Below are 235,488 nucleotides of genomic sequence, written 5' to 3'. Positions count from 1 at the left end.
CATAAATCTGTGATTTATTTAATGCAGAATCCTTGATCAGAGATGTTAAACCCTATTATAACACTCTTACTCTGGGGAAACATGATTTGCAATCTCTTTCACAAAAACAATTTCTATTATTAAGGTATTGCAGCAGGTAGTAAGGGTTGCTTGTTCTCTAAATTGTTTTTATGCACCCTGAGGCCTAAAAAGGTTCTAGATTCTACTTATAGTAAGTAAATAGCAAAAGCAATATTTAGACAGACAAAGAAGGAAGTCTTTCTATTATAAAATTCCCTAGGGTAAATCTTACTGTGTTTTTTTGTGTGTAAGATTTACTGTGTTTTTAAGGTGAAATAATATTCACTGCAAAGGAAACGCGATTTATTTACTCTAATATGTATAAAGCACCCCTAAGCACTTGCCATTTATTATTTTTTAAAAGTTTTTAAGCCATACAAATATAAGGAATTACCATAGCAACTGAGCTCTCCAGATTCAGAAACCACAAATGTAAGACAAATACAACTCTGTTTTAGCCAGAGCTGTCTCCATTGCACAGCTCCATGTGCACAAAATAATGTCTCATGTTCTTAAAGGAAAATAAGAAATCATATGGAAACAGTATAGTGGAAGGGCTAAAAAAAGTACCCTAGACTGGGAATTAGGAGGAGATCTGGGGTATCTTCTCTTCCAATTAGTTATTGGGCTAGTCATTACATACACCTTGATTTCTTCAACTACAAAATGGATCATATAATAAAATCTCAGTGTTGTGAGAAAATGCTTTTTTTCTAGTAAAGAGTTATAGGCTTGTGAGATGACTTGTTATTATTATGTTTTTTTTTTAATGAAATGGACAGACCAAACTAATTCAAATATTTTGGAGAGCAATTTGGAACTATGCAGCCCTTTTGTCTCAGCAAAACCACTATTAGTAGGTTTTTATCCCAAAGAGATTATGGGGATGGGGATGGGGTTAGGAATCAGAGTTGGGAAGGACCTACTTGTATAAAAATATTTAGGGCAGCTCTTTTTATGGGGCTAAGAGTTAGAAGTTGAGGGGATACCCATCAATTGGGAATCACTGAACAAGTTGTGGGTATATGAATGTTACAGAATACTATTGTATTAAAAGAAATGATGAGCACTATGTTTCAGAAAAACCAGGAAAGACTTATATGAACTGATGCAAAATGAGTGAGAAGAATCAGGAGAGCAACATACATAGAAAGATGAAGATTATGTGATGATCAACTATGATAGACTTAGTTCTCAGCGATGCAATAATCCAAGACAATTTCAAAGGACTCATAACAAGAAAATGTTATTCACATTCAGAAAAAGAACTGAGTCTGAATGCAAATCAAAGCATGCTATCTTCAACTTTTTTCTTTTTTTCTATTTATCTTTTACTTCTTTCACAACATGACTAATAGGGAAATGTGTTTTACATGTCTGCAGTTTATAATATATCAAGTTGCTTACCATCATAAGGAGGAGAGAGATAAGGAGAGAGATGGAGAAAATTTAAAACTCAAAATTTTTTTAAAGTGAATGTTTAAAATTGTCTTTACGTGTAATTGGAAAAAGTAAAATATTATGATTATTATTTTTAAAAAATGGACAAACCCTTTGAACTTTAATTACCTTGGCTTAAAATTTAGCTATTAAACTCTTGAGTCCCAGCCCAATTTATAATTGTATTAAGAGAGATAAAGAACATTTTCTTAAATGAGGTTGGTCTGTACTTGTGTAGTGAACATAGCTTCAAAGTCATACTAAAATGTGAAGTGTTTTGTTTTGTTTTGTTTTTTCCACTTCATAGAAACCCAAGGCAAATAGCATGAAAAAATCAAATGAAATTTTAAAAGTACATTCAGTTGACAGAAAGAACTTACCCGGGAATATAATAAGTGAGACCATCTTGCAAGCAGTGGAGAATTGAAAGGAAAGGAACTTACCTTTGAGTTTTGTAGCCTGAAGGGAGGGATTTCCAATATTAATGTATTATTTTTTTTTTAAAAGATGCTAAATTCACTTATTTCAGTTGCTAAAATAGTTAATGGTTCTTGATTCACAACCACAGTGTCATCCTTAACTCTTCATTTTCTCAGTCCTATATCTAATCAGTTACTAAAAATTGTCAATTTTATCTGCATATCTCTCAGAGTAGTTTTATTACCTTATTAAAATTAACATTCACAATTTAAAGTTATAGACAAGAAATTAAAACATTAGTTCTGTATATAATAATTTATAATTCCTTTTTGTTGTGTAAGCAATTTTTGTCTTTGCTTTTATATTTATTTACATTCCCTGATAATTTAAAAAAAAAATTATTGAGAGAGCAAATAAAGGCTCAAACAAGAGGTATAAGGAAAAGCAAATAAAAATGTAAGGTATTGTAACACATCCAATACTTTTTACCAAAGCTAATATTCATTTATTTATAATACTAAAAGGACAAGAAGGAAGTTTCATTTAGCAGGATCTTAGCTGGCTCCCTGAGCACTTAGGTGGAAGAGTGAGTGGACAGAGTCAGGAAGACAACTTCCTGAGTTCAAATATGGCCTCAGACACTTACTAGTTGTGTGACCCTGAGCAAGTCATTTAACCCTGTTTGCCTCAGTTTCCTCATCTGTCAAATGAGCTGAAAAAGAAAATGGCAAATCACTGCAGTCTCTTTGTAAGAAAACTCCAAAAGAAGTCATGAAAAGTTGAACACGACTAAACAACATGAAAACCAGTCCCTCAGCGATCTTAAAATTATGTGGCCTCAAGCACCCATTTCCTTTATATATACTACTTAATCTGGTCCAGATCCTTTTCCTGTTTTTGTTCTTTTTTGTGCCTTTTTCACTTCCTCTTCTACCACTCAGAGGGCTAACTTGGTCTACAACTGTAATGGTTTCACTGTAATTAATGAAGAGATTACTATAGAAATGCAAATAAAATTGTTTCAGTTTTCATCTTGGTTTTTATCCTCTCCTCACACTACTACAAAGTTATCTGAAATCTGACTTGAACTCATGAAAATGAATCTTCCTGACTCCAGGTACATCACTCTATCCATTATATGGCAGCCACCTCACTGCCAAATAAGGAAAAATACATTTACATTTACTAACAATTAATGTAATCTATAAGCCTATTTTCTCTTTTAAAATCTTTATAAGAATAATCTATATACACCCCAAGATTACTCGATGACAATAAGGAGAATAGGAGGGCTTTTGCAAATTATAATCTGTTAGAACATATATTCTAAATCACAAATTAACTGAAGGATATGGAAAGAATCCAGTTTTTGTAGTTTGTTGTTTGTTATTTGGCCACACCTTTGATTTCTTGAAGCCCATTCCATTGGATTCATTTCTTCAAGTGAGCAAACTCTCCCACTACCAATGCAGCTCAACCTCTGTTCTTCAAATGAAATTTCATCTGGGGCTGAGAAGTTAAATAATTTGCCCAGGGTCACAAAGTCAGTGTTTTTCACAAGACTTTTTCTGATTTGGAAGTCATGTCCCTTTGCGATGCTGGAGAAATTGAGCAAGATGGAGATTAGAGAGCAATTTAATATTTTATTTAAAAGGCAAGATTTACTGGGACCAAATGGATCCATGGTTTGGTCACAGGGTTGAATGAGACTATCATCTCCAAGAATCCAGCCATAAATGTCAGATACAAGATTCTTTTATAGGGTAACAAGAACAATGACATAATTCGAGAGGTACCTGGATGGGGATGACCTAGTAGGGGGAGGAACTTAGGATGAGGATGACATAATGGAGGGAGGTACTGGAGAGGCTCCTGATATTCTTTTTTATTTATTTATTTTTATTTAATAGCCTTTTATTTACAGGTTATATGCATGGGTAACTTTACAGCATTGACAATTGTCAAACCTCTTGTTCCAATTTTTCCCCTCCTTTCCCTCCCCCCCTCCCCCAGATGGCTGAATGACCAGTAGATGTTAAATATGTTAAAATATAAATTAAATACACAATAAGTATACATGACCAAACCATTATTTTGCTGTACAAAAAGAACTGGACTCTGAAATATTGTACAATTAGTCTGTGAAGGAAATCAAAAATACAGGCGGGCAAAAATATAGGGATTGGGAATTCAATGTAATGGTTTTTAGTCATCTCCCAGAATGATTTCACTGGGTGTAGCTGGTTCAGTTCATTACTGCTCCATTGGAAATGATTTGGTTCATCTCATTGCTGAGGATGGCCAGGTCCATCAGAACTGGTCATCATATAGTATTGTTGTTGAAGTATATAATGATCTCCTGGTCCTGCTCATTTCACTCAGCATCAGTTCGTGTAAGTCTCTCCAGGCCTTTCTGAAATCATCCTGTTGGTCATTTCTTACAGAACAGTAATATTCCATAATATTCATATACCACAATTTTTTCAGCCATTCTCCAATTGATGGACATCCACTCAGTTTCCAGTTTCTAGCCACTACAAAAAGGGCTGCCACGAACATTCGTGCACATACAGGTCCCTTTCCCTTTTTTATGATCTCTTTGGGATATATAAGCCCAGTAGTAACACTGCTGGATCAAAGGGTATGCACAGTTTAATAACTTTTTGAGCATAGTTCCAAATCACTCTCCAGAATAGATGGATGTGTTCACAACTCCACCAACAATGTATTAGTGTCCCTGTTTTCCCACATCCCCTCCAGCATTCTGCATTATCTTTCCCTATCATTCTAGCCAGTCTGACAGGTGTGTAATGGTATCTCAGAGTTGTCTTAATTTGCATTTCTCTGATTAATAATGACTTGGAGCATCTTTTCATATGACTAGAAATAGTTTCAATTTCTTCTTCTGAGAATTGTCTGTTCATATCCTTTGACCATTTATTAATTGGAGAATGGCTTGATTTCTTATAAATTAGAGTCAATTCTCTATATATTTTGGAAATGAGGCCTTTATCAGAACCTTTGACTGTAAAAATATTTTCCCAGTTTATTGCTTCCCTTCTAATCTTGTCTGCATTAGTTTTTTTTGTACAAAAATTTTCAGTTTGGTATAGTCAAAATTTTCTATTTTGTGATACGTAATGATCTCTCATTCTTCTTTGGTCATAAATCCTTCCTCTTCCACAAGTCTGAGAGGTAAAATATCCTGTGTTCCTCTAATTTATTTATAACCTCATTCTTTAAGACTAGGTCATGAACCCATTTTGACCTTATCTTGGTGTACGGTGTTAAGTGTGGATCAGTGCCTAGTTTCTGCCATATTAGTTTCCAATTTTCCCAGCAATTTTTGTCAAACAGTAAGTTCTTATCCCAAAAGCTGGGGTCTTTGGGTTTGTCAAACACTAGGTTGCTATAGTTGTTGACTGTTTTGTCCCTTGAACCTAATCTATTCCACTGATCAACTAATCTATTCCTTAGCCAATACCAAATGGTTTTGGTAACTGCTGCTCTATAATATAATTTTAGCTCTGGTACAGCTAAGCCACCTTCATTTAATTTTTTTTTTTTCATTAATTCCTTGAAATTCTTGACCTTTTGTTTTCCATATGAATTTTGTTGTCATTTTTTCTAGGTCATTAAAATAGTTAAAATTAAAATATAATATTGTTGAATATATTAAATATCAAAACTATATTATAAAGGAGCAGTAATCAAAACCATTTGGTACTGGACAAAAAACAGAGTAGTCCATTGTTGTGCCACAGTTCCCTTTTGATGTCCAGACCTATTTTCCCTAATTGTCCTATTTAGTTACTCTGCCTCAGGTTGTAACTTTTCCCTCTTAATGTTTGGTGAGATAAAGGTCTACCTCAGTTGCTCTGTCCCAAAACCCCAGGCTATAATCATTCCCTCTTAAATGGTTGATGAGATAAAGGTTTTATATCTTTAGGCTATAGTCATTCCTTCTTAATGTTTGACAGGATAAAGGTTTATCCATTTTAGATGTCATTAGAATATCAGTAACCTCTCCAGCACCTCCCTCTATTGTGTCATCCTAGGTGTCTCCCCCATTAGGTTACCCCCATCCAGATACCTCCCCCCATTATGCCATTGTTCTTGTTATCCTATAAAAAAGTTTGCTCTCTGATACTTAGTGCTGGATTCTTTGAGATGATAGTCTTGGCCAGCCCTGGGACCAAGATCCATTTGGTCCCAGTATATCTCTCCATTTAATAAACTATTAAATTGGTCTCTAACCTCTGTCTTGCTCAGTGTCTCGGGCATTACACCATCAGTGGAATAGATTAGGGAGGGTCACAGGACAAAACAGTCGATGACTCTAGTAATCTAGTGTCTGACAAACCCAAAGACCCCAGCTTTTGGGATATAAACTCACTATTTGACAAAAATATTTTAGTAAGTATAAATGAATAAATAGAGCCTATCTCTCAGGTTAATGTTTACAACATTCCAGGTTGCTACATGTAGCATAAAAATTACTTTGTGATGTGATCCCTGATTATTATTACCAATCAAGGTAGGAAAGAGGGAGAGGTGTGCTAAACAAAGGATTTTTGCCATTAGCAAGGATGATCAGCCCAGAATCTCTTCTAGAAAGATGGAGGGTGAGGTCCTCTAAGTACCTAGATTGCAAGATAACAGAGATTCTTAAGAGATCCATAACTACTCTGAAAAATTCTGGGCCACAAGAAAAAAAGGTGATGAAGAACATTTATCTTCTGGACTAATGGTCCCCAAAGCTTTTACCTCTAATTAACACCAAGCCAAACCCTTGAGATGCAAAAAAGAAAAATGGTTCCTGCCTTCAAGTTTACGATCTGGTAGGGAAAGACTATATACAAACCAAAGCTGGTAAAAAGGATAGAGCTGGAAAAGGGAGGAGGACACCAAAGTGTCCCCTGAGAAGGGATATCTTGTTTCCTGGCAATGAAATTAAGCAGAGGTATAGGGAAAGTAGAGAGTGACTTCAAGGAGCATGTATTCAACAAGTGTCTTAGTATTTTATTCCTGGTTCTTATTTCTAGAGTGTTTTATATTTGAATAAGTGAAAGATTCATAATTCTTTTTACAGTAAAACATGTCTCCAAAAGTGAGGTATTCCTGAGGGAATAGTCAGACCTCCAAAAAAAAATAGAGCTAATTAGCTAAGAGGAAACGAAATTAATGGTTTGTTTCTCTATGTGATAGAATTAATTTTTTTTAACTTTTTAAGGGTTTGAAAGCTTTAGGGTCAGTTTGAAACTACATATTTGCTTTTAATACTAAAATTCAAAATTCAATGACAAATATTTGCTATTCGAGCATATTTCTTCTTAAAAAGTCAACTTTGATATACTTAAGATAAAATGCTCACTCTCTTCTTCTAAGATAAGATGTGTTCACTTTTTTTTAAATCATGGACTCCCTTGACAATCTGGGAAAACCAAGAACCACTTTTTAGTATAATGGTTTAAATGAATACAGCAAAATATATAAGATTAAAAAGAAAATCTGTTTTACTGATATAGTTAATGAAATATAATTTTACTTTTTATATCAGTTTTCTAAGAAATTCCTTGCAGTAATTAAAAGCTTGCTGAAGAAGGTGGTGAGATATCCCTAAATTTAATTTATTGGGTTTTTTTGTTTGTTTGTTTCTAATTGTCATATTGAACCAATGGTTTGGTAGGAAAATATTAAGGTTCTGAAAGAACAGAAATATTGATTAATTATTGGGGGGTTTTGGATTGCCTATAGTTTTTAATATCTATGCTATCCTTAAGTCTTAATTTCTAAAATGTTTTTTACTTTAGAAAAAGTAGCACATTCAGAGTTTATTTCTTTTTTAGTAAAATACTTTACAAACAATATGTTCTTGCAACATTCCCAATTGATGAAGTCCTGGGCAACTAGTTAGGATATTGGCAGAGAAAACCTAAAGTACTGATAAGATTGCTCCCTGAGGCAAATAGGGAAGGACACTGATGGGGATCAGCTCATCCTGTGAAGGTTTTGATTTCTATATTCAATCAGAAAGCCAAGTTATGATATAAAACCCCCAAGGCTATCCCATCTTTGCTGAATTCCCTTTGGGCTAGCCGGCTACAGCATTCTAACCAATGGTATCTTTTTTCTCCTCCTCCTTTCCCATGTTTCATGGTGTCTTTCCCCTTATCCCATCCCTCCCCCCCATGCCTGATGGTATCTTTCTAGCTAACTAATTCTCTTAGCATGCTAAACTCTAGATTTAGCCTGCCAGTCAATGGCATACAGCCAGCTTATAGTATATTCCCTTTCTCCTGGTTAATTGTGAATTCCACTGAGGAACGTGTCTTTTCCATTGCTAATTATTAAAACCACTTTCCTAGCTATCTATATGCCCTCCCAAATCTATTTCATATTTACCACTCCTGGTGCTCCTTTTAACTCTTCATTTTGTCTGTAATCTCTTCTCATAAATAAGTGTACCTTTGCATTTGAACCCCATTATTTGGTGTCAACACCAATCTCATCATACAAATATCATCACAATAAGATAAAAATTTCCTTCAGAGAGATCTAAAGATCCGAGAATGAATTAGTGTTAAATGTGCCATAAAACAATGATGTAAAACTCAAATATGGACAAAAACACCTGATGGAGCCACAAGGATCTTAGTTTTACAATGTTAATATTATCTTTATCTTATTGTTTTTGTTTTGTTACTTTTTTTTGTATTTTATTTATTTTATCAAATATTTCCCAGCTACATTTTAATCTGATTCAGCCACACTCTAGAATGGTGTGGGTTGTATCTGACACCTCAGCTATGAAATAATCTTTTTCCCTCCTTGATAGTATTTTATTTTTCTAATAACATGTAAAGATAGTTTTCAACATTTATTTTTATAAGATTTTGAGTTCCACATTTTTTCTTCCTTCCTCCCATATCTTTCCCCTCCCCAAGACAGCAAGCAATGTGATATAGGTTATACATATATAATCATTGTAAACATATTTCCATATTTGTCATGTTGTAAAAGAAAAATCAGATCAAGGAAGAAAAAATATGAGAGAAAAAGATAAAAATAGTATGTTTCAATTATCATTCAATCTCCATAGTTTTCTTTGGATGCAGATAATGGCATAGAGCACCAGCCTTGAAGTCAGGAGGACCTGAGTTCAAATATGACCTCAGACACTTACCACTTCCTAGCTGTGTAAACCTGAAAAATGTGTAAATCCAAAGCTATTGGAATTGTCTTGGATTGTTGAGAAGAGCTAAGTCTATCATAGTTGATCATCACACAGTCTTGTTATTACTGTTTACAATGTTCTCCTGGTTCTGCTCACTTCGCTCAGCATCAGTTCATGTGAGTCTTTATTATATTCTTGTGTGCTATACTACTAATTGTAAAGATGTTCCAATCTATAAAATGGATATCATGCTAATTACTTTTCTGATAGGTAATGTTTGTGATCAGCCTCAAGGTCCTCAATTGATTAGAAACCAATGAGCTGGAATATTTAATTAACCAAGCTGACTTTCTTGTTTTTTTTTCACACTTAACATTCAATTTCCTATCTCGATGTACTCTTTTCTCACTTCCTCACATATATACTTTCACCACTTAGAATCTTTAGCTTGTTCCAGGTCCGCTTAAGCTGAAGTTTTCTACATAAAGTTTTTCTGATTTTTCCCTTCCAGGTTGCCAGTGTCTTCTCCTCCAAATTATATTAGATATAATTAGTGTATGTGTGTGTAAATAAATAAATAAATATTTATGTACACATATATTGGATATACATATAAATGCTTTCTGGAAGAAAATTCAGGAGGGGACACAAATATGGATACAATGTTCAAATTTGTTGATGCTTATCAAAGTTAAAAGATAATTTTTTAAAAATTTAAATTGAGATCAATTGGAAGAAAAATTAAAACTCAAAATAAATGTTTGCTGATGGGATGGATTTTTTCCATAGTCTACTTTCAAAAAGACATGTCCCTAAAAGGAGGAATATTTGAAAATTAGCTTAAAAGGCAGTTTCCAAAATAAAGAGACATACAAATAGTAAATATAATACTAATTATAACATTATTAGTGCATAAAATAAAAGTAAAGTATTAGGAATAAGTATCTATAATTTCTATAATTTCTAGATCTATAGTATATAGTATATAGATCTATAGTTGGCATCTATAATTTCACTGATATAGGGAACTTCCCTTCTATAAAGATCACCATCTTTTCTTCAGTTTACAGTTATACAAAATGAATTGCTTGAAGCAATGAAAAGTAACTTGACTAAGGACAGTACAGTCAGTATGTGTCAGAAGAGAGACTCATTGGTAACCTAACTCCGCATTACTCCTAGGCTAATTTTTGTTTGTTTATTTGTTTCTTTGGGTTGGAAGAGAGAGTGGAGAAGACAATTCCCTTTTAAAAATGTATGTGTAATATTCTGGTCTTTTAAAAATTTGTTCTGGGGGCAGCTAGGTGGTGCAGTGGATAGAGCACCAGCCTTGAAGTCAGGAGGACCTGAGTTCAAATATGACCTCAGGTAAGTCAGACAGACTTACCACTTCCTAGCTGTGTAAACCTGAGCAATTGCCTCAGGAAAAAAAAAATTATTCTGGATTTAAATATAAAAAAGATTTTCATTGACTTGGTAGAACATAAAAATATGATATTCCATATCTCTTGCTTTAAAAAAAAGTAACTAAAAATTCCATGTTATTTTCAAAATTGTCCTGTTTTTCTGTTTGTCCTTTTGAACATATATCCATTCTCTTCTGTGAATTAAAAAAAATGGTGAGCATACATTTTTAGAGATGGCCACTGTATAGTTAATTTTGATTATTACAACTTTCCACTCCTGCACTCCCTTTTATGTTTTTAATTGGAATGAAGAAAGGGAGATTAATGGAAGGTGGAGTTAGTGATAATGTAATAATAATAATGATGAAATTATTTTGTTTGTAATATTTTAAATTTACCCATGGGAAGTTCAACAAATGACAAGCATTTTGAAATGAAAGTATAGAATTATAAAAATGATATGAAGTAGAATTCATAGTTTCATGTACAGCCCTCTTTTTTGACATGTTTTGATTCATGTATGGAAATTCTCTTTATGGTATTTTTTTTACGAAAATATTGATAACTATTTCAATATGCTGTAATTGGTTTCCTTTGTATTAAGCATTTAACAATATTCTTAGAAGAGATCCATGCCTTTACAAGTCAGTTAAAGAGTCCACTGATACAAAAAAGGTTAAGGACTCCTGTTTTTTGACATCTCAAGGCAAAGTCCTAAGGTCCTTGGAGGCCCTGGGTGCTTGGACCGTCCTGGTCTCATTACTGCCCCACCACACTGATTGCTTCCACTCCCCAGGGCTCACATAGTCCCTACTGCAAATTTTTGGCTAAGCTAGGACTTTCTCGAAAAAACTCTCTGCTCTTTATGCCCTTAGATATGGGGGCTTGAAGGTACCTGTGTCCTTGAAGGGAATTGTCTCTCTTCAATGCTGAAAGGTTGTCAGTTTATCTGAATATGCTGATCTTAGTTTTGCTGGTATAGACTTCTGGCTGAATTTTTGTGCAATCTGAAGTAAGAGAAGTCACTTATGGTTTCTTATTGGATTTCCTGATCATTATTAAGTCGAATTTAGGTTTTGATGGAAACATGTTAGAGGTATGAGATCTGTCTTCCTTCAGGAAGCCACCTTGACCCGAAAAAAGTATCTTCAAACTCATTGTTAATTGGTTCCAGAAGACACAACTAGTGGCAAAAATGATGATTTCTGAGTGATTTTTTTTAATAAGGAGTACATACATCTCTAGTCTGAAGTCTAACTATCCCTTCCTACTTAATTTCCCACAGGGGCAAATGGGACTCTTAAAGCTTGAGTAGAGTTAAGGTGAAAAGTGGGGAGGTCATTCTAAATGTAGGAGAGCTTGCAGCTCTAATATGAGCAAGTACACAGTGTCTTCTGGGGCTTGTGAGTAAGTTTGGAAAGATCTTAGTATACATAAGGAGGAATAGAATGAAATATGGAAAGCACTGACATAGCTTCTCATACTGGTATGATATAAATTATCATTTTTAAAAATCAGAGTTTCAATGATGTTGCTGAGTTTTACCAAATGAACTTGTGCAATTTAAATTTTGTTTTCACAGTATTCCAAGCATATTCTCCACTCTTCTCACAACTTGAAAAAGAAAAAGCCTACAGCCTTGTTGTTAGCTATTTCATTCAATTGTGTTCCAAATAAATATAACTACAAGATAATCATGCTTCCTTTCTTTGCCTAAAAACACTTTAATAAAAAAAAAAAAAAAAAAAAAAAAAAAGGAAGATTGCATGGTAATACAATTGAAAAATCTAGGTTCCTAAGAAAAATACTGCCTCCCCAACTACTGCCCCAAATTAAATAATGAATGATGCTGGTCAAATCTAGAACTTCGAATAGTCATTTATCCTTATGGTGAACTGGGTCAAATGTTCTTTGAATTCATTTTTGGAAACTTTTTTTTTTTTTTTAAGTAAAGCACTACAATCAGGGAAGGAAAATCTAAATAAAAACCAAGATGAATTATGTAACTTTTTGCCTTTTACACTGTCTGGCTGAAGCCAGCTAAATGGATTGAAATTTTTTGTTTGTTTCTAAAGAGGCAGATTTTAAAACTATATTATAAAGCAGCAATCATCAAAACCATTTGGTACTGGCTAAGAAATAGAGTAGTTGATCAGTGCGGTTCACCAGGTTCACCAGATACAACAGTCAATGACTATAATAATCTAGTGTTTGATAAAGCTAAAGACTCCCTGAGATAAGAACTCACTACTTGACAAAAATTGATGGGAAAATTGGAAAACAGTATGCCAGAAACATAACACCATATACCAGGATAAGGTTTAAATGGGTTCATGAGTTAGACATAAAGAATGATACCATAGGCAAATTAGAAAAACAAAGGGTAGTCCACCTCTCAGATCTGTGAAGGAAGAAAGTTGTGGCCAAAAAATAGAGTACATTATGAAAATCAAAATAGATAATTTTGATTATATTAAGTTAAAAGGTTTTGTACAAACAAAACCAATGCAGAGAAGATTAGAAGAAAACTGGGGGAAAAAAATTTGCATCCAAGGGTTGTGATAGAAGCCTCAAATTTATAAAAAATACAAGCCACTCTCCAATTGATAAATAGTCCAAGGATGGGACTAGACAATTTTGAGATGAAGAAATAAAAACCATTTTTAGTCATATGAAAAAATGCTCTAAATCACTATTGATGGGAAAAATGTAAATTAAGACAGCTCTAGGGAATATGGAAATGTTTTGCATGACTAAAGATGTATAATCTAAACGAATTGCCTATATTCTCAATGTGGATAGAAAGTAGGGAGCAGAGGAAGGAGAGAACATGGAACTCAAAGTTTTAAAAACAAATATTAAAAATTGTTTTTATAAATAACTGGGGAAAAAATAAAACGCTAAATCTGAAAAAAAAAAAAAAAAGAAAGAAGATGGAAGAACTGGGACTTTAACTCATGAGCTAACTTGGGATAGGGGACTCAGCATTTCAGAGACAAGGAAATTTGCTTTCTCCTCTTTGTAGCTGAGAAATCATAGACTTGTTAGCCTGCCTCCTGATATTTTTCTGCTAACTCATGCCATCATGTTTAGATCAGATCAAAAAGATGAAAGAAAAAAAAAAATCTTGACTGAAAGAAAAAAGATTTTGATCTGATTTTTCTTGTGCGACATGACAAATTTGGAAATATGTTTAGAAGAATTGCACATGTTTAATCTATATTAGATTGCTTGCTGCCTATGGGAGGGAGTAAAGGGAAAGAGGGAGATAAATGTCGAATGTTGAAATGTGAATGTTGAAAACTGTCTTTGCATGTATTTGGAAAAATAAAAAGCCATTAAAAAAAGAATGCTCTCAGAAAAACTTTTCTTTTTAATTTTTCTTGAGGGTTTTTTATTTTTTTTTATCTATGTTGTCTTTCACAACATAACATGGGATCCTTAGGTGGGGGAAGGTTAAGTAATAGTAAGGCAAGTTAGGGAGCAGAATTTAATTAAAGAGTCAGCAGAGATAGGAAAGTCATGTGTATGTATGTATGTGTGGGGGGATGAGTATGTATATAGATGTATATATCTACATATGTATACATAAATATATCTTTTCTTAACTAGCTTCCTTGGATGTAGTGGGGGGAAAAATGAAAAGGAAAAAAAAGAATAAAGTAAATAAGATGTGTATCAGAGAACTAATATAATTTACAAGGAAGTGTAATGCCAGAGAAACTGAGGCAAAATAGAGATTAGAGAGTTTTTAATGTTTTATTTGAAAAGGAGAGATTTACTGGGACCAAATGGAGCCATGGTTTGGTCCCAGGGCTGAATGAGATTATCCTCTCCAAAAATCCAGCAAACAATATGAGTTCTCAATAACATATATACACATGGCTCAGTTACAGGGGTAGACAGAGGCAGGGGTGGAGTCCTAGCGCTGAGAGTGAGAATGGGACTATCAATCTGGTTCTGACAGAATGGGGAGAGGCACAGGACATTCTGATAAATTGGAATGGGGAGAAGCACTCAACATTCTGATGATGTCTAAGATAGAAGGTCTTTCTCCTTATCTGGATCATCATGATTAGGAAGGAGGGTTGATGTTGTAGGACTGAACAATTAGGAACTGAAGCAGAACAATTCAGGGAAACCGAGGCAGGACAATTAGGGAAACTGAGTCAGGACAATAAAAGGGAACTGTGGCACAACAGAAGTAAAGAAAAAGTGGACATTCATGAATCTAATTTCTTCTACTAATATATATATATATATATATATATATATATACTTTCTTGATCTGGCAATTTGTTGTTATATATTTTGAATTCTTCCTCATGTTCTGCTGGGCACATGACAATGTTCTCTTTTTTGTTTTGCTTTATCTTGTTTGTATTTCTTTTCTATTTTTCTTTTTTTTCTTACTCTATTTTTTCAAATAAAATAAATTTAATAATTTTAAAAACAATGGTTGAATCTATTCTCTACTCATCAACAATACATTAACAGTTTATTTTCTCCACATCTCCATCATTTTCCTTTTCTGTCCTTTTGGCCAATCTAACAGGTATATGGCAGTACCTTACAATTGTTTTAATTGTATTTCTTCAATCAACAGTGGTATAAATAATAAATTTATAAATTTTATAGATTTGATTTAGTTCCCTATTTGTTTGAGAAATGAGGCCTTTATCAGAAAAACTTGCTCCAATTTTTTCCCCACAATTTCTCTTGTTAACTTATTTTTCTCCCGTTTATTTTATTTTCTCTCTCCTTTTACCTTGCTCCTCCTTAAAAATGTTTTGCTTCTGACTACTATCTCCCCCAATTTATGTTCCCTTCTATCACCACCACTACCCTATTTCTTAACCCCTTCCCCTCCTACTTTTGTTAGTAAGATAGATTTTAAGTGTGTATGTTATTCCCTCTTCTGAGCCAGTTCTGATAAGAATAAAGTTCACTCATTATCCCTTACTTCCCCCCTTTTCCTCTCCACTGTGAAAGCTTTTTCTTTCTTCTTTTATGTGTAAAAATTTACCCTATCTTACCCCTTCCTTTCTTTTCTCCCAGTACATTCCTCTCTTACTCCTTAATTATTTTTTAGATATTATCCGTTCACATTCAACTAACTCCTGTGCCCTCTCAGGGGTCCTCAGACTTTTTAAATAGAGGGCCAGTTCACTGTCCCTCAGACTGTTGGAGGGCCTGACTATAGTAAAAACAAACCTTTGTTTTGTGGGCCTTTAAATAAAGAAACTTCATAGCCCTGGGTGAGGGGGATAAAGGTCCTCAGCTGCTGCATCTGGCCCGAGGGCCATAGTTTGAGGACCCCTGGAAATAGATAAATAGGTAAATAGATAAATAGGTAAATACTCCTTTTAACTGCCCTAATAATGAAAAAGTTCTCATGAGTTAGAAGTATCATCTTTCCATGTAAGAATGTAAACAGTTTAACCTTATTAAGTCCCTTATGGGTTCCCTTTCCTATTTACCTTTTTATGCTTCTCTAGATTCATATTTTTGAAAGTCATATTTTTTATTCGGCTCTGCTATTTTCATCAAGAATGCTTGAAAGTCCTTTATTTCATTGAATATCCATTTTTCCCCTGAAGGACTGTAATTGGTTTTGCTGGGCAGGTGATTCTTGGTTGTAATCCTCCCTCTTTTACCCTCTGGAATATCATATTCCAAACCCTCTGATCCACTAAAATGGGAACCACTAAATCTCATGTTATCCTATCTAAGATTCCATAATACTTGAATTGTTTCTGGCTGCTTGCAATATTTTCTCCTTGACCTGTGAGCTTTGGAATTTGGTTATATTTGGCTGGGAATTTTCATTTTAAAATCTCTCCCAGGAGGTGGTTTGCGGGTTCTTTCTATTTATTTTTTTATCCCTAGTCCTAGAGTAGCAGGGAAGTTTTCCTTGACAGTCTAGGCTCTTTTTTTTTTTTAAATCTTGGCTTTCAAGTAGTCCAATAATTTTAAAATTATTTCTCCACGTCAGTTCTTTTTTCCAATGAGATATTTTACTTTGTCTTCTATTTTTTGCATTATTTTGACTTTTTTTTGTTGTTGTATCTTTGTACAGTCATTTGCTCAATTCTAATTTTTAAGGAATTATTTTCTTCAGTGAGTTTTTGTTTCTTCTTTTCTATTTGTATAATTCTATTTTTAAAGTTGTTTTCTTCATTGAATTTTTTCTTCCATTTAGTCAATTCTACTCCTTAAAGAATTGTTTTTTTCTTCGGTGAATTTTTCTGCTTCTCCATTTGGCCAATTCTGCTCTTTAAGGCATTCTCTCTTCATTGGCTTTTTTTACCATTTGGTCTGGTCTGTTTTTTCAACAGGGCAGTATTTTTTGTATGTCCTTTACCAAGTTGCTGACTTTTTTTTCATGATTTTCTTGCAACATTCTTATTTCTATTCTCAGTTTTTCCTCTACCTCTCTTACTTGAATTTCAAAATCCTTTTGGAATTCTTCATGTCCTGAGACTAATTCATATTTTTCTTGGGAGGCTTTGGATGTAGTAATTTTGACTTTTTAATCTTCTGAGTGTATATTTTGATCTTTCTTGTCCCCATTTTGACTTTCTATGGTCAGAATATTTTTCTGTTGTTTGCTCAATTCTCTAGCCTATTATTTGTCATTTAACTTTTTGTTAAAGTAGGGTTCTATTTCCAGGATGGGGGTACACTGTTTTATGCATCTGTTTTCATAGATACTTCTAGGTACCTGTAATTTTTCAATTTTTACAAGGTGGTATGATCAAAAGATAGGTATTTTACTACTCTCTTGGCCTTTGCATGACCACAAGCATTCTTTTCTGCCTGAAATTGTGAGAAGGGTCCCTGTTCCATTGTGGCGATGAACTCTGGTATATTAATGATCTTCCTTGCCCTGGGACTGCTACCTAGGACTGCAACCTGGATTTGTATATAGACACAGAAACAAAATTGTGCCTCAGTGCTAGAGAAGAGACCCCTGTAATCTCCTTCTGACCAGTTTTTGGACACACACCCCTTACCATCAGGCTGAGCCCTGGAAGCTGCCACTGCTGTTTTCAATTCAGTGGCTCCCAAGGCCTGCTCCTAGTTTTCTGGGGCTTGGGCTGTGCTAGCGAGGTTTGTATTGGATTGTGCTTCCCCCTCACCCTGGTGTGATAGACCTTTCCTATTGACCTTTTAAGTTTTTCTGGACCGGAAAATTGTTTCACTTCATCTTTTTGTGCATTCTGCTGCTCTAGAATTTATTTAGGGTTACTATTCAAAAGTATTTGAAGGGGTTTTGAGGAGAGCTTAAGTGAGTCCCTGCCTTTTTACCACTATCTTGGCTCTGCTTCTCTTTCATCTTCTTACAACAATTCTGCCTATGCAGAATTTATAGTGTTTATATGGTTTTTCTCTCTGATACAGAGGTTCTTTTGGAAACCTGATGAAGCCCAGGGACCCCTTCTCAGTATTAGGTTTTAAAATTCATTTTAAAGTGTATAGAATTACATAGAATACCAATTATACTAAAATATAGTTAAAATTGTATTGTAGACTCTTTTGTAGCAAGGCTGTCATTGTGTGGCTCAAATATGGAGATGTGAATAACATCTCTAGTTTCTTTTCCCTCCACCCTTCTCCAAAGGAGACTTTCTTACCTTCCAGAAAGGGAACCAGGAGGTTGGAACCCAAGAACATCTCTTTAGATCTCTTTAGAGAGAAGGAATACCAAGCTAGAATTATACATATCTGCTCCTCTAAATATTGTTAATCTAGGGAATATGATCAGGTTCAACCTAATTTCTGATTGCTACTTCTCATTATTGGAGAGAAGAAAGACCTCAGGCTTTATATCTAAGGCTTAAGCTCTTCCCATCCAAATACCAATTCCATGATGAACCCACCTAGTGAATAGCAAAGAAATTCATTTATTCAAAACATAACTAAACAGAATCAAAGGAAATATACATAGGATAATACAGTATACATAAGATAATACAGAGTGAAAGAACTCTCACATTGAGAACTAAGTAACAGAAAGAGAGAGAGAAAGAGGAGAGAGAGAGAGAGAGAGAGATCTAAATTTCTTAAATTTAATCAAAGAGATATTCCTTAACATTTCTAGGGTAGCAAGCTGGAGATGATGAAAACTACCAGCTCCTATTATTTTTTCCCAGAATTTTTTCCTTCAGTAACTTGAAGTGGGATTACACACCCATTTGAAGCCCACCTGAACTTATTTGATGATAGAAGACTGAAAAAGACTGGAATTTTCCCTATCTGGATGACTTTCTACCCTTTATCCAGCATGTGGCATTCATCTCCACCAATGAGGAAATTCCCATGCCAAAAGCTTTGGGATGGGGTACTCCAAAATATATTAAATATAACAAATTTATTTAAAAAACCAAGTCACAAATATTAGGTTAAGAACCCTGCTTCTAATCCAACCCTTGTTTTATTCCAACCTTTATCCTTATTATTGACACTTCAGTATATGTGTTATATTACTTCAAATTTCTTTGCTCTCACTTCAACTTCACTCTACTTAAGTTCATTCTTTGTAGGCCACCTCAGTCCTAGTATCTGAGATCCTGTTCTTTTTGGAATTTAGTCTAGTATTTAAATATCCACTGGATAACTTAGATCTCACAGTCACTCAAAACTGTGTCACTTTCATTAGTTTTGAAAGCAGATCTGATCACAATCTCCTGTGTTATTTCTCCTTTTCTTAAATCAGTATTTTTTAATCTTCACTATAATATCTAGTTAACATATCTCTTCCTATTCATCTCATCCGTCACCCTTTACTCTGATATTTTCTCTTTTCTTTTCACAGTGTTGACCCATGATTGATGACACATAATTTTTCTACCCTGATTTCCTTTCCATCTTGTCGTAATACCAGTCCTCAAACTTTGAATCGCCCCAACCATTAGCTATCTCCACTTATAATCAGGAGCTATTAAATGTCAATTTAGTATACTCTAATTGAGTCTACTATACCTTTCTATTATAATAATTTAATAGTTACCAAGGAAAAGTTGAGAAAAGGCTTCTCTCTTCATTAAAGAAGTATAGGATAAGAGATGTAGAATATTACAGGTACTGTTAGATGTGTGATATGTTAATTGTTTTTGCTCAATTGTTATTGTTTTTCTTTTTTATTATTAATTTTTTTACAATGAATATACCATAAAGACAAGGGGCATCAACTGAAAAATTTAAATGAAGGCAATAGGGCCCTCACTATTGCACAATAAAATTTATTTTTCCTTAATTGACTCTCACTCCCACTCAGAGTTGTCTCAAAGTTATTTTCTTTCTTCAAACCCCCAACGATTCCTTCACTCTGCTACTTCTTAGCAGATGTTCTTACCTCCTACACCACTGAGAAAACAAAGTATATCTATATTAATTTCTTCTTTTTACTGATTCCATACCTAAAACCACTTTTCATTTCTCTTTTCCTCCTTTTCAATTGTCTCTAGTGATCTTCCCAGCACCACCCTAAACCTCATACTTTCCAGCATCTTCCATTGCTTCTTGCTGTCATCTCTAGTTTCTCTCTATTGATTTTTTCTCTTCACCCAGAAACACATTCAGGTCTTTACTCTTCCTTAACAACAAACATATCTTTCCTTCCTTTTACTCTCATACATCTATACTGAATTGTCTACCCTCAATATTTTCACTTTCTCAGTATTCACTAATATCTCTTAAAATAAAGTAAAATCTCTTAAAATCTGTTTTCCAATCTTGAATTGCAACCCCTTTCTTTAAAGTTACCAAAATCACTTAACTACTAAATTCAATGGTCTTTTTAAAAATCTTTGTCTTCTTTGGTTTATATACAAATTTTGGACATTATTAACCACCCTGTCCTGGATACTCTCTTTTGAGTTCCTGCTTGACCATTCTTCAATTTTCTTGGCCAGATTGTATTCTGTCTCCCAGTCTCTATTAGTGGCTGTCTCCTAGAGCTCTCACCTAAGCCCCTATCTCTTTACTTTTTAGGTTATTTCTTGTATATTTCACCCATCACCTTTTGTAGGTTCAAGTATAATCTCTAAAACTCCAAAATCTATATCTATCCCCAATCACCTTCTGAACTTCAGTAACTCACTGTCATCTGCCTGACTGCCTATCTTCTACTATAGGTACTATGTGAATTTCATATTTAACATATCCAAAACTCATTTTCTTCCCCACTAAACCTGCCCATCCTCCAAACTTCCCCTTTTCCATTGAGTGAAATACCCAATTACCTAAGTTAAAAATCTCAGAATAATTCTAAACTCTTCCTTCTCTTTTTCTACCACTATTACACCCAGTCAGTTTCCATGGTACAATATTCACATCTCCATCAGAGTCATCATCTCTATTTTGTTCCCACACAAATGTTGAAATCTTCCTTAGGGAAATATTGTGGGCTCTGATGGATTAGTTATAAGATTCTGGGTCTCCATAGCAGCTTCTATTCAAGTCTATAGTACATGGTTTCCATTCTGACCATTTTCCCTGACTGGAATCTTATAATCCTCTCTTGGATCCACAATAGACTAAGAAGCCACCTTTGGCTCTACGGTGTCTGATTCTGGTCTCTATAGCACTTCTAGGCTATTTCTCTACATTTAGTAAAAGTAATATAATTGAATGTTTCATTTTTTTAAAAAAACTTTTAATTTTTAAAGTTGACATAAATCAGCAAATATGAAATTTACATACATACCCTTCCTTCCCCCCTTTTGTTTTGTTTTGTTTTGTTTTTTTATCAGTAAACATTTTAATTCTAGTGCTTAATACCTTAGGGGATTAAAAAAATTTTTTTTTATTCTTTCTCTTTTATTATTTAAATTTTTCCAATTACATGTAAAGATAGTTTTCAACATTCTTTTTAATAAGATTTTAAGTTCTACTTATTTCTCCCTCCTTTCCTTCTCCCCTCTTCAACATGGCAAACAATCTGATATAGATTTTCAAGCTCCCTTTTATATATTGATTGTCTTCTTCCATTAGACTATAAACTCCTTGAAGATAGGCATTGTTTTGCATGTATCTCTTTGCTTGGCAAAGAAAAAAGTTTAATAAATGCTGTATTTCTCTTCTATTTACCTCTCTTTTAACATCTATTCATCCCTTCCTTCCTACTTACACAGATGTCACCCTAATTCAGATTTTCATCATTTCTTACCCCTAGACTACAGTAATAATCTCCCAAATGGTCTTCTTTCCCCAAGTTTTTCTTTTCCCTAAACCATTTTACCACAACTGCCAGAATAATCTTCCTAATGTGTGGATCTGATCATGTCTTTTCTCAACAAACTTCAATGGCTTCTGTAAAATATAAACTCTTCAACCTGACATTTAAGTCAATCCATAATTTGAGTCTCACCTACCTTTTCAGCCTGGTTTCATACAATTCTCTTTCATTAACTTCATTCCAAGCAAACTGGATTGCTGACAAAGTTGATAGCTCATCTCCTGCTTCTCTTTATATGTACAAACAGATCTGCATATCTACAATGTGCTTTCTTCTATTACAACCTACTGACACTTCTGCCTTTAGGAAAGCTTATCTTCTTTCAAGGTTCACCTCAAATAGCATTTTCTCCATGAAGTCTCCATTGTTGTTAGTGCTATCTCCCTCTCAATTTCCTTTGTGCTATATTAATCTTTAATAGTCTATGTTCTTTGCTCTCTCTTCCCTCTGCTCCCAGTAGACTGTAAACTCTCTTGAAGGCAAGGGACTCTTTGTTTTTGTCTTTGCATCTCAAATATATAACCTAGTGCCTTTCACATAATGAGGAGTTTGATTAATTGTGAATGAAACTTAATTGAATGTATAACCTGTGGTCCAGAAGCCCCAGTCTCTGTGCTTATAAAGATTTGGTCCAATAATGGGGTCAACCCCAAAAGTCTTTGTATTACCTCCACTCATAGTTGCCTTTAGAAATTTCAGAAGATAGCTCTCAAATATAGCTGATGTAAATATAGATAGATGGATACAGATATTTATAAAATCTCCAGAATCACATGTGTTTTCTCCTCAAAGAAACTTTGGATCAACTCCATCCATTTTGCAGGTACTTAGTGCCATCATCAAGCTTAGTATTCTATCTGCATTCTAATGTGTATATATAAACACATAAATAATGAATATACAAAATGCCTAGGCATGACTGTAGCCTGGTTAATATTTTGTATTTCTTGAACTTTCAATTATTTTAAATATTATTCCCCTTTTCCCAGCTCCTTGAAGCTAGGAATTGTTTTTGCCTCTGTGTGTATGTGTGTGTGTGTGTGTGTGTGACCAGCTTTAGCACAGTATCTAGCACATAGTAAGAATTTAATAAATGTTTACTGACTGACTGACTGAATAATAGTTATTAAAACCTAGTATCTATATAAAATCTATATAAAAACCCAGAAATATATCTTAAAAAAAAAGTCTGTATTAGACCTCCAAATCTCTGTTACAAAATGTTAAATCAAGGTTTAAAAAAAAGGAAGCAAGTATATAACAGATTTGTGTTTTCATATATGGAAATGTTTATGGGTACCAATGTTTGTCACTTTGAATACAGTCAAAAACTGTGAGAATAAAAAATTTCAAAATGAATCCTATTCAATTACATTGCTTTCACTAAAGTGTTATTGATAACATTTTTCAGTGAGAGCAAAATGATATTTTGTAACTTTAATAAATAAAATACAAATTATTCTTGAGTATTTTATAATGTATGTAATTCATTAGTTCAGGAGCATATATATACTTTATAAATAAGTTTACAGCCTAAAGATGAAAACAGGAATAGACTATCTATATATGTCATAAAAATATACATTCAGAGAGCTAGAGACTCTAGAAAGTGGCTATAATCAATCAGTCATGCAAGCATTTGTTTTATTTTTTTTAATAGCTTTTTATTTACGAGTTATATGCATGGGTAATTTTACAGCATTGACAATTGCCAACCTTTTTTTCCACATGCAGGCATTTATTAAGTAACTACTAGGCATTATGGAAGGATATTGTCTATTAAAATAAAAATGAAATCATCTCTGCTCTAAAATTTTACTTTCTATTGACAGATAACATATTCATAGATTCATATAAAGGCTATTCAAAGTAAATACAAAGTTAAAATTTGGGAAAGAATGCATTAGAAATTGTGGGAGGGGAGGGATTAACAAAGGCTACAGATAGAATGTGAAGATCGAGTATTTTTAAATCAGCAGGAGGCAGGAATTCAGGTTAGGGGAAAATCATCAGTCTTTATTCTCAGTGAAGAAGGATCGGAGGTGGAAGAGAATGGGCAATAGCAATGTGTGTAGCTGAGTCAAGAAGCTAGCTAGACCACCAGCCACACGACCAGCAGCTAGGAGTATCAAACCCAGGCCCAATCTCTCCCAGCTTCTCTTCTTGTCTCTCTCTCTCTGCCTCCACTCACCAAAATCGTCATTTCCTATACAACACATCAGGACTTGCACGGAGAATGGGCGGGGGCCATTCTTTATCCAATCATGTATATTAATAGAGTATAGCCCAATTATTATTTAGCCTCACGTACTTGGGACCTCAGTGCATCAATTCAAACCTCAGCCCATTACAATAGAAGATAAGCAGAGTTCTGAAGGGGAAAAGAATTCTAAAATATGGAGGTGAGATAGGTATACATTCTAGGCATAGATTATAACCACTGCAAAAGTACTGAGACAAGAAATAGAGTGTCATGTGGACAAACAGCAAGAAGAACAATTTGGCTGCTCTTGTGTAAGAAGGGAAAAATTTATTTTGGACATGTACATTAAGGCAAAGTTGTGAAGGGGCTTTAAAAGCTGAAAGTGGGGATTTATGTTTGATCTTTGAAGCAAAAGGGATCCATTGAAATTTGTTGAGCAGGGGAATGGTGTGATCGAATTTGTGATTTATTTTCCTAAATCACAGAGCATCTGTGTGAAGGACAAATTGGAGAGGGAAGAGAACTGAGGCAGGGAGAACAAATGGGAGCTGCTGCTATTGTAGTAATTGAGGCAAAAGGAGATCAAGTTCTGAACTATGGGATAGTGTTGTTTGAGAACCAGTCCTTTGAGAAGCAATGACATCATGAAGGTAATCTTGACTTGGTGTGAATTGTATTTTAAGTGAAGCAGAGATGAGCAAAGTCATCAGCCTCACTCTTTCCTCTAGTTGTTGAAGTACATGGCAAGACAAAAGTCAAGACAACTGATGATTTTGGTCCAGAATGCAACGGATGACTTGAATTTTCAAAATTAAGGTCTTCCCCAGGCCTCATTTTGCCTGAGACAAGACCAACTCAACAATGAATAGAGAGGAGAGTTGATTAGATATATGGTGTGATAGAGAGTGTGGAGCAAGGGATAACATTAAAGCTGTGAATCTGGTTAACTGGAAGGGTGATTATGCTTTCTAGAGAAATAAGAGAAATTCAGAAGAAGGTGGGTTTAGGGTGAATTTTGATTTGGACACGTTAATTTTAAGATGCTTGTGAGACATAAGTTTGAAATATCTAATTAGTCAGTTGGAGATGTATGATTACAGTTTAGAGCAGATGTTTTCCCCAGAACTCAGCCTTTATTTTTGTTATAGATTAATTTTTTCTATACATTCAGTTTTCTCTTAGAGCTTGTTGAAATCAGTGATATCAAGGCTATATACATAATCTTAAAAAAATGCTAGACTCTAGTATAACTGTGCCCATCTTATTATCATCCTCTACCATACAGCTGAAAGTCATATCTGGTAAACACTAGTTTCCCCAGAGAAGTATGATGGAGTGGAAACACTTCTCCACTTTTGACATGTCTGTTTCATCATTCCAAGACTTGGCATCCTTGAGAATGAAAGACTTAGCAATAAGCCTTGGCTTCTTGGACTTCTCAACCTAACACCAAAACTACTTCTATTTCCTTCTCTTTTGCCTTATTATCATTGCTAAACAGGTAAATATTATGATCTTCTTGTGATATGGCCACCTTCACAGCAGGTAATGAATGAGATGAGCAGTTTTGATTTTTGCATAGAGGAGACAGGCTGGGACTCTACATACATAGCTGTGTTTTCATCTTGGAGATGATGAGTGAAAAATCTTAAATTTTACTCCAAAAGCTCTGATCCTCTACTTCTAGGTTAGCAATTCTGGTGAGCACCTCCCTGAGCTGGAAGCTCTTCATTAGGGCCTCTATAGGTACTGGTGTTTACTTCAAGACAGAAATTTTTGCACAATCTCTCTGATTCTGGCAATATCACAGAGAAGCACAATGGCAAAATTGTGTCAAGAGAAGTCAGCCAGAAAAACATACATCTGATTGTAGATCTTATGTACCAGGAAGTTAGTTTCTATCTTCATTCCCTGAAAGAGTAGTATAGCATTTGCTACTGTCATAACAAGAAGGCCAAAAGATCCTAGAGACCACCTTAGCCAGAAGAAATGTGAACTCTTTCCACATGCAAAACTTTTGTCTTTGTCATGCAAAATAAAGGTGTCAAACATATCTCAGATTGTGGTTGCAAAACTAATTGGGAAATGTCTAATAAAATAAATAAAATTACAATAAAACATAGGTAACACCAATATATAGTTTTCTAAGTCAATATATATCCACTGGGATTCTTCTGTAGAGGGCAGAACTTTGTAGAAGTATACTTGAAACAAGTATTCTTGAAATAAGGTGTTAACTCAGTGGAATTGATGAAATGATGGTTCTCTAGTTCACATATCTACTTAGTATTTAACATCATGATGTAAAGGTTCTCTACTTCACACATAATCACTATGCTGTGATGATGTAATCACAATAAGGTATATAAGGGCTAATAAGGACTGGAAGATATGACATTCTGCCTCGGCCCGCAAGGCAGAGTGTGTGGACCCTGGAAGAAAAGAGATAAGGGCAAGAGAGAGGGGACACACAGAAGGAGGCAAGACAAAACAATCTGATCAAGCCTCATTTTAATGAATGCAATAATACAGGCATATATAGCAATAGGAAAGGAAGCAGAGTTGTGCAAACTTAGTACAGGGAGGGGGTCCTAGACAAAGGATTGGTTTCCCGCCCAAGGATGAGCTGACCAGGTCTTTGGTCACATAGGAAGCTCCAGGATGTGATTAGAAGATGCCTAGATATCTGCCTATTCAATGTTAAGGCAGTCTTAGGAAAGTGGCCTTATTATTTGTATGACCTTATCACCTGTAGATTAGTGCCAGCTCCCCACAACATTCTATCTTTGACCATGCTCCTGATGGCTCTCATACCTCCTGCACTAAGATCAAGACTGGGTCAGAATAAAGACTCGAGACTTTATTCCTGACTATCCTCATAGTGTCTATCCTGCTGAGACCAAGGCCTGTCCGAAGGACCTCCAGAAAGCTAGCCCGAACATTATATTCTTCTGTATAAATTCCTAACCCTTGTTTTTCTTTGAATTTGATACTATTGATACAGAATTATAACCACTAAGATAAGTATCACTGGATTAGAATATAAGCTCATTAGCAAGACATTAGAGAGGAAAATGCCAGAAAACATAAGGAGTATCATCTCATAGAAGAGGAAAAATGAAGTAATCTTTTTTTTTTTTTAAAGGGTGACAATACTATGCTTTGATATACATTCAGTCTCCATAGCTCTCTCTCTTCAGAATGGTTGGCTCACTTCACAATTCCCTAGTATAAGTTTCCAAAATATATCATCCCTCAGATTCTCCCAAAGATTACTATTTTCTGGAGAAGAGTGTTGTTTTTTCAGCTGATGGCTTTTAACTTATGTGTGTGTGTATGTGCATGTGACAAGGCACCATAACAGAGCTATCTATTAAAGCCTATGGACTCTTATTTAAAATAATGTTTCTAAATGCATAAAATAAAAAAGGAATACAATAAAAACCAATTGTTGAATATGGTTACCAAATGATACTTTTAAAATATGTTCACAGACCCCAGGTTAAGAATCCCTGTCTAAAAGCAACATATTTTAGGAAGTTATGAAAATAAGACATAGACTGAATTACAACCGTGATTCCTTAGAGGACTAGGATACAAAATTATGCATTCCCAAATGTTTGACAGCAAAAACAAAGAGCTGGGAGAGAGTTTTCTTTTTTTTTCTTTTTTTCTTTTTTAATTTAATAGCCTTTTATTTACAGGTTATATGTATGGGTAACTTTACAGCATTAACAATTGCCAAACCTCTTGTTCCAATTTTTCACCTCTTACCCCCCACTCCTCCCCCAAATGGCAGGATGACCAGTAAATGTTAAATATATATTATTTATTTATTTATTTTTTTTATTTAATAGCCTTTTATTTACAAGTTATATATATGGGCAACTTTACAGCATTAACAATTGCCAAACCTCCAATTGTTAATGCTGTAAAGTTACCCATGCATATATCCTGTAAATAAAATAAAAGGCTATTAAATTAAAAAAAAAAAAAAGAACAAGTAGGTACATAAATTGTTCTTCTGTTTTCTATTTCAGAACTAAAAAAAAATAACTAAGAGATTTTGCCCTTATTATAATATTTTGTAAATAAAAGTATATTTAATTAAAAAAAAAAAACCAAAACAATTGCCAAACCTCTTGTTCCAATTTTTCACCTCTTACCCCCCACCCCCTCCCCCAGATGGCAGGATGACCAGTAGATGTTAAATATATTAAAATATAAATTAGATACACAATAAGTATACATGATTAAACCGTTATTTTGCTGTACAAAAAGAATCAGACTCTGAAATATTATACAATTAGCTTGTGAAGGAAATCAAAAATGCAGGTGGGCATAAATATAGGGATTGGGAATTTAATGTAATAGTTTTTAGTCATCACCCAGAGTTCTTTCTCTGGGCGTAGCTGGTTCAGTTCATTACTGCTCCATTGGAACTGATTTGGTTCATCTTATTGCTGAGGATGGCCAAGTCCATCAGAACTGGTCATCATATAGTATTGTTGTTGAATCTCCTGGTCCTGCTCATTTCACTCAGGATCAGTTCGTGTAAGTCTCTCCAGGCCTTTCTGAAATCATCCTGTTGGTCATTTCTTACAGAACAATAATATTCCATAATATTCATATACCACAATTTATTCAGCTATTCTCCAACTGATGGGCATCCACTCAGTTTCCAGTTTCTAGCCACTACAAAAAGGGCTGCCACAAACATTCGTGCAAATACAGGTCCCTTTCCCTTCTTTATGATCTCTTTGGGATATAAGCCTAGTAGTAACACTGCTGGATCAAAGGGTATACACAGTTTGATAGATGTTAAATATATTAAAATATAAATTAGATACACAATAAGTATACATGACCAAACCGTTATTTTGCTGTACAAAAACAATCAGACTCTGAAATATTGTACAATTAGCCTGTGAAGGAAATCAAAAATGCAGGTGGGCATAAATATAGGGATTGGGAATTCAATGTAATGGTTTTTAGTCATCTCCCAGAGTTCTTTCTCTGGGCGTAACTAGTTCAGTTCATTACTGCTCCTTTGGAAATGATTTGGTTGATTTCACTGCTGAGGATGGCCAGGTCCATCAGAACTGGTCATCATATAGTATTGTTGTTGAAGTATATAATGATCTGGGAAAGAGTTTTCAATGTAGAAGTCAAGGAAAAGGACTTCAAGTATAAGTTTAAATAAAATTGTAATAACAAGATCAAAGCCTGATCAAGAATCAATGTACTGAGTATTAGGAAGTGAGATTGGAAATGACAAGAGGCAAGACAAAATGCTGAAGGTCACATATAAATTCAACTAGAACAGAATCCTTAGGCATGGAATTTAAAGAGGTTGCCAATAAGTTATGTGCACAAGATTTCCTTATTTTTTAAAAGAGCGTTTCATAGGCATTTATATACAAACCCACTGCTGTGACAAGCCATTGCAAAAATGTCATTCCCCTTGTTTTTATCATTTCTTCAAAGTCTTTTCTCTGCCACTAGATATGATAGTTGAGGAAGTTAACTCTGGTTCTAAATCTCAAGGAACTGAAACTTAGCTGCAAACTCTATTGCTAACTACTAAGTTTGTTGATAACATATGAAGCAATGGTACAATCCCAAAGAAAACTGATTACTTAGAGACCATGATGTTATACACATAGATAAAAAACAAAAAGATACATCAACTAATCTATTTTGCCATACACCCAAAACCTCAGAGGTCCTTTCTGTTCTTGTTTGCTAAGCAAAAACAGAATAATCAGTAGTTCCAGGAAATAAAAACCAAAGAAAACTGAAAGGAGGTTCTGAGAAGTTAAAAACAGGTGCTGTTTTGTAGTCAGAAGGTCAAAGAGCTCCACCCCCTTTAAAAATATATATACTAGTTTAGAATAAGCAGATAGAATTGTTGAAAAAGTAGTTCAGAACCACAAAGTCTTGATTCTTAAGGTAAACAATGTATACTCTTGAGAATAGAGAAAAATCAAATGAGAATGATGCTGTTAGGTGGGAAAAGAATGTATATTTGAATAGGAAATGCAATGCTACAGGCTTGGAAACCTAATAAGTTTTAAAAAATATTCTAATAAGGTTAAAATTTTAATGGATAATTTAGTATAGTTTATTGTATTGAGCATGTGCTTGCCATTATTCTACATCAAGGTATTACATGAGAAAGAAATTTTCCCAGGATCCTCCATGGGTTGTAATGCAATAACCCTCCAAAAGCCTTTGCTGTGATAGCAAGTTCTCTAGTGGCAAAGCCTTATTCTATGCTAAATATCTTAAATACAATAGGATGTTTGCAGGTGCTGCTCTGAGCCAGTACTGTTGACTTTCTTCCAGTGCTGGGTAGGTATGGTTAGACCCTACGTTTTTTCTGGGGTTCAGGGGCTCACAATTTATCTTTTGTATTTGTTTTGGGTGTCTCACAGCAAATCTGCTGAACCACTGTGGGCTTGTAATCAGGACAGAATAGCCTAAGAGTCTTGCAGTAGATTCCCCAGTGCATGGATGCCACAATTCCCTGGCTCCTTCCCTGTCCTCCCCCATTCCTTACCCTATGGTCTGGGCTCAACAGCCTCTTCCCCTTCCCAATTGAAACAGATCTTTTATGAAGTTCTTCCAAAGTATCTTCTTCTGGAAATTTGTTGTACTCCAAATATTTGTGGATTATGTCACTCCAAAACCAGTTCAGAGATTTAATCTGATATTGATCTAAGGGACACTAGGAAAAGTTCAGATAGAGATAGGTCTACTCTCTGCCATCTTGGCTCTGTCCCTCTCTAATGGGATGATTCTAAAAAGAAGTAATTATCTCGAACAAATGAGATCTAAAAAGGAAAAAATGATACAGAAGAAGCTAGTGGGGGGAGGGTAAATAGTACTGGAACCTTACTCTCATGGGAATGGGTTAAAGAAGGAACAATAGACATATCTAAAAGGGTAGAAAAGTCTTCTAAATTCAGAAAGAAATAAGAGGATAAGGGGGAGTCTCTTAGAGGTATAAGTATGTTAATAAATAGGAAGACAAGATAGTAGATAGAAGTAAAAGAGAGGAGTGAGAAGGGATAGAAATAGGGTGAGAAGGATAGTGAGGAAAAAATAGGAAGGAGAAAAATACATAGGTAATTATATCTTAGAATGTGAGTGGGATGAACTTATCCATTAAACAAAAACTGATACCAGATTAAAAATTTGAATTCAACAATATGTTGCTTTTAGGAACTGCAATAGAAATTAGAGATTTACACAAAGATGAAATAAAGAATTGTAGTAGAATTTATTGTGTAAAAAAAAAAAAGCAGGGATGGTAATCATGGTTTCAGATAAAGTTAGAGCTAAAATGGATTTAATTAAAATAGAAGAATAGGGAAATTACACTATGTGTCAGCAATATTACTCAATATTTTTAGACTATTTAAAACAACTAGACAATATAGTATAACTGCCAAAACAGACACAGGAACTATATGAACAGAAACATAAAACACTTTTTATCGAAATAAAATCATATCTAACTAACTGGAGTAATGTTTATTGTTCATTTATTGTTTAGATAAGGCCAACATAAGAAAAAAACTTTTTTTTTAAAGTGACAATGTTATCTAATCAGTCTGTTTATTCAATGACAAAAATTAATTGTCTTATTGAGTTAGAGGAAATACTAAAGTTCATTTGGAAGAACAAAAGATCAGGAACTTCAAAGAAACTGGAGGAGTGGAAAATGTACAGGAAGCAGGATTAGAGCTTAAACTATATCATAATGTGAGAGTATGTTGAAGTGTAAAATGGATATTTTTAATTAGTTTCAACTGAAATTTTCTTGTAAATATAAAACTATGCAATCAAGAATAGAGGAAATGCAGAAAATTGGAGGGAAACTTTCATAAACTCTCAGATAGGATGTGGTTGAGTTGGAATATTGAGTTGAAAAACACGACTTGGGCATATGAAGGAAAATGCTATCCATCTTCAGGGAAATAGATGACAAGTAGAAATAAACATTGTGCAGTTTTACATATATGGTATATATGTGTATATATGTCTCTCTGTGTGCATATATGTAATATTTGTACATATATGTATATATTTATATCCAAGTTTAATTTCAGCCTTTTTGAGAGAGAAGGGGCAGAGGGAAAGGGAAAAAATAAAGTAAAAAATTTACAGCAGAAACAAAAATAAAAATCTAGAGGGAAGCAAAGAAAAACTGGGCAGGTTTGAAAATAATGTGTAGTATTTATTATATGTTTTATTGATATGGAAATTTCTTGCTTTATACTGAATCCTCTCTAATATTCTGCTGTATATATGGCAATGTTTTTTTTTCCTTTTCTCATTTTATATTTAAGTTTAAAATGCATGTTAAAATTACCCAAAAAATTTATTGTGAAATTTAAGAACTTCTGGGAAAATCAAAAAGTAGCCTGATAAAAAATTAGGCTTAGACCAGCATCTTATACCATTTATGATTTGAATATTAAAGATAATATCATTAAAAATTAGGAGAGAATCTGTAAGAAATGACCATCAGGATGAATACAGAGAGGCTTGGAGAGACCTACATGAATTGATGCTGAGTGAAATGAGCAGAACCAGGAGATCATTATATACTTCAACAATGATACTGTTTGAGGATGTATTCTGATGGAAGTGGATTTATTTGACAAAGAGACCTAACTCAGTTTCAACTGATCAAGGATGGACAGAAGCAGCAACACCCGAAGAAAGAACACTGGGAAATGAATGTAAACTGTTTGCATTTTTGGTTTTCTTCCTGGGTTATTTCTATCTTCTGAATTCAAATCCCCCTGTGTAACAAGAGAACTGTTCAGTTCTGCATACATATATTGTATCTAGGATATACTGCAACATATTTAACATATATAGGACTGCTTGCCATCTGGGGGAGGGGGTGGAGGGAGAGAGGGGAAAAATGGGAACAGGAGTGAGTGTAGGAGATAATGTTGTAAAAAATTACCCTGGCATGGATTCTGTCAATAAAAAGTTATTATAATAAAAATTAGGAGAGAAGCAGATCATAAAAGTTTGTTTTTTTAAGGGTCTGACTGTGTTTTAATAGAAATTTGCCGTTTTTTTGTTTTTTTTTTTTTTGCGAGTGTATAATAAGATCCATGACAATTACAAAGAACAAATTATTTCCTTTGACTGCAAAGCTGAAATGCCTGGAGATCATATGTTTCAAAGCTATGGATAGACTATAAAATCTTGAAATTAGAGATTAAAAGCATAAAAGAAAAAATAATCCTAATTATATGAATTTAAATTTTTTTTTTTTGCACAAGCAAAATTAATGTAGCTTAGTATAAAAACAAAGCGGGGAAGGGTTAGTGATCTTTATATCAAATACATCTAACAAGAATTTGGTATCCAAGGTATATAAGATTACCTGATAAGATCTAAAACCAATCCCCAGAAGACAAGTGGACAAAGTCTATGTAAAGTTCTCAAAAGACTTTTAGACTATTGACAATCATAAGAATGACCCAAATCACTAGTAATAAAATATATTCAAATCAAAGCAATATGAAAATTAATACCTAAGAAATAAAAAAAAGATGAATGTGGGAATAGTGCATGTTGGAGGGACTGCATTAAAATAGGCACTAATGCATTATTGGTGGAGATAGGTCTTAGTACAGCTGTTCTGGAAAGTGATTTGGAATGATGCATATAAAAGTGACTAAAATGACCACACCCTTTCAAACCTAGAGATTCTACTGTAAGGGATATACCTCAAAGAGATTACTGACAAAAAGAATGTTCCATCTACACCAAAATATTTATAGCAGAATTTTTTCAGTGGTATTTTATTTTTCCAAATACATGCAAAAATAGTGTTCAACATACACCTTTGCAAAACCTTGTGCTTTTTTTCCTTCCTTCTCCTCTCCATCCTCCTCAAGATAACAAGCAATCCTGTACAAATCTTCTAAATATATTTCCATATTTGTTATGATGCACAAGAAAAATCAGATCAAAAGGGGAAAAAAACTACAAGAATTTTTAAAACAACAGCAACAAAGGTGAAAATACTATGCTTTGATCCACATTTACTCTCCATAGTTCTCTCTTTGGGTGTGGATGGCACTTTCTATCCAAAGTCTATTAGAATTGCCTTGTATTATTTTATTGTTGAAAAAAAGCCAAGTCCATCACAGTTGATCATCACATAATCTTGTTGTTAGTTTATACAATGTTCTCTTGGTTCTAGCAGCACTTTTGTGGTACAAAAAGATGCTTTGATGGTAAATTTGGATTGAAAAAAACTTCAAAGGAAAAAAGATTATAGAGTGATAGTGGTAGTGAGAGAGTCTGAAATTTTGTCAACAATGGGGAGTAAGTATTTTATTTTATTTATTTTTTTTTATTAATTTTTTTTTATTTAATAGCCTTTAATTTACAGGATATATACATGGGTAACTTTACAGCATTAACAATTGCCAAACCTCTTGTTCCAATTTTTCACCTCTTACCCCACCCCCACCCCCTCCCCTAAATGGCAGGATGACCAGTAGATGTTAAATATATTAAAATATAACTTAGATACACATTAAGTATACATGACCAAAACATTATTTTGCTGTACAAAAAGAATCAGACTCTGAATTATTGTACAATTAGCTTGTGAAGGAAATCAAAGATGCAGGTGTGCATAAATATAGGGACTGGGAATTCAATGTAATGGTTTTTAGTCATCGGGGAGTAAGTATTTTAATTCCCTGACCATGACCATTAGTGAAAATCCAAAGATAAGTAAAAGATAGTCTTATGATATACTCTGCTCTTATCTGACCACAAATATTGGGGAATTATATTTAGTTCTGGGCATTTCAACTTAGTTTAATAAGCCAGAGAGCATCCAGTGGAAGACAGGATGGTTCTTGAATCTATGCCATATGAAGACTAATATAAATAACTGGGGATGTTTACACTGAAGAAGATAGGATTTAGGAGGAGGGGAAAGTAGAGGAGGGAGAAGCAACAGTAACAGAGTCCTCTAAATATTCATTGTGGAAGAGGGCTTAGATTTATTCAATTTATCTTCAGAAGACATGGAGCATCTAGATGGCATAGTAGATTGAGAGCCAGCCCTAGAATCAGGAAGACCTGAGATTAAAATCGAATTTAGATGCTTATTAGCTGTGTGACCCTGGACAAGGCACTTAACTCTGTGGACCTCAGCTTCCTCATCTGTAAAATGATTTGGAGAAGGAAATGGCAAAGCATTCCAGTATTTCTGCCAAGAAAACCTCAGATGGTGTTATGAAGAGTTGGAAACAACTGAACAACATCAGCATGAACAACAGAGGACAGAACTATAAAGCATAAGGAAATAATATAGAAGGAGAGAATTTAGACCTGATGTCAGGGAAACTTTCCTAATGGATCTATTTAAAAATGAAATGCACTGCCTCAAGTTTCTTCTCACCAGAGTTCTTCGAATCAAAAGTTCGTTATATATCAGGTATCTTATATAAATCATGAATTAGTCAAATGGCTTCCAAAATACCTTCTAACTGAAATGTTTTGAATCTGGGATGGTTCTTATAATTGAAGAAGTGAATTGCAAAAGAATATAACTATCTTCTCAGCCCTCCCTCTCATGGAATGCATAAGTCAAAACATATTCTCAGGAAAGAGGCTTTGTATAGACACCAAATGACCTTCCTACATGTTAAGACTTTGAATGTTTTTCTACTTTTTTATGCTGCTGCTAAGAATATTGTCAATGTTTTCTTTCCATGACCTTATTTGACTAAACATGGACATTTCCTATCTCCTGTTTGTTCTCATTTCTTTATATGTGTCCTTGAGTGCATTGTTTTTATTTGAATATTTTCCTTTTTTGCTCTGGCTGCATAAAATAGCACCTTTCCAACATTTTTTTCTCCCATCCTTCACTTCTGACCTTGTCACAGAATCCCCATACTTTATACTAAGAATAGACAAGAGAAAGTAGTATTTATATACTAAAAGCCCAAGAAGATTGAAAGTTTTCAGAGTAAGGAAATAAAAAGGCTACATTATAGCCTTTTGCTCAGAAGTTTGGGATACAAAGTATTTATTTGGAGGGGATTGTTTGTTTCTATTTCATTTTGTCCACGAACATAATTTTTGCTACTTCAATCGTCTTTAAGGATAGTTTTCATATATATATGAAATAAATACACTAGTATAAATAAAAATTCTGCATTACATCGACTGTTCTGTGCTGGCTACTAGTTAAGAAATCAAAGCTGTCTCCAAACAAAAATTATTTTTAATGAAAAAAATCTATACAAAGCTTAAAATAAAAGTTTTCTAAGATATAGCTCCACCATTCAAATCAAAGAAAAAAGTGAAATATTTCCCATGATTGTTTTTTCTCTTTTTAATTATTCTTTTCAAAATTTATTCTTAACTAGCGAATTTTGTCATTTTCTTTCTGCAAAATGCTGCTGTTTTTTCTAAGCTTTCACTATTGTCTGAAAAAAAGAGGTAGTTTGAATGTGTGCATAAATAAGGGTGGAATTCTTTGAAAATTCAGCTTAAGGCAATAATATAAATTTTAAAAATACTAAAATGAAAATTAAGTAAAGATGAGTAATCATAATGTCTAATCTTGGTTCTCCGGCAAAGGTGAAGGCATTCATCATCCTTTTAATAGTAAGGCAGGATGGCAACAAATACAGAGATTGCATACTCAGAGATGAGGTCACTGTGTTGGCTGTTTTTCTTTATTGTTTTATTTCTTAATTGTTTTTCCTTATTACAAAAGAAACCTCTTTGGATGTGAGGAGGAGATAGACTGGAAATGATTTTGATATAAAAAGAAAAAACATCAATAAAATTGAATATTTTAAAAATTCAGTGTAGGAAAGGCAGGGATTTTTCAGTCTCCTATCTCTATTTCTCTTGGTAAGAGGCAGCATGAGCTAGAAAGCTGTCCTTGGAGCTAAAAAGACATAAATTCAACCTCACCTTTGACACACTCTGTGAGGCTTTGGCAGGTTATTTAACTTCTCAGTATTCTAGGAAATTTCTTAAGACTATAAGGTGAAGGGGCAGCTAGGTGGCACATTGGATGGAGCACTAGCCCTAAAATCAGGAGGACCTCAGTTCAAATCTGATTTCAGACACTTAACATTTCTTAGCTGTGTGACCCTGGGCAAGTCACTTAACCCCAATTGCCTCAGCAAAAAAGAAGAAGAAAGATTATAAGGTAAACAGCAGATCCATTAATAGAAACAATTTCTCAGTAGGAGATTTCCATGTCAATGAAGTGACAGATTTTGCTTAAAATTCAGACCACACGTCTCTTGGCCTTCTCTTTTAGAGACCTTCCAGATAGCCCCTGATTCCGGACACCCACCTGCAGATGCCATCCAACCACTTTCCAGCCTCTGTTATTGATTCAGTTTTCTCCAGAGCTCTTGAGGCCTTTCCCAGACCAAATCCAATTCAAACTTCCAATTCCTAGCACCTCTTTGGATTCCCCCACACTATACTTCAGTCTATAGTGAAATAGTCCTTTTAAGATCTCTTAGGATACATCACCACCTACCACAAGGTAGGACCCAAGAAGATTTTTGAATGGTGTAATCCCTTTTATCTCCCAACAGACTTCTCTCCTATCACTGATATTAGGCCTAGAATCATTTCTCAATGGTTAGTATACTTCTGGTTCTAGTATACTTCTCAATATTTAGTCTATTTCTTATTCTCTCCCATCCCAATGATTATGAACTCCCTAAATGCTGATATCCAAACTCTGTTTCCCATTTTATATTCTCATTCCCATATTCTTCAACCATATATCCTTCTCCTCACTCCCCCAGTGTCCTACCCCAGATCTCCTGGCCTCTTCTACTCTGGAATGTGCTCTGGAATGCCCACTCCTCAACTAACACACTCACTGGATACTCTTCCTAGTGCTATTTGCCCTTTCACTTATACCCCTATTTACTGGTCACTCCCAAGTTCATAAACTCCAAAGTTTCTCCTTTTAATTTTCCCTTTGCTTAAGGCCCCATAACAATGTTCTTCACCCTGATTTTCAATCTTTGCAGCCTTCATTTATTTCCCAGGCACTGGCTACATATTCCCCTTTCCTACTTTAACCCATTGATGAATCAATTCAACTCTGAGAGGGCAGGAACTCTGAAAAGGTATACTTAAGACTCAGTATGATTGATTTAATACTACAACAAGATATTAACTCAGTGGAATTGATGAGATAATGGTTCTCTAGTGAATAAATGATTGGCTTATACTCAGTATGATGAATTAATGTAATTTGTAATAGAGTATTTAAGAGGTCAGACCAAAGTCAGAGACTGAGATGTGCAGACTGTCAGACTGTCAGACTGTCAGACTGTCAGACTGTCAGACTGTCAGACTGTCAGACTAGCAGATTGGCAGACTGGCAGAGAGAGTCTGCACTAGCAGTCTCAGTCTCTGCTCCTATCTAGTCAGCCAGCCAGTCAGCGGTCTGCACATCTCAGTCTCTGCTCCTATTCAGTATACCTTTTCAGAGTATTCAACTCTATAATACTTTCTACATTTGAGACCCTTGATCCCTTATCCCAATGGCAAACTTCAACTTTGGACTATTCTTATCATCCAATAGTTTGCTCCTACTTATGTGACCCTTCTTTCTTCTTGTCAAAGTAAACTTCTCTATAGGTACCCTTGATTCTATCCTATCCCATCTTCTCCAGTAAATTGTTCCCTCTAACTCCACCACTGTCAATAATCTTCAATCTCTCCATATCTTCCTTGTTGCCTACAAACATATCCCTTCATTGCTCTCTCCAGCCTTAAAATACCCTCATTTAATCTGTCCATCCCAACTCGCTATAGTCTGAAATCTCTTCTCCCGTCCATTGCTAAAATCAGTGAGAAAGATATCTACATACAGGCCCTCTATTTCCCTCTCACTCTTCTAAATTTTCAATAATATAGCTACTTATGTCATTTTATAACTGAAACTGTTTTCTTCAAAGTTATCAGTTCTCCCTTAATTACTGAATCAAATGGCTTTTGAACTCCCTACAATCTTTGGCATTGTTAATCACCATCTATTCCTGGTTCTTCTCTATGTTATTGGGATACTATTCTCTCTTGGATTTGCTTCCATCTAATTGCTCTTTCTCAATCTCCTTTCTTTTCTTATCACTTTCTATATTAACTTGCTTGGTGAATTCACCAATTTTCATAATTTTATAATTATTTCTATACAGAGGATTCCCAGATGTTCAATTTATGTCGCTCTCCTGAGTCCCTGTCCTATATCAACAAACTGTCTCTTGTATATCTCAAATTAGGTGTCCTGTTGGTAATTCAAACTCAGCATATCCAAAACAGATTTCGTCTTTCCTCAAACCCTCTCATCTTCTCAACTTCCAATTATTACTTAGAGTACCACCATCTTCCCAGTCAGCCAGGTTCATAACTTGGGTATCATCTCAAATCTTCACTCACATTCATCTCACATATACAATTTATTGTCAAGTTTTGCCATTTCTACCTTCTCAACATTCTTTTACTACATCCTCTTCTCACCCCCCCCCCCCCCCCCCCCCCCCCCCCCCCCCCCCCCCCCCCCCCCCCCCCCCCCCCCCCCCCCCCCCCACACACACACACCCTGGTGCAGGTCCTCCTCTCTTTATGGCTTAAAATACTGCAGAAGTCTGGTTGGTTGCAGAAGTCTTCTCCACTCTAAATCATCTTCCACACAGCTGTCAAAGGAATCTTTCTAAAGCACAATTCTTTTTAATGAAATTTTTAAAATTAAAAAATGTATTTTTCTTCTTCCTTGTATCCCATTTAAAAAAAGAAAAAAAAATCTTTGTAAAAACATGTATATTTAAGCAAAACAAATCCCCTCATTGGTTGTATTTAAAATACAGATTTCTCATTCTATACCCTAAGTCCATCACAGTCAGAAAACAGATAACATGCTTTTCCACATTCATCCTCTGGAATTATGGATTTTAATTATCCAGATAAGACTTAATGGCTATTATGTAGATTATTTTTACAGTATTGTTATATTAATTGTTTTCTTCATTCTGCTCATTTCTTTCTTCATCAGTTCATACAAATCTTCAAAATTACTTATAATGATGATATACGAATTACTGTGGTTCTGCTTACTACATTCAGCATCAATTTACATGTCTTTCCATGTCTCTCTGAAATCATCTTTTTTTTCTTCATTCCTTACAGCACAATATTATTCTGTTACATTTATATATTGTAATTTGTTGAACTATTCCCCAGTTAATACGTATCCCCTTATTTTTCTTTTTTGCCACCACAAATGGAGGTACTATATTTTTGTGCATTTTCTTTTCCTTTTTTATTTCTTGGGTGTAGATCTAGTACTAATATAGCTAGTTCAATGGCTTGCATATATTGCTAGTAACATTTTATATATAATTTCAGAATGATCAGACCATTTCACAGTTCTACCAACAGTTCATCAATGTTTTCTCACAGTTCTTCCAACACTTTTCATTTTCTCCTGTCATCTTTGCCAATGAATGTGAGATAGAACCTCAGAATTTCTCTAGTCGGATTTCTCTAGTTGTTAGTGATTTGGGATTTTTTTTTTTTTTTTTAAGATTGCAGATAGCTTAGATGTCTTTCCTTAAAAACTCTGTTCTCACTGTTTTCTGTTTGTTGTTGTTCTGTTCTTGGTGTTTTTTCTTTCTCGAATTTTTTCTCACTTTTGATCTGATTTTTCTTTTTTTTTTTAATTTATTTATTTTTTTATTTAATAGCCTTTTATTTACAGGATATATGCATGGGTAACTTTACAGCATTAACAATTGCCAAACCTCTTGTTCCAATTTTTCACCTCTTACCCCCCCCCCCCCCTCCCCTAGATGGCAGGATGACCAGTAGATGTTAAATATATTAAAATATAAATTAGATACACAATAAGTATGCATGACCAAAACGTTATTTTGCTGTACAAAAAGAATCAGACTCTGAAATATTGTACAATTAGCTTGTGAAGGAAATCAAAAATGCAGGTGTGCATAAATATAGGGATTGGGAATTCAATGTAATGGTTTTTAGTCATCTCCCAGAGTTCTTTTTCTGGGTATAGCTAGTTCAGTTCATTACTGCTCCATTAGAAATGATTTGGTTGATCTCGTTGCTGAGGATGGCCTGGTCCATCAGAACTGGTCATCATGTAGTATTGTTGTTGAAGTATATAATGATCTCCTGGTCCTGCTCATTTCACTCAGCATCAGTTCGTGTAAGTCTCTCCAGGCCTTTCTGAAATTATCCTGTTGGTCATTTCTTACAGAACAGTAATATGATCTGATTTTTCTTGTGCAGCATAATGAATATGTTTAAAAGAAGTGCTCATGTTTCACCTATATCAGATTGCTTGTTGGAGGAGACGGGGAGGAGAGGGAGAAAAATTTGTAACAAGGTTTTGCAAGGGTGATTATTTTTGCATGTATTTGGAAAAATAAGTAAATGGATTCTCTCTCTTTTTTTTTGAGAGGCAATTGGAGGTAAGTGACTTGCTCAGGGTCACATAGCTAGTAAGTATTAAATGTATGAGATCAGCTTTGAACTCAAGTCCTCCTGACTTCAGGATTGGTACTCTATCAACTATGCCATCTACCTGCCCCTGGTAAATGAATTCTTTAAAAAAAAAATGTATCTACCTGTTCATATCTTACCAGTGATTCTCAAACTTTTGTTCTCGGTATCTTCATGTTATTAAAAAACTATTGAGGATCTGTCAGAGTTTTTGTTCACATGGGTATTTATAGCTATTTACTATATTAGAAATAAAAAATAATTTTGAATTTGTAGACCCTCTGAAAGGGTTTCAGAGATCCCAACAATTCTTTGGACTACACTTTGAGGACCACTGTGACTTAGACCATATATTAATCCACACCCCACTCAGCTACTAAAATGTTTTCCTAAAGCACAGGTCTGAGCATCTCACCTTTAGACTCCACAAACTTCAGTAATTTGAAAGTCTAGCAGTTTCAAGATTAAATTAAAAATACCTATTTAACATTTAAAGCTCTTTACAATTTGATCCTCTCTGAGGTCTGATTATTTTTTACATTACATTTCCCTATTTTATGCCTTTACTGGCTGTCCCTCTAGCCTGGAATTCTTTGCCTCCCTGCTTCTTTTAAAACTCTTCTGAAATTTCACTTTCTGCTGGAGACTTTTCCTCATCCCTCCCATCACAGCCCATATTCTATCTCCAAAGCCAGTGTCTTTCTGAGACAACATTCTATTTACATATGTGTATATTTCTTGAGTTTACATAGTTATCTACAGGTTGTCTCCTCCATTAGAATATGAGCTCCTTAAGGACTGGGAGGCTTCATTCGTTTTTTCTTTGTATTGGAATTACTACCATTGTGCCTGGGGCATATAGTTGGTATTTAATAAATACTCAATGAATGGAATTGAATGACAATAGTAACTCTTTCATGTGTTTCATATTTAAGATAAAAGGAATGGGTACTATTGTCTCATGTGTGTATATATACATATGTGTATGTATATACATATACACAAATATTTATATATTTATACATATTTGTATTCTCAGGCATATAGTAGCACTTTGCACATTGTTATGTCAATAATTAAGATTTCAATTAATTTGAAGTACTGGAGAAATGATCCTTTTTACTTATTTGGATACTCTCGCATATACAGATTTCCTGGAACCAAAGTCATAGAATTCATTTAAGTTCTGTTAAGTTCTTTCTGAAAAGCATTTCCTGGGAGCTCATTCAGCTGGTGAATTTGGCTGGAAATATTTTTATAATCCTTTGTACCCATAGTTGTGAAAATTAATGTTTTGTTAGTTGCCTTATTCAAATCAAGAACTTCCAATGAAAAGAGAATTGTGTGCATGTTTTAGTACTATTGCTTCCAGGTTGATTTGCATGGACAATGACTGGTATGATGGAATTGAAAAGTTTAAAAGAATTTTCTCAACTCTAACTCAAAAAACTGGTACAGAAATGATTGGCTTACAAGACAGTACTTAAAGACTTCTGTGGCTGGTTCATTCTGTATCACAAAAGGGCTATGATGGTGATCTTTTTCCTATTGGAAAAAGGCCATAGTGCAGCTGCAATTCAGGAGAAAAACAGACGGTAGCACTAAAAGACATACAGAGAGCCATTCACCAGAAGCACTGGAAGATGATAGGGTCCTGGAGGGCAGGGAAGGGCAGTAAGGATAGCTCAGCAGAGGACACACCAAACTTGCAACTGACAATATATCACCAGTAGCTTTGACTGGGGAAGGTTGAGGAGGTATTAAGCAACAGCTTTGAGAGCAGGCAAGAGTTCCAACAGAGACATAATTCTTAAAATGGCTGATGAATGTGGACTCTCCCTGTTATGTTCCCTGTATATGTGTTTGCTATGCATTGGTTCCAGATGGGTCACAGTCAGAGGTATACTGGAGCTGGCGCTACTTGTTATGGAGAGCTGATTGTTAAATTTTCCAAATGCTACAAATAAGAACCTGAATTATTGCTGTTGATTGTCTAGTCTAAAGGGATGAAGAAAATAATAAAATTAAACTTAACTACTATTGCTTGACTTTTGCAGTTCAAAACCCTGTGTGCTTGGCAACTGATCTGTACTTGTTCTTGCACAATTTTGTCCCTGTTCTTATTCCATAGCCTGTTCCTGAATGTTGATCAATCTTTTATCAGCTTAAAAATGGACAGGAACCATCTATGGACCACATTATATAACCATGGCATGGATCCTAGGTTTTTAAAGTTTTTTTTTTTTTTTTTTTTTTTGGAGTTTAAATCAGTTAAAATCTGGGTTGATAAATAGAAACAATTCCCTGAGATTCAATCCCAAGTTTAACTGTTTAACTGTTAAACAGTAGTGTTTCCTAGCCCAACTTCTTTTAATTTATATATGAATGGCCTAATATAGCTATAAAGTCAACTAGATGCATGTCTTCCTTCTCTAGCAAACAAGAAGACAAACACCCCCCCTCTACCTCATTGAGCTAGTTTTGTTACTATACAGTCTTAGCTGAACCCATCAGATTACTAGTTATAACAAAACTAAAATGTCCCTATTTGGTAGGTACTCTCCAAAGTTAAGGGAAGCTAAGTGGTGCACAGAGTGCCAGATCTAGAGACAGGAAGACTCATCTTCCTTACAATATGGCCTCAGACACTACTATAATGTGTGACCTAACTTGGCAAGTCACATGTTTGCCTTAATTCCTCATCTGTAAAAATGAGCTAGAAAAGGAAATGGAAAACCACTCCAGGATCTTTGCCAAGAAAACTATAAATGGCGTCATGAAGAGTTGGATATGACTGAAATAACTAAATGATAATGACAATGATTTCAACATTAAAGTGAACAATTCAATATAATTCCACCTATCAGATCAGTTTTTGTATTTTTTCAAATTATTTATCCCCTGTGCTTGTAGTTTTAAATAAGACATTCCATGGGGACCACGCTGAGGTTTTCCTAATGATTGGACCTTAAGCTGATGACACATGGATCAGATGTAAGTGTCAGTGTGACAGATGTCACACAGATGGGAGAGTTTAGGGGGGCAGCTCCCCAAGTGTGACATGGAATACTTAATTTTAGCAGTGAATTGGGGAAAAGGATAGAGGAGAGCCCACATGATGAGTCCCTCTCTTTCCCCGCTTTGTCCAGGACTTATGGCTTACAATAATAGTTGAGGGAGAACTTATGGCTTTCTGTTACAGATCTTTGCTTTTTATTGCTCCTGCTTATTCCGTTGGATTAGTTTAGAAAACTGGCACAAGTTCCTCGGGACAGCCCAATATTTGGCTGTTTCTGTACCCTCAAAGCAGGGGAGTACTAGATACATCTGCTTTGGTTCAGACTTGACCTCTCTTTTGGTCTTATCAATCAACATCAAAACACAAGCAGATTACAGGCTGTTACTATATTTTGTATACTAACATTGGCTAAACATTGGCAAAGAAATGGAAATTACAGGGGGAAAGAGGAAATGCTTTTAAATGTGTGCTGAGCCTGCTACTATGGGGTTCCAGGTTTTCTCCATTAACTCCATGGCTCACAAAGTCATATTAAAATCGGCAGGAGTGGATAAATTAATAGAATCTGCTTTCTTTCTGTCAGAGAGCATTTAGATATCATCTCACCCACTCTAGTCAACTAAACTCAGTGCTCACCTAATCAGCTGCTTTAGCTGCATCATTAAACTGGCAATATTAGCTCTAGCCCCTTCTTTTTGGGTCTCTGAAGGGGAAGGCAGAGCACAAGTACCAAGGCCATGTCTGCAAAGGTCAGCATGGCTTCTAGTTGGGAGGCCAATAGGTCTCCCATCTTCGGGTTGCCTTTTCCTCCTTCTACCTTGAATTCTTTCTAAACTGTCTCAGTTTACTCTTCTCTTCCTTCCCTCTTCTCTTCCCTCTCCAGTTCATGATCTCCTGGATAGCGGGTTTCAGGGAAAGGTCTCTATCTCCATTCTGAGGCAGGATCAGATACTGAAAAAGAATTACAAAAACATTTAAAAACTATTTCTTTTATGCTTCATGATAAGAACTCTGGAGTCGTAACCAGAGAAAGAATTGTATAAGGAAATAAGACTAAAATATGTTTTCTCAGCAACTCGTCTGCAAAGATTCCTTTTTAAAAAGTAGATGGCTTGCATACCCTTTGATCCAGCAGTGTTACTACTGGGATTATATCCCAAAGAGATTATAAAGAAGGGAAAGGGACCTGTATGTGCACGAATGTTTGTGGCAGCCCTTTTTGTAGTGGCTAAAAACTGGAAACTGAATGGATGTCCATCAGTTGGAGAATGGCTGAATAAATTGTGGTATATGAATATTATGGAATATTACTGTTCTGTAAGAAATGACCAACAGGATAATTTCAGAAAGGCCTGGAGAGACTTACACGAACTGATGCTGAGTGAAATGAGCAGGACCAGGAGATCATTATATACTTCAACAACAATACTATATAATGACCAGTTCTGATGGATCAGGCCATCCTCAGCAACGAGATCAACCAAATCATTTCTAATGGAGCAGTAATGAACTGAACTAGCTATGCCCAGAAAAAGAACTCTGGGAGATGACTAAAAACCATTACATGAATTCCCAATCCCTATATTTATGCACACCTGCATTTTTGATTTCCTTCACAAGCTAATTGTACAATATTTCAGAGTCTGATTCTTTTTCTACAGCAAAATAACGTTTTGGTCAGGTATACTTATTGTGTATCTAATTTATATTTTAATATATTTAACATCTACTGGTCATCCTGCCATCTAGGGGAGGGGGTGGGGGGGGTAAGAGGTGAAAAATTGGAACAAGAGGTTTGGCAATTGTTAATGCTGTAAAGTTACCCATGTATATATCCTGTAAATAAAGGGCTATTAAATAAAAATAAAATAAAATAAAATAAAAAGTAGATGGCTTTTCTTTCTGGAGGAGAATATAAAAGCTGTTGCTATTAAACTTTCATAACAGTAATGCCTATAATGAATTCATGGCTACTGGTTTTTAAAACACATAGTTTATTTTCCATTTGTTGTTCTTTAACAAGTGGTCAAGAAATAAGAACACTTTTCTTTTTTAAAAAATTATTTTAGTTTTCAACATTTGCATTTATAATAATTTGATCTCCATTTTTCTTCTTCCTTTCTCCCTTTCCCCCTCCTTGAGATGACAATGAATCTTATATAGGTTATTCATGAGAAATCATATTAAACATATTTCCACATTAGTCACTGTAAAAGAACAAAAGGGGAAATCATGAAAAAAAAAAAGAACCAAAAAATGAAAATGGCATGTTTCAATCTGCATTCAGACTCCGTGGTTGTTTCTCTGGATATGGATAGCATTTTCCATCATGAATCTTTTGGAATTGTCTTAGATCATTGCATTATTATCAAAATTGAATATCCACACAAGAAATATGAATGCTTTTCAGAAAGAAATAAGTATCAACAACTACCCAAATAAATGTTCAAAATCATTAATAGAGAAATGCAAATTTAATCAATCTCCATTTATTCCCTCACACATGGATATGTCAAAGATGGTAAAAAAAAAAAAAGAAACAGGAAAACATTATGAGAAGGAATATAGTGAGTAAACCCATATTTTAAAAAAAACATTCATAAGCTGGAGAATATCCAGAAAAAGACAAGTAGCAGGGTTTAAGTTCATGCAATATGAAGATTAATTAATGGTGTTGAGGTGTAGATAAATGAGGTCTAGATTTGGGGTACCTAAATGAAATTAGGGTTTAGTTAGGTCTAGTGGCAGGTTTGGGGTACAGGGAGTCAAATAGAGCTCCCCTGCAACCCCCTTGCATTCGGCGCAAGGATACGGCGGTATTTGAGGTCTAGTAGCGGCACGAATTCCCAATAAAAGCATTTATTGGCCCGGAGAGCTAGATTGATAAAAGAGGTTTATTATTGAGTTTAGAAGTAGGAGATAGGTGAAGTCTAGACAAGGAGGACACTGGACAGAGGGTCCAGTGGACAGAGTCCTCACATGGCTGGCATGTTTGGAATCTCTGCAAAGAGGGGTTCCCAGCCTGGCCCTTTTAAGTCGGAGACTTAGCTCGAGGGGCTTTGGGATGTAGCCCCAAAGTTGGCTCAGATCCGGGTGGGGCTGGGACAGGTCCAGATCTTCTATTGGAATTCAAAGGGACCAGGATTTGTGAGTCAAAGGGTAATTTACATTAACTAGGGGGGGTTGGGAATCAAAGATTGGAATCTTTCCCGCATCAAAGGCAGTAGCTAGTCCTTGTTAAGCCATTATGCTTTTGGAGTAGTACATGATTTTTGGATATCTTCTAGAATAGCCCATTAAGAATCAGAAACAGGTTCCCATCTATTAGATTGTTTGTTGTTTCCTCAAGCCATGGCAATAATTAAAATTCCAATAAAGAGATGAAAAAACAGCGTCCATGCCTATGGAGATAACTTAGCTGAGACCAAGGCTTTAACTCCCCTGATCCCTGAGGCATGGCTCTAATAGTACTGTCATCTTACTCTGGAGGCCTGCCTAAATCTTTTAGCCTACTAAATAAAGAGAAATAGCTATCCTCCAGAAAAGGATGCTTATTATGAATCAGAAAAAAACCAAACTTCAAAAGGAGGGATGTAGCCTTGATAAGACTACAAGACTATGAGTCAGCGCAAGTGGGCTTGTAGTACTCCCCAAGAACTTATCCCTCCCTGTGATAGAAAACCTCTATTCATTTCCCTGGGGACCTGACCAACTAGTAGAGCTTGGCTGAAAACACTGGTGGGGGAGTTTTTATCAGATTACCATCACCATCAATGAGATGTATTCCACCTGCCCCTAGCAAAATGCATCTAAGCCTCTGAATTCTGGTTGAGGGCAGTTTCTTTCCCCAGATGCACCCTTTGAAACTTGGCAGATCCACTTCATTCAATTGCCACCTGCTCATGGTTGCAAATATACTTTGGTCATGATCTGTATGTTCTCTCAGTGGGTAGATATGTTCTTCTGTTGTATTGCTACAGCCTCAGAGGTAGCAAAAATTCTCTTGGGAAAAATTTCATTATGGGGGTTAGGAGGTTTCCTAAAGTAATACATAATTACACAGGCATTCATTTCACAGGAATTTCACTAGCTAAGTTGCTTTCTTCCTGCTCAATCAATCAGTAGCTCTGTTGTGCCTACCACCTCAATTATCAGGAATAGTTGAAAGAATCAATGGGACACTTAAAATCTCACTAACTAAATTCTCTGAAGAACTATATATCCCTTGATCAAAAGCTTCCTTTAATCTTTCTGGGCCTCAGATCTAGTCCATTCAGCTCCCACAAGTTCAATCCCTATGAGATAGTAGCAAGATGCCCCATAAGCACAGCATACAAAGGTTCCCTCCTACAATATTGTACTAATTTGGCTCAGAGTCTCAAAAACTCTCTAACTTGTCTCATGGTCCCATTCCTTAGGAATTTCAACCAATTCCAACCAAGACTTATCCTCGGATCCAACCTGGTGACTAGGTTTATTGGAAATACCATCTCAGAAAACATGCCTTGAGTCACAGTGGAAACATCCTTTTAAAGTCCTGCTCACCACCCCACTATGATTTTGCTCCAGGAAATAAAGTCCTGGATCCATTTGTCAAATATCAAGAGAGCAAGACCAACCATCTTGATTATGTAACCCACTGGTGATCTAACTTTGAAAATAAAATGAGGTCCAAAGCAGCTGACATCTGAGGCACACAGCTGTCCCTAAGACCTAGGTCAAGAAGCAGACAACATTAGATGAAGACTACTAATCCAAGACATAGCTGACATGGGCTGAGATTTGCCTTTACTTTTTCTCTCCTTGTTACTGTTCTTTTTGTCTTAGCAATGATGTGATGCTCATAAAATTGACAGTGTCTGGCTATTCGTTTCTATAGATTTCTTCCTTTCATTTTTTATACTGCTTATTTCAAACCTGTATAACTTGCCAAGTTGATGATTCTAGACCCCCTCACTCCCATCAACAACATTCTATTAAACTATAAACTCAAGAGCCCGATTCAACAATTCTTTATAATATTCAATTTGGTTTGCTATTCACAGTCCTGGCCTCTGGATCATGACCCCACTTGGAGGGTTTTATATTATCCACTGTCCCTGCCCCCCAGACTGGATGTCAGAATATTCCAAAAATCCCTACTTAATCCAAAGATGGGAAGTCACTTGGTCTGCTCCAAAATGCAGCAGCTCTCAAAATCACAGAATTTCATAAGACCTACTTTAACCCCCTATTCTCACAGCAATTCCACAGCCACATATTGGAAAATGGAGCATCATAACCAAGAAACTCAACAGAATTTAGGACCCTGGCACTTCAGACCCTTACTAAAGGGACCTTAGTAAAGTCCATTACACTTGGGAGTTTTTCTAGAAACTCAAGCTCTGCTTTGCATCTTGGGTATGTGTCAATATGAGACCCCACTTTGGATCATTAAGTCTTATGCAATATAATTCCACCTTCATTCTGATCTTGTCATGGATTGCTATCTTAGAGATCTCACTTGGCTCCTCTGGCCAGCATCTTTGGCCACAACTGTCTCTGAATGAGAATGGGGTATCTCATAATAACATAATTGATATCCCCCATAGCAAATACGGTATAGGACGCTGCCTCAATAAATTGGGCATCAGATCCTTGGCTTTTGTCCCAAATCAAAACAATCATAAAGGCATCCATTCTATTTCCAGGATGATGTAGGATTTCTAGAATAAGCTTCATTTTCTTGCCCTCAAAATTACTGAGTGCTGGATACTTTTAACTGCTGAGCAGGGTCAGGCATATGCCCTCCTGGGGAAAGAATGTTGCTACATTAACAATTCTCCCTTATATCATTCTTAGTGCTTTGAATAAGTGGAAGATTTACGGAATAGGGGCCAAGATATCTTAAAATATTTCTATCACTTTTGACTTGTTCTGGCTACCTGGAAACCTTGTCAGCATTCTCCACTCTGTCCTCTTTGGTCTAATGTCTCTCCTCCTTAGTGACCTTATCCACTATCTCTGCATTTGCTGCCATTTGGACCTTCTCACCTATCCACTTCTCTCCTACATAAAATTATGTTCCAGGTGGTTGTCTCCCCTCAGTCTACAGAGTTGTTTCAGTCATTAATTGAAAGATGAGAGTTTTAATTTTTATATTAACCTATATGTGCAATGATTATACTGTAGATTTGTGGAGCTTCCTTTTTTCCAGGGGACCATGATTTGGAAGCTGAGATTGCGACTGAAGCAAGCAATCAAGACGCCCTTACATGCTAACTATCCTCATGCTTGTACCTGCCAATTGAACTGAACTATGTGCCTCACTTTTGCTGGCAGTCATGCTAACTCTGGGTCTATGCCCTGTCTAATAGTCACAAGACTCACTGGTCCTAACAACTTGGCAGACTGTTTACACAAGATCCATGAATACTGTTTTTCTGAAGTTTTTTTTTTTTTTTCATGTTTAAAAATTCTGCCCTAAGCAGGTGAAATCCCCTTCTTATTAAGGTGGACTTTACTTACAAATTGTTTCCCTCATTTTAAAATTAAACTAGATTCCTGATTCTCCTGACTCTAGCCTGCTATTTGATTCCAGTCGTCTACAGGTTAGAGGCTCGTTTCGGTACAGTTGACATCCTCAAGGTTGACTATGCTTATTGCTTAAAGCCTGTCTAGACTTCTTAAAAAGGACCATTAGGAAGCCAGTAGTTAGTTGCCTTGTAATTCCCCTAAGCCTGATGCTTTTTCACTAAAATCTTATCTTGGGGCATCTAGGTGGCGCAGTGGATAGAGAACCAGCCCTTAAGTCAGGAGGACCTGAGTACAAATCTGATCTCAGATTCTTAACACTTCCTAGCTGTGTGACCCTGGGCAAGTCGCTTAATCCAATTGCCTCAGGAAAAAAAAATCTTATCTTTGTATTTGCCCCCTTACATTCAGTGTTTCATTAATTAACTAGGTGAAAGTCAGTTGAACGGTGATATCCTGATCAATTATACAAATAACAATATTTACCTAAGAATGTTATAAAAATTAATGCTCATTAGATAATTTAAAATTTAAAAAGTGTGATAGTCATGAGAGGGAAATATAGTGTGTATTATCCTATGTGAACTAAATATATATAAAATTTGCCAAGAATTTTGATAAGATTTTTAATTCACAAATTATACCTCTTTCCGATTTCAGTAAATCAAAGTGAAATAAGTCAGCATGTATGTTTTATGTATGTATAAATGCATACATACATAAAACTAGCCCAAACCTGTGTACTATGTAAAAAAACATTTTTTTTAATTCTGTGGGAAATATAAAAAGCTTGAGTATTGCTTGGGTTTTAGAGTACTATTTAGGGGAATGGACACACAAAACGATGACAGGAAGCTATAGTTAATCTGATTCTAAATCTCAAAAAATAGAAAGTCACATTCTCTTGTAATCTAGGTACAGAATTTATTAACAGCACTCAAATCACTAATGGAATGCTCATGCACATTAAAAACAAAAAAGGATAAGGAGCTATTTGCTGATGCCTGCCCACCATTCTTGGATCTCCATATTTATTTATTTTGGAGAAATGAAGCCTTTTAACTACAAGTCAGACAATTGTCTCTATTCAAACTATAGACGAGTTCTGAATGGAAGAGTGAAGAGTGGGAGGGATTAGAGTCCATGGGGTTTAAAACAGAAGCAAACAAATGGGGAGTAGACTTTTTACAAATAAGATCCCAGGTATTTTGAATACTCCAATCATGAGTATTCCATTACTAAAAGCTATATTGTAGCTTGATGATATGATTTACTCCCTATAAAACAGGGAGATTGGCAGAATTCTTATTGGTCAGAGGCTGCTCTGATGAATCCATCATTCATTCTAAATATTTCCTCCTCCTCTCTTAAGTATGGTGGGGTTAGGGTTGAAGGAAGAGGAATTAATAAGGTTAAACTGAATCACAAGGGAAAACTGTATAATGATTATTCTTTAACAAAGCTTGACTGCCATATAAGTCTGCTCAGATAATGATAACTAAAATTTTTATAGCACTTTCTGTGTGCTAAGTACTTTACAATTATCTCATTTAAGCCTCACAACAACCCTGCAATGTAGGTGCTATTATCTTCATTTTTAAAGATGAAGAAACTGAAACAGTGATTTGCTTAGGATCCCAAAGCTAATAGGTGTCTAACAGTGGATCTGACTGTGTGATCTTGAGGAAATCAACTTAACCCCAATTGCCTCAGGAAAAAAAAAAAAAAAAAAAAAAAAAAAAAGTGGATCTAAACTTAAGTTTTCCTGATTTTAGGTCCAGTACTCTATAAACCTCCTGCTATTGCTTTTTTAGGAACTTGGCTATGCCGAGTATCTGAGGTGGTCAGGTTTATGTCTGGTATTCTCAGATAATCTGGTAAGCAGGAAGTTTTTGCCCTACAGAATTTACTATTGATGCCTTGATGAATTTGAAGAGAAGGTAAAAAGTACTATGCCAGGTAGAGGGATGCTAATGACAAGGTTTATATCATCTTTTAAAAATTATCTTAGTAAAATTTTATTTAGAGTTACTTGTAAACTTAAGTAAATTCAATGGTATGTCAGACATGATTCAAAAGCATGATTCTTTCTAATGTAAATGGGGTTGATTTAATATTGCAACATTCCTGAAAAATAAGTTATTTGTTTTTTAACTCAATCCCCAAAATAGAGAAATAACCAATTTTCTCCTGCTTTATTTTTAGAAGATGACATTTTATTTATTCACTTATCTATCAGCTATTTTAAACTGTGGGGCAAGGTGACTTAAAAAAGAAAGCTTAGTTTCATTACTTTTAAGTTACAAAGTATTTAAGTGAAGAGTACAGTTGGTAATGTGACATACATTTTACATGTTATATCCTGAAATTCAGTGGTTTTTTTTAAAATAAATAACAAATCACACAAGGAAGAAATGCTAATAAGCATAAATTTTAACTTTATGAACCTCCTTGTCTTCACATTCCCTCTGTTTATTATAGTAATAGAAAGTATTATCTCTTCTCTGAAGCTTCTTCACATAGCCTGTCTCTGGCCAACGATCTACCTGTATGCACACACAAAATAAAAAAAAAAAATTATGTACTACTTAAATACAAAAGAAGTCTTGGTATTTTATTATAAGTAATAGTTCAAAATTTTAAAAAGTTAAAGTATTAAATTAACTTGTACAAAACTTTGATTTTACCTTTCGGTTAAATAATTTGAATATAAAATATAAAATCAGCAATTTATCATTCCTTCCTAGACCTATGTTAGAATCTCTATACAATGGTCAAGATATAGAACATATTTAAGGAAATTCCAATTTCTCATGTTGTCAGGTAATACAATTTAGATTAAGGAACTTTAAAAATAATTTTGTTCAATTCCATTTTCCCGTAAGAAACTAATGCCTAGGTATATATTTAAGTGATTTAGCTAAAATGATACTGAAATATGTTAAGTTATTTGGAACTTGAATTCAGGTCCTCCAAATCAAGTAGTCTATTATTACTGAAAGCTATGTTGTAGCTTGATGACTTGTCCCATCAGTATCACTTCTATAAGATGTTATCTTTGGGCAAAGTCATTCCTAAACAAAGATAAATGAGTCTATTGACTCTAGCCAAAGTTTTGCAGACCAAAAAGATATTTATGGATATAATCTGAGAGGTACCTAGCAGAGTAGGTTCTACCTACCATTAAAAACAAAACAAAATTTGAATTTCATGTATTACTTATATATCATTCCACAATCCCACCAAGACAATACAAAAGGCTGCTTTTCTCCTTTTCTACAAACATTTCTCAAGATATCCTTTTGAAACAATTTTTGCCTTAAGGTACATTTTGAAGTGTAGTCTTTATTAGTTAAAAGATATCTGATTTAATTAGAATGAGTATCTTTTAAAATTAACCCATAATTTAAAAGCCTTTTTGAGTTGTTATGGATAAGCTTCTCCTAACTTACTTAGCTAGTTTAGCTAGTTCTCCCCAGGCTATACTTCAAGATTTTCAGCTTGGAAGGATTTGCTAAACTTTGTTCTCTGAGGCATGATATCCTTCAACAAGAAAAGGTCTCCTCCATTCTATGATTAAGAATATTTCTGGTTTTGCCTGCATAAAAATGTAATAAATCCTTGTTGACTGATTAAAAGATGAGGACTTTTAAGTGTGCAAACATACATTGCTAAAAGAGACTGCTACAGATTTTTGAGGACAGACCTACTTATAAATAAAGAGTTAGGGCTTCTTTTAAAACTCCTTTTTCAACTAATTTTGCTTCTGTCTTAAATATTAAAAAAAAAAACTAAAAACCGTTCCTGTGGTGAAGGAATAAAGTCAACATCAAATATTTATGGTAATGCTAATAAATAAAATAAAAATCATAGATAATTCAATTAGGATTAATAATTTCAAACTCATTTCTAAGCATTTTTTTTTCATCCTTCATTTTTTCATCCTTGGTTGTTGGTTTTTTTTTTTTTTTGTTTTTTTTTTTGACGTGCTAAGAACTGATAACAAAAACTAGCTGGATGGAAGAGAAAAATAAGAATCTAAACATACTGAGGATTCATAAAATAGATAATAAGCATGAATTAAATGGGCATTTTGTATATAGCTTCATCTATATGAAAAATTCAAAGTATTTATAAATCTGAATTATTCTTTTATTTATTTGTTTGTTTGGCCGAGGAAATTGGGGTTAAGTGACATGCCCAGGGACACGCAGCTAGGAAGTGTTAAGTCTGAGGCCAGATTTGAACTCAGGTCCTCCCGACTTTAGGGCTGGTGCTCTATCCACTGCGCTCCCCCAATATGAAGCATTCTTATAAAGAAAAATGTTGACTGCCTAATCAAGATGAATTTCCCTGGGTTGAACATGGCTGATGTCCATCGTTAATAAATTAGACTCTAGACATTAACAATAACAGCTAGCATTTATTTATCATTTTAAGTCTTACAAAGTACTTTACAAATGTTAGTTCACTTGATCTTCCCAACTTCTTCTTGCAGATCAAATATAAGATGGATGCTATTATTATTCCTATTTTATCCATGGAAAAATGAGACGCAAGAAGTTGAGACTTCTCAGAAGTACATAGCTAGTAAGCATTTGAGGCAATATTCAAACTCAAGTTTTTTTGTTTTTTGGGTTTTTTTTGCTCCAAATCCAATACCCTATCCACCACAAAACCTTGTTGCCTAAATTATTCTCAACTTTTTCATAAATACAAATTCCTTAAAAGAAAAACATTTGTCAAATTCAAATTTGGAATTCCATCCCTTCACTTCCAACCCCTTCAAATGCTACAAAGGGCAATAATAGAAAAAACATAAAAATAAATATACTGCTTCTTGGAGATAACATTTGATAAAAGAAAATTATTCTGCTTTTACAATCTACCTTACCATAGCGACTTGCTTCACTTGTTTATATTCAATTTCATCCCGATATCCTGCTTGCTGAAATCTGTACAGATTCTCTATCTCATCTGACCATTTTTTGGCGCGACTTATTGATTTTGGTTTCATGTCAGAACTAGCCATGTCTACAGAAGTTTTACCGCCAGTCTTTTTTTCTGAAAGATGTTAAAACAATATTATCTTATGACATACTATTGAAATACCACCCCTCAAAATGAAAATACCTAAAAATTTTAAAATACATGTATTTTCCAATATTCCTGTTTATAACCATTACTGCAGTAAAAAACAATCAACCTCAGATTTTAAGCAAGATTATGAGGTACAGCAAAGGCCTCTATGCTTTTTCTGAACCTTCCTGATCCACCTTAATATCTGACACTAAGTACCAAGAAGACATTTTAATAAATTATTTCCTAGTCCTCACACAACAAAACCTCATTTTATGAAATGCGTACTTAAGTACCTTTCAGCTAAAAGTTTAGAATTCATATACAACTGATTTTAATTAATAGTAAAAGCTTTTAAAATGAGATATTTTAGAGAAGCTTTTTAATTTTTATTTTTCCCCCTGAGGCAATTGGGGTTAAGTGACTTGCCCAGGGTCACACAGCTAGGAAGTGTTAAGTGCCTGAGGTCACATTTGAACTCAGGTCCTCCTGACTTCGGAGCTGTTGCTCTATCCACTGCACCACCTAGCTGCCCCAAAAAGCATTTTTTAAAAAGAATTAAAATGCATCAAATTGGTTAAGTTTTTCCACATTGAAGTCCAAAAGTAGCTAGGCTTTCTTTCTTGAAAAACAAAACTGTAATAGACTTATCAACTAAATTCAAAGTTATGGTATCAAAGACATGTTATCTGAATCTTGTATTTTAATCCTGATGATTTGAGCAACTGTATGCTTATTTCTGATACATTTTTTAAAAAAACAGAACAGTAGAATCTTAAAACATCCCACCATTCTATATAATAGTGTTTTTAAATTATCTATTTTCCTATAGCCCTTTGTTCCTAGGAAGGAAACGTGGTATCTTTCTTCTCTTTTCCCTTCTTTGTTAATGGGAAATTCTTGCCACCTGGTCCATTTGCTCAGATCATTGTGGTACCCAATCCTGAGCCAGATCAACATGAGAACCAAAACTAAGACATAAGGTCCATGGCATCTATAAGGTGGGCTCCAAAATTACTTATCACTAATTTAAAGACTATTATATGCCCTGCAATTTGAATTCAATTTGACTAATATTTATTAAGGGCCTACTAACTGCATTTGAGATACTCTTGTTAAGTGTATGGCAATATATACATATGACACAAATCCTGCTTTTTAAAAGCTTACACAGGTACACAAATAATATGACATCCTATAATACAGGAGAGAGTAGTAAAAGTACAAAGTAAAGTTCTAAGCAAAGTGCTATGAGAGATTGAGATCATTTGGAAGAGAGAGTGGAAGAACAGGGAGAATTTCATTTTGGAGGAAGAATATAAATTGGGCATGAAATAAAGACCACATAAATAGATGGAAATGACTATTCCAGGTATGGGGCACAGCACAAGCCAAGATGGAATTGGTAGGGAGGAAGATGTACAACGGCAGTGGAGAGTAGTCTAGTGTATTTGAAACTGAATATTTACAGGAGCATAGGATGAGATAAAGTTGAACAGGTAGGTTACAGTTAGATTGTGGAAGGATATGAATACCAGTATCAGGAACTTATATTGTATTTGCTTGGCAACAAGAAAACATTAAGAGGGATTGAGTAGATGGGTTCTTAATCTAAGATCCATGGACCTATAGGATTCCTGGATTGATCTCAGGGAGTCTATGAACTTGAATGGGAAAATTGTCTTTTTTCCCCCACTAACACTAACAAAAAAATTGGCTTCACTGCCACAGAGGTCCAGGTTAAGAACACCTGGAACAGAAGAATGACACAATGATAGCACTGTTAGTAAGATCCATTCTAAGTTGTATGTTGATGTACTGGGGAGTGAACAGATTGGAGTCAGGAAGACCAATGAGATTTTTACAGTAGCCTAGTTGATAATAGATAAGAGCCTGAACTAGGATGGTTGAAATGGGAAGTGGAGAGAAGGTGCCAAAACCAAAAACCAAAAACCATAGAGTATAAATGAGAGGACTTGGATGTGTGGAGTGAGGGAAAGGAACCTGTCAAGAGAGAACTAGCTAAAGTTAGAAAAATGACTGGAAAAATATGAATAGAAACTTAGGTTGGAAGAAGCAGATCTAGGGTGAAAATGAGTTCAATTTTAGATATGATTAGTTTCAAATGCTAGAGGAACATCAAAGATTAGAATATAATGAGTGCAGTGCTATATGCAGTATACTTCAAATAGTTATACCTTTCCAACCACATAAACCAGTAAATTAAAAAGAAGGCATTCTGAATTTTCACTATATCTTCAAAACTATTCTTTAATAAAAACATTATTTCCAATGGATGAAATACAGTGAAGTCTAACTTCATAAAATGAAAATCTTGAAATGAGTCATTCTGATTCAGTTTTCATAAAATAGATTATTTACTCTGCTAAAATATATAAACTCACTTCATCTATCCACTTCTTTCGAACCTTCACTGTCACTAGTAATTCAAGGTCTCCTTGGCTGGATTAACATGATAGTGTCCTTGTTTATAATAATTCCTCCATATTCTCTCTCAATCCAGACAATACACTGCTGTCAAAGTGATTTCTACTTCAAATATCTGAATTACTCCACTTAAAAAAAAAAGAAGTGATGTTTACTGTCTACCAAATAAAAATTCTAATTTTTAGCCTCGCATTTTAGATCCTGTACATTGTTCTTGCCTATTTTCTAGTATTATCTCATCCTACTCTCATTATACTCTAGATTCCTGCCTAGCCAAACAGGATTACTTGAGGTTCTCTAAGCATACTATGGAGCAGCTAGATGGATAGAGTACAAGACACGAGTCAGAAAAGACTCCTTTTCCAGAGTTCAAATCTGGTCCTAGACACTATATGTGACCTTAGGTAAGTCACTTAACATTGCTTACCTCAATTTCCTCATCTATACAATTAACTGAAGGAAAGAGTAAACCACACTGTCTCTGTGCCAAGAATAACCCAAATGGGGTCACAAAGAGTCAGTTGAGACTCAATACAAACACAGCTTAAGTTTTGACTTTGATTATTTCCTATTAAGTCTTTCTTTCTACCACTGTCTACTGAAAACCTGTTTTTCATGACCCATTTCAAATGTTACAGTCTCCATTAAACCTTCCCCTGGGATGGAAGTGAATGTTTCTTTCCCTGAACTCCGAGTCCTTTATTTGTACTTCTCTTATTAGCACTATTTTGTACTGTAATTACTTGTATGTCTTATCTCTAGAGAGCAGGACCAGTTGATTATCTTGAATATCCATCAACAGTATATATGATGCCTTGAATTCAATGTCTGTTGAATTAATTTGTTTCAATTTTCCAAATAAGACAAACTAAAGCTTGACAATCATATTTCTAAATTAGTGGTATTACTGGGATTAGTTTTGAAAACTTGATCTTTACATACATACATTATTTTGGCTAAAAATAATGCTATATTTCTAGGTATATCCATGTACATATAACATTTAATAGTTCATGTTCTGTTGAGCAATAAACCAGTTTAAAACAGTAAAGATGCTCATTCTGCAATTCTATTCATTTTAATGGGAAATTAACTTTAAATTCTAATTATAATCACTTACATGTTATCTCGGTTAACTGCTTCATTGTTGAGAAACACACTAAGCACATCCAACAAACAAGCTTGTCCAGGGGAACCTGGACGTACATTCTGATAAAGCAATTATTGAAATGGATATCCATAGAAAAAAATGCTGCCAAGAAACATGCAAAAAAAATACCAGAGTGCTACTCAGTACATTCAAAACTCTTTTAGGTTTTTACATAAATTTTGCAAGTGTATTGCTTAAAATGATAATACAAAATGAAGCAGCTTTTATAAGTGATAGGACAGTCATAACTCCAACTGATTCTTGAGATTATTTTTAAAATTTGGCTTTTTAGTACACAATTGGTAGTACTTTTGCTTTGACAGGTTATATTAAATATTGATACATTACAATTATGTCTATATAAACATTTGTCATACCGGTTTTATGATTCTAGAGATGTTTCAAACATATAGAAAACTGTCTTCAAGATTTAACAGGACAGAACATGGATTAAGTGCTAGATGAGGCTAGGAAATGAACATTCTCCTTTATAGAACTGCAAATTCTTGGGATAGATATTAGGCATTTCAAAATCATTTATTTTCTGTTTGCAACAAAATTGTTTCCTCCAAAATCTAAAACGAATGGTACCTAACAATCTTATTGGCAAAAAGCAATTAGAGCTTTAAACTGTGTTAAGAACAAACAGGATTTTGAGAACCAAAGGCATTTATTGTCAGACACAGCAGAAAGATTTTCAGTTTATTAGATATACATTTTGATTTCTATAATAAAGTGTTTTATTTTTGTAGGATTAAATTTAATGGTAGAAATACTACTTTCCTCTCAAAACATTAAATAATTCAGCACTTCCTATCTTTCTGAAAGGGAATTTCCCTATGTTCAAAATTTTTAATATTAATCAGGACTTGCAATTTAGCTTGATGCAGTAGAATCACTTGTCTCAGGGCCACTTGAACTAGAACAGGTGTGGTCTAGAGTTCTCTTTTTCACTCTTTTCTGTTCTTCTCTACCAAACTATATGCTAAAACTTCTCTACCAACTATATATGCAAAAAGTACTTTGCCCACCTATTTACTGATGAATCCCTGAAGGGCACTAACATTTTTCTATTATAAAATAATATAAAATATTAAATTTAAATACAATTTTATTTCCCCCCAGTAACATGTAGAGCCAATTTCTAACATTCATTTTTGGTACTTACATTTCAAGTAAATTCCTTTATTACATTTCTATCAAAGTTAAAATTCCTAGGCTCTTAATACTCTTCCTGCTCCCCAGAATAATATAAGCTGTTAAGAGGCTGAATAAAAAATGAGTGGCACGGAAACTACTCACATCCAAAATAAGTGAATGTGTCTATATCTATAAAGGATTATAAATTGAGAATAATGAATCATTAACTCTGGACATGAGAGAGTTCCAGTGGCAGCTTTAAAGTCCCAACTTCAATTACCTAAAACTAGATACATTTTTCATCAGCACTCAGTGACACTCCCTACTCTCCTCTACAACTACGTTCACTTTCTCCCATACATCATTGCCCTTAGCAACCCAACTTCCAACCTGATAATCAGCTCATCTGATAAACTCATTGCACTAAAGCAGAAGGTTTTAGAAGTTCTTCAGAATTCTTAGTCCAGTTCATAGGCCATTGGGTGCGTTATGAAAAGGGACTTCTGAAGGTAATAGATAAAAATGGCTCGCAATTACATGCATTTTAAGTTACAAAACACTTTATATACTCCTTTGTTCCTCACAACAACCCTGTGAGGTAGGTAGAGCAAATATGACTAAACCTATTTTAAAGAGTAAACTATGGCTTGATAAACCGAAGTGATTTTTCTAAGGCCACAACTCTCCCAAGGGACAGGACCAGGATTCACAATCACATATGAACTCAACTCTTTTTCAATTCGCAAACTATATGTTTGTTTTTTCTACTGTGGCGTACTAATACAAAGGAGGCTTCTGTATAAAATCTTTTCCCCGCTAAGTCGGGATAGCGCAGTTGGGGTTAATGCTTTAGAACAATTTCTCTGAGGCCACTGACAACAAACCTTACTTAGCTCTGCCACGTTCTTTTCCGTGGGTTTCAAAGAGACTGACATTGCCCCCCAAAAAATTGGTTAAGGGATAAGCATGGCGGGAGGGAGCCCTAGCTCGGACCACCGAGCAGGAGGAGAAACAAAGGCCAGGGGGCGGACAGAAGTTTCCTCGTCTCGCGGCTCCCCGCAGGGACGAGGAAGGGGCGGGGCCTAAGGCGTTGGGGAGGGGCCTACACGGGCTGGGGAGGCCTTGAGGGGAAGCCGCGTCCAAGCCCGCCAGAGCAGCGTCCCCTGCCGACCGCCTTCCTGCCCCTCTCGGTTCCCATCGCCCAGCTGATAGTGAGGTACCCGGGCTGCCGGTTACTCACTGCCGATGCCCTGTGGCACTGAAAGCTTGGGCGGAGGTGGCGCTGGAAGTGATTCCTCAGGATGCTGGGACTTCTTAGGCCAGCAAAGAGACAACGGCTGCCCTGGAGCCCTCCAGCCTCGTAGCAACCCGGAAGCTCGCTCGAGGATGAAACCAACGGCTCTTCCTTTCACTCAGTCTCCCGTGCGCCTGCGCAAAGGAAACCGGCGCGTTTGAAAGAGCGCTCCGGGAGGGAGCCTGGCGCCGCAAGTTGTGGAGCTTGCTCCCTAGGTGACTGCTCGCTCCGCCCACGCCAGGCGCCGGCCGCTGGAATTGTCGCGAGAATTCCCCTGGGCATTCATTAACTTCGCGAGGCGTGTTGTAGTCAGTCTCCCGTTATAACTCCCAGCTTCCTCGTTTGGAAAGCAAAAGAAAGTAACCACAAAAACCACAAAACAAAAAACAAAAACCACAAAACCAAACCAAGCAGAAACACACTACTGCACAGGTAGGGGAGGGGCTCAAAATGCAATGACTTGTGAACCAGTTGGGAGGTATCTTTGAGACAGCGCTGGCTTTGTAGTCTGCAGATTGCGCCATTGCCCCTCAGTGTGGCCAAATTCCGTCATCTCTGCGCTTCCAAGTCCTCATCTATCAAATGGTGGGATGAGGGTGGGGGACAATTAGATGGCCTCTAAGGCAGGAGTTACTACCCACGTAGTAGAAGCAGCGTGATCAGAGTGCACCTGGCGGAGTCATGGGCGGGAGGCTTTGGCAACCCTTCAGACTTAGTTTCTGAGGTTGGCCCTTCACTTGATGAAGGGCCAAGTCAGAAGCCGCAGATCCTTGAGGTACTGAATTAAGAGAAAGCCTCCCTTCCTGTCTCACAACTCCAAAACTTCCAAATTATATCGAATAAAAATTGGACTTGAAATAAGCCTAATGCCACTGGGGGTGGGGGTGAAGGGAAGAATCCTCTAAATAAACCTTGTACATTTCAAAAAGGAATTACCCTTGTTAACTGGTGGTGGGCAGTAGTAGTTTTCACGAGTGGCTGTGGCCAAAAAGTTAAAAGGTGGGTTATTTTCTGGCAACCAAGCTCGCTAGTTTGTCCTAGACTAATCTCTGAACAAGAGACATGAAAACTGCTACATCTATACTCAAAGCCTTCTTGATAGGTACTCCTCTGGGACTCTAGGAGATGCTAATCTTGTTGGGAGAATCAGTCTTTGTCAGGATGAGGAAGTTTTTTGTTTTTTGTTTTTTTTTAATTTTTTTAAAATGCACAAAATATGTAGGATTACAACGAAAATCAATTATCCTAAAATATAGATATCACTTTTTTGGTTAAATATGAACCCTAGAAACCCTGATAGCAATATTCAATAAAAGGATAAAAATCCAGGATCTTCAGTCACTCAGATTGGAGGGGGCAAAACTCAAATGAATTAATAAATGAAAAAGCACTTACTGAGTGCCATGTGCCAAGGTACTTTGCTTAGCACAGGATGCAAGTACAAAAAGGTTTTTTAAATTTTTTTTTTTTAATGGAACCTACATTCTAATTGGAGAAAACATAGGGGAGGTTGGCTAGAGAAAAAAGTTTTGGTTGGGGGAATTACAGAGATGAAGAATTGATCTATAGGGCAACAATGCTCATTTAAGTACATTACTAAATAAATCATCTCTAAATCCCTTGATTTTCTTTCTCTTTTTTTCCCCTCAGTCTGACAAGGAAATGATCCTACTTCCACATGTACAGATGATTCCTTCTAGATAAAATAAAAAGTATTAAGTGTTTACTGTGAAGATATAAATGCAAGAATGAGACAGACCTTGCCCTTCAAGAAGTTTACATTTTGATGGAGACAAAACATATAGGCATGTTGTTTTCAAGAGCAATTATAGTATAATCGTATTAATTTGGTTACTGAACCCACAGAAAGAGAAACAGGGGGAATGATGTGGGCAGGGTAGATAGCAAGATATCCATAATGCACAGGACAGGATGTGAGACATGGACTAAGGTCACCTATAGTGGGTTAATTTAATTTTTTGTTTATCCACTTACAAGATAGTTTGGCTAGTTTGGGAATTCCAAAGCTAAGTGATTTAATTTCTCTGTGGCAGGTACATGGTGTGCCTGGATAAAGTGCCAGTCTGGAGTTAGGAACTCCTCTTCCTAAATTCAAATTCAATATCCAACATTTACTAGCTGTGTAACTATGGGCAAGTCATTTAACCCTATTTATCTCAGTCTTCTTTTCTATAAAATGAATTGAAAGAAAGGGCAAGCCATTCCAATAGTTTTGTCAAGAAAACCCTAAATGGGTTCATGAAGAATGGGACATGGCTGAAGACAACTGAATAACAACAAAGGGATTATAGGAGGAAGTTTTTCTTGGTGCCTTGGTCTAGAGGAGCGGTTTTCCAAGTGAAAAGAGATTAGAAACAGTAGAAAAAATGTTAGATGGCAAGGATGGCTAGTCAGAGGGACCACTGGAAAGGCTTTGAGTATAGGTTTGTGTGTAGGCTATTTATCTGTTATCTGAAGAAAAGTTTGGCTAAATTTAAGCAGACTCATCAAAAGGCTGTCTTCCAGGTGACATTTCTTGGCCACAGAAACTCATAAAGACAGTTTTCATTAAGAAGGCCTAGATCTTTAAGTAACAATCTCAGAATCATGACTATCAGAAGGTTGTGGGCCCACAAAGTGTGAAAATGTCATATAGTTTGGAGCCATTATATGCAAGTAAGAAAAGTTTTGAGATGAGAAAAACCCAAGTGGCAGACCAGAAAGGTGACTAGAGAACAGATGTAGTGGTTAGAAAACAGAACAAAGGGGTATGGCCAGGCTTATATGGAGGCATGGCTAGATAATGTGAGAGCATCAGAGAACAAAAAACACAGGTGGCAATTGTTTGAAGAAATGTCAACACTTGCTAGATTGAGCACTCAGATAACTGTGTAGAAAAAATGATGGTATGTGCCTTTGTAGGAGTGCCAATGCTTTTTTTTTTTTTTTTTTTTTTTTTTACTTATGCTTTTACTAAGTGGGGAATATGAAAGAATTCATTGGAGAATAGGTAAATACTCCTGGGAGACATTTGGATGGGAACAGACATTTGACATGGATATTAAGAACTCTGTTAATTCATTGCCTTTGATTCCCTTTATTATTCTCTTTTTCTTTTTAGTTCTGAATTCACATTTCATTCTGGTCTTGTTGGCCTGGGCTACGATGGTTAGAGCAAATAAGTCAAATAGAAGTGCAACTTCTATGGCCAACATGGAGCCAGAGGAGATGTCTTGATTGTCTCCAGAGTGGTTTCCTGATTGCTTCTCTTTCTGCAGTTCTTTCTGGGGTGGCATGGGAAGAAAGGTGAGGAAGAATTCCTCAGAGCTCTGTTCACTTCCACTGTCTTCAGGATTACTTCTAACTAACATTGCTGCATCTATGGACAACATGGAGCCCGAGGAGGTGTCTTGGTTATCTCCAGAGAGGGTTCCCAATTTCTTTTCTTCCTGCACTTCTTTCTGGGGGGGCATAGGAAGAAAGGTGAATTCTTCATGAATCTCTCTTGCCTCTGACAGAGGGCTTGTGGGCTTCCTCCCAGAGTGCTCCTCTCCGACCCCTGGGAATGTTCCCAAATAAATCTCTCGAGTGGCTCACTGGAGCTGTAATTATGCTACTTCTCCAAGAGTGGGATTGTGGGATATCTCCCAGCATGCTCTCTGACCCTAAGGACTTCAAGGGAGGTATGAATTCCAATATCTCTTTCTAAACCCTGAAATCTCCCAAACATGTGAACTCCAATGAATACTTAAATATTTCTTGCTTCTATGAGCTCTCTAAAGGTGTGAACACAAGCATCATTTCTATCAGTTGTACTAAGTACCTTGTTTCAAGTTCTGGCCCAAAACATTTCCTTCCAAGATCAAATCAATCATATTGAACCATGCTAAATTAGATAATTATTGTCTCTATCAATTCTAATGGCTTAACACTTTGTAAAGATTCCAACATACAATAATTTGTAAAAATTCTCTAAATTCAATCTAGTGCACATAAGCTTACAGCTGGAGTGCTGAAGTATGGGATAATTATATAAATACACCTAATGATGAGTTACTACCAAATGAGATAGTCAGCCTTACTTTGCGGGGATAATTTAGATTGTTAGAAAGTTCTTTCCTATAATAAGCTAAAATAAGCTTCCCTATAATTTTTTATTCCTATTTTGTTCCTGTTTTTTCCTTCGGAATTTCACAAAATAATTCAAGTTCCTTTTCCTAGGCTTTCAACTATTTGAGGCAACTATCATGCTTTCCACTCTAAATTTTTATTTTCCAAGTTAAATCTACTCAGCTCCTTCAGGCTCCATGGTTTTTACTATCTTGATTCCCTAGATAAGTTCTAGTTGTCAATGACATTCTAAAACGTGAAGATTAGTACAGACCAAATAATTCCACAGATGGGGTATGAGCATGGTGGAATACAGTATCTTGACAGAGCACTCCTAGTGAAGGCAAACATGGAAAAGAATAATTTGTGAGAAGTAACTCATGGCTCATTTTTTGTTTTACTACTTCCATTTTCTGTATCAAAAGGTATTGAGCCTTCACTTTATCTTCAGAGAATTTTTCATTCATAAGTTCTATGCTAGGTAATATTACTTTCTAATCTTAGAGTTTTCTCTTATATTTCCAACTTGTTCTCCATAAGGATGATGCAGGAGATCAAAATGATTATTGTGATTATCTTTCTAAATTAGTTCTTCAATTTTCTATACATCTGTTAGTGATAGTTCTACATTTAAGCATTTTAGGATGGTTTCATTTACTTATTGTCTTGGCAAATCCTCTTCAACAGCTTTATTTTATTTTATTTTTAATTCCTTTATACATTTCACATTTCAGAGAATCTGCTTTGGAGCATCTCCATCAACAGAATCTACTTAAGTTTTAATTTCATAGTCTTGTAGTTCCTTCTCAGTATTTTCTGGTAAAATGATCTCAGTGTCATTCTTTGGAGCAGGAAGATTCATGAACCCTAAATAGAGATCCTCATGGGATTCTGTCTGCTTTATATAGGGGAAGGGGAGTGGAGAGGGGTCATTTGCCAGTCCCTTATCAGGATTTATGTTTAGTTTGCCCCTTAAAGAGGTTTTGCTTGGGATAGTACCAGCAACTTTTAAAGGAGTCATTCCACATAGAGGACTTAACCCTCTAGCTCAAAGAAGAGTCTTGAATGGGATGGACAAGACTATATTTGTTTTCTAAATGATCTGTCCTTGTGAAATCACACCAAAGAAGTTACTCTCACACCCCAGTGTTACTACCTTTCATTGGGGTGTCCATATTGGTAACAACCATCAAGTTCTATTCCTTCAGGATTGGTCATGGTTAGATGGAGTTTTGGGCATTGTCAGAGTGATGCTCTTCTTGGTGATACTATACTCAGACAAAAGAGTACTGGAAGCAGAATTTATTATGCAGGATTCCTCAGTTATCTGAGATACAATTCTACTTGCTTAAGCTGTCTTTCACAACTTCCTGAAGATCTGCATCCAAGATTTGAAGTGCAAAAAGTAATGATTTGCTTCTTCTCTTCTGCATGTTGTAAATCCTGATTTTTGACTGTTGATGAACAAACCTTTCTTGTTTGTCTTTCTTCCTATCTCTACTTTCCTTTTTTGATCTAAACTCATTAAGATCATGTTGTAACTTTCTAAAGTCAGTATCAAGTACCTGATAATTTTCTTTAGAAGTGTCATCTGAAGATTCCCCTCTCTCCCCCCCACCCCCCATATAATTTCTTCATTAAACTCTACCTCCTCTCTTCTTTTTCCTTTTTCTGAAGTTGTATGCTAGCTGCTTGAAGTTCTCTTCCCTTTTGGAGGGCAGTTTAGCATTTTGCTTCTTATAATTGTTTTTCTCTTGCTTTCATCTTGGCCTTTCCCAGTGTTTGTCAGACAGCTCTAGCTTCCGAGAGCAGTTAGAGAATCCATCCTCATTCATATCAGCGGAATCAGGCCTGGTTGGTATCGTTTCTGGATTTGTTCAGTCTCTCCAGGTTTGTTTGTTTTTTTCATTCTTTTTGGGCAGCTTTATTCAGGAGAAATTCATAGTGCTTCAAGTACGGGATAATTTTTCACCCGATGATCGGAGCAACAGTTCTACTCTAAGTTGGCATCCATTTGGCCAGATGCAAAAGCTTTTCTTCTTCCTCCTTAGTCCGCTTGTTTGTTTTGCTTTGTTTGTTTTTGATCCTTGGCATAGCCATTCATGCTACTCGGTCTGTTGGTTTCCTAAGCAACTGTGGAGCTTTCCAAGACCCATTTCATTTAAAAAAAAATTTTTTTTTTATTATGATAACTTTTTTTTCCTAATTTATTTTTTTTTCAGTTTTGCTTTTTTTTTTTTAATAGCCTTTTATTTGCAGGATATATACATGGGTAACTTTACAGCATTAACAATTGCCAAACCTATGATAACTCGTTATTGAGAGAGCCCATGCCAGGGTAATTTTTTTTACAACATTATCCCTCGCACTCACTTCTGTTCCGATTTTTCCCTCCCACCCTCCACCCCTTCCCCTAGATGGCAAGCAGCCCCATACATGTTGAATATCAAGACCCATTTTATTAACGCAGCTTTGAGAATTTCATCTTTCGCATTCCCCCCCACACATTACTTTGAAAAAACAAAATCCCAAGCTTTTGGGCGGAGGTATGAGCTCGGTAGTCAGCTGCGGAAACGCCGCGAGCATCTTAACCTCGTGGCGACCCAGAACCCAAAGCCAATCCGGGAACCCGGCGGTCTGTGGACCGGGACCCCAGAAAAAGTCCCGCTGGCCAGGGCCCTTCCTATTGGTGGAAGCCTCCCCGAGTCCCAGCCAATGGGAGCTGGCGGGGTCGTGCTCCAGGAAGTGCGGGGTGGAGGTGGGGCTGGCGCCGGAGTCGCGCTGTGCGGTTCTGGCGTCTGCTCCCGGGCTTGTTCCGCACTACCGCGGGCCCCGCGGGCGTCATGAGCGCTTTCGAGGGGCAGATGGCGGAGTATCCCACCATCTCCATAGATCGCTTTGATCGGCAGAACCTGACGGCGCGGGCGTACTTCCTCTCCCACTGCCACAAGGGTGAGTGAGCGCCGCACGCCTCCTGAAGCTGGGTTCTCCGCGGGCAGCGAGGCGGGGGCATCCGCGCCGGGGCCGGGCCGGGGCCGGGCGCCGCCGTTCGGGGGAACCGAGCTGGGGCAAGCTTGGAGCCGTAGCAGGAGTGGCTTGCTGAATCACCCAGCGCGGGGATGGGGCTGGAGCGGAGTCTTGTAAGCCCTCACAGTGCTCAGCGCTGAGCACGGAGATCCGAGATCGTCCCGAAGTGGCCCCTGCATTCAGAGCTTGTATGTTCGTGGGGGAAACGAAATGTACACAGAAATGAAATGTACACAGAGAAACGCGTTCCATACAAAATAGATGCAGAGCAGCGTGGTCAGCGGTGGGCAGGGCAAGCGGGGAAGGAAAGCCGCTATCCGTCCTGTGTGCTTGTTGTTAGTAAGCACTTTGTTTTAATCTGCCTGCCTGTGTCGGACCCTCTTTACGCACCAGGATTGGCCTTCTGATTTGTCTTCCTATTGCATCCACTCCAGTCTTTGCTACATAGCTGCCAAAGTGATTTCCCCGAAGTATATGCTTGACTATTTCCTTATCCCTTTCTTCTTCCTCTGTCCTTTACCACCTAGTAAACTTTTTTTTTTTTACCTCCAATATCAAATGTAAAAGTCTTTAATTTGTATTTAATATTCTTTATTATCTAACTCCTTTCTATCTTTAATGACCTCTAAATACTGTGTGGTCCAGCCGGAGTGCCTTAGTCCTCAAACCTGACATTCTGGCGTCCCATTTTTCTGTCCTGGGCGATACCTCTGCCTCTAGTGCTCTGCTTCCTTACCTCCACCTTTGAGAATATCTGTCTTTTATCAAGACTCAGCACAAATACCGCTTCTGTCTAACTTTCTCTCTTCCCCTACATGCTAGAGCCTTCTCCTCTAAGATTATATTCTATCTACTTTGTGTCTCAAAGATATTTATTTACATCTCTTCTGCAGGGGCAATTTTGGCCTTTCAGTCTGTTCCTAGTGCTTGGTATAGTGCTGGCATAATACTTAACAAATGCTGATTGATAGACTAGAGAAAGACCTGGATTCAAGTCCTGAATTGGATAAATTCTATTTCCAGGTGTGTGTCTATGTGTATGTGTACATACAGATATGTGTAATATATGTAAGCATAAGTGGGTCATTTATCCTCTCAGTATTCCAGAAAATAGCTATAGTTGCAGACAAAATTGCTGACTTTCATTCTTTGAAGGATGTAACATCAGAGAAGTTCTGCACTGGTGATTGACTCACAGCTCTAGACCAGCTGGCCACGGAAAAAAACCAACAAAAAATCCCTGCAAAAAAACTAATGTAATCTCTCATACATATAAGCATTCTCTACCCAAATTTACTTAATAAGCTTTTCTAGTGGAAGTGTCTCACTCATTTTTTTTTTTTTTTTTTTTTAGACCATATGAAAGGGTTGAGGGCTCCATCTTTGAAACGAAGATTGGAATGCAGGTAATTGATTCCAATAAAGAAAGAAGGAAAATAACAGTCTTATTTATTAATCTGGCAACTGGGAACTTAGGTTGGAATGTTATAAAAGGTAACACCAAAGGTAGACATGTAAAATAGTATAAATCAGGATGCTGAAGACAGATTTTCCCCCACCCCCAAGCCCCAAGTTCACAGTTTTGCTTAGAGTATATGGATTGTTTGTGCTTGGAGTAGTTACCTGCTATTTCTAGAATAAAATCCCTTAAGATTTTATTTGCCCTAAGCACCTAAATTTCTGACTCTACAAAGGGGAAAGGAAAGTTTGGAATGGAACAGGCTTAAATTCACTTGTCAGATGGTACTTTTTTCAAGAGAAATTATAATGATTTAGTAATTTTAAAAAATCATTTTCTTTATAAGAAGATAAGATTTAAGTTGGGAGATCTTAAGATACATCTTGTTGCAGTCCTAGGATGAGAAGATCTCTAAGGTCCCTCCAATTCTAATATTCTATGATTCAGCAACCTTGCCCTTCTTGATTCTGTTATTGGAATTAAATTCAATTAATGAGGTGAAGACATCTAGGAACTAATTCTTTTTATTTCCTTGCAGCTTAAAGGTTCACTTATATTGTTCCCCTGTCACCAAAGAACTATTATTAACTAATTCCAGATATAGCTTTTGGGAGAAAAGAATTGTAAGTTTATATTTTTATTAAGATGAGTTCTATTTTTTTCAATGAGACTTTATTTTCTAAGTAAACTGAAAAGAAATTTGGAAGTAAAAAATGCTATACTTCATGCCATTTAGAACTTGATGCAAGTCATTGACAAATATGTTGTCAGATTGGAGCCTCATGTCACTTTATTAGAATTCTTTCTTCAGTTGATCATTGATCTGGGTCTTGTTTATCCACCTATGAATCTGCCTGATTGAATTGTTATTTATTTCACATCACTTTATCTTGTTTAAGTAATAGAATGAACAAATTTGCCAGATGTGTAATTGAAATCTAGGCACTATATGCCATTTCTGTCAAATTTCTCTGATCTGCCAGTCAGTTAAAAAAAAAAAAAGAAATTAACCTAGCATAATTTGATCTTAATGCATACTTATTTGTAGGGATCGATGCTTTCCTTTTCAAGTGCCTACAAATTATAATTAATTTTATTTTTATTTTTTTGCTGAGGCAATTGGGGTTAAGTGAAAAGTGACTTGCCCAGGGTCACACAGCTAAGATATGTTTAGTGTCTAAGGCCAGATTTGAACTTGGGTCCTCCTGACTTCAGGGCTGGTGCTCTATTCACTTCAATACCTAGCTGCCCCACAAATTATAATTTTAATAATTCCCTGAATTTTTCTGGTATTGCTTTAAAGTTTGCAATCACTTTTTGAAAATTGAGACATTTGCACATTTCCAGTTCCATAGTATCTTTGTTATTCTCTGATTCTTTAAAAGATCAACAATCATTCTATAATCATATCCTGTCACTCTTTTAGTATCTCAGAATACAGTTCATTTAGACTATGAGATGAGCTCATGTAAAGCACATAGCTTTTATTCTTGTTTTATGATCTAATTCTAGTCATAATGCTTTTCTTGAAATTCAGTTTCTCATCCTTTTTAAAAGTTATACTTTTATGTGTAGAGAGAGAAAAAAGCAAAATGAGAGCGTGAATCAATAGGTGAAAAGTTATCTATTGAATATTTACTGTACATCAAGGACTGTGTTTAAAAGCTGTAGATGCAAATAGAGAAACAAGACAGTTCTTGCTCACAAGATACTCACATCCTAATTGGATGAGACCACACAAGTAGAAGGATTCATTTGAAGGGGAGAGGGCATGTGAGAAGGGACAGTGGTTCTCTTTCTTCTCTGAAGTATTGTGGTTGGTGACTTAGTTCTTTTTCCTTGTGGTGAAAATGGGGCATCATTTTCTACTTGAGAGGGACGAAAAGATAGAATTAACTAGGAGGTGGGAGGACAAAGGGAGTTCCTATTGAGGATCTGGAAGAGAGAGGTGCAATTAGTTTGGACAAAAAAATCTCCCTGTAGAGCCTACTCTGCTGGCTTTTCTGGTGCCTGGTGATTAAGTAATTAAAGAATTTTGCCTTCTCTCATTTATTAACATAGGCCATTTTCAGTGATCTAGTTCCTTCCCTGAAATTCTTGTTCCTAACAAAGTTGAGGAGAGTCTTTTTTGGTCTTAGTCTTCCTGAAATTGTTCTTCTAGATCTTATAAGTCATCCTACTTGATTGTGTGTCATTACTTTCATGTACTGTATATGTCCTTTTAAAAATTCAGCTTCTGGTAGGCTCCTTCTGCAGTACTTTTCTAGATGAGCTATTTTCATTCTACTTATAAAAGAACTAAAATCTGCAGAGATTCGTGATTTACTAGGCATCCACAGCAAAGGCCGCTACTGGTGGAAGGAACAAAAGAGTTAGGATCTAAAATAAATTCTGAAAACATTTAAACTATCCCCAGAATATCTTAAGCATCTCCTAGGCACTAGGCACCTTGCTGGTTTTGGGTATGGGGCACTACATAGCTGAACTTACCTAGTTATGTTGAAATATGGAAGACTTGGAATGTGCAAAGTAAAAGTCAAGATTTGCAGTTAAAATCATAAATGTGTCTCTCCTTCCCCCTCCTGACTTCTGAAATAATGAACTTTTTGGCATTTTTTTTGAGTGTGAAAATGCCATTGATAGCTCAGATTAGATTGCTACCTACTGAGTCAGCTTCTTTGGCAGCTGAAAACTAAGGAGTCAGATTTGATAAAAATTGGTCTACACATTTATTTTTTAACACAAAACAATATAGTTTACATGTTTTTATAGTCTTAAGGCTAAAGTTTGCCAGGGATATGCTATGTTTTTAGAGATTGGTAAATTGAATACATTCATTGGATAGTCAACAGTGTATGGACTCTGAATATATTGTTGTCTTTTAGGAATCCTCAATTTTGAAGTCCAAATTAATTGTGGGACTTTTTTGGATCCATAGACCAAAAGGAGATTGGGGATATTGTGAAAAATGTTGCTAGGCCCTCTTGCTTTTTCACCTTATATTATTTTTTCTAATGTCACAAATAAGAATTTTGAAAATACATCTAACTTAATTTTCTTCTTAATGATAATGGCCTTTTTCAAAATGGTAGCCTTATTTTTTTGCTTTTTGAAAGATTTTGACCTGGTAGAACTATGTTGAAGATAATTTTGGTGATGTTCTTATTTCACATTTGATGGTGGATGTTGGCTTGCTTTTTTTTTTTTTTTTTTTGCTTGTGAAAATTGTATTGAGGGATTTGAGTAGGGTTTGCTTGGCACAATATGTATAAAGTAAAAACAGATGCCTACCTTTTGTTTAGATATAATAAATATGTGAATATGTTAGATCAATTATGATGAGAGTTAAGTATATGCATTGTAGGCCTAGAACTTTAACTTCGTTTTGTATTTTTAATGCATAAATCCATTTAAGCTGAAGTGTAGTTGATTTCAATTTTTTACTTTTTACATAATATTTTTTTCCTGAACATGACATATATAAAGACACTTTGTATTCACTCTCTGGGACTTAGGGTTTTTTCTAGAATCATGTAAATATTTGAGTTATGTAACTATGTGATTAAGAGCTATAAAAAATGAAATTATATATAAATAACATCTCCTTTTACTTCAATAGATTGCTCTTGAAATTGAAACTCCAACTCAGATTTCTTTAATAGATGAAGCATCTGGTGAGGTAAACAAATATCTTTAATAATCTATTCTAAAAATTAATAACAGTGTTCTTTTGTTGTTGTTGTTGGTTGCATTTGATTATTTATTTGCTTCACAGAAAAGTTTTCCTTGATAATATTTCCCTAATCTAATAGATCTGAAGTTTTGAAAAATCATTGTTTAGGTGAAGATGTTTCACATTAGTATTACATGTCTATATATAGAATTTTAGTTTGTATTAGAAGACTAAAAAGAAAACAGTTGAAAAATGGAATAGATCTGTTAGTGTTTTCTACAACAAACTATTTTTATTGTTGATGACAATCCAAGGTATTTATACTCCTAAAATTTTTTTATTGATGGCTTTTGTTTTTATATCATCCTCAACCCCCAACCAAAATCTTGAAACAAAGACTTGGGACCAAGAAGAAATAGGGGGAAAACAGTTAATTTAAACTAATCAGCATATCATCCAAATCTTATAAAATAGGTAGTTTTTCACACTCATGATTTCCCTTGTCTGCAAAGAAGTCTGTCAATTAGTAATTCTAACAGTCCCTATTTGGAGGCATTTGGAAAATGTATACCATTGTGTAACACTTTGATTTAACCTGGAACTAATGTTTTTCTTCTTTGTTTTAAATTTCAGAAGGAAGAGGTTGTTGTAACTCTTTTACCAGCTGGTCACTGCCCAGGTTCAGTTATGTAAGAGATCCTCTATCTCAGGGATTCTTGGAATGCATGAACTTGTATTCTAATATATTGATAACTGGATGTCAATGTAATTGATTATCTTTGTAATCTTATGTATTTTATTTTATGCATTTAAAAACATTCTAAGATGGGGTCCATATTTTATTCTGTATCCCTTTGTGGCAATCCTGTTTTTAGTCTTAAGAAGAGAATCTATGTATATCCTTAAAAGTTTAAATTGTTGACACATCTAGATGATATAGTGGATAGACTATTGGCCCTAAAGTCAGGAGGACCTGTGTTCAAATCTGGCCTTAGGCATTTAATACTTTCTACCTGTGTGATTCTGGGCAAGTTACTTAACCCCAATTGCCTCAGCAAAAAAAAAAAAAAAAAAAGGTTTAAATTGTTTTGCTGGAATTTCTTCAGCCTTTATCTCTTATCATGAAATGCTTAGCTGAGGTAGTTATTATGGAACTTTGTTGGCAATGAAATTCTTATTATTGACCTGTTCCATTAATGTTGATTTTTTTTCATAACGACTTTGCTTCCTATGACCATTAAGTACCTCATTAAAATGAAAATTTTTCAGATGTTTCAGATTAGAGAGACAACTAAGCATTCAGTTCTATTATTATTATTTTTTAACATAGTACGCTTAACAGAGCGTGACGCTTAAAAATCTGGCATCATTAACATTAGTGCCATAATTATGAGCAAGTCACTTTAACTTTTTCATTTAAACTTTTCTGAGCCTCAGTTTCCTTAATTATTAAAACATGGATAATATTTGTATTATCTTTTTGAGAACTGTATGATGCTCTATGTAAGTGATTTATTTACTTACATAACATTAATTTACTCTTTTATATTCATCAAAATTTCCATTATCATTGCTTTTAGTAATTGAAATATGCAACAGGAGCATTTATTACATTATTTGGCATGGTGACTTCATTAAGATTTCTTTTGAATTAAGGAAATTGTTGAAATCTGTTTCCTTTGTAGGTTTTTGTTTCAGGGGAACAATGGAACAGTCTTGTACACAGGAGACTTTAGATTAGCCAAAGGGGAAGCTGCCAGAATGGAATTCTTGCACTCTGGGAACAGGTATTACAATTTACAAGAACTGTTAAACATAAAGCCTTTTCATAAAAATTTACTTGGGTGTGATGCTTCAATGTTCTGGGGACTCTTTTCCTTCCTTCCTTCCTTCCTTCCTTCCTTCCTTCCTTCCTTCCTTCCTCCCTTCCTCCCTTCCTCCCTTCCTCCCTTCCTCCCTTCCTCCCTCCCATTTTGACTTTTTCTGTGGCTTTACTATTATGATTATCACAATAATGGTCATTTGAACTAATGGTTCTCAGAAATTATATCCTGTTCTTCCCCTTTATGGGTTAATAGTAGGTAGTGAGTGACTTAGGAAAAAACATTTGTTCAAATTTATAAAATCTTAAATATTCCTGGGAAAGACATAATAATAGTGTTACTTTAAAGAAAATTCTAGCTTCCAAGTTCAATAAATAATGTGATCTCAAACTGTGAACATTTTCTTAGGCTGCATGACGTCAGGAAGATCTGGGTTTAAATTCTATTCACACACTTCCCATGTGTGACTGTTTGCTTCAGTTTCTTCATTTGTAAAATAAGGGAATTAAACTTCATGGATTCTAAGGTCCCTTAAAACTCTTAACTGTATGATCTCTTGCTTCTTTTTGGTAATTTGTTTTAGGAAATAAATTTGTGAAACTTTTAGATTATAAGGAAAGAAATGTAAAAATCACAGATTAAGATATCATTCCAAAAGTTTTTCAGCATGTAGAAAAAAGATGAAGAACAATATAGTATTGCATTGTAGTGTATATGAGATTCAGGGACATGGCGCATAGGCTGCAATACTTATGATCTCATTTTGTGTGCACCTCTTTTAGCAGTTTCTTCTTATCCCTTTTCTCTCTTGTCCACGTCTTCTCTTCTTCAAGCTGCTGACCTTTTTGATAGGAACGGTTTGCTTTCTGAAAGGGACAAAAGAAGGAAGCTTTATGTAAGGAGAAAGGATAAAGAATACTTCTGAAACCCAAACTTACACTTTACAAGGGTCTACTTGATATTGGCAGAAGGGGTCTTTCCCTACATATTTTGATATTGCATGGATATCAGTGGAGTGTTCAGACTGTCATTCACATTCTTGTGACATAATTGTTCCATATATTTCAGTCATACATCTCTCTGATATCTTTTTTCTTTTTTTTTAGTAGTATTTTATTTTAACAAATACATGCAAAGGTAGTTTTCAATATTCACCTTTGCAAAACCTTGTGTTCCATATTTTTCTCCCTTTTCCCCCCTCCTCCCCAAAACAGCAAGTGATCTAATATAGGTTAAACTTGTGCAATTCTTCTAAACATATTTCTATATTCATCATGCCATACAAGCCAAATCAGATCAAAAGAGGGAAAAATGAGAGAAAAAAAAAGCAAGCAAACAACAGCAAATAAAAATGTTATGCTTTGATCCACATTCAGTCCTACAGGTCTCTCTCTGGATACAGATAGTACTTTCCATCACAAGTCTGTTGGAATTACTTTGAATCACCTCTTTATTTTTTTGTTTTTGTTTTTTTTTAATATAATAATTTTTTATTTTTCAAATTACATGCAAAAGTAGTTTTCAGCATTCACTCTTAAAAAATCTTGTGTTCCATATTTTTCTCCCTTCCTCCGCCTTCCCATAGACAACAACTAATCCAATATAGGTTAAACATGTGCAATTCTTCTAAACATTTGAACACTTTTATTATGCTGCATAAGAAAAATCAAATCAAAAAGGGAAAAAAATGACAGGAAAAAACAAGCAAGCAAATAATAACAAAAGTGAAAATACTATATTGTGATATACTTTCCATCCCCATAGTCTTTTCTCTGGATGCAGATGACTCTCTCCAGTAGGCTGAACTCTTGTTCTTTTTGTTCTAACTGCTGTAACTTAACTTTTTGTCTTTTCTCTAACTCAGCCTGTAATTCAGCCTGTAATTTTTGCATTTCTTGTTCTATTATCTGTAATGTGATATTTTGTTTTTTCTCTAACTCAACCTTTAACTCTTGTATTTTTTGCTCTATGTGCTCAATCATCTCTATTATCTCTTGATTTTTTTCCCTTGCTTAGCTGTATTTAATGGGCATGGGAGTATATGCCTTGGAGCTTGAGAGCAAGCTCCCTGCCCTTCTTCAGAGGTGATCTCTTTTAGAGAATCATCCATCTGGCTCTTTAACTTATTTGCTTGAGCTGCATGTACAGCTGTATCCTCAAGCATGATTGTAGGTAGACTTATACCTAGATTCATACTGCTTCTCTGCCTTCCTTTCTGGATCAGGGCCTGTTAAACCTTCCCAATTATGGGGTCTGGTAATTTACAGTGCATCCATGTTGAGTTGCCACATGTAGTTTCACCTCCAGAAACTTACTGTTACCAGTCACGCTTAATTCTCAGGCCTTCAGAAAAATCTCTGGCCACTGTCTAGTATAGTGCTTCTTTACCAATCTTACCTCAATCAAGAGGTCTTCAGAGACAGCTGGCCACCACCTCACTGAGCGGTGGTTCTACGTTTAATAGAGCACCCGAGGACAGCTGCATGCAAGTTTAAAATCTTTATTCCACATGTTTATTCCACATATCTTGCCCTAGCTGACCTCCTGCTCACTCTTAGTAAATTCCTAATAAAAAAAACCTCAAACTTCTTCCTGGTCCCCACAGCTTATATAGGATCTATGAGGTCACACACACAGCCAATTAGAGAAGGAGACACTATCCGTTAATGATGCAGATCTCAATGCAACCAGAGCTTCTGCTCACAAAGTGGGCCACTCTGTTCACAGAAAATCACATCTGGGGATCTCAGGCTTCAAGGCCTTTTTACTTCCTGATCCGGGCTTCCTCTTTGGACCTTTATACTCTCCAACACAAATCTGTTGGAATTGGCCTGAATCACCTTGTTGTTGAAAAAGAACTAAGTCCATTACAACTGATAATCACATAATTTTGTTGTTTGTACATTGTTCTCTTGGTTCTGCTCACTTCACTTAACATCAGTTCATGTAATGTTCTCAGGGTTTTCTGAAATCAGCCTACTCATTTCTTTTTCTTTGTTTCTTTCTTTGAAATTTAGCTTTTAATCCATTAGCAATAGGATTAGAAATTAATTTCAACATTGAGGTTAAATAAAAGTCAAAATATCAATGGAAGGTTCTTGAGATTTCTTCTTTTTTTTTAATTTAAAGCTTTATTTTCAAAACATGTATAGATAGTTTTCAGCATTCACCTTTGCAATTTTTTTTCTCCCTTCTCTCCACTCCCTCCTCTAGATGGCAAGTAATCCAATATATGTTAAACATGTGCAATTCTTTTATATATATATTTCCACAATCATACTGTACAAGAAAAATCAGATCAAAAAAAAATGAAAAAAAAATGCAAACAATGGAAAAAAGTGAAAATACTATGTTGTAATCCATATCCAGTCCTCACAGTCCCCATTCTGGGTGCAGATGGCTCTCTCCATTATAAGACCATTGGAACTGGCTTGAATCACCTTGCTGCTGAAAAGAACCACGTTCATCAGAATTGATCATCACATAATCTTGTTGCTGTGTACAATGTTCTCTTGGTTCTATTCACTTTACTTAGCATCAGTTCATGTAAGTCTCTCCAGGCCTCTCTGAAATCATCCTGTTGATCATTTCTTACAGAACAATAATTTCCCATAACTTTCATATACCATAACTTATTCAGCCATTCTCTAACTGATGGGCATCTACTCAGTTTCCTTGCCACTACAAAAAGAGCTGCTACAAATATATTTGCATATGGATCCTTTTCCATCTTTTATAATGTCTTAGGGATATAGACCCAGTAGAGATAATGCTGGATCAAAGGATGTACACAGTTTTACAGTCCTTTGTGCATAATTCCAAATTGTTCTCTAGAATGGTTTGATCATTTTACAACTCCACCAGCAATATATTAGTGTCCCAGTTTTCCCACATCCCATCCAACATTTATCATTATCTTTTCCTGTCATCTTAGCCAATCTGAGAGGTGTGAAGTGGTAACTCAGAGTTCTTTTAATTTTCCTTTCTCAATCAATAGTGATTCAGAGCTAGAAATGGTATTAATTCGTTTGAAAATTGTTCAAGTCCTTTGATCATTTATCAATTGGAAAATGGCTTGTATTATAAATTTAAGACAATTCTGTTTAGAAATGAGGCTTTTATTAGAAACATTGGCTGTTAAAATTTTTTCCCAGCTTTCTGCTTCTCTTTTAATCTTGGCTTTATTAGTTTTCTTTGTCTGATATCTTTTACAAAACTTTTCTCATGTAGTTCTTTGTAATTGGAGAAAGAAAGGAAGAGCTTTGCAAGGAAATAAAATAATCATTTATTTAGTGCCCCTTGGGTACTAGGAACTGTGCAAAGCAAATATCTTATTTGATTTTCCAATAACACTGTGAGATAGATGCAGCCATTATCCCCATTTTACAGTTGTGGAAATGAAGACAAATAGAGATTAGGTGGCTTTTCCAGAGTTACAGTTCTCTCAGGCCAAATGCTCACCATGTTCTTCTCTAATATTGTAATTGGGGGACCCTAAATTTTAATTCTAATGAACAGAATAGTGAGAGTTTTGAATGCCCAGTAATTTGGGAACTTGGGCTTATTAACATTGTGCTGACATACTTGTTTACCTCTGAATTTTGTGTACTTAATCTAGTCTATTCAACCAACTTCAGTTTTTTAACCAATTCCAAGGAAGTTTGATGATCATTGCTTTGCAGTTTAGTTTGGCATTTGATGTTAGGCTCCCTTCTTTTCACTTTTTTTTTTTTCATTATTTCTTTTGAGATTCTTGACCTTTTGTCCCTATAGATGGATTTTGTCATTTTAATTCTATAATATAGTCCTTTAGTAATTTTGTAAGAGGCTGAATAAGCAAATGAACTTATGTAATATTGACATTTTTATTATATTATAATGACTCAACCCTGAATTATGTCCCTCTGGTTATTCAGATTCATTCTTATTCCTATAAATAGTATTTTGTAGTTGAATTCCTATGGTTTCTTATTCTTTTTCAGTAAAAATTCATGCTATGAGCTTAGGAATCCTGCAATTTGTTATGCTTTCTTACATAAGCCAAACCTGATTTATATAGTCACTTGTGTATACATAATAAAACCCCACACAACTGAGCTCTAGAAAGTTAAAATCCATGTCTTATCTAATATTTTATGAGGCAACTGGCAAAGCATTCTGTGTAGTACTTACTGTTTATTGAATTGAGGGAAGTAGTTTGTGTTGAGTCTATAATCGTAGGCAAACCAAGGAAAATCTTTCAGTGAAAAATAAAAAGATGACACCAAGAGGTGTTTTGCTACTATGTTCCAGGCTAGAAAAACAACTTTGTAAAGTAAATGAGTATTGCCTTTGCTAGTGTTTTATAAAACCAGATTAGACACAACAAAATTTTAATTTTATTTCAGAGTGAAAGACATCCAAAGTGTGTATTTAGACACCACTTTCTGCGATCCAAAATATTATCAGATTCCAAGTCGGGTAAGCATACATTTAGAAAGACATTTTCTAAGTGAAGAAATCTAATTATAATGGATATTTACATGCTATGTTGTGATCTTCAAATATTGACTAACAAATTTTTCCCTCCTTTGTACTGGGGAAGACTGATGAGTGTTAGTTGTATTTATTGTTGAATGTATCTTTAAAATCCTTGATCTAGATGGAGTGTTTAAATGGAATATTAGAATTGGTACGAAGTTGGATCACTCTGAGTCCTTATCATATTGTGTGGCTGAACTGCAAAGCGGCCTACGGATATGAATATTTATTCACCAACCTCAGTGAAGAATTTGGAACACAGGTATTTTGCCAGTTATAAAAAGTAAAAGAAAACTTAAAAATTATGGCACATAAAAAAATCCACTCAAAAAATCTCTCAAGCAGGGATTGGCAAATTTTCTGAAATGGAAATTTCCTCTGTCCTCATGAAAGAGTATCATAGTTTTCTCAATATCAGCTTATGTCAGAATGGACCCAATTGTCTTAATAAGCTGGACCTTGGGGTTTTTGAGTCTTTTAATATTACACAATGTTGGGCAAAAAGTTTCCTCCTTGTAGGCCTTATTTTTCTAATCTAATCTGTAAAATGGAAAGAGACTAGAACATCTCTAAATTCTCTTTTAGCTAGATATAAAGTTATGTGATTTTGTTTTTCATCTTAATATAAGTTCCTTTACTAGTTTATAGTTTCTTGAGCATAGAGTACAAGATTTATTTATGTGTTTTCTTCCACCGCACCTAACATAATTCAAGACACATAAGCAGTTTAGTATTTTGTGGGCAGCTAGTTGGCATACTGATTAGAAAGACAGGCCTGGAGGACTGGAAGTCTGGAAGACCGGAAGACCAGAGTTCATTTCTAACCTCAGAGAGTTATTAGCTCTGGGATTCTTGGGCAAGTGATTTAATTTCTGTCTATCTTAGTTTTATTAACTCTAAAATGGGGATAATAATAGCAGCTACCTCCCAGGTTGTAAGGATCAAATACTATTTGTAAAACATTTAGCACAATTCCTGCACATAGTAGATGGTTAATAAATGATTGTTCCTTTCCTTGCCATCTCTAACTAACCCCTCCACTCCTTGATATATTCCCTCTTGTTTTATATATGAGAAAGTAAAAATTTTTAACTTGTTCACATTCATGAACATAATGCATTTATATAGTGACTTTAAGTTTGGTAAAGTGTGTAAAAATCTCTCATTTAAATCTCACAACAACTTTGGTATGGGCTATTATTATCCCCATTTTATAGATGAGAAAACTTTTGCAGATATAGGCTAAGTAAGTAATTTGCCTAGGATCATAGCTAAAAACTAACTGAGATTTGCCAAACCGACCTTTTTACTGTTCATAATACCTGACATTTCATCCCTTCTCTCCATGTCTTTATGAACTCTGCTTCCCACTTTTCATTGTTACCTTTGATAGAGTTGTATCTGTTGGTGATCCAAGAGCATATTCTTCACAGCTCTAATGATAATTTTGTACTTCACTAAAGCCCTCTGTTTTCCCAAAGCACCTCACAATCTGTTCCTTGTTTATTTTTAAATACAGTTCCATTTATTGGAATTTCTACATGTTTATCCATATTGCAGTTATGAGTATATGACATCACTGATTCCACTTAGTGATATTATTGCCCAATAGGAAAACCTGCCTTATTTGACCATATCTTTGTTAATAGTCTATCAGTCAGTGGTTGACAAATGAAACCCAAATTTCCTTCCTCATAAAATCACAACTGCTCCTATAGTACAAAAATGCTTTTTTTTGTATATAGACATTTATATATATACACAAACATACATGCACATGTACATGTGCATGTCCCTGATTCCTGAAATTAATTCAGTCCCTCCTCCTCTTCTTTTTCTTAGAATCCCTAGTTTCCTGCATAGTCAGCTCTTCCATGAAACCTTTCCCAATGTCCCTGGCTGTCAGTGCCTCACTCCCAAAATTCCCTTGTATTTTGATAAGCCAGTAAGCATTTATTAAGCATTTCTTCTGTGTCAGATTATAGTGTTAGAACTGGGAATAAAAAGAAAGATAAAAATCATCCCTTCCCTCAAGAATTTCACAATCTAATGGGGGAGATATGCAAACAACTATGTACAAACAAGATACAGACAGAACTTGGTATTCATTTTATATATACTTATATATGTACATTCCTCAGAATGTAAGTTCCTTCCGGGCAGCGATTGTTTCATTTTTGTTTCTCTCTCAATGACTAACACAGTACTTGGCACATAGGTGCTAAATAAATACTTATTGATTGGTTAGGACATGATTCTCTTTACACTGCACCACAAAGATCTTCTTCCTGAGATATGTTCTTCTGAAATATACAGGATATTTACAAAATAGTCTTTCTTTTAAAGTAGAGACAATAAAAAGATCACTCAACTTTGAGCTGTAAGATCTAGGATCTAATTTTGGTTTTGTCACTATAATCTGGACCATCTGAATGATCTGAGTAAGCTATTTAAAAAAAAATCTATAAAATGGGTATAATTATAAGCAGTCATGAAAATGATTTCCATGTGTGAACTGCTTTGTTAAACTTACAGATCATTATAAATGTTAACTGGTATTGCAGTTCATTTAATTAATGTCAAATATACCATGAATAGATCCATCAGATACTGTAATCCAAAACCTGGGAATGAAACTTTCCTGAGTGTCTGTTTATGTGTATGATTAGTGGCTTATAAATCAGAATTTTTGAGCTGAAGATGACATAGGGATTATTATAGTCCCATCATTTTACAAGCAGCAGCATAGTGGAATTGAGGTCAGCAGCCCTGGGTGTTGATCCAGCTCTGCTATTTAGTAATTGTATTATTTCAGACAATTCACTTAAACTTTCAAGGCCCTTAGTCTTCTCATCCACAAAATATGATCCTATGAAATCCATTTCATTTAAACTGCCTTAAAGAATTGGTTAAAATGTAAGCATCAAACAGTTGGAAGAGAGGTTAATCAACTCATTACTTATACTTTGATATGTTATTGTGTTGGTCCTCTGCATAGGTGAAGATCAACCACTTTTCTGTGCCTTAGTAGTTGGGGGTTTTGTGTAGTTATGGCTAAAAGATTAATCGTCTTGTGCTTAAACTTGGGGTGAGCTACTCAGCTTAATTAGATTGGTCCTCAGAACTACTCTCTGTCCCCAAGGCTAGACACCTTTCAGCTCTGTCTCATTTCTCATTATTGCCATAATCTTTGAGAGCTCTGGGTCACCTCTGTGCCCCTGGAAGGCAGCAGAACAAGACCTAAATGGAGAAACTGATTAGTCCCCAAATCACCGAAAATTGATTTATTTCATAACATAAGATAATTTCAAAATATTTAATCTTCATAAATTTTCCTGTTTTCCTTAGGTCCATGTGAACAAATTAGATATGTTTAAAAACATGCCTGATATCCTTTACCATTTAACAACAGATCGTCATACACAGATTCATGCCTGTCGACACCCACGGGTAAGTACCCATCTTATTTTTTTCTTCATACTATTCACTCCCTATACTACAGATGTCAAGGCATTTTAGCAGTGAAAGGGAATCCAGGCATTGTCTGATCTAATCCTTTCAATTTACAAATGAAGAACCTGAGAGCCAAAGAGATGAAGTGGAAAGTCGAAAGAATTTAGAAAGTTACTCTCATGCAGAATGTTTCAATAAAGTGCATATATACTTCAATAACTTTTTTCTAAAAATGATACAGATAATTATTAGAACATGATATGTAGTTTAAGGAAGCAAGTGTTTACCATTCACTTTTTTTGATTTTTATAAATGTTTTGAATGATGAAAATGATATACATGTTACCCATTTCCTTTGCATTCTATTCACTTAAAAATTATTGATGTTGTTTTTTAAAAATTTTAGTTATTTAACATTTTCCCCTGTCATATTCAAAACAAATTTTTTTTACATTTGTTTTTAAGATTTTTGAGTTCTAGATTCTCTTTTTTTATTTCCTCCCACAAATAAGAAACCATATGTGGAGTTATGAAAAACATTTCCATATTGTCAAATTGTGAAAAAAAACATAGATCTCCCACTCTAAAGAAAATAAAAACACTCAAGAAAAATTAAGTTAGAGAGAGAGAATGCTTCATTCTGTATTCAGACACAATGTATTCTTTCTCTAGCTAAAAATAGGATTTTTTATCATAAGCCCTTCTGAGTAGTCATGGATAGTTGTACTACTGGGCATCCCAGAACATTGCTATTACTTTGTATACAGTATATTTCACTTTGTTCATGGAGGACTTTCCAGGTTTTTGTTTTTGTTTTTTTCCTGAGAGCATCCTGCCTATCAGTTCCTAGAGAACGATAAACACATACCACAGTTTATTGAGCCAGTCTCCAATTAATGGACATTCCCTCAATTTCCAATTTGATGATGATACTGCCATGAATTTTTTTTTTTTTTTTTTTGTAAATATAGGTCATTTTCCTTTTTTGTTTTTTGTTTTTCTCAATCTCTTTTGGTATTCATGTGGTGGTGTTAGGTCAAAGGCTATACATGAATTTACAGCCTTTTGGATACAGATCATGCCTCTTGATCATTTATCAATTGGGGCATGGCTCTTATTTTTTATAAAGTTGACTCAGTTCTCTTTTTTCTTTGAGAACTGAGGCTATTAAAGAAATTTGCTTAGAAAAATTTTTCCAAATTTTTCCAATTACTATTGCTAATTGTATTTCTTCCCTATTCTCTCTCTCTCCTTTCACCTTGTTCCTCCTCAAAAGTGTTTTGCTACAGATCACTCCCTCCCTCAGTATGATCTTCCTTCTAAGACCCTCCCTCCTTCCTGTATCCCATTCCCTTCATATTTTTCTGCAGGGTAAGGTAACATTCTAATGAATTACAAATATCATCCTCTCATGTAGGAATGTAAACAGATAAACCTTATTAAGTCCCTTATAATATACTGATGTTCTGTTTTAACAAAACACATGCTATTTTTCCACATCCAGACAAAACCTTAGGGGAATATATTCTAAACAGCAAAGTAAATTCACCAGTAGTACTATGTTTGGAAATGAGAGACAAATTACCTTCTACTTTTACAGTTTATCAAGTTAGTAGAAAGGAAGGATGTGGACTTTAACAATTCTGACTGCCCATTTTACATGTAAATATGTTTGTTGCTTATTTGTTAAATGTAGTTCCATTCATTTGAATTCCTTTATGTTTGTCCAAATTGTAATTATTCTGAATATATGATATCACTGCTACCACTAATGATATTATTGTAAAGTAGAAGAATCTGTCTTGTTTGTCCATGCATTTGTAATAGCTTCTCAGTGTTTGACATGTGAAACTCAAGTTGCCTTTCCCATAATATTACAGTAAATTCTGTAGCACTGAAATGTATATGTGTGTGTGTATGTAGAGATATATCTACATACACACACATATTTACACAAGTATATAAATTCACACATACTTACACCCATATAGCTAGATAAATCAGCAATAAAAATTATTATGATTCTATGGTCAGAAGCTCAAAGTAAGTAACACTGTGATCTGAAAAGAAAGAGAGGCTGATGGGAAAATAGAGTTTAATAAAAAATGTCACATAAGCCACAATATTTGGTCTACTTCAGGCAAACATTAAGTTGTCATCAGGTTTATATTTGCTGTGACACCATATGTATAATAAAAGATTAATTTTCTTTCCCATACCCTGATTTAGAGATAATTTTTCAATGTAAATGTATGTATTTTTAAAAAAATAACTTTTGGAGTAAAAGAAGTTCTCTGGATCCACAAGAGAGACCCTTATGACTTTTCTCCCTGGCCTGATAGTTCTTAATGACTTGGCTTTTTAGACTTCATAATATATGCTTCTTTTTACACCAAATGCTTGACTTCATGCAAACCTATTTGGTTTGATAATTTTGCTATTGTTTTGTATTTACCCATCCCCTGTTATACATGTATGTAATGTTCTTGTTTGGTTTTCTGGAGGTCTGGGAGCAGCCTTCATTTCAGTCAGAGTAATCACAATAAGAATAGCCAGGTATTAAAGTCCAAGTCCTTTATTATCTCCTTCACGATCTAGTTTCCTTGCCTGGGGCTGGGCAGCTTTCTTGAGAGCCTTTCAGACCAGCCTTGGTCTCAGTGGGGGAAGTGCAGGAAACCAGCCACCACGGTGGTGCAAGATGGAGTGAATGTCTCTCCTTAGCTCCCAGAGCTTGAGCTCCCGCCTCCAGTGCGCTTGTCTTCTCTGGCTCTGACTTTGGCTGAGTTTGGCCCAGCTTTATATGCTCTATTTTAATTACATCATAGGTGTGAATCTTGCAGAACTATATTAAGTACTAAGTACATGTACTGAACTAGAGAACTGTTGATCACCATGCTAAACTAGATAACCATTGTCTTATCAATTCCACTGACTTAACACCTTGTAAGAATCCTTGTTTTAAGTATGAGTGCAGGCCTATAACACATGTATTCAATTTACAGCTTCTCAGTTTAAAAGATAATTTAATTTACATTCACTAGATAGGCTGCTTTTTATCATTGTATATGAGGTGCTTAATGAATACTTATTGACTGACATATTCAAATTGTTTCATATAGAAAGGATGATACACACACACACACACACACACACACGTGGAGAAATGCAATATACGATATAGGTAAATGATATACTTAACATTTTCCTCTACTTCCAAGTTTAGTTCTGTCTAGTACTTTTAATACTATATGAGAAACAAAAAGCCTCTGTTGTGCATCTCCCTTCCCTGAGCTCACTTTAGGATACTTGGTATACAGTTTGGTACATGTATCTCTCCCATGAAATTCCCCACCTGTTATTGTTTTCTGACTTCCCCTATAGGAAGGAAGGAATAAAGGAAGGAAGAAAAAAAGGAAGGAGGGAAAGATTTATATATTGAGTACCTGCTATGTGCCAGGCACTGTTCTAAGCCTTTACATTTGATTGTCACTACCCTGAGAGGTAGGTGCCATTATTATCCTCAGTTTATTTGTTCAACTGAAGCAGATGGAAGTTGTGGCATGCCTAATATTATCCATATTTTACAGAAGAGGAAACCGAGGCATAAAGAAGTTAAGCTAAATTTATGACAACTTAAATTTAAACCAAATTTTCCAAAAACTTTTGGAGAGTTTACTATTTAGTAGAACCCTACAGTGTCTAAGACCTGATTGACTTCTTAAGGCCCAGTGTTCCATCTAATGCATCACCTAGCAACTTGTAGAATTTAATTTTAGATGTGTCTTCTGTACTCTCTGAGTTCTGCTCTCCCCAGCTTAGGACACATGTCAGATTGATTCTAGCTTTTTTCTTCAATACTTGTTTTGAGATGGAATGAGTGTTCATCTCTCCCCAAGGTTCCATTTATCTCTATTCCAGGTCTTAGTTCAATTGTATTGTTCAAAATTAGATTGTTTCTCTTTTCTTCTTCTGATCTTTACCCAGTGATTTCTCAGGATTGAAGAGAAACTTGACAACACACACATGCACACATGTGTGTATGTATATTTATGTATGCATACATTATATGTGTATGTACACATATAATGTGTGTGTGTGTATACATACATATACATATCTACCTGGCATAAATGTGTATATACATACATTCATATTTTGTTGTGTGTATTTTCTTGGGGAGAGATGACAAGTACTTGTACCCAGTTCTAATTTATTTTACAAACTTATTTTCTTTGTCATATCAACTAATTGCCTTTCCTTCGAGTCCCCTTTTTCTTCCTCGGGTACTTTTCAGTTCTCTTTCATGTGGAAGAGAACTTTTCTTTTCTTTCATTTCAAGCTGTTTTCCTTATATTCTCCTAAATCATCTTTCCTAAATTTAGCCTTTGGCCTCTACATTCCAGACTTTTTCATTTAGCCTTATAGTTTTACTCTTGTTTAATTCAAATACTCCTCTTATTCACACCATTCTGTGTGTGACACTCAATCCTTTGAAATCTGTAGGTAGCCCTTTCTTGAAGCTTTGGAGTTTTTGTTTTCTTTATTTATATTCTGTTGGTTCTTTCTTTATGGGACTTGTCCAGTGAACTCAGCAATGCTCTGGTCTAACTCTAAATGCTTCTTGAGTGACTATACTCTATAATAGCCCAGTACAGGTTATGCCTTACAATCATAGGTGAAATGTTAACACATCAAAATTTAAGATGAAATAAAACCTTATTTCAGAAATGATTTTAATAATTGGTCAAGTTTTCATAGTAATGCAGCAAATTAAATGGTGCCGTTTTTGATCAGATTTTTATTCTATGTTGATGGAATTTTAAGATCTCGGTGTTTAGGTCTTTGGCTTTTCTTTGTCTTATTTAGGTAGAAGAATTTTTTCGTGGGAACAGATTGCCATGTGGAATTACTTCTAAAAATGGGACTCCATTGCATATAATCAGCATTAAGCCATCCACAATGTGGTTTGGAGAAAGAACCAGAAAAACAAATGTAATTATGAGGTAAAGCATGTATGTGTATATTAGAGAGTAGAGGTGAGACAATATATCAATGTATGATAAAGAATGTTCTGATTAGAAAAGTCTTTTGTGATTCACAATATCTGATTTGACTTTCTTTAAATTCAGTGGAATATGAGAGCAATAGAAGAAATTTTATAATTTCTAAGCTGTACTTTTTACATTAAGCTTTATTACTAAGCTTGTTTTAATGATAACCAACCAATAACTATTTATTGAAGGAAGGTTAAAAAAAACTTGCCTGCTTAACAAGAAAAAATTAAAGAATAACATAATTATATAATCAGTAGTTATACATCACTTGTTGACTCCTAAGGTAAATTTTCAGCTGTTTGCCCTTTTTATTTAGCCCTAAACATATCAAGTGTTCTTAAAGAGAAGCAAATATTGAGATAGTAGTTTTGTATAATGCATATGATAAATGTAATTGTCATAGTGGTGGTGGTAGTAATTTATTTTGAGACTCATCATCTGCAATCTCTTAAAAGTGTTATGGGATTTCATAGAAAAATTATTGAAGGGCTAGAAAAATGAAGGCTGCATTAAAAAAAAGAGTTGAGGTTACCTGAATTTAGAAGTAGCAGATGATAGGGAACAGGAAGGGAACAGAAATAGAAATAAAAGTAGTGTTTGTGGGAAGTATTAAGTAGGAATGCCTGATCATTGAGTAGAGTTCAGATTGATGAGTGTTGAAAAGTAAAACTAGCTGAGCGGTATGTATCCAGGTTCTGGAGGGCCTTAAGAAGTTTGGAATCACAAAGAAGTGCCATGATAAAACAGATGAGCTTGGTGGTAATTAGCAGTATGGTTTGGAGGAAAAAGTTGTTGGATGTGAGGAGACCAAATGAGAGGCTGCTGAGATAAACAGTGGGTTCTGAGAATTCAGGCAAAGGAGAGAACTTTAGGAATCATCTTGTTTCAACTTCTTCATTTTACCTATGAAGGCCCAGAAAGACTTAAGTGACTTGTCAGAGTTGTGTTATTGGGATAGGACTTGGAACAGCATGAATTTAATGCCTCCAACATGACTGGATTTTGTCTCTAAATCTCTGTAGGGCCTTATAGAATCCCAAATTTTAATGGAGTACTCTTTGGAAAAATTCCAGTCTAAGCCATTATCTGTAGGGGATGGTAGAAATCAGCAAAGAGGTTTAGTAGTAACTATTAGCCTGATTAGTATATGTTAATTGGTATCCCATAGGAGCCAGTTTCAAGTCAGATGTTATTTAATATTTTTGTTAGTGATCTGGATAGTGGAATTGAGTATATTTATCAAGTTTCAGGAAGCTAATACACTGGAAAACATTTAATTCAAAATCACTGTTGTAGGAGTTTAAAGGAAATAGAAATCATTCCCAGAAAAGAGAGTTAAAATTTGATCTGGATCTTGAAAAACGATTAGAATTTGGACAGGAGAAGAGAGCAGAGGAGGAGAGCACATGAGATGGTAGGAGCAAAAGTTACAGAAGTGGGAAAAGACAAGGCTTGTTTGGGGGACAGGGAGTACATTGGGTAGGCTAGAACAAAGGATTCATATGGGGAATAGTGTAGAAATAAGACTTGAAAAGTTAGATTGGAGAGTTTGTGGAGGGCTTTAGATGCTGTCTTCATTAGTTGGAACTTTTTAACTTGTACCCATTTGGAAGGATACTGAAAGTTTTCCAGTAAGTAGAATATCATGACATAACTGGCATTTTAGGAAAATTAGTCTGGTCTTTGTGGGTAGAATACATTTTAAAGGGGCTAGAATCAAGGGGATAGGGCCTCATGATTGGATGTGAGGATCAAGGAAAAATAAAAAATTAAAATTTTAAAGGAGGAGAATGGTAGGATCTTGGGGGAAGTGACAAACTTAATTTGATATGAGTTTGAATAATGTCAAAATAATCATATGGAAACATATAGCAGACATTTGGAAGTGTAGGGTAGGAATTTTGGGGAGACAAGAGTGTGTGAGATTTCCCAGTAGATAAAAGAAGAGCAGAAGCATGATGCAAAATAAGAAAATTCTTATATTTTGCATTGGTTGATCATTCAATCAACAATCATTTATTAAGGAGCTATTAAAACCCCAAAAGTGCCAGCATCATGCTAAGAGTTAGGGATATTAATACAAAAACGGGATAATTTTTGCTCTCAAGATGATAACATTATACTAGGGGGATATAACATGTTTACAGATGAGCAACTATGAGTTATATACAAAATAAATGCAGTGATTTTGGAGTAGGCAGTTAACACCTGGAAGAATAAAAAAAAGACTCGAAAAGAAATTGGCACTCAAGCTAACTCTTAGGAATGCAGAGGCGGATGGTAGAATAAAGGAGGGTGAATACCATTTAATCAATATGGAAAGATAGTTGGAGCTGGATTGCAATTGACTTGTAAGTTCAGAGAAGTTTGTTTTTTTATACTAGATATACTGGGGAGTAACTGAAGCTTCTTAAGCAGGAGAAGGAAGTGGTTCAACTTTTACTTTAGGAAGATCATTGAACATCTGTGTGGATCATGAATGGAAGAGGGACCATAGAGTCATAGATGTAGAGTTGGAAAGGACCTTAGGGAACAACTGATCCAGCCTCTTTACTTTATAGGTGAGAAACTAAAGCCCAGAGAGGTGAGGTGTTTTGCCAGGTAGCATAGCTACTAAGTGTCTGGAGCAAGATTTCCCGACTCCAAATCCATATCCCTATCCACTATACTTTGCTACTTCTCGTTTCTTGCATTTATGCAGGAGGAAAAAAAAGATTTTATATACTAAAATTTCTGAAGTTTAGTTAGACATAAAAAAGTCCCCCTGCCTATATAGGTTGATTAAATAGTGAAGTCAGCTACCCAGGGAGAGCTCAAAATTATTATAAATGTGGATTAACGAGGTTTTTTTTGTTGTTGTTGCTACTTTTTCTTAGAACTGGAGAGAGTTCGTATAGAGCTTGTTTTTCATTTCATTCTTCCTACAGTGAGGTAAGTTGACAGTGGGTGGCTTTAGTGTCATTGACTTTTAGACATATATTTGCTTCTGCTATTCAAATTTGTTGCAACTCTTATATTGTTGTAAATACTTATATTGATTTATTTCATAGAAGATAATCCCAAAGGAATTTCTTTATCAACAAAATCTATTTAAAATTCTCTAAAATATGTATTACCAAATATGATTTCCTAATTTTATTTAGGAGGCTTTCTGATGTAGAATTTATCTCTCTTATAGAACCATTACATTATTCAAAGAATACTCAATAATAACCAAAATAATCCCAATACAACTTTATACAATACAACAATATAATTTTAAGGAAATATTTTTCTTGAAAAACTTATTTCTAATGTGATTGCCACTAATTTTCATTTTTTAAAACTAAGACAAGTTAATGCTTCCTCTTTTATGAGGAAGAAAGTTCAGCTTGCTCATGTGTGGAAGTAAAATGATATAGACTTGGGTGACATTTGCTGTGACAGCATAATTTAAGATTTTCATTTAAGGATGTTAAAGGCTATTCTTTTCCTCCCAGTTACAGGTCCTACTTGGGCTATAGTTCCCAGCTGATTGTAGTGTGTCACAGCCTCACTGTAAGGCATCAGTCATCAGTGTGTTGAGCCTCAGGTTTTAGTTGATGGCTCCCAGTTCAAATCCTCATTCAAATCTTGTTCAAGTCACAAACTGAGAATCTCAGTGTTGGTAATCTACCCGACCTGAAATGCCCTCTCCAACATTCTTATTGCTGACCTTGTGCAAGTAATTCATCTTCTTTGTAAATGGAGAGGCTTAGATTAAAGAGTCCTTAAGATTTTGATTCAGGGATCCCCAATAAGTTGATATCCTTAACCTGTAGCTTTAGTTACCTTTAGTAATTGGATTAAAATAAAAATACAATTATGAGGTGCCAAGTTATCTATTTAGGACAATGACTTCCCATAAACAATATCACATTTGACAGCCCTCTTAGTAAGATGACTTTGCAAATAATGGAGCTAAAATGTAGAGAAAGACTTAAGGAAAAGACCTTAGGCTAGAAATACAAAATAGTACAGTTATAAAGTTTGTCATAAAGAAAAAAGGCTAAACAGTAGAGAGTGAGAAAGCATGGAATGAAGTCCCACAGGGACAAAAATAAATGTATTAAAAAAAAGGAGACTAGATAGTAAAACAGTACTTTACTGTGGAGCATGAGAGAAGGGTATACCTCACAGAAAGGAGTTGGGGCCTTTGGTGGGAGGGGTCTGTTTTGTCATATTTCCCAGGAAGGCCAAATGGACAGTTATATTTTGACAATTTATTTTATTACCAAAGATATGTTTAATAACGAAACATTAGTCATTAGTTACAAAGACAATATTTCAAGGTAGTTTTCAAAGTGATAACTTCCTATGGTGTAATTCATACCTTTTTTAATAATTTGAAAATTTGGGTAGAATTCAAAAGCTATTTGATTTTCAGCTAGTTTGCTCAGGCTTCCCATCTCTCTGGATCATCTATCACATTTCTTTTCATATTCTTTTTAGCCATAGGTGGTCTCTGTAATTAAGTTAATCTCAGGAAAGGCTTTACTTTTTGAAATTTTCTGAATCTAGAAACCCTGTTTTATTTTTGTTTTTGTTTTTTTCTCTATACATGCAGCACTAGAAAGAGAAGGGAGCAGTTTTACATATAGCAAAGTCACATTAATAAGAGCATAAGAACATGTATTTTTGCTTCATCCTTAACAGCTAGAATTAGTTTCCTGTGACCTGTAGAATAGCAAAACAGCTCCTGTCCCTTTATTTTTTTCATATAAATAATTATATTTTATGTACATTAATAAAATTTTACCTTAGTTCTGGGTAGCTTCTTCCAGTACCTTCACCCATCTCCTGTCTTCCCTCTCTCCCCCCCAAAAAATCTCTAGAAACTGAGTATTATAGTAGTCACCAGTTAACTGTTCCAACCCAAGGAACTGATGCCTTATAGAATAGAATAAATATGTGTGTATATATAATAATATGTATGTATGTGTATATGTATATATATAAATTAAAATACATTTTTTATGAGTTTGACTTTTATTAGAGGTTGTATTTTTATAAATTGTCTGTGTATGTGAATACACATAGTGTCTCAGAAAATCTTAGTGCATTTTAAAACTATGAAACTTCTGCTTCGTGGGAGTAGATTTTGGAGGAGAAATACTTTTCTGTTTGTGTTACCTTTTCTTTGTAATTCCTTATTTTGTGAGAAGAAATGAATTACTGAATTATAACTGTCCTTTTTTACTTTCCTTGAACTACATTTTGAACTTGCACCTACTAGTTTGTATGTGATTCATAAAAGAAAAAACCTACTGTTTGGTTGTGAATCATAAAAGAAAAAATGGTAGTCAAATAAAGCATTGTTTTCTATTTCATAAAGTTTTTAAAAGTTTAATGGAAATTAAATTTTTTTTTATTATAGCTTTTTATTTACAAGATATATGCATGGGTAATTTTTCAGCATTGACAATTGCAAAACCTTTTGTTCCAGTTTTTCCCCTCCTTTCCTCCACCTCCTCCCCCAATATGTATAAATATATATACTCATATACATACATGTATGTAGGACCATACTGTGCCTATTTCCACTTGCTATCAGCTTATCTAACAGTGGATAATTTCTTTCATAAGTCCAAGTCTTTTCATCTTTTTCTAGATTAACTGGCTCATTATTTCCTACACTACAGCAATCTTCCAATCCAATCTTCTGAGAGGTTGTCTATGAAAGTTTTTTTAACCAATTTTCTGTATTCCTTCTATTCTTGCTTTTTTAGGTTTTATTTATACAAGAAAAATTTAATTTAAAATAATCAAAATTGCCCATTTTATACTTCAATGCTTTCACTTTACAGTATGGCTTATGGTCTAATACTACTGAATTTGCTTCTTTACATCTTTTTCCCCTGGTTTCTTTAAAGTACTTGACCTTTTGTTCTTCTAACTGAACTTTATTATTTTTTTCTAACAGAATTTTTTTCATAATTTAATAAGGATGGCATTATAAAAATAGATTTGTCAGGTAAAATTGTCATTCTAAAAATTATTTATTTTTGCTGAGGCAGTTGGGGTTAAATGACTTGCCCAGGGTCACACATCTAGGACGTGTTAAGTGTCTTAGGCCAGATTTGAACTCAAGTCCTCTTGACTTCAGGGCTGGTGCTCTATTCACTGCAACACCTAGCTGCCCCTCATTTTAAAAATTATATTGCCTTTACCTACCCATGAACAATAAATTCTACTTCAGTTGTTTAGATCTAACTTCTTTGTATAAAAAGTGTTTTATATTTATAGTCTCATAGTTCCTGTGTCCTTTTTGGCAGGTATACTCTTAGGTATTTATACTGTCTAGTTATTCTAAATGGTCTAAAACAATGTTGACTAATATGGCAGTTATGTAGTTTCCCTATTTTTTTTCTTTTGATTAAATCCTTTTTTTTCCCCTGAGGCAATTGGGGTTAAGTGACTTGCCTTGGATCACACAGCTAGGAAATGTTAAGTGTCTGAGGTCAAATTTGTACGGGTCCTATTGACTTCAGGGCTGGTACTCTATCCACAGGACAGCTCCTTAGTACCACCTAGCTGCCCCTGATTAAATCTATTTTAACTTTAACTTTGTCTGAAATCATGATTGCTATCCCTGCTTTTTTTATGATAAATTCTACTCCTGACCTTTATTTTATGTTTTATGTGTATCTCTCATTTGTATAACATTTCCTGAAAGCAGTTTATTTTTAAGATCTAATTTTTAATGTTTTTTTATTTTATGGATAAAATCATCCCATTTACATTCTAAGCTATAATTACTTGTTTTGTATTTCCCTCTTTCCTATTTTTCCTCACTAATCTTCTCATACTGTTCGTATGTGCCTTCTTATTCCTCTGCTTGCCTTTTGCTTGCCATCTTGCTCTATCCACTTCCCTAAAAGCCCCTTCCTTATTCTCTTTCCCCCTATACATTTACCTCTTATTTTCTGAATTTGGAAGACTTTTATATTTATATATATATATATATGTGTGTGTGTGTGTGTGTGTGTGTGTGTGTGTGTGTGTGTGTATATATATATATATATATGTATGTATGTTCCTTATTTAACCTATATCTGATGAGAATAAGATTTCAACACTACCCTCTACTAATTTCTTTTGTATCATTTTTTCCTTTTTATGCTCATTTATATGAGGTAATTGCTCCTTTTTATTTCTCCCTTCAGTTTTTTTAATCACTCCATTATAGTCAGCTCACTTCGAAGCTTTTTGTTCAAAATACCCAAAGAAAAATGACTGTCATAAAATAACTGATAATATTTTTATATATAAAAAGTAAACAATTTAACCCTAGGTGGTCCTTCATGTTTATATTTCTCCTGGAGGTTACATGTCAAATTTTCCCCGAAGTTCTGCTGGTTTTGTCACAAAAAAAAAAATCCTGAAAGTCTTTAACTTCATTCGATGCTCTTTTTTTTTTTCTTCCTATTCAGGATTACACTTCACTTTGCTGGGCAAGTTACTTTTGGTTGTCACTTGAGCTCTTTTGCTCTATGAAATATAGTATTCTAAGACTTAACAGTTTTTTAGCATAGTCGCTGCTAGGTCTAATCCTTGTTCCATGATGTTTAAATTGTTTTTTTTTTTTTTTTCTTGTTCCTTCCAAATATTTTCTTCTTAATCTAGAAACTTTGAAACTTGGCTGTGATGTTCCTGTAAATTTTTCTTCTGGGATTTCTTTCATTTGGCAATTAGTGGATTTTTTTTCCTATTTCTGTTTTGTTTTCTTTTTCTAGATATTCAAGGCAGTCTTCCTTAATGATTTCTTGTAATATGATATTAGAGTTCTTTTTTTTAAAGCTTAAATATGTGCAATTTTTATAAAGTTTAATATTTGTGCAAGAAAAATCAGATCAAAAGGGAAAAAAAACATGAGAAAGAAAGAACAAACACAAAAGGTGAAAAATAATATGCTTCGATCCACTTTCAGTGTCCGTGATTCTCTCTCTCTGGATGCAGATGGCATTTTCCTTCCTGAAACTTTTGGAAATGCCTTGAATCACTATATTGTTGAGAAGAGTCACTTCAACACAGTTGATCTTTGTATAATCTTGTTGCTGTGTACAGCAACAAATCTACAATGTTCTCTTGGTTCTGTTCACTTTACTTAGCATTAGTTCATGTAACTCTCTCCAGGCCTCTCTGAAATCATCCTGCTCATCATTTCTGACAGAGCTGTTCTGCAAGACCCCCAGCCAAGAGGGTCCCACCCCTGGGCCACTGCATTCACCAGCTGTGCGGTGGCTGCTTCTGCCCACGAGATGGCAGCGCAGCTCCCGGTGCATCTGGTCAGCTTGGTTGCCCATGGGAAGTGCTTCATTCTCCTGCTTAGCTATCAGGTCCCCACAGTAGCTGCAGGAGAAGAGTGCTTAAGTTGAAGTGGTCTCATGTTTTGTGGTTTGTTGATTCTTCAGAGTTGGCCTGGAGCTGCTTGCCCTTCTCTTAGGTTGGACCTTGTGCTCCTGGAGAGCTGGTCTTTCCTGGGTTTTGCCCGTTCTTAGGAGAACCTGACTTTTATTTGCTGCTTTACATTTGCTCTGATACAATATTATATCTTAAGTTTTCTGACTACCTCTGCCATGCTCTCAGAATCCTCTTAGAAATTGTAATTTAAACATTTCTAAGTAAAGAATTATCTCATTTACTTTCCTCCTTTAATTAAAATATGTATTTCCCTTTTTTTTTTCCTGCAAGGCCATGGAGATGTCAAATCAAAGATCTAGAGCTGCAGGGGGATCCCAAAAGTCATCTAACTCAATCCAGTCCTCCCATTTTACAATTGAAGATTCAATTGTAAGGTTCATCAAAGTTAAACAGCCTGTCCAAGATCATAGAGGTGGTGAGAGTAGGACTGTGGCTGGAGCCAGAGGCCACAGTCTACTCTCACCACCAGGCTGTTTAACCTCTTACGGGCTCTTCAGTGATGCTTAATACTTGCAGAATTGAATTGCCTCTGATAAAATCATAAATTTGGAAGAGTTAGGGTGCAAGTATTGCTTTTATACCTCACATTTTACATTTGTAAACTTACATACAGAATGGTTATGGAGAGCAACCTGAGCTTTATAGAAAATACTAAGTACTCATAAAAACAACCATATTATTCCCTTTGTGTGTCCATGAATTGCACTTTTTTCTTTTATTTTCCACTAATGATACATTATTTTTTTTTTCCTTTCCCATTAGATTAAGGATTTCTTGAGTTACATACGTCCTGTGAATGTGTATCCAAATGTCATTCCCTTGGGTGCAACAATGGATAAAGTGGTAGAAATGTAAGTAAAGAGTTTTAAATGAGCCAAATACTAAATTCTGGTGTCACTGGGATGCTTGGTTAGGAGGTTTAAGCTTTTCTATGGAATTTGGCCATAAATTTCATTTAATTTAAAATCTCTGAATCCTATATTCTTGTTAAGCTTACTCAGACTGACTTTCTCCTTTTCCCCTTTTGCTCACTGAAGTATTAGGAAAAGTTTATTTTGTTTTTCCTAAACAATCTTTTGCTTAAGAGATTACTCCTCTCCCATGAGTCACTCTTCTAGCCCTCTTCAGCCAGAGACAAAGATGGTCCTACTTCTGATCTTTCATCACCACCAGACATACCAATTCTGTTGAAAAATTTGAAATCCCCTCATTTTTTCAGATAAATAAGATTTTAGTAGATATGCATTCCAGGACTTTCCTTAGAAATTAAATGTATATTATGATTCTTTTCAGCTTAAAACCATTATGCCGATCCTTTTCTAAGAATACCGAATCAAAGTATAAACCACTTGGAATGTTGAAGAGAACCAGAACAACATACCTTGAATCAGGTAAAGGGAATATGGGTTCTCAGTGCCTAAGGAAGACTGTATTTTTTGGTATATAATTTGGAGAGGAAATTGGATCTAGTATTTTGTTTACTTACTTTTCTTTAAAAAATAATTTTGTCTACATGTTTCTTCTATAATATAAGGACCAAATTGGATCTTTTTTTTTCTTTAAGCTTATAAACATGTTATGAGGATAAATGTTTGTATTTTTTAGTGCTTTATATTTCTTGGAAATAAGCACTGCAAAATGACTAAGGCAGTGTGGAGTTAAATACTGATATCATCCATTAGCTATGTGAACCCTAATTTGTGCAATCATTGGGAACTTATGTAATAATTTAAAAAAATCATTTCTGGTTTGGTTGAACTAAAATAATACAAATAATACCTTAGTTCTTCCTTTTTATCTTTAGTGCCATTGTACAATCAAATGGAGAAGTGGGTTAACTTTGAAGCAAAATGAGGAATTTTAGGTTCTAAATTGAGTTGGATATGATCCTCATTAAAAAAAATCCTATTGCTTTGATGCATAAATGTTTTAAACAAAACTTTGTTCATATAAGAAGATACTTTTGAGCCAAAATTCCTGGAGCTCAGTTGTAATTAAATTTCACTTATCACTTTGAGGTATGATCTCACATTGTTTTCTATGATTAGTTCTTCCACTAGTTTGGAAGAATACCAGATAATTTATCCCACATTTCTCTTAAAACTAGTGTAAACTAAACCAGCAATACATATTAATAAGCTGCCAGTTTTTAACAAATTACAGTGCAAAAATATCATGCTAGATTGGTGTAAGAAAAATGTAAATGTAAAAATCAGATATCAAAGAAAAAACCAATATCTTGACAAATGGGATAGTTCGTGAACATTAGTTGAACATCTTAAAGAAGTAGCTAAAGCCTGAATCTTGCTGACAAAAACAGAAGTCAAGACTTCTATATGCCTGACGTTATCAGGAGGGTTTTACCCCATATTCGTTATACAAAAATATTTTCTAACAATAATTTGTACATGATAGTTAGAAGAAATCTACATATGTAAAGTTAACATTGATGATTTATTAAATTGAATAAAGCATTTGGTGCTGGAAAGGAACCATTAAAGGTCATGTACTTCAGAACTATCAAACCCCTTAGGCTGTATTGTGGCTGTCCACACTTGATCACAAATTAATATGTAATTGGGAAATATCTAACAAAATTCATTAATATGTAGTTTTCTAATTCATTATGCAGCCACAGGTATCCTTATATATAATTTAGTGGTCCTGTGTCTATTTGAGTTTGATTTTACTGAGCTAGTTTAATTCCTATACTTGCTGAATGTTGGGAAACATTTTCTATTTATCCTCTGTCTTATTCAGTCATTGTTTGTAGGTTAGCCTATTTAGTACCTCAAAGTTCCTACTCTTAACTTTGGCAGAAGTCTGGGTCAGGGAATTATTTATTTATTTTTGGAGTGAAAGAATCACTTACTTATTTTTTAAATTAAATTTCATTTTAAAACATTTTAAAAATTTAAAGAGTAAAGATGACATTTTTATAGGCAAATGAGTCAGCATCATTAGACAGGGCAGCAGAGATAATCTATTCCTAGTTAGAATACTAGGTCAGACCACAGCAAAGAGGAAAGAGATAAGAGTGATTTACAACTCCTTACTTGCTCTCTATTTCTTTTCTTTTTCTTTTTGTTGTTGTTGTTGTTGTTGTTGTCATTTTATTTATTTTACCTTGTATTTATTTTTTTATTTATTCTCTACATATTTATTTCTTTTCTTTCTTCTTTTTTTTAAATTATTACAATAACTTGTTATTGACAGAACCCATGCCAGGATAATTTTTTACAACATTATCCCTTGCACTCACTGGGTCAGGGAATTCTGACAGAGGCTGGGAGTATCTGTTTGATTTTCAAAATACTTTTAATATCTTTAATTAGATATATGTCTGGTTTTAAAATATAATTTGGCTGCATCACATATCACCAATTTTAACACTTTCAGGTAGGCTTATTAATATTTATAATTTAAATTATAGACAATGTTGTCTGTTTAATCAGCCAATCAACTAACCAGTATTTATTAAGCATTCACTATACAAAGTACAAGAGTAATGGAGATACAAAAAAGTAGGCTTTAGCTGAGATAAGAGCATATGCACAAAATTCTTTTATCTTAATTCAAAACATGTCATTGTAAAAGTGACAGTCATAGTAAACTGAGTTTTAAAAAAATTGTAATGCAATAGAAATCACATAATTCACAAAGATAGATCTGGTCTTGTTCTCCAAAATTTTCTAAAAGAACTACGCAAGTAATATGTATAAAGTGGCTTTTTTACTTTTTATAAAAGAAGAGAGGATCTTTAAGATGCCTTAATTATGAGTTCAGCTGACTGCATTACACAATAAATTGTTTCCTAATTTTTGTGAAGCTTTCCCTTCATTTTTTTTTTTTTTACCCTGGACGGTGTTGGGGTGGACAGAGGATGAAGATGAAGATCTCTTTGATGATTTGCAGTCAATGCCTTTGAGACACAAGATCCCAAATAAACAGACTTTCCAGCCTCCATTACTTTCTCCCAAACCTGAACCTCAAGAATGTCCAGGACAACTGAAGCCGAACGTAGCAAGCTGCAAAAGAGACAGTGTGGAGAGTTCTCTTTTGACAAATTTTGTAGACTGTGAGGAATCCAACAGTGAGGATGAGGATCAGTCTGAAACTGTAACTTCTTTTCGTGGGAATTTGAATTCTCTTCCACTACAGCAACAGGAATCGGATGTGGACATTCCAGAGTGGAAAATCTTCTTTAAAAATAATGCTGATATTCCAGATGATGGTTCAGAAAATGTGATTTCTTCCACAGAGGCAGGTACTTCCCAGTCACCAAGACTTTTCAGCGATTCTGATGGAGATTCAACTCATATCTCCTCACAGAATTCTTCTCAGTCCACACACATATCCGAACAAGAAAGCCAAGGTTGGGACAGCCAATCAGATACTATTTTGTTATCTTCTCAAGAAAGAAATTGTGGTGACTTCACTTATTTTAACAAAAGTGGCTCCCGAGTCAGAGAGCTTGTTACCACTTGTCAACTGGAACAAAATATCTCTGGTCCAAAAGACACTTCCTCTGATTTGAAAGACAGAGCTCAAGATGTACATACAGCTTCTATTTCTGGAGGAGCAACTACAGTAAGTTGTGAGAAGTATGCAACTGAAGAGGGAAAAAACTTGTTAAATCTTAGCACAAGTGTAGATTCTCAGAGCTCCTCAGACTTTGAAATACCTTCAACACCAGATGCTGAAGTTCCTAAACAGGAGCATTTACAACTTTTATACTCAAAGTTGGCAACAGGTGAAAATATAATAATTGAAAGAAAGCATAGTACATCCAGTTCTTAAATATTTTGGAATTATTTTTCAGTCAAAATACGAAGACTCCTTCAGAGATTTTATGAAATAGAAGAAAAAAAAAACCTTAAGAGTATTCCAGAGTAATTGTCTTAGCAGATTAAAAATTGAAGACCTAGAAGAAAATGTTATGAAATATTAAGTGGCTGAGATTATATACATTTTTAATAAATTTTATTTTTTAATCAGCAAAAATGCATTTTCTTTTCCCCTTTTCCTCTATTCTCATCCTGTTAAGGGAAAACAACCAAATAAGTTTTATTCTGCACTTTTGAATTCTTCACCTCTCTGTCAGGAGGTGAGTGGTAGTGTATTTCATTATGATTTATGAATTCATGGTTAAGTCATTACATTGATCAGTTTCTAAATCTTTCAAAATTATTTTACAATGTTGATGTATTCTGTTCATTTCACTGCATCAGTTCATAGAAATCTTCCCAAATCTCTGAAACCATCCTTGTTTCTGTTTTCTCTCATAAACGTATCTCAACTTATTCAGATATTCTTAAGTTGATTGATAGGTACCTTCATACTCCCTTCCCCTACTCCATTTTCTTATACTTTGCCACTGCAAACAAAAGAACTACAAATACTTCTTAGAATTTGTTTTGAGAATCCTTCTCTTAATGTACCCTGCATCCTATTGGTCTCTCTCTACTTTCAATTCTCTTGAAATGTATTTGTCCCACATTCTGTGCATATATTCTTCCCTTTTTATTCAGTTCAGATGAATTTTCAGCTGCTTTCCCTAGGCCTCTTCATTTATATTTGTATATCAAATGAGAAAAGTTACTCCCATCTATCCCTCAGCATATTTTCTTTCCCTCTTTTTTCATTCTTTTAAGTTCAACAAGACATAATAAGAGCCATTTTTAGGCTTTCTGTCCAATGACTTCCCCATGATCTATAGTGGTGATTAAGGTTTCGGAGGGGACATATATTATCTCCCTGTATTTGAATATGCTATTTATCCTTTAGTTTCTCACGATCCTTTGCGCCTTGTTTCTTTTGATCTATATTTGAACTCTTTAAATTCCTTTGTATCTCTGATCCTCAAAAGGAATGCACTTAAGTCCTTTATTTCATTAAAAGTCCACTTCCCTTCCTCTTCCCCCCCCCAGTAACATTTAGTTCTGCAGGGTAAGGAACTGACTGCATACTTCTTTTGCCTTCTGGATTATTGTATTTCAAGCTCATCTTTTCTTTACACTGTCTTTCTGGCTAGTGTTTTCTCTTTGATTTAGAAAATATGGCTGTACTGCTCTTGGGAGTTTTCATTTAGAATTTTACAAAGTGACCAGTGTATTTTATTTACGTGTTACCCTTTTAAAGTTCGAAATGTCTTTTTTTTTTTTTTTTTGGTCATGACTTTCAGATAATCCATTCTTAAATCATCACTATTCAAATTTTTCAGTCACTTAATTTTACTATGAGATAACCTTACATTTTCCTCCATTCTTGACTTTTAAAATATTTATCAAATCATATTTCAGAGTTTGTGGATTGGATAAGAAATTATATTTATGTCAAACCATTACTTCTCTATTCACTTCAGTAGCTCTCATTTTCCATTTACTTTCCTTCCAGCGTTATTAAAAGTATTTAAAAAATCCTCATCTCTAGTAAATTGTCTTCACATGTATCCAAGCTATTTTTAAGGCTTTGCTTGTCAGTGTCTTGGAGTCAGTTTGTCTTGGGTGTCCCTGTCATTGTAATAGCTTTTTTTATGGTTTTAATTTTTTGGGTTCTTCATTTTTTCCAATTGCTTCCTGGCTTTAGATTTTAAGGCCAGATTCTATGTACTTGTAGAAGTGTCTGAACTGGTCCCGTTGCTGATTTCTTGAGTATTGTTTTGCTATTCCGAGGATCTCGGTGACAGCTTTGGCCCAATACCTAAGTTTTCAGTGCCCTTTAAGTGGTTTGATCCCGGGCAAAGTCCCATCATTGATCTTATCATCCAAGTAATGCAAGTTCCTGGCCTAGCTTTGGGTTTGAACAGGATTATGGATTTATTATATATGGAGTTTCAGCAAACTGTTGATGGACTTAGCCATTATGACCTAAATGAAAAGCTCTGCTGGTTCCCTTTGGTCTGAAATTCCTGCCCAAGTTATTCCTGTGAGTTTCAGACTGGGCTAGATGCTGGAGACCCTGCTCTGCTCCTAAGTTAGATGTCACATTACAGACCTGCTTATTATGGGATCTTGTTCCTTTCCCAATATATCTCCTAACTTGGAGACTCCTATCCCTGGAATAGCACCCTTAGGCACAGGTTTTCTTGACACTTTGCTTTGGATCCTTAACCTGGAACAGGCCAGGAATGATAGATGTTTTTCTTGTACGTGGTCTTATACCCTACACAAAAGTAGGCCTGGGATGATGGATCTGGTATATCTTCTTGCCCTCTCCCTTCACTGGAATGCTGTGTATAATGTGATCTTAGCTTTATATATACATTTATTTGAAACATCCAATTTCTCAGAACCTAACTCACCATTATGCTTTCACATTTTTAAAAATGGACTTTAGTTAATTTTTATTTACCAAGATATCAACTCTGAAGGATAAAATTTTTTTGTAGTTGGCCATCCAGCAAAATGAAATGGGAATGAAAGTTTGAGATTTTTCTTAAGTTTAAAATAGATTAGAAATATGAATTTTACATAAACTACCACTGCTTTCTTACCTTTTGGGAGTTGCAAAAAGTATTCCTGCTAATATTTTTAAGTTGAGTAGATGATCATGCTATGTGAGCACCAAACTCACTATGAAGGCTGAGCCTACATGAACAGAATTTATTGTTACAATCAAAACTTAAAATCAAATTAATTTGACATTTGATTATAAGTATAATTATTGTATAGTGTGGATAACTGGATACGTCAGCACTTTACCTAAATGTCTATAATATTGTGTAAAATCAAGCATTTCTAACAAAATGAAACGTTATCTGTAAAGAACAGCTTTGAAACCTTTCTTAGGACTCTTGAATCCATGCATAACTAAGGGGGAATCTAAACAGTAAGTCTCTCTCTTTCCCTAAGTATTGGGATCCAAGATAAAATGGCTATTAAGGTTTCAGGTGATATTTAACTTAGGTTAAAACTTTTTTCCTAGTTTTTTTTTTTTTTTTTTTTTTTTTTTTGCTTTTCTCCATTTAAGACAGATTGAGCAGGGTGGTGTGAATCTCAGGATCTGTAAAAGAAACTTATGAGGAATTTTTTTTTTTTAACAGTAAGGAAGCTGCTCCTGATTTCTCCCTTCTCTAGTCTCATACTTTTTTGGGAATCCAATATGTGAATATGTGTTGTTGTAGTTATGTATTTGCTGCCCTTCTTTTAACTCCAGGAAAGACAATCTTATTTTAGCAATGTTTTCCTAGCATAACACATGAAATATAAAATTGGGGATTTAACAAATGTAAAGTTTAACCAAGAACAAGTTAATGACCTAGTCAAAATAAATACTAAAGATGGTATAAACACAATAGTTACAATTTCAATCCTAAACAAATCCACATAATTAGCCTAACATAACAGAAAACAAAAACAGAATAGTGATAGGGACTGGAACTTAATTCATTGATATGAGGAAATTCTTAAAGAGTAAACTACCAGTTTCTACCAATGCAGACTGACATATCTGCAACTTTTACTATTAAAGAGATATCTAGAGTACTGGAAGTGACTTTCTCAGGATTGCATGGCATAGCCAATATATATGGGACTCCAACCCAGACTTGTTTGTTGGCTCCAAGGTCAGAACCGGATAAAAGAATAAAATGGAAATGGATAAAAGAAAAATCATTTTGGAGACATTTAACCTACAGTTAGGTCAGTAGAACCCTCAAATCACTTTACCCAGAGCTTGCTCTCACTGCCAAGCAAATAAGACAAGGTCAGAAGGCAAAATAGGATTAGAATTCTTTGTCAAACATTACAGTGGTTCATAGTAGAACATTAGGATTGTTGCCTCACAAAATATTAAAAAACACTTGAGGAAAAAATTTGTAGAAAACTTTAGTATGAGACAGTAGCTAAGCTAAATTATTTTAGAGCATTTTTAGGTAAGCCAGAAAGCGGGAGAAACCAAAATAAAATAGATCTGCTAGAATTTGCCTTGGTAGAATAAAATGTGACCCTAAAAGGTTTTCTGAGTTTTACCTGTGCACGCACGTACTAGTTCAAATGTGACCTCATATACAATACGTCCTGTGTGACCCTGGGCAAGTCACAACTTCAGAAATCTCAGGGGAAAAAAAAAATACTACCTGATACAACTACAGAGGTAACATTCATGCCAAGGCATAAAAATATGACCAGCCTAGTAAGCTGTTTTCCACTATCATGATGTTCTGCCTTAAGGCCAAATGGATTGAGGGAATAAGGTTATCTATAAAAGTTATTCTGAAGGGTCTGTAAAATTGAATGAGGGAAAATATATCTTTATTTCAACACAGTTGATTTCCTTTTTAATTCTTCTTTTATCCATTTAAAAGCATTCTTTTAGGAATATGTTTTTACCAAGAGTACCATAGAGGTCTGTGATACAAAAAACATTAAAGATTTCTGCTATCAAGGAATACTATAGTACCTGTTTAGTGAACCATGTAGCCATGCAGAATGTATTTTAGAAAAATTAAGTTTGAAGAAGATATGTTGGCTAGATTTGACTTAGTTGCATGGACAAACCATCTTACTGAATACATTCATCAGTCATGTATCTGGGCACAAAAGATAAAATGGGTCCAGAAGTGAATAGGAAAAAGTAGGTTAATGTGAAATTATTGAAACTATTCACCTGGGCGTATTTGAGGCACAAATGAGAGCAAGTTTGCACGAAGGGAAGATGAGAAATAGACAGATCTAGTAGATTTAATCTAGCAAGAGTGTTAAATATGTAAAGAGAATGTGAAATAAAAAGGCTATCATGTTAGATTATAGCCATATCATGAAGGGCTCAATAGAAGAGCTTGGATTCTATCCTAGACAGTTATTAGGGAACCATTTGACAGGTGTGGGGGAAAAAATGGATCTGAGAAGAGATTAAGGATAGGGGGAGGAATTAGGAGAGTATTACAAAATTTTAGGGAAACAGTGATAAAAACCAGAACTAGGTTCTTGATGATGGCAATATGATTGAAGGGAGCATAATTTTGATATGGGATGTTACCTGACAGAATGGTAATGCCATTAAAAAAAAATATAGAAATGGGAAATGCAGAGAAATTATTTTGCACAATTGAGTTTGAAGTACTAATAAAACATAATAAGTCTCCAATATTTGATGTCAAGATTTAGTCACAGAAAAAAAGGCCAATTATGTGGATTTGGTACTTATCTGCATAAAGGTAATAAGTGAAGGGAGAGATTATACAGAGGAAGCCCAAGGACAGAACACTGGGCAACAACCCCTTTTAGGGAGAAATCCTCCTAGAGAAAGAGCTTGAAAAGCTGTCAAAAGAACCAATTAAGAGTATTGCCACAAAATAATAGCTATCATTTATATAATACTTTAAAAGTTTGTACAACATTTTGCAGATATCTCATTTTATTCTCATAATAACCACCTGGGAGGTAGGTGATATCTCCATTTTACATACTAGGAAACTGGTGCCTGAGGCAGGATCTGAATTTATGTCTCCTGACACATCCATTACATCACCTAACTATCTCTAACCAAAGTGTCAAAAAAAAAAAAAAAAAAAAGGCTGGTCAGCAATGTCTAATTATACACAAAGAAGAAAGAAAATGAGAATTCAATCTTGGTAATTAAGAAGCTAATAATGAATTTCAAATAACAGCTTTAGTACTTCAGTTTATGAGGCAATCATTGTGAATTCACTTAATCGGCTTAGCTGAGATAACTTGCTGGATAGGAATAGCAGGGAAAAGGAGGTAAATTTGGACTATGGGTCACTGTTTTCCTCTACAGATTTTAAGAGAATTAAAACAGATAAAGGATTGTAGGTATTGAAAGTGGAAAGGGAGTACAGGAGGAGGCTGAAAGGGGAAAGAGGGAACTTAAATTTTGCCTAGGACAGTCTTACCTGTTTTGTAATGAACATTTTGATTATTTTGCGTTGAATATATTTGAAACTTCTGAGTCTAGAAATGTAATAGCTTAACCATTCCCATTACAAACTGTGAGAGAAGAGCTCACCTCCCTCCTTCCCCAAAATCTGCTTGTTTCCTCTGAGGTTTGTCTCTTTTGGTTCATGTGTTACTATTATAAACTACCTCTACAATCAAACGGATAGTAATGGGAAGCCTTGCAAGAGTGCTTACTATCTTGTAGAAACGAAACATAGTTTTTTATGTACAAATTAGGGATTTTTCCTGTGTGCCCTTTCAAGTACCTTGAATAGAGCAACTACTGTATTGCCTGTTTATGTGGATTTAAACATATACATAATTTGGATCACTTCCCATTACTGTATCACATAAAAAGTGGTTTTTAAAAAAACAAACAAAAAAACACTTTTTAGAAAAATACTGAGTAATTTAGTAAAAATAGGGCTTCAGCTAATTGGCATAATGAAGAAAGCACTTCCTAGAGTCAGAAAAACCAGAGTTCAAATCTGACTCATTTACTTATAAGTTATATAATTGGGCAAAGTCACTTATGGCTGCTCAGTTTCTACAGCTGTAAAACAAAGGTAATAATTCCTACCACACAGTATTGTTATGAGGCTCAAATAAAATATTTATAAAGTATTTTCCTATCATTTATACTATAATTTTAAATTGTATGTGTTTTCTCCCCCATCCCAACATATTTTATCTCTTATGCTAATCTCACTTTTAAGTCTAGATTTAAAGTACAAAATGATTTAATTAAAGGATCTTTTTTGAGTTTTAAAAATCTTTCTGCTCCGTTGTCCACAATAGCTGCTTCTCTATAAATTCAGTTTCCTTAATGATAATGTTTTTGCTTATCATCAACACTGTAAGGTATGGTCACTTCCCCTAAAATGTTCCTCTTTGCCCTTGGGCACAACGCCTTTGGATTTTTGTGAATAGAGATTATATCTTTATACTTTTATCCTAGTTCTTAGCAATCTGACTGGCACATAGTACGCACTTCATTGACTTTTCAAGTAAAATCTACAAATCGTAATTCATTTAGTGGCAACCTCCTTATATCTTCTGGTTATGTTTATAGCATGAATATAAAAAAGTGTCAATTCAGAATATCCAGGATGATGTGTTGAAACATAGGTCAGGATCAAGAAATGAAGGAGGTTAGAATTAACAGACTACACCAAAGCCTCATGCCCATACATCAAGAATGCTTCTTTTTTTTTTTTTTTTTTTTCCCCAAGAAGGGAACTAGAAAGCACTGGCAGGGCAGAGATGTCAAACTCAAAGGTGGAACCATATTAAAATGTGACTGGGCAAGGTTTAACAAGTAAAAAAGTACAATATAATTTGTTAATTTGTGTTTTTTTAAGTCAGCATGTGGCTAATAGTGATCCATTTCTATTTGAATTTGACAATACTGCTTGCAGAGAACAAACACTACATAATCCAGAGGAAAAGAAGTTAACTATGTTTTAACAGAGAGGAGGTACTTGGTTTCCAATATGGAAGTCATCTCTAAATCATCTATTTATATATTCATACCATCCACTTAAAAACCAAAAAAATCACAAGTGATATCACATTAGAAAAGAAATTTAAGAAAATGTATACATTTATAAACAGTGACCATCTGACTTATTCAGACATGTTACTGATACTAAAAATGATTAATGGATAAAGGAATAGACTTTGGCATTGACTATTATCTTGTTCTACAGAAACTTCACCAACATAAAGCAGTTGTCACAATGAGGGAACAAAAATAGCCAAGAAATTACTTTAATTTCTTGTTTTTCTTGACAGGAATTAAATCTGTAGCCAATGGCAATACCAGTTTATAATATAAATTCATTTGTAAAACGGTAAGGAGGATAGTAGAAGATTATGAACAACACTGATTAATAAAATGACAAAGGAAAGTGAAGAAGCTGGGCCTAGAAAGTCTGGTATGTCTCTCCTTTAAACAAGATAATTTTAACATCAGTTAAAGTGGAAGGAACATCGATAAAAATGGAAAGCATCTATCAATTTCTAAAACAAAACTATGTTCATTAATTATCAGGGAGTTATCATATTTAATTTCAAACATCTTAGTTCTCAATATGCATAAGGAACAACAAAGATGGGAACAGCATCTGGACCAAACCAAGTACAGAAGAGATCTATGATGATATGTTGACACAATTTTGAAGCTAAGTAGATATCACTTCTCATACCTAAACTAAATGCTGGAATGATTAAGAGGGAAGAGAGGGAAAGGACCAAAGGACCATTTTGAAGCAGTAAAGAATATCAATTATTCCCCTACTTTAATTTCTACAAAATCTTTTACAATGATTTACATATCTATTAATATTTATTAGACACATATATGCTAGGCACTTTACTAATGGCTAGGGAAAGAAAACTGGTCCTTGCCCTTTCAGGAAGTTGAAAGTTATCTTTGATCAAAGTATAAAAAAGTAACCTGATTTGCACGCTATGCACTACAGCCAATTGAAGTCATACATACAATTGACTGAAAGGTCAAAAAATGCAAAAATTCTGTTGACTATAAAATAGCATTTGATTCAGCAGGGTGTCATCCATGCACAAACTGATAATATAATTACAACAACAGATATAACTTTGTTGGATGATCTTATTAATATCAAGCAAGGTATAAACAGGAGATACATGCATGCCAAAGGTTTTTTGTCACTGTCAAGGAGAGTACACTGTAGCAACCAAATGAAAGAATGATTCCATATGGATGCCAAGATCTTCCAAAGGCTCTTCTTTGTAGATGACCTGCATCTAATACTGAACATTATAGAACCTCCTTAAATGAAATTCACAATGCTCAGAAGATTAGTTTAATTATCTATAAAAGAAAAAACAAAATGGATAAAAACTGCCTATTATCTAGATGATAATATGAAGATGAATAGACAATCCACTGAACTGGTTCAAACTTGAGTAGAAATAAGAAAGCAGGTTTGGTTACCATTAGAAATTTCATAGAACTTAAAAGACTTTGAAACAAAAACATCATTTCATCATCAGTATTCTTCTAGTGATTCTGTAAAGGCTTCAATTCATGGGACAAATCCTCAGGGAAATAAAATTGTGGTCAATTAAAAATCAGTAAAAGAGATGGAGAGATCATTGTGAGTGAGCATACACAAGCATGTTACTAGCAATGATTTATGCTCAATAAGAGGCATAAAAAATACTATCCAAATCTATGAGTAGAAAGAGAAGTGAATCAGATACTTGGCAAAAGTGAGAGCTAACATTTAAGAGAGCCTGTGTGCTACACTTGTACTATTCTAAAGTTAAGAATCATTACTAAGAAGCAGGCCTCTAATATATTTGATGAATCTCTGATGAAAGGATATGGGTTAAGAGTTACGTAGGATGGAAAGCTATTGATAACCTGTACCATTGGAAGGAGTATTTACATCATTGAGATGACATACATTTGAGTAGCTTCATCTAGTAAATCTGTTTAGTCTATTTAATTGTGCCCACATACTAGAAATCAAATGACTATCACCTCAGATTTAAATACATATCTATGCTAACTACTCAATTTACAATCCAATTATTTTTAAAAGCTTTACAGAAATAAAGAGGTGTTATACAGAGAGGTAGTTCTACTTTGAAAAATGGCTTCTTTAGTTTTAGATCCATCTATTTTTAGTACAAACTAATTCAGATTCCAGAATATCTTTTGCTTTGGTGTTTAACTTCTCTAAAACCTACTTGAATTATTCTGATAGTGTTCAGTTTATACTTTTAATCAAATGTGCAATAAATTGTAACTTGAATAAGATTTATGTAATCTAATAAAATAGAGAGTTATTAAAATTTTAGGTTGTACCAAAGATCTGAAATGTCCAGGAGAGAGCAGTTTAAGATGGGGAAAGGATTTAAGTTCCATGGCAGAGGAATAGCAGTTGAAAGAATTGGGTATTTTTAAGCCTAGAGGAAGAATGGAGACATTTCAATACTTGAAAAGCTAGATAGATACAGATATGAATATGATGACTGTTTTTAATATTTGATATATGGATTAGACCTGTTCAGCTTGATTTCACTAGGAAGAACTAAGAGTAGTAAGGAAGATATAAAAAGGGGCCAATTTCGATCAAGTACTTACTAATGTTTTGCAGTGGGCTGCCTCAGATCATGGTTTCCCTTCAATGGATGGCTTCAAGTAAAGGCTGAATGATTTCTTGTTGGGAAATGCAATATAGGGATTCTTTGGCAGGGAGTGGTTGGACCAGTTGTCTACAGAGATCCCTTTCAATTCGGGAATATTGTAATAAAGAAAATCTAAGATATAAATACGGAACAGTAAAAAGATCACTAGATTTGGAATCAAAGAATCAGATTCAAATCCCATCTCTCAATCATTCATGCTTCTTAAATTTCTTAATTTGTAAAATAAGGGGCTGGATTAGGTAACCTCTAAAATCTCTTCTAGCTTTAAATCCATGATCCTAAAATCCATAATCCTGTGACTCAAGTCTTTAAAATAGCCAGTAAAAGAAGTATGAATTTAAACAAAGAAATCATAACTTGCTTTAAAAACAAAACCAAGACATTAAGTCCCTGGTTAAGTCAGCTACATTTATAAAATCTAGTCTCAGTATGGTCAAAAAGATATCAGTGATTTTCTGCCTGGCTCAGGGATCAATAAAATAAGGTGCTTAAATAGAAACAATGATATTCCATGGTAAGCAGAAATTTACTGAACAACATCAGAATCCAAACTAAATTAAATTTATTTTGTTAAAAACTATGGAAAAAATGCTTTAAGAATCACTAAATACAAACTAAAATTTGCATATCTATTAAAAAAAAAACATTCCTGAGATTACCAACTGTGTATTTCTAACACAGTTCCATTTACATACACTGAAAACAATGGAGTTAGTATAACCTGTACATTAGTTTAATTTAAACTTGATCAAACTCTTACATTTGAAAATCACTTAAATTCAAAAAATATCAAATTCTTTAGGTATCTGCCAATTATATGGTGGGTAGCTAAATGGTAAACACAAATCACTATTTAAAATGGCAAGAAAGCAGTTATTTTGTTTAAACAGTGTTGCTACATTTGTTTGGCTGCATAATAAATTCTGGTCTTGATGACAATATACTGGAGCTCACATACTTCTAATCACGAAGATTTGCTGACTTCATGTCACTTTTTTGTCCCAGTTTATCCACACATTTTGCTTTTAAAATGAAGAGGCAAGATCTCACGAACCATTTAACATCTTTAAAAATAAAAATGCATTTTAACAATTATTTAAAATTACATCTTTGAAAGGAAAGGGACATGACGCCTTCATCCCCTCCAGGATTTATCCAATAAATAGCACCCTAAGCATAAGTCTGTGAAGCCAGTATGTCACTATTGACTAAAGACACATAATGATTTGTAATTTGTAATGATTTGTAAGCAGACACACAAAAAGTCCTTTTCAAGTTAGCCATTTCATAAATGCTTTAAGTCTGGTTTCAAGTTCATAAATATAAATAACCTAAAAACTATGATGAAAATTTTTTAATGCAACAACTGTTTGCTGTATGGCTAACTGCACACTTCTTAACAAAAAGTGATTTCACAAATGAGTAGCAGAGTTTCCCTAAAATAGATTCTGTGTCATACAGGGGCATGTTAACTTGCTTTTTTCTGTGTTTTTATCCCAGTCAATTTTTGAGTCACTGTAGGCAAGGAAGAGAGGCTTGGGCAGACATGGCTTAGGAATGCAGTGAACTAAATTTCTTTTGCACCATTTGTCTCATGTTGAACACCTTGTTTAGAATTCAAAGTGAATCAATCCCAGAACCAGAAAAATGCAGCTGAAAAATTATTCAACTTTTAGGTGTTCCTATGTGATAAAACTATCCTATTTTTATCTTTACAGTTTTGATTCTAGCCCCATAATTTAGAACTACTACAATAACTATTCTTGGCCAGGCCAAACTTAGCTTTCATGATCACATTTTCAAAAGATTCATGTACAGAATGTCAGTCTAAAATATCACTTTTTAAAGAGTAGCCTGTAGAAAATATAAAAATACTATAGGTTTAACAAAGCATGTACATTAAAACTTGTCTGAATAAAGATGTAATACTAATGTATTAGAAAAATTTTCTTATTATGAAACATTAGCAAATATGGAAATACACAAAATACTTTAGGGGACATCTGGTTATTGTATACAGATCAGTAGTTCTCAAACAGGGTCTTGCAATTTTCAGTGGAGTTATGAGGGGTTTCAGGATGTAAATCTGTTCTTCTGAGGAGTACTGCAAAGGACTTTGATGCTGCAAAATTAGCGGATAGAAACTTTCCCTTTGGTCCCAAACCCCACCCTTTTCCTCCCACATAATTATGATGGCCAGCCATTCAGTACTTTTAAAAGAATTAATTGTTCTCTGAAAAAGAAGTTTAAGAACCACTTGTAAAAGCAGAAGAAATATACCTTATATGCTACAAACTTCTCTAAACTATGAAATCAAGATATTTAAATTCTATTCTTTTACATTTAATTTTACACCTTAGCAAACATTAGGATCAGTAACTTGTCAATTTGTTTTAATAAAAATTAGAAAAAAAAGAGTATAAAATTTGATATCACCTATTTTCAATAAGTACATACACAGTATGTATGACTGTTAAGCAGGTGAATAAGGATGTCATATAAATTACATTAACAAAAATAGAACTTTTTTACATTGTCCAAATTAAATAAACTAACTATATTTCTCAACAAATTGAATGTTAGTCCTAAACTGATAACACTTACACATTCAAAAGCAGCATTTTCATAACTAAACTTAAGTATGTAAGCTCCAAGGGGGCAGGGATGGTATCTTCTCCAAACTTTTTATTTTTCCCAGTGCTTAGCATGGTGCTGTGCACAATTAGTGCTTAATAAATGTTTGTTGAATGAATAAAAACCCTAATCCTTAAGTAATTTTATTTTCCTAATGGGCTTGACATTCAACTATTAAGCACTGATACACTTGACTAATCTGTGTAAGATCTACTCTTGTGTGACCCTGTGTTTACCCTTTCACATTAATAAGCATCAGTAAGGTCTTTGGCTAATGTGGTTTTGAAATGAATTGTAAATTAAGAAAACATGAGGCATAACAACCTTGATTTAGCATATATAAAAATATCCCAAATACTTAAATATAAAAAAATTCATTTTCTAAGATGGGATTTAAGTAAAAAACAAACAAAAAGAACCATGACATTTATCTTTAGACCTATATCCTGAAATTTTAGTTGAGGTAACCTCTGCAAGACACAGATCCACACTTGCACACAGTTCTGACCCTCTTTTTGGCTGGGCTGAGGTCAATAGACTCTGAAGATATATCTCCAGAACCTGAATATGTGGGGGGAAAACACAGAAAAAAGAGAGTTGGTAATTGTAATACGGAATTCTTTATTATTAAATCTAAAAATTGTTCTAGTATACATTTTGAATATTTAGCAGTTGAATCAATAAAGAGTAATTAGCCTATTTACATAACTAACCAGAGGACATAAACAGCTTCAAGACTGTAAAAGAACCATTAAAAAATCAATAAAGTAGACATTCTTTTCTTAAGGATTATGTACTCAATATTTTTAAATTAATTAATAAGCAAATGTTGGAGTTATGTGGCATAATTCAATGAAAATAAAGATCACAAAAATTAGTTTTCTGCAGAGTAGGATGACCAAATTAAATGCATACAAAATAAGAAATCGATTTCAGAATATGGAATAAAATTTTTTTCAATAGGAATGGCCATCTGGAGTAATGGAAATTGATGGGAAGATGACTGAATTCTACAATAATCATTAACGTACAACCTTATGAGGACACAGAACAAGTTTAAATTGTACATAAAAATGTTAGGAAATTAATTCTAAAGAAAAATATTGAAAATAACTAATATTTAACTACTAAAATGTTTAAGTAAACAAGATCTTTGGATATTAAATTTTCATGTGTTTTTTTTTTAGTAACTTTTAGTCTTATGAGATCACAACAAAAAATATTTTATAACATTTCCAAAAGAATTAAATAACTGTATTTTGGATATGATATATTAGAGAAAGAATAAAGTTTCCTTATTTTAAAGTTTTTTGTTTAAACATAACAAATTCATTAGTATAGAGGTGATATCCAGAACAGCTGCATATAACAGAAAATATATTAAACCTGAATCCTACACTTTAGTCCTATTCTCATGATTTATCACTTGTATGACCATGGATAAATTAATTTAATTTAAATTTTTTCAGCTACAAAATGTTAAGGAAAGACCTAAATATAAAGAAAGGTCCTTTCCAAGCCTGCTAATTCTTGACCCCATGATTAAAACCCATAGCTTTCTCACTTTTAAGGATAATAGTCATCCATTGGTCTTAGGAACCAAAAATTTTGGTGCAATTCCAAATAAAAGTAATTAATTATTTATTAAATTCTTCACACTACTATCAATTATTATACTTACCTTTCCTCTAATCTACAACATATCTCTCCCACACAAAACCACAAAACTTCCCACTACTATGTAAAAACACAGTCAAACTAGCTTTCTTTACTAGCCTCCTTCCATTAACCCTATTCATCCATTCAGGACAAGAAACCACAATTACAAACTGACAATGATTCTCAATAAATGCATTCAACCTAACAATAAGTCTATTCTACAGCCACAATTGTTTAACACAATTAATCCATAATAAAATCATCATACCTTTCATTTGATAATCAAAAGTAAGCTCTTCTCCAGGATGTATTGTTCTTGTGGAAAACAGTGCTATTCGAGGAAGGCGAGTATCAAGGTTATCAATGAAAACGTTGAACACCTGAAGATTTGGATCACACTAAAAAAGAAACATTAAAATTATACAATCATTGTTTATATATGCAGAAACATCTGATTTAAGCCAGACAAATGCCACATGAAAATTTTAATTTCCCAGGGCCTTGTTTTTAAATTCCTTTTAATATTTAATTGCTTTTTACATGGATAAAGGTCTAAGTTAAACTCATTAGAGCAGGGGTCCTCAAACTACTGCCCGCGGGCCAGATTCAGAGGCTGAGGACGTTTATCCCCAGGGCTATGAAGTTTCTTTATTTAAAGGCCCACAAAACAAAGTTTATGTTTTTACTATAGTCTGGCCCTCCAACAGTCTGAGGAACAGTGAACTGGCCCCCTATTTAAAAAGTTTGAGGACCCCTGCATTAGAGCCTAAATTTAAGGTTTCAGGGTGTCTCAGTGCAAAGACAAAGCTTAGGAACCCATTGGCTTCCCCACACTTAAATTATAAGCTATATTGAAGACAGGGCAAAGCTTATGTTTTGTTTAGTGAACAAAACTAGAATTTTACTTTAATAGTTCCAAAAGATTCATGATTTCATTAGTAACCTCTCCCACTGATGAAGATAGAAACTTGACCAAAGATTGGTCCCTACAAAATTGGAATGTCAGACTTTGTTTCTGCTGACATGTAGCCTTTTAGAACATGGTTTTACCACAACAAAGTGAGACATTAACAATAGGACTCTGTCAGACATTGGTTATATTAGCATTTAATTTGATGGATCTCAAATTCATCACTAAACAAAATTTACCTTAAAATGGGCAGAGTAGATTAGTGAATTTGGAAGAATTTCCAACATTTTTCATAAACTAATTATACCTGAACTAACAATTTGGCATATTTTGTAATGTCACTTGCTGTCTATTTAAAACAGCAATAATAAAATAACAAAGAAGCTATGTGGAAGAAGGGAAAATGTTTAAAAAAGACTCTGGAAATACCAAAACACTGTATGAGTGATTACCTCATCTTAAAATCTTATTTTAAGGGACTGAGTAGTTTTAAGCCAAAATAATAAGTTGATTAAAAAAAAACAAAAAAAACCCAAGATTTTTAAAGTAAGGTGAAATTCTTGGCCCTCTTATTTTAGAAAGTCCTGTTTATGCTTGAAATGATACTTCTTACACTATGATTCACAAAATGAGACACATTTCCATATCGAGCTGCATCCACTGTGAATTCATCAGATTCATAGTCCAGATCAAAGAGATATGTGATTCCTTTATTATCATAGAGCTGCCCCCGTCTCTCAGCTTCTTCACTTGTGATAACCTATAAAGAAAAACTAATATATTATATAACTATTGCTAAACTAAAAGAAAAATCCATAATTTTGCAAAATAATTGTAAAAATCAGAAGTGATCTTACTGCTGAAACCAAGGAAATAAGCTGTTGACATTAACAGTACATCAACAATATACAGTAGATGTGACCTAAAAATGTTTTAAATTACACATATACTAGATACTCTGAAGTCACCATGATTGCCAATCATTTAAACAAATTCTGAAAGAAGACAGCTGGAAATAGAGAAATTTGGAAGATAAAAAAAAAAAGGATTTTATAAAAATGACTTCAGAAAAAAAAGATATAATTTTAAAGGAAGATGTTTGTAAATTTTACTTAGCTATTCTTCCCTGCAAATAGTAACTGAAGGCAAATAGAAAGCACCCTGAAACCTCTTATGTACCCAAAATGCTCTTTTCCCCTTTAATAATCTTTGAATATGGTTATAAAAGAAACCTTACTAGAAATACAAAATATTAGTTTAGTTCAATTTGCAGTACACAATATTAACAAAATTCAACTTTATAAGTTTTTACAAAGATTTGACTAAAAACAAAAAAAAAATTTCTATAGTTCTACCTTTTTATTTCCTCAATTAGCTACAAACCTCAAATTTCTAAAGGATAGTAAATAAAATAGGAAAAAGATCTCAAAAGTTCAAATATACTAAAGAGTAACTTAAAATTGACAAAATCAGGCAGCTCACAATGACTCAAATCAAAGTGAGATTAAGCTTTGTTGTCTCTGGAAGACAATATTAGGTCTACTATCACCGTGTCCAATTTTAAAATTGAAATAGAATTGAACATGATCAGATATACAACCACAACCAAATATCTCTGCAGCTAGGATTTATTAACACAGTAATTCAATTTAATTCTTTGCATGTCAGTAGGGACAATGTTTGCAATTCAAAGTGAGCTATGGGAACACAAGTTCTGGATTTCTACTATCATCCTTTAAATTCATTGTTTCACAGCAAGTTAGTAGTTGATACCTCACTGAAGGGTAGTTATTAGAATTTAAAATATTGAAAATAGCATCACTTCTAGATGTCATATAGTATTTCTATTAGTACTTTTATTTTTGAATTTATCTACTCCAATACTTTAGGCATCTGTAATTTCATTGATGTGGTACTTTTCTCCACCAATGCAGATTGCAACCCCTTTACAATTTAATGAATGGGTCTTTCAGGAGCTGCTGTAGCTAAAAAATTCATTACCAGGTAACCAGCATAGTGATGAACCTATCTCGACTTAAAATTGGTTCTTGAATAGACATATATGTCTATCATTAGGCCTACACTTGAAGCTTCTCAGCTTAATACAATTTGCCAAACTTGTGTTCCACTAGTATACATCTTATGGTTACCTCCATGCCACAATGAGGCACCAAATCTATCAGGAGTTTTAAAATTTATATTTTATTAAAAATACCATAGCACTCCTGATGTAAAAACAATAACAAAAAATATTGGTAAATCTTTGCAAATATCAGTCACAAAATATACCAGCCAGGACAGACACTTAAATGTTATTCAAAAAAAAAAAAAAAAAAGTAATTTATTAACAAAGAAACAAGTCCTTTGAAGAAAGACTCTTCTCAAAAAAGGTCACAATCTTGTATACATATTATTCATTACAGTCTAAGTAGTTGAACGTACCTCTCCAACATATTCCATGACAAAACTCATTCTTTTAATTTTCACAAGGGTTTTCACTCCCCAGCCACATCCATTGCTAGTTCTAAAGATGCAAAGTGAATATGGTGTACCTTTCTGAACAATCCTATTGGGGCAATCAGGCCCACATTTACACCGTGAGTTGCACTCATAGATAGGAGTGCCAGGTTGGATTTTTATCTGCCTTTTTTTATTGTAAGCCAAATGAACTCCAGCTTCTGCAGGGCAGCACTTCTCAAAGAAGCAATCTGTGCACATACAACCAACTATGGCTTCATTTGTTAAATTGATTCCAGGAGCAGGTTTGTATTCATTAATGTAGTAAAAGTCTAAAGGTGGACCTTCCAGATCAACAGTATTTTCAACAAAGATCATTCCTTTATGGTTCTTTTTTCTGTTAAGCTCTTCTTGCCATCTCTGCAGAGCTACCCTTTGTTTAGCCTTCTTTACAACATACTCAGCAATAGCAGGCTTCAAACTTTTGATATCATTTTTCAACATTACTGCTTTGCCTTGCTTTAGCTGAGACAAATAATCACGTTGGTCATTATAAAATTGTTCAAGAAGTAATGGACATTTGAGATTTCTTGAAGGTTCCCAAGTATTTGTAGTTTCTGGCCAGCCTTTCCATTTTACAAGGTAATATTCCATATCCTTAAAATACAAAAGAAGATGTACATTAAGCTGTAAGGTTTCCAAATTCAATTCAACAAACAGTGAGTGGACAAAGTTAGGGGATGAGGAGGTATAAAAAGAGTTTAACAAGGATAAAAGGATTAACAAGACTTAATGACTTCCTTCAAGGACCCTGTAGACTATAAAGAGAGATAACATATACCCATTATCATTGTTTTGACACCAATCTAAAGAGCATTAAAACTAAGGGATGTTACACAAAATATGTAAGTTCTCCCTATGTTTTCAAACCAAATGTTGCTGAATTTTTAATGTGACAAAAAGGTCCAATAATATCTTAAAAACTGTTATAAAGTTTGCAAAGCAGTTTTATGCTAGACTACGTCAACAAAAACCAACCTAGCAAATATTCAAGATTTTTTAAAAAGGAAAAAAAAAGAAAAAGAAAAAGAAAAAAGAAAAGAAGGGTGTTTCAGATAACCCAGCTTTTCTGGCCCAATGTTCAGACTTCACAAGGGACTTGAAAAACTGACACCTTTATCCAAGTTTTGGTCAAGAGAGAGATATTTTATCATTTGGTATTGTGTTAGCTAAGGATTTTAAGGAAAGTTCTCAATGATCCCTTGACTTATAGTTTAGTCTGAATGATACTGTTACCTATAATATGATAATTGATGATCAAAAAAAAGACCTTGAGGAATTGCAAGAATAAAATAACATCTGAATCATTAGTATTCACACCTTTATTTCTATATGCTAATTATTCTAAAACTGATAATGCACACTAGGTCTTCAGTGGATATTTGATGAACTCTGCATTGAGGGGTACACAGGATTACTGTCATCCTGACATATGACAAGCATTTGTCCAACAGAGATACTTTCCTGATATACTATGCTTTGGGTCAGACTACATCTGAATGCCAATATTTTACAAAGGACAACATTGAGAAGGGGTCAATAAGGAAGTGAAAGCCTCAAGTTCATGACAAACGAGGACCAGTTGAAAGAAACAAAGTAATGTTCTGTCTATAAAAAGACTATGTGGAAAGTAGGGGGGAGTATATAACTGTCTTCAAGGAATGCAACAAATGGATGATAAATGTAGACTGGAACCATTGGGATAAGTAAAATTAATAGTAGTAATATTGAATAGGAAATAAAAAGAGGAAGAACATAAACTTGCAATATGGTATGCTGCAGAGGGAGAGAAAATGACCCTGGCTAGAAAAAAGGATTTATATGATAGAGTTAGGATTAACAGGTACTTAGTTCATAAATCTATATTATCAGTATGGATACTCTTTCCACAATTGCAACTTTCAATATATTCATGCCATCTTATCCCTGCTGAGCCTTGTCTATTCCCAAGGGACTCTTGTCATTTTTGTCTTTTTATATCCAATATACAGTATTTTTACACAGACATTTAAATTTTTTTAAAAATTTGTAATTTGACAATTCCTGCCATTTGTGATTTTGTCCAAGTCATTCTTTCTGGGTCTCAGTTTCCTTCTTTGTAAAATGATGGGAATTAGAATAAACAATTTCTGAGGTCCCTTCTAGAATTAAATCAAATAAAATAAATCTTTGCATAAATTCTGGGGGAGGGGAAAGAAGATAAGAGATAGGATGAAGTCAAGGTACTAAAGGCTTTTTCTCTAGGTCTTTTTATTATTTTGAATATTTTATATAGCAGTCTAAAATGCAGGATCTCACTAACCAATTAACCTATCTCCTTTTCTAGGCATGCATGCCCTTAATATCTTTAATAACTGTTTCTACCTGGATAACACTATTGGCAATATGCTGTGGTCTATTATCTGTATCTTTCCATTGTTGATTCTAAACTTATTCACCATCTTACAGTCTAACTGGGAGAATACCAGTATTAGAAATAAATGAACTTTAGCATCAAGGAACAGGACTTATCCAAAAAGCTGTATTTTTCATTTCTGGATTCAGATATGTTTTATTGCAGTACTTATCCAACATTTAGGTGTTGGTAAGCTAATGCAATGGACTAGCTATTTAATTACCTGATGTAACCTGAGCAACAAGTATTGTTCATCCATTTAGTTTTTCCTGTGTGGCTGAAATGATTCTTTGCTTTTCTCCTATCTCCAGCATCTGGCACAGTGCTTTGCAAATATCAGGCACTTAATACTTGTGACACTGAAATGAATTGTGTAGCATTCTAGAATTTGTTATAATCAGCATAATGGCAACTATAAATATACACAGTCTTCCATTTGGACTTTGTATGAGGCAGTCTCCATGATATAAGGGGGCACTTTTCTCTATTTCTTGCTTCATAGTCAAAAGAATTTAGTAATTTGAGGGCCACTGCAGTTATCTCTATGATACTTGTTCTCCCTGGCTCTGTTATCTTCCATCATATTTTACATAGTTGTCAAAGATCTTCCCAAAACAAGGGCTGAAAGCTCTCCTCTGCTCGAGACTACAGTGGTTTATTGCTTCTAGTCTCAAATTGTATTTGATTTCTATTTGTATCTCAAACACCAAATACTACATGAAGCTCTTCTTGGCACCTTCCCCCTTCCCATCTAATTTAGTGCTTCTTTGCATGCCCTCCAAATTACCTTGTTTTTATAGAGATTTTGTACATATTTATACAGGTATGTGTTGTTTCTCTGGATAGAATGTAATCTCCTTGAGGGCAGAAATCATTTCAATTTCTTTTTGATGTTCATATTTAACTATTTTCTGGATGAATGCATAATTTTGAGAATGCCAGCATAAAGCAAAAAGTTGTGTATAGGAAGCTGTAAGGACTAACTGCTGCCAAAAAATTAATTATCCCCTAAGCTATTCAGAAAGGGCTAAGTGTACCCTTGAAAGACACAGATGATGACAGCAATCACTGGGTGTGTGTGAATCACAGAATCCTACAGTTGGAAAGCATATCTATTCCAACCCATATCTAAGCAAGAATCTTCTTCATAACAATAACTTGATAAGTACATCTTTGCTGAAATGCTTCTAGAGTAGTAGATTAACTCCTTACTTCCTATTCCATCTTTGCATATTTTTTGATTATTAGGAATTTTACTCTTCAGTTTAAATTTGCCTTTTTGCAAATCTGAAAGAGGTAGATTTAATCACTGTCACTGTTCGGGGTGAACATGGAGTCAGAAGAAACCAGGGAAATGAATTGAGGGAAAAAAAATTTGGAAAAGGGAGAGTATTCCGGCATACTTCCTCCCTCCCCCCCTCCCCAAAAAATAATTATTTGGTACACTGGTGGTGATTTTGTGTTGAGAGATGGTGCTAGGCATTGATCCCTGAAATGAGGGGGATTTTTTTTTTTTAATGTAATCTAGATCCTAGACAATTTCATCACAGAATAGATTTCTAATCCATTTGTGTTCTTCACTGCAGTTTTATCATTGCTCTTGGAATGATGTCTATCTTACAATGAGTTTTCTGTGTGCTTATTTTTTTTCTACTCACTGTCTACACTGTTTTGCGAAACAATTATTTTTACTAACCTACCTCCTTAATGTTTTCCAAATGATCCTGTACTCTCTAACCTGGTGATGTTTTGGTCTACTGTATTTCTTAACTTGACAAGAACACAAATGTTATCTAGTAAGATGATTTCAGGACTCTTTTGAACTCCTTGAGGCAACTCTCACATTGGTCAAATTTATCTTAAGACATTTCTCTAATCAGTCAATATCTTTACTTTTATTCTATTCCCGTTCTTCAGTTAATAGCTTGCTGAAATATTTCTTATTGGGGCTGCTGTAATTATACGCTGCCTTTTTCCTTTCTTCTACTTACATGGTAATTTTGATCTTTGTTCTGAATATACATAGTGAAATAATTCTGATATTTGTAATTAGTCATTTCCCATTAAGAGTCAAATTCATTTTTTGTGATAATTTAGTATTCTTTATATCCCCTATTATCATTCTCCTCTAAGAATGTATTAGTTCCAGGAATAACTCATTCAAGCAGTTTACAAGTTTTGGGAATAATTTCTCATTTCCTGTATTTCTCATTTTTCAGTATTTTCACTGTCTTCCCCTGAGCCCACATTCCCACAAAGATCAGTGTATATCAAGGTATATATGATGACTTGGTTTGGAGGATGTTGTCAAGCTCTTTATTGAATTTATTTCCATCTTCAACAAAGCATAAAAGCTGCCACTATCTTTCTCACAATGACCTTGCAAGTTCATCACGTGAGTACTGTAGGGCATGGTGATTATACCATAAAATATTTCTTACTGTTTTTGGATGAACAATCAAACTAACTCCATCAATTTCTTTATGAGTGGAACCTGTGACCCACTTTCCATTTAGTTGTAATTTGTTTTCAACTTTAGTTTATAGCATGAATGTGCTATGGTTAGATGTGACTTGGTTTCTCCAGTGTTGTATGTACATCAATTCATTGGAAGTCAGGCATCTTACATTAAGAGTACCAGTTTGCATTTTACATGAACCTTTTATTACAGTTAGCCCATGAATCACATAAAAATGTAAACTTAAGTCTTCCTTAGAAAATGGTAGTAATAGAAAAATGCAAACTGGTGGCAAGGAGCATCTATACTTAACTAGATTATTCCTTTGACAATAAATATGGGTTGTATTTGGAGCTTTATTCAGTATCTTAGGCTTAGTAAAACCTATTCAAATTTGCAGTGTTAATATAATCTTTGAGAACCCAGAGTGACTTGTCACCATATCATGACATGTCATTGAAGCAGGAGCATTGCTAAGGTAGAGGTATAGAGAGGACAAATTAAGGAGAGTGGTTAGTAATGACACCAAGGCAGAGATGTTTTAACTGTACTTTAAGCAAATGGAAAGTCATCAAGAGAAGTTTTTGAGAGTCATGATGAAATTGGAGAGTTTTTGGAAAACAAATCTCAAGTATGGAGGATAGAGTACAGGAAAGAATAATTTGGAGAGACTCTTTTAGTATGTCTTCTTATAGGGTAAAGAGTCTGAGGAGTAAAGAGTGGGACTAGAAAAGGGAGGAATACAAGATATATTTGGAAAAAAGCATAGGGTTTGGTGACTGACCATTAATGAAATAGAAGGAATGAAAAGTAAATGGAATGGAAAGAGAAGATTTGAAGAGACATGATATTCTCAGTTTTTTTCAAGAGTGGTCACATGGGCAAGGTAATAGAATGAGGAGCAATGGATAGAAGTTGTAGAAATGTGACTCAAATTTTATGTAAGGAAAAATTCTTAACAATTAAAGCTGTCCAAAAGTGAAATGTGATGCTTCGGGAAGAAGTGGATTTTCTACCAGGGGAAAACTTCAAACTAGACAGTAAGATTTGTTGGGGATATCATAGAAGAGATCCCATGATAATGAATTTATTAAATATGGAGTCATAGAATCTGAGCCGGGCCTTAGAGATCAAGTTTAATTAACTCACTTTACACATGTGGAAACTGAGGCTCACAGAGAGAAGTGACATGGCAAAGTCATAACACTAGTCAGTACAGAACAAGGGCTTGAATCCATGCCTTTGTCCTCAACATGTTAAGTTTGAGAGAATACAACATTCATGTAGCAACATCTGGTAGAATTAGTTGGTAATATGGAACTGATGTTCAGAAATTAACATTAATGTTAGTTTGAATTTTCAGGTACACACCTGATTTGGGATTTATGTGCTGTGGGTAAAACACAGAGATAGAGATGGTCAAGAACTAGTTGTGGTATTCTGTAATTACCTTAAAAATATTTTCATGTTGAAGTACATTTTGTGCTTCAAAAATCACAAATATCATTTGGCAATGGTAACAAAAATACTAAGCCTATTGTGGCCTAGAATCTAAACTTTAAAAAATGTCTTGCTTTTCCAAATGTTAAAGTTTCTTTTCATGATAAATAAAATGAAATATTGAAGTAACATCTAATTATAACTTTATTGAGGACTACACATTTGCCTTACCTTTTCTATCTTGTAGTCACACAAGTATTCCACCTCATAATTATTTAGATTCCTTTTGGTGATTCCAATCGATTTACATGTGAGCTTTTCCTTTCTACATAATTCCTGAAGAGTATCAAGTGAAGCTAGGCAAGGCACACACCAGGCTACAATAAGAAAATATGATTCCTCACTAATGAAATACTAAAGTTAAGAATATATACTTTTTAATTTTTACATTCCCACCCTCCAATTAGCAGTATTTCTACATCATAAAAGAATACTCACATGTGAATCAATGAACTTTTCTTCAGGAGAAAACCTAAAGGTTTCCTGAATAATTTATATTGATTCCCTTTAGATGACAACCAATGCCATTTAATATTTAAATTCCCATCAATTAGGCTATGCAAGCTCCTTAAATGAACATTTTAATTTGCTTGCTTGCTTCATCAAAATTACAGGGACCATTGCAATGGTCAGCACAAAGAAATATTTTTGAGTTGATAATACATTGACGTACACAATTATCTTATTAATGGAATTTACAGGACCCCTAACCAACTGTTAGAACAGATTATAAATATTAAAAGATACACAAGTATACTAACATAAGAAATTTTAAAATGAAGCCAACTATATAACTTTGTAATAAAGTGTAAGTTGTTCTTTTGTTTTAGTCAACAAATGGAAAAAGCTGAAAATCAATACACATACCAAATTACAATATTAAGCATAGTTTTCTCACTTTTGAAGGCTATGAGATTTAAATTTTTCACTTTTCTTGCCCATGCTGAAATATTACCATCAAATGAACCTGCAATTTATACAAATCTGTCCCACTTTAAGAAAACTACATATATACTAAAATCTAAATATTTAGCTAAGATTAGATTTTGAAAAGATTTTAGAGAACATCTAATACAGAACTTCTTAAAACTTTTTCCATTTGTGACTCCTTTTACCTAAGAAATTTTTACAAGATTCTGGGCAAATAGGTACATAAAATAGGTATACAAATAAAACATTTACTGATAATTAATCAATTTCATGATTCCCACATTCAGTTACAAAACACCATATATATAGGGTGGTAAACAGAAGTTTAAGAAGCTGGGATATACTCTTTTCTTTCTTTCTTTCTTTTTTAATTTTTCCAATAAGGAAATTAAAGCCAAAAGATGTCAAGTGCTTTACTCAAAGTTACAAATATTGCAGAGTAAGTGGCAGAACTGAGATCTGAACCGAGATCCTCAATCAGGACTCTTCATTGTAACACAAAAATACCAGAAACCAATTTTTCGCATTACAAAGTAATTCAAGATTCTTCTCAGCAAAACATTTAGCCAGTCCCCACACACAACTTCCAAATCCATAGTCTATCTGGTATAATAGAATGCTGGATTAAAATAGGAGAGCAGAATTTAATTCCCAATTCTGCAATATAACTTTGGGCAAGACACTTGACCCCTTCTATACTTAAGATTTTTCACTATTAAGGGGTCAAGTAGGACATCAGCCTACAGAGATTAGGTTTTACTAATAATTTAGAGTCTTTACTTTCCATATTTCCAGCCAGTAAGATCGAGCACACTTACACTTGTGGTCTGGGATTTCCCCGCACTATACTGAAGAGTATCACTGCTATCTCCTACAATTACCCCCCAGATCTTCCCTACCAGCAGGTGTCTCTCATACACAAAAATCACTTAAGTTTTCACAAAAAAGAATGGGCTCCCGAACTGATTTCCAAAATACATAAAAATATTATGTAAAGTGAGGTGTACACCTACACTGTCATGTGTTAATGAGGTTTGACATCTATTAACTTAGAATATGTAAAATACCATTCCATCAGTTAACACAAAACGTAGCACTAAAAAGTGCCTATCTCTGTCCGTGGGATACTATCTGCAGTAGCCAGGAGCACCTAGCAGTGTGACTACACTATTCGCTTAATGCAATAACGTCTTTGAAAACTCTGATGCTAATTTACAAGATTAAGTTTTCACCGACACCACAAAAATCGTTTACAGGATACACCGCACAAAGGCTTGCCGTTCCTGATGAACTGAAACTGCAGAAGCTACAATATGTTTATGGATGGATTCTGTCTCCAGAAATCCCATGTGTTCCTGGAGCAACTCAAGCCCACTACGTTCTAGGACGCCAAAGTAACAGATTCCTCATGTTCTTCATCCCCTTTTCCCAGCATTTTTTCCGTTTTGATTCTAAAGGGCCCCGGGAGTGGGGGTGGGGAAGAGGAGAGGTATCTAATTCTTTGCAGTCCAGGAAGAAACGAAGCGTCGGGGCTAAGGACTGAGGAGCCCCGCTCTTCAGGTCTTCTCAGCTCCTGGTCACTGAGCCCCAGCAGGGCCAAAGACCCCCGAGTGCCTGCTTTCCCTAACCTGCCCTCTCTACAGCCCCAATGCTTTCCTCTCTAGGATCCCGGGAGCACACTCCCGCCGAGGTCCCTTCTCAGGACAAACAAACAGACTTAAACTCCAAAACGTCCGAGTTGTGCAGGACCACAAAGAAGTCAAACCGCAGCCTCCCCACCACCCAGGTTTCGGGTCCTGCCCCGGGATTAACAAACCACTAATCCCCGCTCCTGGGGCCGGGCGCCTCCCGCTCCTGCCCCACGCCTCGCGCCCGCCGTTTTCCCACCTCCGTTACAGTTGGGGAGCCAAAGCCTGCCCAGCGCGGGGCCCGGGGGGGTCGGGGGCCGGCGCCTCACCAGCGGTGCCTGCGGGGCCCGAGAAACGTTGGTGCCCGGAGAAGGGACGGTAAACGGCTCCCCACCCTTCCCGGCGCGGGCTGTGGAGGTGGAGGCGCCAACCCGGCTCAGTTCCCGCGGCATGCGCCTGAGCCTCCCGCCAGCATGCGGCGCGGAAAGCGGACGGGACGGGACGGGACGGGACCGCACGGGACGGGACGGAGAGCGGAGAGAAAGAGGACAAGGAAGAGGAGGGAGCGGAGCTGGGGGGCAGAGGGGCCGGGGGGCAAGCAGGACAGCGCGGAGGCCAGCCCCCAGCCCAGCTCCCCACGCTGGAGTCACCGCGTCAGGAGCGTAGGGTGGCGGGCCGCCCCCCCCGGCACTAAGGTCTCCTTCCCGGTCCTCCAGGGGCGGGGAGCGCGGTTTGGGCAGTGGGAGGTGAGATGAAGCGGGGTGGGGGCAGGGTCCCTCTCCAGCCCTCACCTCCTCGCGCTCCGGCCGCGGCCGCCGCCATCTTGTGGAACCTTCATTCAAACTGGCGCGGTCTGACCGGACCGCTCAGCTGGAGGGCCGAGGCCCCGCCCCCTTACCCGGCTCCGAGCGATGAGCGGGGAGCGGGGAGGGAGGAGACAGGCCCACACGTCAGGGCTTGACGGGCGCCGGCTGTGGAGCGCGCGGGCTCTGAGGACCCCGTGGCCGCCGCCGCTCTGTCCCGGCTTCCGCACCGCGCCGAAGCGGGCCCCGGAGGTCGGCCGAGGCCACGCGTGCGGACCAACCGAGGCGCGGCGGGAAGCCCGGGCTCCTCCCTCTCCCGGGCTGGATTAGGAGGAGTTTGGGATCGCTCCCCTCCCCCAGCCAGCGAGATCCGGGCCGGGCCGGGTCTCCCGAGGCTGGGGACCGGGAGTGATGGCCGGGTGTCCCGCGCGGGAGAAGGGCGTGCGAGTTGAGCTCGGAGGGGCGCTGGGGAGGGCGAGAGCTTTTAAGCGTCTCCTGTGAGCTGGGCTTTGCAAACGTCCCTGACTTAATCGGGTCTAAGATGACAACTATGTATCCCTGAGGAAGAAACCTCAAGTTAGGCCCAGGTTTTTATTCTGTAGGTTTAAGATTGGTTTGTTTTGACCTTTTCTACGATTTAGACAAGCTTTTCCTTTGGCAAGACTGAAAAACGTAAAATCACTCGACATCCCACTTGGGATCAACTCTATCACCTAACTTTCACAGTAGAATTGCTAGATTAAATTACTGTGGTTTTGCCACAATTACCCAGCCTCCAGGGTTAGCCGCAGAAAAAACTCATCTGAACTTCTTCCGGTATCTTACGGAATGGCAAAATCGTACGCCAGAGTGTGAAAGACAAAACCGGCCAAGATAACCTCGTTCAGTGGCCCTGTCTGGCATCCCGAGCATCAAACAAAGCCGAAGACAGAGCGAAGTGTGGGCTTGCCGGGGAAACTCGCGTGTTGACGTGGGGGGGAGGTCGGGTGGGATTGCCCGGAGATGACTCCTGTTCAGGCTCACTCACTATGGGCAGATTAACAAAGTTGGTTATAATACCATTTATAGTGTCTACTTGGTGTTCATTTGATCCTAACCATCACCCTGGCAATTGAGGCAAACAAATGACTTGCCCAGGATCACACAGTTTATACATATCTGAGGATCGCTCCAAGATGCACTGCCGTCTAGCTTTGCCTCTTTTCACACTCGGTCCTCTCAGTAACCTCCCTGGTGCCCATAGTTCACTTTATAATGTTTGTTACAAATGACTTCGTGATCTATAGATTCAGCCCAAGTAGCTCTACTGAGCTCCGGTCCTTTAACATTGACTGCCCACTAGGTTCAAACTGCGAATCAAACAAGACATCTCAAAAGTGCCCCAAAGAGAAGTTATCTTTCCTCAAAAACTTGTCCTAAACTACCCGAATTTTGCAATTTCTGTCAAAAAGGCCATTATCTTTCCAGACACCCAGTTTAACAGCCTCCATTATCTTCAACTCCTCTTATCCCACATAGCCAATCACAAAGGCCTCTTGATTCTACTTCTACATCTATGCTCTTCACTCTGCTCACAGCCACCATCCTAGTTCAAACTCTTCATCAGTTGTCTTATTTCAATGGCCTCCTAATTGACACTGCTTCCCTCTCTCAGCTATCAAAATAATTTTTAGTAAGTATGGGTCTAATGTCTCCTACTACTGATGAAAATTCCAAATGCTTTCTATTCCCTCTTAGAGCAAATATAAATTCTGCTGTTTGACATTTTAAACTTTCATATCCTAGTCCTTTCCTAACTAGCCTTTTTATACATTAATCTCCTTTACATACTTCTTTATGGCCCATCCATACTTGCCTATTTGTACTTTTTCCCCCTACAAGACATTCTTATCTTCCCTTTCTTGTATCTTTGCATAAACTCTTTCCCCCACGCCTGGTTGGTTCTCTCCACCTCTTAGAACCTCTGATTTTCTTCTAATGTTAGCATAAAAGAGAGAGAGCTTCTGCAGGAAACCTTTCCCAGGTCCAGTCCTTCCTCCTGAAATTACCTTGTATTCATTTTGTATATATTCTGTATAAACATATGTATATGTTAGAATATAAATTCAGGAAAGAATATTTCACTTTTGGCTTAACAAATATTAAGCATTTGATACTGGCATTCTACAAAATTCTGGGGATAGAATGGAAGCAAAAAACAAACTCTCCCTACTCTTAAGGGTGCTTATGTTTTAAAGGTAGAATTTGAGCTAAGTCTGGAAATAAGGAAACTAAGAAGCTGAAGGAGAAGACAGCCAATGCAAAAAACGAAGAGACAGGAGATTGTCATGCTTGAGGAGATAAAAACAAGTCAGTATAATGGAGTGTAGAATTTGGGGAGGGGAATAAAGTATAAAAAGGCTGGAAAGGTAGGAAAGATGCCTGTTATGAAGAGCTTTAAATGTCAAACAAAAGACTTTGTATTTGGTCCCAGAAGTAAAAGAAAGCTATTCATTAAAAGGAAGAGTTCATTCAGTGGAGGGCAGAATACATGGGCAGACATACAGTATAGAAAAATCACTGGCAGATGAATGCAGGATAGATTGGAGTTGGGGGAGACTTGAGACAAGGAGACTGTAGGAGGCTATTGAAGTAGTCCCAGCAAAATATGAGCCTGAATTTAGGTGGTACCTGCATGAGGAGAAAGAAAAGGATTTATGAGACATGTGAAGTAAAATAAGACTTGGCAATAGACTATGTGAAGGGAGTGGGAGGGAGAAGTCGAGGCATTTCACTGAGGTTGTGGGTCTTAGTGATAGGGAGGAGGATGGTGTTCTTGCTAGTAATACAAAAGTTCAGAAGAGGAGAGAATGTGCTGAGAAAGAGTTCTGGTTTTGGATGTATTGTATTTGAGATGCCTACAGAACATCAGGGAGATGTCCAAGAGTCATTTGAAGATTCATGAGTAACTCTGGAGAGAGACTAGGGCTGATTCTACAGATCTAGAGGTGATGATTGAAAATACAGTCACCAAAATGAGGTCACTAAGAGAGATGGTGAGCACAGGATAAGAGTTTTAGGAACAACCAGAATTAGGAAGCCTGATGTGATACAGAATGAGTAAAGATTGAAAAGGGCAATTGAGTAGGGAGAATAAAAGCAGTGTCATGAAAACCTAGAAGGAAAGTCACAAAGAGTTGGCGTTTTTCAATGTCAACTACTATTGAAATTAAGGATAATCAGGATTGAGAAAAGGTATTAGATTTATATTCCTAGTACCTAACAGTGTCCAGGATATAAGAGTGCTTAATAGTTGATTCTGACGTCACCAGCCTTCTAAAAAAATAACACTAGAAAGATTGGCATGATTTTCAGTGTACAGAGTGCTACAGTATTTTGTAAAATGAAGTATCCTTTGACAATTTAAAATCTGTTCCATAAATTAAGATTATGCACCAAATATTTTTCTAAAATAGGCATGTAGAACTTTGCTTCCCCCCCCCCCCCACCCCATTCCCCCAATTTAAGGCAATTTGCATAGGGCAAACACAAGATAAGATACAATTCAAATAGCCAAGTAGCAAAACAAGGCTATTGGGATAATGAGTTTAATCAGAAAATGACACTGAATCTTTGAAATACCAAGAATATATCATTTCTGTGTTTTAGCTTTCCTAGGTGATGTAACAGAATGAGCCATAGTCTTAGAAGTTAAAAGACCCAAGAACCATATTCTAGCTCCAGTATTTTTGGTTAAGATACTGGGACAAATCATCTAGTTTCTGGGCCTTCAGTTTCCTAATATGCAAAATAAGAATAATGTGTTGTATTCCAAAAAGCTGTGGAAAATGCTTTGTAGCCCTTGCTCTTGCAATGTGACTGCCCACCTTTTTCCTATTACTATATTTTCTGGATGATACCTTTGATGTCTCTATTACACAGGTCATTACTGGTAATATGTTGCAGCTTATCTATTAAACATTCATTGACCTCTTGAGTCATATGAAGTTTGATTGTGTACCACGATTCATAGCCGTAGAGCATCACTAGAAGAGTAGTTGTTTTATAAACTTGGATTATATGTCAACGAGCAACAAAATTCTGTGAAATTACTCATAAGGAATTCAGTCTATATTGTTTGCTTCTGGATCTAACTAGTAGTTCATCTGCAATATTTGTGAGGTATTGATGATCTAATTTAATGAACTGCTGATCCAGCTGCATGCATTAGGTATTGTGTTTTTTTCATTTGTTGGACCAATCTCCGAGTAACCATGAACTTCACTGAGGAAAAATAGTAGCATTTGAAGGCTTGATAGAATTAGAACAATGTCATCTGTCAATATGAGGCTACTAAAAAAGTTACGGACAGTGGTCCATCCTTCTCTAAAACTCAAAAAATTATACTGCTGACTATTGAAAAGATAAATGACTTGCATTCATTCTTAATTTGATTCTGTGTATTTCCACAGAAAGTTATATAAGATTTCCAATGTTCTATTCACACACAAAAAAACTTTATACCTCTCAAGAAGCCCCCAGAATCACTATATAAAAGTTAAATTGTGTTAGTTGATGAGTATTTGCTCAAATAAGCTTTTTGATTTATACTTGTTTTCTGCTTTCATAATTTTGGTTCACTTATGAAAATACAATATTAAGGTTGCAGACTCTCCACTGGTAAATTACTTAAGTCCTTTTATCACACTCTACATTTAGAGCTGGAAGGGACATCATTTTTGGAAGCAAAATGGATGTTTTGAAATATTTACATAAAATTCAATAATAAAAAGCAAATGCATAATATTGTATGAAAATCTAAATAGAAGGTGGTGTTGGTATTGGTTGATAAAGCTTAGATTTTCCTTGTGGGGAATAGTAGATAATGTTTAGATTATCTCCTGAGTCTGGGCCCTCCATGGTAATGATGAGTCCTAGTATAAGTTTGGACAAATAATAAATTCTCCCATTAAATGTCCAACGAATCTAACACAGGTCACTGAATTCTCCCTGATTGGTGGAACACATTCAGTGTAACAATTGTATAAGCCAAACGTTTCTCTAAAGACAGTTTTAAAAGGGGAGAGGTTTAACACTAATTTCTTACCCACTCAGAATAGTTTTACTCTTTAAAAAGTTACATTACAATTTTGTCTAGTTCATTAAACATTTTAAAAAGTCATTTTAAAATACTTTGTAATTTAGTTTAATAAAAACAGATTACGTAGTTCATTAAAAAATGTTTTAATATAAAGATTGTTTCTAAACAAACAAAAACAAAATGACATAAGATATTCCAGTAATGAAAAAAATGCTTTCTCAAAAGTATTATGATGCCACTTCAACAGTAATTGCTTCACATTTTCCAGTACCCTGATCTGTGCACGTCACATGTAAAGATCCATCCCTACAAAAAAGAAAAAATGCAAACTTGTTATAAAAAAGTCATGGAAATTCTTGAAGTACTTTAGGGGGCACTGTTTTTCCAAAACAAAACCAAAAACAAACCTATAGCAAATTTAGTTTTAGGGAAGCAGACTTTTACATTTGGAATAAATACATTTCATTTTCCAGGCTTTAAACAGATTATCTAATGTTCCACTTTTGTGGAACTTTTTTTCTCTCCCTTAAAGCAGTAACTACTTAGCTAAAACAGCCAGTTATGATATCAAATTAAGTTTAACTTGTGTGAAATTAAGATGAGCCAGAATATCTCAGTCTAATCAATGAGCACAATGCAATGAGAGGGGTGGTGAGGGGAGGAAGAGTCCTTTGTATTACATGATTAAATGTAAAATATTCACTCATGATAAATCAGATTGTACATTCTTGTTAGGAACAGATCTTTAGAAAGCCCACATATTTTAAATTCATTATGGCACTGGCTTTACCAAGTGAGAAAAATACAGCTGCTTGCTACGGTTGTCAGGTACATTTTGGTAACTGCCTTTCTACATAGTATAAAGAGTTATTGTGTGAAAACCTGTGATGATATAAGATTTTTATATTTTGTGGAACTAAGATAGATCTGGAGACACTCCACAACTACCAAAAAGAATTGACCCTATTTTTGAACAAGTAAGCAGTGGAAATTGTATCATATTTTCCAAGGAAATAACACTGTATATTGTTTAAATGAGGTCTCTGAAAACAGAAAAGATCACTTTTTTTAGTTAAAAGTAAAATGTAAAGTACAACTGAATGTAAAATTAGTTTTTTTCGAATTAAGATATATTGTAATTTACTGGAAAGAAAACAAAAATAAAGCTTAAGGAATTATAATGACTACCACTCAAAAAGAACAACTGATTTTCTTTTCTTTTTCTTTCTTTTTTTTTTTTTTTTTTTTTTTGCGGAGGCAATTGAGGTTAAGTGACTTGCTCAGGGTCACATAGCTAGAAGTGTTAAGTGTCTGAGATGAGATTTGAACTCAGATCCTCCTGACTTCAGGGCTGGTTCTCTTACCCATTGCGCCAGCTAGCTATCTTGAACAACAGATTTTCAATACTGAATAGGTTTTGCCTAGTTTTCACAAAATAAACTAACCAACTGATGCATGAAACACAGAAATTCTCAAAATTTAAAGATCTTTTTTTTTTTTTTTTAAACAGTAAATACATTTTTGTACCTTTTCATGGTGAGAACAGCTAGTATATCATGGAGCCCATTTTCTTTTTTATCTAAATCCTGTAGTACAATCTGTTTATGAGAGAAAGAATGTTTAAAAAAAGCTAAAGCAAGGCATCATCTTAACATAAACTGATAAAGGTTATTTATTACAGAAATCAGAAAATGTCAGACCATGACCAGATGAAACCAGATTGAGCTGTTTTTCCACCTTTGGTTAATTCTTTGTAGATTAAATGTTAGATTTCCTTATTACACACATGCTTCACTGCTTATTTTGGTTGTGTTTTTAAAGATGGAGATTACTCCAAGGAAATAAACTTGGTAGTTTTTTTAAAAGAGACTTTCCAATGACAAGACACTACAGTGGCTACTCATATAGAAATTCATACTTTTTTTTGCAGAGGCAATTGGGGTTAAGTGACTTGCCCAGAGGTCACACAGCTAGGAAGTGTTAAATATCTGTGACCAGACTTGAACTCAGGTCCTCCTGACTTCAGGGCTGGTGCTCTATCCACTGCACCATCTAGCTGCCCCTAAATTCATACTTTTTAAGGATTATCCAAGACTTAAACAGGGTGAATTGCACCGAAGCACAAGGGAAAATGAAAAACATGCTAAGAAGTGAAATGATTGCTACAAAATCAGCCTATTTAGAAAACAAGTCTCAAGGTTTTCAGAGGAAACTAGTAACTAAAGGAATTCTTACTGATTCTTTCAAAGAACGGTAATAAGTTTCTTCAAAGTTAGAGTAAGAAAACCAGAAGAAAAAAAAAAAAGCTGCCAAGTGTTTGTTATAAAGAAAAAGTACACATCAAAAGCAAGTCAATGCAAAAACTGTAGTATTAAATGGAAAAACCATTTTTACTGATAAAACTCATTAAAATATATTTTTTTAAACAGGGAAAAACTATCTTCTCACTCTCCTACCCCACACTCTCTTGCCCCCAACTTCCTCCCCAATTAAGGACTAAAGAAAATGAAACCCGTGGCAAATACAAATATAGTCTAACAAAACAAATCTGCATATTGGTATTCTGTACTGAGTCCCTTCATCTCTCTTATCAAGAGAGCATCTATTGTTAGGATTCATCATTAGTCCTCTGGAATCATAGTTGATCATTATACTGCTCAGAATTCCTGATTTCTTCTAGTTCTGTTTATTTCACTCTGGAACAATTCATATAAATCTTCCCAAGTTTCCTTGGAACCATCTGCTTCGTTATTTCTTACAGCACAATTATACTCTATCACGTTTATATAACTTATTTAACCATTTCCAGACCTTGTCTAATTATACTCCCTCTATGACTCATTATGATAACAGGATTCAGAGGGGAGTACATATTATATTACATATTATCCCAAATTCTACATGAAGGTATGGTCTTGAAGTCTTTCAAAATAGCCAAACTTCCCGAGGGAGAAGTTTCTTTGACTACAAAATATAAGCAAAGCCTTGGGGTTTATTACATAAGTTCATTTGTTTTTCTTTTTATGTTTCACTTAATTCCTGTGTTTTTAACCTCAAAACTCTTATAAAACTCTGATCTTTTTAATTAGGAAATATTTTGAACTCCTCTGTTTCATTAAAGGTCAATTCTGTTCTCCTCTCTCCCCTGACCCCTAGCATTATATTAAGTTTTGTTGATTAAGTTATTCTTGGCTGTAAGCCTTTATCTTTTACCTTTTGTAATACTGTATTCCAAGTTTTCTTGCTCTTTCACAGCAGATTGGATTGTGGTTCCTCAGTTCTTGAATTTTTTCTAACTACTAGCAATAGTTTATTTATTTATTTTTGGGGGGGTATGCTCAGAGTTTTGGCTATTGTATTCCTGGGAGTTTTAATTTTGGAGTTTCTATTAGTCAATGCTAGATTCTTTGTATTTCTACTTTGTCTTCTATTTTCTTTTAAGATTTCTTGAAAGATATCTAGTTTCCTTTTTTTGGTCAAAGAAGTAAAGTAGTGCAATGATTAACTTTCTTCTCCATCTTTTTTCAACTTAGTGGTTTTTTTTTTTTTTTTTTGGGGGGGGGGTCTATTTTACATCTTCAGGATTTCTCTGCAGGTTCAAAGTATGGACTATGACCACAATTCTGTTTGCTTGCTTCTGAGCTGTATGCCACTACTCCTGATCATGAAAACTCATTACGTTTCCTAAGCCTCCGTGGATCTGTGACCCAGAATTGGGTAATGGGCAACAAAAATGGCAGTTAGCACCTTTCCCCACATTCAACATGAAGTTATGGATCTTCTTTTGAAATAGCCAAAGAGGGGAACATCTTCATAGTCAAACATGTAACTTTGGATTTTATGGAATCACAAATTTTGAGCTGGAGTGAATCAGGCTCACATTTTATAAAGAAGGAAAAATAAAATCTTTAGCCCAGCTGCTCTCTGGGAGCTGAAATGCCCCCATGCTGGCCAAACCCTTTCCCCAGGATCCAAAAAAATCTGTTTCAAAATGCTGACCTGGTCTGAATAGATGACCCACTGTGATTTTTCCTTGGATTTGCCCTATCAGGATTTGGTCTGGTAAGTTTTATAGATGTTTAGTGGAATTTTGGAAGGGAGAGGGAGGAACTTGCCATACTTCTTTATGTTACTCCACCATCTTGGCTCCACCTCCTAAGAAGTGCTTTTTCATTCAAGTTTATACCAAAAACATTTTTACAAGTTCACGTGAACTTCTGGGCATCTTCACTAAATTATAAAACATTTGTAATCTGAAGCTTTTTCTTTTCTTTTTAAATCCCAGTGGTCCTGAAAGTCTTGTTCCCAATTTATTGATATACTTTAAAAAGTAGAATTGTACCAGAATAACAGAAAATTCTAAATGGAGACAAGAATACTATATCATAAGCATGTCACAAATGGCTAAGAAACTTATCCACCAGGTGAGATAAACAGGTTTTAGTGATTGGGAACTAATTAAAAAAAACTTGCCAAGGCTAAATTTGAAAAATTAAGACTATCAAAGGTATGTTTCATATCTAGTGTAACAAAAATATGGTTTCATGATGAACAACTGAAGATTAAAATATTGTGAATTCAATACCAAATCATTTTTTAAAAGGTACTGCAGAAAAAGGATATACTGCATTTAAAAAATATATATAAAATATTGAAAGGTTTATTGTATAAATTAACTTGTTCTAGTTAATCTGCAGTACTACTATTCTCAACTGGAAGACTTTATGCCAGATGAAAAAGTGATCTCTCCCCCTTCTCAAATTTCTCATGGTACTACATATGGGAACCCTTCACTCTGATCACTTGCTGCTCTTTATCATACTTATTTGTGTACTTGAGTTTTCCTGTGTATCTCTCCCTTTTCCTATTATAGTATGGACTTCCTAAAGTCAGGAACAGTGTTATTTTTCATCTTTAAAAACATCAACCTTAATAAATACTTTGTACAAAGATACTTAGTACTGGTTAGATGGAACAAATTTTTCTGAAACCAAAATTGTCTTGTTTTGAACATGTTGGATACAGTGGGCCATTTGTTTAGCTTTTCTCTATATGTAATTTCTCTGCTGCAATTTTCCTGTGATGAATATAAATCAGACTATACCAATCTATTGGTACTGAAAAAAAAAAATGGAAGAGGGCTCTAGATGATGTAATCAAATAAATTTTTCCATCTGAATGGCATATCTTTAATTAAAATTTTCATCAGACAGTGCTTTCCTTCAAAAAAAAAAAAAAGACTTTCTTTTTGTCATGTCAAACCCATGTTTGTATTATGCTCTTTTACATGTGCAGATAAGTTTTTCTGAAAAGGTTTTTATAAATTGGATTTTTTGGAAAAATATAAGAACTTGAGCTTTAATATCTATTAACATTATACCATCTATCACTGGTCACTAACAGTGGCTCTAGCTCTTTAAATCTATTTTTTGCCCTGTACATAACTTAAAAGAAGGCCCTTTATAATGTTCATAATATTTTTGGGTATATTTCAGTTCATTTTTTGTTTTGGCTTTCCTGAAACTAATCTTAGTATTTTATGCCACTATATATTGCATTAATGCATCCTTCATTCTTATTTGTGTATAAGATCTTTTTTACAAGGCTTGTCAAAGAGGTTCCTATGAAACCACAGCAGTTGCTTTATACATTTTCCCTTTCTTCCTCTTTAGGAACATTTGTGTCGTCAGAACTCCATTTCTCATTCCTCTTGAGCCATTTTTTCTTTTAGAATGCCTGTCTACAAGACTACATCTATTCATTTTCTTAACTTTTTGAAATCAACAGCATGGTGTAATGTAAAAAGTATTGGATTTACAATCAGACACCTGGGTTCAAGGTATGGTTTTGCCACTTGATATGTGTGACCTTGGATAAGAAATTTAACTTCAACAGGTTTTGGTTTCTTTCTGTACAGAATGTAGGGCTGGACTAGATAATCTTTAAGTTCCCTATCTGGTTCAAAGTTTATGATTCTATAAAAATTAGGGTTACATGTTTTGATTATGGAGTGTTTTCTTCTTTGGCTACTTCAAATAGAAGATAACATGGTCACATTCTCCTAAGGTTATTCTTCAACAAGGTCCTTTTTAGTCATAAATAAAATCAGAATATCAGTCCCTCCTTCATGCTGCTTTCTTTACTTTTTGAAAGAGGACACTATCTGTATGGTAAATCAAAAATTTATCCTATGCTTTTAGCATTTTAGCAGAATGAGAGTTTCGGATGATATATGAATAGGTAGCATTCCCTATCTTGTACCAGTCTTTATTAATAAAGCTTCATCTCTAATTTCTATTTGGCAAATTTACCTTTAGCATACTATCACAATGATAGTGCTTTTGTCTTACTATTCTCACTCATATGTTCTACACTGAATTCCAATTCCAAGCTATGATTTCATTGTTATAGGCAACTCACAGATGAGAAACTCCTCCTATTTCTACCAAGTAGACTGGAATTGAAAGGTATAGTCTTAAGACAATTGCTCAAAATACTCAAGAGGTTAAGTGTTTTGCCCATGGCTATACAGCCTGTTTTGATCAGATAGACCTTACATCCATGTTTTTCTGGCTTTGAAAATGATTCTCCATTCACTACACCATACTGCTCCTCTGTGCTTCCTTAATTCAAGTTCAGGGGCATTGAGACAGAAGTGCATATCTTGATACATGGTGCATTTCTGCTATACCTTCTCAACAACATTTAAGCTTGGGTTGCAATATAAATCCCATTCACTAAACTCTAAATCAGGAGTCCTCAAACTTTTAAAATAGGGGGTCAGTTCATTGTCCCTCAGACTGTTGGAGGGCTGGACTATAGTAAAAACAAAAACTTTGTTTTGTGGGTCTTTAAATAAAGAAACTTCATAGGCCTGGGTGAGGGGGATAAAGGTCCTTAGCTGCTACATCTGGCCCGTGGGCCATAGTTTGAGGACCCCTGTTCTAAGTGATAAATATTATGCTTGCATTTGCTTCCTTGTAATAAAAAATAAAATAAAATTTGGGGTTCACATTTTAAATTACCAATTATGATTTAAGAGTATACATCTGAGGTCATTAATATCGGCCCAATTCTCTTCCCACTTATTTTCTTCTCTGAATTACTAGGCACCCAACCATTACTGTTTTTCTTATTTTTGATCATGTAGCCTATGAATAATTCAGTATCCAATTTTGCATTTTTAGCTACTCTACATGAAGTTATAGATATGACTTGGAAAGATAATTCTCTAGAAGGAAAAGAGAAAAATTAGTTGTTAATATGTAAACTCAGGATTCTCACCTGTGCAAATTTATTTTCATCTTTTGCAGAATGTTTTCCTATTGACTCATAGAGTTCAAGACATACTGAGGATATACTTCCTGGGGCTTGTAATGTGTGTTGTCTTCGAGCTGGCAAAGGAGTCCCTGATGGGAACAGTATGGTGAATCTATTGGCTCCTGATTCATCCACTCCCTAAATAAACAAAAGCCACATGACTACCATTAATTTTAACACAATAATCTTGTAAGGATGTTATAACAAAACTTACTAAGTTTGTTACAAAACTTATAAAAGTTGGACCTACCTTCACTAAAATATCTTTTGCAGAACATTCAAAAGCAAGAGGTTCTTCTTCTAGTAAAATATTTTCTTTGCCAACAAGAATTCCAGCTTCTATAGCTGCACCAATAGGAATAACCTCATCGGGAGGAATTGAATTCAGAAGCTCAACAGCTGGAAAAAGATCTTTAATCAGCTGCTGTAGCTTTGGGATTCGAGCTGATCCTCCACAAAGTACAACCTGGAAAAAAGTATACAGTCTGAATAAATGTGTTTTTTAGAATCAAACAATGTTAATCTTGTAATGAAGTATTAAAAGCTCCTTATTAGAAGCATATTTGATTTTAATCAGCTATTTCTGTGAAATGTTATTAGAAAATAACACAGTATTTCATTTCATATGAAATGATATATTAGGCAATATTTTGTAGTTATTTAGTATTAAAAATACTTAATTTCTTATGTTCATTACAACACTGTTGAATATTAATTTTAATAATAATATTAATATAATAAATTTTAAATTTCACATTGGAGTCTGCTGATAGGTAATGTCTGAAGACCAACCAAAGTTCAGGCAATCTCATTATGGAAATTATGTGGTAATGACTTTTCTAAACAAAGAAGTTATCAGGGATCACCTACAACTTTTAGCCAAAGAGAGTCCTCAGAAAACAGCCAGCCAGCTTCCACACACCAGAAGACCCTTATGTTCACACCAAACCAAATCTAATGAGAATGTATTGTAAATGACTTCTACTCCAGAACTGCACAAAGGAGCATAAAGAAGTTTGAAGACAACAGAAAATAGAGACTTCTGGTGGGACCAGTAGCAGGTGAATATATAGCCTGAAAAGATCTGTTTCTGGAGACAGCAAAAGTGGAAGGTTCTTCAAAGAGCATGTAGTATGACAGGACCTGACCAGAATACTTCAGGTCAAGGGCTTGAAAGCCTAGGACCTGGACTTGAAATTCCAAAGAGAACTTGAAGATCTAAACACCTTGAACCTGAAAAGATCCAAGGAAGACCTAACTATAGGAGATGGATGTCAGCACAAAAGGGTAATGGGGTGGAGCATGGTGCTGGCACAAAACTCTGGCTCAGGAACTAAAGTTGAAAAGCTAAGTAAGTCAAAAAAAGTACTAGTATCAGTATCTAAAATTATGAAAAATCTAAGTGATACAGTAGATAGAACACTGGCTCTGAAGTAGAAGGACCCAAGTTCAAATCCAGCTTTAGACACTTGACACATTAGCTATGTGACTTAGCAAGTCACTTAACTCTGCCTTGCCAAAAGGAAAAATACTTAGAATATATGAAAAATTTTAAAAATGAAATAAAATCACTAAGGAAGGAACATAACTAGCTTAGAGAAAGTGGTGTGTGAACTGAATGTTAAAAATCATTACAAACAATTAGAAGTGAAGCAGATCATAACCCTTTCATAGCTACAGGTTAATTGAACTAGGGGCATTGCATTTGCAAAAAATATAATATGCTTTAAATTACACAAAGCTGAAAAGTTTCTGCAAAAATAAAACACATCTATCCTTTGATCTATACAGAATAGAAGGACTGCATTCCAGAAATCATAAAAAAAGAGATGTGGGAAAAGGACCCACATGTGCAAAAATGTTTCTGACAAGCCCTTTTTGTAGTAGCAAGCAGAAAACTGAGTGGATGTCCATTAGTTGGAGAATGGCTCAATAAGTTATGGTATATATGGATGAAATGGGATATTATTATTCTCTAATAAATGATGAGTAGCTGATTTCAGAAAAGCCTGAAAAGATTTACATGAATTGATACTGAGTAAGTGAGCAGAACCAAGAGAACATTGTACACAGTAACATCAAAATTCTGCAATGATCAGCTGTGACAGACTTGGCTGTTTTTAACAATGTGGTGATTTAAAGCAATTCCAACAGGCTTGGGATGGAAAAATGTTATCTAGAGAGAAAACTATGGAAACTGAATGTAAATCAAAGAATAATATTTCCACTTTTTTGTTGTTGTTTGCTTAATTTTTTTTTCTTGTGGTTTTTTTCCTTTTTTGTTGCACAACATGACAAATATGAAAATGTTTAAAAGAACTGCACATATGTAACCTATATCCCATTGCTTGCTCTCTTGGGAAAGGAGGAAATATGGGAGGCATGGAAAAAAATTTGGGACACACTTTTACAAAAATGAATGTTGAAAACTAACTTTACATATACTTGGAAAATAAAAAAATTGTTAAATGCTCTATATCAATTTTTTCAGATCTAAGTTTAAGTATGCAAGATAAATAGACTAATAAGACCAAGAGCCATTCTTCTATAGATATGATTCAAAGTTTTCAAAATAGTTTTCAAAAAATGAATAGCAAACTATCAGTAACTATGTGAAAGAATGATTCAAGTCATTAAAGTGTTTTCTGGTGGATGAAGAACTAAAAGAAATCACAAAGTTTCAAAATTATTAGTATTTTACTGGTGTAGAAATTGTGGAATGAATTTTACCTTTGAATTATGGGAAAATAAATTCTGATTTACTTTTTTTTTTTTGATTTGTACTTGGCAGAAGTATTTTAAAATGTTTACTGTGATATAAATTTCATCATTATTTTACTATTTTTATATTATACTTAGAAATAACAGATCCTTCCATTACTTATGACATGAGTAAGTATTTATCTTAGCATATAGCACAAAGTTATACATTTTTTTCAGTGATTTAAAATCCCCAAAGATTCAGAGGCTTTAAATTCTTGAGGAACCCAGGGCATGCTGAGGTACATCCACTACACGACATAAAGTGGCTTTCACTATCATCTAATAAGGCAACAATCTTCAAAGTTATAAAATAACTTTAATAAAGTATATAATTATAAAGCATATATAAACATTTTAAAAGATGAGTTAAATCACATCTATTCCCAGAGTCAATAGGAAACCACTGAAATGTACTGAGTGACAAACAAGTACTTTACGAAAATCATTTTGATCAGCTGCATAAAAGGCTGGATTGGAGAGGGAAGAGACCAATTAGGAAGCTATTGTAGTAGTCTAAGTGAAAGTTGATGAGAGAGTATGGTTGTATGAGTATAGAAAAGGGGACGGATGTTGTGGAGGCAGATGTAATACGAATGGCAACTGTTTGAACAAATGGCACAAAGATAAAAAGTCAAGAATGACATCAAGGTCAAAAAAAGGACTATCCTCAAAAAAAAAAAAAATAGTTTATTGGAAAGGACAACATAATCAGTTCTGTAGTACAAACCACAATTCACTCTGTGCTTGCTTAATTCTGTCCCTCAAAAAACAAAAAACAAAGAAGGGAGAGGATTTGGAGCTCTTACCAGGTTATCTAAGGAACTGGGCAAGAAGACATTTGGGAGTAGGGGAAGAGTGACTTGCCTACAATATTCCTTATACAAATGCCCAACTGCCACTGTGGGGGTGGATACTGGCTGGAGAAGGGAAGAGGTTGGGAGGCTGCAGGGCAATGCAAAGTCACAGTTTGAGGGAATGGAGTGGAAAAGTATTTCGTAATAACAGATGAAGGGAGTGGTATGGTTGTGCTTTGGAATGAAGTACTGTGGTCTGTTACCCATTGGGGGGGAAAAGTACAACATGACCCATATTCCCACTTTTAGGTTAGTTGATTACTTAACCCTTGGGACCATGACAGTCTTCTATTTCTAGAGACATTTAAAAGGAATAACAAATATCTACTAGTTGGAACTAAAATTTTTCATTTTTGGATACTTCTTTCATAAAACTCCATAAAACTAACAAGTTCCTTTTTCTAGATAGAACTTAGTAAAGGCCTTGAACTTGTCCACAAAATACATGTCTGTGGTATAAAAAACACTCCTGTAACATAGTATCTTTGAACCTTTTGGAGTTTGCTACAAAAGACCCATCCCAAGGTATACAATATAGGAATTGTGCACATAGTCTTCATGAGAAAAATTATATTCTCTTCTGAGTTTGTATGTCACTAATCGCAAAAGTGAATGGGACTAGGAAGAGAATTAACTGATAAACACTGGGCCCCTTTCATGTTAGGACAGAAATTTGGGGAAATGCTAAATTAGTTCAGAGTTGAAGATACATTGTATGAGTTAATCCTGAGCTCCTTGAGAGGAGGGAGTTTCTTTGTATTCCCACTGCTTAGTTACCAGACATATGGCAGGCACTTAATAAATCTGTTTATTGAAAGACAAAAAGAAGTTTATCTAGACTTAGGAGGGGTCTTCCCTAAAGGTAATCAAAATGGAACAGTCCAAATCTAAATTTCTGAGCCTAAATCTAGTGCTCTTTTCTACTTATATGTTCACTAATATATATTTAAAAAATTATTACTGCCTTAATTTTATGTGATAATAGACTAAAAAAATAACCCAAAAGTCTTCGTGGAATGCATGCAATACTTTTTATTGAAAAAAAAAAAAAAAATTAAATTCACATAGTATCTTTGTGCAAGTGTAAATAGACAGGAATTCAAATAGTTGGGAAATATCTAATTCTAGATTGTTTAAAGCTCCTAGAAAGTCATTGGTATTGGTATTCACTAAGTTTTATATAATGAGAATAGAACACTAGCATATGAATGAATCTGCTAGTTTTAAATTAAAAAATGTTTCCTAACTCCAAAATTTGTGGACTATAGTAATGTACTATATAAACTTGTAATTTTTAAACAGCAGATAATATAAAATGAACAATCTTCCATTAGTAACCCTCTCTTTTGTTGTAAAGCTCTTTTTAAGAACCATTTTCAAAACACATTTTCACATTGTCACAAATTTAAACAGCTTTTAAAATCAACAGAATTTTAAAAAGTCATCACCAAAGATCTTAAAAGCAAACTTCCTCCATCCAAATGCTATTTAAAGCAAATCTTAGTCATTACATAAACTGCTCAAATATTAAGTATATTGAAAGAATTTATTCTTTGTTGAAGTGACTTATGTACCTGATAAAACAAAGGGCCTTATAAGTGTGCATTACAAATACAACATAATCTACTAATTTGTAAAAATTCACAAGAACTCAAAAGTTTTTTGTTGCTTTTTTTTTTTTCCTGAGACAATAGGGGTAAAGTGACTTGCCCAGAGTCACACAGCTAGGAAGTGTTAAGTGCCTGAGGCCACATTTGAACTCAGGTCCTCCTGACTTCAGGGCTGGTGCTCTACCCAGGTGCTATTCTAGCTGCCCCTGGAAAATGTTTAAATAGATATTAACACTCTTACCATTGAGAGGACTGCTTTACCCCCTCCTAGGCTGACACCACATAACAAGAAACACATTAGGAACAGAAACATGCAATTACCTTGTTAATATCATCTGATGTAAATTCAACTTGTTCCAAGAGATTTCTGATAACTTCTATACATTTATTAAAAAGTGGTGAACATATAAGTTCAAATCTGGCTCTATAAAAAAAGAAGAAAAATGAAAATGTTTAGTTATAGAAAAAACAACGAAAGGATAATACTTAAATTAATAATTTTTGGAAACTAAGTCATTATAACAGCAAAAACTGTAATAATTATGTCACCCTCCTATTTAATAAACTCCAAACTCCCTTAACAACTCTGCTTGGCATTAAAAGCACCTCAAACTTCCAGTCACTTCCTTCAAGGCATTCTAGAGTCCAACCATACCAGCCTACTCACTGTTCCTTGGGCATAATGTTTAGTCCTTAGGCATAACAGTCAATCTCCCACCTTCAATCTCTTTGCACAGGCTGTCTTTCATTCCTGAAATGTTCTTGCTCTTTGCATTTATCTTTTAGAATCTCTGGTTTACTTTAAGACTCAGCTTTTTAAAAGACCTTTCTTGGTCTCCCCATATGCTGGTACCTTTCTTTTTAAGATTACCTCATATCTATTCTATATATATCTTGTATATAGCCATTTAGTTTATTTTGCTTTCTTCATTTGAATTTAAGCTCACTCCCCGAGTATGGGGATTATTTTCAATTTTTCTTCTTGTTCCCAGTTCTCAGCACAGAGGTAGGCATATAGTATTTGATTAGCTAAGCAAGTTCTTGACCTACAGCAGGTAAACAACAGTGCAAAAGCAATTTTTTTAAAGCTCAAGTTTATAAATATTTGAAGATATTTAAAGTCAAATTAAAATAAAAATGTAAGTAAAAAACCTGCCATACAACATTTAAAATATCTTAAGTATATCAAAAATATTAGTAATACTGCTAATAATTAACTATTCTACCAATCTTTTAGCCTAGACAAGAAAAACACTTAAAAGCCCAATAGGTCAATGTATCAACAAACAATTCATTAAAGAATCTAAAGATTTCACATCAAGATAGTAGAAAGAGCATTAAGAACTCAAAGGAATTTATAACCAATGAAAGCAGTATAATCTTTTGAAAACCTAGAAGAATATTAAGATCTATCATCTTCTAAGACAATTTCAGTGACATCTTATAAGTCATTCAATGATCAAATCCACAACTTGAAAGGGATTATTAGACTCAGTCAGAATAGGCAATTTTGCTTATATGCTACTCAAAAAAGGACCAAGTCTTCCTGTGAAGACTAAGGAAAAGAATTCTCTTAGTGAAGGAACAAACATTTGTTAACCACTTCCTAAATTTCACACAAATGAGAAAAAAATCATTTGATTGTATGTATACTATCTTTATGCCTACTTTATGCTACCCATATGCCTATCAAGACGTTAAGTTCAATAGTGTCAAAGACAGATGACTAATAAAATAGTATCAATATGGATTCTCAGCATTTAGGAACTATTCATTATCAGAGAACCACTGCAGGCTCTGTCAACATGAGCAAAATTACTTAAGAGATATTGTGTTATATAAATTGATATGTTCTACATGATTTTACGAACTTCAAACTAGGAATCTCACTTCTTCAAGTTAAAACAGATCAAATCTGGAATCTTTTTCACAAATTATCTTCAGCTGTGGAATAAAAAGGCATAGTATTTAGTACAACAAAAACATTACCCAAAAATAAACAAAGGAATGGTCTCTACTATGACTCAATTCATTTTTAAAAATTAATTCATAAAAGTCAGATACTCCAACATGATAGAATTTACCTTTTTATTTAATCTTACCTGGACACATTACAGTCAAAATCTAGACCATCATACAGTGAGTCAACAAAACAGTTTGCACTTCCTAAGGTTGATAAAGAATGTTTTGCAACATCTGCGCTGTTCATTAATTTCATCATGGCTCGGGCATTTCCTTTTACATCATGTTTAAAGGACCTAAATTCAAAACAAAATCTCTGAAGCTTAAAAATCACTGGATCAGTCAAGATTCACATTAACTAAAAAAAAAAAAAAAGAAAAATGAATAAACCCTAGGGATATAACAAAGTTCTACTACATTACATATCAGAATTGTTCACTTTTTAGGTTTCAATTCCTTTGGGTTCTTCAAAGAAAATGTATTTTGTAAACACTCTCAAAGAAGAATCTCTAATTCAAATAAGAAACTGATTTATTTAGTGCCTTGAACTGTTTCCTACTTAGCCAAATTATGCTACAGATATTTTTTCCTCATCCTCATAATGGTTTTTTTCACATAGATATGAGCATTTTTGCAGATAAACAGAGACTAAATAAAGTTATGCACTTGGGTTAAAGAAACTAAATTAAAATTAGAAACCTACATCTTTTGCCTTTATAATCTTTAATGTAGCCTCAAATATATGATTTTTGACATAATAGTATCTGAGAAGCCAAGCTGAGCATCAATTAAGCTGCAGAGTATCCTCTTTAAAATAACTTGTCAAAAAGAAAATGTCATGCTGTAGTACATTGTATCAAACATATCTCCTCCCTTGTCAGAAAGAACAATAATGGTAATCAATGTTCATGTGCAAATAGCCAACTACTTAAGGCAGCACAGTAGTTTTTGGAACAACTCTCACTAACCTATAAAGTGGTTTCAATTTTTATCAATGGAGAGAACACATACCAACAAAATAATAAATCCATGAAATAATGAAGACATAAAACTTTTCCCTTAGATTTGTGTGATGCTTAAATAGGAACAAAGTACCATAGTATATAAATTTATTTGTTATTTGCTTAAAATAAAGACTTCAGAATACAGTCTACTGCCATACAACATTGAAAATATCTTAAGTATATCAAAAATATTAGAAATACTGATAATAATTAACTATTCTGTTGAAAAAACAGTAGGTTAAGTTTTATTTTTGTATACTGGAGGGTTGGGGTTTTTTGGAAGAAGATTTGTTGACATGTAAACCATCATGGAAGAGAGAGAGAGAGAGAGAGAGAGAGAGAGAGAGAGAGAGAGAGAGAGAGAGAGAGAGGGGAAAGTGAAAGCATTGTACACCTGAGATCTCTATGATGTTCTGGTATCCCACCCACTTCCAATTCTTCCAATTCTTCCTATCCCTTCCAAGTTCTGCTAACTACTTTGTTACTTGGCCCATTTCCTATTTTGACCCCACTAAGAGCCTAGAAGAGAAATAAAGGAACACTAGACACCAGAAACGCTACAAAAAATTTTTTCATTTCAATTCTACTTTATGGAAAGATTTTGTACATTCAAGCTTTTTATTGATTTTTTTTTCATTTACCATGATCTGTTGAAATCAAATCAAAATAGCCCAACACATTCAAAATACAAAGTACCTTCAACAATACTGTCACATGTTCTAGCATAGTGCACGCCTTATTAGATTCCAATATTTTTACCCTTGTCCATTACAATGAGATCTATCCAAAACCCAAGGATAGTTTAGTATACATTTTTGATAGCACCAAAGCAAACTCAAAGAGTAAAAATGTCATGATTATCTTTTTGCAAGAGAATAGAAATTCTGGCCTAAGGGTGTGTAGTAATGATTGTCAGTTCTTCCACTAGTTGGCGGTATTGAGCACTAAAGTTCAGAACAGGAATTTGTCAAGGGTCTGAGAGCTCCGAAAATCCTTTCTTCCTTACAGCATGGCAGTTTATATCAACTAATTTAAATTGCTAAAATAATGCTTTCAGACAAAAAGGAATACAATACATATAATCAGGACTTACCTGTGAAACTCTGAAGCTAAATACTGGGCCAAGGCTTCTGTAAAATATACACCACCTATGCTGTCATCAGTATTTGTGGCAAGAACACGGTACATTCCACTATTCACTTCTATGACACTAATAGATAAGGATGTTCCTCCAAGTTTATAGACCAAGACATTACTTAAAAAAAAAAAAAAAATTTAAATACATGAATTATCAAGAATTACTATTTTTTATTATTGAGAAAAAAAGCACAAAATGTTTCCCTCATGATTTTATATTTAAATAGAATATTATTCATATTTTACAAATGAAAAAACTGACTGTAATTGCTATCTACTATTCTTAGTTTTGATTATTATTCTACAAATAACTTTGTAGTAAGTATCTGACAGTCTTCAGTGATGAGTAGAATTTCACATCCCCTCAACAGATTTGGGAACGTCAAAATGCCAGTCAATTGACATTTAAACTTAGGAGCTTTACACCTCCTTTTTCAGAGTCAGAAACTAGCAAGGAATGTTCTGAAGTACTCAAAGGGACAAGAAGGTCTTCAGCTTTGGAGACATATATGCCAACCAACTGGTTATATGAGCAGTAGAGGAACAATATATTCAGGAGTATTGACTGTGAGGAATTTAAGCAAAATTGGTCTTTTTCGTGTAAAAAAAAAAAAAAGAACCAGTACTTTAGAGTTGGAAGAGGTACTATCTCAAAATAAGATTTTTTGGATGAATGTGCAGAAGATTATACAGCTGGAGAGAGGCAAAAACAAGACCCAAATCAAGACCTTTTGGTCCAGTGTTCTTTCTACTTTGTTATGATGAAAAATGGTGTTTTCTAATCTGAATAGTTTAAATTGAGAATGTAATATAAGTAAATACAAGTTTGTGTAAAATAAAATCTAGAAATCTCATCTCCAGTAAAAAAGAAAATTTTTCACTAGAATCTTCCTATATGATATCATAGTTAAAAATAAAGGGGCTAATGCCAATAAAAGTATAATGGAAAACCTCACTACTACAATAACAATGTCAGGTTGTTGGCTAAACCATAAATACAATTTTAAACTAAATATAACTAAAAAAAGATCAGAGTAAATTAGTGCCATATATATAACTTTACCATTAATAATACAACATATAAAACATATGCATAATATATAATATATACTAGCATGCCATTATATATTAATCTAGTGCCAATCTAGTTCCAAGTATTATATTGACACTGGTATTCAGTTTATAATATTCCAATAAGAAATGAGTGAGATAAAAGAATTGGCCCATTGGCTCAGACAGATATCTGAATAGATATGGTTGCAGTTGCCTAAATCAGGACCAAACTATTCTCAAAAAACTAATATAAACATAGATTCTTTTGAACATTGTACCATTAAAACATGTGCCAGAATCTGATGTTGATTTTTCTTTTTATCTCAAGTCAAGCCAAATTTATTAAAAAGTGCCTATGACTTATAGACTGATTAGGAGTAAATTAGAATTTCAGCACCAAGTAGAAGCTTAGTAATACCTACAATACCAGTTCTTCCTCAAAAAAAAAAAAAAAAAAAAAAAAAAAGTACAGACTTGAGAAATCCAAGGAAGGGAAATATAAGATTAGCCAGGATTGCTGAATTCTCATTTTATACTTCTGCTCCTATTTATTATGGAGATTACTTGTTAGAAAAATTCTCACCAAAAGGACCACAAGGTCCTTGCACCTAAGTGACAATAACTTTAGATACAAATGCCAGTATGTAAACATTTTTCTCAGAGAATATTTATAACTTTAATATAATTTACCTTTTCCCTGTGGGAGAATCTTGTCCAATTCCATAAGCAAGGAGAGCTGCTGATGGTTCATGAATTAACCGCAAAACATTAAATCCAGCTGCCCCAGCTGCTTCTCTGTGAACAATTTGCTTTCATTGTATTCAGTATCATTTAGAAATTATTCAACTATTAACATTTCTAAGTATGATAAAGATTTTATGTGATTATCTCTTAATATTTCACAAATAGGACATAAAAATGAAAAGCAAAATGCACTAAATTGTTATTTGACATTTTAAGACTGCTCTAAAACAAGATATACCTGTCTTAAGTAGTAATATACAAAAGTACATGAGTTTAACTAGTGTGGAAATGTTTATTATGACTGTACACGTATAACCTTTGTCAGATTGCTTGCTGTCTTAGAGACAGAGGAGGGATGGAAAAAAAGTTGAAATAAAAATCTTGTAACAATAAATGTTCAAAAATGTATTTACATGTAATTGGAAAAAAAAAATCCTACTAAGTGTGTGTAAGGCGGGAAGTACATGAGATACACATGCTGCTACATGAAACTAGATTTTTTTCTGCTCAGAATTGCTCCACAATCTACTTTAATGCTCAGGAAGTTAAGTTTACTCTCTTGAAAATGAAAACAGATTTTTCAAAATGCTTAAACTCTTAACTTTGAACTGGAATTAAAACAATTTTAATACAAATCTTGTCAATAATTTAAAAAAGCAGAGAATTAAAAAAAAAAAAAAAAAGACTGATTGGTAAATATTTGTCTTTTGAGGCTTTGGAATGTGGAACTCTACCCCTGCAGAACTGTGTGTAACCTCTGATTACATTTACCTAAAACTAATTGGCGCCTTACTTTATAGATCTAAAACTCAACAAGATTAAGAGGTGATGTAAAAGCACTCTATTTTTTTCCTGTATGGTTCCATAAAAAACTTTAAAACATGAAATAAAATCTATATAAAGGACCAAAATAAGACAGTAGTTAAAAAAGTGGTATCAAATCAAATACTTAACGATGTCTAACTTTATATTGACATTTTACTAAAATTAGAAAATAAGGATCATTAATGATCCTGCTGACATTAGATTCAAATTTGATTTTATCTTCAACTATGTAAATTTTAAAAAATGTAATCCCAAGAGTTTTTAACTCCTTTAATTAACCAAAAAATTAAACACCTCATATTCTACTCACCCAAGTGCATTCTTTTGGTTTTCTCCAAAATCAAACGGGACAGTAATAACTACATCACTGACATCCGAGCCCAAGGTAGACTGTGCAGTTTCTGTTCACACACACATTTAAAAAACATATTATACTAAAAGTGAACTAACACCAGATAGCTGTAATGTCAAATGCTTCCTTAACAAATCACTTTTTTACAGTTCATACATTATCTCCCTATAATCTGATTTTTTCTCCCAGCTTTTCCAGATGATGGGCCTTTGGCATTAGCCATTATAAAAATAAATTTGCTTTAAGAGATCTGGATTCCAAACAAGTAAATACAATATTTCATCATTGTTTGAGTGCCAGGAAAGCAGTTCTACCTCCCCAAACCCATCAAATAATAACATTTAAGCTGAAAAAGATCTTTCACAGAGGTTTAAGAATGTGAAGCAACTTGTTGAAGACCACCCAGCTATTTTTGTGGTAGAGCTAAGATTTAGAAATAAGGTTATCCAAATCTTAGTTCTATGTTTTTTCAACTAAGCTACTATCTCTCATACAGTTCAAAAATGACTTTCTGTCAATTAAAGCCCACTTATTTGAGAAAGTTCTATTGTATTTACCTTTCATTTTACTAAATATAAGTTTTACAACATCTTCTGGATTAACAAGCTTGGTTTCTTCTCCAGTATCTATTTCATATTGGAATTTTCCATTTTTTTCAATGATCTATAAGGAAAAATAATTAAGTTAAACAATAAAATAATTTTTCTTCAAAAAAAAATGCAATATTCTGAAAAAAGGTGTATGTGATGAACAATCAAAATTATCTTGTATTCTGAGAATAACAGGATTATACTCACTGGACATTTACTTTCTGTGATGTATTTCTGCACTCGTAGGTCATCAGGGCTGTGAATGTAAGAAAAAAATGCTATAAAGTCCAAATTATAAAAATAGATTAAAAATAATATTATTCCTGATATCACTGAATTTTAATAATGACAATTTATTAAGAAGATAATTCAACATCCTCCAAATTTTATAAGAAATTAAGATTAGGATGATTAAACAAAACATGCTATTTAACAATTGTTATTATAGCAAGATCAAAAAAAAAGCGTAATCTTTATAATTTAGTTACAATAGAAAATTTATGTCCTGTTCTGACTATGCTATGAGGAGTGCAATTTATGTAGGGGGATAAATTTTTTTCCCATTGATAACCTGTAATATCATAAGCTTTTTACCTTCAATCCCATGGTCCCAAAACAACAACAAAAATTTAAGATGGAAAAAGGCTACAGAATCTATGGTTGCAGCCCATGCCATCAAACCTACTTTGATCTACCATATTTGCTTACTTAAGCATCTGAACATTGCAAAAAGAACCCCGAAATTATGAGAGAAGCAACAAACCTATATACCTGTACCTATGTAGAAAATGTGACAGGATGGCAGACCGAAGAATGCAGGCAAATACATGATGAGGAAAAAAGAGAGAGAAGCAAACACAAGTCAGAAAAAAAGATGGGCAAGAGTCAAAAAATGCCCTATAGGTAGGAGGTACTCAATACCTCTTTTCAGATTGAAACAATGAAAACATCAGGAATCAATGAGACCAGTGAAACATCTGAAAGTGTTTTCTTCACTTTTGAAGACAGAAATGGGGTATATCCTAGTACTCAGGCAGAAATATCCTAAGAGTTATTTTTGCAACCCAGAGATCATCCTGTGAGGTGATTATGGTTATTATATATATATTTTTTAAAAGTGAAGTCTAAAGGATTGATCAAAGCAGCTACTCATGAAGTGATTCAATTGCCAAAGAACAAATGACTTTCAAAACCCAGTGAAATCTAGTCCCCTTGGACAAACTTAATTAAATCATCTCATCACTTAATTGTTCCAATTTCTTCTACTCTCATTTTCTTAAGTTCTCTCTATTCTTTTCTCTTTCTGATCCTTCTCTATTAAACGTGCCTATCTACAATAATGAAAAAAACAAACTTGAAACTAAAGTTGCATGGCTAAATTGGCACTTAGGATGCTCAAAGGACAAAATATTAAGATAGACATTGAAATAAATTTTGAATGTCAAGTTATGCATAGAAAGTGTATGTCAGATAGAGGCAGCAAAGTAGGATTTGGTGAATTCATGAGTCCTGAATTCATTTGTATTGCCAAAAGGAATTACTGTATAATCCGAAATCCCCTAATTTCCTTAGTCATGAAAATCTGTCAATAAAAGACAATATACTTAAACTTCATTCTTAGACCTAAGAAAAGATTCTGCATCAGTTAATATGCTCAGTTATAATCAAGATATCCACCTAACAAGATCTGGTCTTGAATCCTGAAAAATGTAGCGACTAGAATTAAAATTTTTGTGCTTAAGGCACACATATAGTCTGAGACTGAAAAGCTTGTTTTGAAAATTTAATCAACAGAGGTGATCCATATTCTAATTTTAAGCTTATGACATAAAAAACTGGCCATCTATCATCCAAATGAGGTAATTATCGTAATCAGGAAGAGCAGTATTTCCATAGAATTTATAAGCACTTACAGTGACAACTTCCCTTGTTTCTCAACAATCATATGAAGAACTTGCTCCTCTCACCTGCCTTTTGGAAGAAGCATGACTACCTCTTGTGGATACACACAGAAAGGTAAGTGACAAAGGAAGCAGGGATGGAGAAGATAAAGGAATGATTATGAATATCTAAGGAAGCAGTGGATTGGCCACAACTGTATACAAGTAAAAACTTTATTTGTTCACATCAGGATTCAGTTATTAAACAGAAAAAAAAAAAAAAAACAGACTATGGGGGTTGGTACAAAGAGCACCTCATGCACATCATGGTTTCTGGAAGGCAGAAAGGAAGTCAGTTCTGGCCCATCTCCCCCAACCTTTAATGGATGGAGAGGATTCTCTTCCTCCCTCTCCGTAGGCTTTGCCTACATATATAGTCATTGCCCACAGGCTTGGCATACACCACTGATGTGCTATGGGTCTCTAATTTCACCAATCCTTTACAGTTATATAGTGCTTTTAACTGTTCAAAGCGCTTTCAAATTCATTATTTCATAGGATCCTCACAACAGCCCTGTGAGGTAGGACAGTTATTATTTATTGTTTATCCCCCTTTCACAGATGAGGACCCTCAGGCACTGAGTGGTAAAATAACATGCCTACAATTATGTAATGAGATGGGACGAGGCAGGCAAAAACCTGATTCCTGGTCACATCCTTACCGTTTAAAGATACTATTCTCTCTTGATTATCTGCATATTCTTCTCTTCACTCCTTCAATAACTTCCAACATATACACCTCTAGCAAAAAGTACTCCTGAGACCTATACCTTTTATGAACACCACTTGCCTAACTTTGTTTGGCTGTCAGTTAGCATATCCATGATAGTACTTCTTAGTTGTAGCTCTACACCTTCACCTATGTTCTTACTCAATATCAATGATAGCCCTGTTTCACTACCAACAGCTTAGCATGCCAAAGGCTGAGCTCTTTATATCAGGGAAGTCCACTTAATGCTGGCTTCTTCAGATTTATTTACTTCCACATGAGGGCTCTCAAAAAGAATTTTTAAAAAGTGGTCTAAAAATGAATAATTCATCACCTTTATTCTTTGAAAGTAGGGATGATATCTTTGATGTTTTATATAGAATTTAAGAGATCAGTGCCTTAGTAAATATTAAATTAAATTCTCCTTCACTGCCCTTTAAAAGTTAATTTAAAACAATTTTTCAAATATGTATTACATTTTTACTGCAAAAGCTAAAATTTCATTAATTTTTGTTTACATTTGAATCATAACAAGAGCTGGAAAAAATCTTTCAAAACTTTTCAAATCCAACTTCAACACTGTGTAGATGAAGATGATACAGAAAGATTAAGTGTCCAAGGGTACAAAGCTAACATAAGGTTAAGAACCAAGAATAAAGCTGAAATCTCCAGGTTCCTATTCTAGAGCTCTCTCCACTATACTAGCTTTCCTCCCACATTCATTAGATCACATTTATCATAGTAGTCTGCAGGTCTTCTATCTCTCCAACAAGCTAAACTTGCACTGAATGTTCTCACCTTGTCTTTGGAGGGGTTTTGGACAGTCCCTGTCCTCTGCAATGTCCCTTTCCCTCCCCCCCAGTTTTCAGGCAGATACTTAAGCCATTTTTTCCCCCTCCCCTGCCACACACTATTGAAAATTCTGGAAAGCCTCAGCAATTTAAGAAGCTTCTTGTATATATCACCACCTCTTCCTTCTCCCTCCTGCCCCCTCAAAAAGAAAAACAAAAATAATCTCCTAAATTAATTCACAAAATATAAAAGCTTTAGTTAGGTTTAGTGATTGTAGATAATAGTTTCCTTTTGGAAAGTAAATTTAGATATAGGCACATCACCCCAAAATATTTTGTTTTGTTTTTACAATCTCTTGGTCTCCTATAAATGTATATTCAAGGCCTATTAAATATTACAGAGAAATGACAAAAAGATTTGCTTTAGGGTCTGTGCTTCAAAAGAACAGTAATCTGTTCCCAAGTCTCCATCCACTTCATTTCTAAAAGGTGCAGGAGATTTACTCTGCTTTCGTTCATTAATGGCCATTCAACTAAGTGAACCAACAATGAAGAAAGCATAATTTTAACAGGTTCCCTAATTTGGGAAGTTTTCCAAGGCATGCCCTCTAACACACAACTAGACAGAAAAGCTGCTAGCCTAGAAAAATGAAATCAGCTTGAAGCAGAGCAGGGAAACTAACAATCCAAATCATTTGTTTCTAGAAAGCTTGAATGGTTAACAAACCAAATTAGGATAATTACTAATATATACTTATGCACATAAAGTAAAGGAACTACATAATATGAAATGCAAGGTATTTACTTACATCTAAAATTTTATATAACATTCAATATTTCATTTCACCATAGAATCATTCATCAATATGGAAACATGACATCACACTATTGCAGTTCCCTGTCAGTCATTAATTTAACCCCCTTAGTGGTACAATAGGAATTAGCTGAATTAAAAAAGGGGGGGGGGGGGGGGGGGGGGGGGGGGGTGGGAAAGAAGCTAATTTGGCTGCTACAGTTTGTATTACATGTCAAGACATGATATAATTATAGCAGTGAAAAAATGTATTCAAAAGGGTACATGTTGTTTGCAACCATATTAGTTGTATGATTGTAGGATTAAAAAAAAAAAGCCCAACCAAGGAATCACTCTTTATATAGCAGTCAAGTAGGAAAAAAAAACAAAAAACAAACAAAATACCCAACAACAACAAAAAAACAAGTGATGGGTGCAGGGCTCAAAAGAATGAGGTTACTGTTAATAACCACATTTTTATACCTGGCAATCTAATGTGCCTCATTCCAGGTCACATTTATTAATAATACCTTACATTTACAGTTTACTTTTCTAAATGCTTTCACATCTACTTATCCATTTGTGCCTCACAACAACCCTGTGAGGTAGGTACGACAGGTATTATTATTCCCCTTTGTACATATCAGGGTATTGATGCACAGGGAGATGATATGAATAGCCTAAGAACTTGGGGACACAGGAATTCAGTGACAGAAGCAGGACTAGAGAATTCCTAACTTCCAGCCCCAGACTTTTCTAAATACCATGCTGGCCCACATATTTCTGGAGAGTCCTCCATTAACTAGTAATGGGCTTTTGGGAAAGGAACTGGCCTGTGTATGTATTCCTGTTGCTCCACAAATATATGGTTCATCTTCCCTCTGAGGGCCAGCTGCTTATAAGAAAAGATGTCAGGGAACACTTGAGGACAGCCATTAGAAAGCAGATGTTACTACTACTACTTTAAGGAATAACTTTCTTACAACAGGCCCCTAACTTTTGGTGCTCGAAATTAGCTTCTGAAGCAATTTTTCCAGTCCTAGCTGAAAAGCACCAGTTGCTTCTTCTACTGCTGTAGCCAAACGTCTGACTGCAATTACAGCATCCCTGCGGAGCTCATTGGCTGTGTCTTGCTGGGCACTGGCCTCCTCACCAATAGCAATCAACCTGTCCAGTTTTTCTTCCTCACGCTTGGAAAGTTCTCGTGCCAGTCTCCTGTTTTCTGCCAACTCAGCAGCAATGGTCCTGGCCACTGAACGCCTTCTACGTCGTGCCCACCTTGGAGGTGGTTGGTTGGTGAAAGTCCCATCCCCACCAGAAACAAGATGGATTCTAGAGGAAGAGGCTTGGGGCTGTTGTGTGGAGGCTATACCAAGGGTGTTGCGGCTGGTGCTGGCGCAGGGACCCGGCTCACAGGACACACCCACTCTGGTCACAGTGCTGCTATGACAGGGAGCAACTGCACCTCTGTAAAGGCTGTGGGAGCTGCTGTAGCTGGGGATCGCTTGAGAGCAGCCTGCAAAACAAAGCAACAATGTTGCAAAGTGGACTTTCCTGCTAAGGTAATGCTTTGAAGCCAGCAGCAGAAAATAGCCGCAAATGACCACTACATAGCTGCTAGGAGGAGCCCTTTTCACTTCAATTGAGGGAATTCAGCCTGACTTTTGGAGCTGTGAGGATAATGTAACTATGCCTATACAATCTCTCCCCAACCATCAGGACCCCCTCTTCTTACCTATCTAAACTGTGAATTCAAAACTAAAAATTCTTTTCAGTTATCTAAAGAAATAATGCTACCATGACTTTGGGTTTACATAGAACTTTTCTTCTTTTGGGGGGTTCAGAGTCCCAATCTGTGATGACAGACCCAAGCCCACGGGGCTTTTGAAGCCAACAGTTCAGATGCCCACCCATCCCCAAACCAATGATTCACTAGGCTTGAGGACCATGGCAGAACCCCACTCCCCAGCCATGCCCTGGCATCCTTAAGACCATGGCACTGTAGGACCCCAATATTTTCTCACTCTTGGGAGTTACCTGCACCTGAGGCTTCATCCCAGGAATCCTCAAGGTCACCGGTTTCAGGCAGCTGGTTACCGATTCCCACACTTAGGTGACAATTCTCATCTGATTCCTTAGCTGCTCTCAAGATAGTCTGATGATCTGCTGCCTGATTCCTCTTTGCCTTCAAGTTGCTGTTTCCCTCTTCCCCTGGGAGGTCAGAGGCTACTAAGTTCTGATCACATTGCTTGGTCCAGACAGCATCCTCCATTAAATTATCTGGGTCAGTCACTACCTGATTTCGGAGAAGCTGATCCAGTGTATCATAAAATGGGCAGTGTGGAGGGTCACCCATACTGGTGGCATGAGCAACATAAGCCTTTAAATATAAAGCCTTCAAAACTTTAAACTTGGAGCGGCACTGACGTTCTGTGCGTCGGAAACCTTCCTGGTGCATTCGTTTTGACACAGCCTGATAGACATCGGCATTATGGTGGACAGTCTGGAGGCGCTGAATGTACTCTGCCTCACCCAGTATGGCCAGAAGAGTACGTGTCTCCTGTCTGGACCAGCGGATGCCCGCACTGCTATTGGTAGTGGCCATTGTGGAATGGGAAACTGTTGAAGGCTCCTGAGCATCAAGTTGCAACAATGAAGACTTGGGGGAAGCTCTGTGTGGTCTCAGTATATTTCCGGGAGTCAGTTGCTTCCTCCTTCTCGGGACTAATTGCTGTGGAACCAGGTCCAAGGACCGCATGTCTGGCTAGAAGGCCAGATGGGCATGAGTTACAGGGAGAGTGTAAGGAAGACTTTGGCATCAAGTTAGATGGTGCTACTTGTGAGTGGTTCATTGATAGGCATGAGGCCAAGGCTGAGTAAGCCTGGCTTTGGGAGAAAGCCTGGGATGGATGTTGGGAGGCCAATAAAGCACTCTGTGGGCTTGGCAACTTGAGGGCTGACTCCTCCACAGAAGGTTGGGTGGTTTCCAAGGCCAAGACCTGGTGACTATAACTATGTCTGTACAAATTTTGTTTGGTAGAGAGGGAACTTGCCGAAAAGTGGGCCTGGAGAGTGAGGCAGCCAACTCTGGAGAAGCCCTGGAAGCCCATGTGCTACATGTTGGCAGTGGGCTCCGGGGACACATTTTACTAACCTTGCTAAACTGACTCCAAAGTACCAGGTTGGAGCCATGATGAGATGGCTACTTGACTGGCACTGTTACCTAGAAGTACTCCTGTAGATGACTAGAAAACTACTAAGTTATTTTTGCCAGCACAATTTCTATAAACCTCTTAAAAATTGGAGATATGATGGAAGTTGATCATTTACCATTCTGGCTGTTTGCACCTCCTCTCCTCAATTCTGTTGGGTGCTTAAAACGCTGCAAACCAATGAAACTGTCTACATTTGGCTGACATGGGAGGAGGATTTAAGAACTGAAAACTACTGGCATTACCATCCCCCACACCAAGAAACAAAACTAAACCGAAAATCTATTTTTGTTTTGGCTAATGCAGAGATAGCCTAAGAAGAAAAAATAACATGAGTTCAATTTAACCAAAACAAATAATGATCATTTTGATTAAGATTCTTGCATCTACATGAGCCCTAAAATTCATTTATGAGTTCAAGTTCAGAATTTTAAGTTTATTTCTACTCAAAATTCTCCATCTAGCACTTTGGAAAGATGTTGTGGTTAAATAAATCAGAAGACGTATAAACTCTAGTTATTTCACTGTGCAATATTAGGAAAACTAGAATCTTTTGGTGCTTCAGTTTCTTCATCTGTAAAATGGGTTAATAACTGCTCTATCAAACTCAAGGCCAGTATGAAAAATTTTAAAAGATACGGAAGTGTGAAAATTTAAAAGCGCTATGTAAAGTATTATTATTACAAGGATATAAAACCTTTAATTATTATGGTGATCTATAATTTCAGGAGACAGAAGTCTGGGAAAACAAGTCTCTTTAATCTTTTAATTAAAGTTAGAGCAGTGGATGATTAACTTGATTCTTATTTAAGACATTAATTAAGTTGTTTCTACAATGATTAAATTTGCACATTAAGAGACAAACAGGAAAAGTTAGTCTAGAGAACCTACAAAGGCACTGTAATAGAAAACTAACATCTACAGAAGCTGTCACTAAACAATACTAGTTTTTGGGAAAATTCAACTGTACCAGAATAAAATTCTCCAAGTTTCTTCCGAATTATTTTAAATGTCATAGTCCTCATTCCATTTCTCCTAAAAATCTAAGTCAAAAATGTCAAAAGTATTATCTCCACTGAAATAATACAGAAATTATTTATTACTTCGTTCCAAAGCCACAGTGTGGAATGGAAAAGTTAGTAGGTGACAAGTCATAAAGACCTAACATAAATTAAAGCAAGTTAAATGTCCTATTATATTACCTTTAATAATTCTCCAATTATAAATGCAGTAATGTAATTCCAGAATTACTATTTTAACATCACAATTTGATTGCAAACTTCTCCGCCTGACAGAAATATATTATTTCATTTAAGATTGAATTCCTTACCTTCTGCCAAGGATCTGCTTTACTTTCACAACTGTATTTGAAATATTTCTTATTCTACTTTGTTTTGCTGCCAAACCAACAACCTGCAAAAGAGCCATAAATTAAAATGTTTCTAATTTTTGATTACTGCAAAGTAAAATAAGTCTGAAGGGACTATTACCTCTTCATTTTCTGAATAAGCAACCACTGCTGGTGTGACTCTGTCACCTGCATCATTAGCAACCACATGTGCTCTGCCATCCTGGAGAGATGGGCAAAAAAACAAACAAAACAAAACAGTAATTTTAAAGGACATGTTAATGATTATGTGAGTTTACTGTGTTGTGATTAGATTTTTTACACCGAAGGCTGAATATTCTTTCCACAACTTGGCCTTATCCAAGGGGACATCTTGGTTCTATATAAATACTTTAGAGTTAAGCAACGTATTATCATTATTCATTTAACCGAGTTACACAGAACTTGCCCTTTCTTAAGTAAAAGACGCCCTCTATGTTAAATCCACCCATTTCTTTTGGTGTCCTCTACATAGGCAATAATTGGTTAATGCATCCTATGTGTAATAACAACCTTCTTCATAACACTTAAAGATCATTATTAAGTCATCCTCTCGCCTCTCCACCCCACACCCACACACCTTCTTTTCTTCGGATTAAGTAATACTAACCCTATGGGAGCTTTTTTGTCCCTGGCAGAACCTATTTTCAGTAGGGCTAGAACTGATACCAAGAAAAAAACCAAACAACAGCCTCTTCCCCTCCCAGGTTGTTAATCTCTCTTCTCCAAGAAACTGACAGAAGGGCCTGATTCCCCACCCCTCCCCCCGGGCCCACCCCCAGGCCCTCCAACGCCGCTTTCCCTACTTAGGACTCGGGAAACCTTCCATGTTAAACAGACCAAGTAAGAAGCCATACTCACCCACGCTCCCCTCCATATTCAAACCTCTCGCACAGAATGCAACAGTTCTAGGTCGCAGTCTGAGGGTTACCCCGCCCTGCCTGCCCTCCCTCCTCCCTCGCTCGCTCCCTCTCGCAGGAGTTTGGAGAAGCCCCGGAACCTCCGAGTTCCGACCTAAGAACACCCCCTCCTTACTCTCCCCCACCCTAGCCTCCGCCCCCCCCCCCTTGACGCCGGGGCCAAGGGTGCACGTCAGGAGTCTGCTGCCGTGACGTCATCCCACACCTCCCTTCACCGTCCCGCGACCCTCCTTGGCGCCAGGCGCGACTCCCCCCAATAGAAATCCGTCGGGATGGGGGATGGGGTGAGTTAAGAGGGAATGAGCGATTTAGGAAGGCAGGAGATAAGGTGTGAAGACGGAAGGAGGTGAAGGTTTCAGAAAGTCGAGTGTATGGCACCGGCCCGCGGCGTCCTTCGCCTTTCGCCACCGCGGGAACGCGACCCCGGACAACATTACCCCTGGCCTGGCTCTCTCCAGGTAACTAAAGGAAGACATCGCCCCCCCCTGAGTCCGGGAAGTGTAAAGCAAGCAAATTTTCTCCGCGCCGCTGCCGTTTTCTCTTACCTTATAGACGGCCACACAAGCAGATGTGCAGCCCAGGTGGACTCCGATGGCCGCCATGAGGCTGCGGCGGCACGGGCTGCTTTCACAACGGCGGCCGCTACCGGTCTCGGAGCAGCCCCATCAAGCACCGCGGTAACCATACGCTTCCCCCTCCCTTCCGCCCAGCCTGTCCATTCAATCCACGGCTGCCTAAGGCCGTCTCCGCCAATCAACACCAAATTCCCGCCTCGCTACGCAGGGGCCCGGCGAATCGCGAGGCGTCGCGTCTGCGTCGCTTTCCTCTGGAAGGTAGGAGCGCCGAGCGCGTGGAGGAAAGCGCAAGCGCCAGTTGAAAAGAGGTGGTGACGCCTGGGACAGAGGTTCCTTTGCTTCGTCCCCCTTCTCACGCTTTCCCGAGATGAGCCAATGGAAACTAGGGGTTGGCGTTTGTGTCATCCTTCCTAGCAACTATGGGCAGATTCTGTACCGTACCAGGTTCTCCTTTCCCCCTCGCTGCTGGTGGCTTGTGTAGAATCGAGGGAGCCCTTATTTGTGCGCGTCTGACCGTGGGCGGCCCGCACAATTGGAACTTTCTCTCACCATGCAGCCCTCGACCCCAGCTGCATTCACAGCCCTTACCCTCTCTGCCTACTTTTTTGCCGCCGACCCCATTGCTGTTCAGGGGCAAGATTCCCCTGTGCTCGTGGGGACCGACTGTGAAGGTGAGCGGGGGTGAGACTGAACTTGCATGGCAATGGCGCTGAGCTCCGAGGACTGCAGCTGTTGCTCGCATTGCCTTCTCCCTGCCTGGCTCATGCTATAAATAACTAGGAGCAGGAGAATGCAAGTGTCGCCACCCGCAAAGTTTTTTTTCTCTCTCTCCCCGTCCCTTGTTTCAAAAACCATCCGTCCAGTGTGCTGCTAATAACCTGGTGAGCTCCCCAACCTTCTCTGAACGATTCAGAGAGGAAACTGCCTACTAGAGGGCTGGTAATTAAATAATGGAGCTCAAAAATTACCTTTGTGGTCTGACAGTATATGTTGCGCCGCACAAACCGCTCTATCTATCTGGCTTTAATTTAGTTCGCATTGTGATAGGAGGTCCGGGGAGCTAGGCAGAACCTTTAGTTCACGTCAATTCCTTTGTCATTGACACACTGAGACATTAAGTGACTTTGTGGTCGCTGATAGAACTTGAGTCTAATTTTTCATTAGATACGATTATCCTCCATTCTCACCGATGTCAACTTGGCAAGTTGTGCTGAAATCCTTTTTTTTTTTTTTTTTTTTTTTAATTTAATAGCCTTTTATTTACAGGATATATACATGGGTAACTTTACAGGATTAACAATTGCCAAACCTCTTGTTCCAATTTTTCACCTCTTACCCCCCCCACCCCCTCCCCTAGATGGCAGGATGACCAGTAGATATTAAATATATTAAAATATAACTTAAATACACAATAAGTATACATGACCAAAACATTATTTTGCTTGTACTGAAATCCTTAAGTGGATCATTCCTTTTCAGTTGGAAATTTCTGCATCCCTTTACCCAGAAGGCTTCGAGTACAAACTGATTCATACTAAAAGGGAAAAAGAAAATTTAGCAAGGAGTGAGTAAGGTGACAAAAACTAAAAGAGCAGAGAAAATTTATTTTTTTAAAAATCGTTGCTTTACAGTATAAGTTAAAGGGAATCCAAGTCAGTAACTTCAGGTTTCTCATCTGAAACATGAAGGGATTTGCTTGAATGATCTCCGATTGATTTACACTTTACATTTTTCCATTCTGTGATTCTAAATTTAACTTCCTGAATATTCCTTCAATATGCAGCACTTACCTAAGAAAGCATTGGTGCTTAATTTAGTAAGGAAGAGATTTAAATATTAATATATAAGAAAGTGAAAATGGTGCCCAATATAGTCTAATTGTTCTGGGAAAGAAGGGTGCAATGGTCAACAGCATGACAACAGTTAAAGGTGCCATAAAACAACATTTTTTATATAATGATTTTAAGTTCTGAGCTCGATTGAAGCAATTAAGTTGTACTGGGCACCATTTACATTAGCTGTTATTTGATTTCATCATTCCTAATCCATCCCAACAACCAAGAAGCTTGGAATATAATGTAGCAACTGTATTAACCAAAATTCCATTTAATCTTAAGTGCTAGAAGATGCCAAATGGAGGTGAAGTTACTCTCCCAGGTCATAAAGGTAATAATTCAGGATTGAGATGTGATCCTAGGTTATAGGTAAGAATCATATTACTATTGAGTAATTTTATATATATGTATATGTGTATACATACACATATGTATGACTCTTACATATCAGGAGACATAGGTGTTTATTATAAGTCTCCCACCATATTAAGACTTAAAGGAGATGCAGAAATAAGCTTTTTGAGGAAGGGGTTTTTATTTTTGTAAACCCAGGATCCAACACTGTGCTGGCACATAATAGGAACTTAATAACTTGTTTTTTGAACAAAAGCCCTATTCACACAATATAAAATTTTCAAATTTCCAGAAAACTTTTTTCAAATAAGAATATTCTATTTTGTATTTTAAATGATGACAATTTTTTTATTTTTTGAGATTATGATCTTAATAATACATATTTTGTTAAATTGGCACACTGGATTTCTTAAAATTTTATATTCATTTCCTATTACCCAAGTCTTCTTTTTCTTGGTAATATGCTTTACTAATAGAATTTGACACAATAATTGCTGAAATTATAATTTCAAAAGGTAAAACTCATGATGATATGATAGCAAGGACATTCATAGGGAAGGAGATAACAGTGGTTAAAAAAAAAAAATAATAACTATTCAGTACATTTTCACTATTAATTACATTCACTCCCTTAGTATTGCCCGTCTGTAGCCTGAGCTTATGATGGAATGAGTTGTGTATCATTTGGAAGATGACTTTCAGAGATCATTGAACAAAAGTGAAACAAGTCTATAATGACTTAATTTAAAAAAAATGTTTCCAACCTTACCATTCTCCCTTTTCTCTTGATTCTGTTGCCTCTCTGCCTGGATTTAAAAAAAAAAAAAAAACCCAAAAAACTTAGTGACTCAGCGCTTGGGTTAATATCTAGTTTTAACTTTGAAAAATTGTCAATGGTTCTAGGAATACAATGGAATCTATGAAAATGTTTTGAACCCATCAATTTCTGGTTATCACCATAAATATTGTTTTGCATTGTTTTACTATTTTTAATAGTTTAATTGTTAAAAAAAAAAAAAAAAAACACAAACCCACAAAACTTTTAGCCTATTTCCTGTAGATGGCATTACTTACTACATTATCTAGTTACTGTATTCTACACTTCATATCTATAGTAGTTGGGAGTAGCTTAGTTGGATTGTAGTTAGACTTTCCAATCTGTCTCATTCTAATAGTGACTCACATTTATCTAGCACTTCAAGGTTTACAAAGCAATTTCTTATTATGGAGCTTACTGACCCTATTTGAGGGTTTTCATTAATTCATTCATTTATTCAAGCATATATTTATGTACCACTTAGTACAAGGTACTGAGGACAAGAAGACAAAAACAAAAGCTCCCTGCTTGCAAGGAGCTTACCTTTTATTGGGAAGAAGAAGTATACATACAAATAAAGAAATAGAAAAATATGCAAATTAGTTAGGGAAGGGGATTGAAAATGATAACCAACAATTGTGGGTCAAGATAGGCATCAATGTAGGAGGCAAACAACTGAACTGAGTCTTAAAAGAAGCTTCAAAAACATAGGGTTCTATTCAAGATACCTCATCATTATGTGTTTGTAACCCCTATCTTTGGAGACAATGCCAGTAGAGTAAAATCTGGCAGATTTTTTACCATATTTCAAAAGTTTCCAATACTGAACTGGCAATAGAGTATGTCCCTTTGATATGAAGTTCATGTGAAGACAGATTACATTCTAACGATGAGCGATAGGTTGTGCAAAGGCATGGGGACAGCAGATCAGATATTGTGTATAGGCACAGTAAGTAGTCCAAGGTGACTGGAACACAGAATAAGTGAGGATAATGTGTGTAAAGTTTGGAAAGGTGGTATTTTATCCTGACGATAACAGGGAAGTTCAGAATCTTTTTGTGGAAGGATGTGACATTCATTGGTATCAATGTAAATAGAACCGGGAGACAAAAGAAAGTTAAAATTGAATGGAATAGCTCACAGATTTTCATTGTAGAGGCTAATACAGAAGGAGAGGGGTTGAGTTTATCATGCATCTAAGGGAAATAATTTCATGGGACGTTTGATAGTTTCATATTGTGGTACCTATAATGAGTCTTGTTAGACTGCTAAATAGCATAAAGAATAGATCTCCATGTATTCATATCCTACCTCAAAAACCATCCATGTAACTGGGAAAATTAGTCTCAGTTTCTTCATCTATGGAATAAGGATAAGAACAGATCCAATGTTACCTTGTATCAAATGAGATAATAAAAGTACGTGCTTTGCAAAACCTGACAGTGCTAGTATTAAGAGGACCATGAAATTAAGTGTAGTTTATGCATCACCAACAGATCTGTTACAGTAGATGATGAGATAAAGAGATTCTATGAAGAACTCAAAAAGACTTTCCAAATTAAATCAACATGTACTTTAATAGTGGTTTCTGTGCAAATGTAGGCTTTGGATACATGGCAAAAATGTTAGCAAAAATTGGCTCAAGAAAAAATGAAAGGACTATAGAGGAATTTCACATCTATCCTATCATATGTATATATATATATATATATATATATATATATCACAACCAGTTTATAAGAAAAGAAAAATGTTATAAGAAAAGAAATAATCTTATAATGCTGAGCAATTAAAAAGTCATAAAAATGACAAGATTTCTTCTCATCTATGAGTTATCTAATTAGAGGTATTTTTATATTCATGTCATTAACTTGTTAGAATAAAATCTGAAATCAGTATTAAATAGAAGAATAAGGAGACAAAATTTAATAGGTAATTGATATCTCTGAGAAATGGATAAAAGAAGAAACATTGACACAAGACTATTACTATTTCTCAAAGAAGTTAAAATTTAAATTAATTACTACAACAAAAAGATCAAAAGAACTTAGAAACCTCTAAATATCTGATTTTCTTGATAAGCAGGAACATAACATAATACAGTTTGGAGTACAATCTTATTTACAAGATCTTAGGGAATAGGATGGTGGCAAGTATCACTTTACAAGCAATGAGGAATCATAGAGGAATTTAAAAAATGTTTTCAGGAAGCTTGGAAAGAGACCCAACTAAGCAAAGCTACTAAAATTGCTTTCTTAAAGCACACGTCTGATTTTGTTACTCTCTTCAATAAATTTCCAGTGGCTTCTTATCTCCAGAATCAAATCTGTTTAATATTTAAAGATTTCATAATAAGACCTCAAATCATCTTTCTACTTTATTCTACATTTCTGCCTCCATGTTATCCAGTCAAACTGGCCTATTTGCTATTCCTCATAGGTGAAGGTCCTCTTTCCCTCTGTGTGCCTTAAAATAGGCTGACCCCCACGCCTGCAAGGTATTCCTTCCATCTCCAGTTCCTACAATCCCTGTTCCTTCAATGATCATCTCAAATGCTGCCTTTTTAAAAACCTTTCCAGAACCAAATCTCCGTTCCCCACTAATGCCTTTCCCTCAAATCACTTTGTATTTTTTAAAAAATAAATCTTGTTTGTCCTTGTATATGTATGTATTATCTCACTTTTCCAGACTGCAAACTTCTTAAAGGCAGGACCTGCTTTTTGTTTGTCTTTGAATCTCCAGTACCTAGCATGATACCTGGCACAACTTTACTTTAAAAATGCATTTTGAATTCAACAGGATTTAATAAAAGAGATAAACTAGATGACCTCATTGTATGTCAAATTATCTGTTGACTAGATTTGGAGGATTTTATCAGGGTCTTCATAGGTACTCTATTTTTTCAGCCTCTGGAATACACATTGGCACATAAACTGAAGCTCTTTCTACTATGGTCCCCTTATGAACACTAAAATTCAAGGTAGCCATTTGAATTTTTACACTTCTTTTTTTATACACAGTGAAACCAGTGTTGCCAACTCCATAATTACCACCAGTACATTTTGCTGCAACTTTTATCATTTATTACAAGAATGTCAGTATAGATGTTTTACTTTCGCTAATGTTAAATCAATTTATATGTAAAGATTTCACATATAACAAATTTAATTAATATTAGAGATGCCCTAAAAATCATGAATTTGTGTCTTCTAAGCATGTACCATTGTGCAGAAAGAGGCTACACATGATAAAAGGACATTTTTAAACTCCTTTCTGTTTCATGATTCTTCATAAGCAAAATTACTCTCTTAGTGGACAAAGAACTTTTTATGAGCTTCTTTATCCAAAGATAGGTTGGCCCTTAGACAGCAGACACATTATGTTGACAAGGCAATGCTTTAAGCCTTTGCAGCTTGTCAAACTTGTTAAAGGTTGTGTTCTATAGTATTTGATGTCCCACGATTACCTCCATGAAGTGGAAAATTATGATCCACAATTCCAGTTTTCCTAAGTGTTACTTCTCTGGTATTTAAAAACTTTTACAATCTTACTACAATTTATCATTCTAACCTTTTCCACTTTATATGCTGTATAATCCAGCCAAATCGGCCTTACTCTTGCCCCTCCATGAAATTTCATCTCCTGTATTTTTGCTTTGTATATATAAGCTGTTTCCAATTGATAGAATGCATTCACTTTCCATCCTTAATTTTCTTCAAAGCTCAACTCAAAAAGATAATTATCACATTAAATATTTCCTCTCTAGGCCAAATATCCCCAGTTCCTTTAACCAATCCACATATGGGATGGTTTTTAATCACTTTCCTATTTTGGTCATGTTTTGAAAATATTGTTATCTTATTTGTTCTAAAACTTAGCACCTAGAACTGAATAGAATATTCCAGATGTGGTCTGACTAGGTTCTAGCATGGAGGGACTATCACTTGTGTGCCATGGACACACAATGTTTCTGTTAATATACCTTATTATTACATGAGGATTTTTGGCTATTTCACACTTTGACGCTTATTGAGTTACAGTTTACTAAAACTCAGATTTTGTTTTTATGCGAACTGCTTTTTAGCAACATCTCTCCCATTATGCAGATTTTTTAAACCATGATATATAACTTTATATTTATCCCTAATAAATGTCATCTTTTTAAGTTCAGAACATCTTTCTAATATCAACTTTTTTTTTTTTCTTTAAATTTAGGACTTACCTTGAGACAGTTTCTTGCTTTTTTAGCAGATTGTAGGGTCAAAGAGTAATGTGTTAAGTTATAACTAGATGCCTGAAAGCAATTTTGATTGAATCTGAATTCACACTCCTAACAAAAACCAGTGATATCTGTTATATTGATTTGTTATCCACAAATTATGTGTAAGTGGATGGTTTTTTAATAGTGCATACAAATAAAATTTCTTTCTTTTTTTCTAGTATGTAAAGAATTTCTGGAAAGATTCTACAGCTCCTTAATAGCCAAAGGTGTTGACTTTTCCCAGGAAATCATAGAAAATGAATTAATCAGAAGTTGTTTAGATTCCAAAGGAAAAGAAAATCGTCTGGTATGGTAATTTTTCATCTTTCCCTTTCAAGTTTTTTGTTTGCAGATGACTTAATTTTGTTTTTTCTCATAATGGTCTTCTGTTGTCATCTGAGCTGCATTCTTGTCTAATATATCCATTTGGAGAACAATTCTAAATTGATCTTTAAAAAAAAATGGAACAAATCATATTTACAATTACTTAGGAGTTAGTTTAGTTTTGCTTCTAAACAGTTAAACAATACTGTAGAACAATTGTTCCCATACTTTTTTAAAATAATAGCTTTTTATTTTCAAAATATATGTAAAGATAGTTTTTAACATTCATCCTTGCAAAACCTTGTATTCCAATTTTTTTCTCCCTCCCTTCCCTGCCCCCTTCCTTTGTTTCCAAAGTCTTTTTGAGTATGACTCTTTAAAAAAAAAATTCAGGATCCCTTTCTCCTGGTTTCGTTGTATTTATTTATATAATGTATAACTATTGATTGAGAAAATATAAATGACAAAAGATGACTTCAATTAGTGATTTAAGTAGTGATTTTAAATAAACTTGTATTAATTGTATTAATCACAGCAGCATCTATATACATTTGATATGGATATGAATTCATATATTTGCAATAACTCCGTTGTAAGTACATGAGGTCCTTGGTTCACAGATTGTGAACAACTTTTCTAAGCTATTTAGTAAAGTTTTATGCTCAGCAATGGATATATTCTACTCTGATTAAAGTTGTGGGCATAATCTACATCCTTTATCAATTCATATTTTTCCTAATTGAAGATTGTAGGATAGTCACTTGGGGTTGGGCTTATGAAATTCTAATAAATTTATAAGAATCTGGACTACCTATAATATTCTCAAATAGATTGTATTCCAGGAATAAATCAGAAAGAGGCTAGAAGGCATCTAGGCCAGATGTTTGAAAGGTTTTCTCTCTCCAAGATTGCTCTCCCAATCTTCCTTCTACTCCCTGGGTTTGGTTGGGTTATTGCACAAAATCTTCATCATCCTCTCTCATTCCCTGTCCCCCAAATGAACTGAGGGTAGGAAGTAGGATGTAGAAGGAAGAACATTTGAAAAGATCATAAGATGGCAGCACTTAAGGATGAGTTCCTTTAGAGGTCATCCAGTCTAGCCCCTTTTTTTTACACAGGAAGATTCATCCCCACAAAGATTAAAGAATTGATAAGTACACAGGGCTTGATTCCCAGAATAGCCTGAGAGCTTTTGTTGAACCAATTCACTTGAAAATTGCCTTCAATGTCAGGGTTCCTCATGAATCTACCTTATGTAGAGAAGGCTGTATTTTTCAGCGTGCTAATTAAGATTGGTAGCAATCTTCTCTTGATATGTTAGTATCTGAGGGAGGACTTCTGATCTCTCTAGTTTACTTTCTACAGGTGATTATCTAAGTGTTAGAAGGGATTCTTTTTGTCACTGATCAATTCTCATACAAAACGGAAATATTGATATTATACAGGGCGTCATTAGCTACACTAGATGCCTATCTGAGACTAGGAGGCTTTCTTTCTAGGTCATCTACTATTCAAAATTGCTCCTTGACATTGATCAAAAAATGAAATGTCTTCTTCAATTTCTTAGTCTTCTGATTTGTTTACCTTGAGATCAGAAGAAACCGGGATAGTGATCTTGTCTTAGATTGTTTCCTCTTAGGGAACCCTAGTTATTATGGAAACCAAATTGTAGACTTTGCTCCCTTTTTTTAGCTGAAGTTATCTTTACAAAACCCAAACATCTTACATTACTATTCATACTTACATTGTATGTGCTTTTTTAAAAAATTGTGCTTATGTAGTTGTCTGTACATTTTTGCTTTATGTGTATAAATATTTTTTGTATAGTATGTCCTTTCCTATAAAAAGGCAGCATGTTATACTGGACAGAAAATGGGCCTTAGAGTAAGGAAGAGCTGAGTTCATGTCCTGCTTCTCACTTATATTACCCAAGTAACATTGGGCAAGTCCTAAGGCAGCTTTTTGAGACTTTAAAGTTAGAGACTAGGTGGTAATCTGTATGGATAGATGAAGTTTTCACACCATTAGTTTCCTATATGGATGAAATCACAACAGCAGTAATGCAGTTTAAATCTGTGGTGTCACTGAGAACCGTTTTAGTTTTTGAACTCCTTTTACTTTATAGGATCTCTACCGCTTAACATGTGAAAACATGAAACTATCATCTAAAATATTTTTATTATTTAAATCTCTGTCAATACCTTGACTTTTGCTTATTTTTACTTAAAATGCTATATATAGTAGATTCCTGAAACATGACAATTTGTAATATAAATGGCCATAATCATGTAATTTATCTTTCTTGTGACTTTGGTCATGAGAGTTAAAAATTTAAGGGTTGAATTGTAAGGATCAAGTTATTTCTACTTCCATCTCTAGAAACAATTTTTGAGCTACTATGTTATTCTAATTTTCATTTTTTTAAATATGGTAAATAAATATTCTGGATTGATTCTTTCTTTTCAGTGCTATTATCTCGGAGCAACAAATGATGCAGCCACAAAGATCCTAAGTGAAGTCACTCGCCCTATGAGTGCCCATGTACCAGCATTAAAGATTTGTGAGAAGTTGAAGAGGATAGACAGTCAGATCTGCGAGCTTAAATATGGTATAACTATAGTAAAATCTATATTATGTCAGCATCCCCATTTGGCTGGAGACACAGGAGATGAAACCTTTTCACTTCAAAGAATCGCATCCAGTTCCAGCCAACTTTAAAAATCCTGTTCAAATGATACTTTCTCCAAGAAGACATCTTCCTTATGCATAAATCTAGTTATGTCACTGCTTTCCTTAAAACTTTTCAGGAGATTCCCTATTGAGTACTATTTAAATTCTTAAAATGCAAATTCCTTCACAATCTGGGACTAAACATTGCTTTTTTATTTTATACTTCTGGCCACATGTGTTATGATACTGTCAAACCTTATTCCAACTGGCATTTTTCCATGTTTGTTCACACTGTTCCCTACACTTAGAATGTCTTCTACCAACTGAATTCTCTTGCTTACTTTTATCAGTGCCATTTCTTTTAAGAAATGCTAATTCTCCCAGTCAGTAACAGTCCTTTTCCCTTTGAACTTTATGTTTTTATAGTTATTTGTGTCTCATTTCTCCCTATTTGATTTCAAAATTTTCAAGCATGGGACTGCCATTTAATCTTGTATCTCTTGCACTGAGCAGCACATCTTAGACATTTAATCTATGTGCTAAAACTGAAGTGGAATAGTCATCCAAAGAGAATAGCTTTGTAGCTCTTTATAATCCTAAGAGACAAATTTTTTGCCTATTTATTCAAGCAATAAACAGCTGCTCCATATTAGATGCTGTCTTCTGCTGAAGATACAAAGATAAAAGCTAAATAGCTTTTGCCCTCCAGGAGTTTATATTGTGAATACATGCAGTCTTCAGGGCATAAAAGGAATGTAAGCCTTTCTTCCATGTGAAATCTAGCAATTTACTAGAGTTAAGTTTTTAGGGATCAGGTTATTTACATAAAATTTTTGTTTCAGACAAAAGTCACATTTAGCAAGAAAAATAGAAAGGACAAGTCATGACACATGATGTTTGATATATTAAACTAGAAAGTATGAATGATATGTTCAATGGGATTAGAACTCTGCAAGGAAAAATGATAGGTAGTTCAACAAGGTGTAATTTGTTGTTGTGGCAACTTTACTTCATCCAGAAGTGTTTTCCTAGTATGGGCCTAATTGTTGAAAGGCTTGCAGCACAGTTTCTGTAGGCTTAGATATTGTTTTCTGCTAACATGGAAACATTCAGAAAATGAACATTAATTATTATCAGTCACTTACACTTTGTTTCAACAAATAATTGTCAAGCATCTACTATGTGTAAAATATTGTGCTAGGTAGGAATGTGACTTATTTAATAATTTAATAAGATCTTAAGATTTTCAAAGTGAGCTACATTCTAATTATATAGTATCTTTGAAAACTATTGTTTACTCTTTTTGTTTTTTTCTTATCTAAGTTGATGAAGTAAAGTTTAGTTTATAATAGAAAGTGTGCTAAATTGGGTGTAAGGAAATCTGAATGTCCTAGCATGTGGACCTGACTTTGGAGAAAAGTCTGTTCAGCTCTTTGAAGCTTAGTTTACTTTACTGTGAATGAGCTGTGTATGGCAACTAAGGGGTCTTCAAATCTGAAGATGCAGAAACAGGTTTCTGAGAACAGACTGTAATAGGGAAGAAGGTAGCAATATCTGTGACACTAGATATTTCCTGAAAGGCAAGCATCAGTAAAGGCATCCTACATAATCAGGGGCAGCAGGATGTTTCAACTCCCTTGGATGGAGCTACTATGAAAGTTGTGTGGGGTACAGAAAGGTGAGGTGGGGGTGCCAGTGATAATCTGCTTACATTACAGTTTTGCCTAACGATACTTCTGACCCCTAGGTTGCTGATCATAAACTGTTATTTTGTATTGGGTTTAAAATATAGTTTTAACTTCAGTGAAGAAGGGCAAGACCCTTACACAAGCAAAACATTATCACATGCCTTCTTATTAATGAGGAGGAATGATTGCTTACTCAAAAAGCCTCTGGAGAACCAGACACATTAGCTTGGTACCTGTACAAACCTGTTTAGGTAGGAATTAGATACTCTTAGCAGTCTTTTCTCTCTTTTTTTGTTAATGTCAAATGCCACAGGCTGAGTGCAGGCATGCAAGCGCACATGTGCGCGCACGCACACACACACACACACACACAATGTGCTAGGAGAGTAGTTGATTAATGCCAATTATTTTTCTTCCTGAAACTACTGATCTTGATGTGCTCACTTTTTTACATTCTTTCTTCCCATTGTTGGCAGAAAAACATGTTGGGCAGAGATGAATGAGTTGTCAGTTGGTTTAAGCTCTGATAACTTGTATTATTAGGTCAACCATCAAATGAAGAAGTATAATAGATCTAGAATTTGTTGGTCCATAGATTATGAAAGTATCATTTAGTAATTTTTTACAAAAATAAGAAAGGGAAATGAAATACCCTTCTGGATAAATTTCTGGAAGATCCTTAATCTTTCTAGTCCAACTTTGTTTTGATTCCAATTCATTTTTATTAGAATTAGCAAACACTTTATAGCTCTATTTTTAAATTACCATGTTCTTTTTTATTTTGGGGGGACTAGATGACCCATGAAACTGATAAAAGTATAAATGATTCTCAGTCTGAAATGATAGTGACAAGGTAATGGGGAAGGAAGAAAGAAGAAAGAAAAAAAGTTTTTAGACTTTTTACAAATAGTTATTTAATTTTGAATACTCTAAATGTGAGCTCTGTCCAATGATCCTCCAGTGATGATGGATCTATCATTAAGAGAGATTGTCTTACACCCATATTGGCATTCTTGCAATACTTTAGAGAAAGACATAAAAATACAGCTAAATGAACGAATGGTTCACTTTTTTTCCTTAAGAGAAAATGAAGGAGTAGATTTCCCCATATGTCTGAAACCAACTGAGGTATGTCAAATAGTCAGTGTTGTTGTTTGTCCTTCATTCTCAAAGAGGACCATGACATCAGAAAGGTGATGTCGTGATATGTAAGTGAATTGGATTTAAGTGAGGGAGGACTGTGCAAGGTCACCTGCTTCACCTTCCCCTCCTATACCAAATAGTAATCATTGAGGCACTGAAACACAAGTTGTGGTCATATCTATTTAGGGATATTGAGGCAGCAATTTGTCAACCTGATTAAGAACAATAGTCTCTTGTCTTCCCATAGAACATATCAAAACTTGACAGAAAACCTCCCAAGGCTTGTCAAAACCAGATGAAAATTACTTAACACTTATAATTGATGTAAGCATAACTGATACTTCCAGAAGATATCAAGAAAGCATTGCCAAAGGTTACAAAGCCTTGAATAATAAATTGAATCCCATTACTAAAGATGCCCTTTGAAAGCAAAGCATAACAAAAGGAAAAACGAATTTGGAAAAGTTAAGAAATAATTAAGAGATGGTTTTTGAATTTTAGGAGCACATATAGAAAGACTTCTGGCCAGGGATGAAGTGCATCAGACAAAGACTAGCAAGAAAATTTTTTTCTAGTGTCTTATGAATGTAATCAAAAGAATTTTAATAGAAAAAAGGTGAGGTAGGGAGAAAATGCCTTATGTATCTCCACTACAATAGTTCAAAAGTAATCACTAATAGCTCGGTGTTAACTTGGAAGAGATGTTTCCAGGGGTAATCTTGAGAAATCTATGTTTGACTTGTGCTCTTTATCAAGAACCTATATAAAACATAAATAGTATTCTTATCATAACTTCAGATGATGGGGGACAGCTAAGTAACACAGTAGATAGTGCACTAGCCTAACCTCAGACACTTAATACTAGCTATGTGGCCTTGGGCAAGTCACTTAACCCCAATTGCCCAACAAACAAAAAAATTTAGAATACATAAACGTGAGAGTGACTACCTCACATACTAGATGATAATCAGGATCCAAGAAGATCTTGAAATACTAAAAAATTGAGATGAGTTAAATATGATGAAATTTGATTAGGATAAATTTTTATTATACGTTTGGTTTCAAAAAATCAGTATTGCACATGTTACTATGAAGTACAAGAATTGCTACACAGAAGTTAAAATTATATACCAGAAATTTAGAGTGTTCAAATCAGTTTGATTTTGATGACTTTGTGGAGATACTCAGATCTGGTAACTGCAGGACTAGAGTAATGAGATCATGGGGAATTATCCAGGGCTGAAGAGTAGGAAACTGGAAAAAGTAAAGTAGAAAATTTTTAGATCAGTATAGTGTTTGACTTCTCCTACATGCTTAACAATTGCTATCTTGTTGCTGCAGTTATTTGTCCATCAGTAAATATTTATTAAATGCCTATTACATATAAGATGATGTTTTCGCATATAGTTTTTGGGTATGTCTTATCCCTTTACTACAGTGTAAACCTCTTGATAGATGGAATCATATCTGGTTTTATCTTAGTAGCCCCAGAATTTAACATAGTTCAAGGTACCTACTGAGGCTCAGGGACTGTAAATAACTCAGAGACTGAATTAAGAATTGGAATATTCCCCAGTTCCCCCTTGAGTACTCTTAGATTTAGCATAATAATAAAATATATACTTTGCTTCCTAAGGGTTTTTATCTTTTGATTCTTTTATTTTTCAGAGAAGAAGTTGGACTTAGAATCAGTGGATTTGTCAAAGATGAGAGTAACTGAGTTGAAAAAGATTCTCAACAGTTGGGGAGAAGAGTGCAAAGCATGCATAGAAAAAACAGACCTAGTAGATCTCATTAAAAAGTTGGCACCCAAGTACACATCTGCAAGTCCAAGATCAGATCTTTGAATGAAATTTGAACAAAATGACTACATTAGCAAATCATCAAAATGATGACGATTCTGGCCTTAAACAATGTGAATCATTATGAGCTACTGTTATAACCAGCTTGTGGCACAGATATCATACTTGTTTGCCCTGGTCTCAGAATACATTATTTGTCTTTATGAGTAATGCTACCAATGCCAAATGCCTTATATTTACTTGTATACAATTGTCACATTCCTTGCAAAAATATAAAAATATTTGGACTTTCTTTTTCCTCTCACAGCTTATTCCTAGGGTAGCTGGAAAGCATCACCTTTTCCCTCTCTAGGGGAAAATTGAGGCATTCAAAAGTCATTATAGGGTTTATCAGTAGTGATGAAAGAAGTCTTGTTCTCATTCTTACATTAACTATTAGTCAAAAGTACTGGATTTAGGGAAAATAGACAATTTTTCTTTTTAAAAATTGACTTTATTTTATATTCCCTTTGAAGACAGTTTCAGAACCCTAGTCAGAGTTTCACAAATAATGACTTTTCTTATACTTAAAATCCCAAAATATGCTTTTTTAATGTTTGATCTCTAAAGTAACAGATCTGGAAGAGCTGCTACAAAACTATTTTCCTCAGCTAATTTTGTGACATTTCTTAATCTGTTGGCTAAATTAAAAAGGCCTTGAATAACTAAGTACAAATAAACATGTGGAAATGTATAACAACACTGGGAAAAATCAATCAATATTTGTCTTATTCACAGAACCATATCATTTGGGTTTTTTGCTCTTTATGGTCACTACTTAGATATATATTTTTAAAAATATGCAGCATATGTATCTTAGCAATTCATTAATTTAAAAATATAAATTATATTCATTTTAAATCCTGCGTACATTATATTTTTCAAGAAATAGTTTCCATTCATTCAGAGTAGCAGCCTACCCTGTTATAATAGTATATTGAAATATTGGGTTTTGTTTTTGTTTTTGTTTTTTAAATCTACTTAGCAAAATGATGTACTGCATGTTGCCATTCTTCTTTGGCAATGTGGCTCAGTGTCTTGAGTTTTAATTTGGCACATCACCATTCTACAGCAATAAATTATGATAAATATGGTATAAGAATAAATATCCTTTCAAATTTTTAAAAATTAATCGTTCCTCAAATTACCTTTTTCCTACTCCACAATGAGCAAATTAAAAAGAAAAAAAAAACACTAAAACCTCCAATTCATAGATGCCTAAGAGAAGTGCCTACATTGGCCATATTTAAATATACTTTTGATACAAGGTTAAAATATCTATTGTTAGCATGAAGGTATGAGTTTCTAATGCCATTTTATGAATTTTAATGTAAGAAATTATTTAAATATCAACATATTTAAATATCAATATAAAGATAAGAAAACTACTGTATACTATACAGAATTGAAGTTATTACTTGATTCACCACAAACAATGGTTTCAAAAGTTTTAATGGGATTCAAGAATTATCAAAAAAAAAAACCCTCACTTATTTAATGGGAGCTTTTTTGATGATTTATTATGCACTTGATTCTTATCTACAATTTCACAAGGGTTGCACAAGTAGAGGGAAAAACTGCCCAGATTGAAATTATCATTTGTGTTTCCATTCTCATTTCCAGAGTCTCTAACAGCAAATGAATCCTTCAAGTAGGTAGTAAGGTTGTAATAACCCTCCAGAAAACTGGCAATCTCCTGGACCATGATTTTTTATTGAAGGTAGTATAAGATTAACAAAAGAACAAAATATTGCCACATTAGAGCTTCTATCATTCTCTATAAAAATACTTCAATTTATTCTGAATTCATGCATTTTAAAAAATATATAGTAGAATTGTATATATATATATATATATATATATATTTTTTTTTTTTTTTGCTAAATTCAACTTGATATTTATGTGTCTAAGACTGCACTAAGCGCCAGGATGACAAAGATTAAAAAAATGAAACAATACCTACCTCAGGGAACTTATTTTCTAGAGGAAGAAAACAATTTGTGCGTTTCATAGTACTTATAAGTAATTATAAAATAAATACAGAGTTCAAGATAAGGTACTGTCAACCAGAGAAATCAGGAGATGACATTGAATTGAGCCTTGATGATGCCTGGTGGGTTCTGAGAATCAGAGGTGAAGAGGTAAAATATGTAATTGGGATGTGGAATATTATGTGCAGGGAATGGCAAGTGTACCAGTTTAGCTGAAATAATAGAGGGGAACAAGGAAAGGTTATATAATCTTCCTATAAAAATAGGCTAAAATAAAAACTCTAACATTTAAGGTCCTTCAAAATCTGGCTCTAATCTAAGCAAAGGGAAATGCTCTGGAACTCTGGAGTGAGAGATTGAAGAGTCAGACCAGGAATTTAAATTTGACAATGGTGGGTGGACTGGAGAGAAGGGAAGTTGGACATAAGAAGACCAATTAGGATACTATTGCAGGAGGAGAACAGCATTTACAATAGAGTAGTTATTGTGTGATTGCAGAGAAGGATGCACAAGTTGTTGTATGTGTAGAATCAATAAGACTTTGGTAATTATTGATTATGGGGGAATGAATGAATGGAAAGTGGAAAATGTTTTCTAGGTTGAGAATCTGGGTGACTGGAAAAAATGATAGTGCTTCAGTATAAATGAGGAAAGATATGTTAAAAAGGGAGAAGTGAATTTAATTTTAGAAATGCTAATTTTGAGGTCTATGAAATTCAGGTAGAGATGAAGCAGACAATTAGAGATAAAACACTTTATCTCAGGAGAGAATTGAGAATTGTAGATTTCAGAATCACAGAATTGAGAGCTGGAAAAAAAAGTGTATACTAGGCGAATCCATAAGACAAAGGAATCCTCACAATAATATTCCTAATAATCTAGTGATTATCCAATTTCTGCTTGAAAATTTTCAAAAGAAAGAAAATCACCTTTTGAGGCAATCCAGTGGGATTTGGGAGCAGATGAAATTACCAAATGAGTATGGCAAAAATAGAGCACAGGAATGGATCTTAAGGTGTTTCTACATATCTAGGTGAGACATGGATAAAGCTGAAAAAACAATGAACAGAGAGGTAGAAGAGAATTATGATAGTATTATGTAAGCATGGGGAAGAGAGAATATATAGAAAGGGTAATCAATATTAAATGCTGCAGAGGTCAAGAAAAGACTTGAGATTTCTGGGTCACATTACCAAAAAATGGAGGACTAGATCTTTTTTCCAGTCCCCATTAACTCTTTAAAAAAAATCCAAAAAATAAAGTGCCAGAAATAGAACAATTATAGGTGAATCCATAAGGCAAGAAAGCAAGAAGTTCAATGAAATAACAGCTTTATGAAAGAGCACTTGCAAATCTTTAATGTGCTCACTCAGTATTCCTTTCTGACCCAGCCTCCATACTCTTTTGTTATATCACATAACAACCAACCCATAGACTTGTGTTATGCAGAGGGAGGATGTAGAGATTCTACCCAGAGTACCCTCCCCTAACTATGAAGTTAATAGATGGTGATTCAGCTAAGCAAGAGGAGAGAATAGGGGCTACAAATGGAAATGGACTAGGGAACTATGGGTGTGGCCACATTCAGCCTGAGGGAAAGGGGATATGAATTTATTCAGAATTAGTCCTGTGTCCTGTAAACTGCTCATGACAGAGAATCAGCTGGCACTAAAATTCTCTATTAAAAGGGGCTAAAACTGTTGAAGTTTAGTCTTGTGAACATTCTTATCAAAGGGTGAGGAGTTGAAGTGAATGATGGGAGAACATAAAGCGGGGGAAGGACCACAACCAAAAATTTCAAGAGAAAGAAAAATCAATTAAAAAAACCTAGAGTATAAGCAGAAAAAATCAACACAATTGTATTAGAAGGAATGACGGGTACGAACTCAAGAAGTTTGCAAACTTTTCTAAACCAATGTCAGACAAAACTGAACCAATGTCTGATAAAACACTCTTGTGAAATTCCAAGAGAACTTTGTTATTGAGTTTGTTATGTCTAACTGTGACCCCATTTGGGATTATTTGGCAAAGATAAAGGAGTGATTTGCCATTAATTTATCCAGCTCATTTTATAGATGAGGAAGTGAGGCAAATGATTAAGTAATCTTCTTGATCCCAGCTCAGTATTCTATCCATTGCACCACCGAGCTGCTCAAGAAAATATGGAATCTCTAAAGAATGTTCTAAAATTGTTCAAAAGGAAAATGAAAACTGTAAGAAAATAAGAGGAAATAAATGAAAAGTATGGCTTGCACAACAGAAAAAATTAGAAAAATAGAAAAAAGTTAAATTATGTCATCTCTCCTAAAAAAAGAAAGAGATCAACAGTTTTGAAATATAAATACACTTAGGTAAAGAGCAATAAGGATGAAAAGAAGAAAAAGCAATAATACTGAAAGAAAATGTAGAGGGCCACAGATAGTGGGGGAACTCTGGGTGAGGTATAAGACCCTTCAGTCCAGAGGGAACCTGCTGACAATGCCTAGTTTGGCTTCTCATCTCTCCTAAGGACTCTCAGCTTTCCTGTGCTGTAATTAAAGCAGAGTTCTACCAAGTGGCAAAGAGTCATCTACATATAATAGCAATTTATGTGGTCCTGCATATGCAGTATATAGTTAACACATGCAAAGTGTTGCTATATTATATAAGGGTATTAGGGTATATAAGGCTGAGAGAATTTGGAATAACGGACTCCATGTTTGACCTTCCACATCAGTCCGGCCTCATCACTCCTCCTCTAGGACCAAGGACCTGGGCTGATACTGAGATCCTCCAGAGAGCTAGTCTGGACACAAGGATATGTGATCTCTACTAGCAAGAGCCATTGATTTTGAGGATAACATATCAAGAAACAAAGAATTGAATCTTTTTTTTTTTTTAATAACTTTTTATCAACAGAACCCATGACAGGGTAATTTTTTACAACATTATCCCTTGCACTCACTTCTGTTCCGATTTTTCCCCTCCCTCCCTCCCCCTCTCCCCCAGATGGCAAGCAGTCCTATACATGTTAAATAGGTTACAGTAGATCTTGGATACTATATATGTGTGCAGAACCAAACAGTTCTCTTGTTGCTCAGGGAGAATTGGATTTAGAAGGTATAAATAACCCAGGAAGAAGAACAAAAATGCAAGCAGTTTACATTCATTTCCTAGTGTTCTTTCTTTGGGTGTAACTGCTTCTGTCCATCCTTGATCAATTGAAACTAAGTTAGATCTTCTCTTTGTTGAAGAAATCCACTTCCATCAGAATACATCCTCATACAGTATCGTTGTTGAGGTATATAATGATCTCCAGGTTCTGCTCATTTTGCTCAGCATCAGTTCCTGTAAATCTCGCCAGTCCTCTCTGTATTTGTCCTGCTGGTCGTTTCTTACAGAACAATAATATTCCATAACATTCATATACCACAATTTACTCAACCATTCTCCAGTTGATGGGAATCCATTCATTTTCCAGCTTCTGGCCACTACAAACAGGGCTGCCACAAACATTTTGGCACATACAGGTTCCTTTCCCTTTTTTAGTATCTCTTTGGGGTGTAAACCCAGTAGAAACACTGCTGGATCAAAGGGTATACACAGTTTGATAACTTTTTGGGCATAGTTCCAAATTGTTCTCCAGAATGGCTGGATGTGTTCACAATTCCACCAACAATGTATCAGTGTCCCTGTTTTCCCACATCCCCTCCAATATTCCACATTATCTTTCCCTGTCATTCTGGCCAATCTGACAGGTGTGTAGTGGTATCTCAGAGTTGTCTTAATTTGCATTTCTCTGATCAATAGTGATTTGGAACACTTTCATATGAGTAGCAATAGTTTTAATTTCATGATCTGAAAATTGTCTGTTCATATCCTTTGACCATTTATTAATTGGAGAATGGCTTGATTTCTTATAAATTAGAGTCAATTCTCTCTTATATTTTTGGAAATAGGTCCTTTATCAGAACCTTTGACTGTAAAATGTTTTCCAGTTAATTGTTTCCCTTCTAATCTTGCCTTCATTAGTTTTGTTTGTACAAAACTTTTCAATTTAATATAATCAAAATTTTCTATTTTGTGTGTCAGTAGGATCTCTAGTTCTTCTTTGGTCATAAATTCCTTCCTCTTCCACAGGTCTGAGAGGTAAACTATCCTATGCTCTTCCAATTTTTTATGATCTCATTCTTTATGCCTAGATCCTTGAACCCATTTTGACCTTATCTTGGTATGCGGTGTTAGAGTGTGGTCAATGCCTAGTTTCTGCCATACTAATTTCCAATTTTCTCAGCAATTTTTGTCTAATAATGCATTCTTATCCCCAAAACTGGGGTCTTTGGGTTTGTCAAACACAAGATAATTAAAGTTACTGGCTGTTTTGTCCTTTGAACCTAACCTATTCCACTGATCAACTAGTCTATTTCTTAGCCAATACCAGATGGTTTTAGTAACTGCTGCCTTATAATATAATTTTAGATCTGGTACAGCTAGGCCACCTTCATTTGATTTTTTTTCATTAATTCCCTTGAAATTCTTGACCTTTTGTTTTCCATATGAACTTTGTTGTTATTTTTCTAGGTCATCAAAATAGTTTTTGGGAATCTGATTGGTATAGCTAAATAAATAGATTAGTTTAGGTAGTATTGTCATCTTTATTATATTTGCTTGTCCAATCCAAGAGCATTTAATATTTTTCCAGTTGGTTAGATCTGACTTAATTTGTGTGGAAAGTGTTTTGTAGTTTGGCTCATAAAGTTTCTGATTTTCCCTTGGCAGATAGATTCCTAAATATTTTATACTATCAGTAGTTACTTTAAATGGAATTTCTCTTTGTAACTCTGACTGTTGGATTTTTTAGTGATATATAAGAATGCTGATGACTTATGTGGGTTTATTTTATAACCAACAACTTTGCTAAAGTTGTGTATTATTTCTAATAACTTTTGCAGAATCTCTGGGGTTCTCTAAGTATACCATCATGTCATTGGAAAGGTGATAATTTGGCTTCCTCATTGCCTATTCTTATTCCTTTTAATCTCTTTCTCAGCTCTTGTGCTATAGCTAGCATTTCTAATACAATATTAAATAGTAACAGTGATAGTGGGCAACCTTGTTTCCTCCAGATCTTTGGGAATGGTTGCAGTTTTTCTCCATTACATATGATGCTTACTGATGGTTTTAAATAGATGCTGCTGATTATTTTAAGGAAAAGTCCATTTATTCCTATACTCTCAAGTGTTTTTAATAGGAATGGATGTTGGATTTTATCAAATGCTTTTTCTGCATCTATTGAGATGATCATATGGTTTTGTTAATTTGGTTATTAATATGGCCAATTATGCTGATAGTTTTCTAATATTGAACCAGCTCTGCATTCCTGGTATAAAATCCTACTTGATCATGGTGAATTATCCTGGGGATGATTTTCTGTATCTTTTGCTAATATCTTATTTAAGATTTTAGCATCGATATTCATTAGGGAGATGGTCTATAATTTTCTTTCTCTGTTTTCAACCTACCTGGTTTAGGTATCAGTACCATGTCTGTGTCATAAAGAATTTGGTAGGATCCTTCATTTCCTACTTTTCAAATAGTTATAAAGCATTGGGACTAATTGTTCTTTGAATGTTTGGTAGAATTCACATGTAAATCCATCTGGTCCTGGGGATTTTTTTTTTTAGGGAGTTGATTAATAGCTTGTTCTATTTCTTTTTTCTGAAATGGGACTATTTAAGCAATTTACTTCCTCCTCTGATAATCTGGGAAGCCTATATTTTTGGAGGTAGTCATCCATTTCGTTTAGGTTATCAAATTTATTGGCGTAAAGTTGGGCAAAGTAACCTCTTATTATTTTTTTAATTTCCTCTCCATTGGTGGAAAGTTCTCCCTTTTCATTTTTAAGACTACTAATTTGATTTTCCTCTCTCCTTTTTCTAATCAGATTTACAAAAGATTTATCAATTTTATTGGTTTTTTCATAAAACCAACTCTTAGTTTTATTTATTAGTTCAATAGTTTTTTTTTTTTACTTTCAATATTATTAATTTCTCCTTTTAATTTTTAAAATTTCAAGTTTAGTATGTGATTGGGGTTTTAATTTGGTCTTTTCTAGCTTTTAAGTTGCAAGCCCAATTCATTGACCTTCTCTTTTCTCTATTTTTAAGTAAGCCTCTAAGGATATAAAGTTTCCCCTTATTACTGCTTTGGTTCATCCACAAATTTTGTATGATGTCTCACTGTTGTCATTATCTTGAGGTGAAGTTATTAATTGTGTCTATAATTTTGCTGTTTCACCCAATCATTCTTTAAGATGATATTATTTAGTTTCAATTACTTTTTGATTTATTTACACCTAACTTTTGTGAATGTAGTTTTTATTGCATTGTGATCTGAAAGGAAGCATTTACTATTTCTGCCTTCCTGCATTTAATTTGAGGTCTTTATGTCTAAATATAGTCAATTTTTGTGTAGGTTCCATGAGCTGCTGGAAGAAAGTATCTCCTTTCTATCACCATTCAGTTTTCTCCAGAGATCTATCATACCTAATTTTTCTAATATTCTATTTACCTCTTTAATTTCTTTTCTTATTTGTTTTGTGATTTGATTTATCTAAATCTGAATGCAGATTGAGGTCTCCAGCTATTATAGTTTTGTTGTCTATTTCTTCTGTAACCTCTTAACCTCTTTAGGAAGTTAAATGCTATCCTGTGCATATATGTTTTAATACTGATATTGCTTCATTGTCTTATAGTACCTTTTTAGCAAGATATAGTTTCCTTCCTTATCTCTTTAATTAGATCAATTTTTGCTTTTACTTGATCTGAGATAAGGATGGCTACCCCTGTTTTTTTGACTTCGCCTGAAGCATAATAGATTCTGCTCCAGCCTTACTCCATACTCTGTATGGAGTACATCCATACAGATACATCCATACTCTGTATGTATCTACCTGTTTTAAATGTGTTTCCTGTAAACAACATATTGTAGGATTCTGATTTTTGATCCAGTCTGCTATCCGCCTCCTCTTTATGGGGGAGTTCATCCCATTCACATTTATGGTTAAAATGACTAATTTGTATTTTCTGCCATCCTAATATCCCAGATTAACTTTTCTTTCTTGCCCTCCTTCCCTACTTCCTTATGAAACTTATTGGTCCCACTTGCATCCCAGCTCTCCCTCTTTAGTATCCTTCCTCCTCCCTTTGAATCCTTCCCCTTTCCTGTACCTTCCCTTTATTACTCTTTTCCTTTTCCTTTTCCTCTCCACTTTTTAATGAGTGGAAGATTCTCTAATAAAACAAATGTGTCAATTATTTTCTTTGACCACTCTAGAGAATAAGATTGCACAATGTTCCTCCCCTCTCTAAGTTCCTCAGATGATAGGTTTCCTTTGCCTCATCGGAGCATGAAGTTTCCCTCTTTTTATCTCCCTTTCCCTTTTTCGACATATCCTTTCCATTTCACTTCCCTTTTTATGCTACATCAGTAAAAATCAAATTATACATGTGATTTTTATGTATATCCAACAAATACAGTTCCAAGGTTCCTTTTACCTTTTTCTATTAGTCTTGAATCCTGTTGTTGGGGAATCAATTTTTTTTTAAGTCTGGTTTTCTTTGAAACAGATGGAATTGCTCTGTTTCATTAAATGTCATCTTCTTCCATGGAAAAAATGCTCAATTAGCTGGGTAGTTTATTCTTGGCTTTGCATTCAAGTTCTTTGAATTCAATTCCAGGCCCTTGATCCTTTAATGTTGAGGCAGCCAGATCTTTGTGACCCTTATTGTGGCAGCTTGGTATTTGAACTGTTTTCCTGGCTGCTTGTTTAGAATGTTTCTTTTAGTCTGAAAATTCTGAAGTTTGCTATTCCTCGGTCTTTATTTTAGGGTCTTTTTAGAAGGTGTTTGATGGATTCTTTCCACACCATTTTCCTTTCAGTTCTATTACTCCTGGGCAGTTCTCTTTAATGATTTCCTGTAAAATAGTATTAGGTCTTTTTTTTCATCATAATTTTTGTCAATGATCCTTGGGTTTTCTCTCAGTCTATTTTCCAGGTCTGTTGTTTTCAAGTAAATGTTGACATTTTTTTAATCTTTCATTTTGGTTTTTGACCAATTCTTCCTGTCTCAATGAGTCAGTCATTTCTATTTGTTCAGTTCTGATTTTTAGTGTGTTATTTTCTTCATTAGCTTTTTTTACTTCTTTTTGTATATGTCCAATTGAGTTTTTAAATGAGTCATTTTGCTCTAGGGAGTTTTTTTCCATTTCACAATTTTTTTTTTTTTTTTTTTTTTTAGCGAGTTATTTTCTTTCTCCAATTCACAAATTCTGTTTCCCTGCATTTCTTGGGAGTTTTTTACCTTTTCCAATTCACATTTCAGGGAATTGTTTTCTTTTCCACTTTGTCAAATTTTTCTTTTAGTGAGTTATATGTTTTTTCTGTACTCTCTTGCATAGCTTCTCTTTCCTTTCCCCATTTTTCTTCTAGTTCTCTTTTAAGGTTTTAATAGTCTCTTCTAGGAGAGCCTTTTGTATTGGGGACCAACAATTGTCTGGAGACTCTGCTATTAGTCTCTTTAGGATTGAAAAGGTGTTCTCTTTCTGAGTAGACACTATCAATTATCCTTTTGATTTTCTTATTCATTTTGTTAAAGCCTATAGGGTCTGCCTTCAGGGCCAGGAGGTTACCAGCTTCCTCTGCAGAGCAGTGAGAGGTGTATGGTCTGGTAGCTGTCCTGCTAACCAGCTGCAAAAAGCAAGGAGGTACTGGAGTGCTCTGGGAAAGAGTTCCCCACCTGGAAGTAACTCAGGCCTACAGGGCAGGGCTGGGAAAGTGCCCTGTAAAGAACTCCTGCTGTGTGAGATAATGACTGCCCTGGGGCTAGACACTGAGCAGTGAGAGTTTCACTATCCCAAGCCAAATCCCGCCCTGGGGTTGTGGGTATTAGCAATTGAACAGTGAATGGATTTGCAGAGACCTGAAGTGTCTCTGCTCTGGGAAGGACAGTCCTGTTGGGGAAGTTCTATTGCCCCAGGCCGAGCCCCACACTGTGCTGATTAGAAACTGCCCAGACTATGCCCCCCCCCCCCTCCCCTGCCCTGCGGGTTTGTAACTGCCCCCCGTAAAAGCCCCGAACTGCAGGGTGTGACTGCAGGGCTGCTTTTCAGTCTGCCTGCGTCACTTCCGGGTTTGAGTAGCTACAGCCAGATCTTGTTAGGTTCTGGCGTTTTTTAGAGTACCCTCTGTTTTAGGCTTTAATTTCTCTGCCAGTTTACTGCTTTGTAATCAAGGCAGAGCAGTTAGCCTATAGCAGAGTGGTCTCTATAACTTCTCTAGCCACAGAGATCACCCCCGCCCCTGGTCTGCTCATTACGTTAGTCTCTCACTGCCTGCGCTAGTCTGTTCCTGGCCCCTCAGGACTAATCTTTCCTGGCGATCTTCCAGACTGACTTCAGCTGGTAAGTTGTATGCTTCTGATCTTCATGAATTTAAGCAGTGAAGAGCTATTTCTGAGGCTGGATAAAATAGTTGGTTATGAGAGGAATGAGAGGAGCTTAGAAAGTTGAGTGTGCCTTCTCCATCATCTTGACCCAAAGAATTGAATCTTACAAGAAAAGCAGGATGACTGAGAAAAGACTATCAGATTTAGCAATAGAGATCACAAAATTACAGGTTTAAAACTGGAACGGACCTCAGATGTTAACTATTCCTCATTTTCAGATGAGAAAACTGAGGCCCAGGGTGATCAATTAAGAGACTTGCCCTGGGTGTCTTATTGCTCAGAGCATCTCTCAGGTTCTTGACTCTGAGGTGAGTTCTTCCTGGGGCCTTAATTTTGGGGGAAGGACCAAGGATAGCCATGCTTCTTCTTTTGGCTCTCAGGTCTTTTATACCTTGCAACTCATGTGGGGACCTTCTCCATCTTCACCCAACCCCATTTTTTCAGCTACCTTTTGCTATTGCTTTTCCCTATTTCAGTGCAAGTTTTTTGAGGTCAGGGGACTCTATGTTCATTTGTGTTTGTATTCCCAGAACTTAGTGCAGTGCTTCACACATAATAAGAATTGAATAATTGGTGCCTTGCCCAAGGGTACAAAGGTAACTTGTCTGAGGTAAGATTTGTCTTCTGATTTGAGTCAATACTCTTCTCCACTGTTTCATGCTACTTATAATCTTTGGAAACTTAAAAAAGAGCAATTTCAGTGGAACCATTGTGTAGAAATTAGAGTTTGAGAGATTTAGAAATGAAGGTGAGGAACTGAGAAATTGAAGGCAAAATATAAATAGTATTTGTTGGTGTTTTTCTCTTTAAAATAATAAAGGTTCTTTCTGGGAGAGAGGTTTCTTGGGGAGGTTTTCTGGAGGCAGCTTTAGTTTCAGTTACAAGTAAATAATCACCCAAAATCACACCAACTGATAAAAGTTCAGATCATTTATTGTGTCCTTCAATATAGCAAACTTTTCTTAACTGTTCAATGATTTACACAGGCCTTATTTTGTTTCAACATCAAACCTGAACTAAGAAAGCACTGGTATTAAGAGCTGTGCAACTATGGACCTCAGGAGGACATCTGGACACTTTTATAGTTTTTTTTTTAATCTTTAGACTTAACTATTTTGGAATGGAATAGAGTTATAAAAGGGAGAACTTTTAGGAGAAACTGGATAAGACCACACACTGAAAACATGCAAATTGTCATGCTAAGATATATATATATATATATATATATATATATATATATATATATATATATATATATATATATACAGAAATTCATGCCCCATTGAAGAGATCTGTGCTGATTATATTCAATGGCATAAACTTTGCTCTGAAATTTTATATTTCTTTAGGTTTAATGTCCAGAATGTAGGAGGCAATAATTTGTCCTAGTCAGTTCATTTCTGGAATATAGTTTTCATTTCCTGGTGTATTTTTAAAAGGATATTAGTAAACTCCAGAGTGTCCAGAGAAATGTGATTAGGCTGATGAAAGTGTCTTGAGAGAATGCTGTATAGGACTGGCTGAATTGATTGGGATGGTTTCTCCTGAAAAAGATAAAGATAGGAGGGATAGCAAAATGAACTAGTTTCAAGTATCTGAAAGGAAAAAAATGGTAAGAATGATTAGACAAGTACTATTTGAGCCCCAGCAGGAAGAATTAGCAATAATGGATGGAAATTACAAAAGACAGATCTCAGTTCAGTTAAGGAAACACTTTTTTTTTTTTCATAACTTTTTATTTACAAATTTTATGTATGGGTTATTTTACAGCATTGACAATTGACAAACCTTTTGTTCCAATTTTTCCCCTCCTTCCCCCCACCCTCTCCCCTAGATGGCAGGATGACCAGTAGATGTTAAATATATTAAAGTATAAATTAGATACACAATAAGTATACATGACCAAACTGTTATTTTGCTGTACAAAAAGAATCTGACTCTCAAATATTGTACAATTAGCCTGTGAAGGAAATCCAAAATGCAGGTGGGCAAAAATAGAGGAATTGGGAATTCAATGTAATGGTTCTTAGTCATCTTCCAGAGTTCTTTTGCTGGGCTTAGCTTGTTCAGTTCATTACTGCTCCATTGGAACTGATTTGGTTCATCTCCTTGCTGAAGATGGCCAGGTCCGTCAGAATTGGTCATCATATAGTATTGTTGTTGAAGTATATGATGATCTCCTGGCCCTGCTCGTTTCACTCAGCATCAGTTCGTGTAAGTTTCTCCAGGCCTTTCTGAAATCATCATGTTGGTCATTTCTTACAGAACAATAATATTCCATAATATTCATATACCACAATTTATTCAGCCATTCTCCAATTGATGGGCATCTATTCAGTTTCCAGTTAAGGAAACACTTTTTAACAATTAGAAAAACTAGTTAGAAAAATGTTCTAACAATTCTAACATTCAAAAATAGAATGAAGTTAGTGAGGTTTCCAATAACAAAAGATTTTCTAATGAAGGCTAGGGCACTAATTGATGGGAGATAGAGGAAATTCTCATTCAGAAGCGAGTTAATCTAAATACTTTTTAAAAATACCTTCCTAAGAAGTAAAGGTTCTTTTCATTTATGTGTTGAAGTAGATGGATATCGAGGTCTCTTCCACTACTAAAATATTGTGATTTTGTGATTCTAAACCTGAAATTCAAGACTAAAAATTAGATAAATAGATGAACAGGGAGAAGCAGATGAATGAAAAGCCTGTGAGACAGAGTTTCTGGGTAATTAATAATTGATTTATTAATTAGGCTAGCAAATAATAAAATGATGGTCAGTGGTCTCAATAATCAAAGACAAAGCCATAGACATCATTGAATACTTAAATATTTTTAGAAAAGAAGATGTCCCAAGAGGTGAAAATCAACCTTGTTTGGTGAACAATTAATAATGGAACAGGCATATTAATGAGGAGGTGGGCTAAAAGTCTTCAGTTTCTCCTGCTGGGAACATGACTTGATCATGATAGACTCAGATGCCTCTAGTAATCTGGATAAAGTAATCCACCTCTATCCAGATCACTCTGGTTGTTTTTTTTTTCTTTTATAAGCTGGGCTCTCCTAGGTTCTAACGGGGGGGAGGTTCACTTCAAGAGCTTAGATTTAACCCTAAGGCAAAGAATTCACCTATATAAGATTCTATTTGTAAGATCTTCTAGTTGGGTGGGATCATACCCAAGAGCACAGAGCACATACCCAGAGGATTTGGGCAATCTCATCTCTCAGCAATGTCCTTTGAAGACAGACTGAATGACTTTAAAGACTGGTCTCTGAATGAGGACATAGGAAAAACCTCAATTCTAATTTAATAATTGGTTATTAATATAATAGACAACAACAATTCCTTTTAGAGGGCAGATTTGAGACTCAGGTCACTACGTCCAGAGTTCATTCAGATGTGGCTACTTGGTTTGTAAAAGATTCCCAAATCTGGTACAGTATCCCCTATGGGCTCACTCCCCCAATTTCCTACCATATTCACAAACTTGGTCTCTATAGGATAAGTGACTACTGCTTCCCTCAAGGTTCCAATGGACTAAGATTTCTATTACTATTATTAATGAATTCTAATCTGATGAGCTCCCTATAACATCAAACATGACTTCAATTAATTTTTATAAGGGGATGTTTGCTAAGAAGATATATAAATGACAGAAGTTATGAAAACCTCTATAAAATGGGGGAGCCATCTTTTTTTGCACACACATGGTCTCTGGGTAGAGTTAAAACTAAAAGATAGTGATATACACATAAAGAGAACATATGGTGCAGAGGTGTACCTCATAATTTAATGGTCCTGGGAAACCCTTTTCCTCTATGTAGATTCTCCACCTTCCTTTTTCTTTATCTGTAAAATGAATGAGCTGAATAGATGATTTCTGAGACCCATTATTGCTTTGGATCTATGACCCTCTTATCATTTATGTTTTCTTCAGAGCCAAATAAATAGGGCATCCATCAGGTTGTTGTAATCTGAATGCTACTTCAAGTCTCCGCTTGTCAATTACTGAAACTGTTGGGGGAAGAGCAGTGTGTACCACAGAATAGAAGGTGATTAATAGGTGCATAAAGAATCATCTATGGAGAGAGCCAAGGACCTTATCCAAATCCAATGCCTTTATTATAGCATAGTCCTTCATGCCCTCTATCTTAGGTCGCTTTGTGCCTCCCATTCTGGAGTACTGAAGCTCAAAGATAAGTGAAAAGATGGGGATAAAGCACCTAACTGTCTCCAATGAGATCTAATCATTTGACTTAGACAGACTATATTTCAGACTGCTGGAAAAAAGTTGTAGATGTGATTGTGGAGAACAAGAAAAGTATCTGAATAATGGGGCTGGAGAAAATTTATCTTGATTTTCAAATGGGAAAAGAAATTAAGATACTTAAAATTATAGATCTGAACTCTGACAATTCTTGAAAAAAAATTATAGGATAGATAACTAAAAGAATGACTTATGAAACATTTGAAAAGAGAAGGATCATTATTGGATAGCATAATCATTCAGACTAAAACTCTTTTCCTCTTTTGACTACTAGAGTTGTAGGTTAGAATGATAAGAATAACAATAATATAATAATTCAAACCTATTTAGCGTTAAAGTTTGCAAAGCACTTTTCAGTTAGTGAATAATATATTTTTTTAAGGTAAATGATATTTTAATTTAACAGATTAAGAAATTGAGGGTTAGGGAAGTTAGATGATTTTTTTTTTCAAGATCACCAATCTGGTAATTGTGCAAGATATCATATCAAAGTTTACCAAGGTCTGAAATTTCTCAGTACAGACTTGTGAGCCAGATGGAGTATACATTAAAGTGAGCTCAAAATTGGTTGAAGGATCCGACCCAACAATTGTTGATTAGTGTCAGTGTAAAGAGGCTCTTTTCTTGGCACTATTCCATCAATATTTTTACCTTTCACTAGGAGAAAGGCATCCCTAGAATGCTTATCAAGTTTGTGGCTGACACAAAACTAAGAAGGATAACTTGTACAATGAATGAAAGAACCAAGATGTAAAAAGATCCTGAACAGTGGGAATGCTGGTCTATAGTTTTAAGGATTTGGGGCTACCTATGATTTTTGGTGGCTGCATCTAATTCTGTATAATGCCTCTGATTAGGTGGTAAGCAGGCTTGTGCCTGACTATTCACCACACCCTTGGTCTTTGGCTCCTGGCCCCCATCTGTGAACAGCAACTCCGAGGGAATGATTTTTATATAAAGAGCTTCTACCCCCCATTCCAGCAGCAGGAGATTAGCAAACAGGTTTTCTCACTCTTTGATCCTACTGAGTCATCTGCAGGAGAAGCTGGCTTGGGTTCAGGCCCTGGAGGGAACTGAAAGGAAACTGGAACACAAGTCTCTGCTAATCAAATATTTAAAGGCCACTTCTTATGCATAAGTATTTGTGGAACTGACTTTGGCTCCAGAAGTGATGAAGAGGAGGGAATGGGGAATTCTCTGCAAGGAGATCAAAACATGAAAAAGCACTTGTACATTTCCATTTGGGAATCATGTGTCTCCTCATCCTTTCTCTGTTTCCATTCCCTGGCTGGGGTGTCAAGGCACATGGCTGGCCCATTTACACCTGCTGACCATCTGCTGACAGTCAGTCAAACAATATTTGTTTATTCCTAAGTGAATACATACTACTGTACTAGCTGAATCAGATGGGAGGAAGGAAAGAAAAACAGAAAAATGACAAACTGTTTCCTTACAACTGACAAAGCAAAACTAAATAGTTCTGATGTTAGATGAAATTATAAAACAAGGAAAAATTTATTTTCAGCTTCCTTTCTATTGCTTCTTCGAATACTCCTTCATATCACTAAAGTCCTCATGTGTCTGTTCCCTGGCTAACAAAAGACCACCCTCTGCTGCCTCAGGAAAGCATATCATGCTCTAATGCTGGCATCCTTAATCTTTACTTCAGGATAGCATATTTCCTTAGAAATTTAATCCTGTAAAGAGGCCTATGACTGCCAAAGAGGTCCAAGACAATTTAAAAAATATTTAGATCCCTTGCTATAGAACTATCTTCCTTATCAGAAAACATATTTCTGTCAGATTTCTGTCTCAGCTAGATTGGAAAGCAATCTTGTGAGTCCCTTTATCAATGACTAAAGCAAGGCATTTATGACCAAGAAAGGAGTCAAATATTGAATCATTTATATGTTACTGCTCACTAGAAATTTGGGGCATTCTTTGTGACACATGTCACTTGTCATCACAAAACAAAGGCCTACATGCAACAGATCATGGCACTTTCTGGCATTAAATATACAATGTGGTTAAAAGAAAAATTATATTGAAAAATATCTTCCTTTGCCTCCTTTCCTTGAGCCTGTCACTCTTAATTACTACTTAGTCTGGCTTTACTAATAATTAAATAAGACTAAATATTAACTTGCTTTCCCCCTTTTCTTTTTTACAAGTGCTTTACTGATGCCTTCAGTTTTTGACATTCATTTTCTTATATGTTACTTTCATAGATCTGTCCCCTAATGACAAAGAAAAAAAATTTCTTTATTAAAACTTTTTGTTTTCAAAACATGTGCATAGATAATTTTTCAACATTAACCTCTGCAAAACCTTGTCTTCCAATTTTCCCCTTCCTTCCCCCACTCCCCCTCTCCTAGATGGCAAATAATCCAGTATATGTTAAATATGGTAAAAAAAAACATGTTAAATCCAATATATGCATACATATTTATACAATTATCTTGCTGCGCAAGAAAAATAAAATCAAACAGTAAAAAATGGGAAAAAAATGAAATGCAAGCAAACAACAAAAGAGTGAAAATACTATGTTGTGAACTACACTCAGTTCCCACAGTGCTCTCTCTGGGTGTAAATGGCTCTCTTCATCACAAGATCATTGAACTGGTCTGAATCATCTCATTGTTGAAGAGAGCCATGCCCATCAGAATTGATCATCATATAATCTTCTTTTGCAATATACAATGATCTCCTGGTTTTCCTCATTTTACTTAGCATCAGTTCATGTAAGTTTCTCCAGTCTTCTGAAATCATCCTGCTGATTGTTTCTTGTAGAACAACAATATTCTCTAACATTCATATACCATAACTTATTCAGCCATTCCTCAACTGATGGGCAGCCACTCAGTTTCCGGTTTCTTGCCACTGCAAAAAGGGCTGCCCCATGGCATTCTTTGGCACATATGGGTCCCTTTGCCTCTTTTAAGATCTCTGTGGGATATAAGCCCAGTAGAAACATTGCTGGATCAAAGGATTCATATGGTTTGATAATCCTGACAAAGAAAAGTATTAAACAAAACTGCCCAAAATGTTGAGCATGCTTGGCAGAGTATGCAGCATTCTATTTCAGTATCACTACCTTGCCTGCTAAGAGAAGGGGAGAATATACCTGTCAGATCAGTTAACTTCACAAGTTTAACTAAATTTGATACATTATTCCTCCAAAGACATTTGAATTGAAGACTCTTAGAAATATGAAGTTTTAAGGCAGCTAGGTGATGCAGTAAATAGGATCCTGAGCCCTGAAGTGAGGAGCTGAGTTTGAATGTGGTTTCAAATATTTCTCAGCTGTGTGATTCTGGGCAAATGACTTTATGTTTATCTCGGTTTCCTCAAGTGTAAAATGAGAATTATAATAGCATCTACCTCTCAAGATTATTGTGAGGATTAAATGAGAAAATTAAAATTTTTTTCTCAATTACATGTAAAAACAATAAATGAGATAATATTTCTAAAGTGATAAGTGCAGTATCTGGGACACTATAAATGCTAGCTAATTTAAGGTAAAATTTCAGACTTCACTTTAGGCAATCTATGTAGAGGCATAACTTAGGATCACCCTAAATCTCCCTAAACTTATACTATTAAGATAAAGATGAATTATATTGCTATCTCAAATTTTCTCCATCCATAGCCAACTTTATCCTTCCTCATTTCTCACCCTTCACTTTAGCCCATCTCTCGTTCTTTGTCAGTAAAACTCATATTCCTAGAGTCAAATCCTAGGGGATTAAAGAAGTAATGAGATCTCAGGCACAGGAAGAATTTGAGTTCAATATGGATCATCATCATTCAGGTTTAGAATAGCAGAGATTGGTTTCCTCTACTGGATGAAAATTTTTTCCAATACTTAGTCTGTCATACCATTGGCCTAACTCTGCATCATAAGGTCATTTCTGAATTGAATGCTGCCATTGCTACTACTATTCACAAATCCAATTCAGTACACTTTAGTCTCTTTTGAAAGGACATTTTTTCTCCAATTATATTTTCTTTAGTGCTGCCTTTCCATAGAGGGGATATGAGGGACCAATTCTTGGGATAGACTGAGAGGGTAAAGGACAAGAATCAGTGATTAACAATAAAATCTTTTCTTCACTTTTTCCCTATACCCAGAATTTTATAATAAAAAATTAAATCACTTGAGATCTTGAAATAAGAACTTTATTAAATTTCAGATACCTAAGGCAAGTAAAACCTTATCAACTAATTTTGTTATTGTTGATTTGTTATAGTTATGTACCTATGAGCTCCTTTGGGGTTTTCTTGTCAAAGTAGAGTGGATTGCCATTTTCTTCTCCAGCTCATTTTATAGATGAGGACACTGAGGCAAGTACAGTTGAGTAGCTTAACAAGCAAGGGTTACAAAATTAGTGTCTAAGAATACATTTGAACTCAGGTCCTCCTCATTCCAGGATCCAGCATCCTATTTACTGCATCACTTAGCTGCCTTAAAGCTTCATATTTCTAGGAGTTCTTAATCCAAATGTCTTTGGAAGAATAACATTAAATTTAGCTAAACTTTTGGAAAGTTAGCCCACATGATAGGTACATCCTCATCTTCTATTAGTAGTCAAGTGAATAGACCCTAAAACAGAATGTTACATACTCTGTCTGGTGTGTTATTTTTCTTTTTCATTAAGGGACAGTTCTATGAGAGTAAAATATAAGAAAATAGATGTGAAGTCAAAAAACAAAGACAACAGCAAAGCATTTGTAAAAGAAAAGGGGGAAAATAAAATTAATATTTAATCTAATTTAGTCGTTAGTAAAGTCTTATTTACTAGTAGCAAATAAAAGCTACAAGCTGGGGAGAAGGAGGGCAATTTATAACTACAAAACATTAAGTGCCTTAATCTGTTGCAAGTAGATTTGTCTTGTGATCTCAAATGACATGTGTCACCTGGCTGCCCATTATTAACAAATACCTTATCTCAGATATCTTGAGGGTTAGCTAAAAGCAAAGGCTACCTGCAGTTTGAAACCTTGATGAATACAAGGAAGATGGTAAGGAAGGACAAGAAAGGATACAGACTTGATGACATAAGGGAGGGAGGACACTGAAGAAAGAGTTAGGTAGAACAGCTTATTTTTTTTAGGGATTATTATGTTTTATTGAAGATAATATATTCTTTTTTTAGCTTTTTATTTTCAAAATATGTGGAAAGATAGTTTTCAACATTCATCCTTGCAAAACCTTGTGTTCCAAATTTTTTTCTCTCTCCTTTTCTGTCACACTCTCACCTAGACATCAAGCAATCCAATATATGTTTAACGTGCAATTCTTTTGCATATAGTTCCATAATTATCATGCTGCACAAGAAAAATCAGATCAAAAAGGAAAAAAAATGAGAAAGAAAACAAAATGCAAATAACAGAAAAAAAGTAGAAATATTATATTGTGATCCACATTCTATCCCCATAGTCCTCTCATGCAAATGGTTCTCTCCACAAGACTTTTGGAAATGGCTTGAATGACTTCATTGAAAAGAGCCACGTCCATCAGAATTTATCATCACATAATCTTGTTATTGCTGTGTACAGTGTTCTTTTGGTTCTACTCACTTCACTTAGCATCAGTTCATGTAAGTCTCTCCAGGCCTTTCTGAAATCATGCTGGTGATCATTTCTTATAGAACAATAATATTCCATAACATCCATATACCATAACTTATTCAGCCATTCTCTACCTAATGGGCATCCACTCAGTTTCCAGTCCCTTGCCACTAGAAAAAGAGCTGCTACAAACATTTGCGTACATGTGAGTACTTTTCCCTTTTTTATGATCTCTTTGGGATACAGGCCCAGTACGGACACTGGTAGATGAAAGGGTATGTGTAGTTTGATAGACCTTTGGGCATAATAAAACAGTTCTTTTGATGTTGGCAGAAATGAGAGACTAAAAGTCACCAGACTATCCCTGTTCCTTCAGTTTAAGATCTTGAAGTGATGATTTGCCTAAACACAATTAGCATCATGATAATGGAAAGATATTGAAATGTATGTTTTCACTGATTAAAATAAGGAACTGAACACCATGTGACCAAATGGACTTGAAAGCATTCAAACAGTGAAGAAGCCAAAAAAGCATTTATTAAATGCTAGGCACTATGTTCTATTCTAGAGATTGAAGTTAAAAATGAAGCAGGCTTTATCATTAAGATTCCATTTTCCTGAGGAAAATAACATATACATTACAAATTAGATACAAATTAATTTGAAGAATGAGGCACTAGCAGCTGAAGGATAATAAAGGGCTTTTCTAGGAGGGGACATTTAAGTTGAGATTAGAAAGGAATGATATGTGTATATATATATATGTATGTATATAGCAAATAGGCCAATTTTTCTGGAATGTAGAAGACACAAAGTGGAATAATGTGTAATAAGCTTGCAAAGCTAGTCTGCAGCCAGATCATGAAGAACTTCAAATGTCAAATGGGCAAATAAGGAGAAACCATAGCTTTTTGTTGTTGTTGCTGAGGCAATTGGGGTTAAGTGGTTTGCCTAGGATCACAACAGGTGGTAACTGTTAAGTGTCTGAGACTAGATTTGTATTCAGGTTCTCCTGACATCAAGTCTGTGCCATCTAATTGCCCTCGATAATATAAATACTGACTTGAAAAAAGTCAGGAAGTAACATGGTTGGACCTGTGGGTTAGGGATACGGTTTTGTCATCTGTGTGAAATGTTTAGAGAATGGAAAGCCTAGGCAAGGGATGAAGGAAACCTGAACTATGCGATTAAAGAGAAGGGTTCTAATATAAAAGATACCACCGAGAGTGCATTGTCAAGATTTGGTAACTAATTGAATATTGAGAGTAAGGGAGAATGAAGATTATATGTAACTCCAAGATAGCAAATCTTGACTAAATCTTGACTAAAAGTAGGGTGATACTCTCAACAGAAGTAGGGAAGTTAGGAAGAAGCCAGAGCTTGGGGGAGAAAATAATGGGTTTTCTTTTAGACACATTGAATTTGAGATGTCTACAGAATATATTGAATTGGAAATATCCCATCATTAGGCAGTGATAGAAGAGTTCAAGAGAGGAACTAGGTCTGGAAATACAGATCTGTGTGGTGACAAAGTAAACCCCTTAGAGTGAAATCAATTAGTTAATCAATAAACATGTATTAAGTAGTTGCAATGTGCCAAGCACTGTGCTAAGCACTGGGAATACAAAAAAAAAAAAAGGTAAAAAACGGTTCCTACTCTTAAGGGATTCACAATCTAATGAAGGAAACAACAAACAAATATATACAAATAGCCTATATACTGAACCAAGAGATGGAATATACAGAGAAAAGAGGGTTTGGGAAAGAGTTTTTGCAGTATGCCTATGATAAGGGGGTAAGATAGAGATGAGGATTGAGTAAAGAAGACAGAATTGTCAGACAGGTCAGAGAGGGTCAGAGAGAGAGATGCTGTCTGTCTCTCTGTGTCTCTGTCTCTGTCTGTCTCTATCTCTGTCCCTCTGTCTCTCTCTCTCTTCCTCTTGTCTCTCTGTCTTTTTTTCTCTCCGTCTCTGTCTTTCCGTCTCTGTCTCTATCTCTGTCCCTCTGTCTCTCTGTCTCTCTCTCTCTCTCCCTCTTGTCTCTCTGTCTCTCTTTTTCTCTCTCTGTCTCTGTCTCTCTTACACACACACACACACACACTCACTCACTCACTCACTCACTCACTCACTCACTCACTCACTCACTCACTCCCCCCAAAACAGAGGCAATTCAGCCGCAGACCAGCAGGTAGTAGCAGAGAGCAATAGAGAAACTCTAGAAAGGTCCAGATGTGAAGTGCCATCAGATGGCGCCAGAGAGCAGCCTGGCTCTAGAGGTCCTCTGTATGACTTTACTACCCAGTAGGTAGAGCAGCAGTGACCTGTGGATCCATGACGTCACTGGACCAGCTGCATGACATCAGCAGCACTAGGGGACAGGTCGCCAGGAGCAGTTCTGGAGTCAGAGAAGAGTTCTAGCAGACTCTGTCCAGGAGCAGAAGCGCTCTGGCTGCTTGAACTTGGGTCCTAGACAGGTTGCACCACTCTGGCTATCTGTGCTCCTCTCACAAGTGCTCTTTCTGCCCATTTCCTGGCCGCAAATACTTCTGTGTGTGTGTATTCTCTCTTTCATCCATTGTATGGTGACCTCTGGGACCATTTATACCATGTATATTCTTGGGGGAGGGTAAGCATTCTCATATTTATTTCCTTAGAACATAAGCTATCTGAAGGTAGAGGCTTTCTTTTTTTGTTGTTGTATTCCTAGCATTTAGCACAGTTGCTGGCACATAGAAGATGCTCCATAAATGTTTGTTGATTGATTGATTGCTATGTTGTTTAGTTAAATGCCTTGTGCTTTGAAATTGTCCTTTTTTATTAGATTGATAAAAGGAACATTAGTAGGGATTTCTAAGCTGGGGTTTTGAGTGAATGATGACCCAAAGCATGCCTTAAATTTGGGGTAATTTTCATAGAGGGCTCATTTGTAGGAGAACCTTGCACTGTATAAATATATTGAATGTCAGAGTTTTGAGGATAGTTTCTTGAATTAAAACGTTGATGCTTAAGAACTCTAAAAAGGATAGATAACATTTACGTAATGCTTTATGGTTTGTAAAGCACTTCATACATACTATCTCATTAAAGCTAGTCTAAATCCCTCACTTAAAAAAAAGGAAACTGAGATCCACAAAGAAATAACTTTCCAGAGATCACTATACCCCAGGTTTTCTGGCTCTCTATCTAGTCCATTATACTGCACTCTCTCTTCAGGGAAAAGACATGGTCCATTAGTAATTATAGCAATTTGGGAACCAACTGCCAGGGGGAATACTTTGAGCTTTGTCACAAACTCATTATGAGACCTTGGACAAGAGACTTAATTGCTCAATGTCTTCATTGTGGTATGGTGGAAAGATTACTCATTTGGTATAAAAGGATGAGTTTGAATCCCATTCTCTGTTGCTATTTTACCTAAACCACCTCTCTGGGCCTTAATTTTCTCAACTGCAAAATAGGAAATTGTATTTGATGTACTCTCAGGTCCTTTCCAGTTCTGAATTGCAAACTAGGAGTCATTTTCAACCCATTCTTCATTCTCTCCTTCTCACCCCCTACCTATCAGTTCCCTTCTTCACATTCACAAAACCACCAGTTTTTCCCAGACTCTCAACATCTTCTGCCTAGATTATTGTAATAGCCTGAAAAGTTGGCAAATGGCAAATTTAAAGCTGGCAAAATTCCTTTATTGGGCATTTAATGGCAGGTTACACAAAAGTCAGCACAAGCTTCTCTAACGGGTATTTTAAAACCCTTCTTAAATTGGCTCCAGCATTTTCTTTCCCAGACTGATTACAAATTGTTTTCTCTCACAAACTTTATTTCAGAAAATTGTCTTATCCGCTGTTCCCTATACACAATATTCCCCAATACTGGACATTTTCACTGGTGCCTGAAATGTTCTCTTTTCTCATCTTGGCCTTCTGGCTTCCTTCAAGTCTCAGCTAAAGCCCCACCTTGTATAAGATTTCTTGATCCTTCTTAATCTAGTGCCTTCCCTCTGTTGATTATTTCCAATTTTTCCTGTATACATCTTGTTAGTACATAATTGTTTGCACACTGTCTCTTCTGCTAGATGGTAAGCAGAGTTTCATCTTTGTATCCCTGGAGTTAACACAATGTATGGCACATGGTAGGTACTTAATAAATGCATTAATATTTATTAATAGTTATTAAATATTAACATTTAATAAATATTCTGCCTTCGTGCCTTTGATCAGAATATTCTTCTATGCCTAGAATGTTTGCTCTTCTCATTTAACCTTCTTGGAACCCATCTTTTCCTTTTAGATTCAGTTCAAATGTTACGTTCTACAAGATGCCTTTGATGATCCTTCCAGCTTTTATTTTTACTTATTTTGTTTATACCTTGTATTTGTTTATCTAGATACATGTTGTAGATACCCCTCCACCTGCTCTTTCCACCCACAGTGAAATATAAATTCCTTATAGGTAGGAGCTATTTTTATTTTGTCTTTGGAGCTCCAATCCTAGCATGGTACCTAGAACATGTAGGTATTTAAATACTTGTTCAATTAAATCTTAATCCCCTAGTTCATAAAATGTGAATATAATATTTGTACTCTGGATGACTTGGTAGAGTTCAAGGGCTATAAATTCATTTATTTCATATTTTGGGCATAAATTGCTTAATCTCCCCTTTTTCTTTTTGTTAAAGAAGTTTAATAGAATATAGAAATATAGGATAGACTGGGTTCAAGTTTTGTCTCTGATACACACCAGCTATATGACAGTGAGCAAATTGGTGAAACTTTAGGTACCCTAGGAGCAATCTCTGAAGTTATATATTACAGAGGAGTCACTATTGTCACTCTGCATTTGATTTCCATATCAGGATTTAAACACATTAATGAAATCTTAATTCTGGAATGCCTGCCTCCTTCCCCAGTTCCTCTTTCCCCCAAAAAAGAGAGAGGCTGGTTATTACTTGATAACTACTTAATGGTTAATTCTCTAAAACTTAATGATAACTTTGTTCCCTTTTTGCTATTTAAATAGAAATTAAGCTACACCTGAATCAAAGATGTGCTGTATAAATTATTAAAAAAAATTCATTTTCTACTGCTGCAAAATGCTAGATAAATGATCACAGAATATTCCAGAAACATAAGCAGCAGTGGGTTTAAAAGGCATTGTTCTGAGTTTGGCCATTATGGAGTCTGACATGCTCATTGTTTTGTCATCCAGGTCCATGGTTGCTCCTTTGTTAGCCAGACCTAGAATGCTGCCATTGTTTAGAGAATTAAGTCCCTGTTTGATTCCCCAGCCTCAGCTGATTCCTCATTACTGCTGCATGACTAAGACTTGGTAATAGAAAACTGTATAATAACTTAATGCTATCTTATCCAAACAGTTCTTTGTTATTCAGGCAAGGGAAGAGAAACTCACAGTTCTTTAGGTCCCTGAGTTTTTCCAGAGCAACAATAGAAGGAGGAGGCCAGGTCAGACACTAGACTTATGAGTCTGGTCACTGGATTAACTAACCTGTTCTCATCTATTTGGTTTCACATAGCCTAAAAGTTAATGATTTATTAATCATTTGGGCTGTACGACTGTATAAATATAGCTTTTAAAGTGACTTGGGCAGAATCTTACCCATCAGTGTTCTTCCGTAGTCATTAAGAATTCAGTGGGTAATAATAATACAATCAGATATAACAAAGATACCAATTAATTTGGATAGAGTGAAGTAGTTGGATAGGCAAGGAAGACCTATGGGGTTATATTGAGATGTCTCAGCATTTGAAAAAATTCCAGTGCTACAGAAAGTAGGAGGAATTCAAGATTTTTTTTTTTTTTGTCTTGTATAACTCCCTCTCCCAAATTGTTAATGATAATTTGATGGTCTTGAGAATATAGCTATTTCATAAACCTCCCTGCAACAGTGTATACTCTTGAATAGAGGTTTTATAATTTTCACTTAGTGTTTCAGGATCAGTAAACAAAGTAACTGCTAAGTGAATAATGTCATTTGCTAAAGGCTTGGTTATAGCCCCTTGTTGCACCTTTTTTAGCACAGTGAAGAAGGGAAGAAATAGAGTTTCTGTCTGATTTTTCCAGGATCCTGTGATTGTATCCTTCTTTCCCTAAGTAACATAGAGTTGTGTTGTAGAGTTCATTTGTAGCCAGAATCTCAGTGGGTGATGCTCATAAATAGCTCTGTTAATTATTAGAACAGAGAACCAGGCAAGCTGGATTTAATGAGATGATAAGCAATATTTAAGGCATTTCAATGTCAAGATACAGAAGTCAACTCCCACATAATGATGATGATGATCATAGCACCTTATATTCATATATTGCTATAAGGTTGGTGAAATGTTGTATATATATTATCTTGCTTGATACAACAATAGTTTGAGGCAGGTGGCATTATTACATTCATTTCACAGAGAAAGAAACTGAGGCTAAGAAGTTAATTGACTTGCTTATTATTGCATTGCTAGGAAGCATCAGAGGTGGTATTTGATATAATAAGTTTAAAGACTAGACACCACAATTTTTTCCCCCTAAAAAGTATCTATTCTTTCTAAGGGATTGTATCAGAAAGAATTTGATTATTGCCCTATTAAGTTCCCTAAGTTGTATTACGGGGTTGATTAGTGTCATCGCCATCTAGCTGATTCTCTGATCACTACTTGGCAAATGACAAAACAGGCCCAAAGAAATTAAGTTACTTGCCTATGCTCAGGCAGGTAGCTCAACAAATATTAATTCAATTCTGAAAATGTTAATTTTAATTGGTGATAAAATCTATACCTGAATCCAGGCTCCCTGATGGAATTCTAAATTCTAATCTCTCAAGTAACTCATTTTTAACCCTGATGAAAAATAAAATAAAATTGGATTATATATATATATAGTAGTGTTCCCTATCCACACCTATTGGTCTTAAAGTCTTATATAGGTAATCTCTATTTTATTGGCTTCTTTAGTTCTTTAGCATTCCTAGCAAAGTGGGGAATATGCCAACAATTGATTGCCCATCAAATAACTTGTAAATCCTAGTCAGCATTATTAAAATTCTGGAGAAATTAAAAACAATACAAAACAACATTTCCTATCAGGAAATTCATGGTGGGGAGGGGGTAATTGGTATGCTGTAAAACTTCAGTTAATTAATCATAATGTTTGAAAAAATGAGTTTTCTGGAAATTCAACTTTCTGGCTAATGGATGTTCAGCCAAAAAGTTCATTTTGCTTAAACTACTGAAGTTGAAATTTTTAAATAAAATGTAGTAGTTATCTGACACAGTATACTAAACATAATTTAATATTGATAATTGAGGAGTTGGCAGTGCCTCAAAGTGATATTTATGAATTTTAATTCTCATTGCACAAAATTATAGAAGTATTTGGGAAGAGGTACAAGATTGAGTGAAGTATGCTGATTCATGTTGTAATCTGTTTTTTTTTTTAATTCATAATATCAGTTTATTATTTATCTCTTTATTTAATGAAGAAAATTGCAAGGTTCTAGTCAATCAAGGATTTATTATGGTAAATTAAATTCATACTTACTGATTCAGTGTTCAATTCAGTGTCAGTGTTCAATAATTAGAAATGCTGCTGTGTAATGATTTCAAGAATTTTCTGGTCTCTCTCCAGATTTGGTCTTTTAAAATCTAATGTCAAAACAGGAAATTATGTTCTTTAAGTAGTCAATGTTCACAAACAGAGACATTCAAATTTTGCTCAAAACCACAATTTTCAAGTGGCCTCCAAACTTGGCTAGATCCCATCTCTTCTCTCATTTTTCTTTTCTCCGGTCTGCAGGGCTAATGCTCTTGACATTTCAGAATTCCTCTTAAAGGGAAAAGTTCTTGTTGGAGGTTTCCACTAGACTCTAATTGTTCAATTTGAGTTGGGCAAAGAAAAATTGCATTGGTTTGGTCTATTTGTTGCCTTAAGATTGCTGCATCAGCACTTTCTTACTGCTGAGCTGCTATAGTCTTTATTGACCTGCCCATTTGCTTACTTTAAAAAATATAGTTTGCTCATTTGTCATCTATAAGAGATATTACACTAGAGCTCATTAGTCAATTGACTTCTTAAGGTTGTTCTTTAATCTCCATTATAATCATTTGCTTTCTTTCCAGCTTAAACTTGCTCTTCCTAACGAATCTTGGATCACAACTATAATACAATGAATAGAGCACTGGGCCTGGAGTCAAAAAAATCCAAGTTCAAATACATCCTCAGATACTTATTCTGTAACCCTGGGCAAATTACTTAGCCTTGTTTGCCTCAGTTTCCTTATTTGTAAAACGAGCTGGAGAAGGAAATGGCAAATCAAAGATACTTCAAAAATTCCAATGGGTTCCCAGACTAAACAGTCACAACAAATTTATGGCTATAACTAAAGCAGGTTCAAAAGAGTTTTGCTACAAAGTGCTAACATACTAGGGGGTCTACTTCTTCCTTGTGGTGACCCAGAGACTTCTGTCCCCATATTTTGCAATTCATAGAGATGGTCCTCTCTTAGCCTATACCGTGTAGCACAATATATGACTCCATTTCCCTATTCCCATGCATCTCCATCTCCATGATCTTGAAACTATGATGCTTCTCTCATGGGAGTCTATCTTTTCTCTTTCTCAACCTCTGTATTGGCATTGTTGAGTTTTGGAGGACGGGCTATTTCCTCCATAGAATTTAGGAAATTTTGCAGAAGAGTTAGTTTTCATAAAGGCATGTTGAACAAAAGGTTTCTTAGTTTCATACATGAAGTGACCTTTGCCTGCAATCAGATATAAGAGGTCCCTCCCTTTCCTCCAGGTGTTGTATAACCCGTAAGTATAAACCACTGGGCAATATCTATTGTATAAGATCCAGTTATTAGCAGTTTCCTAGAAAAAAATAATTCGATTTTTTCTATATAGTGTTTCTCTGACTTTTCTCAGTGAGGGTTCTATCTAGTCTAAGTGGAGCATCCACTCCATTTCCAATTCTTTGCCACCACAAAAAAAGTCACCATAAATATTTTTGTATGAATTGATCTTTTTCCATTTTCTTTAATCTCTCTGGGATATAAACACTATAATGGTATTTCTGGGTTAAAGGGCATGCAGTTTTATTGCCCTTTGGGTGTAGTTCCAAATTATTCTCTAGAATGGAGACCAATTCGCTACTCCACCAATAGTACATTAAGGTAATTATTTTTTCCACACTCCTTCAATCATTTCAGACAACATTTTTGGTAAAGGAACACTCTCCCTATTTTATAAATGAAAAAATTGAGGCATAGCTAAATTCAATGATCTGTCAAAGATCAAAGAGCAAATCATCCATTGCAGAGCTGGTACTAAAGCTTATTTCAAACCTTAGAATTCTAAGTAGGTTTTTTGTTGTTGGTTGGATTGCACCACGTTTTTATCAGGGTGAGAGGTTCTTAGAATGGAAACTTTTTCTACCAATATGGATGGATAACATATCTTAGTGAATTGTCTGCATCACTAAAAGAATAAATAGCCTTCCCATCATCACATAACTGGTATGTCTGGACTTGAACCAAAATTTGAATTCAGCTCCTCCTAACTCCATGGCCAGTCCTTCAACTGCACTGCTTCTCATGTTGGCTCTATTTCCTACAAATTGCCAAGTCTTTCAAAAACTTAAGGAAACCAATTAAAGATAAATTGTTGGTTAAACTCTAAGATATTTGTGGAAAATTATGTATTCCTTACATGAAATTTGTGAGCCCTATGAGAAGCCGAATGAACAAAGAGTTGGACATTAATTTTTTTTTGGAGCTTTTTATTTGCAAAATATATGCAAAGATAGTTTTCAATATTTACCCTTCCAAAATTTTGTGTTCCAAAATTTTCTCCCTCCCTTCCCCCTACCCTAGATAGCAAATAATCCAATATATATTAGTTATGTATAATTCTTGTATACATATTTTCACATTTATCATGCTGCACAAGAAAAATCAGAGTAAAAAGGGAAAAAATGAGAAAGAAAACAAAAAGCAAGCAAACAACAACAGAAAAAATGAAAAAATTATATATTGTGACCCACAGTCAGTCCCCACAGTCCTATCTCTGGGTACAGATGACTTTCCTTCACAAAACCATTGGAATCGACCTGACTCACTTCGTTTTGAAAAGATCTATGTCGATCAGAATTGGTCATCACATAATCTTCTTGTTGCTCTGTATAATGTTCTCTTGGTTCCAGTTCACTTCACTTAACATTAGTTCATGTCTCTCTAGGCTTTTCTGAAATAATCCTGCTGATCATTTTTTTTAATAGAACAATAATGTGGTGTTTTCTTCTTTTTTATGATATATGATAGTTCTCTCTTGGGCAGGTTTCTTGGGGAGGTTTTCTGGAGGCAGTCTTAGTTTCGGTTCAAATCAATAATCACTTCAAATGCAGCCAGGTGTTAAAGTAGTTCTTTATTATTTTTTCCAGAATAGCCCAATTAGCTTTCTTTGGTTCTGAGAGCTCTTGTTGCTAGCTTCAGTCTCTCTCTGAACCTTGATTCTGCCCGACTGCAGATTAGCTTCTCAATCTCCCGAATTGAACTCTCACTCTGTCAATCTTTTGAAGTGACTTCTGGCTCTAGCTCAACTCGGACTTGTGGCTTCTTCAGAACTGACTCTGACTGACTCACTGAAGCTCTTTTTATGCTCGGTGTAAAAGGTTGACTCTTCCTCTGAAAGTGGGATTATGGTAGATGTGAATTCACAAAGTTACAAAGTTAACTTTGTGTATCTCCCGTACTTGTGAACTCCAATGTGTGAACTCTAATGTGTGAGCTCTAATGTGTAAACTCTTAAAAGTGCAAACCCAAGCACACAAGCATTGCTTCCATCAATTCCACTTAGTACCTTGTTTCAAGTTCTGGCCCATAACATCTCCTTGTAGGATCAGATCAATCATACTGAACCATGCTAAATTAGATAATTATTGTCTCTATCAATTCTAATGACTTAACACTTTGTAAGGATTCCAACACAATAATCCATAACATCCATATACCATAACTTATTCAGCCATTTTTCAGTTGATGGGCATTCACTCAGTTTCTAGTTCCTTGCCACTACAAAAAGGGCTGCTGCAAACATTTTTGCACATGTAAGTTATTTTTCCCTTTTTTATGATCTCTTTGGGATGCAGACCTAGTAGAGACTTTGCTGGATCAAAGTTTATGCACAATTTGATAGTTCTTTGGGCATAGTTTCAAATTACTCTCAAGAATGGTTGGATTAATTCATAAGTCCACCAACAATGTATTAGTGTCCCAGTTTTCCCACATCCCCTCCAACATTTATCATTACCTTTTTCTGCCATTTTAGTCAATCTGAGAGGCATGTAGTAGTACCTCAAAGTTGCTTTAATTTATATTTCTCTAATCAATGGTGATTTAGAGAATTTTTTATATGACTAGAAATGGTTTCAATTTCTTCATTTGAAAAATGTCTGTTCATATCCTTTGACCATTTATCAGTTGAAGAATGGGTTTTATTCTTATAAATTTGAGTCAGTTATGAATTTTACAAACATACATACATTTTATTAGAACCCTTGGATGTAAGGATTTTTTCCCCAGTTTTCTGCTTCCCTTCTAATCTTGTCTGTATTAATTTTGTTTGTACAAAAACTTTTAAACTTAATATAATAAAAAATATCTATTTTGTATTTCATACTATACTCTAGTTCTTCTTTGGCCATAAATTCCTTTCTTCTTCACACATCTGAGAGGTAGACTATTCTTTATTTTCTAATTTGCTCATAGTATCACTCTTTATGTGTAAATCATGAACCCATTTTGACCTTATCTTGGTATAGGGTGTTAGATGTCGATCAATGCCTAGATTCTGCCATATTATTTTCCAATTTTCCTAGCAATTTTTGTCAAATAGTGAGTTCTTATCCCAGAAGCTGGGGTCTTTGGGTTTATCAAACACTAGATTACAATAGTCTTGTGAACCTAATTTATTCCACTGATTAACTATTCTATTTCTTAGCCAGTACCAAATGGTTTTTAATAACCATTGCTTTATAATATAGTTTTAGATCTGATATAGCCAGGCCACCTTCATTTGCATTTTTTCACTAATTCCATTGAAAACCTTAACCTTTTGTTATTCCAGATGAACTTTGTAATTGTTTTTTCTATCTCTTTGGTTTCTTGGCAATTTGATTAATATGGCATTGAATATGTAGATTAATTTAGGTAAAATCATCATTTTTATTATATTAGCTTGACCTGCCTATTGAGTACTTGATATTCTTCCAGTTGTTTAGATTTGAATTTATTTGTGTGGAAAGTGTTTTGTAATTGTAGTCACATAGTTTCTGACTTTACCTTGGCAAGTAGAATCCCAAATATTTTATATTATCTACAGTTATTTTAAATGGAATTTCTCTTTGTATCTCTTGATGGTGGACTTTGTTGATAACATGTAGAAATGCTGATTTATGTGGATTTATTTTGTATCCTGAAACTTTGCTAAAGTTGTTAATTGTTTCTGTAGTTTTTTAGTGGATTCTCTAAGTATACCATCATATCATCTGCAAAGAGTGATACTTTAATTTCCTCATTACCTAGTCTAATTGCTTTAATTTCTTTTTTCTTCTTTTATTGCTAAAGCTAACATTTAAAATACGATATTGAATATCAATGGTGATAGTGGGAAATCTTGTTTCACCCCTTATTTTATTGGGAATGTTTCTAGTTTATCCATATTACTTATGATGTTTGCTGATGGCTTTAGATAAATGCTACTGATCATTTTAAAGAAAATTCCATTTATTCCTATGCACTTTAGTGTTTTTAATAGGAATGGGTGTTGAGTTTTGTCAAATGCTTTTTTTTTTTTTTTTTTTGGCATCTATTGAGATATTCATATGATTTCTGTTAGTCTGGCTATTGATATAGTCAATTATGTTAATAGTTTTCCTAATATTGAACCAGCCCTGCATTCTCGGTATAAATCCTACTTGGTCATGGTGATAACTTGCTGTGATCTCTTTGCTAATATTTTATTTAAGATTTTTGCATAAATATTCATTAGGGAAATTGGTCTATAATTTTCTTTGTTTTCATCCTACCTGGTTTAGGTATCAGCACCATATCTGTGTCATAAAAGAAATTTGGTAGGATTCCTTCTTTCCCTATTTTTCCAAATAATTTACATAGTATTGGAATTAATTGTTCTTTAAATGTTTGGTAGAATTCACTTGTAAATCCATCTAGTCCTGGAGATTTTTTTCACCAGTTGATTAATAGCTTGTTCAATTTCTTTTTTCAAAAATGGGATAATTTAAGTAATTTATTTCTTCCACTATTAATCTGGATAATCTATATTTTATATATTTGTCCATTTCACTTAGATTATCAGATTTATTGGCATACAGTTGAACAAAATAGCTCCTAATTATTATTCTAATTTCCTCTTCATTGGTGGAAAATTCACCCTTTTCATTTTTGATATTAGCAATTTGATTTTCTTCTTTGTTTTTTCTAATCAAATTAACTAAAAGTTTATCTATTTTGTTGTATTTTTTTAAAATAAAACCAACTCTTTGTTTATTAATTCAATAGTTTTCTTACTTTCAATTTTATTGATCTCCCCTCTTATTTTCAGAATTTCAAATTTGGTATTTAATTGGGAGTTTTTAATTTTTTTTGGTAGTTTTTTTAGTTACAAGGCCAATTTGTTGATCTTCTTTTTTCTCTGTTTTATTGAAGGAAGCATCTAGAAATATAAAATTTCCCCTAAGAATGCTTTAGCTGCATCCCATAAATTTTGGTATGCTGTCTCATTATTATCCTTCTTTGGAGATGAAATTATCAATTGTTTCTATGATTTGTTGTTTCACCCACTTGTTCTTTAGGATTAGATTATTTAGTTTCTAATTAATTTTTGGTCTTTTTTCCCTGGCCCTTTATTACATGTAATTTTTATTGCATCATGACTTGTAAAAGATGAATTTACTATTTCTGCCTTTCTCTGTTTGATTTTGAAATTTTTATAACTTGATACATGGTCAATTTTTATGAAGGCTTCATGTACTGCTGAGGAAAAAGTATATTTCTTTCTGTACCCATTCAGTTTTCTCTAAAGGTCTATCATACCTAACTTTTCTAAAATTCTATTTACCTCCCTAACTTTTTACTTGTTTGTTTTGTGGTTCTATTTATCTAGTTCTGATAGAGCGAGGTTGAGATCCTCCACTAGTATAGTTTTGTTGTCTATTTCTTCTTGCAACTTTCAACTTATCCTCTAAGAACTTGGATGTTATTCCACTTGGTGCACATATATTTAGTATTGATATTACTTCATTATCTATGGTACCCATTAGCAAGATGTAGTTTCCTTCCCTATTTCTTTTAATTAGATCTATTTTTGCTTTTGCTTTATCTGAGATCAGAATCACTACCCTTGCTTTTCCTTTTCTTTTTTACTTCAGCTGAAACATAATAAGTTATGTTCCAGCCTTTTACCTTTACTCTGTATGTTTTACTCTGCTTAAATGTGTTTCTTGTAAACAACATATTGTAGGATTCTGGTTTTTAATCCTATCTGCTATCTACTTCCATTTTATGGGAGAGTTCATCCTATTCACATTTATAGTTAAAATTATTAAATCTGTATTTTCTGATGTCTTGTTTTCTCGTTACACTTTTTTCTTTCCTTTCTTCCTCTCCCTCCTCATTAGTGCTTTGCTTCTGACCACCACCTCCCCCAATCTGTCCTCCCTTTTTACAGCCCCTCCCTCCTTTTTTCCCCCTTTTCTCCTTCTGTTTCTCTATAGGATGAGATAAGTTTCTATATTCAAATAAATATGTCTTATATTCTACCTTTGAGCCAAATCTGATGAGATTAAGGTTCACACAATGCATACCCCCCTCCCTTCTGTCCCTCAACTGCAATGGTTTTTTTTTTTTTTTTTTGCCTTTTCATGTGATATAATTTACCCCATTTTACCTCCCCTTTTTTCTTCTTCCAGTAAAATCAAATTCTATCTATGCCCTCTAAGTATACTTCTAATAAAGAAACAGGTTCAGCTCTGGTATTTTTATAAAAAATAAATGAAAATCCTCTATTTCATTGAATGCCCATCTTTTTCTCTTGAAGATACTGCTTAATTTTGTTGGACAATTGATTCTTAGCTGCAGTCCAAATTCCTGTGCCCTCAAGAATATCATATTCCAGGGTCTTCATTCCTTTAAAGTAGAAGCTGCTAGGTCTTGAGTAATCCTGATTATGGCTCCTAGATATTTGAATTGTTTCTTTCTGTTTGCTTGCAGATTTTTCTCCTTGACCTGATAATTCTGGAGTTTAGCTGTAATATTCTTTGAAATTTTCATTTTGAAGTCTCTTTCAGAAGGTGATCAATGGATTATTTCAATGGCTATTGTAATGGTTCTTGAACATGAGGACACTTTTCCTTGATCCTTTTTGAAAGATGTTTAGGCTCTTTTTTTCATTGAGAGTTTCAGGTAGTCCAACAACTCTTAGATTGTCTCTACTGGATCTGTTTTCCAGGTCAGTTGTTTTCCAATGGGGTATTTTACATTTTCTTCTATGTTTTTCATTTTCTTTTTGATTTAGTTTGATTGATTCTTGATGTCTTATTGAATCATTCACTTTCATTTGTTCAATTCTAATTTTTAGTGAATTATTTTCTTCAATTAACTTTAAAAAAAAATCTACTTTTGCATTTGGCCAATTAAACTTTTAAATGAGTTGTTTTGTTCATTGGATTTTTTTTCCCATTTTACAAATTCTGTTTTTCAAGTTGTTTTCTTTTTCCATTTCAACAAATCTATTTTTTTTAAGAAGTGATTTTTTTCAGATAATTTCTGTTTCCTTTTCCAGAGTTCTCATTGTCTTTCCCGATTTTCCTTCTAACTCTCTTTTAAGATTCTTTTTGAATTCTTCCAAGGGAGACTTGTGAGATGGAGACCAACTTATGGCTCTTTGAGCCATCTGGAGGCTTTTTGGCTTTAGTGTCCTCAGGGTTTGACGTCTGTTCTTAATTCCATAAAAGCTATCTATGGTCAGAACTCTTTTTGCTTTTTTTCCCCTCATTTTTAAAGATAGAGGTCTGCTCTTGAGGCAAAGGGGTAATTGTCCCAAGCTTTCTTTACCAGGGACAGTGGCTTCACATTGCCCTGGGGCTGAGGCTGCTGCCTTTCTTCTCATGCAGGGTGGCTATAGCCATATCTAGCTTGTTATGCTAGAGTTCAGGACACACAATTAGCCTTCTGTAGTTGTGTTGGAAATCTCACAGTTAGTCTGCTGATCCATTGATTTCTGAGCCAGGACAGAGTAGCAAAATTTGTTGTAATTTGGCTAACAGCCTCCCACTAGATTCCCCCTGCTCAGGGAAGCTGCTCTATCCTGATCTCCCTGTGCTGTGTTGTGCCTATGCTGTGTTGCAATCCTGTTCCTCCCTCCCATCCCCAATTGATTGAGACAGACCTTTCCTGAAGTTCTTCCAAAATATCTTCTGCTGGAAATTTGTTACACTCTAGATATTTGTAGGTTCTGTCACTCCAAAACCTGTTCAGAGGCTTGATCTAGTGTTGATCTAGATCTCAAAGACTTATCTCTTCTCCACCATCTTGGCTCAGCCCCCTCCTGACATTCATTCTTTGTAGAGTGAGAACATCTGCTTTTTGTAGTTTGTGACACAGGCAGAGGAGTTTCTGCTTCCCTGTGTGACATTTTGTTAACTAAAGGTGACTAAGACCCTGATGAGTGGAGAAGAGAGAGACAAAGTATTCTTCTAACCAAAGGCATTTCCAGAAAGGGCAGTGGCAAACTTTGACTCATCTTTCTTCCTCACTTCTTATATCTAATTAGTTACTAGGTGTAGTCAATTATATTTGTGTATCATTTGTTGCATTGATTCCCTATTATCGATCTCCATTGTCTGGATGATTGCAATCACCTCTTAAGACAGTTCTTGCTGTCTTCAATCTTTTCTCTTACATCCCTCTGTCATACCACTCTTTGTCAAAGTAATCATTCTTGTTTATATATCTAGTCACAATCTTCTTAAAGAGTTTCCAACTGTCTACCAAGGAAACGTCAAATTCCTTTATCTAGCATTCAAGGTCCTCTATAACTTGTTATTCCTTTAACTTCCATTTTAGCTTTTTCTCATATTATACCATTAAATCCTCCCTCTACTAAGGATTCATCCAACATGTTGGAGCCTTCCTATACATTTTTGCCTTGAATAAATTTATACTGTCTATACCTTGTTCTTATCACAAGAACAGATTCATTATTTCCAAATCTCTCTGATGACAATCTTTACACTGCTTTTCCTATGTGATGCTTCATTTGTAATATGTTGCAATGAAATGCATCATTTCATTTATCTTTGAATAAATCTTAGTCTTAATTCTTCAGAGACCAGTATTATGAGAGGTAGCATAGCATTGTAGATCCAAGGGAACTGGAGTCAGGAAAATCAGGGTTCTTGCTGCAGATACTTCCTAGCTGTGTGAATGTAGGCAAATTGCTTGGCTTTTCTATACTTCAGTTTCTTCATCTGTAAAATACGAGGGTTGGGCTCAATAGTCTCAAAGATCCTCTCCAGTTCCAAATCTGTGGTCCTATGATTCCATGATTCAGAGCCTTAGAGTGCCATTTGAAACGATAATGATGCTGAAAAGATGAACTTTTGTTTGAGGCAGAAACTTGGAGTCAGTTGAAACACTGTGAATTTAAAGGCAATCCAGCTAACTCTCTTCCTTCTATTCAGTACTCATGGTCCTTTGGCCACTATTTATAGTAGATAGAGCTCTGGTCTTGAGGTCAGAAAAAATTAAGTTCAAATCTTGTCTCAGACAATCTGTAACTCTCTGTGCTATCTAAACATGAGCTATTATAAATTCAATAAACTTTTTAAAAGCATCTGCTTTAGCAAGCAGTATACTAGGTGCTATAGATGCAAAGACCAAAACTAAATCATTCTTATCCTCATAGAGCTTACATTTTATTGACTTGTGATTTTTATTATTGCTATCATGAACTTATGAACTCCTTCTGTGGATTGTGATATAATTATAAAATAATAAATAAGGTCATCATCTTTTGGTGAAGAATGTAATGAGATTGTTGGGCATCTTGCGGCAACATTTTCCCCATAATCAGTTGCCAGGCCTTTTATGATTTTCAAAGTTGGATAGCCAAGTGATATTTATATACCTATTTTCATTTTTTGCTATCTGCTCATTGTGATGTATCCTTTAGAAAATAGAAACTTACATTATCCCCATTTTGTTTCCATTCTTTTCTGCACCATTGTAGGGCAGTCAGGCTAATTCAAACTTATTTTAGGAGCAATGAAATTAGCAAAGTGACTTGATCTCTTTTCATGTTGCTTTTAGTCATATTGGTCCATTAGTTGGAAAAAAAAACCCATCTGTATAATACTCATTCAACTAGTATATTATTCACTTGTCATGTGTAAGGTTCTGTGCTAGGCACTGGGGAAAACAAGACAAAAAATTTATACTGTTCCTGTCCTCAAGGAACTCAAATTCTCCTCAGGAGAAATATGAACATGAACTGACTATGGAAAAGGGAGTTTTTTCATATGTGTCAATAACACATAGTAAGGTATGATAGTAAAGGAAAGAACCTCAAAGAGTCCTTTAGGAAAACTTGAGAAGAAAGTGAAAACGTTCAGTGGGAACAAGGGGAAATCAGCATACATACTATTATAATTGGGATAAATAATCCCTGAATTACAAAAATTGCAACGTAGAATGTAACTTTAAAATAAAAGTAGAAATTGTTTTCTTTCAGGAATCATTAAATTATGGAATGGGAAAGTGTGACTATGTTGATATAGTAGGGAGGGGATGTCTTACATGTTAAGAGGATGCAGAGGAATGGTACAAATTTGGAGCAGACAGAAAAATAATTCTAATCTATTGGTTAGAGGGAAGGGAAAAACATGGTATAATAGAAATAACATCCACAGGATCCAGAAGACCTGGATTTACATCTTGACTGGTCAATTACTAGAGTGACATAACCATTTTACTTCCCCAATTCTCATCTTGTACAATGAGAGGTTTAAATGAGGTGATTTCTAAGTTTCCTGTAGTTTTGGTATTCTATGATACTCTGTTGATATGGTTTTGTTATGGCTTTAAAAGTATAAAACCATAACTCATCAGGCTAGAGCATTCTAGTGACTCCCATGAGGGTTCCCATGAGAACAGCTCTGAATCTAGTGTGTGAGGAATGGTAGAGAAGGTAAGAAAAGTCATGAAAAATCCCAGGCCTAATTCTATAACCCTGAGTCATGCCCATAAGGAACTTCTAGGGCTCATGCTGCTGGCAGGAGCCCCAATTTAGAAATTTTATTTCTTAATCCTCCATCAATAGAATTCTAACAAGATTTCTAGGATTGTGAAATCAAATGAGGATTAAGCTGCTACTATGAAAGGCTTGGGCTACAGGAAATTCCTGCTTTTCTGATACTGAAAAGTACTACTACTAAGAATTTTTGTTCCAGAGATAATTGTCACAAAACCCATCCTTCAGGACAATTGGGGAGAAGAGTTGATAGTCAGGGAAGAGTTCACCTGGGATGTGTCACCTGTGGGAAAGAAATGTGCAATATCTGGTTGTTTCTTATTTTAGTAATAATATTCAGTTTCTTATTTAGTTTTCTTATTTTTGTAATTAGGTGTGAAGCTCAATTTTTTCAAGATTGAAGGACAGCAGTGCTATCAATGTCCTCTAAATTTTGATGTGATGAGACAAAGCTCCAGTTACTCCATCCTAATTAGTTATGATTCAGTTGAGACCATTGGAGAATTTGTTCTTTTGGAGGGGTAAAAATCCTACTTTAGTTCATTGTTACTTAGGGTTTTTCTTACCCTTCCATTGTTCTTGGAAATAGGATCTTTTGGCAGCATTTTATACCATGGAATTTGAAGCTCTTCTGACCATATGGCAGTGAAGCAACTAGTCCAACCCTTTTACAAATAAGGAAATGAAAGGATAGAGTGGTCGATTGATTTTCCTAAAGTCACACAGCTAATTCATGACAGATCTGGGACGTAAAAATCAGGTTCTCCTAATCCCAGAATGATGCTCTTTGTACTATAAATTACATGGTTTCCCTTTGCCTGTGGGTAGAACATTACATCATGAGAGTGATCTAGTGATACTGAATACTTATTTTAAGGCCTTATGTAAGATTTTCATTTATAGAAGTTCTATGTGATTAAATGACACAATGGATAATCACCAGGCCTGGGGTCAGAAAGATTTCATTTTAATGAATTCTTCTGGCTTCAGATATTTACTTGCTGTGTGACCCTGAGCAATTCTGTTTGCCTCAGTTTTCTCATCTGTAAAAATTATCTGGAGAAGAAAATGGCAAACTATTTTGGTATCCTTGCCAAGAAAACCCCAAATGGGTTCACAAAGAGTCAGACATGACTGGAAATGATTGAACAACAGCAATATGATTCTAAGGCAAATTTGGTGACTCCCTCTGTACCTATTCACTCAGACACTCAATCCTGTGTTCTTATATTCATGGATTAAACCCTCCTTCTTAACCCCCTCTCCCAAAACCCTGTGATTGCTCATATTCTACTAAAAATAAATAAATAATTCTAGTAAAAACAGCATTCTAGTAACAATAATTAAAAAGAAATAAGTTTTAGAACTTTCAAATGATCTAAATCAACTCTTCATTAGGAAGGAAGAATGGAAACAAGCATTTGATGTCCACCATGTGCTAAGCATTGTGCTAAACACTGAGGCTACAAATGCAAGTAAAAAATATAATCCCTGCTCTGGGGGAATTTATATATTCTAATGCTATAAAATATCACACAAAAGGGAGCTGAAAATTGAGGGATGGGAAGAGGGTAAGGTTTCTGATATGGGGATATGATTTTGAATTTCAGAAGTCAGGCCCATGGCTCCTCAACAAAGCTGACACTTTAGAAGGAACTCCTTAGTGGGAAAAGAGGGCTTGAGAAGGCCCCAATATGATTAAATATTCCACAGTGAAGAGGCCCTAAGGCTTCAGGGAAATTCTGGGAAGTAACCATATTTCAGGAGTTCAGGAGTTCAGGAGCCAGGATGTGGGCTGGGAGGAGAATTAAATTTGCCATCCATTTACTTCCAAATTTTCTAAGGACCATAGATTCAGAGCAAGATGGGACTTTAGGTACTATCTAAGATTAATCCAAAGACACACGCAGGTAGTAAGGGACAGAGGTTGGAATCCATTTCCTCTCATGCCAAATCCAGTGCTCTTTCTTCTATAGACAACTGGCCTCAGAGTCAGGGTTCAGATGTTGACTCTGACACATATTGGTTATAAGATCCTAGGCAGGTCTCTTAATTCCTTAATGCCTCTAAACAATTTTCTAAATCTCTTTAAGTCACAGATCAGGTGCTAATTTGCATTGGAAGAATGAATTTCTTCATTAATAGTTCCCTACATGAGTGAAATTCTAGGTCTAGACAAAACAAGAAAGTTACTTTAGAAACCCAAGAAGGCAGAAACAATAGTATAATTGTTCATGATAGTTAACTATTCATTACGGGGAATGAAACAAAACTGCAAATACACTTATATTGTCATATTAATGAACTTTAATTGACTCCTGATTTGTATCTACTCACAGCTAAAAGACTTTCCAGGAAGTTACATAACAAGTATGGATTAGAATTAATGACCTCTAGGGTCCTTTCCAGTTCTGACAGTCTTTGATTCTATGAAAAGAATTGATAGGACAGAATGAAAAGAATTTTTTTTTTTTTTTTTAACAGAAGCAAGAGAAAGAGAATGTGTATCTGAACTTATTGTTCCACATTTGCTGATGTCAAGAATGACACACACACACACAATGCATTAGGGAAGATGTGTGATTTCTGAAAAGTTTGCCAACCGACATTACTTATTTTCCAGTAAGTGTAGTGGTGCATACCAATTGAAAAAAAAAAGATATTCTTGCTGTTCATGAACACGCCCAGAAAACTGAAATTGTTTCCTGCATAATTAGATAAGGGCATGTGTGTCTGGGCAGGTGAGAATTTCTTTATATTACCTAAAGCCCAGCAGGAGAAGATGGAAAGAAAAATTCAATTTCAAATAATTGTAGTTATTTTACTAAACATTTAAACATCAACTAATTCCAATATTAAATAAATTATTTAAAATAATAGGCAAAGAAGGAGTCCTACCAAACTCCTTTTATGAAACAAATATGGTGCTGATACCTAAATCATGAAGAGAAAAAAATGAAGAAAGAAAATTATAAACCAATTTCATTAATGAATATGAATGTAAAAGATCTAAATAATATATTAATCAGGAAACTCCAAAAAGTATATCACAAAAATTATACATGGTGACTAAGTGGGATTTATACCAGGAATGCAGGAATGGTTTAACACAAAGAAAATTATGAATCAACAAGAGAGAGAGAGCATTGTGAGATGCAAAATGAATAACTTTGATTACATTAAATTAAAAAAAGGTTTGTATAAATAAAACCAATATAGCTAAGATTAGAAGGAAGGCAGAAAATTGGGGGGGGGGCGGATTTTACAAACAATTTTTCAGGTATAAGTTGTATATCTCAAATATATAGAGAACTTTGCTAACTTTATAAGAATATGAATCATTCCCTAATTGAGAAATGTCAAAGGATATGAATAGTCATTATCATGTCAAATTTTTGACATGAATGTTTCCTTGATGTGTTGAATTTTTACAGCAATTTTCTTGATGTGTCATTGACATGTAATTGGCATGTTGAATTTTGACAGTTTTCTTAACATGCCATTGGCATATCACATGCAGGTTAATTTTTGACATGGTTTTCTTGGTATGTCTTTGGCACACTAAGTTAAATTTTTGACATTTCTTGGCATGTCATTGGTGTGTTAAATTTTGACATTGCTTTCTTGGCATGTCATTGGCATATATGCACAAAAATATTTATAGATGTTCATTTTGTGTTGGCAGAGAATTAGAAATAGAGAGGATGGCCATCAATTCGTGGATGTCTGAACCACCTGTGGTATATGATTGTGATACTGTGATATAAGAAATGACTAGGGGAGATTTCAGATAAGTCTGGGAAGATTTTTATGAACTGATGCAAAGTGAATTGAGCAGAGAACCAGGAGAACACGGTACACAATAACAACAGTTTGGTTAACTATGAACAATTGTGAAAGAGATAGCTACTCTAATCAGAACAATGATCTGAGAGAATACAACGGACTCATTTGAAAAATACTATGCACTTCCAGAGAGAAAATTGATGGGTTCTGACAGCAGAATACATTTTTAACTTGCTTTATTTGTCTTTTTTTTTTTTTTTTGGTGGGGGGAGTATAAGGAAATATTTTTGTGAAGCTTTACATATATAATTAAAATCATTTTACTTTCTGTCTTAATGGGTAGGGGAGCAGTTGGTGAGAGGGAGAGAATCTGGACTCACAATTAAAAAAATTAATGTTAAAATAAATAAAAAGTATATATACATATATATATTTAACAGCTTTTTATTTACAAATATATGCATAGGAAAAGTATATTTTTAAGAAAAGAAAACCTGTGGAGGGAAATTAGAAATATCCCTTCAATATCAATTTCAGTGGAAAGAGTTGAGAATTGGGGGAGTGAAAAGGTAAATGACAATATAAATTCTCATCCTTATTAAGATTGGAGCCAAATGGGAATGGAAAACAGAAATTTTGAGCAATCTCATAAATAAGTTCTCACAGATACTTGTAGAGACCTTGATGGAACAGGTAGGACTGTAAGATATGGGTGAAAAACAGCCAAAGATTTGAACAAGGAAGCTGCCAATGCTCTAGTAGTGAAAACAATGAGTATCAACTTTTATCATTGCTGCCTTCCTCTCCCCTTTCTTCCCCTAGTCTAGTGTAATACTATAAATTGTAGGGATTGTATAAATCTCTTAGAACTAGAGGTCCCAGAAGTGGAATGAGCTCAGAGCAAAGGTCCTGGAGTCAGCTCAAAGAAATAGAAAAAGTCCTATTACTTCAGCTATAAAATTCTGAAGTAATAGGATTTTTCTATTTCTTTGTTTGAGCTTTCTTTGTTTACCACTTTCTTTAGTAGTAAAGAACTGGAAACCATTGACTAAAGAATTACTAAAGAGGGGCAGCTAGGTGGCATAGAGGATAGAGCACCAGCCTTGAAGTCAGGAGGACCTGAATTCAAATCTAGCATCAGACACTTAACACTTCCTAGCTTTGTAACCCTGGGCAAGTCACTCAACTCCAATTGCCTCAGCAAAAAAAAAAAACAAACAAACAAATAAATAAATAAATAAATAAATATAGTCTGGTGCAGGAATATAATGAATTATTTCTGACCCATAGGAAATGATGATGAACATAGAAAAGCATGGGGAGACTTACATAAAGTGATGCAAAGTGAAGTGATTAGACCTAGAAAACTAGATATGCAAAAGCTATAGCAACATAAATTTAAAAAAATCTAAACTGAATGCAAAATAATTATAGTGATCAAAATTAGGCCAAAGAAAAGAGAGGAGAAAATTCTTCTTTTTCCCCTCTTCACAGAAATCTAAGACTAAGTAAAACATGATATGTATTGTTAAATTCTGTACCTATAGTAAATTTTGCTGAACCTCTATTTTTTAATGTCTCTTTTCAAATTCTTTGTTATAAGAGACTGATCTCTTGGGAAGAAAAGAGGAAATGGGAGGAACAGAGAAAAGGATATATTTGGAAATGAAAGTGATTTAAAACCAAAAGATATTAAGACAATTAAAAAAATTAAATAAGTTCCTCAAAAAGGACTGGAACTTAGCCATATATATTTCCAGGTGATCAAAGCACATATGGAATGGAATTCCAACACTGGAAAATTTGTGTAAGCTTTTTTACAAGTGGACCAAGAAACCTGAAATGGCTGGAAAAGCTAAGACACCAGGCCTAATTGTAGCTCTCAGTTAACAAAGGCTTAAAATTCAACCTGCTTTAGGAACTGCCAAGCTGTGAGTGTCTGTTCAGAGAATCTTCATTAGGTTAGAAAACAGTTTCTGGGTTTTTTTTTTTTTTTTTTAATTTTGTTTTGTTTTGTTTTGTTTGGGCAAATAAATATTTGAAGGAGGGCGTAATGTGAGAGGGCCATGCTGTTGTTATGATGCTACTGATACACACACATTGTGCTATTATAGCAGATGTTATCAGGCTACATTATCATTAGGCTTCCAAGGTAACCTGAGGCAGCAAAGCTATTGACTCAGCACACCTAACACTGGTGTCTCTGTCCAGCTCAGGCACTGTAACCCAAGAAAACAGAATACCTCACAGAGAATTTTCTTTAGCTGCTGACAGCAGCAGCAAACAGCATGGAGTTGCTGGGTAGAATTAGAGTTATTGGTAATAGCAATCCTATCCACAGAATGTAACAAGGGAATATAACTAACCAGTTACCAGAGACTTCTCTGTTTTGGCTTCTTAAATATCTTATCTAGGGATTTGTCTGTAAGGCTCTTGTCTCTGAATGAGTCTTGTAGGAATTATGAGCATAATGCCTTGACCTTGCTCATACTCCCCTCAGTTTTTTCTTTTTTTCCATTGCATTTTATAACCTAGCAATGCTTCAATGTCAATGTGGAAAACAAAGCTGACTCCAAGAATGCATCCGTTTCCTTGCTCGGCCCTCCTCGCCTGCTTTGGGAACACAAGCGATAATGTGCCCTTTGATCAATCCAGTCCAGCTGACGCCCACTCCACCATCTATGTCCAGCCCTTGGCCAAAGCTGGTGGTCATGAAAGTCATCTAGGAGGACCAGAGGAAATCCTAGAGGAAAAGCTGAGTTCCTGTACTCACTCAGAGAAAAATGGCAGTACAGGTAACCATGCTGTTGTTCAGCTTGCTCCTGTTCCAGGGGATCTGCCTGTGTTTCCAGCCTATGAGCCAGACTGCAATTCAGTTATGTTCCACACTTCCATACCCAGACCATCCATCATTGAAATGCCAAAGGTGAGTGCCTCTCAGTTCTACAAATTGGTAGTAAAAGGGATCGGTATATAATAGGCTCCTTGAAGCTTTTTATATCCCCATTTCCTGGTATAGTGAGTAATACATAGTTGGTATTTTCTGTTTATTGATTAAACTATAAACTATGGGAGATAAACTCTTGGTATCCTTCATATTTTGGGGAACTTTGTGAATAAACTGAATTTGACTCTGTCACCAACAATGTGACTGTGATACTACCATATACCTATTCAAAACCTCAATTTCTTCATTCAAAGAAAAGAGAATGGAAAGACAAAGTAGATTTAATGTTGAGAGGTCTTTTCTAGTTTGAACAAATCTATATTAATTATTATAATATCAATCTCCTCATCAGTAACTGGCTCAAGCAGCTCTTTCTTACAATTCTAATCATATAGTGTAGAGAATTAGAGATATCTATATTTGTTTCCCCTTTCCAGACTGTAAGCTCCATGAGGGCAGGGAATGTATCTTACTTAAATTTTTTATTCTCCTCCCTCTACCATATAGGACACTGCTCTCCATATAATATGTGCTTAATTAATATTTTTTATGATGGTCAAATGAACATTGACCTTGAAGGGAAATAATACCTTCTGGAATTAAATCCACTTCAGTAAGGATTCATTAAATCCCTATATATGTATTATTGTTCACTTTTTAGAAGGGAGAGGAAGAGGAATGAGGTTGAACCTGTGATTTTATCTTTCTTCCAACATAGATTAGTGACTATTTTGCAATTTATCTTTAGAAAGTTTCTTGGGTTTCTGACAGATTAAATGACTTATCTAGACTCTTATAGCCAGCATGTAAAAGGCGGAATTTGAATATAGGTTGTTCTGATTCCATGTCTAGTCCCTCTGTCTATTGTACTATACTATTCCACACTTGTCTGAGGCTTCCAAGACCAAAAAAATATGGTGTGATATGTAAAGAGAAATCTATTGAAAACTCTTAGAAAGTATTCAATGGATGAGGAGGAAGGAGAAGGTCAAATATAATGAGTGAAAGATAAAGATTTCAATCATCTGAATTGTTGCAAAATGAACTTTCCAGAGGACTCCATATCGATGAAGAAATTGAACTAACTTGGAAAAAAAGTTAATGTGGATGTTTTTAATATAATTTTCTGAGCCTTTTGATATTATTCAGCAATAATTTTGTCTTGGAAAAGTTTGTAGTTTTCATTAACACTTATATTTGAGACTGGACTAATGGTGTTGACAAAATGAATATGTATATATTTGGGAATGGTGAAGCAAAGATCCTTCATTGGTGTTCGGTTCACTGGGATAGTTTATGAAATTAGAGAAAGTTTGAATATTTAATAAGCTTTAACAGGGTGACTGTCTAAGTTTCTAGAACATTAATCATTGGAAACATCTTAGTAGAAGATAGGTAGTTATTTTTCAAAGATGCTATAGCAAGGATAAATTCACTAAGCAAAGGATTGGACTAAATGATTTTGGATCAGTTCTAATCAAGAGATTCTATTATCTTCTGGAGCTTTTCTTGGGCAATGTAATCTATTTAGATTTACTTAGTTGCCAGAGTAGGGCCCCAGAGTCTGAAGTGAAAACCCCAAAATATGATGACATGACACTGTCACTCTTCTCTCTACTCTTTTAGCCTAGCACATCACCTCCTTTGTCCATTAAGATTCCCAGATTGTAAGCTGTCAGCTTCTTGTTCTGTGTAACAGCCAGACATATTTCTCCCTTCTCCCAGCTCCTTAACTAGTTTTCAAACAGCTCCTTTTTACAGATACTCCTTTCATTTGATAAGTCTATGAATATTATATTTATGTATCTACATCTATCATCCATCTATCTATCTATCCACCCATCCATCAATCCATCTATCTACAATTCTCAGTAGTAGAACACATTAGGCTCTCTATATGCTGTAACTTCAACAAAATTTGTATTTAATGACATGTTTCAGAGAATGCAAATAACCAGCCAGTAGCTTGGGTGCACAATTTGTTGCTCCTAGTATCATTACCAAAAGTAAGATGTTATCATGCAAAAACCACTGAATTTGGCATGAAAAAACTGATATTTGAGTCCTAGATCTGCTAATTAATAGGCAAGTTATTGAACTCTCTGAATATGAGTCACTGATTCCACTTATCTCCAAATTGGAGATAATACTTGAAACACTATTTCAACATATTACAGTGAAGAAAGCACTTTATAAAACACCATATATCCATGAGTTATTTATGATTTCTTTGTTCTTGAAGGATTGTGTCATGGTGAGTGTGAAGACCTGCATTTAAGATGTGTCTGATCACTTGCTGTACACATCACAGTCCTGCCCCACAACTCTTGTCATAATCTCTCATCTAGAGCAGAGTTTCTTAAACTGAAGGGTGTGACTCCATAGAGGGTCACATAACTGAATGTGGCGGGATCCCCCCAAATTTGGCAAGAGTAAAAGGTTTCTGAATGCAATGACCAAAAATTAATTCAAAATCAATTCATAATGAACCTGAGGTAGTTCTGGCAGCACTTGCTCCTTTGTATACCATGACTTCCCTGCAGCTTGGTTCTGAAGACACAACAGTACTGCCACAAACATCTCAGCTCAAATTAAAGTTGGGGTCATGTACCAATTTCTTGGGAGAAAAGGGATCTTGAGTGGAAAGAATTTAAGAAGCCCTGATCTAAAAGTCATAACATGATAGATCTAAAGATCATCTAGTTCAGGGGTTCTTGATCTTTTTTAGCAGCATGGCCATCTTGGACAGTCTTGTGAAGCTTATGGACTTCCCTAGCTGTGCTTCTTGGCTACCCTGACTTCCTTCAAGTCCCATCTTCTACAAGAAGCTATTCCTTAATCTTCCTTAATGCTAGTATTTTCCCTTTTCTGGTTTCCTTGCCTAACTTCAGCTCCCAATACCTCCAATATCTAGCATATTCCCTCTATTGATTATGCCCAATTTACCCTATATGTATACACATAGGCACACACACACAAACACGTAGAACATACACAGTTGCTTGCATATTATCTCCCCAATAATTATCTCCTCAAACAGAGTGTGAGCCACTTGAAAGAAGGGATAGTCTTTTCCTTTTCTTTGTATTGCAAGCACTTTGTACAGTGCCTAGAACATAGTGGATACTTAATAAATGCTTGTTAACTGATTGTGCCTTCTTAAAATGATATTTTAAAAATTCATATAATGCATAAGATTACAAAGGAAGAAAAATTTAAAATACAATTATTATATACATATACACATATATACATATATATGTATATTTTGCTGAAGCAATTGGGGTTAAGTGACTTGCCCAGGGTCACACAGCTATAAAATATTAAGTGTCTGAGACCAGATTTGAACTTAGGTCCTCAACTTTAGGGCTGGTGCTCTATCCATTGAGCCACCTAGCTGCCCCCATATATATATATATGTATGTATGTATCTTTATAAGTTCATGGACCCCAGGTTAAGAATCCCTGATCTAGGGGCAGCTAGGTGGCGCAGTGGATAGAGCACCAGCCCTGAAGTCAAGGACCTGAGTTCAAATTTGACCTCAGACACTTAACATTTCCTAGCTTTGTGATCCTGGGCAAGTCACTTAACCCCAGTTGCCTCAGCAAAAAACAGCAACAACAACAAATGGAAGTATCCTTGATCTAATCCAATCCTCCCACCCTGAACCTATTTTTACAAATGAAGTCTAGAGAGTTTATATAGGGTTAGAGGATTATAGATTTAGAACTACAAGAGCCCCTAGAGAACATCTAGTTCTCCTCTTCCCCTTTTCTTTTATAAATTAAGAAGTTAAAGTCTAGAGAAATGAATTAATTTGCCTGAGCCAACAGAGGTTATAAGATGGGAGGTGGTCCTCTGACACCAAGTCCAGCTGTCTTTCTCCTTCATCGTGTCCTTGGATAGAACCAGTCATAGATTTCTTTTCAATTCTTCAACCAAATTGCATCATTAGAAAATTTCTTAGCTTTTCTAGGTGTCTGTCTCAGGTCAGGGTATACTCACTATCTTAACTTCTCATAAACTGATAATATTTTATTAATGGTAGCATGGAACTGCTTGAGATCTTCCAATGAACCATATCAGAGAAGTGCAGGGCTTTATTATTATCCTAGTAATTACGCAACCACAAGTTTTCCCTCTGCTGATGATGAATGATCTTCTATTATAATCTTGCCTGGCAGGCAAAAATATTTCCACTTAGCTTGCACTGATCTACATCATTTAGGCTGTCTTACTAGAGACAACAAATTTTAATAATGTTCAATACCAGGACATAATAATAGCTAAGAAATGGGGACATGTCTCTCTATTTGTCTTTAGCTCCCTGGTGCTCATGCTGGAGGGCGATTCATTACAAAGGCTTTGAAAAACCTGAAATAACATCTGGTCTGAGAGGAAGGCCATGTAGACTGAGAGGGAATGAAAGATCTTGGTTTATTTTTGTATGTGTGAATACCCAGGCCTTCACATATGAAGATGTGTGAACTTATATTATTCAGTCACCAACAGTTTTTAAACCCACAAAATCTTAGAAAATAAAGACTGGGAGGATTTCAAGATTTTTTACTCTGTTTTAGGGACTTTATTTTGAATGGTCTGTGACTTTGTGCATTTAGGTATTCCTTCCATCATGAGGGATTTGGCTTGAGTAATCTTAAAGGGGCCTTTTCCCTTACCTCTAACTCCCCAGTTTTAAATCTGTCTTGGTCTAAGAATGCATTATTGGCCATCACTGATCTTCCAGTGATTAACCTGTCCATATGTATTTAGCATAGGCCTATTAGACTTTAATTTAAATCAACAATCCTTTGTCATAAATATCTTACAAATGAGGATCTACAATCCCCAATTGAAAAATGGTCAAAGGATCTGAACAGGTAGTTTTCAGAAGAAGAAATCAAAGCTATCAAAAGTCATATGAAAAAATGTTCTAAATCACAAATAATTAGAGAAGTGCACATTAAAACAACCCTGAAGTACCACATCATACCCATAAGATTGGATAAGATGAAAGAAAAGGAAAATGACTAATTCTGGAAGGTATGTGGGAACATAGATACACTGATACATTGTTAGTGGAGCTGTGAACTGATCCAACCTTCTGGAGAACAACATGGAACTATAGCTAAAGTGCTATAAAACTATGTATATCCTTTGACCCAACAATACTACTAAGGTTATCAAAGAAAAAGGAAAAGAACTCATATGTACAAAAATATTTATTGTAACTCTTTTTGTGGATGCAAAAATTAAAAATGGACATGATGCCCATCAATTAGGAATGACTAAACAAGTTATAGTATTGGATTGTGATGTAATACTATTGTGCTATAAGAAATGATGAAGAGGATGATTTCAGAAAAACCTGGGAAGACATATAAACTGATAAAAAGTAAAGTGAGAACAATATGTATGATAACAAGTTATTTTGTAAGGATGGTCAACTATGACAGACTTAGCTCCTGATGAAAAAGGCTATCCACTTCCAGATAAAGAACTGATGAATTCTGAGTGCAGATTGAGGCACACTTTTGTCCACTTCCTTTATATCTTTTGTTTCCCTTCTCAAAATATGGCTAATATGGAAATATATTTTGCATGGCTTCATATGCACAATGAGAATAATATTGCTTGCATTCTTAATGGGTAGGGGAAGGGGTGACAAAAATGAAAGAATTTGGAGCTGAAAATTCTAAAAATTTATTAAATTAACAACAAAGTGGGGCTTAAGCTAAGTATTGAAGGAAGAAAAAGAGGTAGAGGTGAGTAGGGTAAATATTCCAACCTTGGGGATCATCTAGAACAAATGTAAAGATTTGGGAGAGGGAGTATTTGATGTGAAAAACAGCCAATAAACCAGAGTAGATAGCTTATAGAATACGTAGAAGGGAGAAAAGTGTAAGATGACTGGAAAATTAGTAAAGATCAAGGTTAACTGCTAAACAGAATTTTATATTTGATCTTAGGTCACTAGAACTTATATGGCTAGCGGGCACTTAAATTAAAATCTTTAGTAAAATCATTTCAGCAATTGAATGGAGAATGGGATTGGAATGGGAGAGAAAAGACAGGGAGACCAATGGGACAAATAGTCTGAACTAGATTGAAGTAAGGAGATCAGAAATAGTCTCCATCATTTGAACAGTCTGTGGTCTTTAAATTATCTTGGAGAGCAGTGAGATGGTACAGTGGTTAGAGCCCTGAATCTGGAGTCAGAAAGAATTGAATTCAGATTCATTTTCAGACACTTCCTAAGGCTCCATGGACCCTTGGCAAGTCTGTCTCATTTTCTTATCT

The 235,488-nt window shown here is 35.1% G+C and overlaps 5 protein-coding genes and 1 pseudogene across 17 annotated transcripts; 2 read left to right on the top strand and 4 right to left on the bottom strand.

Annotated features, from left to right (window-relative positions):
* Positions 1-53,237: 53,237 nt before the first annotated feature.
* Positions 53,238-62,302, bottom strand: MEIG1 (meiosis/spermiogenesis associated 1). Of its 4 annotated transcripts, none has more exons than XM_012550890.3 (4): positions 62,115-62,277; positions 58,542-58,712; positions 55,952-56,121; positions 53,238-53,603 (listed from the first exon to the last, which is right to left on the bottom strand). In XM_012550890.3, exons 3-4 carry the CDS (start codon positions 56,087-56,089, stop codon positions 53,475-53,477), a joined length of 267 nt encoding a protein of 88 aa, XP_012406344.1. In that variant the 5' UTR covers positions 56,090-56,121; positions 58,542-58,712; positions 62,115-62,277; the 3' UTR covers positions 53,238-53,474. The 4 variants fall into 4 exon arrangements, with proteins under 4 accessions (XP_012406344.1, XP_023360493.1, XP_012406343.1 ...); XM_023504725.2 differs by lacking the exon at positions 58,542-58,712 and adding an exon at positions 61,376-61,377 and having other exon boundaries at positions 62,115-62,276; XM_012550889.3 differs by lacking the exon at positions 58,542-58,712 and having other exon boundaries at positions 62,115-62,302.
* Positions 62,303-62,379: 77 nt separating this feature from the next.
* LOC111721104 lies at positions 62,380-69,123 on the bottom strand (annotated as a pseudogene).
* On the top strand, positions 62,411-126,444 carry DCLRE1C (DNA cross-link repair 1C). 4 transcript variants are annotated; one of them, XM_031938614.1, is made up of 14 exons: positions 62,411-62,600; positions 70,660-70,711; positions 71,303-71,387; positions 74,384-74,443; positions 75,071-75,126; positions 76,123-76,224; positions 81,648-81,720; positions 81,902-82,042; positions 85,129-85,230; positions 90,100-90,236; positions 93,164-93,218; positions 99,492-99,580; positions 100,023-100,120; positions 102,610-103,727. In XM_031938614.1, exons 2-14 carry the CDS (start codon positions 70,665-70,667, stop codon positions 103,527-103,529), a joined length of 1,965 nt encoding a protein of 654 aa, XP_031794474.1. In that variant the 5' UTR covers positions 62,411-62,600; positions 70,660-70,664; the 3' UTR covers positions 103,530-103,727. The 4 variants fall into 4 exon arrangements, with proteins under 4 accessions (XP_031794474.1, XP_031794475.1, XP_003771498.1 ...); XM_031938615.1 differs by lacking the exons at positions 62,411-62,600; positions 102,610-103,727 and adding exons at positions 69,004-69,230; positions 126,165-126,444; XM_003771450.4 differs by lacking the exon at positions 62,411-62,600 and adding an exon at positions 69,007-69,230.
* On the bottom strand, positions 114,835-131,566 carry SUV39H2 (suppressor of variegation 3-9 homolog 2). Of its 5 annotated transcripts, none has more exons than XM_031938616.1 (6): positions 131,253-131,551; positions 128,075-128,220; positions 121,476-122,147; positions 119,647-119,793; positions 118,392-118,521; positions 114,835-117,025 (listed from the first exon to the last, which is right to left on the bottom strand). In XM_031938616.1, exons 1-6 carry the CDS (start codon positions 131,281-131,283, stop codon positions 116,919-116,921), a joined length of 1,233 nt encoding a protein of 410 aa, XP_031794476.1. In that variant the 5' UTR covers positions 131,284-131,551; the 3' UTR covers positions 114,835-116,918. The 5 variants fall into 5 exon arrangements, with proteins under 5 accessions (XP_031794476.1, XP_031794479.1, XP_031794480.1 ...); XM_031938619.1 differs by lacking the exon at positions 131,253-131,551 and adding an exon at positions 130,791-131,098; XM_031938620.1 differs by lacking the exon at positions 131,253-131,551 and adding an exon at positions 130,721-130,763.
* Positions 131,567-136,290: 4,724 nt separating this feature from the next.
* HSPA14 (heat shock protein family A (Hsp70) member 14) lies at positions 136,291-167,133 on the bottom strand. Of its 2 annotated transcripts, XM_003771434.4 has the most exons (14): positions 166,856-167,133; positions 165,494-165,574; positions 165,334-165,416; positions 156,766-156,814; positions 156,526-156,631; positions 155,927-156,017; positions 154,738-154,842; positions 152,951-153,112; positions 150,994-151,149; positions 149,213-149,315; positions 143,915-144,130; positions 143,629-143,802; positions 137,872-137,942; positions 136,291-136,650 (listed from the first exon to the last, which is right to left on the bottom strand). In XM_003771434.4, exons 1-14 carry the CDS (start codon positions 166,910-166,912, stop codon positions 136,572-136,574), a joined length of 1,533 nt encoding a protein of 510 aa, XP_003771482.1. In that variant the 5' UTR covers positions 166,913-167,133; the 3' UTR covers positions 136,291-136,571. The 2 variants fall into 2 exon arrangements, with proteins under 2 accessions (XP_003771482.1, XP_012406349.1); XM_012550895.3 differs by lacking the exons at positions 136,291-136,650; positions 137,872-137,942; positions 143,629-143,802; ... (6 more) ...; positions 156,526-156,631; positions 156,766-156,814 and adding exons at positions 158,659-162,307; positions 162,829-163,555 and having other exon boundaries at positions 166,856-166,986.
* Positions 166,483-182,614, top strand: CDNF (cerebral dopamine neurotrophic factor). 2 transcript variants are annotated; one of them, XR_004229595.1, is made up of 4 exons: positions 166,483-166,768; positions 174,332-174,459; positions 176,943-177,084; positions 181,646-181,660. XR_004229595.1 is itself a non-coding variant. In XM_003771448.4 (4 exons), the coding sequence occupies exons 1-4, from the start codon at positions 167,436-167,438 to the stop codon at positions 181,822-181,824; spliced, it is 570 nt and encodes a 189-aa protein (XP_003771496.1). In that variant the 5' UTR covers positions 167,150-167,435; the 3' UTR covers positions 181,825-182,614. The 2 variants fall into 2 exon arrangements, 1 of the variants encoding a protein (XP_003771496.1); XM_003771448.4 differs by lacking the exon at positions 166,483-166,768 and adding an exon at positions 167,150-167,556 and having other exon boundaries at positions 181,646-182,614.
* Positions 182,615-235,488: the final 52,874 nt, after the last annotated feature.

This window comes from Sarcophilus harrisii, chromosome 5 (genome assembly GCF_902635505.1).
Source record: "Sarcophilus harrisii chromosome 5, mSarHar1.11, whole genome shotgun sequence".
NCBI lineage: Eukaryota > Metazoa > Chordata > Mammalia > Dasyuromorphia > Dasyuridae > Sarcophilus > Sarcophilus harrisii.
Note: the sequence above shows the minus strand (reverse complement) of the source record. Positions and strands in the feature narration are given on the sequence as shown.

Bases quoted from the DNA above. Each gene is read 5' to 3' on its own strand.
- MEIG1 (XM_012550889.3), bottom strand. From the start codon at position 56,089: ATGGCTAGTTCTGACATGAAACCAAAATCAATAAGTCGCGCCAAAAAA. The intron at 53,604-55,951 runs GTAAGGTAGATT...GTGTGCATACAG, and splicing joins AAGTGAAGCAAGTCGCTATG to GTAGATCGTTGGCCAGAGAC.
- DCLRE1C (XM_003771450.4), top strand. From the start codon at position 69,122: ATGAGCGCTTTCGAGGGGCAGATGGCGGAGTATCCCACCATCTCCATA. The intron at 70,712-71,302 runs GTAATTGATTCC...ATTTCCTTGCAG, and splicing joins AAACGAAGATTGGAATGCAG to CTTAAAGGTTCACTTATATT. The intron at 93,219-99,491 runs GTAAGTTGACAG...CTTTCCCATTAG, and splicing joins TTCATTCTTCCTACAGTGAG to ATTAAGGATTTCTTGAGTTA.
- SUV39H2 (XM_031938616.1), bottom strand. From the start codon at position 131,283: ATGGCGGCGGCCGCGGCCGGAGCGCGAGGAG. The intron at 118,522-119,646 runs GTAAGAAGTATC...TTTCTTTTTTAG, and splicing joins CTCATTTTGTGAATCATAGT to TGTGATCCAAATCTTCAGGT. The intron at 117,026-118,391 runs GTATGATGATTT...CCACATATTCAG, and splicing joins TTTTGATTATCAAATGAAAG to GTTCTGGAGATATATCTTCA.
- HSPA14 (XM_003771434.4), bottom strand. From the start codon at position 166,912: ATGGCGGCCATCGGAGTCCACCTGGGCTGCACATCTGCTTGTGTGGCC. The intron at 156,632-156,765 runs GTGAGTATAATC...TTTTCCTTATAG, and splicing joins TCACAGAAAGTAAATGTCCA to ATCATTGAAAAAAATGGAAA. The intron at 136,651-137,871 runs GTACAAAAATGT...TCTTTTTTGTAG, and splicing joins GCTGTTCTCACCATGAAAAG to GGATGGATCTTTACATGTGA.
- CDNF (XM_003771448.4), top strand. From the start codon at position 167,436: ATGCAGCCCTCGACCCCAGCTGCATTCACAGCCCTTACCCTCTCTGCC. The intron at 167,557-174,331 runs GTGAGCGGGGGT...CTTTTTTTCTAG, and splicing joins CGTGGGGACCGACTGTGAAG to TATGTAAAGAATTTCTGGAA. The intron at 174,460-176,942 runs GTATGGTAATTT...CTTTCTTTTCAG, and splicing joins AAGGAAAAGAAAATCGTCTG to TGCTATTATCTCGGAGCAAC.